Source organism: Physella acuta, unplaced genomic scaffold (assembly GCF_028476545.2).
Source record: "Physella acuta isolate Inbredline_101_S28 unplaced genomic scaffold, ASM2847654v3 ptg001995l, whole genome shotgun sequence".
NCBI lineage: Eukaryota > Metazoa > Mollusca > Gastropoda > Physidae > Physella > Physella acuta.
In genome coordinates this window covers 1-277,500 of record NW_026733500.1, presented here as the reverse complement: position 1 = coordinate 277,500, position 277,500 = coordinate 1, and the positions used below count along the sequence as shown (strand labels likewise).

The window sequence follows — 277,500 nt, the reverse complement described above, 5'->3', positions numbered from 1 at the left end:
AAAAGGCCGACAAGACAAAAGGCCGACAGGCCTAAAGGCCAACATGGACATAAGGCCAACAGAACACTAGGCCGACAGCCAAAAGGCAGACCGCCAAAAAGCCCGTGTCGGCCTTTTTTCCATGTCGGCCTTTTGTTCGGACCACCTGATTTCTGGACCCTTTGGGCAGTCGTAGACCCACGTTTGGGCAGTCTTAGACCCACGTTTGGGCAGTCGTAGACTCACGTTTGGGCAGTCTTAGACTCACGTTTGGGCAGTCTTAGACCCACGTTTGGGCAGTCTTAGACCCACGTTTGGGCAGTCTTAGACTCACGTTTGGGCAGTCGTAGACTCACGTTTGGGCAGTCTTAGACTCACGTTTGGGCAGTCTTAGACCCACGTTTGGGCAGTCGTAGACTCACGTTTGGGCAGTCTTAGACTCACGTTTGGGCAGTCTTAGACCCACGTTTGGGCAGTCTTAGACCCACGTTTGGGCAGTCTTAGACTCACGTTTGGGCAGTCGTAGACTCACGTTTGGGCAGTCTTAGACCCACGTTTGGGCAGTCTTAGACCCACGTTTGGGCAGTCTTAGACTCACGTTTGGGCAGTCTTAGACCCACGTTTGGGCAGTCTTAGACCCACGTTTGGGCAGTCGTAGACTCACGTTTGGGCAGTCTTAGACTCACGTTTGGGCAGTCTTAGACCCACGTTTGGGCAGTCGTAGACTCACGTTTGGGCAGTCTTAGACCCACGTTTGGGCAGTCGTAGACTCACGTTTGGGCAGTCTTAGACTCACGTTTGGGCAGTCTTAGACCCACGTTTGGGCAGTCTTAGACCCACGTTTGGGCAGTCTTAGACCCACGTTTGGGCAGTCTTAGACCCACGTTTGGGCAGTCGTAGACTCACGTTTGGGCAGTCTTAGACCCACGTTTGGGCAGTCTTAGACTCACGTTTGGGCAGTCTTAGACTCACGTTTGGGCAGTCTTAGACTCACGTTTGGGCAGTCTTAGACTCACGTTTGGGCAGTCTTAGACCCACGTTTGGGCAGTCGTAGACTCACGTTTGGGCAGTCTTAGACTCACGTTTGGGCAGTCTTAGACCCACGTTTGGGCAGTCGTAGACTCACGTTTGGGCAGTCGTAGACCCACGTTTGGGCAGCCGTAGACCCACGTTCTTGTGAGTTTATCACTGGACTGTATGCAACGCTGGAGTTTCAGCTCCTGAGTACTGGGGTTGTAAGCCAGAAAGTGAACGTCCAACTCAGTGTAGCATTCACTTGTTTGTCAACTAACCAAAGTACAGACATACTAATTGGGGCGATATATCGAAGACTTGTTGTCCAAATATCGCTACCCACCCTAACCTAACAAAGGACGTAATAATAAACTTGGACCTAACCCAGGCCTTGAGAGTAATAATTACCGTAACCGTTACCTATGTACAAATTCTAACATCCATACCGGCAGAAAAAAAACAACTTGATATGGTACTGCACCGTACCGTAGCGTACTGCACTGTACTATACTGTACAATTCTGCACTGTACCGTACTCTATGATACTGCTCGCCCTCTCAGAAGCCATGCTTGTTTGTAACCAACTGTGGTATTGATAGCGTTACAAACACACATGTATGTGTGCAGGCCTTGACATAGATATACCTATACAAAACCCATAAATATTATTGACATATACAGGGGCACACAAAGGCGAACACATACATGAAGGTTAGTAGAAAAAGATGTTTATTGCACTGGACTGTAAATAACTGCTGGGTCATCAGTAAAGATGTATTAAGTCATTGATAAACGCATGTGAGTAAAGATGTACTAAAGTCAATATTATACACATTTCACTCTGGTAAAAATGTATTTGGTCGTTGTTACACAATAGCAAGTCAAGTAAAAACACAGCCACAACTTGCACAAGATCTGTTTATAAAGTTGTTTTCAAATCACTCGTACGTTAAAAATATTATTTCGTAAACCTAAAGTGTTTTTTTATGCTCCACATCCGGTCGATTCAGACGTTGAGAGTAGTTGTAAAAAAAAAAAAACGCTTTAGGGGAAATAATTCTATACGTTCGGTTATCTCCCAAAACTGAACATTTTAATCTCCCTTTGTGTCTAGCATATGTTTTATGTCAAGTAAATCTCGCCCCACCCCTTCCCCTCTACCTTTCGCACACACAACTCATAGATTGTAGTTTGAAAAGGGTGGGACAGTTATGGTTCAAAGTTCAGGCTCACAGATGAAACTAAAATATGTTTCTAATGTATTTGTCAATACAAATTTCCAACAATCTATGACCCCCGTAATATTATGTAATATTACTGTCTAATAGAATGAAGACTTTTTCCCCAATGTACACATAAATCCGTGGTTCTTAACCTAGGTGCTATAGAGCCCCGGGGGGTCGGTGAGTCAAGACATACATGGTTCACGATAGGATTTTGTCAGTGTGGACGATAGAACTATTAAGAAGGGTTCGGTAAATGCACATTTGAGCCTGGTGGGGTTCGGTACCTCTAAATAGGTTAAGATCCACTGGCTTAAATACACTTTTGACTTATTGGTCCCCTTTAAATTACGTGTCTTCTATGCCCGTGTTTAGACCTCACTCAATCTACACTACAGGTACCAACATCACACATCCTCACAAGAAGCCAAACCCTCTGTGTTCCCTCATCATATCAAAACTTAGCAATATCCGAATATAAAAATAGCATTCGCCATAGTTTTTGTCCTTTACAAATGTCAAAGAAATGATACGTCACACTATCCCTCATCACGCATCCAGTGCTTCTTCAATATTTTTTCTCCGGGGGGGGGGGGGGGGAACGACTAAAACTTCTAGGGGGGGGGGGCGGACACTGCTAAAAGTATATATTTTCTATAAATTTAATTTCGTTCGGGGGGTAGACATTTTTCGGGGCGGGGGAGGGGGGAGGAGGGGGGGGGGGGGCAGGAGAGATGCCTAGAAGAAACACTGCACGCATCGTCATACACCTTAACCCACCAGTGACGTCATTTATTGAAAAATCTCTTGTTTACATTATGCTGAAGTGATGTCAAATTTGTTTGTCCTGCTTGTTTGGCTTGGCGCGATGTCGTCAGGTTTATTTTATTGCTTGTAATTAAAACATCTAGCTTTGTCCAGAATTATTGAGACGTATCTTCAAGTCGTTTAAAATCTAAGTAATCAAGTAAGCATTTTGCTCATCCATTCAAGTCTTATAGGCATGTCACAAAAATACACACAAATTGTGTCAGCAAAAAGTGTAAAGTTTTGGTCAAAGTACAATGTAAAGTAGAAAATAATAAAATAGAATTCAAAATCGAGCACATTCCATTAGGTCACTGATTATTTTTACGTTGTTTAAATTTATTTGTTGTTTTTTGTTTGTTTGTTGTTGGGTTTTTCCGTTGTTTTTTTTTTTTTTTTTTTTCGTTTCTTTGCTGTCTTTGTTACCCCTTATGATCCGTTACTTTATATTACCGCCTGGCTGAAGCTAACACAAAAACACATGATGGTTGAGTTTTTTAAACAGCTGAAAACTCAAAGCCATTCTCAAACTGTAGAGGCGCCGAGGGCTCGGCCGGGTTGCAGTTGTAGTAGGAGGAGGGGGCCTGCGGCATGTGGTAGAAGTTGACCTTGGTCGGCACGTGCCGCGGGGACGAGAACGGCTCCCACTTGCTGCAGACGTTGTTACACCGGTGGGTGGAGAAGAATTCTGCGATCCCCCGCAAGCCGCCGTCCATGTCCCCGAACTCGCCCTTGACGGAGTGTATCCGTGGGTTGGTCAGCGTGTAGCTCAGCCCCGAGAAGAACCCCTGGAGGTCACACACCAGGATGGATTTGGTCGTCTGCCAGGTGAAATGGCTGAACGCAGCCGCCATATTGAAAGCTTTTTCTTCAGCAGCATCCGGGATGTTGTCGCTCGCGTTATCCTTGACGTCATCGTTCACCACCACGCCTTCGTCGTTATCCTCCGCTTCGTGGTTCGGAAGAGCCACAGAGGAAATCGCCGGACGGAAGTCAAATCTCCGAAACTTCCCGTCGATAAACGGCTCTAGAGTCACGTATTCCTCCCGCTGGAGCCTCTTGTCGTGCGGCACAAAGCACCGGAAGACGCAGGTGAAGTCTGAGACCGTCTCGACCTGGGTCAGCATGGGTCTCTGGAAGTTGACGGCGCTGTACCCGACGTGGCGGTTGAACTCCACCGCGAGGAGCTGGGCGTACGTGGCTCTCTTCACGACTTGCTCCCAGTCCGTGGCGTACCCAGCTCGGTCCAGCATTGCCCGGACAACGCAGAACTGACCCCTCAGTGGACCTTTGCCGTCCAGCAAGCCTTTGTAGAAGGAGAACGTCGAGCCCTCGTAAAAAGGGTAAAGCTCGAAGCTGGCGGTGTACATGTCGGAATCGGTGTTCGGTTCCGTGCACTGGGTCATGTTGTCTCTTTCAAAACACAGAATCCGCATGTTTGTATCTACGGTCTGGTCAGAGCCTTGCCAACAACAACAACGTCAAGTACATCAAGAATCGATCCTGTCTTTGTATTCAGAGTTGCAGACTTTCGAATACACTCATTGTTATGTTGTTATGGATATCGAAATGGTAATCTTCTAGTGCTAGAGAGTCACATCATCGCAAGAGATGGGCGTCTTTAAGGGGTTAATGTCGACTTTTCCGGTGCAGCAAGAGTTAACCTGCAAGATGTCCAGACACCAAAATGTAAGTATGTGAATAGAAGAAAAGAAAGATCTGCAATATACGGTTTCTAGATTACATTAGGATCCCAAACTTACTTTGGCTGGCGGACAACATGACAGGCTAAAAGTCTGACTGACGAAATTACGGACAAACTTAAACGGTGACTGACGAAATGACATCCAATCTGAAAGGCTGGTAAAATGATGAGCACGCAAGTTATCTGACGGACAAAATGACAGGAAATTTGATAGCAAACTGAGGAACGGTTATGGACATGCCATTTAAAAGGGGTGGGTGTTAGAGTGCTTGGTGGACATTTTCGAGGGGAAAAACACCGTAAGATCATTCCTCAATTTACAGACACCTCATCAAGCATATCTATAAGTTTTCAAAATATTTTAGAAACTTTAGCTGGTGATAAATTATTTTGGTACGAAAAGTAACAATATAAATAATTCCCTTTCAATATACTGAGCAACGTTGTAGAAGGAGAAAGGATGTATCTGACAATATCTGACTGCTTTCTTAACTATTGACTATAAGTAGTACACGGTGAAATACACGAGGCTACTCAGCTTAAATGAGTAACCGCCATGGGTTGGGGAATTGATAGTCCACGTAACGAGCTCTGGTCGAAACATGTGTATTTCTATGGTTACAAAATCTGATAACCCAAACAATCAAACTGTCAACTTAAACAGGCTTTAATGAAGTTTTTTTTTTTTAATATATCGTTAGCATTAGCCCAGCCTTAACACTACTCCTAATTAATGTCCTTACCATAATACGACCATATCAATGGGTCCAATTTTTACCCGGGGACAAACTTTCAATTTGCACCCCCCCCCTCAAACTTTCGATTTGCACCCCCCTCATACTTTATATATATATATATACCGAGGGGTCTATGGGGGGGAGGTTATGACCCCCCCCCTGCCTACGCCACTGACTGAGATACTAACATTACATTGTGCCGTAGCTTTTTTATAGAAATCAGCTAGATCTACTAAAGACTAAATATAGTCTTTATGGCCAAATAATAAAATCGTAGTTATTTACGTTTGAAAATAATAAAAAATATTACCGAAACACCATCGTTAAAACCCACGTGATTTGATTAATTTAAGTTACTTGATAAGTTCTGAATCTCTTTAATGAAATTTTAAGTTCGTATCTTCGGACATGATGGGGGACATTTGTGTATGTGAATGTGTGCTATACGTCATCACTTTTGCAGCGGAAGTTTAGAATTAGTAAAAATGCAGTAAAAAGTTTCCTGACATCTCAGTTTATTTTATCGTATTTATAGTATCGTACTCAGGGGCCGAACTACCATGCCGCCAGACCAGCAAATGGGGGGGGGGGGGGAGGGGGGGAATGGCGTTTTGGGGGCCAGAAATCCGCCCAAAAATAACAACGTATATTTTCAATAAATAATGTCTTTCGTGCACCTTGATAGTGGTTTTGTAAAATACAAACAGGTCTACTATAGCACTGATTGTTCTACAGTAACTGATAGCTATAAAAAGGAATATTTTCAGAATCAATAATATAAATACAAAAAAGTTATAAAATAAACAGAACGCAAGAAACCATAACACAAATCAAGCTGCTTTGTGCATATATTTCTGACATCAATCATAATATATGTAAGCCCTGCTAGGGGGGGATACCTAATATCTACCCTACCCTTCCCTAGGCTTATCTACTTAACTACTCTGTCCGGTCAGTGCAACCGTGGTAGAACCCACAGTGGTTAAACCCTAACCTTGGTCTAAATAATAAGCTACTAAAATAAAACAAAAACTTTTACAGTTAATAAAATTTATTGCATGGAACCAAAAGTTATAAAAAAAGAATAGATAAAACTGACACAAAACAGAACCAAACGAAACAAACTTTTTACATCAAACAAAACATTACGTTTGACCATTTGCTGGTGTTGCGCCGACTTATGATGTCTAGGATGGTCCAGGCCCTGACACACAGAAACCTCCCTTCATCCATTCTCGACATCCAAAAGTCCACACCAAACAAAACACTACGTAAAACCACTACGTACAATACATTACGTAGAATACAATACGTCCACAACAAACTTTTTACACCAAACAAAACAATTCATATATAACAAAACACCCAGCCAAGTTGCCCAAGCAACCTCACTGGAAGGGGGGGGGGAAGAGAAAAAGAAAAGGAAAACATAAGAAAAATGCATGGTAATGGCAGATATATACATAAATATATACACAAGTTCAAAATGCTACCTACTACTACCTAGCTAAAGCCTCGAGTAAAACTAATCCCTACTATACAATTCTAAAAGCAATTCTCAAAAACAACTAACCACTGTCTAAAGAAGAACTAGCAACTTAAAAATAACGTGTAAACAAATTCATCGTAGAACCAATCTTTCCTACACAAGGAGCAGCCCGAAGCCATTGGTCTACATAAACAACATCTATATTGATAACATTAAGTTAACACACTCCGCTAAGGCCCCAATGAAGGCAGACACAAAGCAAGCGATACTCAACATGACGTTGCACGAAACAGCACACACATTAATTTTAAACAACCTAAAACTCGAGGCAACTAAAATATGCTAATCTAATTACTGTCTAAAACAACCGACTATTGACTAAGCCAATCCTAGTCAATAACACATCATAAAACAATCAGGTAAATGCACACACGCATTCACACCAGTTTAGGAAACACTCCTAAACACACTGGCCTAAACCACGTGGTCCGAAACACACGCCACGGGTTTAGAAAACATTAAAAATACATTTTAATTCAAAATAACACACCACGTGCATACCAGACATGCCGATGCTCACTATCTAGGGGGGGGGGGCAATTTTTTTGTTTTGCAGGGGAGCCTTTTTTTCTAGTTCCGCCACTGATCGTACTCCCATACTCGCATAGTTAATATTGCTGATGATGGATACTTAACATACGCCCGAACTAGATACCTCATTCTAATCTATGCACCGACTTTAATTTAATATGAATGTCTACATCTATTTCTTTAGGGACAACAACTTAATAATATAGTGTAGAATGAAAGTTTGGTATCAAAAACGAAAAGTTGAAATTTTGGAGGGGAGGCTTTAGTGTCATGTCAGTTTGGGGAGGTGTGGGTGCTTTCTCTGACAATGTCTGAGCGACATTGAAGGGGAGCGTTAAAAGTCGACCCAGAAAAAACGTGACTTCGTTTATGGACTACCACTATTACGCCATGAAATCATTAAGCTGCCAACAGCTGTTCTCATTCCCATATGAATTACATCCCCTTTAGCTAGTATTATTTCCCTATTTTTGTTTATCTCCCCTTTCTTGTGTAATGCGCTAAAGATCTGTGAAGTAACACATGGCGTTGTAATAAACACAACTTGCTGATAATCCCTCACCTCTTGCATTCTGTGTGTTTTTCTTTCAAGTTATTAATCGTTTGGGCCTAATAAATTTTAAAATATATTCGCCAATAATCAGCCTAACAAAAAAGAAGCAAAGAAAGGAAATAGGCTGTTTGTTAAGAAGCAATTGTGTAGATTTTGATTATATTCATTATTTAAAGTTAATTACGTTGTTACATGTTATACAGGCATACATTTTTATTTTGTTGTTTCTAGTTAAATAATTATGTTAGCCGTACTATACTCTTATAATCAAATAGTCAGAATTGTTGATAATCATTCTTGTGCACTAAAACCCAAATAATAATTGACTATTCTAATTATTCATTCAGGCTTTATATGATCAATATCAAATAAGAGATGTATTTATTAGATCTATTAGGTGAAAAAGAATTAAAATATAACGATTTTGGGTTGGGTTTTACAAAACAACTTTAACTTGAATGCTTGGTAGAGAGCTGGTGTGGGTAGGCTAGCAGTTAAAAAACAAACAAACAAAAACTACTCACGGGTTTCCACCCATCCACGGGTCAGGTGTAGAGGCCAACTCAACCATCGAACGTGTAGCAACACAAGGCTACGGGATGGACTGGCAGTGTTAGGCGTGCACAGCCCCAGCTGGTCGGCTGCAAAAGGTGGGGGGAGGGGGGAGGGGGATCAGCTTTGACCGGTGGAACAAAATTCCATGGCGTGGAAAGTAAAGGTGGGAAGATAGGCAGAGAAAAGGTGTAGTGTGGGCTACAGAGGGAGGGGGAGTTAAGGTATACACATTTATGGCAGGTATAAGTAGCCTACACTTGAAAATGATTTTTTTTTTTTAGCAAGAACAAAAAATTGTGTATAGGCTACACATTGAAACGTAATAACTTATTAGCATTTTTGAAGCGCTGTTTACTAGTAGCGAAAAACCAAGCGATGCAACAATAAATTGCTCACAAACGCACAAAAAAAAAAAGAAAAAAAAACTAATGAGGCAACTACTGGTAAGGATACAAGAACAGGAATATTGATGTTGCAGTAGCTTATTTACTAACACGAATATGGCTACAGTTAGTAACAGGGCCACATCAGTGTTGCTTAGGCTTAGATTGATTTCTGTATGTGTGGACAAATGAAGGCCCGTCAAAAAATTTTGCTAATGTGAAACTCTTTAATATTCTGTTATGAACATTGCTTAGAATATAATGTATAACTGTATATGTACGGGCTGATCTCTGACAAATATATATATATATATATATATATATATATATATATATATATATATATATATATATATATATATGTGTGACTATGGTCCCTAACATGGCTACACCAGTTTGGCTACAGTATGACATTAAACACACAGAACCATTAATTTGACAACGGTCCCTAACGTGGCTACACCAGTTTGGCTACAGTATGACATTAAACACACAGAACCCAGCTGGAGAAAACAGACCAATAAAAATAGAGCACGTGCAAATGTTCGTAGTCCCGTAGTTGAGTACGCGTGTGTTAAGGTCAAGGTAAATCATGGAATGTCAGATCTAACGTTACCTTACAGGAAATACCTTTTTTTTTTTTTAAAGTGGGGCAAGGGAGGTAACTCGTGTGGGAATATAATTATTGTTTTAATTTCCACGCCACAGGTGCTGGAGATGGAAATTCTAACAAAGCTTCTGTTTCGTTGATTTTATTTAGCAACACCCCCCCCCCCAACCTCTTCCCTCCCACCTATCTATATTTTTTTGAAAAATAACTGTCAACAATTTTGCAAAATAGATGACGAACAATTGCATATGATACCAAATGATTTCACCATAAACTCATGTTGTAATCAAATATTTCTAAATATTAATTGTAATTTTAAAGGATAACAAATTAATTATGAATAATTTGATACAATTTAAATTTAATCCAATAATTGGAAATGGTGTATCGCCATACGTTCTATCTCATTCGTTTGAATTTTAAAACAAAATACTTCACCTAAAACTTGACAAAGCCGTCTATAGTAGATTAAGGTTGCGACCATTGACTGTAAAAGTTAAAATTAATTATCTAATAAGATAACTAAAGAGCCGAAAATGATAAACATTGCATATATTAAAATAATGCAGAAAGAGCGTTTTGGACCCATTTGATTTGTATTTTCTTCATTAAATATTTTTAAGTTGTTAAAAAAGTAAAGTTAAAAAATCTGGCTTAGCTTCCGTTTCTATGTTGACAATGGACAACAGGAACCATAATCAAACTTATTTTAAACATTTATTTAGTAGTTGAATACTATAATATTTAATATGTAAAACAATTCTTACTTTTATTTTATTTTGAAAGCATAGTTATAAATTATTTTTAAAAAGTGCAATATGAGTCAACAGCCAGTACCACCAGCAGGTAATATTAAAAAGTAAAATAGAGTAAATCTATAATTAATAATTAGTTAGTATACTATAATAGGGCCAAAAACTAAAACTAAAATAAAAAATGAAATGAGCTGACTGGCAGGCTGCTAACTGCTAAGTTAAAGGCAAACATTAACAAGTACATTAAAGTAGTAACCTACTATATTAATAGTATGTACTTTACTTACTACTAGTAAGTAAAGTAGATACAAATATTACAGTCCATTGACCAATGCATGGAAAACAATGCAGGAGATGTTTTCAATGTACCATCCATGAACCAGAGCTGATTAACTTCCAATAACCTAAGGTTAACAAAAACATACTACCTTTTGACTCAGCACCAGAATCGAACAGATGAAATTGCTGTCCATCTTATGTCATTTTATATTGATCAGGAATAATTATATCAGCAATATTCCTTGGATCAGGGATGTTTTAATGTTTGATGTTGAGGCCTAATATTACAACATATGTGTGGAGCCAAGGGCAGCTTGGCTTTTGCATCTCCACTAATTGTAGTAATGGATTGAGTGATGATCTGCTGGGCGTTGCTTCTGTTTCTTCTGCCAATTGTTTCATCTGCTGCACTACTCTACACACTTCTAGTTGAGATGGATCTGATCCATGTGAATGTTCATTACAATGTCCAACAAGCTTTTCACCATGAATCTTTATCTTAGCTTTGCATTCTGCCTTGTTCCGTCTTTTCGCACACTCAAATGATGCAATGCCGTTCGCCAAATCTTTTTGCTTGACATAAACATAGCCTTCGAAAATCACATTTAAATTGCCTTTATTAGATTGTAAGAACTCCATTCCAGAAATTATAAGATTTGTGGAGAAATAAATTTGATTTTATATTTATACCATGCTTCTGTGTGCCAAGGTGGATATGAACCAAGCTTCCGCCGGTGAATTTCTCACATCTTTTGTATTGTTTAAAATGAGTTTTCTCTCCTAGATGGGTTGCTGTCCCCAGCTATCGAACTTTAATGTACGCAGGTGTTTAAACTCAGGACTTTTTTGTTTAGTGACCATGAGCTTTACCAACCAGACCACACTGACCCATTAAACTACTTTAAAAGTTATAAAGTTATTATTTTAAGGCCTACATATAATATATGGCTACCTATATAAAATAAAATAACTTTTTAATTTACTTGTTTACAATTTTGCAGGAAAGCCTGCTCCCAGGACATCTAGACCAACAGTTGCTAAACAAAAACTAGCAAGGTAGGTGAGTTATGTAGGCATTGTTTTATAATTAAATTAAATATACCGTATAATTTCTAGATCACTGTGTTAAGAGCTTTACTTATTTGCTATCAGACCATCTGATTCCATTTATACCTTTTTAGGGTTGTCTGTATGATTTTTGTTTTTGAAATTATTTGCTTTCTTTAATCTTTGTATTAAAAAAGTAACATTTCCAGGATGAAAAAAATGGGATATGTGAAAATTTGAATGTTTTAAAAAAATCACTAAGTATAAAACTTAGCTTTAAATAATGTAATTTTTTTCTTTAATAATTAACTCTTTTTATTTGCAGCATTCGTTTTCGCTGTTCTCTTCAAAACACAATTTTAGATGTGCTAAAAGCCAGGCCAGGATGGGTGGAAGTAACAAAGTAAATTTTTTTAAAGTAGTAATTATATTTTTTTGTAAGAATATCTACATTTGTTAGAGAGTTAAGGTTATATTTTGAAAGATTATAATAATCAAGGTAGATTATATGGCTTGCAAGGCTTGTCTCTGGAATATTTGTGATGTCGATGAACTTCAAGCACATTTCTGAATGTATGTGATCATGTTTCAGTGCTGAGTGGGATTTCTGCTGGTGTGACAAAGATTGGTTAAACAATGAGGAGGAGAATATATTTTTTCCTCTGAACTCTAGGGTCAGCCACTTCAGAAACTTTTTCGAGGTTATAAAAATCATTTCCTAGATGTTCACTTTAGCGACCCACTATTTTGCACATCATCACTCAGTGTTCAGCTTATCCTGATTTTTGTTGTTGTCCATTTGAATCAATGTGTGCTTTATCAACAGTAGATCTGAAAACTATAATTGTGATTTATTTCTTCAATTTTGTACTGCATATATATTTTTAAGTTAGGTTAAAAAGTGAAGAATATTTAAGTTTTTAGTTCTAGTTCATTGGTTTGTTTGTAGATGAGTAGAATCATTTAAAATTTAAATATTAATTTTTAAGACATGTTTTATTTAATAAATTATTTTGCTTTTCATATTATTTTCTTTAAAAATTGTAAAATAGTATTCATTTTTTATCAACTTTAAAGTGGACTAAAATAATAATACTAACAAGCAAAACATAACAAATCACAATATTTAGAGTATTTAATCTTTATTAAAAGCTAGATCTCTATTATGTACCATAATTTGCCTTGCATTATCCTATTAACTTAATTAACAAATGCCAGAAGCTTTAATGACTTTGTGTGGTGAAGTTCATATAGGTTTTGTTGTTTATTTAGTTAAATATGTATTTTCAAAGATAACAAGAAACCATAAACCATTAGCAATAAAATTATTTATGCAGTTAATTAAATGAAGATAATAGATGGTATTTTTGGTGGGTAGTCTCTGTTTTCACCAGTCTACTGAAGTCACTTGAGATTTACTTGTTTTATTGAACATGCCTTTAGTGAGGGAGGATCGTGGGACTTCTACTGGGCTGATGTGTGGTGGATGAAAGAAATATTTGACAGGGCATACCTGGAGGACCAAATGAGAATTAATCACTTTCGTAATCATTATGAGGTACAGCTGTGTTCCTGGTAGATAGCTCTGATAGAAATACGGATCAAATAAATTTTTGTTAAATGAAATCTTTTCTTTCAGAGACTTTTTTCATAACAGTTTTTCTTTATCTTTTTCACTTGGTAAGATATATTTATAGCAAGAAGATAGTTAAACATTAAGAACTTAAAAACAAAATGATGTTTAATGTTTTAAAAATGTTTTGATTCTTGTTCTAACAAATTCAATAGTTTTGACAATATATGTTTTGTCCATATAAAATTAATCTTTGTTGTCAAAATAACACTCAATGACGAGGTATAATTTTACTTTTTATATATCCTTCAAACCAAATGGTCACATTTCCATATCTTCAAGACTTTTTACCCAAAACCTTATTGTTTCACATAATCTCTTTTCTTATATACACTTGAATATCACGTATTTGCTCACTATCATTTCTCATATTCCTATTTGTTTTTATTTTGCTTTATAAATATACATAAAAATGCTCATTTTTAATACATCCATATCAAGTCACATTTATCATTGGCCTTTAACAAATAATAATTACATTTTCAAAATTAAAGTTATGCTTGTATAAAGGTGTTAATTGAATTTTGTTTGTATTACTGAACTTTAACATGATGCTTTGTTAGATGTTTGAAGATTTTTGTTTTACTGTGGATAAAGTTGTATATATGTAGAGGTGTTTAAAGAATCTTGTTTTTTGTTTTGTTTTACTGAACTTTTAATGATGCTTCCTCAGCTGACAAGAAAAAATTTGATGGTGAAAAACTTGAAAAGACTCCGTAGACAGTTAGAGCGTGATTCTGGAAAAGTAGAAGCCCAAAAATATCCTTTACAGCTTCTAGTCATTTTATTATCTCGATACAATTGACATCATTTTTCACAGAGAAATATCTTTATTTTTTAATACACAAAGAATTATTAAGGTCTGAATTTTTTCACAAATTTAAATTGATTGCAACATTAGTTCATTCTTTATAATGCCTTCACATATATTATTAATGTAAATATATTTAAACAGTATAATAGCATAGTTCTCCTTGACTTTCATAAATGTGACTTTTTTCCAGCTACATTCGAGCTCCCAGTAAGTAATTTGTTTTTAGAAATCACAAATCTCTGTAATTGCTTTTGTTTGTGTAGCAATTAAAGATATTCTTGCATTTAACTGTAATTGTAAGGTAATTTTTTTTAATTAGGCTGCTATAAAGTTCTGAAGTAAAATAAAGTTAACAGATATTTTAGTTATAAGAATATTTGACCCATCATAAAATGCCTTACACTTTATCAATTTAAGAAGACAATAACTTAACACAAATACATTATTTTTATGTTTCCTGTGTATTCAATCTTTGCAAAATATACATCACTTGTTAAGTTTCATTTTTAAGAAATATTTTAAAAATGAATCTCTTTGTAGTCAGAGTATCACATCTTCGTAGATGAGTTTCGACGAAATCCTGGTAGTATTTGGATAATGAAACCAATAGCAAAGTCTCAAGGGAAAGGAATCTTCCTGTTCAAGAGATTAAAGGACATCACTGACTGGAAGCGGGTAAGCACGAGAAACTCTTATAAATGATAAGTGACTGTCAAAGAGATGTAAAAAGCCTAGGGATACTAAGATTAGGGCTGCAGATAAGCTTGGTATAATTTATACTTTAATAAAAAATTATTTTTTTTAGGTTATAAGAGATGCATGAAAAATTAGTACATTTCTATTAAATTCTGCACCTGATACTTCTCTTCTATTTTGTTTTTTCTTAACTATTACCTTAGAGAAATAATTTTCATTATAACTTTTAAAAATCTGAAATGGGACAATTTTAGTACTAAAATCAACATTGGTATTTTATAAATGAAAGTAACTGATGGTTTAATCTTTGTGCTGTGTAGGGTGTTGAGTACCAGCCACAGCTACAGCAGGTTGATGGAACCCAGCCCATTGAAACTTACGTGGTGCAGCATTACATTGAAAACCCTTATCTTATTGGTGGACGTAAATTTGATATTAGGGTTTATGTTTTAGTTACATCTGTAAGTAAATTTGATATTAGGGTTTATGTTTTAGTTACATCTGTAAGTAAATTTGATATTAGGGTTTATGTTTTAGTTACATCTGTAAGTATATTTGATATTAGGGTTTATGTTTTAGTTACATCTGTAAGTAAATTTGATATTAGGGTTTATGTTTTAGTTACATCTGTAAGTAAATTTGATACTAGGGTTCATGTTTTAGTTACATCTGTAAGTAAATTTGATATTAGGGTTTATGTTTTAGTTACATCTGTAAGTAAATTTGATATTAGGGTTTATGTTTTAGTTACATCTGTAAGTAAATTTGATATTAGGGTTTATGTTTTAGTTACATCTGTAAGTAAATTTGATTTTAGAGATGATGTTTTAGATATCTGCTAATGTTTGTATGATTTTATAAAAAATCAACATTCTACGTTTAGGTGATCAGACCTTTAGCTGTTTATTGGTAGCATGATAGTACACACAGTTGTGTCATGTAATAAAGTAATCTCACTTTCACAAGACTATACTGTCTGATTAAAAAATAATTACTACTTGCAGGTGATTGTGTCACTTTAATTAGGTGGGGGAAAAAACAGTTAACTTCCTGGTTTTATACTAATGTTTTGCTTAATATTTGGGAGGAATAACTCACATTATTTTATCTTATTTTAACTTTATTTGGTCATTTAGAATTGCTTTACTAATAAAATTTAGGCCTACATTCTTGACTAGCTTATCTTTTTAAACTTGTTTATAAACCATTCAATATTTTCTAATAATAAATAACTAATATTTTGTCTCTTGCAATTTTTTGCAGTACAATCCCCTGAAAGTTTATTTATACAGAAGTGGTTTTGCGCGATTTGCCAATAACAGATACTCTTTAGACACGATTGACGATAACTGTATCCTAATAACATTTTTAACTGCTTGCTTTTTCAAATTTTAGTTTTAACAAATACTAAGATTTGTTGGCTTTAGATTTTTAAAACATTCACATCATCATCTAAAGTTACTGTTTTCTCATCACAAATCAAAAGAATATTTCCTTAGTTTGTAGACACCCATGGGACGGAGTGGTCTAGCGGTAGAGAGCTGGACTGCTAACCCGTTAGTCTCGAGTTCGAATCCGGTTTCAAGTCAGTAGACCGTCCCTGAGTCCACCCAACTCTGATGGGTACCTAACTCATGTAAGGGAAAGTAAAGGCGGCTGGGCATAGTGCTGACCACACTATCTCTTCATATGCCGAGGTCACAGAAACAAGTGAACTCTACTTCACTTGCCCCATAGACCGTCAGGTTTGAAAGGAAACATTACATTACTTTGTAGACACCCATATTACAAATGTTGCCATATAGAAGATTATTTCCTTAGCTTGTAGACATCCATCTTACAAATGTTGCTATATAGAAGATTATTTCCTTAGCTTATAGACATCAATCTTACTCATTTTAATATATAGAAGATTATTTCCTTAGCTTATAGACATCCATCTTACAAATGTTGCCATACAGAAGACAGCCCCAGACTATGACCCTGAGAAAGGATGCAAATGGTCCACACAACAGCTGCGCATGTACCTCACAGCCAAACATGGCCAGCAAAATGTCAGTACTTTATTTCTCCAATAGGAGGTGGCTTTTTATCTTATAAATGATTTTATGTATCTGGCAAGGAATCATAATAACGTTTGATTGGTTGAATCACTGGCTCAGAACTTACAATAGTTACTATCAGCTGCCAATGCTTACTGAAGTCAAAACATAAGAAGTCTTACATCTTTGATTTGATACATATCTGAAATCCTTACATCATACAAATTTCAATTCATACATACCTTAAAACATGTATAAACAAAGTCATATATGACTTAAGTCATCCATAAGTCACACATATCAAACAAAAGATTGACATAACATAATACAAAAATTAGATCACTGGGCTCATGCACACTATTATATAGCCCTGTCATTCTCTTGTAATAATTTGGCTTGAATCATCACATGTTTATCCTCTGCCTGTGAATACAGTTTCAATAAATGATCAATATTTTTATCCACAGGTGAACACTGTTTCAACAAATGACCAATATTTTTATCCATAGGTGAACACACTGTTTCAACAAATGACCAATATTTTTATCCTGAGCCTGCAATCCTGTCAACGTGTTATCATCAATGATAAGCATTGCTTTGAGTTGTATGGCTATGATATTCTAATTGATTCCAACCTCAAACCGTAAGTCACATAACAGATGATGATTGCTTTGTGATTGTTTCAAACATGATTGCTTTGTGATTGTTTCAAACATGATTGCTTTGTGATTGTTTCAAACATGATTGCTTTGTGATTGTTTCAAACATGATTGCTTTGTGATTGTTTCAAACATGATTGCTTTGTGATTGTTTCAAACAAGCTTTGATTGTTTTAAACATTGCTGGTTGTTTTTAAACAAGGTCATTTTTTTAAACATATTATAGTGATTGTTTTTCACCAAAGAATTAATAAAATATTAACTTGGTTTAAAGTTAAAACTGCAAGTTTGAATACATTATTTACACAAACACACAGTTCTAATAGATTAGATTTTCTTGTCTGGTTTATTCTTGAATGTCAGCATAGTGATAGGTGGTTTTTGCTCTAAAAATACAAACATGGGTTTGTACCAGATAAATTGTCATGTAGGTGGCTGATTGAGATCAATAAAATTATAAACATGGGTTTGTACAAGATGAATTGTCATGCAGGTGGCTGATTGAGATCAATAAAATTCTAAACATGGGTTTGTACAAGATGAATTGTCATACAGGTGGCTGATTGAGATCAATAAAATTGTAAACATGGGTTTGTACAAGATGAATTGTCATACAGGTGGTTGATTGAGATCAATAAAATTGTAAACATGGGTTTGTACAAGATGAATTGTCATACAGGTGGTTGATTGAGATCAATAAAATTGTAAACATGGGTTTGTACAAGATGAATTGTCATACAGGTGGTTGATTGAGATCAATGCCTCGCCCTCCCTGACAGCCAGCAACCAGGAAGATTACGACCTCAAATTTGGACTGCTCAATGACGTGCTCAATGTTCTTGACTTAGAAAATAGGTTGGTATCATATTGACAGGAGGTTGTTAGATACTGGTAGTAGGTTTTTAGATATTAACAGTAGGTTTTTAGATGCTAACAGTAGATAGTTATTAAGTTATTAAAAGTTTTGATGCTTGACTTGGAAAAAAATCAGTATCAAAGAAGACAAATAAACATAATAAATGTATTACTTGATTTTAAATATTTCAATTTGAACTTAATCCTTACATTCTTAAATCATATCATTATCAAAGAGAGTGTGGTTTATCCTTTGAATTAGAGTATTAAATGTGGTAAGGTTCTTGTGTAACTTGTTGATGCAGGCTGACAGGAAAAGAAAAGAAGGTTGGGTTGTTTGATCTGATGTGGGATGATGGGCCTGTGTTCTTAGATGAAGGAGGAATGGAGGATGTGGTTAGTCTTCAGACAGCATCAACTAATGCTAACTTAGGTGAGAACTTAATACCAAGCTATTCACTGTATGAAAAACAGTTTGTACATTTGTAAGTCTATGGTAGTTCTTTAGCTTGCTATTTTGTATAGTCAACAATTAGGCTTAAATCTGCCTGTTTAGTAAACTGAGGCTTGACAGAAAACAGCAAAACAAAATATTTCTTCAATAAATTGGCTAGTTATATTAAAAAATGTGTTAACAAATTAGCTAGTTATCCAATGCAGCTTAGTCATTACTTTTAATAGAAACTTTTTAGTTAGCATATCATCTTTTGTTAACTTTTTCATTCCATATCTAATTAATATAAAAAAAACAAATACCACTCAATTATAAGCGAATTATCTTTTTTAATTAACTTTTTAAAACCCAAATGGAACTGGGTTTTTATAAGTCCATTAAAATACTTTTTTATTTTAGTTGCTATTCAAATTTTCAGGATGCATTAATGACAGATTAGAAAATTTACGTGAAATCTACCAAACAGCTGAGGCTTTAAAAAAGTTATCATGACATCGGAGTGATCGTAAAACAGTGTGGAAGTCTTGTCCCCAAAGTAGTGCAGCTTTTAAACTCACCTTTGTTATTTTGTTTACAATCATTCAGGAGAATAAATTATACTTTACTGCACGTGATCTTCTCTGTTTATTCTTTTATCTTTCGTTAAACAAAGTTTTTATCAAGAGTTCTTGCATTTCTCTCTTCAAAGTAAATTAACCTTTTTGTTACTAGTCTGTCATACATTGTTGAATCAAGACGTTTACTGACCAATGGTCTGTCATATATTAATGAGTCAGAATTTTTTTTTTAATTTAATATTGACACACTTTACCTTTAATAAAACTTACAAATAAAAACATTGCAAATGAAGAAAAAAGGAACGGAAAAAAGTTATTAGTCATTTCTTTTAATGAACCAATTTAACTTCAAGATTGAAATAATTAATAATGTTTGAATTGATACAAATGAAGTTAGTTTAATAATGCAATGTTATCACAATAAATAGATTAATTATCACAGTGACTTACAAAGTACATACAAAAAAATATTTGCACACAAACATTTACAAAAATATCTGTCTATTCACAAAATTAATGTAAGAAAACTTACAATATAAACATTAGTTTCAAAATTATTTTTTGTTCTTTGTAGTTTAGTGTTCACAACTTACATTGTCTTTGACTAGATAACATTTTGTTATGGCTTGCTGATGTTCATCATATCTGGTAAGACAACCCTTCTGTATTTGGTCTCAAGCTCTTTCATGTATTTGATTTCATCTATCACGTGGAAATCTCTGATTACCTCCTCCTGCACAAAGATGTGTTGACAAAATGCTCAGTACTTTAAGATGTTAACAAAATTCTTTCCTACTTGGAGGAGTGTTAACAAAAATTCTCTCTACTTTAAGATGTTGACAAACATGGTCAATACTTTAAGATGTTAAAAAAATTGCTCACTACTATAAGATGTTAAAAAAATTGCTCACTACTATAAGATGTTTAAAAACCATGGTTAGTACCTTGAGAAAGATCACCAGCTCTTGTGTCTGCATGCATGAGAGAATCTTCTCCTGCAGGTGTCTGAGTATGGAGACACACAGGTAGACCTGGTAGTCAATGCCCAGCACCACGCAGGTAACCAGGTAATGGAGGATGTCCTGCCAGTCCAGGTAGTTCCAGAAGCACTGGGTCAGCCAGTGCAGGCAGATCTACAGTAGACAGCAGATACAGAAAATAATTTTTAAACACAATTTTTCAAGTTTTAATTTCTGAATTGTGATTGTGAATTGTAGGCCCTATGTGTATAGTTTTTCTGACAACATTAAGTGATTATTCAAATGGTCAAAAGTTTCTTGTATATTTATCTGATTCCACTAACAGCATTTACAAGTGATGGGACCCCCCCCCCCCCTCTCTCTCTCTCTTTTAAGAGGGGGAACCCAATTTAATTTAATGTACCCCATCCCAATTTTTATGGGCTTAACAACCTGATTTATATTAGATGAGAAACCCCCATTTGTGTATGGTGATGTGAGGACGACCCCCCATTTATCTAAGATGACCCCTGCCATTTACCTGTGATGGGGTGTACCCAGACATCTTGAAGGCTGAAGTGACCAGGGGCAGCTCACTCTGCAGCAGCAACTCAATGTTGTGAGCTGTGCTGGAAAACAGGGGAGGGATGCCACTGGCTAGAAGATTGTTGGGGAGGATCTGGGGGAAAAAAGGGGAGGGAGTGGTTATGTCTCAGTTATGCTATTCATTAAAATATGCATTACCTAATAAATATTTATTTATTTCTTTTATTTAACTGAATGTTAATAAGAAGTTGAATTAGTTAACATAAGAAACAAAATTAAGTAAAAAGCCCTTTCAGTCAGAACGTTCTATTTGCTAGATAAAGTTCAACATATTAAGTGGTCAGCAATATGCTAAACCATGAACATAAATGCCAGGTGAATATCAATGAAGGTTTTGACTTAACAAGAATAAGTTTTGACTCACAGAGGAATGAAGCCTGACAATCCAGATGTACCCTGAGGTGCCAAGAGAAGACAACTTGTAAAGAAAATTCCAAGCCTTCTCTCTGTTGCCATTGAAGGCAAGAAAAACAGTGGCAGTGAACCAGTCAAAGCCAGGGTAGCTTCCCTCTAGGAATCCTAGGAGTTTGTTAAGGACAGTTTAACCTGGGTGTATGTGATTATTGGGATCATCCTGTGTGAACATCCCAGAATCTTACTAAGTTGAAGCTGGAATTTATCACTTGGCTAATGATAAAACTTTAAGGTGGTATCAAAATTGCATCAGCAATATTCATTACAATAGCTTAACAAAGTAATATTCAGTGCTTTAAAAAATGAATATATATTTTTATATTTAAGTTAATTTTTGCTCCAATTAACCAACACTTTTCTATTGTATGAGTCAGAAAGAAATATCACTATTGTAAGTCCTGAAAATAATGATAACTATAATACTAAAGCGAACATGGCAAGGCAATCTGATGCTATAAATTACGTATCTGGGGCAATTTTTAAAAAAAGAGAGAATTTTTTTTTTATTATGCAGCAAGTCTTGGGGCTTGTTCTCAACAGAACTTTATGCCTGGTTATTGACCATCTTTTTTTAACTACTGCATAAGTTGTGCAACTTATTAAACACAGGTTGTATAGATTCAGTAACAATAAAAAAAATAACAGTGATACAGTGTGTTGTCATGGATACGTAGTGATGACTTGAGGGATCTCTGCTGCTGCTTGAGGAAACATCCTGTCTGTTTCATCAGCTGGATCAGGTTCTCTGTGGACTCACTGGAGGCTGTCACAACCTTCAGGTGCATGCCATACCTGTCACAACAATTTACAAAGGGCATGTACTCTTAACATTAACTTGCTTCAGAAAAACCCCATTTTAGAAATCAGGTAATTGAAACTACACACATCACTGTTAAAAAAGTTGTAATTAAAAGTAATTTTATACCTTATTATAAAATATTTCAACAATGTTTTTTTTTAAATTACTTTTTTCAAACAAGTTGTGACAGTCATAATATAAGTAGACATATTTGTTTTCCCCATCAATAAATGTAAAAAATATATTCAACTTCATTAAGAAAGTTACCTGATGGTCATCTTGACTCCCAGAACTTGTATGGGAGATAACTTAAAATTCTTGATTGTGCTGTCTGTCCCTGTACATTCACATGAATCAAAGAAAGAATTTAATTATAGAAAATAAATATTAACAACCACAAAAAATTACTAAATTTTTTAAAGACAAAATAAAATGTTACCTGAGAAATCAAAGAGAGGAAAAATGGCTTCTTCCTGCAATTGTTGCTGATACTCCACTGTCTGCTCTAGGATCTGCAACAATACTGGGAGGGGGGGGGGAAGTACAACTAAATGTGGTACAGAATTTTAATGTACAATGGCTATTTAACAAAAAAGGATAACATTATTTATTAGTATTTTTTGAATACATAATAAAATGTGTTTTCTTACAGCTGCCTTTAACTTGTTCTGGTTTGTTTATTAGCAGCTTATAAAAGAGTTCTCTGCATTTTTCCATCCACACTTTTGGCTTTTTTTCTTGACGGCTTGCATTGAGAAACTTGCTCAACTCATTATCTGTAGATCAGAAAGCAATTTATTTTAAAATGATTAAGTTTTGTACAGAACTTACAAAAAAATTATATTATTTTAAAGACGTAAATAAATAATGTTCAACATAGAATGACAAAGCAGTATGGATTAGGCTAAAAATACAATTTTCCTTCCTATTTATTTTTAAAATAAAAGCATCTATCATGCTTAAGCTTTATACCATATATAAATTATAAATACAACAGAATGACAATTCTAATGGTAGTTTTTATACTGCAAGTAATTTATAGAGCGTGTGTGAATCAATCCCATTCAAGGTCAATGTTTGTTTTTATATTTTTCCTCTTAATTTCTTGATAGAAATCTAAACTTGCTAACTTATTCATCAACTTATTTTAACCTATCAGTGAAATAGGTAAAACAAAAAGCTATTTCTGGACATTAAGTTTTCATATAATTATATGGAATTATTCATAATTTACCTTGTTTGGTTGAAGATTTGGCCTGTATATTGGGCTGATATTCTTTAGGGATAGGGTAAGATGAAAATAGAATAGGGAGTTGAGCATGTGCTGGCTTGTCCTGGAAACAGAAAACAGTTGTGGAAATATAATATGTATCTATTCATTATTTAAGCAAAATAAATTGATCAGTTCAATAATAACATTGGAAAAACAATTATGTGAATGTAAACAATAGCATATAATAAACGATCAAAACAAAATTTTACAATCTTTTTATAATTTGCATTTAATATTAAATACACTACATGAGAACCTATTAAAAATTAAACAAATAATTGATGATTTAAAATTCTAAATTACTTAGGGAACAATAGATTTTTAAAAGCATCTCACTTATACATGGTGGTAATCACTTTTATTTAATAATTGGATTTTATTATTGTAATAATTTTTTACACTTCCACAAATTTATTTTTTTACTGCTAGGCAATCTTTAAAATACCTCATCAATGTGTTTGTCATTTAATGTTCTGGAGGGCAATATTCTCTCTGTTGGTCCTCCTATCAAGTATGTTTTAACAAGAATGTAGTTGCGCTCAACTGACAGGATATCAGTTATGAAGTCATCACTAATTGGAGGAATCAGAAAAAGGAATGCATGCTAATATATAGAATTGTATCAAATATAGAATGCCATTTGTTTTGTTTCTTTCATTGATGTTCTTGTGATGAATTTTTATCATATCCAATTATTTGACTGTCATTACTACATGAGGTTCTTAATATGAAATTATTTTGTTTTGTCTAATAAAAGATTTTTTTTAAATTTAAAAATGATCCAAACAAAATAACAATTCTTACCTCCCTTCTAATTTATTCTGTTCCTGTTCTTGCAGCAAAAATTCCTGGAATTTGTATTGGGACTGAAGAAGGAGGAATGTGTCCAGACAAGTGACCATGACTGACAATAACCTGTTGCAGATTTTAAAGTTACATCACTAAATATTTTTAGAGATTGTCTTGCAACTTAATAATTTAATGTTCAACAACCATTTTTCAAACAATTCATTTAACTTTAAATTAAGAATAAGTGAAATTACTTTTATCTTTATCAATCATATTACTACATGTAAAGTAATACAAAATTGTTTGATATCAACCACTAGCTAGTATGTCATTTATTGTTTAATTTATAAATAAATACTTTGCAATTTTAAAAAAATGAATTACCTGAGACCAAATGTGTAGGACTGCTCATAATTAAACAAGGAATGTATTTTGGCTGGGGAATCAACAACAATCAGCCTGTCTATTAGAGCCTGGCAACAGAAATAACAAAACATTTAACACATTCTAAACATTATTTAGTGAACTTAACACAATTTTTGTACAAATCTCATAAATGTTTTGAGTTATCTACATTAGGACCATAACAAGATAAACAAATTGGATGAATTGTACTAGGATAAGGCAGGATATGTACAAATTATCTGCATATTAAGTAAAACTGAGGTAAAAATTATTTTTTGAATTTAATTCTTGACAGATCACAAACAACATCTATGAGACAACTGTGTAAACTGGAACTAGCCTCAACTGGATCACATGTTTGAAAGGGTTAACACAGATGGTGATGTCTATCATCTGTGTTGAAGAGAAGAGTACTACATTTTGGTATATTACTCTAGCACACACTAGCTTGAGAAATCTCACCATGATAGAGTCAGGAATATCTCTGAGACTGTATGTATCTTTAGCAGGAAGTGGTTCTCCTCTCAGAAGTTCATAAACAGCCGGAAATGCAGACAGGATGTTGACAAGTCGGATGAAATGCTATGGATAAAATAACAAACAATAAATACAAGTTTAGAAAATAATAATTTTTAAAGCTGTAAATAAGAAAACAAAGTTTTATTTTTTTTATATCTATTATTAATATTATTTTTTATATCTTTACTTTACGTTAAAGATTTATGACAAAAATATTCAATATCTAATGCAAAATTTAGAAATGTTTAAGTCAATTTTAAATATACATTTCTTCAGTTTGGGTGAAATTTGTAGCATTAGTGTACCTGAAAGTAATTAGCTTAATAGTTACCTTCTGTGAGTTTCGATCAATAGGATCAACTGGCCAGGATTTAGGTGTAAATGCTGGAATATCTTGAGGCCCACACTCAATGGATGACCATGCCTCCATCAACAAAGCCTTGATATAACCTAAAAAACATATTGTAATCATATAAATAGTGGATATATTCTTAATACATAATCAGGCAAATTCTTATGCTTCAACCAAAGAGGTTACAAATGCCCCCATTTTCAGTATGAATTAGGAGACAAACCAATTTTTAAAACTAAAATAAAGATGATTGCTTATTGATATTGTTCTGGCATGTAATTTCAATGGACTAGTGACTTTTCAGTGTAAAAAATAATACATAATGCAGCAAGATCAAACCAACCAGTGCTTTGAAGAGCTTGTATGCCTGCAGAAGTAGCAGCTACTTGAGTTACCATAACACCATAACCAAACTTTTCACACTTGCTAACCTTAAGAAATAAAGACTTCATTTGAAATCTGTTATTAACTTCTTTAAATAACTTGTATGCTTAATTACAGCATTTCCCTGTACATAAGTTAACTGGCTGTATAAGACTCGTCCGACTTTTCTAGTTAAAATATAGTTTGGGATACAAGAGTACATAGCAACCACCCAGATTTTTTTTCATGGGTTTTAAATAATCTAACACTGAATATTAATAATTAAGTAAGAGGAGGGTGAGGGGGGAAGCAATCATTTTGTAAGAGCCTGAGGTGGGTAGAGGTTTGTATCAGGGTTTTACTCCTCAGACTATGTATCAGGCTAATCCAATTTAGTAGTGCTGTTTCACTCCTCTTTAGTTTAAAGTACCTTCAGCCTCCACTCCACCACTGTTATACTAGTAAAACAGTGAGAGTACTAAGGGATGAGGTGGTCATGGGATAGTGCATGCATCCCTGACAAGTGAAATGTGTAGAGCTACTGGTGTAAAAAAGTGTAAAAAAAACTGATGGACTCTACTTTGTCTGCCTTGTGAAAAATTAGGTATCAAAACGTCCGTTACAAATACAATACATATAATTACACAACAAACCTGCAGTTTTTTTTCATATCGTGAGTACATGTACCTCACACACTCATTGAATTCCCCAGTCTGGTGGAGAAGGACAATGCCCTTGGCTGTGCTGGCAAAGTTCAACAAATTGTCTTGTAATGTTTCCTTCCATGAGTCCCTGATAGTGAGAAAAAGTACATAGAAAATATAATCATTGAACAAAAAAGAATTAGTACATTGAAAATGTTATCATTCGATATACATGAAATATGTAAGAATAAGTTCAAATTAGTTTGCACTGAAAACTGATTTTAAAAAGGCTTTTGTTCATAGTGTACAAAATTAATAAAAAAAATTAAATACAACTGAAATTTTACTGAATGAATCTACTTTATCATATGTATTACATTCTAATATTTGTCATGTAAATTTCTAAGCATATAAAAGTTATGACATCAGAAAGAATTAGTATAAAAAGAAAAATTCCAAAAGCCAGAAATGTAAGGTATTTAAAAAAAATGTAATTGACATACAAGACAGAATCTTTTTCACTTTTTACAACAGGAAGAGATGCATCTGACTTTTCCCTTTGAAGCTATGAAGAAAGAATTTTAAAAATCTATCAAAAATAATTTTAAAATAAAATTGTAAGAATTATTTATTGACTGATAATAATTTTGTTTTCAAGCAATCTAGACAATAAGGTAACAAAAAAAAAAACTTTAAAAAATCTTTTAAACATTTCCAAGTCCGTTTGTTTAAATTCATAATACATTTCAGTTTCCATAGCTTTTTGAAAAACCCTACGTGGCGTAGTCAAAGATATAACTAAATTTTTGATTGGACTAAATGTTCTAACCTGCTTCCAAGCCTGAGCTATGCAGCTGTGCAGCTCATACTGTGAGAGGACATAGAGCCCTTCTGGCGTGTTGTACAGCTGACGGCAGACGTAGAGATATGCTCCAATCACAAGGTAGGACGGGGGTGCCAATAATTTGGGCAGGTTGTTGGACAACGATCTCTTGGTGAAGTCTGCAATAATGTGTGCTGCAGATGACCTGGAAAAAGACAGATAAAAACAGTCACAGCTTTGTTTCTAAAATAGTTAATTTTAGTTTTCTGGAAGAGACATGGCAGTGAACAGAGAAGTGTAGGAGGGAAATTTTAAGGACATTCACCCCAACAGTCCACCTAGAGTACTGGATCAAAGAATTAGAAGAAACTTTTAACTGTTGCTGCAATAATTAACATTTTAAAATATACCTTTTCAATTAATTAATTAATTATTCAGATAAAAAAGAAATTACATTATTCTAAAATCATTTGAATTCTCTTACTTGGATTTAGCCAATAAGGATTTGCCTTCCCCGTACAACAGGAAACGTCGGCCAATAGCTGTTGAAGCAACTGCACACAGTATATCAGCAATATGAAGCAGAGTTTTCTCTGATGGTACAGGGTTATCCTAAATAATAAACATTTGATTTAATTAAATGATACACATTTGATATAATAAAGTCAACATTTTTAAAAAATTATTTACCTAGAATGATTAACTAAAAAAATAATATAGACTAAAAATAAACAAAATAGATTTTGAGTTTGCAAATTTGCTTAAAATAGTTAATTAAAACAATAGTGTGTACTTAAGCTGACTTTACCATGTTAGACAAAAAAATAAGTTCAAGAAAACAAAACAACTTACTGGTGATGCTTCTAAGAAAGCAACAATAGGTGATAGCAACAAGTTCATCATCTCATCTTTGCACAGTGCTATGCTACACATAGCCTCAGTGATACAAAGGGACTTTAAAACTTCACTCACTAATGATGAAGGCTCAAATTTAACTGAAATAAATATTGTATGGGGACAGTTGTTTAAAGACTTCTAAAATATCTTCTTTTTTTTAATGTGTATTAAGTAATTCTTATGTAGTGCCTAAATTAAATAATAGAAAATTATGGTTTAATTTAGAATTAGTTTTTTTTATAAGTCCGGCACTTATAAACATTACATTCATAATCTTATTTACCTTTCCCAGTTTTTCTATCAGCAGAAACCATTTCAGGATCAACAACTAGTCCCAGTAAAGACTTCAATAGATGGTACATGTTTACTGAAAAATTTTATACCCGCAGTTGTATATTTTGTGGTTGATGTACAGAATTATATAATAAAATATATATAAGATTATTATTAAAATACTGTGGAAAGAAATAATTTATAATGGGCTTCACTTTACCTTGTTTATCTTTCAATTTAATGGGGAAGAATGACCTCCCCTTTTCATAAAACAGCAGACTACCAAGAAAAGATAATGAATGGACAAACAATGCATATTCTAATTCAGGCCCAGTGTAATAAAGTCTTTTTCCATTGCCAGCTGTAAAATGTTTAAAAAAGTAACTAGTTAATCATGCATCAATTATTCAATTAACATAATAATTTATTACTTTCCTTCTTGAAAAAAATTAAATTATGCTATGCAGTAAAAAGTTATAATAAAACAAACAGTTCAAACATACAGTTGGCAGTAAAACTCTGCATACTAATTAAATACCAGATACCAACTAACAAGTAAACAACACTGCCTCCTAGTATTAAACTAAAGGTTAAAAAGTGTTCACTCACTCATAGAAAGTTTCAACAGGTCATCTGACACTTGGGCCACTTCATCATTTGGAGATCTGTGAGAGGATGAGTAGTCCAAACAATACCTTACAGAGGTTTCAACCTGTTGATGCAAGAACTTATGTTCAACTCATTTCAGCAGAAAAACATTTACCTCAGACATTCCCCATTACAAAAGTTAAACATTCTCACACACCCCCCCCCCCCCAACAGGGGACGGAGTGGTCTAGTGGTAGAGAGCTGGACTGCTAACCCGTAAGTCTCAAGTTCGAATCTGGGTTCAAGGCAGTAGACCGTCCCTGAGTCCACCCAACTCTGATGGGTACCTAACTCATGTTAGGGTAAGTAAAGGCAGCTAGGCATAATGCTGACCACACTATCTCTTCATATGCCAAGGCAACAGAAACAAGTGAACTCTACTTCACTTGCCCTATAGACTGTCAGGTTTAAAAGGGAACTTTATCCCCCAACCAAAGAAAAAGTAAACCTATTCACTTCACTAATTAAACAGTAAAACATTCACTCCACTCTTTAGCTTCAACATAGACTGGATTAGTTATTCTATGGAGCTTTCTAAACACTACTAGCAATGTTCAATAAGACAGACACAATGACAATTTTATTAATAATAAAAATTAAACTAAGACATTCCAACTTACAATGGCCTTGTACTGTTTCAGTTCTTCTAACAGTTTTCTTCTACAATAATTTGCATGCTGCATGAAAAAGTATAGTAAGTTAATTAAGGCCAGGTAATGTAGCATCCATAAAGGCTAAATTTTTATACATCACACAAGAGAATCTTGAATCTTACTTAATTTAATTCAAAGAAATCACGGCCTTAAACTTAAAAGTTAATTGCTCTCCTTGAGTATAAAATGGCACCCATCAGGATTAGGTCAACCTAGTAAGTGTTGACTCAATAGGGTTGAAATCAGATTGAAAACATTAAATGTCAATCACAAAGATGAAAAAATGTATTGAAATTGTTTACTTCTACACTAGGAAAGCAGATACTGTTTGAGTTAAATAATTTTAAAGATAGAAACATTTGACTGACCATCCACTTGGTAAACCACTGGGCCCCGGGGTCAAGAATAGCAACAAAGTGTAAGGGAAATAACTTCACATTCTGGGATTGTGCTGGTATCTGCAAGCTGAGCAGGTTTAATGAATTGTGAACTATCTCTTCCAGATAGGTCAAAGGGTAGCGCACCCAGTAGTTGGGGGCTTCTTGTTGGAACTCCACCATTAAACGGAACTGGGGAAAGTTAAAAATATAGGACAAATTATGATTATTATACTTATTATTATCAAACAATTCTTTAGATAAAAAAACATTTTTTGAGAAATATTCTAAGAAAATAAATACAGATGTAAATCTTACTCCTTTAATCAGCTTAATCATGGCTTTGTTAGAGCAGTCCAGACCTTTGTTCACAGGTGGCATGGTCATTGATCTGAACTGACCGCACAAAAATTCAACTGAAACCAACAATAAACGTTAAGATTGAAATACCAAACTGACAACACAAATATTTTTTTTAAAAAGTAACAAATATCTTTAAAATAAAATCATGGTGTCTAAAACTATTTTTTTATAACCAGATTTGTAATCACATTGTACCATTTACTACTACCTCAATGCAAATTAAGATAATTATAATTTTTCTAATAATAATAATTAAGAAGATAAAAAAACATTATTTTAAATAAAAGACAATTATGGATAAGACTTTTAGTTATTAAAAAAGAAACTGAAACTTACTGAGTAGTATGAATACCTGGCTGGTGTAATGAGATGTATGAGTGAAAGATTTACCAACAAACTTTAAACTCAAGTCCTGAAATGTCAGAAAAATAAATGATCAGTTTGGGATTTTTTTTAAATAAATAAATTGTTCAAAAAGAAAATATTATGTTTGGAGAAAATTTTCAAAATAATTTTTAAAAATTAATTTAAGCACACTTTTAAAAAGAGGTGCATCAATGTTGATAAAGAAATGTATTTACTGAAAGTTCATCATCTGGGTCAGCCATTACATCTAGAAGGTTTTTGCGCAGCTGTTGCCAGTGTTTATTGTGAACTATTTCCCCTGATATTATCTGGTTCAGTTTCTGCATGTATTCCCTGCGAGTCTAATTTTTAAAAAATTAATTATGAACCAAATGTTGAATTATAAAACTTATTCAAACAAACATCACTTAAGATATTTATAAGATTATTTTTCAATTAACTAATACCATTTTAAATTAAGTTCTTAAATTATATAATAACTGTTTTTATCAAATTTTTATTCTATGAAAATAGGAAAGTAAATAGAAAATATTGGAAAAATAGCTTACAAACATATTTTAAGAAAGCTTTTATAAAACACTAATTGTTTTTTAACCTACCACTAAATTTTTAGTCTTGCTCAAGTTCTCAGCAATGCCTTTCAAATAGTCTTGATTAAACAGCATTACACTGCCCTAAAAAAAATCTAGTTATTAAATGCTTTAAAAAAACAATACACACATTACAACATTTGTAACAAAAAGGGAAATTAATTTTAAAATGAATTTAAACTAATCAATTAAAATATTCTTAACATTATGCTAACAAATATACATGGGAAAATGCATTAAATAATTTTAGCAAAGACAATAATTATAATTGAACATAGAGCACTGTAATCACTAGGGTTAGGGTTAAAGGGTAGCAAAACAATGTAAAAAGCATTTTATAAACAATAGTTAGATAAGAATAAAAAGCATAATTTGGCCTCAAAGGTTTAAGAAAACATGTTTAACTTATTTTAGTTTTTATGCTTTTTAATTGAATTATGATATACAATTTTGTAATCTGTATAATTAAAATACTTCTCTGAGAGGCTGAATTATGTCAATGTGCTACATCTTTATAAGTGTACATACATACATGCATATAAATGCAAATGTTTATGTGTACACATACAAATGTATATATGAATATAAGAAAAAAAAACTAATTTTTTAAATTGCCTATTGAAAAAGCAATAAAATAAATATTTCAATGTTGTAGCCATGCCACTAATACTTGTAAAATATGAACACACAAAGCTTGGCCATCCTCAAGTATGTATAAAGTTTTAACAAGAATATTGTAAGATTGACAAATGCCAAACTGTTTTGACTTGTATTAAAATACCAAATGGTATTTTGCTAATTTTAAAGCAGTGATTGTGCAAAATATTAACATTAGAAACCAAATTAAACTGCTGTGAGTTTGCTTATCATCACACACTTTTTCACTGCAAATTGTTGAGAGCATAAACAATTAATTTAAAGATTTTAAAATTTAAAAATAAATTAAAAATATTTTTTTCACAACTGCTATTAATTACTAATTATTGTTGCCGTTAAATTGCTAATATTTTATTTAGGAACTGTAATTGGTCTATACTCTCAAACAGTTTGGGTGTTAGAGGACTTCTACTGCACACAGAAGCTTCGAACCTGATCACATAAGCTATTAAATGATGATACCTCTTCATCATCTGTGCTCATAGGTGTCTTAAGTGGACCCTCAGTGTCAATACCAGTCCTAATATCAAACTCATCATTGAAGTTGGATACCAAGTTTTTTACTGCTTCACTAACATTTTTACCTAGCTTTGACTTTAAGTCCATGTATCTGTATAAAAAATATGAAATAAAAAATTTATAAATGAACTTTGAAATGTACAAAAGTGACTTTGATTCATGAATCAAAATAAAGTTAAAAGAGGAATGCTTTGATGTTATTTCTACTCACTCTCTGGATTGTAATATGTGGTCTATGATGTTATTAACTCTACTTTCATGGTTATCTGCATGGCCTGCAATGGAATTTCTCTCCGGCTCTTCATTGATTAATGGACTGAGGGTTTCATCAAGTTTACGCTTCAGTGCTTTAACAAATTCATGCCTGGCAATTTTATTTTAAATATATATACACCACAATACATGAAAAATTTTCATATTTCTCATCACTACATTATATACCTATGTGAATCTATGGTTATTAACACTGACGAAAAATAACTAATACAAATATTAATAATGGAAATAATTTATCAAGTTAGAAATTAACTAAAATGACCTGTGAAAATTTTCGTCATTTTCTTCCAAATGAAGTAGTGTTTCCTCTGCTTGTTCAAATGATTCAGCATCTTTTATTATTGGCTCCCAGCTAGTAATCAGCTCTTTTAATCCTCGTTTCAAATCTTCACCTTCTAAACCTCGCATATTCATTTTTATGATGGATTGTTTCTGTTAAAAGATTATGTATTTAATTTAAAATATATATAGGCTAAATAATGACACAGAATCCAACATTTTCACTCAGTACAAAGATATAAGATGATTAAAAACTAAAAATTTTTGTCAAGATAAAAATAGATATTCTATACATGTAAGCTTATTTCTTTGTGAAGATTTTAGTTACACTAATTTTAAAAACTATTTGAATAGGCCTGCTTGTGAGATAAATAAAGTTTATTTTTCTAAACTCCAGAATATTGATTTAGCTTTCGATCTAAGCCTGTTGTTCATTGTTAAAGAATATACTTTTGTGAAAACCCTACTTTTCTTAATACAAATCCCAAATAGAAAAGTTGCATACACTTCTTGCATAAAAATGGACTAACAAAATATTTATTTCTTTATAATCTAGTCTCTCATTTAAATAATTATGGTAATAATAAGATTTTATGAGACTAGCAGAGTCAAATTTATACTAGCATTACTATATTTATTTAACTAAGTCTTAAACTCTCTTAAGGCATACAACTTTATTTAGATACATCTAGATCTATGAAAGTTACTAGTTCCAGGGCCTACTACTTACTACAGTAACTACTTTTACTAACTAAACTATTAAAAACTAGTGCTAGTAAAAATAAACCAGGAGTGATCTCCCCTAAACTTTCTCGAATATTCTTATATGAAACAAAAGGGGAATGCAACTCGGGATATAGATATGACTTTTAATCCATTTTAAATACTTAAACTTTTTAAAATAGAATAAAATCTCGTAGAAAAAAGAATTGCACACCAAGTGAACACCAAATAAAATATGCATAATAGTGGGGAATATTATTAACACTTTATAAATTCACATGCGTTTTTTGAGAAATCGGAAAAAGTAAAAATTACTAGATTCTACTTCTGGTAAACAGAAATTACTCAAAATTTGATAGAAGGCAGAGCATTAGATCTTTTACTTGCATGTGAAATTTCATTTATCTATCTGAAATAGTGCTCAAGTAAGAGGCTTTTGAAAAATTCAAAGTAGAAAAAGCTCCACTTCCGGTTATCGGAAATCGCTCAAAAGTTGATATGAATCTATGATTTTGGTATAATACTTATATTATATATGAAATTTTATCAACCTAGCTGTAACGGTGCTCAAGTTATCTTGTTTACACATGCACAAACACACAAGATTGCAAAACTATGTTTTTCCGACTCAGGGAGGTGTAAAACGTCGAGATTTACAAAAATTACAAGAGTTTCTCTATACTTCGTTTATACGAGAAAGTAAAAAATACTAAAAATAGTTTTAAAAATAGTGCCATTAGTCCATTACATTAGGTAAAACTCCATTTTAGCGTATTTTATTCTCCGCTGCTTGTTTACCTCCAGTTGAGCGTATTTTATTATAATAACCAAAACACACCATAACATTAGAAAAACATGATTTATTTATTTGTATTGTATTTTTGTTTAACAAATGAATTAAAAAAAAAAGAGATTGACTTTGTTTTAATTTTGATAATTTACTTTTGTCAAAACTTGAGAAAAAATCCAAATTTAGATTATTGAATGATATGAATGTGCTATGTTCGTGTGTCAGAATTTTCATGGCAATGGGTGAAGTACGTAAACGTAACTCACAATTGCAAGACGGTTAAGTTTGTATTTTTACAAGTATCTCCCAGGCATGATACTATAAATAAACATTTATGAACTGACAATGACCCAAGACTGAGGCCAACACAATTTCAAACAGCTATTGCCCGAGCTATGATGTATGCTGATAATTAAAGTCTATGTGAACTCACTGTGAACCCGCGACCGTGTAAGGTTTTTTCTCCCGCTGACGATCACATGATATTTAATTGGAACAGTTCTAATGCTTTTTTTTTTTACCTTTTCTAATTAAAAACCACATTCATAAAAAAAAGTAGATCTAATGTTTTCCTAACGTTTTTGTGTGTTTCAGTTGTGTTTATAATAAAATACGCTCAACTGGAGGTGAACGTGAAGCGGGGAATAAAATACGCTAAAATGGAGTTTTACCATTACAAATTACATTATTCATTATTCACTACTTAAAATATTGTTTAAACTTTAAACTAAGCATGGATGTTGCTGTTTTTTTTATTTTATTTATTCAATTATTAGGCTATGAGATTATTGAGTCTATGATCAATACAAGAAGTTAGCCAAACAATTTTTTTTTAAAACCTCAGAAAAACAGAGGAAAGGACTAGAAAAGCATTCATTCATTCCATTGTCGCCATTTTGACGCTATTTGTTTCTACGGAAAATGTGCCAGAATTTTTAACATTTCGAGAGTGTTTTCAATGTGGTAACTAGATCTACTATAGTAGGCTACTTGTAGATAGATAAAGAGATACAGAAGTTTAATATAAGCAATATAATTAATCAAAATTATAATGTAGACCAATACACAAGCTTCAACTGCGTGTTTTAAACTTCTAAACCGTAAAATGGACAAAAGCCGGCTGGCTCTGGTTAAAATAAAATAATATTTTTCTTTTCCTGCTGGCGCAAAATGTTTTTTTTTTAAATTGTAGACATATGTTTTAAATTTGTTTACATGATGTATCATAAAAATAGCTTATTATATTTAAAATAGTAAGCAGTGGGTATTCTTTTAAATAATGTTTAATACAATCTGGACAGTGTTTACAGATTTAAGAAAAAAATTTTAGTAAATAAAAAAACCGGATGGTAAGAAAGAAGAAACAAATATAATCCATATTCTAGATTGTTTTTATTTGTATACAACTTTGACTTTGAATAGTTTGTAGACTCAGTTTAGACTAGTTAGTTTAGAGTAGTTGAGACACTAGTCTTGACTAGTAGATCTAGTAACAAATTATTTTGTTTGTTTTAGAATTTAGATGCAGTGAGTATGTGGAGTAATCCGATAATATTTATTTTAACAATCTCAGCATTAAACTTAAACAGTTATGGAAAACATTTCAGTCAGCTTGTGAGATGACAGCTTAAAAATTGTCTTTAAGAAATAAATTAAATATTATTAAATATGTTGCGTGTGAATACTTCACTCTTGAGAGTGGTCTATGGAGACTTCACTTCTAGACTGTCAAAGACTGGGAAGTGTAACACATCTGACTGGTGGAGCCGCCAGCTATCTACATCAACATTGCTGATGTCCAGTGATGAAAAAAAACAACTTCCAACAAAATGCAAGGTTGTGATCTGTGGTGGTGGTATTGTTGGATCATCAGTTGCTTATCACTTAGCAGAGAGAGGATGGACTGATGTTATGATTTTGGAGCAAGGAACGTGAGTTTCTTTGAATTGTTTCAATTAATTTGATGCTTTTTGTTCTTGACAATTCTTAGTCTACATTAGAGATGTGTTTATAATTATAATTTCCCATCACTTTTTCAGCTCTCCAGATTCTATCTTGTGTCATTCTCTTCAGTTCTTCATGAATTTATTTAACATAATTTTTTTCTCTTTGAAGTTTGACATGCGGTACAACGTGGCACACTGGTGGTCTAGTTGGGAGGGTGCGAACAAATCCAGTTGAAATGAAAATTCTTGACTACAGTAAAAAACTGTATGAGCGGTTACAAAATGAAGGATATGATATAGGTAAGTTTGAAAAATAAGAACTATTATTATAGTATTATAAAGGGTTTGAAATACATAAATGGTGCTAAAATACTTCTTGCAGTTAATATGAAGTCCTTTTGTAAATTAAGATGAGTCAATTGTTAAATATTTAGGTTATAAAGTATAAATACTATTATTAAACAAAAATCTTTAGAAATAATTAAAATCTTTTTAAAATTTTTAACAAGGTTGGAGGGAATGTGGAAGTATAAATGTAGCAAGAACAAAAGAGAGATTGGTGGAGTTCAAACGAAAACATGCAGTTGCAAAGTATGTGTTTTTTTAAACTATCTATTTGACCAATTTTGGCTACCCTTCAATTTCAGAAATGGATTCTGATAATTATTTTTCATTTTATTTTCTCATAAAGTAAGATCCCTGCAAACTTTTTAGGTTGTTGTATTATCCTAATTTTATAGAACCATAGGATTGGAAACACATCTCATATCCCCATCAGAAGCAAAAGAGCGTTGCTCTATGTTATTTACTGATGATCTTGTGGTTAGTATTATTTTTTTTATTCTTAATGTTCAATTTACTTCGTGTTATTATTGTTTTAGTTTTATATTTGTAATTGTATATATATATATATGTATATAGTTATGGGACAGAGTGGACTAGAGGTAGAGAGCTGGACTGCTAACCCGTAAAACTCTCGGCTGGGCATAGTGCTGACCACACAATCCCTTAATATGCCGAGGTCACAGAAACAAGTGAACTCTACTTCACTTGCCCCGTAGACCATAAGGTTTGAAAGGGAAATTTACTTTTTACTTTATATATAGTTGTTGTTGATTCTATAAATACCTATTGTGGTCACTTAATTGCTTGATCTTAATCTGTAATTACTGTCTGCTGTTAGTAAAATTTTTTATCTACATGGAACTTTGGAACCTATTTATAGTCACAAGGCCTATTTGTCATGGGTGTTTAGGCAGTAGAGCATAAGGGGTCTAGGACATTTACCCCCTAACTCCAAACTCCAACCCTATGATTAAAGCTAACCCTAAACCAAACCCAACTCATACTAGACCTATCTCTTACCTTTATCCTAAACTTAAGCATATGACACAGCCTAGAACTAAACCCAACCCTAACCCTGGACAATAGTTTACGTCTAACTCTAGCGCTTACCCTAGCCCTCGTGCTAACCCTAACTGTACATTATACCTTAAGCTATCAGGGGGGGGGATGGGGAGTTAATTGACAGGGGGATAATGTCTTGTTCCCGAGCATAAGTCTACTAATTTGAAAATCTTGGGTTCTGATCTGAGGCTGAGTCCATAGACATCCCTGAGTCCACCCATCTCTGATAGGTATTTGAATTGGGGAGAGTGAAGGCAGCTGGGTATACAATAAACCACCCAATCCCTTCATTTGCAAAAGTTACAGAATCAGGTGAACTCTACATCACCTACCCTTCTGCCTGTCAGGTCCAAAAGGGTATTTTTACTTTTTTAAGCCTCTCAGCTCAGTAACTGAAATACAAAAAGTATTGGGTTGTTTTATTTTTATAAATATATAGGCCTACTTAATTACTTATTATGGTTAATTTATTTTGTGGCCAGCAATTTGAAAAATTGGAGAATTAATTGTTGTATAAGTTTTTCTATTTACTTTTAGGGTGCAATGTGGGTACCACAAGATGGTGTTGTGAATGGTCATAAGTTATCACTCACCCTTGCTGAAATAGCCAAAAAAAAAGGTGTGTTAACCTGACTACACCCAGATACATTTTAGTGCATACCTGTCTGCTCCTAATGTTGAATAAATTTTCTTCTGCTTGTTTAAACTGCTCCAGGATTTAGTTTCCATTGAAAAATAATACCATTCTCAACAGTTGCACCTTATCCAAAGCCTTTAGATCTGCATCAGAGCTTTTTTGTTTCATTTTTATTTTGACGAGGGCTAGGTTAATATTGAGTTACAAATCCATTTTGCAGGTGTGTCGGTCTATGAGGGAGTAAGTGTGACAAAAGTTGTAACAAATAAAGGTGAGGTGAAAGAAGTGGTCACCAGTGAAGGGACAATACAGTGCGAATATTTTGTCAACTGTGCTGGGCAGGTAACTCTTGTTAAAAAGCATCAGAAACATAATTACGCCTCTTGAGAACCAGAGTAGACTTGATCTTTTCACTGCTATTCATATATATTTTAGGTAGAAAGAAGTTACACCTTCCCTTAGCTACTCAAATAACTGGCATTCCTTAAATTCAGTTTTATTTGGTATTTATTTTTTAGAATACTCAGTACTTTAAACAAATAGTTTGTTGTTTTTTAATAGTGGGCCAGAGCTGTAGGTAAGAGAACTGTTCCCAAAACTGTGAAAGCGCCTTTACACTCTTGTGAACATTACTACATGATAACAAAACCCCAAGAGGGGATAACACAACTTATGCCAGGTGAGTGGATTTACAAAAACAAGACCACTAAGTCATTTACTAATGTTTTTGTTATGTAATAAGTTGTAAAAAAAAAATTTACAATTTTTTTAAGGAAATGGTTTCTAAAGGAGCTGTTACAATAAATTACATAAATGATTTTTGTGATGGCAAACACTTTATTAAAACACCTCACCTTTCTTTCTTAAATATATATATATATATATATATATATATATATATATATATATATATATATATATATATATATATATATAGTTTTATAAGTGTTGATAAAACTAAATGTATACCAACTGTCCTCAGTTGTTAGAGACTATGATGGACTTGTTTACTTCCGTGAGTGGAACCAAGGGATTTTAGCAGGAGGTTTTGAAATCAGTGCCAAGCCTTGCTTTCATAAAGGCATCCCTGAGAAATTTGAGTTTCAGCTACTGCATGAGGATTGGGATCATTTTCGTAAGAATTTCTTTTCAACAAAAAAAAACCTGTTACATGTACAAATTGCTGTGGGTCAGTTCAATGTTTAGTTTTATATGAATGAAAAGTTTCTTATCAGAAAGAGTCATGGCATAAGCTGCAGTTTTGAATACTCTAGAAAAAAATAATAAAGACACATTACCCTTTTAATAGTTTAAGGTAGATGAATCAGAGTTCATTTCTTTATCTGTGCACTACATATGAGAGGATCAAGAAGCACTATATTATTTTCCCTGATTAAAATTTAGTGATTGATACCTATGGCTTTCTGGTCAGCTATTTTTTTTCATAAATGAAAAATGAATTAAATATTGCACAGCAGTTGAAAACAAAAGTTACTAGTTGTTACTTGTTTCTTCTGGATATTCAAGTTTTTCATGCTTGCTTGTACTCTAAGTAAAAGAGCCAACAAATTAACCATTGATAGTATTACTTCAAATAAAACTACATTATTAAGCCGTATTTGACTTGTGTTTGCAATTTATTTCCAGAGATTTCACTAGATAACATTATACACAGGATGCCAATGTTGGCCAGTGCTGAGGTTCAGCAGTTGGTGAATGGGCCAGAAAGTTTCACACCTGATTCTAAGTGGCTGCTGGGGAAATCACCCAAGGTTCTGTACAGGTTTTCTAAATTTGGCTTTAAACTAGTCTTGTGTTGTTAGGGTATTTGGGTGCTCAACCTGAAAATGTGTTGCTATGTTGTACCTTTTTGCTCTTGAGTAGGTTATCATTTAATGATTTGGTCAATTTTTTCTTTACACAAGTCATCCTAAAAATAGTTTACTATAATAATTCACTTAGTTTTTATTTTAACTCTTACATTTTTGGGCTACTATACAAAAACTCCCTAGACATAACCTTCCTGGACACACATGCACACTCATACACTCTCTCAGCACCCAGGCTTGAGTCTGTAGGATATCCTTGAATCCACCCAACTCTAAAGGGTACATAATTTAAGTTTAGTGAAAGTCATGGTGCTGACCACACTATCCCTTCACATGTTGAGTGCACAGAAACAAGTGAAGTCAACTTCTGCCCCCATGGATCACCAATTCTCCAACATAAAAAAAAACATTGAGAACAGCTTCAGAATTTTAAATTTGCAAAGTTATGATTTATTAAATATTACTACATCAAACAAAATTAATAATGTTTAAATTTAATTGTTAAAACAATTTTTTGTTTCAATTCAGCAAGCACTTTTATTCCCTATTTGAACCTCAAATATCAAATTTATCCCCAGAAGTCTTTTTGTACAGACAATTTTGTGTGTTTTGATACTACTTTAGGCAAAACTTGATGGCCTCTATTTTCGACTTAGTACATCAGTGACTTATGTCTGCAAATCATTGTTTTATTTTTGTCAGTATTGACTAGCTTTTCCGAAACATTTCAGTTGAAAAACTACTACATGGCAGCAGGCATGAACTCAACTGGGATTGCCGGGGCTGGAGGAGCTGGCAAACATATTGCTGAGTGGATTGTGGATGATGACACAAGTCTCAATCTGTGGGCATACGATGTCAGAAGATTTGTACGTTTGCATAACAATAAAAAGTTCCTAAGGGATCGAATGCCAGAAGCTTTCGGTACACATTGTTTGCAATATATAAATGACATTCTTTTTTTATTATTTTAGCTACGCATTTAAACATTCTCTGTTATAAAACTAAAAAATCTACTTAGATTGAATTAACCTGTGTATTTGGATTTCATAGATTTGTGTAATAATATCATGTAACTGTGTCGCTCAGTTTTAGATTTATGTCAGAGATTTCAGATTGAATGTTTGGCTTATGTTTCCCACTAGCCAACCAATACCTCCTCAAATATCCTAGAGAAGAATATAAAACTGGGAGAAAGTTGCGCTGCTCCCCCCTCCATACTCGGCTAGAGGTAGCTGGTGCTGTATTTGGTGAAACTATGGCTTATGAGCGGGCCATGTATTTCAACAACCCTGAAGGTATTTTTAATAGATCTATGTTCCTTGACAAACAATAAATGCTTAAACCTGTTTTGCTCGATTAATATATTTTTTAAAATGTCTTACCTCCGGTGTAAAGGAACTTAACAACTTGGTAAAAAAAAGTCTAATAGTCATCCTTTGCTTCTGATTATTCTACAGTGTGCATATAAAATGTTGTATTCTAGCATTTACATTGGGTCAAGAAGTTGGCTCACAATGGTCCTGGTCCAAGCCTTGTTGGTTTGAGAACGTCCAAGAAGAATATTGGGCCTGTAAGGAGCGGGTATGTCTGATGGACATGTCCTCATTTGCAAAGTTTGAAGTCAGGGTAGGTAACTCATTGTGTATTTTCTAAAAAAACACATTTCTCAATTATTTTATGTGTTATTTCAGTGTTGTTCATATCACTTTATTATTTATTAGAAATAATTAGTATCAAAATTTTGTTGCATTCAGAAATGAAAGTAGTTTTTAATTTTTCTATTTTAATCCCCCCCCCCCCCCCCTCCCCATATTTCTTTTAGTCGCAAGGAGATGAAGCAACAACTTATCTTAATTATCTGTGTTCAAATAAAATAGACAATGAAATAGGGACCATTGTTCATACTGGGATGCATAATGTCCATGGAGGCTTTGAGAATGATTGTACAGTTGCCCGCCTAGAGCCCAACCAGTAAGTGTGCATTTTCCAAACTATATGTTGCGGATGCACGAAATGATAATAATGGAAGTGTGAAAAGATTTCAGAAATAAAAACAGAAAGTTTCCTGATGAAAAAAATAATGATAAAAAAAGTGTTAACATAACCTGCTAATCAGTAGCCTATTTTAAAAATAGTTACAGACACCTCATTGTAATATCAATATACATAAACTTTGATATGGACGTAGCAAATCTTTGCTGAATTAAAATGACCTATTTAATGTTCACACATGTTTCCAAACTTGAATCCTTGAATAATAATTTATTTTAAATAATTGAGTTACATTTAGTTTGGGTCATTTAAATAATTTATGAAAAGTAGCCTTAACCTACTTTCATGCTTTATTTTTCTACCTGAAAATACAACTAATTTAGAATTTAGAAAAAGCTGCTTGAATAGTAATGAGTTATCCCCTGTCCTCAGCTACTTTATCATCTGCCCAGCCACCCAGCAAACACGAGCCATAGCCTGGCTCAACAAACACCTCCCACCAGATGGCTCGGTGCAGGTGACAGACGTGACCTCCATGTTCTCAGGGATCAATATCATTGGCCCACATGCCCAGCAGCTGCTTGCTGATGTCTCAGATTTTCCCACCAACAAGACAGACTTCCGACCAATGACGACTAACATGATAGATGTGGGCCATGCAAGTAGCATCAGGGCCATGCGGTTAACTCACACTGGAGAGGATGGTTTTATTTTGTACATACCTGCTGAAGTTAGTTATCAATTTTATACTTCTTTTTTTCATTTCAATCTGCTTCTTTATTTGTTACATCCCATTACACATTAATATGTGTTGTTTGTTTTAGACAAAGTATTTTAGATGAAAAACAATAAAATTTATTTCATTTTTTTTTTTTTTTGAAAGACATCAGACATTAATGTTTTTAAATTTAAATTCATTTATACACCAGTGTTCTATTTTCTTTAGATTTTTTAATTGAGCCCCAATATATACATCCCACTGTCTTATTATAATCTGAATTCTATGATTCTAAAATTATGGAATGTTCAGTTGAATTATTTTTTTTGCAGTATGCACTCCACGTGTATGACACCCTTATGACAGCTGGAAAAGATTATGGAGTTCGCAATGCTGGATACTATGCTCTAAGACATTTACGTATTGAAAACTTCTTTGCCTTTTGGGGTCTTGACTTAGATGACAAGACTTCTCCTCTCGAATGTGGTCGAGGATTTCGAACAAAACTTGATGTAAGTACATCGCTGCTTTTCAAAAAAACTTTTGACACATGTTGAGCTGACCTAATTCTTATCACTGTTTTGTATTGTTTTAAATTTCATAAACTTTTAATTTTGATTTGATTATTTGGAGATTTCCTTACGTCAATAAAAACATCGGTCAAGTGAATCATCTATACTGAATGTACATGTGGAATTGTAATCTGTAGGAAAATGATGACTTCATTGGTAAAGCGGCTTTGTTGAAACAACGCCAGATGGGTGTGAAAAGAAGGTTTACTCAGTTTTTCTTGGAAGATTATGATGTACACAATGATTATTGGCCCTGGGGAGGTGAACCTATTTATAGAAATGGGAAGTATGTTGGCATGACAACAACATGCAGTTATGGGTAAGTTGCATGAAGCTACTATTTATGTATAGTATATTACGTATGAAGTAAATGGGGAGAGGCTATTAGTAATTGATTCAGTAATGTATACCGTAATTTGAGCTGATTGCTAACAATGGATTTACACTCACTTATAAATCCTGAATCTTGACAAGAATTTTTTTTACTGGGCGTGCATTAATGAGAGGGTCAGTGTTTAAGAATTTTTATTTGTCATACAAGGTGCAAGATTTTACTGTTAACAAGTTGGGTTGTAAAGACAGGAATATGAAGGCTTATGTGGGTGCAAATAAAGAGCTGCTCAAAATAGGTCTGGCTGCTGCCCTTTGCTCCCCATAAGCCACAATGGAATAATCAAACCCTTAGTTGGGTTGTGACTGGCTTTTATGTGCTTCTGAATTTTTTTTAAAATGGCATTTGATATTAAGATTACAATTAGATACACAAAATTCCTTTTATTTTCAAAATATGACATAATGCTTATTCATATCTATAGAATATTTATTGTACTCTGTATCCCTAGTTTCACACTGGAAAAGATGGTCTGTCTTGGATTTATCGGAGAGCATGATGAAAATGGGGAGCCAGCTACACAAAAAAACATCAATGAGTGGGTTATGAACAAAAATGCCAAGTACGAAATTGACATTGCTGGCGTCAGATTTCCTGCTAAGCCTGGGATCTACACCCCCAAGATCACTGTCCAAGCCCAAGACCCACTTTTTGTCCCCGCCCCTGACAGGTCGTCAAAGTTTAGTTAGGTGACTTAAATCAAACTATTCTCACTGTGTTTGTCCCAGGCAGAGTATTGTGATTTTTGTTAGACTAGCTGAATTAGTTTGGTTGCCACTTTTTGATGCACTGAATTTCTATATTGACCAGGCTTAGAAGATTTTTAATGGTATTGTCCAAGTGAGTTTTGGTTGGCAGTTACGGATAATATCATTTATATAATCATGTGATAAGTTCATGTACCAAACTAGTATTTTACACAGTTTAGTTGATTAGCCATTCCAGCCTTAACATTTTAATGATACTCCGGTGCTAAGTCAATCATTATGTACTTTGGTTTAAACATTTAGTGAATTTTTTTCTGTTTGTTTTTTTATTTATTATTTTATTTTGGTGATAAGCACAAATAAAATGTATTCATCTTACCAAAGTGTAAACCTGTAAAAATCTAAAATGTTAAATTTGTGCTTTTGTGCATGAAAAATATATCCTTATCTATCTTTATGTTGTCTAAAATAGCATGTCTAAAATTACATTGTAAAGCTTCCACTGTACATATTTGACCTAAATAGGTTTAACCATAATCATAAATTTATGACTGCATCATGGCAGTCAAAGAATATCAAGCCAGTTTTCCTATTCTTGTTTGTTTTCTTTGTTGTTTGTTTGTTTGTTTGTTTTGTTTTGCCCTGAGGAGAAAAGTAGCCAATGCTTTGCAGTCATTTAGAAAATACAACTCTTCTGAATTTTTCTGGTTTTTTTTTACTTTAAAACAAGTATTTGCTTTTGAACTAATGTTTTCAGAATTTTTACTTTTCTTGAAAAATGCTTTAAAAGATTGAATTTGTAGTAGTAATTCACTGTATGAAAATGTATGTAGCTGTATAAAGACATTATGTAAAATACTCTTGGCAATTACTATAAAACTTGGCTGTATAGTTAATTTATTTGTAGATAGCTTTGTTTGCCTGCTTTGTTACTATGTTCTTTGGCTACAGTTTTAAAGTGGTCATCTTTAGGTTCACTGCAGTCAAACTTTTTAAAATGAAATAAACATGAAGGCCTACATTTTTAAGATAGTGATAGGAAATCACAGTCAAACTTTCTTTGACACACCTCCCTAATGACATCCTGAACACTTAGATGAACAGAGCCAACTTTGCTGTCATACTACAACCCTTGTTTTTGATGATATTGTATTATTGTGTGTCTTTCTTGTTGTATGACAACAATTTTGTTCAAGTGTTTTATTTCTACCATTGCGTTTATATTGTTCCTTAGCATTTTTTGGTCCTAGATTTTTTTTTGGTTTTGCTAACCAAAAAATATTAAATTATTCTAAAAATACTTTTTCTTTTATTTACTTTTTTTCCAATTCTTTTTAATTTTTAGTAAAAAAAAAACATTTTTTGGGCAGTGTTATTCTAGAACTTTTTGATTATTCACTAAACGTGTGTAAATAGTTCAGCTAAATGTCAAAATAAATATTCCATGATCTTGACAACATCACGCTTTTTGTAGATATATAACCCCAGTCATCACATAACCCATGCCATTCACAATCCTTGCCCCAATAATGATCCACTTGGTTTTCACCAGTTTCCCTTTTCTACGATTATAATCTAGCTAGATTGATTTTGAGGAAAATATTGAAGATTTTCCTTTGTACGGCAATTTACTAAATAATATAGATATTGTTAAACGGTTAGCTCGCTACTTTGTTTAAAGGGGTCATTTTAAATTGTAAACTTCCTTAAATTTGCCAACCATCGTCCTTATTTTAAATCAGTAAGGGGATATAACCAAGCTGATATGTTTTTGCTTACCATATTAATTGAATAGTTTCCCTTCGTATGGAAAATATTTATATTTATTTTATTTTGGGTGGCGTTCGGATCAATATTAGATTCTTAGGCTAATATGAAAACAATGTACACTTTGTTCTTGTCGTGCGGTCATTAATGAACGAAGACACACTTCTAGCGGAAGGGGATTGGGATGGGGACCGTAAAAAAAAGTGTGCCGTCACACTTTTATTTTTTTTAATGTGTTCTTTTTAACGGAATTTTAAAATCGAGCAATTTGTTTTTTTTTTCTATTAAAATTACTCCGGAAATTGTTATGAAAATTAACCGCTCAATCTAATATTGATCCAGATAGGTCGCCTGTAATAAAGTGCCACTGTCCATATGTCATACAGCTACATAACATTTGCAATTTGCATTTCTTTGAACCACCGTCTATTTTCAGGCATCTCGTCTTATGCAATCTTAGCTTCAGAGAAAAACTGCCTCCATTCTTCAATTTTCCAACACATTAGACCTTTTTAAGACTACAAATAGGTTATGTGATATTTTATGTAGGTTATATCGTGATAGAAATAGATCGATATCCTTGGCTAAATTCAGTGAATTATTTAGAAAGAAATTGTAAAACACAAAAAAAAAAAATCATTTCGATGTGGTAAAGGGAGGCTGAAGTGTGATGTCGGTAAGTTGGGGGCCGAACGCATTGAGACGATTATAATTTGCGACATGTTAGGCTTATAATATATAGAATTTGTGCAAAATTAAGTCCCTAATATACTTCATAAGCTCCATGTAGCTTTAATATGGAATAACCCAATTCTTTTGGGGGGGAGAGGGGGGGGGGTCATGCCACTTGTGGACATTTCTTATATAGCAGTGTGACATTAAAACGGAATATAGCTTAATGAGAAAAAAAAACCTGCTTTAAAATTATTTTAATTATTTGAATTTTATACGTCATTAAGTAAAGGGTGACACTATTTGCCTAAATGTAGTAGGCCCTAAAGTTGGTGGGGGGGGGGGGGGCTGACATCGTAACATACTAGCTAAATGGGTGATCATTTCGAAAAACCTGATTTATCGATTTGATTTGCTATGGCGTGTCGTGTGGCCTGCATGACAGATCACGTCGTCGCTCCGCCTATTTAGATTTCAGAGGTCCAAACGTTTCAAACGTTTTTCTATTATATGCTAGATATTCAATCGTTACAGAAATTGTCTTCCGGGTTAATACTAAATAAATTCTTTATTGTAATTTAGGAGAGAAAAAATGTCAGTGGATGCATATTTATCTGCTGATTGGTTAAATATTTAACATTTTAATTTATGAAAGTATGTGGGTGTGTATGTTATTAATGTAGGCAGTGTTTCTTCCAGACTTTTTTTCTTCGGGGGTGGGGGGGAGGCGGACACTATTAAAAGTATATATTTTCTATATAAACTCAATTTCGTTCGAGGGGGGGGGGGGGGCGATAGACTCTCTTAGGGGGAGGGGGGATAAGCCCCCCCCCCCCCCCCCCCCTCCGAAGAGATGCCTGGAAGAAACACTGTAGGCTATTCTATTAGTACACCTTTTATTCGATCGCCAAGAAACTTTGGAGAATTTCAGACATAAAGACAATGCTATGATAACAGAGGCTTAGCGACCCTTCCCGGCGCCCGGGGACAAACTTCCGATTTGCACCCCCCCCCTCATACTTTCGATTTGCACCCCCCCCCCTCAAACTTTTGATTTGCACCCCCCCCTGATACTTTCGATTTGCACTCCCCCCCCCCCCTGATACCTTTGATTTGCACCCCCCCCCCTGATACTTTCGATTTGCACCCCCCCCTCAAACTTTTGATTTGCACCCCCCCTGAAACTTTCGATTACTTTTTCCAACCCATTTTGGCGCCCCCTAAGGTCGGCGCCCGGGGACATATGTCCCCCCCTGCCCCCCATCGCTACGCCTCTGTATGATAAGGGTCGTCCGGTCGTCCATCAGTGACGTCACAAAGAGGGAGCCTAGGTTCGTAATTTTGTGATGAAAGTGTGATTAGGCGGGGGAGGGGGGAGGTTCAGATAGTCTGATATCACACTTTTGCATTTAATAAAAAGTAGGGCTAGAAACTGAATTTTCAGCAGTTTTTTACGCGTTTTAGAAAATTGTTTTTGCTAATTGTATTATATATTTATTAATCTAGACCTACTCTATGCTGACCTCGAGCTCAGTCATTCTTTAAAGAAAGAACTCGATGTATAAAAAATGCAAATTTGAGGGTGGTGGGTTGTGGGCTGGGGTGTGACGTCATTCAAGGGGGATCTGACGTTTTATGGCGGCGGGGAAAGGAGAGATAAAAATCACTGAAAAGACTTTTAATCATTACTGGATGACACCATAAATGAGTCTCATTGTGCGTCGATATATTCATTATATTTGTGTCAAAATATGTAGCATATTACTTAAGTAGTTTATATCATTAATAATCAAAGCCGAACAGAGATTGTTGAGATTTTTCAGAAGGGGCTGGGTGGCTAAATGGAGGGAAAAAATAAATTAGATCTAGATCCAAGATCCATTGGTAATTTTTAAATAAATATATTTCTAGTTAAATGCCGATTTACTGAATTAGGCCAATATTAAATAGAAAGGAATAAGTTTTTTTTAATGTGATATTTTTGTTTAGTTTACTTTAGATTCCAGTCACAAAAAAGTAGGCCTTCGCTTTTTTAAAGAAATGCGGATTTTCCTATAAATCGGATCAAGGTGGCGCTTGTCAAAACTGACGTCATTTGTCGTCCTCGTGCAAGATGGCTGACAACAAATTATATGATCTCCTTGGCGTGAGCCGAAATGCTACTGATACTGATTTAAAAAAGGTACACTACTTTTTAAAATATAAAAAACTTTAAAGACGTTATTTTAATGTTATTTCGTTTTTCTAAATTATTATCTAGGTATAGAATAAGCTTAGATCCTTAAAACTTTTGGCCGTCGCTATTCTAGACTACGGCCACATTTTGTATTTTGTTCTGTTCAGCTCAGTCTAAAAAAAGTACTTCGTCATTGTTCGTTTTTTTTAATACTTATGTAATTTAGCCAGCTATATTAGATACAGACTAGATCTAGTGATCTAGATCATTAGGGAACATTAGAAATTTATAGAAATAGGCCCAATAATCTTTGTCTTATTGCCCGTTGCTCACATAGATCTAATTTAGGTACTAGGATAAATTTTTAAAATTGTTTTTTTAGGGAAACAACTACTACAGTTAAAAGGAGCAGAAAATTACAATAACAGAACAGTTTTCCTTTTTGATGTAGCTCAAACGGTTAAATAGTTATGATTTTTTTTCGTATTTAAAAATGTGATTTTTTTAACATAGGATTTTTTCAATTTCTGTGATAGAGTTTTTTTAAGCGTTTACTAAAATTGTCCTAGCTTGTAAACCATATGGTCAAATTTGTTATAACTTTGCAATATCTTTATTTATTATATATGGAAGCATAATAAACAATAAAATTAGAAATTTATGGGCAGAGTAAAACAAAAACAGAAGTAGAACAGGGTACCCCCCCCTAATTTTTCATATACAGTGCATTCATACAATCTCAGTTAAAATTTTAACTATTCAGAAAATTAAGCTCAAACTTGCTGAGAATGATGAGCTATGGATGTGTCAGTTATTACAATCAAATTAATATTCATAACTGAAAAGATTTTTGTTTTAACTGCTACAAAGCTGATAAATTATACAATTTCGCAAAACCGAAGTCTTGTTGATGTGACATGCAACATAATGGCAAATTTGAGTTATTAAGCACTTAAGTCTCAAAATTTGTCTAGCTCAAGATAACTCTATTCTTAAACAGAAGTAATCAAAATATGTGTTTAAATCTATCTGTTTAACAAAAAATAAGGGGTGGAACAGGGTACACCCCCTATTTTTAAATACTAAATTTGTTCATACAATATCAGCTTATGTTTAAACTATTTGAATCTAAAGCTAAAAACTAAACAGAGTGAAGCTCTGAAATAAGTGTGTTTGATGGTTCTATCTAAATAGTTGACAAATAGGTAAAATATGGTAAAAAGGTAAAACGCTGAGTCATCGACGCACCTGACATCATTGAAAAACTGAACTAATATATGTAAAAAAAATGATGGCAAATTAGATCTATTAGAAATGTAAGGTCTTTTATTTGTATAAATGTAATTAACTTGTAAGTCTACTTATAAATATAGTTTAATTAAAAAAGATGTGTTCTGTCTATTCATTAGTATTTTACATTTCAGAAGAAGTTCAACATTGGGCTGGTTGGTTTTAAAAAGATATAGAACTAGTTCATATCACTAAACTTTCAATGTACTGCTTCAAAATTTATTTAAGTTATTTAAAAAAATATTACTTAATTTATCTAAATAAAAGATGAGCACATTTATTGTAATACTTTTAATTCCTCTTTACAGTGTTCCCTCATTAGGCCATATAACTGCTCATCATATCGTAGAGATGTGCTGGTTTTTTTAAGTGTAGGTTCTATCTGGAAAAGTAAACAGTACATTATTTGCTTTCACATCAAAATAAATAAAATGGTTTTTCGGAAGACACTAAATATTGAATGTTTATTGCTAATACCGCACCAGACCTCCCCCTCCCTCTACTCCACTACCTTCAATATCAAAACAGCGTTTGCCACTATCGCCGGCGGCAAAACATCGTTCGCCACTATTTCCGGCGGCAAAACATCGTTCGCCACTATCGCCGGCGGCAAAACATCGCTCGCCACTATCGCCGGCGGCAAAACATCGTTCGCCACTATTTCCGGCGGCAAAACATCGTTCGCCACTATCGCCGGCGGCAAAACATCGTTCGCCACTATCGCCGGCGTCAAAACATGGTTCGCCACTATCGCCGGCGTCAAAACATGGTTCGCCACTATCGCCGGCGGCAAAACATGGTTCGCCACTATCGCCGGCGTCAAAACATCGTTCGCCACTATCGCCGGCGTCAAAACATGGTTCGCCACTATCGCCGGCGTCAAAACATGGTTCGCCACTATCGCCGGCGTCAAAACATGGTTCGCCACTATCGCCGGCGTCAAAACATGGTTCGCCACTATCGCCGGCGGCAAAACATGGTTCGCCACTATCGCCGGCGGCAAAACATCGTTCGCCACTATCGCCTGCGTCAAAACATCGCTCGCCGCTATTTTTTTCTATTACCTCCCTTGCCACTTTCGCTTTCGTATTGTAAACAAACGTATTTTCTATAGAGGTAACAAAACTGCGCAGCATATAACTTTTGTGCGCTATGTCCAAACAACTTGATTTTTTGAAACAATAGAGAAAAGTGGTGTAGAATTCAAATAATGCAATAAATTTTCCCCTTTTTATAAAAATAAACAGTAGGGAGTAAATTAAACTTACCTTATTTTCACTGAAATACTCCATCTTGAATAATCCATGAACAAAATTAAAAAAACAACAAAAACGCAAAATGTCCATTTTTTTACGAAAAATCGATAATCGCACGAAAATTGATCGGGCGATAACACCGAGCGATAAAAATTACGAAACTATAGCACTCGCGTCGCCGCAAATTCTCGGCGTCTGGGTAACGGGGACGAAAAACTCGCCGCGCGGGTTAAAACGAGATGTAATCCTAGTACCTATCTAATTATATAGTTAGTCTCATAAAAATTCAATTTTCTTCAAATTATAAAAAGAATAGCATATAATTGTAGAGCTTTAAAAATGCAATCCAACAGTACCAATTTTATTAATTTAGCATAATTGGTTGATTAAATATAATTTTTTTAGTGTCGCAAATAAAATATATAGAAACGCGACCAAAAACGCAGGTAAAAAGTCAAATTCACTTGTTTTAAAGCTAGTAAGCAAGAAAAGACATGATTCTTTCTTACTATTGAAATCAGTTTGCTTATACCTACATTTTGTTACACCAAGGTGAAAGTAAATAGTTTATATAAATTTATAAAATGCCATTTATATAATTTATTGTATGTTTTGTGATGAATTTTCAATTGGAAAATACCGCATTTGGAAGCAGAAAGGTAAATTCTACAGAACAGATGTTGTTTGGAATGTTATAGATTATAGATCTAGGCCTATATCAAAATGTTTGTTTAATAAAATTCAATTAGAGTCCACCCATTTCTGATGGGTACCTGATATACATTGGGGAAATTAAAGGTAAAAAGTAAAGGTGGCTGTGAATATCGCTGACCACACGGACAATCACTTCATATGCCGAGGTCAAGAAACATGAACTCTACTTCATCTGCCAAATAGATTGCTTTGTCTACAGAGGAATCTTAATTAATGTTTACAGGGGCCTAATAGAATTGAGTTATGTTTGTAAAAACAGTAGGCCTAAGCTTTAAAAACTTATTTTGGTCAATATCGGAAAAAATAAAAATCTTTTCGACTAAATGGGTTGAAAAAAGCTTTGAATTTGTTTCATTGTTTGTTATTATATCTTGTAGTATTTAGAATTGAAGCTTTCTTTCTTAATTACAAGCTGTATTAATTTCAAACCTTAATGTAATTTCTTTTTAATTCAGTATTAGCCTAAATGTAAGGTAGGCTACAGAATTCAGATATTACCTATGGTTTTGTGATTTTTATATGTTTATAACATTTGTGTTTATGAAATGACCTAATGAAGTTATCAAGCAAACTGTTTTATTATTATTTTAATAGGCCTGCAAGTTATAAGTACAAAATATATATATCTAATCACTAGATCTAGGTCTAAGTTTAAGAAAAAACTACCAAAAGGGTTTGAAATACTTAAATATAGTACTAAAAGTAGCTATGTTTTGAAAAAAAAATATCTTAAATTGGAGACATTCAATTTAAAAGTCATCATAAAAACTCCACGATCTAGATTTATTTCTAGATCTCTAGTAGGAATACAGATTTAGAGGCTTTCCCATCAGTATCAATGTAGATCTACTATCTTAGCTATGTGGGAGGTCAGTACGAGTTCACTGGGAAAAAAATCGGATCTGCCGTAGGGGGGTGGGTTTAGTGCGCAAATGCTCCTGACCGATTGCCAAAAGGTACAGAAATTCTAAAGATACATTTTAAAAGAAAAATGGACGGCTGAACTGCAGTTATCAAAATATCTGTGTAAGTAGAAGTATAAATAATAAAATTTTACACAAATATAGCTGTCTTTTGCTAAATCTAGCTCAATTTCCACGAAAATCGCATCCGGTCGCAATAATTTTTATATCAGCTTGTCGGCCATTCAACGATCTATCACGTGTAGCAGACGCCAAACAGATTTATCCGTATGGTATTGCGCGAATGCTATTTTTAGCAACAGTGCCGAGACGCGATCGAAAAAAACGAACTAGAAACAGGGATGTGACTTTTCCGAATTTTAGCGGAAATCCGATTTTTCCGTTTCAGTTGCGATTTAATTTTCGCCGAATTTTTCCGCCGAGTTCCAATTTTTGTCGATTTTTTACGAAGTTTTAAACATTCGGAAAAAAAACGGAAATGTCTTCTACGGAAAGAGCCGACTTGCTCATTCCACGTATTCGTATTTAAATCGACAATTACTGTACTTAGGTCAAACGGACACTCGAATATGCGCATTTCTTTTCGATTGGTCGATTGCGCTAGGTCTGACGGTGCTAGATCACGATTAAATGTAGATTAAGAATAAGATTCGGAATTTCGGCGGAATTTTCAAAGCACACTTTTTTAGTCCAAATTTTCCGCTGATATTTTCAGTTAACTATTTATCAACTACACGGGAAAAGGTAATCTAAAATAATGCAGTTATTCAAATGAAACTTACATCTCTTAAGCCTGCTAATCTAGCTATCGATATAGCCTAATTTACTTATCGGTATTTTAACCCGCCTAAATCTAGAGTTTCTCTCTGATTTTATTTTATTTCGCAATCTCAAATGAATATTGAAATCCTTGCAAAAGGTGACTATGAGGACTAGACTACCCGCCTCACCTCGTAGCAACGGTGGCTCTTGTGACCTCACCTTGACCCCAAGCACGTGTTCGGTACTGCTGGTGGAAATAGCTGTTTCTGCAATTCGTATGCTTCGTAGGCCTACAGATTAAAACAAAATACTAAACTCAACGTGACTACGACCGTGTCTTGTTTGTGGAAGAAAAAATACGTTCAGACTGTTTTTAAATTTTTAATAAGGGGTCTTCCATTAATAACGTCACACTGGTAAGATAGTGTAACGTCATATTCTTGTATTTTAAAAAAAAAGTAATGTTAGAAACAACTGCATTTTAGCCGCTATTAGAAAACTGTTGTAAAATATTGTAATAGAAATTGAATAAAATACCCTATGTTGTTTGACCTCAGTCAATATTTTAGAAAAAATCGATGTTTTAAAAAAAAATTCAAATTAATTTCGAGGAGGGGGGAGCATTTGTTGGCTGAGGTGTGACGTCATTATGGGGTTGGGGGGGGGGGGAGTCTGGCTTTTGTAGGAGAGAGGGGAGCTAAATATCATAAAAAAACCGTGGATGACCCCTAACAATTTACAGCTATTCCAAAATACATTAATATCGATGTGGCTTGGCTATCATAATGATTAACTTTGGTTCACACGTCAGACCCTTTCTAATTTTAGCTAACCTGGTCCATTGCATTTTTGCATCATATGAACCTAAAACTCAACTTGTAACTAATCTTAATCTAGGATCTTTACAGTTGAAGACACATATTTTTACCAATCCAATCTTTAGAAGAATATAAGGCATTAGGTCCCCTATTTAAAAATTGAAAACAGGAGTACATCTAGAATCTACACTAGATTAGTACAGTTTAAATTAGCTTAATGGTAAAATAAAACTTAATTGCTACTTTAGTTACATTGTAATTTTTAAAAAGTTGTTTATAATGTAAACATTAAATTGCAATTAGACAAGACTTTCAATGTTTTTTTAGAGTAACATAAACTTCTTGTATTTAAAATATTAACTTCATTAAACAATTAATTAGTACAGTAACAGTATGAAGCTGCTTAACTGCGATAAAAAGTAGATAAACATATTGAGATATTATCCGAAGAAAATTTCCTAATTTTTTTTCCTGGTCTGGTCACATCCCTGTAGAAAGTGGCCATAAAAAAGCGGGTCAGGGGAGGTAATTCAACTCGCGTTATGAGACTAGCTAAATTATAAAAAAAAGGTACGATGATTGAAGCATAATGTATTATAATGAAGATACTTTCATTTTCAAGATAGATCTATCATCTACCCATGTCCGAAAATAGACTCCTCCAAATTTAGGTGTGTTACGTTGTTAGTATAGTAGAGTATCATGGTTAGAAATTAGGGTTGGGATAAGGGTTAGCATTCACATTTCATTAGCAAGCCAATTGTGTATTTTTAGTTAGCTACCAGTAACTGAACAATGTACTCCTCCTTTTTTAAGAAGATTCTTTTATTGGACACTGGTATAAAAATTCACCCAGCTGCCGTTGAATGAAAATCAAACTGAAAATTAGAATCTAGATCTAGGTGTATTTCTGATGGGCCGGTTTTTACAGCATTCAAAAATTGTTTTCTATTGTTTGTCGACTTTGAATACCAAGTTTAAAGCAGCCCTAATCAAAATGTAGCCAGTCATATTTAAATGTTCTAATTTATTAAATAAATAAATAAAAATCACTTTACCCTAAATGGGGTTGTTGTGGCTTAATGTCACATGGCGTTGCCAACCCCTTTCCATGCCCTATCACCCGTTGGATGCCTCTATCTGAGTGGTTACATCTCTCTGGCTACTTAATGCTGTTTGTAGTAGTAGTGGGCCTAAACTAATGTGACCTCACAATGACCCCAAGTAGTTATTGCTTAATTTGGGGAAAAATGTGTCCTTAGGCCTGCATACAATTTTTTGTTAATATCCTTCATTCTCTTTATTAACTCACATTGACCCCAAATACTTTTTCATATTACTTGGTCTAGGGAAAAACTAAAGTGAGATCATTAATTCAGATAGTAATGCTTAAGCTGTGACCTAGGCCAATGCTCTAAGTATTAATATAACACCAAATGATGTCTAATTTTGAAGATCAAATATAGAAATTGCAATTTTTATTTAAAAATCAGCTTACTGCTTTTAATCAACCTTATACAACATATTTCTTATACTTGAATTGTAGACTAAATAATTTGTCTGCTTATTATAGGCTTTAATATTTCTTAAATAGTGAGGTTTAACCTAAATAGTTGGAGCATTGACAACTAGGCAGGAGCCATCATATTTTCTTTTAATTGATTTTCTTACCAGTGAATTCATAGGGTTAAATTTATACATTTTTAAATTATCATAGGATTGGTGCTGACTTTATCAATCTGCTTGGATACTTAGCAGTGTCCACACATAGCATGTTTGTTTCAGCTATCTGTCTGCATTTTAGACTCCAAAAAATTTAATCTGAAAAAACCTTAAGCAGCAGTGCTTAAAAATCTTCAGTCAAATACATTATACAGCAGGATCCATCAGTTTTATTTAGATGCTGTATAGAGGTGTGTGTATATAATATATATATGTATATAATTTATTATTTTTTTCAGGCTTATAGAAAACTTGCAAAGGAGTTCCACCCTGATAAAAATCCTGAGGCTGGGGAAAAGGTACCTGATTTGATAATCAAAATAATTTTCTACTACCTTACCTTATACACTTGGAAACATACTTATAATTACATATTTGCTTATGTGAATATTATAAAAAAGTTATTTTCAATTCTTACAGTTTAAGGAAATAAGCTTTGCTTATGAAGTCCTGTCAAATCCCGAAAAACGTGAAATATATGATAGACATGGCCTTGATGGTATCAAAGAAGGTGGAGCAGGTCCAGGTAATTATTTCTATAGTCAAAACATTTAATTTAGCTAGTTTAATTTTAGTATGGCAAAGATACTATTTTAAACTACAATTTTTTTCTTCTCTTGTTCATCTTTTGTTTGTCCTCAGGTGGTGGCTTTGGGGGAGCTAGCATGTTTGAAGATCTTTTCGGTGGATTCTTTGGATTCCCAGGATCTGGCATGGGCGGTGGAGGAAGAGGAAAAAGAAGAGGAGAAGACACACTTCACCCTTTGAGGTTTGGGCTAGTTAGCATTACACAAACTTAAACTCATTTGCGACAAGACGTGACAGCCATTCCTTCCTTTTACCTATTGTGTGTTTCAGTCGCATTATTTTCATGCAAAAATGCTTCTACGCTATTTAAGCTTTTTAAATATAGTCCAAGAATGCGCCAAAAGTTTACTAAGTTGAGTTTCATACAAATTTTTACTCTTGTTTTTGTGTAAACGGTCACTTCAACATTATCATAGCTTTCAAGTTGTTTTAAAGAGTCAGACTGTTAAAATATTCTAAATTACCGTAGATATTTTTTTGGAAAATTAAAATTTTTGTAAATATTTGAAATGGTACTGAGTCATGCTGTGGGTGGACTCTGATCTCATAGTTGCATCACTAAATTCTTTGTAATCAATAAACACTTCTTAGAAAAACATAAATTTATACATTTTCTCTTAGATAATACATTTCTTTATTTCATAGGTATATTTTAATAATAAAACAATTTCAAAGAAAAATTGTTGCATGTTTACTTCACTTAGTTTAGGGCTGGGGAGAGGTTTTGAGATAAACAAGTAAATAGATTGCAAATAAGTAAAGAGAGAAAAATTATTTTATTTCCATTTTTTTTTTTTAAAATCCTATGTATTGAACCAGCTCTTTGTATATTTTAATTTTAAACATATATTTCAGAGTATCTTTAGAAGATTTGTACAATGGAAAGACAACAAAATTACAGCTTAGCAAAACAGTAATATGTAAAAAGTGTAATGGGTAAGTACTTTTTACCATTTAAATATTTTAAAAATATAACCGTGTAATTTTTTAAAAATAAGATTTATTTTGCTTTTTTTTTAGTATGGGTGGTAAAAGTGGAGCCAGCATGCGTTGTAAAAAATGTAATGGTCGTGGTGTGCAAGTGCAGCTGAGACAGCTAGGACCAGGAATGGTGCAACAGTTGCAGAGTATATGCTCAGACTGCCATGGAGAGGGTAAGTTATTTTATTTGTTGTTGGCTGTATGAGTAGTTTACTTACAAGATACTTATGGTAACCCCATTGTTGCAACTTATTGTATTGGTGGTGTATTTTAAGAGCTCTTTTTTAATGTCATCATGCATTTTGTTTAGGTGAAGTTATCAAAGAAAAAGATAGGTGTGGGGAATGTAAAGGCAAAAAAGTTTGTAACGAGACAAAAATACTTGAAGTTCACGTAGACAAAGGAATGAGGGATGGACAGAAAATCCCTTTTAGGGGTGAAGGAGATCAGCAGGTATAGTTAAACTTTTTTGGTCATTTCCATATGGGTAAATGTGGTTACATTTAACTTTTTAATTAATACATTTTATTTTTAAACTGCATTGTTCATTTCTGTCTTATTTAAATCTTTATAGCCTGGAATGGAACCTGGAGATGTGATAATTGTATTACAACAAAAAGAACATGAAGTGTTTACTAGGAAAGATGCAGACCTTGTGATGGAACATGATATATCTTTGACCGAAGCCTTGTGTGGCTGTCAGTTTATTGTCAAACATTTAGATGGTCGTGACCTTATCATTCAGAATAAACCAGGGGAAGTTATTGTTCCAGGTAATTTAAATGGCATAGAGCTACAACTGGAGTAAGCAAAATACAGAATTCTGTATTATAATGGTTCATTTATTAAAATTATTTTTACTTGTTTTCTTATTTACCAATGGTTTCGTAAATATTTTTTAATACTCTCCTTCACCTATTTTTATTTTTAAAATTTCTCCTTTAATTATGCAGGTAAATTAAAGATGGTGGAAGGTGAAGGCATGCCTAGGCACAGAAATCCCTTTGAAAAGGGAAACCTGTACATAAACTTTAACATCAAATTTCCAGAGAACAATTTTGCCTCAGAGGAACAACTAAAGGTAACTAGAGTTTGCTTGTAAATCTCAGTCAAGTCTCAGCAGCTTGGTTGTATAGTCTTGTTGAGAATGTGGTTTTTATTTGTTTTCATTGTGTTTCATCAAATATTGTTTAATTTTTAGACTTTGGAAAGTGTGCTTCCTCCTCGGCCTAGAACTGAAATACCCACCGGTGAGAATGTAGAAGAGGTTAATCTTGTTGACTTTGATGGCAGCAAGGGCTCTGGTGTCCATGGTGCAAGATTAGAAGCATACCATGATGATGACGAGGAGGATGGACATGGTGGGCACCCGCGTATGCAGTGTCAACACCAGTAGGGTTAGCTATCAATAAAAATGTACATACATTTTGAAACTTTTTTCCCAATCATGAGTAATTTTGGTGATTTACAATGTTTGTTTTTTCTAGTGAAGTAAAATTTGTCAGAATGAAAATTGTTTTTCTTAGTCAAGTGGAATGGAGGTGATGGTAGAATATTGGACACCATCGGGCTACTGCATTGCAAATCCAGTAACTTATAACAAATCTCTTTAATACTGTGTATATTTTGAGTAGGTCTAGTTATTGGAACATGTAGAAAGTGCCTGTTGAGGTGTTCTGCTGCACAACTATGGACTTGTGTGAAAAACAGATATTTTCAGTAACATTAATAAATGCACATCAAGCTTATTTTCTTGTCTATTTTTAAATACTTGTATAAACATAAATAGTATATTTTTAATTGCACATTCTTTAAAAAGAAAAGTGGCTAATTATTAATTGTAGGACCCCTGAGTCCATCCTTATGTAGCTGCGAAAACATTTTTTTTTTCATAACATTTTTTAATCTAGTGTTTAGTTCTTTGTATAGGCCAGATCTTTTACAAAAATCCCATGTAGCCTGTGCTAAGATTTTGGCACCACTGCATTGCCTCCACTCCTTATGCATGATGTAATGCTCATGTGTAAAATATTTATGGTCAGATTAATCATATATATATATATATATATAAAATGAAAGTCAGTAGATCTTAGAGAAATGTTGTCAAGTATAAAGTATGTTTAGTAGAGATGTTAATTTTCTTTACTGAAGAAAAAGACACAGTGGGACCTACATTTACTAATGTTACTTGAAGTAAACAGTTATTTTTGCCTTGAACAAAGTGGGAAATTCTGTCTGGTATGTAAATTGATTTCATCAAAATCAACTGTTTGTGATGTGTTAATGGGTTCTGTCTGTGCCCTGGAGACCAATGCTGAAGTATTTCAACATTGGTCCTCATGCTGCAAACTTTGTGTTTATATCTTCCACTGAAATGCAAAGCATGACTTAATTTCCATTCCTGTGTGTATTTGAGTAGTAGCAAATAAACTGTTTATAATTAAAGGAATCATCCATGTTGTGTTTGGTTTTTTGGTATGCAATTATTAAATTAGAACCAAAATGTTTCAAGTGTAAAGCCAGTTATCTAATCAGCAGTTGTTGTCTTGCACAGAACTAGGTATTCCAATTTCAGCTTAGATGGATGCACCTTACCTTATAACAAACACTGATATAATGTCACTAGGATCTTTATGAATGGATTTTTACTAGCTAATCTTAAATGCTGTCATGTCTCTAAAATTATTACATGATATTTTTTAGTTTCAGGGTTCACAGTCTTAAAATATATAAATAGTTTTGACTGGCGTTGAAAATTTGTTTTGGATTATTGGCTGGATGTCTTTGTTTTTAAGTCGATCTAGTTGTAGAAAATACTGCCAACATCTGACAAAGAAAACATGAAAATTTAAAATCATCTCTTGGTCCCTTGTAATATGTACATATAATGATCCACTTGATGCTTTCAATATCAATCAGAAACATTTCATACTTTTTTAAATATTGTCTTATGATTTAAATGAATTTGTATTGTATAGTTATTTCTTCTAACATGATTTGTAAATAAGGTGATTTTTTTTTTTTTTTTTTTTGAGTTCAAGCAAAAACTTTTATTAGATGATTTTTTTAAAATTATTATTTTGAGAATGTATGTATTTAGCTATTGTACCTGAATATGGACTAGTGTGGTTTAAACTGTGCTACTGGTTGGATGCCATTGTGTGATGACTGTTGAGAAAGAACTTTTTTCATGCTGTGTGTATTTATTCTGTGAATCAGATCATATGGTGCCATTCAGCAAAAAAAAACAGGTCAAGAAAATGTTGACTCCCCTAATGTCTGATAAAGAAAAATTAAAACATTCATTGTTCTCTCCAACTTCAGCCTTGCTCATACATTTTGGATATTGTAGGCTTGTTGTATTTTGTGGGGTTTTTAAAGTCATTTTTCTGGGCAGATTGTTTGCACACTTACAATTCAGGAATATTTGGTAGTTTTCACAGAAAATATGGTAAACCACAAACAGGAACATTTTTTTCTAGTCTATGAATAATTACTTATTGAAATGATAAAGAAAACCTTTTCTGCTGGCTTATGTGACATGCAACTATAGTATATTCCCTTGATATGCAACACAGCCATATGAAAAAATTAAAACCTGATCTAAAATATTGATCACCTTCAGTGTAACTAGTACTTTGGCATATCATTTGGAGAACTTTTTAGTAATATATTTGCAGACCTGCTGTTTGAATGAAAGTTGACCAGAAAAAATATGCCCTACTAGTCCAGGCTTAGCTGACCATAGCAAATTGGATATAAACTGTTGGGTGATTAAGGTTAGAAGCTGTTTGGAAAAACTAACGTAACTGATCATCACAATACTTAGATTCTAGGAATATTTGGCTCATTTCCCAGTTTGTTCAAAACATGAAATAGACTAATTGCTCACAACATAATCTTCAGGGACTTTGGGATATAGTGACCTTCATTACCTTATCCAGTGTTGGCTTTACTATTTATAATTTCCAAAAAATCAGAACTAGTAGTAATCCCTTGTCAATAAAAAAATATATCCTATTTTCTTTTAATAGCTGTCAATAGAAAATACCAATAAAACTCAAACAAACCTGAGCTGTTGTGAAATCAAAAATACAATTTATTTTTAATTCATTTGCATGTAGAAGTTCAATTGCACCTAACACATGAGACATTCACTTCCCCTTTCAGTATCACATTTATAGTTTGTCACCCCACCAAGCCAAACTCTTTATTCAATTTAAAGATCAGGTATTCATTTCATTGGTTCTTTTTGATTAGGTTCACATGCAATCAAGTCAATATTTTACCAAATTGTGTGAAACATATTTTTAATTTTTTTTGTTGAATTACCAGATGAGGTATAGGGTGGTTAAACATCTCAACTATCAACAGCCCACCCCCTCTCCCCTAAAAAAATCATTCAGGACATACATCCAACTTTGAAGTAACCCAAATACCACATTCAATTTGAAAAGAAAGAAAACAAACCATCACATCTAATCATAACATGAAATGGTTTTATAAAATGTCGGAGTTTTGTGTAGTCAATGACAAACATTTAGCAAGTGTCAGAGTACAATAAAAATCTAAAAACACTACAGAATTGATCATTGTAGTGGACCTAAGTTAGAATTAATCTTCAACCAGTGCACAAACAGATCACAAATTATTTTTAATTCAAAAGTTTACTTGAAACAAAAAAAAATAGATAAGTAAATGTTTACCTGAACATAATTTAATATACATTTTAACAGAGAAACAAATTCATTTAAATGCTTTGTGATATAGCCATTCTATTTCCAATGTATAATCATATTTCATCCCTCACCCAAAAAGAAATCTTTACAATTTAAAAAAATCAAATATTCACTAACAACTTGATTATCATGTTTTTTACTAAACAATACATCATACTTAAAGTATTTTTTAAACAAAAGTTGTATAAATGGAAAACAAAAATTGCATATAAAATGTGTAATAATATTAAGAAAACATGTAAATGATAACAATCACTATTTCTCATAGTTAACCTTTTGAGCCTGGCAGTCCAAGGGGTAGAAGAAGATGAGTTCACCTGTTTCTGTGACCACAGCATATAAAGGGATGTTGTAGTCAGAACTATCCTGGGTCCCCTTACTTGGAAGGACTCAAAGACTTTTCATGTCCCATAATTTTCTTATAGAAATGCCTTCATCTTTACAACATGATATAGTATACATTCAACTTAAGACAAACGTAAATTATAAGGCAGTTAAGTGACAGAGAAGACAAATTGTTTTCAAAATACGTTTCCTATGTTTCTATTTTGAGAAACTAGCCCCATGTTATTATACTGAGAAATCAGTGTAAGAGCCCCTAAAATAAAGTGACACTTCTCCTATTCTTAAAAAAAAAAGAAATTTTAATAACAATTAGGTTATCAAGATTAGATAAATTGAAAAAATCTTTTTACACTTTATACTGCCTTTAAAATTGCAAAATAGCTGTAGTAATTAAACAGAAAATTGGTTTTTAAAATGCAAAAACGGAATAATACTTTCTAATACCCATCCCCTCGTCACATAGTTCCAAGCCCAACCCCTCCAGGAGTGTTACACCCATCCAATTAATGGAAGGCCCTGTAGAGTAAGTGGTGTGTATTTTTTGAGATAGAATTTGTTAAATCAAATTCTTGAGTAAAAACTTTGGCAGTGCTACAATTAAATAAAGATTCAATCTTTATAACTAAAATTCTTTTAATTTTATAAATTCTAGTTGCTAAAATAAATATTAAAAACATGCCCCTTGTGTAAATTATAAATAGTGGTTTACAAAAGTTTGAAATGTTCCTGTGAGAAAATAAATTTGGCTGTAAATGTCCTAGAAAAATAACTTACTTACAAAAAGTAAAACTCCAAGAAAAAAAATGTTTAGCACATTTAACCCAAAGTTTCCTTAACTAATTACTTTAACTCATTATTTAAAGAAATTAATACCTACTGTGTCACTTCCAGTATTTCATATTAGAAAATATGCTTATATATATACATATAACTCATACACATACTTTGGGGAATTGAATAACAACAGATTCAAAAACATTAATTCTTTAGAATTATTGGTGAAACATGATTAAAAAAAAAACATCATAGTCATAAAACACTCAAAAAAACCATCTGAAATCTTGCATTACATTCACACTAATATTTTCTCAAAACCTAATGTCATCTAGTTCATGCTCTCAGATGATAATTATAACCCTTAAACCACACACAACACACTAAATACTAATACTACAGTCATGTTATTTACAATTGACATTATAAGAATCAGTTTAATCCCATAGGCACAGTCAAATTTGCAACAGAAAAGTAGAGCAGAAGTGGGTACAGCAGCAGAAGTTGGTTTAAAGCCCACTGAAAATCTTACTATGAGGAATGTAAAAATTATTGAAATAACAATATTATTCTAGAAGAGAATCAATAAATTATCAGTTTTATAAATTCAGCAGAAGCAGATGTTGAATTCTTTCCTTCAGTTTGTATTTAACATTATAGAATTTTTCCATTAATTGTTTATGTTGAAGTTATTTTTTTTCAACAAAAAAAAAGAAATAAAAAATCAAATACAAATGAATTATTATATACCCTTCATAATCAATGAAATTCAAAAGCAGCAGTAAAAAAAAAACATGGTTACTTTACCCTATACACCCATCTAACAATCAAAAACTTACCATGTTAAATAAGGCACAAACATTTACATAAATTCTGAAGACTAGCTTTTTTTATTTTGGTCATTGAATAAATAGAAATTTTATTAAAATTTTAAAGAATCATAGAACTTTTTCTTTAGGGTCAATGAATCCTAACTATTCATTGGGGGTAAAATCATTGGGGGTAAAATCATTGGGGGTAAAATGAAAATAACAGATCAAAATGCTTCTCAGTTTTAACTGTCAGCTTGTTATTCTTAAAATATTTAAATTAAGAATTTCAACAATTTAACCACACAATAGTTTTAAATTTCTGAACCATACAATATGTTTTTATTTTTAAGAGTTGCTGAATAAATGTAGAAAAAACAGGCCTTAAAAATTGTGACTCCTATATTCTTGCCTATTTTTAATGTAAAAACAGATACAATAAGAGCAAACTTTAGACAAAAAAATACAAAACAAAATTTACTATTCATTGTGACTACAAAAAAATTATGTTATTAATTTTAGTGCTATCTTATAGACTAGGTTGTAGAAGACTTAGTGGTTGCAGTAATTCATGAACCCCTACTTTGGAGGAGGATACTTGGCAATCAATTTAGTGTATTCTACTGTTTCCTCTTGCAGAATTTTTTTCTGTAGCTCCTGTTCCTCCTGCTTTTTTTCTGAGCTGGCAAAACTCAGCTCTGGAGGGTTGGCGCCATTGTTTTTGGCAATATCATTCCGCAAGTTAATGTTCACTGTGTGTATTTCATGGCACTTGGCAAACTTTTTGCCTTTGTTGACTTCACTGTCAAAGGCACTCCAGACATAATTTCTGTGCGTTAAATAAATGCGGAATCCTTTATCGTAAACTTTTCTTAGGAGCCGCAAAAACTGAAAAAGTAAAAGATCCTATTATGATATAAATTAATTTTTTTTTTAAATCAGTCATCTAAAATAATATAATAATAATCACTAATAATGCCATCTTTTTAAAATAAATTCAGTCATGTTTCAACATACAAATAGATTAAGTGAAAACTATTCTTAGGGGCAGCAAAACTGAAAAAGTAGAAGATCTTATTACGAATTAAATTATAAATAAAAAAAAATCTCTCAAAAATAAAATACAAAAATTATTAATTTAAACCAAATAACCCACTAAAAGTAAATATAATAATTAGCCTAATCAATAATACTGTTTTAAAATAAAGACAATCAAAGTGAAAACTGGACACACCTGTATGTATTCTGTTTTGCTGGGATCCAGTGCTGCAAAAGTCACATGTGTTTCAAAGGCAAGTTGTCTTACATCTGATAAGCTACCGTCATCCAGGGCTACCAGTAGAGCTTCTAGTTCAAACCCTTCAACATCCATCTTTACAATGTCTAAGCGCCTCTTCAAAAATCAATATGTAACCACTTTACTTATTGTTAAAGAAACATGCATAGGTAATTCACATTTTCTTTGATAATCTTTGGCAACAGAAATAGAATTTTAAAAAATATATATTAAATATAAAAAAAATATATAGGAATTCTACTCATTTTTTTTGTTTACATGAATAGTTTATAGCTATTCTTGCTTCTCAATGTTTTTTATCATGCTCAATTTGCTATATCAATGTTCTAATTCAATGTATTTAAAAATATGTGGCTGATATATTAACATCACTATGTTTTTTTGCAAGTGTGATATATAGCATCTTTTTTGTATGGCTATTTTGATTTTCCCACGTTTTCTTTAACTTGCTTTCGCGTCTGTTTTTCCAATCAAATCTTGCGATCGAAATTTCGGAACAACTGGTGGCCAGTATGGGGGAGACGATATGGTCGAGTGGTTGGGCACACGATTGCTAACCCACTCGACACGGGTTCAAGGCACGTGTTTTTTACGATTTGTCTTCGTTTACCCAAAAAAAAAAGTGAATGCGAAAAGATAAAATCGATAGCAAGATTTTAATGCAAACAAACAGACAAAGACTAAAAAGTAGAAAATAATTATCATTAAAAAAGTTTTAAAAAACCCACGTCACAATAATGCAAGCGATCACTCTACTATAAACGATGAAAAACTTGGGGCGCCGTGATTTTCTTACAGTTTCTAATACTGTTGACTCTCTACAAGCTCCCTAATAAAAGTCAATAGTATTATCTAATCAATAGTAATATACCTTTTACTTTGGCGCCCCACGTTTTTCATCGCTTATAGTAGAGTGATCGCTTGCATTATTGTGATGTATAACATTTATTTTCTACTTTTTAGTTCAATCAGAAAACGTGGGTTTTTTAAAACTTTTTTAATGATAATTATTATATAGTAAATATGATGGCCTTCTAAATTTACAAATTTACTTACCCGTTGGTGTGTGTGATGGTAAATTTTTCTATGCTCTGCTATTGTGTATAGTTGCCAGGCACCGGAGGCAGGGTTGTATGTAGTTTTGTTGCTGGCCCCTACGCCAGAAGGGTGGAAATACAAGTTGCCAGAGTAAATGTTTGGCCCAGTCTTCATGCTGATGGGTGAGAAAGTTTTCAAATTTACAAAAAAAATAGCAGTTAAAAAAGAAAAATTACAACAACGCCAGGTAAGGAACAGGTTTTTGTTTATCATTGTACACAAATAAAAACATTCTAGCTCTTTATTTATTATAATGTCATTACTTTGTCAGTGTTGTTTTATAAATCAATAAATGAGTAGCAGGGAGTCAACAGAGGTTTCTTCTAATAATCCATGCCTCTCTCAGATTAAAGTTAAGTTGCTAGGGGCAGCATTCAACATAACCTATTTTTTCTAGTCATAGAAACTATCTGGTCTTCAGCCCCCAATGTTAAACACTTCCAGTGGTTTCTAAAGCTTTTATAACAACTTCAGAACTGAAACCCAGAAACATTCTCCCCTACTTTTGTCACATCCTGCGTTATTTCTACATTTTGATTTTCATACTAGCTCATTTTTAATATAAAATGTAATAAATAATATGAAACTAGTTAAAGCTATGCAGGTTAAAGGCCTTCAAAGCTCAACAGCAGTATAAATTTAACAATGCTGGCAACCAACGTATCAATTTAGTATCAAATACAAGGTTTCTAAGAGTAAAATTTTAGTTTTACCTTGGATCAAAAGCATGTACATCACAACCATACTGAACCATGTCTTGATCATATGAAAAGTCAAAATTTATTCTGAGGAAATCAAAAACATAACTTTTTAAAAAATAATATTTTCTTGATTAGCTTTTGTAAGATCTTTTTTTTTTTGGGGGGGGGGGGGGGTATTATTACTATCCTTATTTTTAAATCATTTTTGGAAAATATTTAAAAAAACAAAAAAAATTAATATAAATACACATATTATATATAAACAGCATAGGAAAATGGTTTTTGCCTTCAAAATAAAACAAAGGACTATTTCAGCAAGTTGACTGACCCGTAAGAATAAACTAGACAGTCCCCTTGGACAGGTTTGTAGAGTGGATCATCACATTGCTCCCACCCACCATCTGTGATCTTTCCCATTCGTATAACACTGTTGCATGTTGTCTGTGGGCTGTTAATGTATCTGAAATGTAGCAAACAGAATATTTTTATACCTCAGTTTTAAAAAAAATACTAGACTCCTTCAGCCTTTGTAACTTTTCAATTTAAATCAAGTATTTTGATACTATATTTATATTATTTTATTTTAACAGCAATTACTTTGGTAAAAATGTTATATAATGTTTTTCTTTAAAAAAAAAACTAAATTTAATTTAGAAATTCAAAATCAAGGGAAGTAATATAAAATCACTCCCATGTGTGATTTGTAAGGTTACCTCCCATTTAAAAACAATTTGCTTGAGAAAATACATCTCTCTTTCAAACAACGGAACATCACATCATTTGGAATATTAATGTTAAAGAACTCAATTAATTAATAATTAACAGGCACTTATTAGTAAGACAGGCCTACTCTATGATAGGTCAGAAGCGTGTAAAAAAAAGTATATATTATAGAAAATTACCTGATTTTTAAAAAGTCAGAGCATACATACCTGTGATAAAAAAGTTGAATATCCTTGTGCGACATTTGATTTAAGACTTCATCCGAGGGGATGGGGTTAACAACGGGAATGGGGGTTGTGGGTGGGGGGACAACATCAGGAGCTGGGATGCTGGCGTTTTGAACATGATGTTGGTGTATATGTGCAACCTGTGAACAAGTTTATGTATGTAACAGATTGTTTACATGGGGTATACAGTTTTTATAAGATTTACCGCAACGCTAAAATAGCATGAAAGCAGACTGATGCTTCTTAAAATTGTCATCTATAGCATAACCGTAGCATAAACATAACATTCAGGGAACATAATTTCTTATTTCCAGAACGACATTAGCATATTTAATTTAAGGTTCATCTTGAATAATGATAGGACCACATTTTAGTGTAAGAATTTTTGTGGAATTATTTTTACCAATTATTAAAAGACCAATGTTTATTAAAACAAATAATTAGAGAGGCTAAAACCAAGTGCTTTTTATGTAACTTTTTGAATACTTATTTAAATATTTAGAAAACAATTTAGGAATTCAAATTTAGGACTTCAGCCAAACCAAGAAGAGGAATCGGGACTCGACCAAGATCTTCAAAAAAGAAAAACAGAAAGAGGGCGTTAGTAGCGATGTGCAGGTCATGATAACTCAGACACAGTTATCAAAATGTAAGCAAATATTTTAAACTGTCAGCCTTTCCCAACGTGTAGGGAACAGATCATTATTTGTCCTTATCAGCCTGATGCAAACAGTTAAACCACTGTCTGAACTTCTCAACGTAAAGCAAACAAAGGATTCCGGATTTAAAAATACATTTTCTTCCTGTTTAAAAAAAAAACATCTGCCTTTCAATCATCCATATACCCAGAGGCGTAGTGAGGGGGGACGGGACATATGCCCCGGGCGCCGACCTTAGGGGGCGCCAAGATGGGTTGGAAAAATAAATTGAAAGCTTGCGGGAGGGTGCAAATCGAAAGTTTGAGGGGGGTGCAAATCGAAAGTTTGAGGGGGGGGGGTGCAAATCGAAAGCTTGAGGGGGGGGGTGCAAATCGAAAGTGTGTCCCCAGGCGCCGGGAAGGGTCGCTACGCCTCTTCATATAGCCTTCATCACACACCAAATGCCCTTTTGGGCACTGGACCGTGACACCTAGCGTACTTGGACGATCGGAAATGTGCCCGATAGAGCGTGACACGTTTACTGCAGGTTTTTATCGACAAGTGGCAAGTTCACTTCAAACGTGCATTGAAAACAGACACGTTTACGACACGTTTACAAAGACAAGTGGCAAGTTGGCTACAAGCTTTCAATTTGTCATGCTTGGTCGTGTGAAATCTTACAATCATTTGTTTTCATTACTTGCAACCGATTTGCTATCGTCTAGGATCCATACGTCTCGACATGCTGACGTATTAAAGTAATGTAAAGAATATTATTGTATATACTATATAAAGATAACTAGGGACTGATGATAGTTATATTGGTATAGCTAGTAAAGTAAATGTTGACTGTACAGAGGCGTAGCGAGGGGGGGGGGGGGCGGGCGCCGACCTTAGGGGGGCGCCAAAATGGGTTGGACAAATTGAAAGTTTGACGGGGGTGCAAATCGAAAGTTTGAGGAGGGGGTGCAAATCGAAAGTTTGAAGGGGGGGGGGTGCAAATCGAAAGTTTTTCCCCGGACGCCGGGAAGGGTCGCTACGCCTCTGTGACTGTACCAATATAGTGGTAAAGTAAATGTTGACTGTACCAGTAGAGGTGTTAAGTTAATAGTGACTGTGCCGGTACATGAATAAAGTGAATGTTGACTGTACCGGGTACAAGAGAATAGTGAATGTTGACTGTGCCGGTAGAGGAGAAACACTCATAAAAATGCTTTTTGCAAGATGCTCTTCTAAATCCAGGATACGAATTTTCTTTGCAATTAACAGCAGTCTAAAAACTAAAAAAGCAGGTAGGCTGTAGATTTATTAGAACGAGGGTGACCTAGTTAGCCTATTGTAGAGAGGAGAAACATATTCCGGGAAACCTGATAACGATACAGGAATGTTAAAAGTAAAAGTATGACGGTCCAGTGAGGGGGTGGGGGCAGACTTTTATGTAACTGTTGGTCTGTAATTATTGCCTTATACGACCTTATATAATGAACTAAACTATAAAGTGGTACAGAATATTCTTTCGTGAAGAAAATGGCAAAGGCAAACATTCTAACAAGGGAGGGTAAGCATGAAAACTTGTTTCTGTGCAAGGGGCACACAATTTTTAGCCACGTTCATATAACTAGCCATACAGCCAAGTCATAAGGCCATAGTCATACGGCCAAGCTATTCAGCCCGTCATACGGCCATAGTCATACAGCCCAAGCCACAGAAATGCAGCCTAAACCATACAACCCCGCAGTGCAACCGTGCCCACGACACACAGGAACACGACACCAAATAACACGACACACAAGAACACGACACACAAGAACACAACACACAGGAACACGACACACAGGAACACGACACACAGGAACACGACACACAAGAACACGACACACAAGAACACGACACACAAGAACACGACACAAAAACACGACACACAAGAACACGACACACAAGAGCACGACACACAGGAACACGACACACAAGAACACAACACAAGAACACGACACACAGGAACAACACAAGAACAGGACACACAGGAACACGACACACAAGAACACGACACACAGGAACACGACACACAAGAACACGACACAAAAACACGACACACAAGAACACGACACACAAGAGCACGACACACAGGAACACGACACACAAGAACACAACACAAGAACACGACACACAGGAACAACACAAGAACAGGACACACAGGAACACGACACACAAGAACACGACACACAGGAACACGACACAAAAGAACACGACACACAAGAACACGACACACAAGAACACAACACACATGAACACGACACACAAGAACACGACACACAAGAACACGACACACAAGAACACGACACACAAGAACACGACACACAAGAACACGACACACAAGAACACGACACACAAGAACACGACACACAAGAACACGACACACAAGAACACGACACACAAGAACACAACACAAGAACACGACACACAGGAACAACACAAGAACAGGACACACAGGAACACGACACACAAGAACACAACACAGGAACACGACACACAAGAACACGACCAGAATAAAAAGAAACTTCTGTGCACTACGTAGAACAGGACTCACGCTGAGTTTCCTCGAAGAAAAAAAATTATAAAGAGTGAGTGTTTCCTCGAAGATAAAAAATACCTCCGTTCCAGGAATACCTCGAAAATAAATCCTGTTGATAAGGATGTTTGCAAGTCTTAGCCGTGAGCAGTTTGCTAACGCACAACATAGGTGACTGCACTGTGTATCCATGACCTTGTGACCTCTGCTAGGCCTGGTGCTATTAGTTATTTTTGTCACGTGCTGTTCCAGATAAAATGTGGTCACTCCTTAATTAGACTGGTCAAACAGGGTCAAGGGACATTGGCGTGCTTCTGTGATCATTCGATTTTGATAGGTAGGGGGGGGGGCTAGGCTTTGGCTTCGTCACAAAGGGATGTTCAGTCATAGAAAGGCCTCTACAACATATAGGATGGCCTCGACAAGATAGAGGATGGCCTCGACAAGATAGAGTGTGGCCTCTACAACATATAGGATGGCCTCCACAACATATAGGATGGCCTCGACAACATATAGGATGGCCTCGACAACATATAGGATGGCCTCGACAAGGTAAGGCGATGGCCTCGACATGATAGAGGATGGCCTCGACAAGATAGAGGATGGCTTCGACAAGAAAAGTGGATGTTATAACAATTACTTACACAATTTCTAAACCATTCCGCTTTAACCGCTCACACGTCATGAATAAACTTTAAATCGCCAAATTAGGAGCCAGCGTGTTTTTAAATTTGTTGCAAATAATAACCTAACCCATGTACAGATTAACTACAACATCCACCAAACGACAACCCACATCCGCCTGTACAGACTACAACATCCACCAAACGACAACCGCCAGTTCCATCTTCAAAGAACCTAGAGTTGTCTCCCTTCTTGCTCTTATCTACGGGCACATCTGTGTAATGAATATGGATGAACTCGCCGCATCGCCGCGATATCCAATACCCAGTGGACAAATGACATCGGTCGAATATTGACCCAATGACACGGGTCCAAAGTCGGTCAATAACATGGGTCCAATTGTTGACCAATAACATTGGTCCCAAGTGGACCAATAACATTGGTTCAAGTGGTCAATACCACTGGTCCAATTGTTGGTCAATAACATGAGTCCAATTGTTGACCAATAACATTGGTCCCAAGTGGACCAATAACATGGGTCCAGTTGGTCAATAACACTGGTCCAATTGTTGGTCAATAACATGGGTCCAATTGTTGACCAATAACATTGGTCCCAAGTGGATCAATAACATGGGTCCAGTTGGTCAATAACACTGGTCCAATTGTTGGTCAATAACATTGGTCCCAAGTGGACCAATAACATGGGTCCAGTTGGTCAATAACACTGGTCCAAAGTTGACAATAACACTGGTCCAAAGTTGACAATAACATGGGTAGAAGTGTTGGCCAATAGCATTGGTCCAAAGTCGACCATAGCATTTGTCCAAAGTTGACCAGAAAACATGGGTCCAAAATGTAAGGTGACATTCTCAGTTTGATAATAGCACTTGAGAGAAGTATTAAAATATATAACGTTTTTATTATTCCTAGTAAATGGCATAAATAAATCAATCACAAATAAAATATAATTCTGTCTGTTTTGTAGGGCCCACTTACAATTAATCTATTTTCTTTATGTACTGTGCCAAGTGCTTACAAGTATTAAAAAAAATTTCATAGCTCGTTACTGAAATAACATTTTTTTTTCCTTGCTAGTTTCTTGAAAACATTCTTTTCTTTATTGCTTTGATGTAATTACGTGCATTTAAACTTCTAGAATCTAAGTACCCTTTCGTCCTTTCTGTCTGCAGAAATTGTTTTTGTGTCAACTTAAAAAAAAAACATTTTCCTGCGTGCTGTTTTTAAATAACATGTTCTGTACCTTTTTTTACCGTTATATTTCATTTTTTTTCTTTCTTTCTTTAGGCGCTGTTCTTAAATAATATGCTAAGCCTTAAGAAGGGGGGGGGGGGGAGAAATAAAACATGTCACACATGGATGAATTGCAAACATTATGTTCTAGCATATATATATATATATATATATATATATATATATATATATATATATATATATATATATATAGGGAAGTGTCAGAGCACAGCTGTCTTTGTGTGACCGCTTGTGACAGTAAGGAGAGGGGGTGGGGATGGCTGTCGTGAAATCTGCTGAAATTGGGAGATGTTATTCACAGACACCCCCCCCCCCCCCCATCCACCATTTGAGCCGGCACTTACCGGTATGCTGAACCTCCTGACATCGCCGTACTCCAGCAGGGCCGGGCCGCCGAAGCGAAAGATGACGAAGACGGCAATCAGGGAGAAAGGCACGAGAAAGAACAAGCACTTGGATCGCCGCATTCTCAACCCGGCTTTAGCCCTGCAACATAGACACGTCACGTTGGTTAGGTGTTTTTTTATATAGGGAGGTGTTGCTTCAACAAGTACACGACATACAACAAGTGTCTCTTCAACAAGTAGATATTCAAGTAGGTTATAAAACATGTTTCATAAACAAGTAGACATTCAGGTATAAAACGTTTAGACATTCAAGTATAAAACCTGGTTCATAAACAAGTAGACATTCAAGTATAAAACATGGTTCATAAACAAGTAGACATTCAAGTATAAAACATGGTTCATAAACAAGTAGACATTAAAGTATAAAACATGGTTCATAAACAAGTAGACATTCAAGTATTAAACATTTAGACATTCAAGCAGAGTTTCTTCCAGGCATCTCTTGGTGTGTGTGTGGGGGGGGGGGGGGGGGCGGGGGGGGGGGGCGGGGGGGGGGGGCGGGGGGGGATCTGTCCCTCCGAAGAAAATCTACCGCCTCCCCGAACGAAATGGAATTTATATAGAAAATATATACTTTTAACGCGGTCGCTCCCCCCCCCCCCCTCGAAAATTTTAAGTGTACCGCCGGAGACATTTAGACATTCGAGAATAAATCACAGCTCATAAACAAGTAGACATTCAAGTATAAATCATGTTTCCTAAACACGAATAAATTAAGCATACAAAAAAAGTTTTTTTAAAGGTCAGGATTGTCCGAAGTTGTAAAGTAATAGGATGAAAATAAACCCTGGGGATTTTCCAACAAAAACTGTTGAGAACAAATAACGCAGCTCGATTAAAAACTGTTGACGGTAAACAAAGGAGCTAGAGTTTACAGTAAACAAAGGACCTAGAGTTTACAGTAAACAAAGGACCTAGAGTTTACAGTAAACAAAGGAACTAGAGTTTACAGTAAACAAAGGAGCTTGAGCTGACAGCAAATAACGGAGCTAGACATAAAACTGTTGACAGCAAATAACGGAGCTAGACATAAAACTGTTGACAGCAAATAACGGAGCTAGACATAAAACTGTTGACAGCAAATAACGGAGCTAGACATAAAACTGTTGACAGCAAATAACGGAGCTAGAGTTGACAGCAAATAACGGAGCTAGAGTTGACAGCAAATAACGGAGCTAGGCATAAAACTGTTGACAGCAAATAACGGAGCTAGACATAAAACTGTTGACAGCAAATAACGGAGCTAGACATAAAACTGTTGACAGCAAATAACGGAGCTAGACATAAAACTGTTGACAGCAAATAACGGAGCTAGACATAAAACTGTTGACAGCAAATAACGGAGCTAGAGTTGACAGCAAATAACGGAGCTAGAGTTGACAGCAAATAACGGAGCTAGGCATAAAACTGTTGACAGCAAATAACGGAGCTAGACATAAAACTGTTGACAGCAAATAACGGAGCTAGACATAAAACTGTTGACAGCAAATAACGGAGCTAGACATAAAACTGTTGACAGCAAATAACGGAGCTAGACATAAAACTGTTGACAGCAAATAACGGAGCTAGACATAAAACTGTTGACAGCAAATAACGGAGCTAGAGTTGACAGCAAATAACGGAGCTAGAGTTGACAGCAAATAACGGAGCTAGAGTTGACAGCAAATAACGGAGCTAGGCATAAAACTGTTGACAGCAAATAACGGAGCTAGACATAAAACTGTTGACAGCAAATAACGGAGCTAGACATAAAACTGTTGACAGCAAATAACGGAGCTAGACATAAAACTGTTGACAGCAAATAACGGAGCTAGACATAAAACTGTTGACAGCAAATAACGGAGCTAGAGTTGACAGCAAATAACGGAGCTAGAGTTGACAGCAAATAACGGAGCTAGGCATAAAACTGTTGACAGCAAATAACGGAGCTAGACATAAAACTGTTGACAGCAAATAACGGAGCTAGAGTGGACAGCAAATAACGGAGCTAGACATAAAACTGTTGACAGCAAATAAAGGGGCTAGACATAAAACTGTTGACATCAAATAACGGAGCTAGACATAAAACTGTTGACAACAAATAACGGAGCTAGACATAAAACTGTTGACAGCAAATAACGGAGCTAGACATAAAACTGTTGACAGCAAATAACGGAGCTAGACATAAAACTGTTGACAGCAAATAACGGAGCTAGACATAAAACTGTTGACAGCAAATAACGGAGCTAGAGTTGACAGCAAATAACGGATCTAGAGTTGACAGCAAATAACGGAGCTAGGCATAAAACTGTTGACAGCAAATAACGGAGCTAGACATAAAACTGTTGACAGCAAATAACGGAGCTAGACATAAAACTGTTGACAGCAAATAACGGAGCTAGACATAAAACTGTTGACAGCAAATAACGGAGCTAGACATAAAACTGTTGACAGCAAATAACGGAGCTAGAGTTGACAGCAAATAATGGAGCTAGACATAAAACTGTTGACAGCAAATAACGGAGCTAGACATAAAACTGTTGACAGCAAATAACGGAGCTAGACATAAAACTGTTGACAGCAAATAACGGAGCTAGAGTGGACAGCAAATAACGGAGCTAGACATAAAACTGTTGACAGCAAATAAAGGGGCTAGACATAAAACTGTTGACATCAAATAACGGAGCTAGACATAAAACTGTTGACAACAAATAACGGAGCTAGACATAAAACTGTTGACATCAAATAACGGAGCTAGACATAAAACTGTTGACAGCAAATAACGGAGCTAGATATAAAACTGTTGACAGCAAATAACGGAGCTAGACATAAAACTGTTGACAGCAAATAACGGAGCTAGATATAAAACTGTTGACAGCAAATAACGGAGCTAGATATAAAACTGTTGACAGCAAATAACGGAGCTAGACATAAAACTGTTGACAGCAAATAACGGAGCTAGACATAAAACTGTTGACAGCAAATAACGGAGCTAGACATAAAACTGTTGAAAACAAATAACGGAGCTAGACATAAAACTGTTGACAGCAAATAACGGAGCTAGGCATAAAACTGTTGAAAACAAATAACGGAGCGCTAGTTATGAGAAGGCTGCAGGCGCGGCGCTAAGCTAGGATTATACATCCTGACACCGACAACACAGAATTAAATCGATTTCCCTGAGACTAAATATCGATTTAGGAGCTAAACCTTTTGAAAAAATCTTTCTTTTGTTGTAGCTATCAGGATGTTTGGATCCGTTCCAAGAAATAAAAAAATGCCTGCGTATTTTTTTAATCAGCATTTTATACACCGCTTATGCAGCACTAAGTAAAAATGAACATATTTTGGTGGCCCCATCATATTCTCTACAATCATCTATAATCGTCACGGTCCCTATAAGCAGTCCAGAACAGTCACTCATACCCCCATAAACAAGTAATCACATAACTCACTACACACCCCCATTCACACAGAAATAACTAACTCACTACAATGATTCATACCGCCATACACACAAATTGCCAACTCACTACAATCATTCATACCCCCATACACACATAAATAACCAACCAACTACAATCAATTACACCTCCCCACCATACACACAAATAGCTAGCTCACTACAATCATTCTTATCCCCATACACACACAAATAAACAGCTCACTACAATCATTTATATCTACCGCACCCCCCCCCCCACCCCCCACCCACACCAACAAAAACAACCATCTTAAATTGTCTCAATTAAGCATCAACATGACTATGATGACAAACCTAGAATGCTGTATTTCATTTCTCTAAACTTCAAATTTCAAATTACCCGTCCAAACTAAACATCGAGTAAAATAGCATGGGGGAGGAGAGGATGGTTCTAAAGAGTCATTTTTTCTCTTTGAAAAAAACGCCGTAGACATTTAACGAAGCAAATTGTAATTTATAAATACTTGATGACATTCATGAGAAATGAACTTGCTGTTAACTGAGCCATTTTAGTTTATGGATTTCATCCAGGAGAAAACGGGGTATGAGGTGGAGGGGGAGGAAGGGGGCGCAAGTGGGAGTCATTAATTAAACAATGATGAGGCACCACGAGATGGGTGAGTACAGGGTCACGAGAGACTCATCACGCGCAAGATGGTCTCTCGACGGTATCAATCACACGATCAACATCGCAATGTTGTTGATCAGATAAATAGAAACAATAGATGAACAGAATCTAAGTCGGATTTGCGTTTTGTGTTCGTTGTTTGTGTTAATTGGGATAGGGTTTGTTTAAAAAAATAGAATTATGCAAGAAATAAGTATTCGGGCAAATACATGGAAACAAAGATGATTAAAGATATGTGGGCGGGGAGGGGGGGGGAGAGGAGAGAGAGAAGAAGAAGAGAAAAGCAAGGGGGGGGGGGGGGAATCATGAAAGGAAATATTCATGAAGGAAGGGAGATAATGGACAGGGGGGGGGGGGAAGATAAAGGGAAATAACTGTTTCGTGTGTTAGTGTGTTTCCAGTGTTGCGTTCACAGAGAAATGAAACAAGGCAGATGTACACCACGAGAAACTGACACAAAATTGAGCAAAAAAGATAAGAATGCTAAGGCCCACACAGCACAGGACGTGGTCACTCAACACACCCCTCACGTTACACTCCACACACCCCTCACGTTACACTCCACACTTCACACCGTCACACTTTTATAATCAGGCTTGTGTTTTAAGGTGAACTTTAAAAGAAGAACAGAACTAGGCCATTCGGCATGCTTAATACTTAATATTAGTGGAGAATATGTTAGTTCGTTTGGAGTAGGTATAAGCTGTTATTGTGGTGTAGGTTTGTCCTGTGTATGTAGAGTAGGTTTTTCCTGTGTGTGTGGAGTAGGTTTGTCCTGTGTTTATGGAGTAGGTTTGTCCTGTGTGAAGTAGGTTTGTCCTGTGTATGTGGTGTAGGTTTGTCCTGTGTATGTAGAGTAGGTTTTTCCTGTGTTTGTGGAGTAGGTTTGTCCTGTGTATGTGGAGTAGGTTTGTCCTGTGTATGTGGAGTAGGTTTGTCCTGTGTATGTGGAGTAGGTTTGTCCTGTGTATGTGGAGTAGGTTTGTCATGTGCATGTGGAGTAGGTTTGTCCTGAGTTTGTGGAGTAGGTTTGTCCAGTGTTTGTAGAGTAGGTTTGTCCTGTGTATGTGGAGTAGGTTTGTCCTGTGCATGTGGAGTAGGTTTGTCCTGAGTTTGTGGAGTAGGTTTGTCCAGTGTTTGTAGAGTAGGTTTGTCCTGTGTATGTGGAGTAGGTTTGTCCTGTGCATGTGGAGTAGGTTTGTCCTGAGTTTGTGGAGTAGGTTTGTCCAGTGTTTGTAGAGTAGGTTTGTCCTGTGTATGTGGAGTAGGTTTGTCCTGTGTATGTGGAGTAGGTTTGTCCTGTGTATGTGGAGTAGGTTTGTCCTGTGTATGTGGAGTAGGTTTGTCATGTGTGTGTGGAATAGTTTTGTCCTGTGTCTGTGGAGTAGGTTTGTCCTGTGTTTGTAGAGTAGGTTGTTTGAGGAGGAGGTTTGTCCTGTGTTTGTGAGTAGGTTTGTCCTGTGTGGAGTAGGTTTGTCCTGTGTATGTGGAGTAGGTTTGTCCTGTGTATGTGGAGTAGGTTTGTCATGTGTGTGTGGAGTAGGTTTGTCCTGTGTTTGTGGAGTAGGTTTGTCCTGTGTCTGTGGAGTAGGTTTGTCCTGTGTTTGTAGAGTAGGTTGTTTGAGGAGGAGGTTTGTCCTGTGTTTGTGAGTAGGTTTGTCCTGTGTATGTGGAGTAGGTTTGTCCTGTGTATGTGGAGTAGGTTTGTCCTGTGTTTGTGGAGTAGGTTTGTCCTGTGTATGTAGAGTAGGTTTGTCCTGTGTTTGTGGAGTAGGTTTGTCCTGTGTATGTAGAGTAGGTTTGTCCTGTGTATGTGGAGTAGGTTTGTCCTGTGTGTGTGGAGTAGGTTTGTCCTGTGTGGAGTAGGTTTGTCCTGTGTATATGGAGTAGGTTTGTCCTGTGTATGTGGAGTAGGTTTGTCCTGTGTGGAGAAGGTTTGTCCTGTGTTTGTGGAGTAGGTTTGTCCTGTGTATGTGGAGTAGGTTTGTCCTGTGTGGAGTATGTTTGTCCTGTGTTTGTGGAGTAGGTTTGTCCTGTGTATGTGGAGTAGGTTTGTCCTGTGTTTGTGGAGTAGGTTTGTCCTGTGTATGTGGAGTAGGTTTGTCCTGTGTTTGTGGAGTAGGTTTGTCCTGTGTGGAGTAGGTTTGTCCTGTGTATGTGGAGTAGGTTTGTCCTGTGTATGTGGAGTAGGTATGTCCTGTGTGGAGTAGGTTTGTCCTGTGTTTGTGGAGTAGGTATGTCCTGTGTATGTGGAGTAGGTATGTCCTGTGTATGTGGAGTAGGTATGTCCTGTGTATGTGGAGTAGGTTTGTCCTGTGTATGTAGAGTAGGTTTGTCCTGTGTATGTGGAGTAGGTTTGTCCTGTGTATGTAGAGTAGGTTTGTCCTGTGTGGAGTAGGTTTGTCCTGTGTATGTGGAGTAGGTTTGTCCTGTGTTTGTGGAGTAGGTTTGTCCTGTGTATGTGGAGTAGGTTTGTCCTGTGTATGTGGAGTAGGTTTGTCCTGTGTTTGTGGAGTAGGTAGGGCCTGCGTTTGTGGAGTAGGTTTGTTCTGTGTTTGTGGAGTAGGCTTGGCCTGTGTATGTGGAGTAGGTTTGTCCTGTGTATATGGAGTAGGTTTGTCCTGTGTATGTTGAGTAGGTTTGTCCTGTGTGGAGTATGTTTGGCCTGTGTGGAGTAGGTTTGGCCTGTGTTTGTGGAGTAGGTTTGTCCTGTGTTTGTGGAGTAGGTTTGTCCTGTGTGGAGTAGGTTTGTCCTGTGTTTGTGGAGTAGGTTCGGCCTGTGTATGTGGAGTATGTTTGTCCTGTGTATGTGGAGTAGGTTTGTCCTGTGTGGAGTAGGTTTGTCCTGTGTTTGTGGAGTAGGTTTGTCCTGTGTATGTGGAGTAGGTTTGTCCTGTGTGGAGAAGGTTTGTCCTGTGTATGTGGAGTAGGTTTGTCCTGTGTATGTGGAGTAGGTTTGTCCTGAGTTTGTGGAGTATGTTTGTCCTGTGTATGTGGAGTAGGTTTGTCCTGTGTTTGTGGAGTATGTTTGTCCTGTGTATGTGGAGTAGGTTTGTCCTGTGTTTGTGGAGTATGTTTGTCCTGTGTATGTGGAGTAGGTTTGTCCTGTGTTTGTGGAGTAGGTTTGTCCTGTGTTTGTGGAGTAGGTTTGTCCTGTGTATGTGGAGTAGGTTTGTCCTGTGTATGTGGAGTATGTTTGTCCTGTGTATGTGGAGTATGTTTGTCCTGTGTTTGTGGAGTAGGCTTGGCCTGTGTATGTGGAGTAGGTTTGTCCTGTGTATATGGAGTAGGTTTGTCCTGTGTATGTGGAGTAGGTTTGTCCTGTGTGGAGTATGTTTGGCCTGTGTGGAGTAGGTTTGTCCTGTGTTGGTGGAGTAGGTTTGTCCTGTGTATGTGGAGTAGGGTTGTCCTGTGTTTGTGGAGTAGGTTTGTCCTGTGTTGGTGGAGTAGGTTTGTCCTGTGTATGTAGAGTAGGTTTGTCCTGTGTTTGTGAAGTAGGTTTGTCCTGTGTTTGTGGAGTAGGTTTGTCCTGTGTATGTAGAGTAGGTTTGTCCTGTGTTTGTGAAGTAGGTTTGTCCTGTGTTTGTGGAGTAGGTTTGTCCTGTGTATGTGGAGTAGGTTTGTCCTGTGTTTGTGGAGTAGGTTTGGCCTGTGTTGGTGGAGTAGGTTTGTCCTGTGTATGTGGAGTAGGTTTGTCCTGTGTTTGTGGAGTAGGTTTGGCCTGTGTTGGTGGAGTAGGGTTTTCTTTGAAATAGGATCAATACCACTTGAAATTTGTCTTTTCGAAGTGGGCGATTAGGTTTTGGCTTTTAATCATCAGAAATGCCAATTTAAATTTCGATTTCTTAACATCAATTATTTCAATCTGAATTTCGGCTTTTTACCACCAGTTATGTCAATTAAAGCTTCGCCATTTTAACACCGATTCTGCCTATTTAAATTTCGACTTTTTGTCATCAGCTATGCCGGAGGACGTTAGCCATATTGGCCAGGGTCTTAAAAAAATGAAACCCGGATTGTTTTTTATGTGCTCAATTTTAAAGTAAAACAAATTGAAGCTGAGGAACTGGTTGGCTGGAAGAAGGGGGGGGGGGTGGAGGATGGGGGTCGCAAGCGAAGATGGGGTGGGGGGAATGAGGGTGGGGGATAGTGAAAGTGGGGATAGAGGTAAAATGTAAGACTGAGAGATTCTGGAACAGATGTTTAACAATACTGGCATAAAAGAATATAGTTTGTCTTGGGGAACAGGTACATTACCCACTTGCATCTTCATTAGAGTTAGATGTGTGTTATGGTTTGTCGTGTTGTGTTTTGATGTGTTAATGTTTGTATATTGTGCAAATAAAAATCTCCACTTGTCGCTAGACTGGCTTATGTCCCAGCTGTACAATTTCACGGTACTGCCAGTGAAGTGCACTGTGTTGCAAACAACACTTGTCTAACTGCACCCAGATACTCAAGTTCTGCTGTGTGTCGTCTATGTAAATTTTAAAATATTTTTACGAAACAAATTACACTTATTAATCCACTTGAGGCTCTTACTCGACACTTCAGTATTTCGTTGTCATGGATGAGATTTGGGATGGTGTTGAGAGTAGGGGAGAATAGTCGCTTTTTTTTCAGTGCTCATAGTTGAAAGGGTCTCTTTTTTTTTTAACTGCTCAATAAAAGGAGTGGAGGTATTTTTTTCAGACTTCATTAAACCAGAAACAACGCGCTGATACTAATTTCTAATTCTAATTTCTACACATCATTACTAGATTTGGGATGGTGTGAAGAGTTGGGGATAGTCGTCTCTTTTTTTTTCCAGTGCTTATAGGTGTAACGTGTCTTATATTACAGTTCAATGCCAGAGTTGGTGTAATGTTTCAGGCTTCACTGAACCAGCAAGAGTGCCCTGACACACTTTCTAATCTCTACACATCATCACTTTCGGATTCACACCGTGACTCCTGCAGTCAACCACTGTAGGGGGGGGGGGGCAGCTTAAACAAATTCCACCACACGCGTGACTGACTTAACACACAGTTAACATGCGGACCGACACACAGTTAACATGCGGACCAACACAAAACGTTACCAAAGTACAGGGCCGAGCCTCGCTACACGGCTACACAGAGACCCCGTTATCTGGCTTGTCGCAGTGACACACCTAAGCAGGTAGTCGGTTTAATACTCAACTATCTCGTCCAACGCGGACAACACCAGGTAGAGTTTGAAATGTCGAGGATTAGTCGGTCTCATACAGTGTCTGGCCACAGGGCTTGACCACACAGATATGACACTGACCACACTGTTCCTGTTCTGGGGACCACATTACTCAACATTAGACATCGTCACCATGTCCGTGTTAGCACTGTAGAAAGTCTACCAACACTTAAATCTCCGCTTTCTAAATGTATTGGAAGCCTTCTTAAGTCTTCCTCTAAATCTAGTTTTGATCTTCGACTACAAATCTTGTGTAGCCAATGCCTACAGATCTAAAATTAAATTTCTTATTGAAAAGCTGAGCTACAGAAGTGATCGGCCTGTAGCGAACTTACTGTGTCATCTATGATTTAAATAATCTATATATATAATTCTCTTCATGGGGACCATGCAGGACAAGACGTAGACGTACGCCGTTACTCACCCGCTCTCCAGGCAAATCGCTACCACCCCCACCAATCTGGTGAGCTTTGGTTCACGACGAATGTTTACAATCGTAGAGCCGGCTTAGTGAGGGCTATTAGGGGCAGATAATTTAGTATTAAACTATTTGAAACGAAGGGGAGGTAACAATTAATGATTTATCTTTTCTTTGTAAACGGCTGCTTTCACTGGGCGGGAGGGGGTATTGTTGAATTCACAAATTATGAATTGCTGTTAAGCAGAAAATAAAACAACTAGATGGCGGCGTATGCTACGTCACGGGTCAGCTCGGCCCGAGGCTAAGTTAAGTGTAAAAAGGTAAAAAAAAAATCTTTAGTTAACTTCCGCGTTGAATCGATAGAATTTTAATTAGTATGACCTCATGGTAGCAAGTTAGTTTTCAGCTTCATTACATGAACGCAAAGACCATAAAACAGCGGTAAAGAAAGTATCACCTTTAGAGACTAAGTTACGTTCGTTTTTTGTGTGGGTTCATTGGTTGTGCTACCACATACAGCTGTAACAAGCCAGCGACAAGGAGAGACAGTGATCAATTTCCTACACCCATGACTCGCTGATAAGTGTCAGACAACGGACAATCTCAACATCACGAAACATCACAAAACATCTCAACATAACAAAGCATAAGAAAAATTCTCAACATCACAAAACATGAGAACATCTGAACATCACTAAAACTTCCTCAACATCATAAAACATCTGAACATGACAAAACATTAAAATAACATCATCAAATATATCAAAACCCCATGAAACACAAAACATCCCAACATCGCAATGTGAAACAAAAACCATTTGCCCCAAGTCTCGCCACACCTGTAGCCTGGCCAGATAAAATGGCCAGGTAACAGACGGTGGATTAACGCTTCAGTGAAGCAGATGGCGGGAGGGGGGGACCAGATTTACGCATGTAAACCGTTATTTTGGTTAGCAAGATGTATTAAGAACGTGAAATAGAAAGGAGAAATGCGCCAGCTAAGCCTTTGTTAAAATGTAGAGAACTTTTATCCGAGCTAAAATGCTCTGACATTTTATGCTTTCAATTTATTTATTTTTTAACAAGCTTATACAAAAACTACTTTCACATATCGTGTTACGGCAAACTCCAACAAAAAACATGAATGTGTTTTTTTTAAATATTTGATTACGAGATTTATCATTATATAGGATTACAAGGATATTCACATTAATGAGAACTCTAAACCAATGAAAAACAAGCTTTCAAATCACTTTCGGCTGGATGCTGTAACGTGAGTATGAAGCTCAGATGTAAACAATGGCATTAATCATTCATGTCTTAAGTTTAAAATCAGATACGGCGTCTGGACATGCTGACATATTAAAATATTATGTATGTTAGGACGATTTTTTAACGAATGAATAAGCTTAGCAAGGAGAGGATTCCGCTCCAAGTTTTTAATTTTGTGGTTTCCATTAGAGAACATCGTCTGGGGCGTAGCTGCCCGGTGCCAGGAGCGAACTAACAATTTCGCACCCCCCTTTCCCATTTATATATAGTTATTTACATCGGCGATATAGCACCCCCCCCCCCCCCAACCCTTTCCAAAAAAAAAATTAAAATGTTTTGGGGCGTTTTAAGCCAGTCATTGACTCTTAACAAGTTTTACTTTGGTGTCATGCAGAAAATATTGAAATCAGAATGTTAATATTCTAAACCCAGTCGTATATTTCATTAACTTTGTGTATAAATCAGTAAAGCAGCACATATTTATCTTTTTAATTATTTTTTCCACATCAGTCTCCACTCCCACAAGGGGTGTTTGAACTCGGCCTATGGAGAGATGGTGTCGTCAGCACGAAATGAACAGCCGTATATTACCTCCCCTTGCTAGATTCAAATCAGGTGACATCAAAGTCTTGGTTCGGCCTCGAGAACTGAACTCAAGATATTCGTCTTAGCAATCTGATGCTCTCTCGTTCGACCACTACTTATAGATAGATCAATGAAAAAAAGTTCAAGCGATGTATGTTGAATAATTTTCAATATTTGCAAAGACCTTTCCTGCTGAGTTTAGTGACCTTTTCCTGCTGAGTTTAGTGACCTTTTCCTGCCCAGTGTAGTGACCTCAATGTTCGCCAATAAATAACCTTAATGTTCGTAGTTTAATACCCACAATATTCGCTGTTTTATTTACTTTTTAAGTATACGTAGATTCCTGCCAAGTTGCCGTCATATTTATCGATTAGTCTATGTACCAAGAAGTAACAATATAGACAGTAAGACTGTACTGAAATAACAATATATACTGTACTAAAATCTCGACGACTTAGACGCCATTACCACAATAACAGTGTACCATGCTGGCCTGGCGTCCCGCTATTATTGATGTTGTCAAGGAAGAAAAACGTGTATTTATGCCAATAGCATTTTCCCAGTTGGAACGATGCTCCATTTAAATTTATTGTTGATGAGGGGAACAAAAAATGTCTTACACTTTAAATATTTATTTTTAAAAGCTTTAGAACATTCAGAAATTTAATATTTGAAGAACAGATTTTTTTTAAAAAATGGAACTGCAGAAAATTAGATTTTTTTAAATGTGTTAAATAAGTGAATACATTTTTTTTCGTTAACAAAAAATTGTTGATGGACTATTTTTTTAAAAGTAATCCTGATTGGCTAATGGACCAGGAACAAGTACGTGTGTTTCAAAGCGAGGCAGACCAAACGTGAAGATTTCTAAGGGGGTGACACCAAAACGAAATATTGCAAACTTTTATGAGAAAGCCTTCTGTTCATTTAACAACTCTCAAAAGTTATTTAAGCATCGAGGGGGTGGGGGTTGACTAATTGCCTAAAACTTTTGTACACAATGCTTTAGGCGCGGAGGGGGAGGTAATACACTGGGTTAGCGGATAGGCTACACGACGTCATGTGCTAGAAACTTCCGCTAACCGCAGGAGCAGATAAAAAAATCAATACTTTGATACGATTAATCAAACATTTTTCTTTACACATACATAAATATCGATCACAACATCTCAGTGTTTGTTATGGTTACAGCGGGCAGCAGGAAGACCAAATTGTCCTGGTCAGCCATTTCCAACATAAAATACATCAACCGTTAACACAAGGGAAACAAAAGACAAAATCATTTTTTTAATTTCAGCTTTTGTTTTCCATAGCACAGCAGTAAAAAAAAATAACTTGAAAAGCTTGAGATGGCTAGAGGGTCCATTTCTACTAGTGTAAATTATATTGGAAGAATGAAAAGGCGCTCTTTTAAAAAGGGTCTTAATTATTCACTAAAGGTTTTTTTCTAATTGCAATTGTTTTGATACAATTTCTAGTTTACGACGCGTGTAGAAAACAAACAAATAAGGAGTTACAGTTGAATAGTTAACTATCCTTGCTCTAAACAGGCCTTGTTTACAAGGTTTCAACAATACAGAACTATCGGTTTAGTGTTATGGTCCTGCCTAGCACAACATCATCACAAAAGTCTGACCTCCCCCTCCCCTCAAGTGTGTAATGCCATTCAAGCGGACGACCCCAAACAAAACCCTATCGAGTTCTTCCTTTGTATCCCGGCAACGGTACCGATGTTTAATTAACTCACTACCGATATCCAATCACAAGCGGTATCGACCGCAGACGGTTCCTTGCCCCGTGTAATCGGATAGCCCCAGGCCAGCCAAAACAATAGGACCGACAGCGTACAGGCTTAAACAGGACGGGATCGATACTGTAGACGTGACGAAACTCGCTGATAAGACTTGGATCTCCAAGATGACATGGCCCTGGTTTAATAGCGACGCGTTTAATCTTCGCGCTTATTGGGTGCCGGACGACGCCGGTATAGGCTCCACTGTGCCGGTTAAGACCGGTGTAAGCTAAAATATGCCGATTGAGGGCGGTGTAGCTACAAGGTGCAGGATCAGGCCGGAAATGGGTCGATTGGCGCCGGTGTAATCTACTATGTACCGGTTGATAGAGGTGCATGCAATAATTTGCCGGCAAAGGCCGGTGTAAACTAAAATGTGCCGGCTGAAGCCGGTGAAAGCTACAGGTTCAGGTCGGTGTATCTACAATGTGCCGGTTGAAGCAGGTATAGGAATGTGCCGGTTGAGCCGGTGCAGGCTCCATCAAAACGAAAAATTAGCATTTTTTTTTACGAGAGAAATCTTTTTCGTCCGGTTAATTAAATAAGGCGGGACAACTGTACACATCGTTAAGCACAAGCAGCATACACAGTCGATGGAGGGGAGGAGGAGGGGGGGGGGGGAGAGTATTCTGAAATCTTACAGTGCTTCACGTGACCTAGTGACGTCACCGTTGCTCATGTTTCACTGGCCACCACTCGAGGTCACCAAAGTGCTGGCCACGCCCCGACACGGAAATCGACACTGAAAGCAACCCGGCGCCAGGGGGAGATAACTCCTTTACGATCTTCACAGGACAACAACGAAATCTGATTAGGATGAACATCAATTGTTTGGACACTTGTAGCGAGAGGTCACTGGCCGGCACCCGACAGTCTGAAATCAATTGTTTTATCTTTGAATAAAAGAACGATGTTCTTATCATATAGACCAGGGGTCTCCAAACTACGGCCCGCGGGCCGGATGCGGCCCGCGATGTGCTCTCATCCGGCCCGCGGAGACCTTTTTGTGCACGGAAAAAACGTTTGTTGGTGATGGCTGAGGAACTTTGCCCAGAAAAATCAAAGACGAGCCTGGAAGAAACTGGCCCTCGAACTGAAATTTGTTTGTTAATGCGGCCCTCGGACTGAAAAGTTTGGAGACCCCTGATATAGACGAACTTGCTACACAGAAAATAATGTAATTTTTTTTCGCTTACATTTAACATTTGTTTGAAAATACATAGAACGATTTTAAGTAAAAAGTAAAAAGTCATTTATAAAAATATTTTAAAAAAAAACAGCTTCACTTTTACTCTTGAAAATTTTTTTACCTACTAGATCTAGAAGTAATGCATGAAAATATTTACAAGTTACGTGTACGAAGTATTTTAGTTTCGTAGCGGGTGTTATTTTCAAGTTAACATATGACGGTTCATATGACTACATCGGGTGAAGCAGAGCCAGTGTTTCTTCCAGGCTTTTTTCTCTCCGGGAGGACACTTGAAATTTGTCGGGGGGGGGGGGGGGGGGGGAGGAGGGAGGGGAGGGGGGGGGAGGAGGGAGGGGAGGGGGAGGGGGGGAGGTACTGTTAAAAGTATATACTTTCTATATAAATTCGATTTTTATCGGGGGGGGGGCGGTAGACTTTCTTCGGGGAAGGGGGGGGGGGCTACGCCTGGAATAAACTCAGAGAGCGTGGGCTTCAGACACAAAATATGTTGGTAAAAGGAGGATAACAAGTAGATATGCTTGGACAAGTGCCATATGTCGATGCTAGTAGTGAGACACAAAGAAGACTCAACTAGATTATCTCGAGAAAGGGGCAAGTACTCCAAGCGTCACGGAGCAGCGCGAGTTGCGAGATTTCTTACGATTGTTCAGTGTCACGGTTTAAAATAAAACACGAGTTGAAAAGTAGGCCAAGCCCACTAGAGAAGTCAAAAAGCTAGACATGCGTTACAAGAGTGTGTATAGCTGGTAAGTGGCCGTTTGTAAACCTGGCGTTAAAAGTGTTGTAAGGCTGGCGTTACAAGTGTTGTAAAGCCGGATTACGAACGTCTGTAAAGCTGGCGTTACAAGTGTCTGTAAAGCTGCAGTTAAAAGTTTTGTAAAGCCGGATTACAAACGTCTGTAAAGCTGGTAGGTGGCGGTTTGTAAAGCTGGCGGGTGTTTACAAAACTAGCGTAATACTTTTTCGTGTGTAAAGCTAGCAAGTGTCTGTATTGCTAACGAGCATATGTGTAAAGCTAACGAGTATCTGAAAGACTAGCAAGTGTCTGCTTGTAAAGCTAGCAAGTGCTTGCTTGTTAAGCTAAAAAAATGTCTGTGTAAAGTTAACAAGTGTCCGTTGTAAAGCTACTAAGTGTCTGTTGTAAAGCTAGCAAATACGTGCCAAACAAGCTAGTAAGTGTCTACGTGTAAATCACGTGCTTAGAGACACTGCCGTACAGACATACACTTACCGTACAGATAGACACTTGCAGTAGACACTTGCCGTACAGATATATAATTGCCGTAGACACTTGCCGTACAGATAGATACTTGCCATAGACACTTACCATACAGATAGATACTTGCCGTAGACACTTACCGTACAGATAGACACTTACCGTACAGATAGACACTTACCGTACAGATAGACACTTAACGTACAGATAGACACTTAACGTACAGATAGATACTTGCCACACAGATCGACACGAGCTAGCAATTTCGGTGTTTCCCGTTAAGTCCAGGAAAGGGAAACGACTCACGATGATAGATTAATCCGATTATATTTCCAAAACCTCTCCTTGACCTATATTGTTAGGTCGATACCGAACCAGAAATCTGATAAAATATACAACTGTAACCAAGGACGCTAACTGGAAACTTTTTTTTTTCGTGTATGCACTCAATGATCACTATAGAAACATAAAATGTGAAAACAGAAGGACGATTGTGTACGAGAATGACGCCATAAAAAAGTACATTGAACAGGGAAGACCCACAAGCACGATAAAACTATTAGAGCGTATCCCATCGCACTGACGCGAGTGCAATAAACCCACTCCTTCCTCTTACTACCAAATCTGAAAACCCCCATTTCCCTTGCAACCCCCGTCCCCAAATCTTTTGAATCTTGATGTGCGTAAAAAAAAAGATTCTACACACCTAACAGACGTAACACCATCCAAGCAGAAATGTTACGTTCGCTGTGTTTTCTTAGAAGGCTTATGTTAGATCAAATGTACAGCTTAATCCAACGTTTTTTTAATCAACATAGATTCAATTATTGATTAGTTTTGAAGAACGGGGGGTTGTTGTGATTTTTTTTAATAGATCCCAAGAACAAGATCAATAATAAATAATTGTAGCCCCTTGCTTAAGGATGACGGATAAAAATGTTACTTAAAATGTACAATTACAGGGATAGAGTTGTCTGCACTAGGTAGGCTACAGTCAGACATGGAGGGATAGGGTTGTATATGGCTGGAGGGATAGGGTTGTCTGTGACTAGAGGGATAGGGTTGTCTGTGGCTGGAGGGATAGGGTTGACTAGGGGTCGGCGTGGTCGAGTCGGTAAAGCTCAAGGTTGCTAAACCGAAAAGTCTCGAGTTCGAACCCTCGGGCAGATGAGGCTCGTTAGCTGGGGACAGCCACTCTTCTAGGAGAGACAACTCCAAAATTAAACAACTGCTGCCTTGTAGTTTGTTCTTGGTTGGACAAACGCTATGGAAGCAAATCCAAAAAAAAAAGCAGGCTGAAATCGGAGTCAATGGCCTCAATGGCGCATAACCAGTTGACACGTAACGCTTAATTGTGTTGGAGGCGTGGTCGAGTCGGCAAAAAGCCCATGGTTGATAAATTCGAACAAATTGATAAAATTCGAGTTCAAACCCACTGGCAGATAAATCTCGATCCCCTTCAACACTAATAATTAAGAACGAAGAAGAAGAAGAAGAAGTCTATGGCTGGAGGGATAGGGTTGTCTGTGGCTGGAGGGATAGGGTTGTCTGTGGCTGGAGGGATAGGGTTGTCTATGGCTGGAGGGATAGGGTTGTCTATGGCTAGAGGGATAGGGTTGTCTGTGGCTGGAGAATGTCTGTGGCTGGAGGGATAGGGTTGTCTGTGGCTGGAGGGATAGGGTTGTATGTGGCTGGAGGGATGGAGGGATAGGGTTGTCTGTGGCTGGAGGGATAGGGTTGTCTGTGGCTGGAGGGATAGGGTTGTCTGTGGCTGGAGGGATAGGGTTGTCTGTGGCTGGAGGGATAGGGTTGTCTGTGGCTGGAGGGATAGGGTTGTCTATGGCTAGAGGGATAGGGTTGTCTGTGGCTGGAGAATGTCTGTGGCTGGAGGGATAGGGTTGTCTGTGGCTGGAGGGATAGGGTTGTATGTGGCTGGAGGGATGGAGGGATAGGGTTGTCTGTGGCTGGAGGGATAGGGTTGTCTGTGACTGGAGGGATAGGGTTGTCTGTGGCTGGAGGGATAGGGTTGTCTGTGGCTGGAGGGATAGGGTTGTCTGTGGCTGGAGGGATAGGGTTGTCTGTGACTGGAGGGATAGGGTTGTCTGTGGCTGGAGGGATAGAGTTGTCTATGGCTATGGGTATTGCGTCTCCGTGATCACGTGATCAGTGGATGGCCTGTCGTGACGTTAGCAGACGAGTGACCACGCTGCTCTGGACAGCTGTATAAAACGTGAATACAACACAGTAAAGCGTTCTCGTTTTTCTCCTCTGACCACCATACCAAGACGTAGCTGTAGGCGTGAACAAGTGGAAACCACTTCGGTGGGTTATCTATTCCTTTATAACAGTTATACAGTGGTATGTGTGCCAAAGTACAAACCAATAAGTGTACCAAGTACAGACATATGTACCGAATAAAGTCGGGTACAAATACTGGCGTGTACCACATACAGACATATGTAGGCCTACATAATACAGACACATGTACCAAATACAGACAAGGATACCAAATATTAAGTTGTATTAAAAACACACTTTCCGAAGCTTTTGTGAAGCTTATTTACTATGGGATACTACTTTTAACTATACGTAATAATGATAAAGAAAGTGAACCTTAGACATTAAGCAAAGCGGTAAATCAAAAGTAACTTAATTAAACTAGGGATAACAATTGATTGCATATAAACATTTAGTTCAGTTAATGAAAATATGTTAATTTTTTTAAACAGAATTTCAAGTTTTTCTTTCTGTTTGTTTGTCTTGTGTGCTTTACTACACCATTGATCGAAACATCATAAAACTTAGCGAAGTTGTTGGGGACGTTGTTCCAAACGTTTCTAGCATAACGTGTTTTTAAATATCGAAGGGGCGAAGTCTCAGTGTTAGTGTACGATTGAGCCCCCCCCTTCCCCCCCCCCCCGTCGATTACCCTGCGGTTACTTAAACACAGGGGGCCAGCAGATTGGGCGTCTTACGTCGGGGTCAAGGGGTAATGCTTGAATCAACAATCAAACTGCATCAAGGGTGTCCTTCGGCGCCCCGGTGGTCGTGTGACTAGGGGGGGGGGGGACGACACTGCCGTCCGTTAAACACTGCGGTGCTTAAATTCGTTTAAAAATGTCTTACACTAGAGATACGATGGGCGAGTAGTCGGTGAGTAATAGGAAATCGGCGCCCCGCGGCGGTGCAACCGGTGGCTCCCAACAGCGCCCTCGACGTTACTTACTTTTGTGAAGGGTGATCAATGTACATTCAAAGTTTTCTTACAGAACGCCCCTGGGGCGTCTGGGCGATAATGTGGCCATAACCCAACAACTTATAACAGGAAATGTAGTGCCGACATTGTGTACATGTAAACAGCTTGAGCTTTAATCAATCAAAAATATTTAACTTCCTATCTAGGAATAGCTGTTACCCCCTGTTGATATTTTAACGACACCTCACATTGTAGTAGCATTTAACGCAGGTCTTGCAAATCTCTTGACAACGTTTTATGGATGCATTATTTTGTAGCTGAACACGCATAGTGTATTACATTCCTTTATTCCTACATTGCAACAACGTGCGACAGGTCAACTAGCCCATTAAATTTTTTTTCGAGACAATGCTCAAAACGATATTTAAAAAAAATGCACAGAACAAAATTAAACGTCGTTCAACCATATAACATAGGATATTGATCGACATTAAGCCATTTCATAGGTTCTTTTTTTTTTTCAAACAGAATATAAAAATTTATTAAGCGTTGTATAACCCACCACTCCAATAAACTTAACCCGCCCTACCACGTACACGGTAATAAACCAAACGTTAATCCAGCCAACGGCTTTACATAAAACCAACAGAGACTGATAAAACTTTAATGTTTCTAACTATTTATAAATTTATGACAGAGATAAATCATTGTTTTTAATTTTATTATCGAAGGGTCGCTACCTGCACATATTATTGGAGAGTCGCTACTTGCGAAAAACTCATCAGGCCAAAAACTGTGACCAAATATACGTAAGAAGAATCGTGAGAGGGTATCATATTAGCTTCTGTAATATCGAAGGTTAAAGGTCAGAAAAACGCAAAGCAATAATCTAGGTGTGTTTGCCAACAAAATAGGTCAAATATGGGCCGCGAGTTCACACAACCTGGCTCTCATTTACTAACACATACAATCCTGGCCCCTACACATCAATACATGGCCCCTACACCAAAAAAATGGCCCCTACACATCAATACCTGGCCCTTACACACCAATACCTGGCCCCTACACACCAAAAATGTCACGTGAAACACATATCAGTGAACCCAGGCACAGACCGGTTTAAACATTTTGATATTCGAAGCTAGTTGGATTGTGCATAATTCTTGAAAAGATTAAACTAAGATGATAAAAACTTATCGATAAACAAACATTAAACTGGTAACTTAAGGAACACCAAAAGTCTCAGCATTGAACAAATAGCATCGCCTGAGACTGCTTGTTATTGATCGTCAAAATACATTTTCCTTTTTCAAAAGTAATTTGATATGCAGTAGTGTTATTGGGTTAGATAGCTACGATTAGTATGATACAGGGAAAAGTTTAAGAAGAACATACAAGGATGGCATACATCATACCAGTCTAAATTGTACAGTTACTAACTTGACATGAGAAGAAATGCCTGAAATATTAACGTATCACTTATAGTACTTAACAAAGGGACGGCCTCACTAAATAAGTGGCCTGTCATGACATTTAGGCACCACAATTAAGGATTACGTGTCAACTGGTTATGCGCCATTGGGGCCATTTACTCCGATTTCAGCCTGCATTTCTTTTTGGATTTGCTTCCATAGCCTTTGTCCACGAAGAACAAACTACAAGGCAGCAGTTGTTTGATTTTGGAGTTGTCTCTCCTAGAAGAGTGGCTGTCCCCAGCTAACGAGCCTCATCTGCCCGAGGGTTCGAACTCGAGACTTTTCAGTTTAGCAACCATGAGCTTTACCGACTCGACCACGCCGACCCCTATTTATCTGTCTGACATCAAGAATCTAGCCAAATGTCAATGTATCAGCAGTCGTATTTATCAAGTACACCGCGGCTAAATTTTGTTATTTGCCTAAGTTGTTGTTTGCATATCTAAATTGTTATCATTTACGTTGACAACTTTAATCCGTGTCGAAACCCGATGGCGAATGGTTTGACCAATTATTTCACCCCACCCTCACCGAAAATAACCTCTGATGAAAAAATTACTAGATATTGTATAAAAAAGCAAATCGTATATCGACTGTCGGAATTTTTTTTAACGCGAAAACATTTGGTTTAAAGCTTTAAGCCCTCAGACGTATGAGGGCCCTATCTATCTATATATATATATGTATAATTATCTTCTGGGAGACGCTAGAAAACAAGCTGTAAGCGCGCTCCCTACCACCCCCCACCCCTACATGGTCTGGTGAGCTGTCGTTCACGCTAAAGGTTTACAAGCAGAGCCGGGTCCTCAGACGTATGAGGGCCTTATCAAATATAAAAGCTGTAGAAAGAACCTCGGCTTATGATGGCAAGACTAACAAACTGTTGGATGTTCAGTAACCTTTTGCTTTCCTTCTTGCAAGCATTTTACATTGTTTGCTTAATACATTGTGTGTGTTTGCGTGTGCATGCGTGCATGAGCTTGTAACCACGTGTTGCTTTGTGCGCGGGCACGTGTGCGTGAGTACGTATAAGATTACATGTGTGCGGGCACGAAGACGATTGATTACACACAAATTCGAAATTAGCATGGCAAAGCCGTGTCATTGGACGATTTAAATAAACAACGTTGAATAGATTTCTATAGCAGTGTAATCACGTTTGGAGAGCTTTTCTATGACCTAACATGTAGGGTCCCTCTCTAGAACGACCCGACATACAGGGGTCAGAACTCTGTCAACAAAGAGTATTTTCATCAATTCCTATTACCATTTATTAAAACCGTTTTCTAAAACGCGAAATAACGTTTAAAACTCGTTTTCTAACATTGCTTTTTTATAATGCAAAAAAGTGACGTCACACCATCTTAACCTCCCCCCTCCCCCTAGTCACACACCGTCACAAAATTACGCCCCCCCCCCCTCCCCCCTACGAGTGTGACGTCATTTATGGACGACCCCCCTATATAGAATAACCCGACATTAGATCCCACTCGAGAATGACATGATGTCGACACGATCTACTGAGCACCCCATATTAAAACGACACGCCATTGTAACCTTCCAATGACTCCGTAACTCTAAAGTTTAATCGGATCGTTTTTCCATTCCCCCCCCCCCCACCCCCACCAACAGAACGAAATAGAATGTATGTACAAAATCTTTATATTTCAACCTGTTTCGCCCCCGCTCTCTCCGGAAATACAAGTCCGCTCCTACCCCCGCCCCCGGATAAAAAATGTCTGAAAGAAACATTGAAGTCATACACAACACAGAAAGCACTCAGCTGAGCTCGTTGCTTTGACAAAGACGTTTTCAGCTTTAATTTGATCATATGCACGATGAACTTATGATGTGTTAATAGGTTTTCTATCGTGACGAACAACCTACACCACGGTAAATGGTCAATTAATGTAACAGCCAATTAAACATGAAAACAGCGAGGAGTATCCTGGGCGTTATGAGGTGTTTGGTACACACCACGTAGGCGCGTCCAGATTTAGAATTCCATGAGAGATAATCTTTGCGTTGTACAAATGGATGTGTTAACATTATGGCGAGGCTGTTGAGGAATGCAATGGCAAAGTTAAATTATAGTGGTATTTTTTGTTTTGTTTTGGAAGTCGACAATATTAGAATTTATAGAGCTGAAAGTCGAGACAATAAAATACTGGCAAGCCCGTATCTGGCTATGACAGAATTGAACAGTGTTGGTGTTGTGTGCGTTACGGGTTTTAAGCTTAGTCGTGGGATGGGTTTTACGCTTAAGATTGGCATTGGAAAGGGTATGGAGTGTCAGGTACAAAACTTATACAGTGGAACGTCTAGTGGAACGTTAAGTCTGCTAAAGTGTGTGTGTATGTGTGTGTATGTGTGTGTGTAGGTGTGTGTGGGGGTGTGGGTGTGTGGGGGGGGGGGTGTGCAAGTTTAACCTGGTTGGTGCGGCTAGCTGCAGGACGTACAGATCCCTGTACAACTGAACAGCTGGATTCTAACGCTGCTAACACATGTAATTGTGTTGGTGTTAGCTTTCAGTATACTCAAGTATGCTCAGTTTGCTCAGTAAATATCGACGTCTGGGGGAGGGGGGGGGGGGGTTAATGTCGCAAATAAACACGCCTTTACAAAGCCTACGCTCTCATACTATAGCAGCAGGAATCGTATCGCTTTAAATCTACCCCCCCCCCCCCAAACACACACACTCAGTCTACCCCCCCAACACACACACTCAGTCTAACCCCCCCCCCCCCACACACACACTCAGTTGCCCATTCCGAGTGGCATTCAGTTATATGCGGGCAAAGATAAGGATCTGGTAGATTAGAGCATATATGTACACATATGGTGGTGGTGGTACAAACATTGTAGAGAGTGGTAATATCACAGGGGTATTCTTATGGTGAAAATATTATACTAGTAATGATATGTTGAAAGTATTACAATAGTAATGATATGGTGAAAATACTACAACAGTAATGATATGATGAAAGTATTACAATAGTAATGATACGGTGAACGTATTACAATAGTAATGATATGAAAATATTACAATAGTAATGATTTGATGAAAATATTACAATAGTAATGATATGGTGAAAATACTGCAATAGTGATGATACGGTGAAAGCTACACGCAAACAGACGGTGTCATATGACATGCATACAGTGACATTCATATGAGCTATCCATAAATAAATAACATTCATATCATGCTAAAAGGACACCAATATTGTGCTAGGCCCACAATAAAGACCTGACATCGACAGAGGTCGCGTTGTTTTTGGTTATTCATTAAAGCCCGGGGCTAGCACATTCAGGCCGAGTGGGCGTCAACCTGTGCTTCAAGTGAAAAAAGTAATAGAAAATAGGAAATCAACACCAGTATCGGCCATCAAAACAACAGCCATAATGCTGTGGTGGCGGTCTGATGCCATCTGGTCAATTATTCAAGGCTGGTTCTCAAACTAACGCGGAAGGGGGGAGGACGACGACACGTATTTTATATTATTTGTGTGACTGAGGGGGGGGGGGGGGGGGGGTTTACACGTATCAGTATATTAACACGTTTTTATTAACTCAGCTTCGCGTGTGTTTGTTGTTAAAATTGACATCGAAAATTAGCCCACTTCTGATTGCTCTATAGACCTGAAATTTGGCATGCATGCTACTTTCGCCTAACAATTTCAGATGCAATCATAAAAACTAGCAATTAGAGACCGTAATTAGCTTAATTTAATTACGCCCCAAGGACCATAAAATTGAGGACATGATTTCTAAAGATACCGACAAGACTGGAGGCTTATCGACACAGTTACTTCGGCCCCAATCGATGTGAGCGCGCTGGCCGTGATCGTATAGTGGTTAGTACTTCTCGTTGTGGCCGCGACAACCCAGGTTCGAATCCTGGTCGCTCAAGATTTTTTTAGTCCGTGTATTTATAAACACTTAGTCAATTCATACTTAATCAAGTCATTAGATAAAGTAGAAAATAAACTATATAAAAAACTTTTTTAAAAACCACGTTTTTCATGTGTAGCAACGGACTAAAAAGGAGAAAATAAAATACTTAAAAAAAAACTTTTTAAAAAACCACGTTTTTCTTGTGGACTAAAAAGTAGAAAATAAAATACTTAAAAAAAAATTTTTTAAAAAACCACGTTTTTCTTGTGGACTAAAAAGTAGAAAATAACTATTTACATACATTTGATGACAAAAAACGTGGGTACGTTCACCATCAAATTTCCCGACCCATCTGCCCGACCCACGTTTTTTGTCATCAAATGTATGTAAATAGTTATTTTCTACTTTTTAGTCCACAAGAAAAACGTGGTTTTTTAAAAAGTTTTTTTTAAGTATTTTATTTTAATAGTGTTATCTTTGGGAGGGGCGGGGGGGGGGGGGCGCATGAACATGAATACTTTAATCAGAGCTGTATCTCAAAAACCTTTTCAGACCTGGGCAGGGAAAGTAAACTTCCCATGGACCTGAGGTCCAGAGTTTATTCCCCCCGAAGAAAGTCTACCGCCCCCCCCCCCCCCCCCGAACGAGATGAATTTATATAATAAACATATACTTTTACTAGTGTCCGCCCCCCCCCCCCGGAAAATGTCAAGTCCCCCATTCCCCCCCCCCCCCCAGAGAACAAAGTCTGGAAGAAATACTACTGAGGTCTTTGTGTCGGTGGTGTTCATACATCATAACTTGGTCGGACAAATAAACGATTGTAGGAAAAAAAGTCACAGGAAAAAAAAACACAGGAAAAAAAAACACAGAAAAAAAGTCACAGGAAAAAAAGTCACAGGAAAAAAAGTCACAGGAAAAAAAGTCACAAATATATATCTGCATGGGATTTGTTAATACTTTTATGTATTAAATATTCAGAGAGTGCAAATTAACTTAGGATTAATTAAATGTAATGTGTGTAGGCTGTATACGCATAGTAATTTTTATAATTCATCTAAAAATATTTAGTATGAAGATTATAATTAGATTGTAATTATGTTAAACCTAAGATTAGTAGCGTTTAATAGAATGCTCGAAAGTCCACGGTTTTAATCCTGTTTTTTTTTTAAATACCAACATTAAATTACCGTGAAATGGTAAGTTCATCTGACTTGCTGCCCTCAACTCATGGCAACAATAGTTATGTTTAGGTGTTTAGTTCAACCACCTTTACTGCCCACATTTATCACGCTCATTACATAACAAAACTTAGGATCAAAACAGAAAGCCGACAAGGTTGAAAGGCTGTCATTGACGCATGACGACAACAACACAAAATATGTTCGGACAATGCCTACTGAGGAGAGGCCGACCAGAGAATAGCCTACGGCAAAATTTGCCTAAATTTCTTTTATAATTAAATTTTCTACCGCGTTTTTAACTAAATACGTAACACATGTTAAGATTGTTGTGTAAATTATATTAGAATATTTTTTACTTACAATTGTTATAAACCATAATGCTTTTAACGTCTATAAATAATTTATGCTATAAAAAATACAACCCACAACAATAAACATACAAAATTTTACAATTCTAAACAAAAAAAAATAAAAATATTTCTAAAAATATTTTTGTGACTTTTTTTCTGTGACTTTATTTCTGTGACTTTTTTTTCCGATAAAATTTTTCCACTGTGACTTTTTTTCTGTGACTTTTTTTCCTAGCAAAAACTGACTTTTTTTCTGTGTTTTTTTTTTCCTGTGACTTTTTTTCCGTTTACCAAACAAACAGCGTCAAGTTGTCGACTCACCGCTAGCAATATTAATGACGTCAAATGGTGGACTAGACGAACGCTTGGAAACATCTGCCTGCCCTACACGGACCAACAGTGTTAGGCGTAACCAAATAATAGATGAACATTCATTAGCTAACACCACCTTTTATACCATCGATTTGAGCCGGCGTTGTTAAGTCGATCCAGCAAATATTTAGGCAGTGTTCAGTCACAGTTTGTATATCAACCTTCGTGGGACATTAGCGATGGCAGCAAACAATAAACGTCACATTACCCCCCCCCCCCCCCCCCACACACACACACAAACCACCTCCTCACTCAATTACACTCCGGTGTTCATATCTCATTGATCAGAGGTAAAAATGATGTCTGCAAATATAAGACAATGTATTTCTGCTAAACAAATTAGGCTCCTCAAGACGCACAAAAAGGTATGCAAACAAAAAGTTAGAAGTTGATTTCTACCCAATTTTCGTCTTCTAAGAACCACGTTTTTATATCTAATAAAAATTCATCAGCGGATTAAACGTTTTTATATCTAATAAAAATTCATCAGCGGATTAATGCCGCGTGTTGCCGACCCGTAACAATAAGACAATATTTGTCTTGTCCATGACGCATGCGCAGTAGACTCCTTTTACAATTATTATGCGCAGAGGGCTTGGTATTATTTAGCGGTTCAAGAACAGTTAGATTCCAGTATAATATAAAATAAAATAAAAATGTGAAGTATAATTCTGTTCGATCAGGGCTAAAAAATACTGTCAGTTCTGCAGCAGATGTGACTAGAGATAGATTCAAAAGTTGGGAGGTCACACGTTTTATCGGCGGGAACACGCCGAATCAACACTTTAAGTACGACTAGGTTATATAATGTTTTTTAAAGGATTGCGAAATAGTTCACATGAAGTGGTTATGTTGCCACGTCATATAAAGAGATTATGCTGCCCCATCACATGAAGGGATTTGTGTTGCCATGGCATACCAAGGGCCTACCGTTGCGTCGTATGACGTAATATGAAGCAGTAGCGTACGCAGGGGGGGAGCAGGGGGAGCGGCCGCTCCCCCTCTGGCCATTTTCAGCAAAGTGGCGCCTTTTTGGAAACTTTTTAAACTCAAAGTTTTAAACAATGATTTTTGTTAAAAAATTATTTTTGTTTGGCACATCTATGTAAATCACAAGATTTCTTTTCATGCAGCAATAAAGCAGAATTGTTCCAGTCTAGTAGCGTCTACGTTTACAACACGTATTAACAGCTGAATCAAGTTTGTCATTCTAAAAATAAACAATTACGATGCATTGCAATTTTAATGCATAAAATGGCCAGAGGGTTTTTTTACACGATTAAAACTGTATATATAAAGTAATTATATGTGAAGATTTATGTATAATATTTTCTAGATCAATTATTCTTAAGCAAATACGTTATACAGTTGCCTTAAACTTAACACCCCTCTTGCCAAGTGGTACTACCCGTAGAGGTTTTTTAATGGCATAATTACTTTATATATACAGTTTTAATCGTGTAATTAATTTAAAAAAAAAATTACAATACAGACACAAATACAACTGATGTGGCACCTCTATTTAAATTTACTTATGGGCAAACTGCGTAGTGGTGGGGAAATTTTGACAAGGTCAACAACGTCATCACAATGAAGTAGTAGTATTATGACAGTTTGGGCGATAGTGATTACGATTACAAATTATATGAAAGTTACAACCCCCCTCCCCCCATGGACCCCTCTGTAAAAAAAATATTGTCATAATACCACTGCTACTTATTCAAATCTATTTCTGAATCAGTATAAATGTGTAATTGAATATGTATGTTTAGAACAGGCATCTAAAACTGACGCTATGTTCACTCTGAATTGGTTATTTAAAGATGTGTGATCTGAACTATAGACCGATATTTTAGTTAAATGTAAGCTATAATTCCAAATGTTTATCTATTTTATTTTAAAGCGTGTTTTTATACCAACTCTGATTTCAAAAACTTTAATAATGCTGTGATACTTTAGCATTTATGATGACGATATATTTAATTCTGATTGTAGACAAAAAAAAATTTGTAAACCCGAATATTGTTAAACAACTTTTTTTACATTCTAAAGTAATTATTGAATTGTTTTGACATTTATAATTAAATATGTAGATATCCACATATTTATATTAAGAGAGTGATTATTTCCCCTATTTCGCTTGTCTTAATTAATGTCACAGGAATTATTATGTAAAAATTTTTTTTTACATGAGTTACAAAACCGATTCTGTTGCGTTTATTGTTTTTGGTTGTAGTGTATATATATATATATATATATATATATATATATATATATATATATATATATATATATACACGTGTTAAAAATTCGGCGCCTTTCTTTGCTCATTTCGCTCCCCCTACAACGAAAACCTGGATACGCCTCTGATATGAAGGGATTATTTTGACGCCCTGCCTTCAGCTTCGAACTACTCAATGCCACATGTTATTCCCCCCTGATGCATGGCACCTTCTTCACCAAATACATGTCGATTAATGCCCATAATATTTTACGATTTACTCCCCCTGCTGTATACCGTTTACTGTATTAAATGGCGGTAATATCCTTGTTATATGCCCCCCCCCCCGCTATGTGCCGGTTAAACAGCTTGACCGTATACACGTCTCCCCTTTACCTACCATTATGCAACAAGTGCCTCACGCTAATGCCCCCTAGCTTTAAACAATCACGGATTATGGCCCATGTTGTAACCATGGCAACAGCACATCAAATCGCCCGTACAGGTTCATTCGCAATCTTTCTTTTGTTCGGGCCGTCAGCATTCGTCCAGCCCCTTCCACAACCTCCCCCACCCCTTTCTCTTCCGCTCTCACACTCCCCCCCCCCTCCCCTCCCCCACCTTCCTTCTTTTAGACGTGAAAGGCCAACTGTGAAGAAAAATCATTACTCCATGTCAGGATTGTGTTGAAACATATGTTTGATTTTCTCTGTGCACATCCATACGCTTCCCTCCCTCCCCACTCAAACAATACAACTAGCACCGTGTTACACCATGTTGCACAAATACAATGCATTCTTTCAAACGTCATTATTTCTCCACTAGACAAAGCCCTTTCCTTCAACATATTTTTTATTACTTTAAGACGTATGTCTCACTTCAGATATAACAGCATGAACATCCTATATGCGTAGCCGCTCAACCGAATCTTCCGTAATGTAAAGATCTGAGTCGGCTTTTGATGTTAATGTATATTGTTCAATTACAGCAATCTACCATAAAGATTTCTAAGCGCAAGATATAGAAAGTGTATTTTTCTCCATTGGACCTCATCGATTCGTCGCCACCCACCTCATCCCTGCCACGCCAGACATAATTTATTAGTGGATATATAAAAAGATCACGCGCTTTGCTAAAGTAGTTGACCTCTGACCCAGGTCACCCCCCCACCCCCCCCCCCCCACCAAAGAGAAAGACATAACCCACGGGCGAACAGGTTTTCTATTCAAAAATGCATCGGAGCACTTTCTCAAACAAGATTAGCCTCAGTGCTAGGACTGGTTCAATTGAAAGGGAAGAAATCGATACTTACAGCTTCACCTGTAGTTGATCATTTCTTCCACCAAATACAAGGAGATGGGTGGGAAGGGTTGGGTGGGGTAGTCCGGAACTGGAGGAGGGGGGAGGGGTTCGAATTACCTTCACATCAACACATCTCACAGTCAAACTTTGTAAACAAAACAGCCATTAAATATTTATGCCTGCCGAGTTTACCCCCCAGCGATACTACTTAAAGCCGTACATGATTTATAACTGGGCTGTTAAGATCTGCGATTGATTATTATTTTTGTTTTCAAATCATTTGAGCTGAAACAAAAGATTCATCAAATTGTGTAGACGCTGACTAGGTTATGTCGGTCTACACATTAAGTTAAACCTCGGCCGGAGAGCTTTCGCTTAACAAATTCAGGTTGAATAGGGGGGTTAGAGGTTTCGGGTTCGGGTTCGAAAAGTTCGGGGTCAGAGAGTTCGGGGTCAGAGAGTTCGGGGTCAGAGGGTTCGAACCAAGCTGAGGTCAAGGAGATGAGTGGAAAACTGTGCTATTTATGAAATGGCTAACCATACCTACATACACGTATCGTAAAAGTGTGAGCTATGGAGATAATGAGTTGGGATTGTTAAAATACTTTTATAATGGTAATATAAGAGATTTGATGACACACAGTTGCTTTCAATCATTTCTTCGCCCCCCCCCCCCCCCCAACACACACGAAGATCGTCTACCGCCTTCAACCCCCCACCCCCCCCCCCCCCCCGAAGCAAACGAAACAGGATCTATATAGAGAATATATACTATTACCATTGTCCGCCCCCCCCCCCCTGGAGAAAATTGAAAGAAACACTGATGACGTGTATGACTGTATGGCTAATCGAAAGGTGACACCCCTCCCCCCACACACACACCACCCACCTTATAATTATATAGGATAGAAACTATAAATACGTGGTCTAGAAACAAACTTTAACAAAACATGATGAAGAAGCTTAAAGTGTAAAAAACAAAACAACAAAAATAATGCCACGGCTACACGTAAACACAGGCGGGGTGGTTTCACATTAGACAACACTCAAACGTACATATAGTGTGGGAGCGGAACGACACTGCCTTCTGTTGTTAAGCGGAAGGGGGAGGGGTGACAGTGGGATGCATGACATGACTCCTGAAAGCCGCCTCTTTAAAAAATGGCTGCACCATTGAAACGAGCAGACGGCATCGGCTCTAGGTTAAACCAGGTCATGGCCGGCGTCAAGGAAGAGCATCCTGGTATTTTTAAAAAAAGTAAACATTACAGTTACACGGGGGACGGCGGGGGGGGGGGGAGAGGGGGGAAACCATTTGGTGTGTGTGTCAAATGTAAGCCTACACATAATAGATCAGGAAACGTTATACTACAGTCAGATCATGGAAAAACTTAGAGTGGCTAGGATGTGTATGTTTATGGGGGGGGGGGGGGGGGGGGGGAGGGGAAGACCATTTGGTGTGTGTGTCAAATGTAAGCCTATTCACAGATCAGGAATAGTTATACTACAGTCAGATCATGGAGAAACTTAGTTTGGTTAAGATGTGTATGTGTTTGGGGGTGGGGGGGGGGGGGGGAGAGAAACGGGGTAGGAAGTGTGTTGTTGGGCTGAATGTGTTGGGGGCTGAGGTGTGCTGGGTTGGGGGAAATATTGACACCACTATCAATGTAGACACGTAATATAAACTGTAAATAAGGAATGGGTAATAACACACACAACAACACGAATACTGTATTTGAAGGAGGAAGAGTCGTGAGATTATCTAAAGATAAGAAATAGGTAACCCACACATACACAAACACACACACACGTGACGTTAACACATTACAACGATAAGAAAAACAAACAGCTACAGCTAATCCCTACAACGATCTCAAACATTTCACAACTAGACCGGTATTTTCGTCACACTCAAAGGCTTACTCGTGTTGCTCTATTGAAATGTACTGTATTTTGTTTGAATCACAATGTCTGTTTATTTGTGCGTTTGTGACAACTGTTGCAACTCAATTTTAGAGCCACTTCTAATGCGGCGACTTCGTTTTAAATTGTCCACATACAAGCGTCTTCAGTGACATTGCAAAACTATCTAATCCTTTAATCTAATTAGATATTAACCGTATCTAATTAGATATTGAATTAGTCGTTAAAATTTAATTAAAAGATTACTAAATTCAGTAACAACAGGGGAGTTAACAAAATTTAGCTAGCCAACAGTTGGTTTACCGCCGTAGAGCCGACCTTTTCTGTTACACATGCAAGTTACTTTATCGGGTTTTGAAGTAAATATCTTAAGTCGTATGCACTGTCAACTTAATTTAGAACGAGTGAATGGGGAAAAAAGAATAATAAAAAAGTAGACCCACCCCATGAAACTTAGTGAGGGGCGTATACCAAACCCGGGGTGCCCGAAACCATAGTGTCTCTTCCGGGAAAATTCGTTAAAGGGGTCATCGCTGGCTATTTAGCCGTTTGTAAACAGTGAATTTTCGTGAAAAAATGGAGACGTGATTTAATTGTTTACAGTACTTCTACTCAATACTTACATAGGGCTTTAACTAGGATACTTCAATTGGCCATATGTAAAAAAAAATACGGGTCGGCTATTACTACCATGCTGAAGGTTAAAAACTTAATGCGAGTTATAAAGCCCCTGAATGCCCGCAAATAAAATAAAAATAGTAGAAATTCGAGGAAAACCCGGAAACGCACGTGTTAAAATTAAACAAAAAACTTTCTTCAGACTAATTGTGTGGAAGGAAACTACCTTAAAATAAATGTTCATTTTTAAAAGGATTTTGTACTATTTCATGTCGAAATAAATAGAATCCTTATCATTCACTAGTGTAATAATTTCACTAAATGTTAAATAACCATAATTTATGTTCAAATCATAAAATACATATAAATAATAGATTAAAATAAAAACATTAGCTACTGTGTCGAGATAACGTATGCAGGTCTATTGACTGACGTTTCCCGCACAAAATCGACGCGCAAGTTACAAATATCTCTTATCGTACAATGAAAACGTATGCATCTAAGTTTAACATACCTAGCTGCACCCTGCATGGTTTCATCAAACTATGCTCCTTCAAGTTTGTATGTAAGATAGTTACAGGCCTGAGTGTGACATTTACTAGATCTACGGTTTTAAAAACCTGCTAGATAAAAGATAAATAAAAAACGAACTCTCCCCCTCTTGGTGGATTTATGTATTAATCAATTTTTTTTTCATGATTGGTGTGTGTTTTTTTTCGATCAATTGTTTCAGCTACATGTAATTAGGCATTTTTTTTCTCGGCTTCGCTAAGGTTTTTGAAAAACAAAACTTACGCATAACTAAACCATATAATAGTACTAACCATTACATTATTGCCCAAATTTTATTAGTTAAAAAGCAATATCCCTATTACGTACCGGTCGTTACAAAGAGTGCGATACACTTTGGATACGATGAGCTATAATAATCATAGATTTGGCGTTTATAGAGATCCCTGTCTTTATCAGTTACAATTTTAATACATTACTAGACTGAGCCGCGGCCTACTTTGCCTCGACTTAACGGTTTGGTCCTGGTCCAGAGATTCAAAGGCTTATCTTTTTTTTTAAAGCGTCAACCTAAAGTTGTCGTCCTAGATCTGACCTATGACCCCTACCATAAACGTGGCACCTATCTTAAAACTACCTTTGTCGGGGCGATGGCCCCTCACATTCTGATAATAATTTATTTCGCCGTGATGACCCCTCCCCCTCCGGCCACTCCCCCAAACTTCATAGAGACTGACTCATTACACACACCGACACGTACACACAAACACTCAGGCAGTCGACGTGATGACCCTCCCCCACACCAGCTTTAAATTTAGTCGTGAACCCTATACACAGATGCTAGCCTCTACACACACAACTTGACCCCTACACATAGGTCGTGACCCATAAACACAGATCGTGACCCCTACACACAGAACGTGACCCATACATAACATACACAACATGATCCCTACACACAGAACCAGACCCCTAAATAACACACAGAAATTGACCCCTATACACAGATATAGTCGGCCACTGCTGGAGAGTGGAGGGGAAAAAAGCGGGGTACACACGACGACGACACGAACAAACGACCAACCGCTATCAAGTAAAGACCGCTGTTTCCCATGACATAGGTCAAGGTTCATCCTACTTGTGGCTCTGGTTCATCCATGCATGACTCATGTTGTTTTCTAGTACTGTTCATGGTTATTTTGAAGAACGTTTAAAATCGAATCAAACAATCGATTGCTATTGATATTTCAGGAGAGAGTTGCTGTGATTTGAGGAACACAATACCAAGGTGGATTACATTGTTGAAATATGCTACACGTTTAAAAAATAATAGGCCCATATATATAGTATATATATGGCCTATACATACATACATATATTATATATAGGGCCGATTCATACATACATACATACAGTTAAAGATTAATGAATATTTTTTTGTTACAAATAACAGAGAACGCGTATGTTAATTACGGTGATTGTTACATTACTAATTTGATCTTAAAAGAGTAATTTGCATTTAATAAATTATACGGAAATACTTTATTAGCCACTTCAATACGATTTTAAATTTATTTTAAATCTTATGAAGTGTTGCGGACAAAAGCTAAAACGTGTTTAATAATACCATCAAATAACTACAAGCATTTACGAAATGAACATTCAGTACTCGAGTCTTGAAAAGCTTACGAGACATCTCTTGGTGGGGGGGGGGGGGTGTTACATTAATCGTTAACAATCGCTAACATTGAATCAATTAGGGCCGATTAAATAAGATTTCAAATGAAAAGAAACAGGCAGAGACAAGTCTTACTTAGATCTCGATTTAGATTTTATTATGTGTTCTAACAACAAACATAAAAATTCCCATCATTAGTCAGCCAATGAATTGAAAACTTACTCATTTCGAACAAGCATTCTCCAGGTCAAAAAACATAAACTATTTCGTTCTTGTGCATGGATGTTGCTATAATTTATCCACTGATAAATTTAGCTGTTTAAGCAGTACAGCTACTAGATCTAGGGTCTACAAGTTTATCACTAGCCAAACTAGATCTAGTAGACTATGAGTATACACCATATACCCAATAGCCACGAAGTTTTAAGTAGGCCTATAGTTTAGTTAATAAGTCCTATTTCAATAGGAATTCACATTACCTATCTCAACAGATAAATATTAATTAATATTTCAGGGTAATAAATCTAGTAGGCCCTATTACTTACTAGATCTATTAGCCTACACAGTATTACTAGAATCTAGATTCTAGACCTACTTATTTATTTAAAATATAATGCCGCATCGGTTTATTTTTATTAGTTTTTTTAAGTATTAGCAGAATTAGCCAATGAATTGTTAAAATAAAAATACCCGGTCCTATTGTTATACTAGTTAGTAATATTTAATAATATAACCTCTATGTACAGGGGCTTTTAAAAACTGAAACTGTGTAGCGGTCTGCTAACGCGGTCTCTGTACCGCTAGGGGTTCTTGTTATCATCTTTATCACCGCAGGGAGGGGCCCCATGAGCAGCGCACACAGCACATTAATTCTACACGCGCCAGCTCCAGCGTCGTGTTACACCCGGGTAAGGATGAGAGGGCCGGGGCAGCACGGACTGAAAGAAAGCACAGCCGGGGCACGCCACCCCACAACATTCAAAACACAAACCAGGAAACGAAACAAAAATTGTGAAAATAATTCAAAAACAAAAACAAACCTACCTTGGTCATGGCCAGCTAGTAAACATAACCGTCCTCGCTTGAGTTAATTAATCCTTGTTTGTTAGCGGGCGAGCGGGAAGCGATGTTTAAAGATCGACCGGCAGTGCCGAGCAGTTGTTTCAGTAGTATCAGGTATAGCAAGTGGAGAGGCGGGCGGTGGCGCGCCGTTACGAGAACCGGCCTGATGACTGCCTTTACTTTCCTACCGCAGTTGTTTCGCGAGGAGGCAAGAAGCAAACAGCGCTGGGCTAAGAATAGATAACGGTTTGGAGCTATGTTTGACAGAGGCGTACGCAGGAGGGGAGAAGGGGGGCTGCAGCTGTATGAACCGTACTGTGATCAAGCCTTATGTGTAAAACATACATCCTTAAAAACTCAACAACAACACAAAAAAAGCTGCCATTGCAAATAAAATGTTTTATCAGGTTAGGAAAAGTTTAATATTCGAAATGACTGTGTAATCATACTGTTATAACGACGGATACGACATACTGTTATAACGATAGACACGGCGCACTATTATAACGACGGATACAACAACAGATTGTTCTAAAAACGAATTCTTACAACACCATCTCCCTGACCATATAAAACTAATCGACATGATAAATTTCGTCAACATACCCCCCCCCCCCCCACACACACACAGAGACACAAACCGAATGACGTATCCGTTGTTTATGGTAAACGTGTCACTGTGTAATCCTGGCGTCAGCAGCTTTCTGGCAACAGTACGTTGCCATTCCCCCAGCTGTTGTGGCTTCCCTTGATTTCCTGGTTACTCTAAACACCAATCTGCTAGTCGTAGCAAACATAAACCAGTTAATGGCCCATTCCTAGATCTACCGTGAGTTTGTTGAGCCTAAGCCGGCCATAACAGTCCATTTTATTGCGAGTTAAATGATAGATCAGTTCAGTCAGTCAATGTAATCCGTGTTAGAGTGCACGATGGTGGTAGTTATATCTTTACCACCGTAGCAATCCAATAATAATAAATAAATGCAGGTATTTGTTTCTTTTATAATTTTTTGTTGAATTACTTTTTTCAACAGCCGGACGAGAATGGAGTTCCAAACTAAAATCCAAACAAATAGAACCCGGGTGTTTGGTTGATACTAGTCGTAAACATCAGGGCGTTAGTGCAAGGGTTAGTGCAAGGTTTAGGGTTAGTGATATGGAGTTTACCATATGTTTTAGAATAGTCTCTAATTGTTTGTTCTTTGCTCAGCAGAAGATGTAAACAGTTTATTGTAGATGGAAGACCGAGCCAGTAGTTAGCATGTCGTACTACCAGGCCGCCCTCAAGACGTGGGGCAAGACTGTTAGTGTTTTCATTTGGGGGCCAAAGTCAAAGGTTTGTCTGTGCCTTCTTACAAACTTACAAAGGCAGGCCGACAACCTTCACCAACCCCCAAGGTTGCACCGTACGTCAAAACATTTCTACAAAACGGACAGAGCCTACTATTTTGAAGGTGTGCTTGCTGGGCAAGACCCAGAAAGCTAATGAAAGCCTTCATAGTATGATCTGGGGTAGCTGCCCCAAGCGTATTTTCTAGCCACAACTTTGGCCGTTGGAGGAGTTCAATCAGGTCTCTGCTACAACCCAGATATTTATATCAGCAGTGGGTTGCAGCTTGTCTAAGAAAAACGCTAAATTAGGCCTGTTTCGCTACAAAAACAGGGTCAGGAAAGCATATTTAGCTATTGAGGATGCCAACAAAAGTACCAACAACTGGCACAAATAAAAGAAAACGAGTCCAAACAGGTAAAAAGGGTGGGCCTTCCTGTATTACAGGAGGGCTAAGATTATTTTGATTTTTTTAAATGCATCAATATTTTCTGCATGTGTTGATTTTTAAATGCCTGTTCTTGCTTATAAAACACTTTTTTGTATGTTCCCTTTTGACGTAATGTGTTAAAACAATGATAGTGCATTTTTCGCTCAAGATATTTTTTGTTCCTAAAAAGCAAAATTTTACTTGGATTTCTTTGTTTTAAGCAAACGGATCAAAATATAGACACATTAAGTCTGTAATTGGAAGATTTAATAAAGTTATAATTTTGAAAACCTCAAGGGAAAAACCTAATCTCCATTCCCCGACCAAAGCAATTTAAATGCGTGACATTTAGTCTGTTTAAACGAGGTATTGATCAGCAGACGACAGATGCAGACAACAGCTTACCAGACGCGGCTTTTTATGCGTTTTTTTTTTTAAACTTGTAAACTCTAGGGAGGGAATAGCTCACCATTTGAAATGGTAATTAATGCCATAATTAAAACCCACTTTCTAACCGAACAATTGAAAGGTTTAACTTGACTTTTTTATCGGGGAGATTAATGTCCATTCAGCGACTTGAAGTGGTCATAACGAACTTTTTAAAAAGTTTACCGTGAAATAAATACGTGTTTTACGTCCGCTATGGCAAAGATATCAATACGCGTGTGGTCAGTTGTGGTAATATGAGCCGTTCTGTTTGTCAAGCGGGGTGTTGATCCTATTAGATGGGAATAGTACGTATGCCAGACCAAGTAGAGTTTCTCTGTTTCTTAAGCCTAGGTAGTGATCAGAGTTTATTCCAGGCATCTCTTCGGGGGGGGGGGGGGGGGGTCTACCGCCCCAACCCTGAACGAGATGGAATTTATATAGTAAACATATATTTCTACTAGTGTCCTCCCCCCTTCCCCCCGGTAAATGTAGACCGCCCCCCCCCCCAAAAAAAAATCAAGTGCCCCCCCCCCCGAGAAACACTGGCAGTGATTGCAAGGGACATAATTAGAGGGACAGGGGTAGGCAGCTACGACCAATCAAGTTTTCTATAGTTTCTTTCAGATGGGGGGGGGGGCTGATTTCTCCCGAAATAATATGGGAGGGGTGGGGGGGGGGGCGACAACAGTTAAAGCATATATTTCTTAAGGTTTATATTTTGAAATCTCTACAGGTGGGGTGGAGGGGGGAGGGGTAGTGCTCCCCGAAGAGATGCCGGAAAGAAACTCTGAGACTAATTGCCGTAAACAATTGTGACAAGTGACAGTGTTAACAGTAGACAAACCTACCATGATTTTTTTATAGTGTTAAACAAACGTAGAGCAACATTTCACTATTATCCACTTTTATAATACTGCCTACATAAAAGACACGATGCAATTATGTATTCATATAATACCGCCTAAATAAAAGACATGATGTAATTATGTATTCATATAATACCGCCTTAACAAAAGACACGATGTAGGCCTAATTATGTATTCATATAATACCGCCTAAATAAAAGACACAACGCAAATATGTATTTGTATAATACAGCCTATATAAAAGACACGATTTTATTATGTATTTATATTGTACAGCCAATATAAAAGAAACGGTGTAATTATGTAGTTACATAGTACAGCCAATATAAAAGAAACGATGTAATTATGTATGTGGGTGTTTGTGCATGATTGGAAAACTCGAGCAGTGTTGGCTTATCCATCTTTACAGAACGCTAAACCTAAGCCCAAGCAGGATAAATATTTACTTGTTACAGCGTATTTGCCGACAGATGTCGCCTGTCACACCGATGTACGCGGTAATTGGATGCACCATGATACACGCACGGTCACGTGGTTACAGAAAGTAACATACGGATGGACGTTTCAGGTTGGGGTGAGGGTGGGGGGAAGTGGGGGTCGGGGGCTTAAACTATGTGTCTAAATGTTATTATACTTATTATACTACAGGGATGCCTGCATAGTTGAAAGAACATTTACTTTAGTTTAGCACATAGGCCTATTCTTTGTAATCGGTGTCTCCAGATTTATTTCTTCTCCGGTGGGGGGGGGGGGGGGGGGGGGGAGACAACATTTCCGGGAGGGGGGGGGGGCGGACACTGGTAAAAGTTTGTTTTCTATATAAATTCGATTTAGTTAGGGGGGGGGGGTGGGCGGTAGACTTTCTTCGGGGGGGGGGGGCGAAAGAGATGCTTGGAACTCTGTAATACAACCTTCTTCAATCACACCTACATACCTACATATCTAAATTTGTCCTACCATCGCTCTTTAAACCGTGCATCACACAAAACACACACATACACCCACCCACCCACACACACACACACACAAAACATCATACAAGTGCAAAACAAATCATCATACCATCACTCACCCAGCAATCCTACCATCACTCACCAAAGCATTCTTCAATGTATTACCCCGCTTCCAATGAATTTGTACACACACTTATCCTTAACTTTTAGCACACATTTTGAAACATTCACGTTGCTATCTTATGCTAGCCGTCAAGAATCTTAAAAAAAAAAAAAAACTAGACCAAGTTTGGAAACCACTTTTTAAGACAAACTTTTGAAACCACGTTTGCTTAGCCAGGGCAGCGAAAGCCAGGAATGCTAAAATAAATATTGAAATAGGTTGAGTTTTTTATATGACTGTCTACACTGTGTCGTAATTAAAATCACATTAATTGTATAAATTGTATGGACACCCGTTGAACCCCGAGGCTGACACACGTTGACCTTGTAAATTGACACACCTTGACACTGTAGATTTTTATGGACACACGTTGACCCTGTAGATTTTATGGACACACGTTGACCCTGTAGATTGTATGGACACACGTGGACCCTGTAGATTGTATGGACACACGTTGACCCTGTAAGTAGTATATTAGGTCCCTTTTGGGTATCATTTTTGGCGGAGGTGGGGAGGGTGAGGAACAATGACATATAGTAAAATACTCGGGAGCAGGATGCGCGGGATGCGCAATGACATATAGCAAAATACTCCCAGCCTGGCGCATCGGGAGGGTAAGGGTGGGTGAGCAGGATGCGCAGGATGCGCAAAGACATATAGTAAAATACTACGCCAACTGGGGTTGGCGGAGGTGGTGGGGAAGTAGGTCACCTTTTGGTGACCTTGTGACGTAATCATTGACCTTGTGACGTCATCATTGACCTTGTGACGTAATCACCGCAGGTGACCTAGTTACGTAATTTTAATGAGATTTTTAATGAGTTTGAATTTAATTTTTAAATTTTAATTTATTTTTGACCTAGTTACGTAATTTTAATGCGTTTTTAATGAGTTTTAATGAGTTTTTAAAATTTTAATTAATTTTTATTAACGAGTTACGTAATTTAATTACTTTGATTGTATTTTTATTTTGTTTAATTTGTTTGTTTACTTGTTGTTTAATTTAATTACTTTGTTTATATTGTGTAATTTTTATTAACGAGTTACGTAATGTGATTATTTGTTTACTTTTTAATTATTTTTTTTTTTTTTATTGAGTAGTTACATAATTGGATTTTAATTTTTTAAATTTTTAAATTTTAAATTTTATTTTATAATTAGTTAAATTTTTATTAACGAGTTACGTAATTTTATTATTAGTTTACTTTTTAATTATTTCTTTTCTTTGTTGTTTACTTGTTGTTTATTTGTTTGATATATTTCTTTTCTTTGTTGTTTAATGTTGTTGGTTTGTTTGAATGTATGTATGTTTTAAATAAAAGACTAACACTATCATGTACTAGAACAGTCTTTGTATACCAGCCTTTAACCAGACATGTAACATCTGGTACTTATCGATCCGCGATCCTTTGTGTTTAGAACGCCCGTAAAAAGGGCGAGTTCATATTGATCGCAGCTACAAGTCATTAGCATAATGGGTCGCCTAATTTAAGTTGGTCACGCATCATGCGTTTTATGCGTTGTTCACCGAACCGCATTTAATTGAAAGAGCTAAGTGGTTAACCACAAAGCCCGCGTTAAGTGTGGGAACATCTGTTACCACGTTAATCGATTTTACCGATCGCTTTGATAGGTCATGATGATTAATAGCTTTTTTCCCCGCTCGGTTGACGGGTTATGGTAATTAACGACGTACATTAAGTACGGTGCGTTGGTACGTAGGTATGCGGGGTAGACATATTTTTTACAAGTCTGGAAAAGTAATTACGTTTTTTTTTTTTTTTTTTTTTATGACCGTTCCGATTTTCTTTTGATCTGACCACCATTTGACCACCCTGCACCGGTGACCTTGTGACGTAATCACCGCAGGTGACCTAGTTACGTAATTTTAATAAGTTTTTAATTAGTTTTAATGACTTTTTTAAATTTTAATTAATTTTTATTAACGAGTTACGTAATTTGAATGTGTTTTTAATTAGTTTTAATGAGTTTTTAAAATTAATGGATTTTAATTTTAATTTTTTTATTTTATTTTTTTTTTTTTTTCATTATCTGTTATGTTAACTTTAAGGTTCTATAACTCTATATATTTAAATACATTTTTTGATTCAACCGAGTTTACTTTTCCTAACATAAGTACATGTAAAGAGGGGTTTCCAATAGGTCTGTAATGAATTAGGCCTTTTTGACTATGACTTGTTGCCCACGTGTTGACATGCTACGCTTTTTTAGATATACGTACACACACACACACACACACACACACACACACACACACATTCATACTAGGTCGGTAAAGGCGGAGAGAACTTATAGGTATACACTATCATGGTGACAACAAAAGCGACCCTTATTTTATTTACATGAAAGCGTGTTTTCCAAAAAGTGTCACCATGCCATTGTCATTTTCGCACCGGGGTTTATTTTAAGTGCACCCGTGCACGGTTGTTTACATTTTAAAAGAAGTATCACGTGTCTTCTCCATAGGTCTTCCCTAATAGAGAAACGAGAGGAAAGACAACTGTTCTAAAATTAGAACAGCCTTGTCTACAGACACGAGTATCGTCCCTTGTGAAAAAATTCGCGTCAGAATCCTTAACTAAACAGTCAATTTCTTTAACAAGTTAAAAATAATTTAGGAAGACAAGGGTTAACAAAATATATATCTTAGTCTTGCAGCAGATTACATTCCCATGTTCGCTTTAGTATTACAGTTTTCATCAATCTTCTTTTTGACTTGAACTTCTTTAATTTTTAAGAAAGTTTACTTATACATAATACATTACGTCTAATGACAATTTTTTATTTTTACCACTCAATGTATTTTCTTTTTCTATATCTTACATTGTCATCTTAATTTTTGATCACCTTAGGTGGTGGTAAGGTGGTGGTAAGGTGGTGGTAAGGTGGTGGTAAGGTGGTAAGGTGGTAAGGTGGTGGTAAGGTGATGGTAAGGTGGTGGTAAGGTGGTGGTAAGGTGGTGGTAAGGTGGTGGTAAGGTGGTGGTAAGGTGGTGGTAAGGTGGTGGTAAGGTGGTGGTAAGGTGGTGGTAAGGTGGTGGTAAGGTGGTGGTAAGGTGGTGGTAAATTTGCTTAAGATTATAAACTTCAAGTTTTAAAAATCAACAACGTTATAGTACGTCGTGTCAAATGACACACCGTTTAAAATGTCTACATTTAAATTTCACCAAAATAATGATGTATAAACTAAATATGATATGACGTTAGCATACATATCATTCAATCTAATCATTCTAAAGTACAAATCAATATTTTTTATTGATTAAGGGGCCGTGTTCATACTAGGGTCGGTGAAGTTTTCACCGAGGTTGGTTTTGAACTCGGAACATGCATGTTTTGGATTCGGTAGGTGTGGGCTGTAATTAGAGTGTCCAACCGTATAAATGACCGCGCAAATTGTGTTCTAATCACTTCGACTTCGGACTTTAAACCAACCATCACAGCGACTTATCCTACCTGAGACCTCTGTTGACTCCTGAAACTAACCCACGTCAGCTTTACCAACCATCACACCCACCTAATCCTTCCACGGACCACATCTTTTGTGCGTGTTTATTCTATTAAAGGTAAGGTTAATATTTCTTTTGTGTTAAGGGAGCTAACCCCTTTTAATTAAACCTTTTTCTAAATACGTAGTCACAGGTATTTACTGTAATTTTGTATCATACACCGAGGTAAGGTTAATAGTACGTATTGTTTTAAGGGAGCTAACCCCATTAAAACCAAAATCTTATTAAATAAGTACTCACATGTATTTACTTTACTTTTTTGTATACACTGAGGTAAGGTTAATAGTATGAATTAGCCTTTACATATCCTTTAAATAATTATGTATCTAAATATGTAGTCACAGGTATTTACTTTACTTTTTTGTATCGTACACCGATGTAAGGCTAATAGTATGAATTGTTTTAAGGGAACTAACCATTTAAAATAACATTTAAATAAATATGTATCTAAATAAGAAGTCAATTGAATTTTCTTTTTAGTGTACAACCGACCCTCCACACAACTGTTCCATCGACCGAACCTATTGAGCTACCCACACAGCCCCGAGGCATCCACTGAACCAAACGTTCCAGCTACAACCAACTACACCACTTCGGCTCTCCACCTATAGTTTGCTACACGTTCACCTTAGACGTTCAAACCCATAGGTATGGTTCATTTTTAATTTTGTTTTAAGTATGTATTTTATTTTATGCTTTTTATTTTATGTAATTATTTTAATCTTTTTTCTACAGCCACCGACCTACCCAAGCAGCCAACTGATCCACACACTAGATAAGTCGTCAATAATGGAAGCCGCCCAACCTACCACCCACCCAGCCATGTCCCGTAACAAGTGTGACATATGCGACCGAGTATTCACTCGCAAAGACGCTTTGACAAGACATCACGACTCTGTACACGGACGACAGAGACATTCGTGTTCAACATGCGGGAAACTATTTACACGACTTGACAATTTGACAACCCACTATAAGAAAACACACAACAACCAAACTATACTGAGGGACACCCCATCACCGGTCGACAGACAAACCGGTCAACCGCCATCAGCGATCCAAACAGAGTATACTGCGACCAACACTAACTCGTATGACTGGAATCAAAATAATTCATTTAAAACGATGGATCCGAGATGGAAACATCCCTTTACCGCCCTGATCGCAGGGCCAACCGGGAGTGGTAAAACAGTATTTGTCAAAACATTTTTATCCCAGGTGTCAGAGATGATGGATCCTGCACCTGAGGAAATTTATTACTGTTACGGGGAGTGGCAGCCTTTGCTTGATACCATGAAGAACGTTCAGTTTGTGGAAGGTCTTCCTGACTTGGAAAATGGAACAATGGGGGATGGAAAACGTCGACGTCTAATCGTCATCGATGATTTGATGGCGGAAACAGATGATCGGATTACAAAATTGTTTACGAAAGGAAGTCACCATCGTAATATTAGTGTGATGTATATTGTCCAAAACCTATTCGGGAAAAATAAAGAACAAAGAACCATCAGTCTCAATTCACATTACATCGTGTTGTTCAAGAACCCTAGAGACGGTTCACAAATTACAAATTTGGCAAAACAAATGTATCCCGGTCGCGTTTCGTATGTCCAGGAAAGTTTTAAGGACGCAACATCGGCCCCTCATGGTTATTTGTTGATCGACCTTCGACAGGAAACACCGGATAATCTGAGATTACGCTGTAGTATATTTTCTTACGAGCAGCAAGTCGTTTACGTCCCGAAATAAAAGCAACCATGTCTGAGTCGGTAAAACGACAAGGTGAGATGTTAAGGTTTTTGGCTCGGGCCAAACCACCCGCCGTGAAAGCCGTTGTTGAAAATGCTACCCCACAACTCGTAAAAACGTTATGCGAGTGCTGTCACAATGTCTTAAGAAGAGACGTTTTGGTCAGAAGAGACGTTTGCGTCGTCACAAAGTGAACTTGAGACAACTTACCAAAAAGAAATTAACCGTCAAAAGACGAAAGCAAATTTTGCAGACCGGTGGTTTCCTAGGTGCTTTACTCGGACCAGTCCTCGGTGTACTTAAAGGTGTCTTGGGATTTTAAGGATGGCCAGGAAAATGCTTTTAATGGATCCTCGTATATTAGAGTCTATGCAACAAAAAACCTATGTACCACCCAACACACTCATCGGTGAAAACTTCACCGACCCTAGTATGAACACGGCCCCTTAATCAATAAAAAATATTGATTTGTACTTTAGAATGATTAGATTGAATGATATGTATGCTAACGTCATATCATATTTAGTTTATACATCATTATTTTGGTGAAATTTAAATGTAGACATTTTAAACGGTGTGTCATTTGACACGACGTACTATAACGTTGTTGATTTTTAAAACTTGAAGTTTATAATCTTAAGCAAATTTACCACCACCTTACCACCACCTTACCACCACCTTACCACCACCTTACCACCACCTTACCACCACCTTACCACCACCTTACCACCACCTTACCACCACCTTACCACCACCTTACCACCACCTTACCACCACCTTACCATCACCTTACCACCACCTTACCACCTTACCACCTTACCACCACCTTACCACCACCTTACCACCACCTTACCACCACCTAAGGTGATCAAAAATTAAGATGACAATGTAAGATATAGAAAAAGAAAATACATTGAGTGGTAAAAATAAAAAATTGTCATTAGACGTAATGTATTATGTATAAGTAAACTTTCTTAAAAATTAAAGAAGTTCAAGTCAAAAAGAAGATTGATGAAAACTGTAATACTAAAGCGAACATGGGAATGTAATCTGCTGCAAGACTAAGATATATATTTTGTTAACCCTTGTCTTCCTAAATTATTTTTAACTTGTTAAAGAAATTGACTGTTTAGTTAAGGATTCTGACGCGAATTTTTTCACAAGGGACGATACTCGTGTCTGTAGACAAGGCTGTTCTAATTTTAGAACAGTTGTCTTTCCTCTCGTTTCTCTATTAGGGAAGACCTATGGAGAAGACACGTGATACTTCTTTTAAAATGTAAACAACCGTGCACGGGTGCACTTAAAATAAACCCCGGTGCGAAAATGACAATGGCATGGTGACACTTTTTGGAAAACACGCTTTCATGTAAATAAAATAAGGGTCGCTTTTGTTGTCACCATGATAGTGTATACCTATAAGTTCTCTCCGCCTTTACCGACCTAGTATGAATGTGTGTGTGTGTGTGTGTGTGTGTGTGTGTGTGTGTGTACGTATATCTAAAAAAGCGTAGCATGTCAACACGTGGGCAACAAGTCATAGTCAAAAAGGCCTAATTCATTACAGACCTATTGGAAACCCCTCTTTACATGTACTTATGTTAGGAAAAGTAAACTCGGTTGAATCAAAAAATGTATTTAAATATATAGAGTTATAGAACCTTAAAGTTAACATAACAGATAATGAAAAAAAAAAAAAATAAAATAAAAAAATTAAAATTAAAATCCATTAATTTTAAAAACTCATTAAAACTAATTAAAAACACATTCAAATTACGTAACTCGTTAATAAAAATTAATTAAAATTTAAAAAAGTCATTAAAACTAATTAAAAACTTATTAAAATTACGTAACTAGGTCACCTGCGGTGATTACGTCACAAGGTCACCGGTGCAGGGTGGTCAAATGGTGGTCAGATCAAAAGAAAATCGGAACGGTCATAAAAAAAAAAAAAAAAAAACGTAATTACTTTTCCAGACTTGTAAAAAATATGTCTACCCCGCATACCTACGTACCAACGCACCGTACTTAATGTACGTCGTTAATTACCATAACCCGTCAACCGAGCGGGGAAAAAAGCTATTAATCATCATGACCTATCAAAGCGATCGGTAAAATCGATTAACGTGGTAACAGATGTTCCCACACTTAACGCGGGCTTTGTGGTTAACCACTTAGCTCTTTCAATTAAATGCGGTTCGGTGAACAACGCATAAAACGCATGATGCGTGACCAACTTAAATTAGGCGACCCATTATGCTAATGACTTGTAGCTGCGATCAATATGAACTCGCCCTTTTTACGGGCGTTCTAAACACAAAGGATCGCGGATCGATAAGTACCAGATGTTACATGTCTGGTTAAAGGCTGGTATACAAAGACTGTTCTAGTACATGATAGTGTTAGTCTTTTATTTAAAACATACATACATTCAAACAAACCAACAACATTAAACAACAAAGAAAAGAAATATATCAAACAAATAAACAACAAGTAAACAACAAAGAAAAGAAATAATTAAAAAGTAAACTAATAATAAAATTACGTAACTCGTTAATAAAAATTTAACTAATTATAAAATAAAATTTAAAATTTAAAAATTTAAAAAATTAAAATCCAATTATGTAACTACTCAATAAAAAAAAAAAAAAAAAAAAATTAAAAAGTAAACAAATAATCACATTACGTAACTCGTTAATAAAAATTACACAATATAAACAAAGTAATTAAATTAAACAACAAGTAAACAAACAAACTAAACAAAATAAAAATACAATCTTCTCTTCTTCTTCTTCTTCGTTCTTAATTATTAGTGTTGAAGGGGATCGAGATTTATCTGCCAGTGGGTTTGAACTCGAGACTTTTGTTCGAATTTATCAACCATGAGCTTTTTGCCGACTCGACCACGCCTCTAACACAATTAAGCGTTACGTGTCAACTGGTTATGCGCCATTGAGGCCATTGACTCCGATTTCAGCCTGCTTTTCTTTATGGATTTGCTTCCATAGCCTTTGTCCAACCAAGAACAAACTACAAGGCAGCAGTTGTTTAATTTTGGAGTTGTCTCTCCTAGAAGAGTGGCTGTCCCCAGCTAACGAGCCTCATCTGCCCGAGGGTTCGAACTCGGGACTTTTCGGTTTAGCAACCATGAGCTTTACCGACTCGACCACGCCGACCCCTTAAAATACAATCAAAGTAATTAAATTACGTAACTCGTTAATAAAAATTAATTAAAATTTAAAAAACTCATTAAAACTCATTAAAAACGCATTAAAATTACGTAACTAGGTCAAAAATAAATTAAAATTTAAAAATTAAATTCAAACTCATTAAAAATCTCATTAAAATTACGTAACTAGGTCACCTGCGGTGATTACGTCACAAGGTCAATGATGACGTCACAAGGTCAATGATTACGTCACAAGGTCACCAAAAGGTGACCTACTTCCCCACCACCTCCGCCAACCCCAGTTGGCGTAGTATTTTACTATATGTCTTTGCGCATCCTGCGCATCCTGCTCACCCACCCTTACCCTCCCGATGCGCCAGGCTGGGAGTATTTTGCTATATGTCATTGCGCATCCCGCGCATCCTGCTCCCGAGTATTTTACTATATGTCATTGTTCCTCACCCTCCCCACCTCCGCCAAAAATGATACCCAAAAGGGACCTAATATACTACTCCTGTAGATTGTATGGACACACGTTGACCCTGTAGATTTTATGGACACACGTTGACCCTGTAGATTGTATGGACACACGTTGACATTGTAGATTGACACACGTTGACCATGTATATTGACAAGAGGCGTAGCGACCCTTCCCGGCGCCCGGGGACAAACTTTCGTTTCGATGTGCACCCCCCCCCCTCAAGATTTCGATTTGCACCCCCTTCAAGATTTCGATTTGCACCCCCCATCAACCTTTCAATTTATTTTTCCAACCCATTTTGGCGCCCCCTAATGTCAGCGCCCGGGGACATGTGTCCCCTCCCCCCCCCCCATCGCTACGCCTCTGAGATTGACACACATTGACCGTTGACCCTGTTGATTGTATGGACACACGTGGATATTGTAGAGTTTATTTGTACCAATCTTGGGTCACCTTACAGCCACGTACGACCATCTACAACCACGTACAACCACCTACAACCACGTACAACCACGTACAACCACGTACAACCACGTACAACCACGCACATACCATCTACAGATCTAAAGCCCAGATAACGTCCAACGCTCAGGCCTCAAGCAAAGATCTAAAGACCGTCCCTTCATCAAACCAAACCAGAAAACACAGGCTCAAATCTTATACACGGTAGGCCTGCAGAATACGAGCCTCCGGCAACAGAATGCTACACCGAGCATTTTGTAGCCACAGATGGGACCCTAACGAGGTGACCCTACCACCAGATATGCCTAACCCCATAAATAAGCAACGCCTGGAAAATTCGTGGAGGAAAAAATATTTTCCACAAAAATAAACATCAGATAGCAAAGAACGCATTCGGTAGATAGTAAAGATAAAATAAATAACGGTAAAAAAAATTTACATACAAAAACCTCATGCCATATGTTTGCTGGCTCGTTGTGTGGTCGAAGAGAATATTAGAATGTGACAAACCTTTAGATAGATGACGTATGGTAGTGACAGACCTGTTGTATAGCTCATGGTAGTGACAGCCCTGTTGTATGGCTCATGCTAGTGACAGCCCTGTTATATGACTCATGCTAGTGACAGCCCTGTTGTATGGCTCAGTGACAGCACTTTTGTATGACTCATGCTAATGACAGCCCTGTTGTATGGCTCATGGTAGTGACAGCCCTGTTGTATGGCTCATGGTAGTGACAGCTCTGTTGTATGACTCATGGTAGTGACAGCCCTGTTGTATGACTCATGCTAGTGACAGACCTCTTGTATAAACACGATATTGACAGCAATGCTAGATATACAACTACAATATGTGACAACGAAATCCTACTGAAATGAACGTTTACATTTACCCTTATTTTTTCCTGTTCCTAAGATTACCCAAAAACCCATAGCTGTAACAGATGCTTCATTTTTAGAACAAAGCTCTTTATTGTACGTACATCAAAAGCAGTTTGTTGGGAACAGTTTAACACAATACGCTAGGCTACACGTTATTCCAAAACACGAGAATGCTGATAGATGTTATTCATTTCGTACTTGATTTTAGTCAAACATTTTATAGTAAAGGAAGTATTTTAATAGCCTAAAACTTAATGTTTGTTGTGTACATGTGTTGTAACATTAAAAATTTAGAATTGTTTCGCCTTTATTTTCTGTACTACTTAGTATAGAGACTTCTTTTTATTGTTCTGAATTCTAGTCATTTGGTAATTCCTTGCAATAACTAATTATCTACGAATACTGTCCTTGTGTGGTTTAATAAAACATTTTTAACTTTCTTATAATAATTTGTACTTAAATTAACTTAAACGTAATAATTTGTGATGACGTGGCATGTTATAAGGGAAATAGTTTTCTGATTTTATTGTCTAGTCTGAGGATTACCATCATTTTAATGGTATCTATGACATATAAGCCCCATCTGCTGCAGGTTCATCTTACGTGCGTATTGTAAGGTTGAGATTGTTTTACGAGTTTATCGTTTGATCCAGTATTTGTATTAAGCCATTCAGCGCTTGTCGTGGCTATAAAATGTAGCGACGTGGCAGTTTTCTGTCAAGTTGAGGCGAGAGGCAAACAGTGGCGTAGTTAGGGTTGGAATATGACGAGGTTAGGGTTGGATTGTGGCGTAGTTAGGGTTGGAATGTGGCGTACCTAGGGTTGGAATATGGCGAGGTTAGGGTTGGAATGTGATGAGAGGGTTGGAATGTGGCGTAGTTAGGGTTGGAATGTGGCGAGGTTAGGATTGGAATATGGTGAGGCTAGGGTTGGAATATGGTGTAGTTAGGGTTCGAAAGTGGCGAGGTTAGTGTTAGAATGTTGCGTTGTTAATTTTAGACAGTAGTGTAGTTATGGCGGGGCTAAAAAGGCTGAAGTAGTGGCATATTCTAGGGGAGGGGGGGCAGTCACTTATCCTGGGTGATATAACAACTTGGTTGAGGCTATCACAGCTTGGGTGAGACTATGACAGCTTGGGTGAGACTATGACTTAGTCTGGTAAAGATGTGGTTTAGAAGTGAGAGAAGTAGTGCCTACATATCCAAGGGTAGTAACCGTCTGGGTGGAGCTATGTTTTACCCTTGGCGGGGCAGTGACTTATCCTGGGTTTGGCAGTGACTTATCCTGGGTTTGGCTGTGACTTATCCTGGGTGAGTCAGATGGGATTGTACAGGTCCAGCGAAATGTTTTTGATGTAGACTTCTTTCTCATATCAAGATGAGTCAGGGTAAAAAATTATTTTAAAATAGCAAAGTAGTTGACCTACAACAAACGTCTTCAAATATTTCTTTTGTTGCAAATTCATTGTAACAGGCAAAACCCTAATACCCCAAAATTTAAATCCCAAGAAAATCATGTCTTGACAAGTTCTAAAAAATATCGTCCAGGATTTTTAACAAATATAAAATAGCACCATGTTACTCATGGGCACGACGGTCTGTGATCATTATCACCTCCCTTTAATAAATGATGATTACTTTCTCTCACTAAACCCATGAATGTTTCTCGAGTGTTTGTTCAACAATAAGCCATTGTTTGACGTGTATCGAAGCCACAGCAACCATGCATGACGAACGAGGAGTCTACTCAACAAGAACGGGCTTACAAATCTGTAAAGGCCCTGATGGATCGATAGATACCAATAATGAGGCTATGGGATTCTTTGATGTTATACAGCTTCGTGGTTTAGTTTTGATTATTAGCTTATATTATTCGGTTATGTAATACAAGTCTATTAGATGTTATATAAATACAACCGTTATACTAATTTAGCAAACGAGTTATAAAACTAACAGTTGTTATATAACTCGAACAGTTATGTTATATATCTCAGTTATGTTATATTTCTGTAACAGTTATGCTGATTGATTCTGTTACTCTAGTAGCTATATTGTATACATCTGACATATATATAATTCAAACAGATAAATTATAAAACTCTCACGGTTGTGTTGTATAACTCTAATAGCATGTTATATAATTCTAACAGATACGTTATAACTCTTACAGATAGCTTATATAACTAATACTGTTTACACAAGCTTAGTATATCAATTTTCGTATTGTTATATAGCCCCTAGCTATGATGTTACGTTGTTACAAGTAGCGTCTACTAGATTACAGTTTATCACAGAGAAAACAGATGGCTTTATTATATTGTAGTCAACAACACGTCACGTTGATTTAGTTTTGCTATGATAAACACTGTCAGCCACAATTCGACACCTCCATGTAATTAAGGCCATGCTATAAAGGACGTCGCGATATGTATTTTACCCCGCCCCTCCCTCCCCTTAACTCCACACTCACAACTCATCACGAAAATCCATTACTCCAGCTAAAATGACTTCTTGGTTTTACCCATCCACTTTATAACAAAAAAAAATGCCATGTTTTTTTTTACTTCTAAGAAAGAAATATAATATTCTACGTCTCATTTGTCCAACAGCCCTGCCAGATATTTTTCTACCCCCCCCCCCACCCCCCTCCCCCACCCCTGTAGAAAATCGTCACAAATCCCTATTAGAAGTCTTATGGCCGACCCCCTAAGGGAAGCTTGTTTGTTTCGCCGACTGAATCTAAGTTTTACAATTCTAACAATGCATTCCTTATATTATACACAGATAAACATTTTTATCTCGCCCCTATTTGTTTTACGCTTCGGGGCGTCAGCTTGACGAGGACTATTATTCTTTTAACGACATGCCATAACTCAACCATACACTCTTTGTACTGCAAGTATGTCGCGCTACAAAAATAAACAATAATATAGAAATGAGACGGTTAGAAAAACACAGCCACTTGTTTCAAAAGATCCGACTCAATATTTACAATACTAATAGTGAGAACTTAATTAGCCACAGGGCAGGTTTATCGGAATTTCCCAATGATTTGCCGACGGCAGACGTCATGATCACTGCTGATCTGTCTGGCTGCCAGATTGGCTGACCCTTGAGACTAGTGCTTTCCAAAGTGGGCAATGTGGTTCCTAAAGTGGGCGGTGGTTCTCAAAGTGGGCGATGGGGTTCTCAAAGTGGGCGATGTGGTTCTCAAAGTGGGCGATGTGGTTCTCAAAGTGGGCGATGTGGTTATCAAAGTGGGCAATGTGGTTCTCAAAGTGGGCGATGTGGTTCCCAAAGTGGGCGATGTGGTTCTGTTCTCAAAGTGGGCGATATGGTTCTCAAAGTGGGCGATATGGTTATCAAAGTGGGCGATATCGCTCCCTGTGGGGTGAGGCGATTGGGAGGGTGCGGTAAAATACTTTACGGGGTGGTGGATACAAAATCGGAGAAGGGGGGGGGGGGGCGGACAAAAATTTTCGGGGGGGGGGGGGGGGGGGTAGACTTTCTTCGGGGTGAGGGGGGGGGGGGGACGGAATCCCCCGGAGAGATGCCTGGACGAAACTAACTCTGCTTTGTCCTACCACATTAGACAGACATGCTAACTTTTATAGATTTCTTTAGGAGGGGAGGGGCGATGAATTAATTTTTTTTAAAGGGTACGCAAGCCAAACAAATTTGGGAACCACTGCTTTAGATAAACACGACAGTCACACAACTCAAACCAGTTTCTTTTTTTTAAACAGTTTTCCCACAAGTTAAAAATGAACCAACATTAAACTTTGTAAATATTTGACTTGTGTTTTTATTATAATATTGACCTGCTAAATTTGTGAACATAGCTCATCGAGTTCAGGTTTTAAATAAACCAATACCACAGTTCTAAATTTAGCAAACCAATCGTGTACTGTCTTCCTCTCCAGTCGTCTATCGACCACCAGGCTGACAAGTGATCTCATGGAGAAGAGAGAGGGGCAGGGGAGATATTGGGGGACACATCAGGATCAAGTAGACTGTCTTTGGACATCGACCAGTCGCTTGTTTAAAGATGGCTCTCTTAAAGACGCTGGTCTGTCCACTATACCATACCAGCGAGTCTCAAAGTATGATCCACGGGGCACCTGCAATCTGTTGTTGGTACCAATACGTCTGTTGCTTTCTAGTATAACAAATATAATAGAATATTATAATTATAAATTATGTATTTTGTATATTTTTAAAGTTTTTTTTCTTAAATGTGTTTGTGTTCCCACGAGATGAAAGTTTGAGAATCGTTGATGTGTAAGATAGTCTCTTCGGTTTTTTTTTTAAATGCGGCGTCTTATCGCTACTGTCTGCAATCGACTGATCACTGCGTGTTGCTGGTACCCACTACACACTGAATCTAGAGCATGGCAATCATTGTTCCAGTAACAAGTCAAACATTGTAGCAGATGCAGGCATCGTCTGCAACAAGACCCCCCACTGTACCAGGTACAACTACCCCATTGTTCCAGGCACAGCCCCCCCCTGTACCCAGCACAAGCTTTCCAGTGTACCAGATACAATAATACCATTCTACCAGGTACAAGTCCCCCACTGTACCAGAAATACGTCTCTAACAGCAATAGACACCAGAAACCCACTGTACCAGACACCCACTGTACCTGGCCCCCCACTGTACCAAACGCCCATTATACCAGGCACTCACTGTAGCGGAAACACATTATACCAGGCACCCATTTTACCAGGCACCCACTGTACCTGGCCCCCACTGTACCAAACACCCAGTGTACCAGACACCCACTGTACCAGGCACCCATTTTACCAGACACCCACTGTACCAGACACCCACTGTACCAGGCACCCATTTTACCAGGCACCCACTGTACCAGACACCCATTGTACCAAGCACGAGTCTCCCCTTCACTATGTATACAACCCCCCCCCCCCCTTGTACCATGACAAGACCCCCTTTGAACAATGGATGTCACCTCCCTCCATTCTGTGTCTAACGTACAGCATTGTTTGAATCTCCTAACTACTAGAATGTGTTAGCCACGTGGCAAAGCTGCAGTTGTTTACCGCGCGCATTAATTGTTGAGTGCCGTTGAACTATTTATAGAAAGACTTAATTTTCACGCACAAGAAAGAACGTACTACATAATATGTCACACTCATTGATTAGCCAAATTTTTGTTTCAAATAACTAGGAAAAAAAACCAGACCGACTTATAAGCTGATCGGGAAATAATTATTTTAATTTATCAGTCGTGCAACAAATGGGTTGAGTCAGACTAGGCCTAGTGTACTGAGGTATATTAGGCATATGGTAACAAGTACACACATGTTTTGTTCGACATGAAAGACGTGCATAAAATGCGCCGGTTAAATCGTATTGATCAGTATTGATTATTCTTAAAACCCACGGAAATTATATTAGCAATTCTACTTCGTTACCTTCAGTTAATTTTTAACCTTTTTTTCATCTCTTTGTTTTGCTGTGTTTGTTAAGCACTTTTTTTTTCTTTTACTTTTACGCGCGTCAATTAGCCACACCTACTCATTGACATTCGTATTGACTTGACCGCCAGTTATGATACTTGAAAAAGTTATCCATGAACGATGTCACGCTATTTAAAACGGTTGTCACTCCCCCTCCCACCCCAAAGACACACATCGTCACAAAACGTTAGAATACAGTAAAAATGAAGTAACACCTCCGCATACCCCTCCCCCACTCAATATTGCAATTTATGTGTTTTTTTTTTTAAAGAACGGTTATTAATGGATGAATGAATTTGTATTTCAGTTTCATACATTACTTTTTATTTAAAATGCAACTGTGCCGTCACACCACACTGTGTGATCCCACCCCTCCCTCCCTCTTAAAGTGTGACTCCTTTTGTGACCCGTCAGTAGTATATTGGGTCCCTTTTGGGTCGTATGGGTGAGGGGGATGCGGATGCGGATGCGGAACAAAGGCTATATAGGAAAATACTCGGATGCGGATGTACAATGACATATAGCAAAATACTCACCCACCTGGGTGGAGTGGGTGATGCGGATGTACAACGACATATAGTAAAATACTCCCTGGGTGATGCGGAGGTACACCGACATATAGTAAAATACTCACCCACCTGGGTGAGGGTGGGTGAGCAGGATGTACAATGAGATATAGTAAAATACTCACCCACCTGGGTGAAGGTGGGTGAGGGTGGGCGAGCAGGATGTACAATGAGATATAGTAAAATACTCACCCACCCTAGGGTGGGGGATGCGGATGCGGAGTAGGTCAGTAGGTCACCTTTTGGTGACCTTGTGACGTAATCATTGACCTTGTGACGTCATCATTGACCTTGTGACGTAATCATTGACCTAGTTACGTAATTTTAATGCGTTTTTAATGAGTTTTAATGAGTTTTTTTTTTTTTTTTTTTTTTTTTTTTTTTTTTTTTTTAAATTTTAATTAGTTTCTATTAACGAGTTACGTAATTTTAATGAGTTTTTTAATGAGTTTGAATTTAATTTTGTTTGTTTACTTGTTTATTTTAATTACTTTGTTTATATTGTGTAATTTTTATTAACGAGTTACGTAATTTGCTTATTTGTTTGATTTTAATTAATTTGATTTTAATTACTTTGTTTGTATTTTTATTTTGTTTATTTTTAATTTTATTTTATAATTAGTTTGAATTTTATTTAAATTTTTAATTTTTTTAAATTTTATTTTATAATTAGTAATTATTTTAATTTGATTATTAGTTTGAATTTTATTTTATTTCTTTGATTTTACATTTTTTAAATTTGTTTATTTCTTTTCTTTGTTGTTTAATTTGTTGGTTTGTTTATTTACTTGTATGTATGTTTAATAGTAAACGGATAGGGGTGTTGGTGGATGAGAGGGGGAGTAATGATGGGGTTTGAGGGTAGGGGTGCGTTAGCGTGTACTTTGTGAATAACATACATTAACAACACCTGTTACTCGCTAATGGCACCCGGCACGTATCGATTCACCAGCAAAGTTTTTCTTTTTGTGAGGGACCGTACACTGTCCGAGTTAATTTTGGTCACACCCACTGGACCATCATCAACTTGATAGCCCACCTAATTAAATTTTTTGACACCCGTAATTGATTTATGTGGGTTCGCGAAGCGATCCCACCGGGAGGTATGGTAATTAACGCGAAGCCAGCGTTAAGTGTGGGAACATCTGTTACCACGTTAATCGATTTTACCGATCGCTTTGTTAGCTCCGCGAAGTACATAGGTCATTATGCAACAGCTGTTGTGCGACAGCTGGTGGTGTAATTAGGCCGATCAACCGTATAAATGACCGCGAAAATTTTGTTTTAATCACTTCAACTTCGGACTTCACACCAAACTTCACCGCGACTTATCCAGCCTGAGACCTCTGTTGACTCCTGAGACTAACCCACGCCAACTTTATCAACCATCACATCTACCTAACCCTATACGGACCACATCTTTTGTGCGTGTTTATTCTATTAAAGGTAAGGTTAATATTACTTTTGTTTTAGGGGCGCTAACCCCGTTAAAATCAAATCTTATTAAATACGTAGTCACATGTTTTTAATTTTGTATCGTACACCGAGGTAAGGTGAATAGTATGAATTATCCTTTACATATCCTTTAAATAAACCTTTTTCTAAATAAGTACTCACATGTATTCCTTTTTAGTGTACAACCAACCCTACGAGACAGCCGCTCCATCGACTGATCTATTGAGCTACATATCCATCCCCGTTCCAGCCACTAAACTAAACGTTCCAGCTACATCCAACTACACAACCCCAGATCGAACTTAGACGTGCAAACCCATAGGTACGTTTCATTTTCAATTTAGTTTTAAGTATGTATTTTATTTTATGCATTTTATTTTATGTATTTATTTTATTCTACAGCCAACGACCTACCCAAGCCTCCAACTACTAGACACTTCATCAATAAGGGAAGCCGCCCAAACAAGCAGCCACCCAGCCATGACTCGTTTCACATGCGAGATCTGCGACCGAGTGTTCACCCGTAATCAACTTTTCATAAGGCATCAAGAGACAGCACATGGTCGAGGAAGACATCCCTGCACAACTTGCGGGAAAGTATTTACACTACTTTCCAATTTGACAAGACATTGTAAAACAGCACACACCAACCAAACATCACCGACCGACACCCCATCAGCAACCAACAGTCAAACCATCCAACCCACATTAGTGACCGACACACATACTGTCCAACTCTCAACAGCGAGCCAAACAGCTCGTACCGCGACCAACACTAGCCCCTTAAAACGACAAAGGACGTATGACGACATATCAAACAACAAACGCGTAAAGACTAACATCGACAGTAACCTTAATTCACACACCACTATTTTTCCTGTAGACGACCTTAGGGGAGATGCAGTAGACTTACACACGTCCACAGACAAAGCTTCACCCACATGCTTTCTTACAGACATTCCTGACTTTATTAAACATAGTCACTCCATTAACATGTTACAAAAGGATTCGAATTTAAAACCCTACACAGACAATTTTTCCTTTTTTAGATGTTTAGCCAGACATTTAGGAGCACCCTTAAAAGATCTTAGAATTCCAACATTAAATCTCGCGAAACAGTGGCAAGCGCACCAAGGTCTCGGGACCTTGGATAATTTTAGCGGGGTTAGGTTGGTCGAAATCCCCCTCTTAGAGTCCTGTTTTAGTGTAAATATTGAGATTTTTGAATTTAACGAAAACCAGATCCTTTCTCCGAAACTTAGAAGTAATGATAGGTTTAGGGAGACTGTGTATCTTTTATTTTTTCAAAATCAGTTTATGTACATTAATAATATAGGTGGGGCGGGTCACTCTTTCGCGTGTTCTGTGTGTAACAAATTATGGCCCACCGTTAAACAATTGAACAGACACGTGAAAGGGTGTAATGGGGGGAAACCCGTTGATAGGTATAAGGGAGGGGTTTATCACACACAGCAAACAATCTGGGAGTTTTTAGCGTCCTATGGGGTAGTTGTAAATAGTAATTTTGTTTATCCCTTCCGAGCAACTTACGATTTCGAATGCTATTTCGACCATACCGAGTTACCCACGTTAGGTAGAGTTACAAAAAGCGTTGCCAAACACGTGCCTTTGTCTTGCTCTGTCGCCTCAAACGTAGATGGGTTCCTCGAACCCATCTGTTTTATTTCGACTGGTGACCCTCAAGAATTAGTGACTAGAGTTATTGACAGACTCCACATAATCGCCGAGGCAGCTTATGGAATTTTGAAAAAACAGTTCGAGCCTGTTTTTAAGCAAATCAGGAAGTTATTTCCACCTAAAGCTAGGGGTAGTGATAATAAGTCGAACGACAAAGGGTTTGATAGGTTTCTTAGCGGTAGATTAGACGAGTATTTGCGACAAATGCCGGTTATAGGGTTTAATTCAGGAAAATATGATATAAATCTCGTTAAGCCGTATTTTATTCAGTACTTTTTAGCTTATTCAAACACAGAAGAGGGGTTAGAGGAGGGACCTAGAGCTAGTTGTAACGATGATGAAGACGACGTAGAAGATAAACAAACACCGTTTAAATATGTAGTTAAAAGAAATAATAATTTTATGTGTATATCAACAAATAAATTAAAGTTCTTAGATATAGTTAATTATCTAGCACCAGGGTTTAGCTATAGTAAATACCTCGCCGCATATAATGTTAAAGAGACCAAGGGATTTTTTCCGTACGAATATGTCAAAAATTTAGCCGTCTTAGATGAAACAGGTTTACCTCCGCATTCGGCCTTTTTTTCATCATTAAAAAATTGTAACATTTCAGCCGAGGAGTACGCGACGTGTAGGCAAATTTGGGTAGAGAAGGGGATGCAAACGTTTAAAGATTATCTTATTTGGTATAACAATATCGATGTAAAACCGTTTATCGAAGCGCTCGAGCAGCAAACGAATTTTTACAGAAATTTAGGGGTTGATATTTTTAAAGACGCGATTTCTGTCCCGGGGGTAACCTTAAAATACTTATTCAAAACACTACCCAAAAACGTTTCTTTTTCTTTGTGTTCCGAGCGCGAATCAGAGTTACATAAAACAATCCGAAATAATATCGTAGGGGGCCCCTCCATTATTTTTCATAGACATCACGAAAAGGGTGAAACGTTCATTAGGGGGAATAGTAAAAAGGTGGTACAGGCAATTAAGGGGTACGATGCGAACGCGCTTTATTTATGGTCTTTAATGCAAAAAATGCCGACGGGATTTCCGATTATTAGAAATAGTGAGGAGGGGTTTAGACCGCGTAAAACGAATCATTACGGGGAACAGGCTTTTCAGTGGTTATCGTGGGTTTCAAAAACAAAGGGGGTAACTTTAAAAACCGCGTTTAACGGGGGCGAAGTTAGCTTAGGATCTCGCCATATAAGAGTAGACGGGTGGGACGCGAACACTCGAACCGTTTATCAGTTCCATGGCTGCCTCTTTCATGGACACCCTGACTGCCCTTTAACTAAAGACAGAACAGTAAACCCCATTAGTAAAAGACCCTTGACTGAGTTATTTAAAAAGACAAACGAAATTACGAAGTACCTTACCGAGACTGTTGACGTTAAAGTCGTAGAAATGTGGGAATGTGAGTGGGGGAACCAGAAAAAAATGAACCCAACTATTAAAGACTATTTAAACTCTATTGACAAATCACAAAAGACACCGACACCGACCTATGGTAAGAAATGGCCCCTGACTGAAAAACAGATCATCGATTCTGTTTTAGACGACTCGTGTTTTGGACTGATAGAATGCGACATTAAAGTACCGGATAGTTTAAGAGAACATTTTAGTGAGATGACACCTATTTTTAAAAATACAGACGTTACGCGGGATGACATCGGACCGTTTATGAGACAATACGCGATCGATAACAACTTATTAACTAGCGGTAGACGGACTTTAATCGGTAGCTTTACAGGGGAGAAAATTTTATTAGCGACCCCCCTTTTAAAGTGGTATTTAAATCATGGGTTGGTAGTCAGTAAAATTTATCAAGTCGTTGAATATAATCCGGTTGCATGTTTTAAGACATTTGGGGATACAGTTTCAGACGCGCGAAGAAAGGGGGACATAGACGACAAATACGCGATAACTAGTGAAACAATGAAATTGTTAGGAAACGCGGCATACGGTAAAACTTTGACGGATAAAACACGACATGCGGACATGACCTACTGTAGTGATAGGGATATAGGGGATTGTATTAATAATCCACGATTTAAAAAAATGACAAAACTTACCGACGCTGTTTACGAAGTAGAAACGTTAAAAAAGAAGATAGTTTGGGATCTCCCTCTTCAGATAGGTTTTTTCGTTTATCAGTACGCAAAACTTAGAATGTTAGAATTTTATTATGACTTTATAGACAAATATATAGATAGAACCGACTTTCAGCTATGCGAGATGGACACTGACAGTTTATACTTAGCCTTAAGTACCGATGACTTGTTAAAAGCCGTTAGACCGGGACTAGAACACGAGTTTTTTGACATTTACGACAAATGGTTCCCCTCAGAAGTATGTGACTCACATAGACCACAATTTATAAGCGGCAAAGGCACGGTAGATAGTCATTGTCTGGGGTGTAGGGCTAGGAAAATTTATGAAAAAAGAACACCGGGGTTGTTTAAATTAGAATATGAAGGGGATGGGATGGTATCTTTATGTAGTAAGACGTACCACTGTTTTGGCGAGTATAATAAAACATCAACCAAAGGATTATCTAAAAATCACAACACACTAGGCAAAGAATCTTTCATGCAGGTCCTCACAACAAAGGAACCAAGTGGTGGGACAAACACAGGGTTCAGAGCATACAACACGGGGATATACACTTACACCCAACACAGAAACTCACTTTCTTACTTTTACATTAAAAGACAAGTAGATGCAGACAACGTGACAACATCTCCCCTAGACATATAAGACCTTTTAGTTTACCAACCGTGACTTTAACGAGACTTTAATGTAAATATGTAAATAAGACAGAACCATGACTGTATGCTGATGGGGTTGTATTTATTCAATAAAAACTTATGATATAAACGGTCTTTTTTTTTTTTTTTTTTTTTTTTTTTTTTTTTTTTAATTTTTGATGTGAGTTGTTGTTTTGTTACTTGTCCCTGCAAGTTATGTAACTCGGTATCCTGTATAAGATATATTACTGGAATCAAAATGAACCATTTAAAATACTGGATCCGAGTTGGAAATATCCCTTTACCTCTCTGATCGGTGCCCCAACCATTATCACAATTCGCCCTTCCCCTTCCCTTTGTCAGCAACCCCTTCCCCCTTCTCCCATCCAACCTTGCGTCATCACACTAACCTCAATCCCAACCGCTAGATAAACAGATCGTACCACTACCCACACTATTCCTTGGACAGACAAAGGATGTAGGACAATCTTACAGACAAATATTTATTCAACTAATGTCACAACCCCCTAGAAACCACTCCAACAGACTGGGATACATAACTTGTAGACACCACTTCCCAATGAATATCCCCTTCCTAAACACATTGACATTTACTCTCAAAAGTGACAATGTTCCCATCCAAACTTTTAAATCTTTCCATATACAAATAAAAACATCCACATCCAACTTTGAAATCTGCCTCGGTGAAAACTTCACCGACCCTAGGATGAACACGACCCCTTAATCAATAAAAATTATTGATTTGTACTTTAGAGTGATTAGATTGAATGCTATGTATGCTAACGTCATATCATATTTAGATTATACATCATTATTTTGGTGAAATTTAAATGTAGACATTTTAAACGGTGTGTCATTTGACACGACGTACTATAACGTTGTTGATTTTTAAAACTTGAAGTTTATAATCTTAAGCAAATTTACCACCACCACCACCACCACCACCACCACCACCCGCTTGGTAACATCTGTCGCCACACTTAACGGTAGCTTTGCGGATAACTACTTAGCTCTTTCGATTAAACGCGCGGTGCAAATTTAAAAGTTATATTACAACCCTTTTCGGCGTCAGCGAATCGTCAATATATTAACGATCGTATTATATTACGTTTAACACTTCAAATTATTGGAACTAATTATAAAAGATTATTTCAAGATGTCTAATGAAGATTGGATACTTGTGGCCAGAGGTAACAATAAAGTGACGGAAATACGAACGATGAATCACACCGGATTTAAATTGGCGATTGTCAGCCAATTCATGAACAAAAACACTTTAAATCTTAGAGAGCTTATAGATGGGACCGATCTTAATTTTCCTACAAATTCTGGTGTTAGTATGAGTCGCGTCTGCTTTGAGCGCCTGTTGAGTTTACAGGATGAAATTTTAAAAGCCTTTGATGAATTGGAAAAACGTTAATAAACAAATAAAATATAAGAAGATTTTTGTTCTAATTTAGTGTATGTGTGTGTGTGTGTATATATACGTGTAGCATACGCGTACTAGAAAACCAACAAGGTAATGTCCGGTTGCTCAACCTAATTACACCACCAGCTGTCGCACAACAGCTGTTGCATAATGACCTATGTACTTCGCGGAGCTAACAAAGCGATCGGTAAAATCGATTAACGTGGTAACAGATGTTCCCACACTTAACGCTGGCTTCGCGTTAATTACCATACCTCCCGGTGGGATCGCTTCGCGAACCCACATAAATCAATGACGGGTGTCAAAAAAATTTAATTAGGTGGGCTATCAAGTTGATGATGGTCCAGTGGGTGTGACCAAAATTAACTCGGACAGTGTACGGTCCCTCACAAAAAGAAAAACTTTGCTGGTGAATCGATACGTGCCGGGTGCCATTAGCGAGTAACAGGTGTTGTTAATGTATGTTATTCACAAAGTACACGCTAACGCACCCCTACCCTCAAACCCCATCATTACTCCCCCTCTCATCCACCAACACCCCTATCCGTTTACTATTAAACATACATACAAGTAAATAAACAAACCAACAAATTAAACAACAAAGAAAAGAAATAAACAAATTTAAAAAATGTAAAATCAAAGAAATAAAATAAAATTCAAACTAATAATCAAATTAAAATAATTACTAATTATAAAATAAAATTTAAAAAAATTAAAAATTTAAATAAAATTCAAACTAATTATAAAATAAAATTAAAAATAAACAAAATAAAAATACAAACAAAGTAATTAAAATCAAATTAATTAAAATCAAACAAATAAGCAAATTACGTAACTCGTTAATAAAAATTACACAATATAAACAAAGTAATTAAAATAAACAAGTAAACAAACAAAATTAAATTCAAACTCATTAAAAAACTCATTAAAATTACGTAACTCGTTAATAGAAACTAATTAAAATTTTAAAAAAAAAAAAAAAAAAAAAAAAAAAAAAAAAAAAAAAAACTCATTAAAACTCATTAAAAACGCATTAAAATTACGTAACTAGGTCAATGATTACGTCACAAGGTCAATGATGACGTCACAAGGTCAATGATTACGTCACAAGGTCACCAAAAGGTGACCTACTGACCTACTCCGCATCCGCATCCCCCACCCTAGGGTGGGTGAGTATTTTACTATATCTCATTGTACATCCTGCTCACCCACCCTCACCCACCTTCACCCAGGTGGGTGAGTATTTTACTATATCTCATTGTACATCCTGCTCACCCACCCTCACCCAGGTGGGTGAGTATTTTACTATATGTCGGTGTACCTCCGCATCACCCAGGGAGTATTTTACTATATGTCGTTGTACATCCGCATCACCCACTCCACCCAGGTGGGTGAGTATTTTGCTATATGTCATTGTACATCCGCATCCGAGTATTTTCCTATATAGCCTTTGTTCCGCATCCGCATCCGCATCCCCCTCACCCATACGACCCAAAAGGGACCTAATATACTACTCCCGTCCCACAAACCACATTACAGGTCAAGATGGGTTTGTTGGGATGGGGGTGGGCTGGGGGAGGTCGTCTTTTAGAAGATTAACATTCTCTGCAAAAGAATCATGCGAAAGTCTAAAAGTCTAAACTTAACAATTTACACATGCGACCTATAGGCATATACTATACTATACATGTCTAGACATGTATAGTGTACACGTCGCAAGTGTAAACGCAGTGTATGGATAGGAGTATATTAAATTATTAAAGAGACAGTTTTTTGATGTTGCTGGAACTATGTCAGGGTGAGTGATGCCGTGACCAGATGGACAGTGGCGTGTGCAAGAGACAGATGTGCTTTGTACAGGGGCGGCCCTACATCACACTTGCACTAGGAGAGATTCAATGTTTTTCGAAGAGAGATCTTTATTACTGCATGACGCGCTTAGCTTTTCTATCGTTTTTCTGTTTGTGTCTTCGTATTGTATCTTCATATTGTATCTTCATATTGTATCTTCATATTGTATCTTCATATTGTATCTTCATATTGTATCTTCATATTGTATCTTCATATTGTATCTTCATATTGTATCTTCATATTGTATCTTCATATTGTATCTTCATATTGTATCTTCATATTGTATCTTCATATTGTATCTTCATATTGTATCTTCATATTGCATCTTCATATTGCATCTTCATATTGCATCTTCATATTGCATCTTCATATTGCATCTTCATATTGTATCTTCATATTGTATCTTCATATTGTATCTTCATATTGTATCTTCATGTTGTATATTCATGTTGTATCTTCATATTGTATCTTCATATTGTATCTTCATATTGTATCTTCTTATTGTATCTTCATATTGTATCTTCATATTGTATCTTCATATTGTATCTTCATATTGTATCTTCATATTGTATCTTCATATTTTACCTTCAAATTGTATCTTCATATTGTATCTCCTCATCGCATCTATGATTGTATTATCCGATTATGGCCTACGGCATCTGGTTGTATCTTCCGATTATATCTTCTGATTGAATTTCATATTGAATGCTTTCATCTTATTGACCCACCGCTTATATCTTCCTTTTTTATCTTTCGATTGTCTGTTTTTCTCATTGAGATTGAGTGAGGCTATGTTCCATACTAGGTCAGTGAGCGAACGTTTCGTACTTACAATGTTTCTTCCAATAAACGAAATTTGATTAAATCTCGGGCCACTCAACTACAGCTAACTCATCCTACAGCAAGATATTACATTTTCAACACCATCTAATAAAGGTATCGCCATACAGAATATCGATACACCAAGAAATGTATAGAATATCGATACTTAAGATAAAGCTCAAAATATCGATAACGTACTATAATGCACAGAATATCGATACATACAGAAATGTTCAGAATATCCATACATACAGTAATGCATAGAATTCGCTAAAAAATAGTAATGCACTTACTCGGTGTTACTGGTTGTGTTAGGCCTAAGTATAAGAAGACGTCTTTAATTTTTTTTTTTAGAAAACTAAGTAAAGTATGCATCCTTTTAAAAATAATTATATAAATAAAAAATAAAACAAAAGGAAAACAAATCTTTATAAAAATAATTTCAATATATTGAGTGTGAACTCAGTAATCTCATTGAGTAGTTCCCCCCACCCCCCTCCCACCCCCAATTTTTTCATATATATATATATATATATATATATATATATATATATATATATATATATATATATATATATATACTTTTTACTATATGATATCATGCAAAGAAGTTTAAGAGCATAGAATCTTCTTTAAGATATGTATGCAATAATATAGATAATGAAAATCTCAAGCTTTTATAAAGCGTTGTTGTTTTTTTTAAATATTATTATTTTACCCCTAAGGCTGTAGATCTAGATCGGCATTTTATTTGAATTTTTTTTCCCCCCAGGTGACTAGAATAGTAACATGCACACAAAGCGATGTTTGACTATCGAGACTTTGATTTAACTATGATTTCTTGTCTATACTGCTCGTACGAAAGCACAGGAAAAAAAATCAACTAATTCTGTTTGACCATTCGGTCAACATCAAACAATGATGAAATGGATTTTTAAAGCTCGGTATTTAAAAATAAACCTCAAGGTGGTGTGTGTGGGAGGGGGGGGGGGGGTTGCTTGTGAAAAAAAATACCTATCATCCGTCATCTTGAGTAAGTCTTATCAGCCATCGACATATCAAAGGCTTGAGTTTTAAGGTTGTTGGTTATTTTTTTATTAAAATGTAGGTCAGCGCGAGATTACATCTGTGTAAGGTGTGTGCAGGGGTGGACTGGCTCGCCGGTCTACCGGAAAAATCACGGTGAGCCCAAGGAACAGTAATGGTCCTATTAGTGTTTTAATTTTAAAAATAATAAAATTTGTTGGAATTTTTCTCCATTTTACCATTTTAATTCCTTCAGTTTGATGGGGAAATGACTTGAAATGAGGCTCAATGAAAATTTAAATCTGCTGAAGGAGACCCCTTTCAAAGTTTCCCGCGCCTCTTCGACACAACAGGTCCATCCCTGGCTGGGTAGGCGAAACGTTATTTATTGACGACCCCAAAGTGAAAATATTTTTAGAATATTAAATCAACTGCTAGCTTAAAACCAATTATATAATTAGGTGAATCGTTGATATATTGTGATATTCGATAACAACGGCGTCTTCGTATAGGGGTGAGATCAGGAGGGGGGGCGTATTTTTTTAATCACATTGCGCAACGCAGGAAGAAAAGAAATCGATGACAAGGCAGAATATTATGTGCTTTGTTAATTGGGAGTAGGTGCGTGAGGGTGGGTTTGATGAAGAGGTGGGGGGGGGGGGGTGAGACGGGTAAGGGTCTGTATGAAGTCGCTTTATCACCATTTGTTATAGGGTCTGTCGTAATATGTGAGTCACACTGGACAATTGAGGGTGGGGTAAAATTGCGTGACCTGTTTACAATTTGTTTCACTTTAGCATGTGTAATCTTACTTATAGACCTATGCTAACTGCATTATACTGCACTATAGGCGGTAGATTCTACTGTATGTTGTTTCAGGGGCGTAGCGAGGGGGGGGCGGGGGGTGCGGACCGCACCGGGTGACACCATTTAGGGGGGTGACACCAAGGAAAAAAATAGCAGAATATATAGAGAAAAACTTGAGGGGGGGGGGTGCAAATCGAAAGTTTGATGGGGGGGGGGGGTGCAAATCGAAAACTTGAAAGTTTGTTCCCGGTAAGGATCGCTACGCCTCTGGGGGGTGACACCATAAAGTGCCGCACCGGGTGACACCCGACCTCGCTACGCCACTGTGTTGTTTAACAACGCACCTATTTAACTTTTGACAAGATGTTTTGAGACTTAGGCTAAGGGAGAGAATCAAACATTAATGACAGCTCCACAATTAAGAAATTAATGCACCTTGAACTGTTTTTCTTACTCATTTATTTTTTCCACAACTATTGACAATGACTCCACGTTCTTAGAAAAAATTAAGATCTGTATCTAGATCTAGATTCTAAATTAAAGTAGCTTTAAACTTTAACTTTAAGCTTTTCAACCAGAGGCGTAGCGACCCTTCTCGGCGCCCGGGGACAAACTTTCGATTTGCACCCCCCTTAAACTTTCGATTTGCACCCCACCCCATCAAACTTTCAATAATTTTTTTTCCAACCCATTTTGGCGCCCCCTTAGGTCGGCGCCCAGAAACATTTGTCCTCCCCCAAAGAAATTACTAAAGATTACCAAAAAGTATAGACTAAAGACTCATTTACACAAGTTTAAAATCAAGTTGAAGAATCGAAAGCTTAGTTTACTTTTTGACCTGAATTAGATTCTAAATTATTTTAGATTGGTAAAACAAAAACAACTCTGAATGTCACGGTTGTTTACTTTTTTTTTCGTTATTTTTTTTGTTCAAGGGAGTCTACTCAAAATTGTTGTTACTATCGAAGCTTTTTTTCAATATGGCTTACTAAATCAGTTGTAGGGCTGAGCTTGATAAGACATCAATGAAGTCAAGTAGATATCTATTTTTTTTTTTAATGTTGGGGTCAAGATCATCGGGGTTATAGATCTAGATCTAATAAAAAGCTAGATCTATATTTATTATATTTAATGAAGTAAGCATTGCCTTTTGTTTTTACCGATTTCTGCAGATTATAGATCTAGTACTAGTAATCTAGGGTAATTTTAATCTATCGTTTTCGGTACGTAAAATCGCCCGCGATTTGTAATGTGAAAAACAGGTGACTCCTTAAATTTTAATAATGATTTCACATTTTGAGGAGGATTTATGTTTTAAAAAATTCAAAAATGTTTCCTTGATTCATTTATGTACCTGTTTTTAAACAATTGAATTAAAACTTTTCCGTAATAAATGAAGACTAGCGATGTTTCCAACAGATGCAACCATGCTCATTTACTATAGCAGCCATCTTGTCTAAGTTTTATTTTTATAAGCTTTTAGCGCCAGATTCAGGGGGAAGCCACTCTATTTTACAAATGGCTGCTGTTTATATAGCAAATCTTGCTCTCCGACACTGCTGTTTAAAGTTAATTTCTGGCCAATATCGATATATTTTGCCATTGATTTAGGTTTATTATTCATTTACCTATAATATTTGACACAAAAGTATGACAATATACTTCTATTAAAGCCTTGACAATGAGGTAACGTTTTCGTACATAAATAGCCGCGGGCGATTTTACGTACCCAAAATGATAGATTACCGAATCTAGAATCTAGATAGATACAGTAATTTTAGTATAGGACAGGTAGCCTGCAGGTAGATCCAGAACTGTAGTAGATCTACTAATAATAATAAGTTAAATAACTAATTTTAAATTTAACTTTAACTAATCTTAAATCTAGATATTGAGATTCAGTTCTTCAGGCTAGGCTAGGGACAATACGATTATTTTTATTTTAAATTAAATTAAATTTTGTTTAGCCTAAATAAATTTTTTTATTTTTTTTTCGAGACTCGAAATAATTCAAAATTTCAAGTCATCTCTTCGAATGCTGGACAGAACGTCGTTGTCGTTTATATATAGATCTAGCTTATTTTATTGTATAAAAATAGTAGGGAGTATAACAATTACCTCTTTTTCTTCTGTGACATAACCCACAAATACCCACCCCTGGTGGGGGCAGGTTAATATCACGGAATTGTGGAATAAATCATTAATGGGAAGGTCATTGATCTGTTGGTGAATGGCAAGGGGAGAAGAATTGATAGGGGGAGGGGTAATATCTTAGACCGAAATTAGGTTACATTATTAGCATATGATAGTTTTATTAAATATTTAGTTATTTATATAATTTAAAAGAAGAAATTTTAATGCTTTTTTTTTAATACAGGATTAAAATTATTGTTCAAACTATCACATTAATACATTTAAAAAAAGATTTTTGAAATTCACCTAAATTTACTCATCAATGAGTATTGAAATTCGGAGCTGCTGAATTTGAGAAAGTTAAATGATGTTTGGACTTCACCAGAGCATCACTTTACCAGACATCAGAACTTTAAAAACATCAAAGATTTCTCAGCCAACAAGAAACCCCCAAAAGATGAAAGTAACATTCTGCACTTCAGCCTCTAACAAGAAAAGGGTGAAAAAACACACACAGTCTCTGATTGTATTGAATCCATCTACAATAGCAAAGAAGTACAATAACAAAAAGATTTTCATCAGAAAGGTACCATCTAGTTATGAGCTACCAAGTCGTCTGGACATTTTAGCAGCTCCACCAGTGAGACATCGCATTCATCCGGTTCATCATAGTATGGTCAACATAAGTATGAAAAAGCTACCACTGTTGGTGGCAATAAAACCTGACAATGAGAGAGCAGAGAAGGAGAGGTTCATGAAAACAAACTACAACTACAATCCTTACTTCCTCTACAGAGGAATCGCAGATCCAGATTCTTTAAAAAAGTTTAAAGCCCCATCTGATCAGTATTTGTCACTGGTAGGCTTATACTTTACATACTTTTTAAAACTTAATTATAAAACATTTCCTATTAATATTTTAAAGATAGATCACAGGATACTAAAGAAAATATAATTCAAAAAATGTAAGAAAGTATAGCCTAATGATTTAACATAAAAAAAGAGTTGATTTTAAATAGTTTATTAGGAGATTTATCTTTTATTATTTTTATTGAATTCATAAGGCTGTATTAATATTGGAAAGTACTTTAGCCTACTTTGGAAGTTATGAAACATTTGATAAAGTGACAGGAGGACCTATTTTGAACAAACAGCAGATCTATAGTCTATGTAAATCGTAAGTGATGTTAAGTTTTACTTAAGATAAAAATTATTTCCTTGTACTCAGTAGCCTTTAGTTAAATAAAAAATTCTTCAAACAAATAGAACCAGTGATGGCCAGGTAAATAAAATCTGGTAGACACATTTTGTTAGATTAATTTATTAATAGACTTACCAGAGATTGTTTAGGTCTGCTATAGTCAAATTGTGGATAAGTGTAAGGTGACAAAAACAGTACTTGTTTATGCCTTTTAACCAATCATTATTCATGACAGTCAAATGCTGATATTCACATTATTAATTTGTTAGAATTACACACATTGACACTTAAGTTATTTAAAACATCTTGGATTGTCAGCTATTTGGCCAGTGAAGATTTAGATGAGGAAGTTCAGATCAACCTCAAAGAAGATTTGCTCAGTCGAGGCTCCATGACAAGAACAGAAGGGCGACCTGTCGTGAACATACGCTGTGTTAACCTACGAGAGCATGGAGCAGAGGGCCTATTACGCCATGAAATTGGTAGGCTATAATTTTTAATATGATTACATGGTCTGGGACTAGAGCAACTGCTTGCCTAAAAGTCTTGAGTTCCCATCTAGCCCTTGATCATTAATGCATCCCTGAGTCCACTCAGCTCTAATGCATACCTGAATCAATGTAATCTATATATATATATAATTCTCTTCTTGGAGACGCTAGAAAACAAGCTGTAAGTGCGCTCCCTACCACCCCACCCCTACATGGTCTGGTGAGCTTTGGTTCACGCTAAATGTTTACAATTGTAGAGCCGGGTTTAGTGACGGTTACTAGGGGCAGATAATTTAGTTTGAAACGATTTTAAACTTAGGGGAGGTAACTAAGAGGAGGCTGCTTTCATGGGGGGGGGGTAGGGTAGGGTAGGGGTTGGGAGAAAGGAGGGAAGGAGGGTGGGAGTAGTATCGTCCTTAACGACCTACTGATAGTGTTTTAAAGCAAATATTTTCAGTGGCAGCATTGGGACTGTCGAATTCACAAATTATGAATTACTGAAAAGTAGAAAATAAAACAACTAAATAGCGGCGTATGATATGCCGCGGGTCGGCTCGTGATTAATAATTACAACTTTTATTCTTTTCTTGATAGTTTATTTAAAAATTACAATCATTTTTTTATCTTTATAATCCCCCAAACCCTTAAAAAAACTTTATTCATTTATCTCCAAAAGCTTCTGATAAAGTATGGACTATTAACTACATCTCTCCAGAGTTGTTTGACCTGGACTATTCTCTTTATCTGGCTCCCAAACAAGCTTAGGTAATGTTAAATACACTTCTAATAATTGACTCCAGTCATCTCTACTACCCAGGAACTCATTATTTGCGAAGTTGTAACAACAGCAAGCAGCCCTGGAGCAACCCCAAAGTGAGAGAAAACTTAAACATGAAGCCCTTTAATCCAACAGAGGAGGGTCTTGCAAGCTTACACAGTGTATTGTTGAGGTATGTGTTTCTCTACTTATATTTTTAAGCACTATATTTCAAAGTAGAAGTAAAAGAAAACAGCAGTTGCTGTTTAAAAAGAATAATGTGTTAAATTGCTGGGTATGTGTTTAAATATTTAGAAGTTTCTAAGGAAACAGATAAAGCTTGCCCATTGTTTTAGACTCATTATTTTTCAAAACTTGGGATATCAAAACAGCTTTTAACAACAGTAGTTAGAGGACCAGCCGAGGGGGTGAGGCATTCATAAATATGTTGACCAATGACATATGTTTTGATTGAATTAATTTTTACTTTCACTGCCTGAATGTAACATTGTTAAAGTATAGAAAATTTAGTTAAAGAAACAAAATATTTAAAAGTTGAAAATTTTAACTAAAAATATTTGATTGTCTACTTAATTTTGATGAAAAAATATGTATAGAAAATTAATCTATTAAATGGTGCTTTTTAAAAATCCTCCTTAGGGATAAACCATTTTTGTGGCAGCCTGCACTACTCTACTATACAACTTTTAAAGCTTCAAAAATGTCTTTTAAAGAAATATTCATTGACCTAGAGAAGTATGTCCAAAGCCCTCATGTAAGGTGGGACTGCTGTTTGAGAGCCAAGCGAGGACAAGTGGATACTTCAAGGCCTGGTAGGTTGTATTCACCATGTTGATTGGTGGTTGGGGAATAGTTGTATTCACCATGTTGATTAGTGGTGTACGCCAAGTGGATGCTTCAAGGCCAGGTATGTTGTATTCACCATGTTGATTGGTGGTTGGGGAATAGTTGTATTCACCATGTTGATTAGTGGTGTACGCCAAGTGGATGCTTCAAGGCCAGGTATGTTGTATTCACCATGTTGATTGGTGGTTGGGGAATAGTTTTATTCACCATGTTGATTAGTGGTTTAGGACAAGTGGATGCTTCAAGGCCAGGTATGTTGTATTCACCATGTTGATTGGTATTGGGGAATAGTTGTATTCACCATGTTGATTAGTGGTTTAGGACAAGTGGATGCTTGGTATGTTGCATTCACCATGTTTAAATGGATATGACTATAGTCAATTGGTAGAGAAAGTGGTTTCCTCTTTTAAATTCTCGCATTTTAACACAATGAAAAACCCCTTTTAAAAAGCCAGTTCTGAAATTATTTTTCCAAGCTGCCTCTTCTTTTATATATGCAAAGGCATAACCAGCTCAAGCTAGACAAACAGCAACATCATGTCCCTTCTACTAACAGGTCTAAGAGCATGTTGTTATTTTTGCTGTTTTTTACTTTTTCAGTCATCTTCCCTAAGCTTTTGTCTTCAGTGTACTGACTCAACTTATTTTAAATTACCACCAGGTGGCTTTTTTAAAGATCAAGTGTATTTGGAAGGAGTCTTGAAGCTGCTGAAAAGAAGGAAAACCTTAGACTTTGAGCTTCTGGTTCGACTGGGCAAGGTTTCATTTGAGGATGTTGGCCGCAGCTGTCTCACAGAGAATGCAAAGCTAGACAAAACTCGTATCCCAAAGTTCATGGAAGATATGGTAGTCTATCACAGACAGCTAGATTATATAGCAAAAACCAATGGCCTCACTGACGATGTGCTCAATTTAGTGGACTAGTGCTAGATAATGCTAATGCTAATGTTAATATATACTACTACATCAGTTTTGAAAAACTTGTTTTTGTTTATAGTAAAGAAGTAACTAATTGAAAATGAGTATTTAGTTTAAATAATAAATTGGTGATCTGACTGAAGCTTTAATGTATGTATATAGTATATAAGAGATGTAAAGAAAACATTCATGCTAGTCATAAAAGAATGTATTAAGACATTATAAATGAAATTTTTTGTTGCGTATTCATTTGGTCTACAGCCCTTAATCCTTTTGTCATCATCTTACACCAGGGTAATTAATGGTTAATTATACTTTTGCAAGCCAAATACGGTCAGTATGGGACAAAAATGTTTTTCATTTTACAATGGCATTTAGTAAATGCTTTTGTTTTCTGAAAAAATGGATAATACTGTTAATTAAAATGTTTCTTAAAATATTAACAGCTATTTCTAAGTCATTTTTACTTTAGCTCTTGTTAAAAGGCAGCATGCCAGATGTTACTTGGTTCAGAATGCAGCATTATTATTGTTTTTTCTATTATATAATATAATTTATCGAGCTTATAATATGCCTATTTACTAGTAACATGTACATTTATTACTTTTGCGATGTTTTAACCAAATGTGTAGATTTGTTTATTTGTGGTTTATTTTCACAACTTGTGATGTACTGTACATTTTAAAATGGTAAATTGAGGAAATAAAGGGAGCAGGGCATTAGAGCCCAGTCAATTACTTATTGACCCTAAACCCAATGGGAATAAGGTAGGCATAGGTTAGTAAAACTTCAGGATGGAGTAAGCTTATTCTGGACATTGCTGGTTTTTGTTTTGTATTCTACAGATAGTATGAGATACAGTGTATTTAGCCAGAGGCATTTTCAATTTTAAGCACAATCTATTTATAACTTGAAAATGATGCATATCTTTCTAACTGAAATATATTTCTTACGTTTTCTGATGTACCAATTGTTCTTCCTTTTATTACACAGAAAAGAGCTAATTCTACAAATTTAGACCTCAAAGAAATGAAAATACCATCCAACACCCGATAACATTTTCTATCAGCAACTGTATAGGTAGTAATGTGTATTATAACCGTTTAGACCAGGGGTCTCCAAACTACGGCCCGCGGGCCGCATCCGGCCCGTGATGTCCTCTCATCCAGCCCGCGGAGATCTTTTTGTCCACGGAAAAAAACGTTTGTTGCTGATAGCTGTGAAACCTTGCCCAGAAAAATCAAAGACATGCCTGGAAGAAACTGGCCCCCGAACTGAAATTTGATAGTTAATGCAGCCCTCGGACTGAAAAGTTTGGAGACCCCTGGTTTAGACCAACTATATTTCCATGGTATACTATTACTAGGAGAGCTAAGAAAAAATCTTAACATGTGTAGGACAACAAAATGATGCTTTGAAGTAATCAAGATATTTTTTGTAGGAGCTTTCCATAAATAATTAGCAGATTTTATGCCTATTCCCCTCCCCCAATCCTTATAAAATAACCAGGCATTTCTTACCACCCAATAGGCTTGAAAAGTCTATGTAATCATACTAAATTTTTTAAAAAATCTTTTAGAAAATATGGCTGGTGATAAAATTATAAAAATTAAATATAATTTTAAAAACTTTAAGCTGTTTTTAATTTTTTGTATTGAATATCAGCTGTTGAAAAGCCATTAAGAATTAATTTATCAATTAAAATATTTTTTAAAAAAACGCCTTCAACCTCATGTTGAAGTCAGCCGGAATGACCAGTAGAGTAAAACAATAAGTCAGAATGATTCTTTTCTCCATGATAAAATACACAATAGTGGTCTATGCTATAAAGCATAGTTTTGTATTTATATAAAACAATATAACATCCCCTATCACCACAATACCCTGTCTCTACTAATCCAAATTAAAAATAAAAGTGTTTGCTAAATTACAATAATATAACTAGTAATTATTTATTTGACTATTTCTAGCCTTTAATAAAAACTGGAAGTCATTTTGCACTTACTACACAAATGTTATTAAATATTCAATTTTGGTTGAAAAATATGCTTTCTGGCAGCAAAAATTTGGAATCAGCTTTTCAAGTCTCTATTTGTCATACAGTTCACCATGCCTTATACAAAGTTACAATTTATTTACCCAACCCAATCCATGGTTAAATTAATTATGTAGGTCCAGAAAAAAATCTATTAGCTGTATGTAATTAAGTACGATAATTTTCTTAATCAGTCAGTAAGAATTGCCTGTTTAATATTATTTATCATGAATGATAAAGATGTTGTCTTTCAAATTGTGCAGTGGGCTACTACAGTGTCCCTAAGTCAACACTGTTATTAACAACTTACATGATACAGCCTTCTAAATGTATATTTATCATTATATTATTGCTAACCACTCAACAAAAATGAATGCATTTGCTTTAGCAATAAAATATGAAAACAACAATAAAATGAGGAAATATTTATTAAAATCTAAGATTGTGCATGCAGAATACAGATTAAAAAGTTAATAAAAATTGTCCTTAGCATATTTTTATAGAACAAATCACACTTATAGCAAAATGGTGAAGCTTTTTTTTCCAAGTTTAATTGAAATTAAATCTCTCTGAAAGATGGAAAACATCAACGATAAGTTGTAAATATTATAAACATTTTTTCAGACAACCAAGCATGCTCACAAGTTAGCTACAATATTTGGTTTAATGCAGTTTAAATAAAGCTAAAAGTTTATGTACACAGTATAAGTAGAGATTAAAAGAAAATAAAACATTAAAGCGACTTAGAGGCTTGACTTAGAGAATACATCACAAGTATCTTGATAGCTTTGAGATAAGAATTTTGTCATCTTTTTAAAAAAATATAAAATTGATTATGAGATGTTCACAGACTCATACTCAGAAAGATTAAAGAATACACAATTTTTAAACAAAATCTGTTTCAAAAAGAAACAATTAACTAAATATAGTTTGTAAACTGGAGCAATAAAAAAAAAATATTAAAAAATTTTTAAAATCACTTTTAAGGATTAAGTACATTCATCTCTTTAAAATCATGAGTTTTCCATTCCTACTTATCAAAGGGAAAATTCAACCTTTAGATTCAACTGGAAGCTTGACAAACATGTGATGAATCCTCTGTTGCTACTATTAGCTTTGTTCATCTTGTTGTATGACTATGAGAAGAAACTCCTTATCTAAATAAAGAGAGAAAATGCAATAGTTATAATAAAAGGGACTGAAACCCCATGGACATCCACTCTTCTTTGAAGTAGATATAGCAACAAAAAAAACCAGTGATTATATAAATTTATAGAAAACACAAAATGCAGGCATAACTATCAAAATTTTCATCAATTTGATAAATAATGTCTTGAATACACTTGTGAAGCAATTGTTCTTTGTGTATTTGGAAGGCCACATCAAATACTGAACTGGAAACAAGTGCCAGCATTATACAGTACTGTTTGTTTTTGACCTGTCACCCCAAGCAACAAACATTCTTAACTCCATCATCTTGGACTGTTGACTTAATAGTCAATCTTTGTTCATCTATTGTATTGTTAAACTTGTTCATTGAGATAACCTTTGACCTTCACCAAACTCTGCATTTTTTAACATAGAAATTGTTACATTGACATATAACAATTTAGGGCCAAATGTTTAAGGTAGAGAATTAAAACAGTAAAATACCCATGAGGTAGATTAGGTAGAATTCAGTGACCTCCACATATATAGGGATAGTGCTGTCAGCACTTTACCCAGCAGTCTTAAGTAAAGAATGTACTTAACCTTTCTTCAGTGTATACAATTAATAAAAAAAACCCACTTTAACTATAATTATTAACACAAAATTATGCAGACAACATAAAGATTAATATTACAAGCTTTCGTGGAGGTGAGTAGATAGGAGGTGACGTACAAAAGGAGGTGAGTAGGGAGGAAGGTTAATAGGGAGGAGGGTTATGTTCAAGGGAAGTGGGTAGGGAGCAGGGTTATGTTCAAGGGAAGGGGGCAGGGAAGAGGGTTATGTTTAAGGGAAGTGGGTAGGGAGGAGGGTTATGTCCAAGGGAAGGGGGCAGGGAAGAGGGTTGTGTTCAAGGGAAGTGGGTAGGGAGGAGGGTTATGTCCAAGGGAAGTGGGTAGGGAGGAGGGTTATGGCCAAGGGAAGGGGGCAGGGAAGAGGGGTTATGTCCAAGGGATGGGGGCAGGGAAGAGGGTTATGTTCAAGGGAAGTGGGTAGGGAGGAGGGCTATGTCTAAAGGAAGTGACTTGGGAGGAGGTTATGTCCAGGGGAGAAGGGTTATGTTCAGTATGTTTGTTTTATAGTTGCTAATCCCAGGGTCTCTTGTTTATACATTTTGTAATTATGTTAAAGATAATATAATATACATACTAAAATAAAATACTAAAAAAAACAACTTACCAGGCGCGCACATGATCTCATTCTTACGGGAACGAATGCGCAAGAACTTGAGGTCATTAGAAGGGTCAATATCTCTTACAGTGCTGCGTGCCTTTGCAGTCAAACTATGAATAAGACTGGCATATTGCACAGTGGTGGAATTGTCCAGAGTTGTTTTAATGGGAATACCTAAAGAATTAAAGATTAGCAAAAGACAAAATTATTTTGTTTTAAGTGTACTGTTCATAGAATTGATATAATTTATAAATCAACTATCTCCTAAATAAAATCTGGTTTTGCTTTCATAAGTCTAATTATTTTTACTTCATTTTATTTAATTGTTTGTGCGGTCCAATCTAAAAACAGAAAGCTACAAAAATTACATTTTTTTAAACCCTCTTTTATACCAAATCAGTGTTTTTTATTACTAAAATTAGGATAAATAATACAGATATTAAAAGCTAATTTAATTGACTAAATTAAGATTAAAAATATACTCCTAAAAAAGGCCTACCTTCACTGTTGACAACTATGGTCCCAGTAACACCCCTGTGTGACTGTATTCTTTTAAGTGTCTCTTCAACTTCTGCAGCCTATTCACATAAAGACAGATGACAAAGTTGAATTATCTAATATCTCATAGCATACAGTTATTTATTATTTGCTTATGTTAAATAAAGTTGTCTTATTATTAACATAATCAAACAAGAAGGACCCTTGAAGGTATTTTGACTATAATAAAAAATTTTGCTTCTTCTATTTTAAAAAAAATTACATTATCAAAAGCTGTGTATTTTTAAAATTCACATTTTTTAAAAACTTAGAAATATTTACTTATTAATACTGTTAGAGTTTACTAATATAAGTAAGTAAGCAATTTTTCAACTCCCTAGAAAAATTCTAAAATGCCTAAGTACATTACAGTTCAAGTTACTAGGATGTTCCTGAGATCCACCCAGTTCAGATGGGTACTAACATAGGGAAAGTAAAGGCACACTATCCCTTTATATGCCGAGGTCACAGAAATCAAGACTCTACTTATCTGCCCTATTAACTGCCAGGTAAGCTTACAAAAGGGAAACATTTTTTTTTACAGAGCCAACTTCTTTGAAGTCTTGGGCATTAAAAGTTAAGTGATAAGTTATTCAAGGGCACTAATCAGACAATGTACCCCAAACCTAGACCAATGATCTAAAAAAATTTTAAATATATTGGTTCCTGAATTTATTTTAAAGTTAAACTGAGTGTTTACTTAACAAGCGATGGATATTGATTCTACTTAGCAAAACATGCTCACAAATTAAGTGATTTCATAAAAAAAAAAGAATTACCATTTCTGTTCTTAACCATTTATAAAAATCTTTGTTTTTATTTGCGATGGTAAAATTAGTAATAGTAACTAATAGTAATAGATTTTTGATTTTCACAAATTGACTCATCAATCAAAGACAATGCTAGTCCCACAACTACTTAAGGGGCCAAGACTCAGTGTCTTCTTCAAGCTTGTTGGCTTCAGTGCATAAAATGGTTAATTCTACTTGGCCTGGCTATAATTGAGTCATTAAACTTAAAATGTATCAGTAATTCAGCGCCAAATAAGCTAAAACCCTAGTGGCTTTGAGATGGATTTCTAGCATTTATATTCAGACTCAGTAGTATGGTTCAAATCTAAACATGGGTAGGCCTACATTTTAATTGAAACTAGTGAACTCTACTTCACTTGCCCCATAGACCGTCAGGTTTGAAAGGGAAACTTTACTTTACTACATTTTAATTAAATTTAGTGAATTTAGTGAGAATCCTTAATAAGTTAATACATAGTAATAATGCCTACCATGGGCATGACCGACTAATTACTCATTTTTATGACCACATGTTTTAATAACACTGAAAACAAAAAATTAAAATAATTAGTTAGGCCTAATTGTAATAATTAGTTAATTAGGCTTGATTAAATCTCTAGAATCCTTGGAGAGACCAACCAGCTTTATTGATATTCATTGATTGATGATGTCATTCTCAGTGTCACATTCAGTGACATTTAGATTCATTAATGACATTCAACTTTTGTAATCCTGCCATGTTGTAGTCTAATGAGTCTAATGTAAATGTAGTATGTAGTCAGTCACCAGCCAGTGTGTCACAACTACCAGACAAAAAAGTCGTCAAAGTCGCCACAATGTAGACAGATAACGCTTTATTTTTAAGATTTAATTGGCATGTGAATAATAATTGTACTGTTTTAAAGTGAAGTGTATTTTTAGATTTTATATTATAAGAAAAATAATAGGTTTAATTAGCTTGCAGATGCTGTAACACACTTACCATTCTGTTCTGTCTGTTATCACCGTTGCTAGGATAGAGCTTAAAGTATGTCGGATTCCGGAAGCTATTACACTTGTAAAATCAATTTAACAGGCCATAAAAATAAACTTTGTTAGCCAGCAAACAGACGATATTATTCAGATTTTAATGACTCATTGAGCCTAGCTTAGATCTAGATTCTAGATCTATATGTTTTTAGTAATTTTGTAATCACTTTAAAAAATTATAGATCTCAAAAATGTTATAGATCTATATAGACAATTTAAAAACTTACAATAATAAATTTTTAATGCAGTAAAACGTTAGAGTCACTCAAGTCATGAACAATGAATTCAAGCTAGAATAGAATTTGACCATTTATCAAAACTCAACAACCTTTAATCATTAATGGCGTCACAAATCAAGGATTGGGAGGGGGTGGGGTGGAAAAGGGAGTTGATGTTAAAGCCTTTGTGACGAGATGGAATGGGGGATGAGGAGGTTCGAGAAATGTGACTAATATTTGTGTGTGTCTATAATTTTAAGAACACAATTTTTAAAAAAAGTTTAAGTTGATTTGTTTTTTATTTTTAGGGCTCTACTCTCAACCTTTCAGACAAGCAGTCGTGTCTGATCCACTTTAAGGACTGGGACACTCAGCCTCTAGGTTAGCAATCACGACAACTCTTTCTTATGCGGTATAAAACTAGTCAGTGTTTCTTTTAGACTTTTTTTCTCCGGGAGGTGGGATAAGGAAGGGGCACTAGAAATGTTTATTGGGGGGGGGGGGGGGGATCAAAACAAATGTTCGGAAACTTGCGAGCAAAATTTCGAACACTTTTTACGCGATTGTATTCTATTTAAAAATTCAGCTAGATTCTATTTAAAAAGTGATTTAAAATATCCCAATTGCACAGGAGTTGCCATCCCCATTAGTGTTATCTAAGAGTATTCGAGAAAGTTTAGGGGAGATTTACTTTTTGAATAGAATTGCTTACTTTAAGAGTATGATTGCAGTAACACTAAAAATTAATTTGCGGTCAAAGGGGGGCAAACATGAAATTATGAAATTATTCCAACGTGTGGTTTATCCGAGGTTATCTTGCATATACTTTTCCGAGGGGGGGGGGGGACATTAGCTTAAAGAAATTAAACAAAAGCTAACGATTTACTAAGTAGCATACAATACAATTCTGATAACCTCATATTCAAAAGCCTTAAAAGAATAATTCAAGTATAAGGTCTTTAACGTATGAAGTTTCGTCAGTCTAACAGTAACAGTACTCAAGTTGTTGTGTTCTCCGGTGGGAGGAGGGACACCCCCCCCCCCGAAGAGATGCCTGGAAGTAACATTGGTTCTCACGGGAATAAAGTACTACTTCCGATTCCTGGAATTAAAAAAACCCGATAGAATTATTAGAATCTAGAAACCTTTGCATATAATACTTATATTTAAAATTTCGTTCACCTAACTTAATAGTACTTAATACTTAAACGGTGCTCAAGTTATAGACTTAAGAAAAAAAAAATAGACGGGCTCCGGAAGGTCAAAATTTGTCAAAATCTCGATTTAGATTTTTTTTTTTTTTTTTTTTTTTTTTTTTGCGTAGGGATGTGTAAAAAGTGTAAAACTGCGAAAATAGTCAAAATCTCTTAAAATGTGTGTGCACGATTTGATTTCTAGATCAAGATTCTAGAATCTAGATCTAGATCTAGATCTACTTCCTCTCTAACGAAGATCTAGTAATGTGTATACAAGGGTTCCCAGAAAGAACCGCAACGGAAAAAAGCGCAACGGAAAAAAGCGCAAATCAAAAAGCGCAACGGAAATAAGCGCACACGGAAAAAAGCGCAAAGAGAAAAAAGCGCACACAGAAAAAAGCGCAAAGAGAAAAAAGCGCAAACGGAAAAAAGCGCAAAGAGAAAAAAGCGCACACAGAAAAAAGCGCAAACAGAAAAAAGCGCAAACGGAAAAAAGCGCAAAGAGAAAAAAGCGCACACAGAAAAAAGCGCAAAGAGAAAAAAGCGCAAACGGAAAAAAGCGCAAAGAGAAAAAAGCGCACACAGAAAAAAGCGCAAACAGAAAAAAGCGCAAACGGAAAAAAGCGCAAAGAGAAAAAAGCGCACACGGAAAAAAGCGCAAAGAGAAAAAAGCGCAAACAGAAAAAAGCGCAAAGAGAAAAAAGCGCACACAGAAAAAAGCGCAAACAGAAAAAAGCGCAAACGGAAAAAAGCGCAAAGAGAAAAAAGCGCAAACGGAAAAAAGCGCAAACAGAAAAAAGCGCACACGGAAAAAAGCGCAAACGGAAAAAAGCGCAAACGGAAAAAAGCGCAAACAGAAAAAAGCGCACACAGAAAAAAGCGCAAACAGAATAAAGTGCAAACGGAAAAAAAGCGCAAACAGAAAAAAGCGCACACAGAAAAAAGCGCAAACGGAAAAAAGCGCAAACAGAAACAGAAAAATGCGCAACCAGAAAAAACACAACGAAAAATGTGCAAAAGAGAAATTTAGCACAAAGACCATATGGACTAGATGACACATTTATACATGACTGTTAGGGCTGCTGTGAGAGTGTCGTGTTTGATCACGTGATCTACTACCATTTAAAGCGTACCACTACCATCTGCATTCACATCACCACGATACAGGCGATAATCACTTTACACAATGCCTATTATTTTCTTGGTCAATAATTATTCAACTACTATTCTCGTATAAACATAAAACTATCGACATTACACGAAGTATCTTTCACATTCTCCCTAGTCCGAACTACCTAGCTTGCATACTATAACAACCCGTTCCTATGGCAAAACTTCACTCTCTTTCATCCGCGTCATCAAACATGCATTCGTCATATCTCTCGTAACAACATTCATTCGCACCAAAATAACAATTTTGTATTTAATATTTTTTCACATCATGACGCACCTACCTACCTACCTACTACCCACCTACCCACGTACCCACCTACCCGCCTACATACTTACCAAACTACCCACCAAAAAAGTATCGGCGAAGTTCGTAAGTTTCGTAAACTGTACTAGACATCTTTTTTTTAATGAAAATTCATTGACATCATTGACATATGTTACATATATGTTACATTTTGGTCTTTGTGCTAAATTTCTCTTTTGCACATTTTTCGTTGTGTTTTTTCTGGTTGCGCATTTTTCTGTTTCTGTTTGCGCTTTTTTCTGTTTGCGCTTTTTTCTCGTTGCGCTTTTTTCCGTGTGCTCTTTTTTCTCTTTGCGCTTTTTTCCGTTTGCGCTTTTTTCTGTTTGCGCTTTTTTCTGTGCGCGCTTTTTTCTCTTTGCGCTTTTTTCCGTTTGCGCTTTTTTCTCTTTGCGCTTTTTTCTGTGTGCGCTTTTTTCTCTTTGCGCTTTTTTCCGTGTGCGCTTTTTTCCGTTGCGCTTTTTGTTTTGCGCTTTTTTCCGTTGCGCTTTTTTCCGTTGCGGTTCTTTCCGGCCACCGTATACAAGAAAGTACAAATGCAAATTTGCGAGTTGCAGACCTGAAACAGGTGTGACGGCAATTTATTTTGGTTGATAGGTACTGTTTTTTTTAAATTGCGACTATGTTTGACGTGGAGTGGGGTGGGGGGAGGATTTATTTACACTTTGAGCTGAGTTTATTCGTAAAAACGTTAGAGAAGGCCTACTGCCATACCGCGTTTACACGTGCAACATGTATACTATACGCATGGGTCCTGTATACATGTTCTAAATCTAGTTCTAAATTATGGCGATGTGTTTTTTCAAGACGTGTACAGTATACATGTCGCAAGTGTAAACGTGGTGTTAATTTTACTTTTCTGTACGCAAGATTTATACTAATGTAATCTTTGCTTTAAAGAGTAAATAGAGTCTAGTCCACTTCAGTGTTAAATTCACCGGACCCCTCCCCTCTTCGCGTGAACGTCTTAAGCTTAAAAAATGACTTAAACGAATGACACCTCGAGTATAGGTCCTACATCTCGATCTAGACTCTAGAGTTAAGACTGTTGTAGGCCTAAACATCTCTAGACTAGACTCACTAGACGGAGTATCATACAACGCCTAATTTAATTTTCACGTCGTCGTTCGCTATCTAATTTTTACTTTAAAATTTAAAATAATTAGATCTAGATCTAGACTCTAGATTAATATCTAATATCTAGATCTAGATCTTTTTAGATTCTAGATCTAGCACAAGAGATGACAGTAATTTAAGTAATTATGATTAAAAATAGAAAATGGTCAAATATTTTTATACATTCCATTCTTCAACGAGAATTCTTTAAAAAACTTTATATTTTCAAATTTATTTCTTGGTCTTGGTAGAAATAATACTAGATCTATACAGAAGCTTTTCCACCTTATTTTAGAAAATAACCTAGATCTGCATATGGCATATAGATCTAGATCTATAATCAATCAGACATTACCAGTCATTTTTACATTTCTTTAGTTGGCAGCTATACCATTAAATATTAAAAAATAATATTTCTCTTGGTTTTTTTTTTAAAATTAAATGGTCAAATTTTAATAAAGTGGCAAAATCTTCTTACGGCTAATTTAAAAATGTAAACCAGTTCCAAAAGTTTTTTTTTTTTAAATATTAATTTCAAATTCATAACAATAACAGAATATTCTGAATGCTATTTTTATTTTTTCCCATGCTGTGCATTTTTATATAAAAATCTGTGTAGTATTTAATTGAGAATATTTTTTAAATTGTAATATTTCTTTTTCCTCAGTTACATAAAAGCTAACAAAATGAAGGAAGTTAACTTTCAAAATGAAGAGGTGGCTAAACACAAATCAACAGAAATTAGTGAACTTGATGTTATAACTACAGATTCAGCAGCTGATGATCATACTACAACATATATGACACAAGAGCTTTCTACTAATAATAACACAGAACATGTTTCAAATGGCCAGTTCAGTCCTTCATCTGATTCAACAAATAAAACTGGATATGAAAACAAGAACACAGTAGCAAAGCTGCACAAGTGTAAAAAGAAATATGAATGTGATGTGTGCCATAAAACATTTTTAAATAGGAAAGATTTATCTATGCATAAAATTCACTCTGGAGAAAAACCACACAAGTGTGGAGTGTGTCATAAAAAATTTATTCACAGGCAACACTTGTATAATCATACAAAAATTCACATCATTGATAAACCATATGAGTGTGAAGTATGCAGCAAGAAGTTTTTTAAGAGGAATGATTTATCTATGCATAAAATTCACTCAGGAGAGAAACCTTTTGAGTGCGAAGTATGTCATAAAAAATTTGCTTTTATTATGAATCTAACCAGACATAATAAGAAAATTCATTCTGGGGAAATAATTGAAAATGATCATTCAGTAGATAAACCGTATGAGTGTCATGTATGTCATAAAAAGTTTAATTACAGGAAACAGTTGTACACTCATAATATATTTCACTTTGTAGATAAACCATACAAGTGTGAAGTATGTCACAAGAAGTTTTTTAATAGGAAATATTTATTAATGCATAAAATTCACTCAGGAGAAAAACCTTATGAGTGTGAAGTATGCCACAAAAAATTTGCTTTCATTACAAATCTGTCCAGACATAAGAAAACTCATTTTGAAGAAAAATTTGAAAAAATGTATTCAAGTTCAAGAATGGATGTCATTCAATCAGAAGAAAAACCTTATGAGTGTGAAGTATGCCACTTAAAATTTGCTTTAGTTAAAAGTCTAGCCAGACATAAGAAAACTCATGTAATAGAAAAACCCGAAGAAATGGATTCTATTGTAAGAAAGAAACCAGACGACCTTCACTCAGTAGAAAAACCTCATGAGTGTGGTGTATGTCATAAAAAGTTTAATCGCAGGAAACAGTTATATCATCACAATAGAAGTCATGTAGGAGATAAACCATCTGAGTGTGATGTCTGCCACAAAAAATTTGTTTTCATTACAAATCTATTCAGACATAAGAAAACTCATTTTGAAGAAAAATTTGAAAAAATGTATTCAAGTTCAAGAATGGATGTCATTCAATCAGAAGAAAAACCTTATGAGTGTGAAGTATGCCACTTAAAATTTGCTTTAGTTAAAAGTCTAGCCAGACATACGAAAACTCATGTAATAGAAAAACCTGAAGAAATGGATTCAACTGTAAGAAAGAAACCAGACGACCTTCACTCAGTAGAAAAACCTCATGAGTGTGGCTTGTGTCATAAAAAGTTTTACCGCAGGGAACAGTTATATCATCATAATAAAAGTCATGCAGGAGATAAACCATATGAGTGTGATGTCTGCCACAAAAAGTTTTCAGGAAATGGCTTTTTAAAAAAGCATAAGCTGATTCACACAGGACAGAATCTGTTTCAATGTAATGTATGTCACAGGAAGTTTGTTTTCAGCCAACACCTAGCACAGCATAAACAAACTCATGATGCAATAAAAACACATGAGTGTGATTTTTGCCACAAAAAGTTCATGTATTTTAAGCAATTATTGATACATAAAAAATTTCACTCTGGTGAGAAACCTTATGAATGTGAAATTTGTCATAAAAGGTTTGCTGGAAATGCCAATTTAGAAACTCATTTGCAACTTCACTCAGGAGAGATAGCCTATGAGTGTGATGTATGTCATCAAAGGTTTTCTCGACAAGGTACCCTAATAATACATAAACAGTTTCACACTGGGGAAAGAAATTTTGAGTGTGAGTTGTGTCACAAAAAGTTTATAGCGAAGGGACATTTGTCTCGACATAAACAGACTCATTCAGAATATAATACAGAAGAATGTCATTTGTGCAAAAAAACATTTTTTAATAGTTTCTTACTGTCTAAACATCTGTATTTGCATACAGTAATGTTACCAGAAGCACAAAAGTGTGAAGAATGTGGAAAAATGTTTACGAGGAGTGATACTCTGCAGAAGCATAAAGACAAGCATGCGGGCATAAAATTACCTAAAAAGTTTGAAGTCCTCAAACAGGTTTTATTGTAATGATAGTGTGCACTAAGTTGAAACTCAGTAACTACTTATGTGATGTAAAATTGGTTCATTGTAAGTTAAGCATGAAATTGTGTGATTCAAGACAATAAATAAAAACTGGGGTGTGTTAATTCAAAGGAATTACCATTATCACATCAACTTAGTAATTTTGATTTATTCAGCTTATTAAAACAGCATACAAATTTTACCATTGCAACCAGTTAATGTATATAATTTTGGAAAGTTGTAAGTTAGAATTTTTTGTACATACTAGACCTATTACTTATTATTTTTATCAGAATGATCTAAAAATTTATTTGAAGCCTATGTGATGTACTGAAAATTATCCACAAAACAAAGTCCTTCTAATGTAAGCCTTTGTTGTTAGATGTTATTATTAATAGAGATATGATCATAAATCTTTGTGTTCAATTAAATTACTAGTAATGGTGCTCTTAGTACTCTTAGCATACATAATGATTAGTTTGTATACTATTTTTAGTACATAAAACCTCACCATAGAAAACCATGTATTAATGACTCCATAACAGTAGATGGTTTTAATATTCCTCGGTTTAAAAAAATACATATTTTACAGGCAACCTCTGATGAATGCTTTAGTCACATCATGGAAAGTAATTAGTGCTTACCACACAATGCCTCTGTGGTATGGATCTTGAACATGAAGGCTACTGCAAGACTGCATTTTGTTCTAAGGTATCAATAGACATGTTCATACCTAAAGAGAGAATTGCAATTTGTGGGATGAAGACAACTTCATTATCTCAAACATGCTGACTCCATTAACCATTTTCTGGACTAACACTTTTTCTGTAACTATTAAATAAAAAACTGAACAAAACAGAAAACTCATGCAAATTATTATTGCAATTTACACACTATTAGACTCGGATGTTGTTATCTATTGTTAATTAAAGTAAAGTGATCTCCCTTCATGTTTCTTTACTAGTGACCATGAAAATCTCTCTGCTAGTCATGTTCCTTTTGAGCTGGATGTAAAGTCCCTCTCATTTTGTTGATCCTTGGCTTGTTACCTGCATTCATCCCAAGGACATGCCCTCCCCCCCTTTCATCCCCTTCAGCATGGTCAGTGCCCACAGGATCAAAAAGAAGAAATATATTTATTTATATTTTCAATTTGTCATTTCTGAAATTAAAACATTAATATAAAAACCAAAACAAAATGAGTAAAAAGAGCTAAATTAAACACCAAAGTTCTTACAATTTTTATTACAATATTATTATATAAATTAAGCATCCTGTTGCAAAATTATTCATGAAAGCTATTGATCATATGTTACATAACTTAATGCTTGGGCAATTATCAATCTTAAAAGCAACAAAAAATAATTTTACTTGCCTTAGAGATTAGAATAAGAAAAAATGATATAATAAAATGACGGAAGCTAGTCTACACAAACAATTCTGGCTTGCAATAATTAACATTTTGATAAATAGGATGCTTTTAATGCTTTCATATACTATGGATACATAATGCCAAAAAATGATTTTTAAAAATATGTATTATAATGTAATCTATACATTTTAAACATGAACAAATTATTATCACTTGTATTATTATCACTTACAGCATTAATATTTCCAAAAATTTCTATTACATTAACAAAATAGACTATAGGCTATACTAAAATGATCTAAGATTTTAAAATAATGTTAGTTAAATTAAGATAACTGATATCCAAGTTAATGTATGCCCTTTATAGAAAAAAAAGCTTGAATGAAAAAATATCTGCTCAGTGTGTTTTCTAGAAGAATATCCAAGCCACACTTGAATGCAAGATTAGAAGTATTATTACAGTTGTTGAGCATTTTATAAAAATAGCTCAGCAAAATGTCTTTCCTTTTTGGAAATTCAGATATTTGTTTGGGTTCTGCTTCATGCTTCTCACCAGTTACAAAGTTCAAGTTGAATTTAACATGAGGAGGATGACTTTCATCAGTCTCATCTTTACTGCCATCTTTATCATCTTTATTGTACAGCTCTGTTAGTTCATGTGAACTCAATGCTCTCACTTGCCGTATGCCTGCCTAGTGTGTAGCTAGTATACTAGAGTCCAGAGTTAACATTCTAGTATGTAAAAAGGGGTGGTACTAACTAATCTGCCTTAATGCTTTCCCTGATAAGCCATGTGTGTAATACATTACATAACATGACATAGAGGTGAGAAATGTTGAGGGGAGAGCAGTGGTACTGGTTTCCCCTTTGTTCTCCTTGCTGGACCCTGAAGGCCATAAATTACATAAGGAGATGCAATCTCTGGTTGGCTGAGATCTAAGAACTTAGTCCATGTTACCTACAAAGAGATAAGTTTTATGGTGGGTTAGATACAGGTGGGGGCTGGGTATCATGGGGGTGAGAAATTGTGAGGGGAGAGCAGTGGTACTGGTTTCCCCTTTTTTCTCCTTGCTGGACCCAGAGGGCCATACATTACATAAGGAGATGCTAACTCTGGTTGGCTGAGATCTAAGAACTTAGTCCATGTTACCTACAAAGAGATGAAATTTTATGGTGGGTTAGATACAGGTGGGGCTTGGCTATCATCGAGGTGAGAAATTGTGAGGGGAGAGCAGTGGTACTGATTCCTCTTTGGTCTCCACCCTGCTAGACCATGAAGGCCATATATTACATAACATGCCACCCCAGATTGTCTGAGATCTGTAACTGTAATCCATGTTACCTACAAAAGAGATGAAGTTTTATGGTGGGCCAGAAACTGGTGGGGGCTGGGTATCATGGGGGTAAGAAATTGTAAGGGGGGAGCAGTGGTATTAATGTGTCTGTTTACTTCCCTGCTGGACCATGAGGGTCATAAATTACATAACATACCACCCCAGATTGGCTGAGACCTAAGAACATTTATTCCTGTTACCTACAAAGAGATTAGAAGTTTTATGGTTGGTTAGAAACAGGTGGGGGCTGAGTCGGCTGTATTGCCCCTTAGGGGTAATAAGTACATGTACCATTTTAAAAATTACCTTGCTAACATCAGGTGGCTTAATATTTACTTTTTAACAGGTTAGAATTGTATTTCTATCATTTAGACACAAGTCTGTTTAACAATTAATACATTTTGTGTTAACTATTCCTATACCAGTGTCATATTCAGTGGTCTAATAAATGAGAAACGTGCACTTAGGGTTTCAAGAGCCACATAACAGTATCTGTTATAACTTTTCTAAACAGGCAAGCTAGTGGACAAAATTGATGTATTCATGTAGATTTAGTTATTATCTAACAAACAAAACCATTATGGTAATGATCAGTCAAGTTTTACTCTGATAATGATAAAAACTTTTTAGCATGGTAAAATGGGACAAATGTCTGCCATTTTGTTTTGGCACCAATAATCACTGTGCAAAAAAAATTAACCAAAATAAAACTATTCTAGTCATGGCTATAAAAATAGTGTTAAAATGTACAACAACCAATGCTCTAATACAGGAACAAAGAATGGGCTTGAAAAACTCATTTGGTTTATTACAAAGTGAAGTTTCCCAAGTTATGTCGATTTGGAAAAAAAGTTCACAAAATGGTTTTATGGAGATGAGAAATTTTAGGGAAAGAGCAGTGGGATTAAATCCTGTCTTATCCTCTCCCTATTGGACCAAGTGGGTCATAAATTACATAAAATGAATCCTCTGCTTCTCTGTTATCAAAGAACAGTTGTGGTTGTTACCTCAGAAGTATATTAGCAGTGTTATTGGGGGTTTTGTGGGGGTGGGGTGTTGATTGGGGCTTAATACCACACGGCTCTTAACGCCCTCCTTTACCCTATTAAAAATAATATGGCGGCAAATAAATGATGGTTTACAGTATTTTCGGTGGTTTTCGGAACGGCTCGACAGACTACGCCATGGTTTTACTGGTTGTTTTTTTTTACTGCTGTACAAAATATACCCAAATATTATTATTAATTACTATTAATTATAGATAAATCTAATATATAAAGTTCAATTCTGTATGTTTGTATGTCGTGGATTACACAGGAATATAAGAAAAAACGATACTTCCATGGATTCAAGTGTTCGATTTCTAAAGTGCTCATGGTCTAAATTTATGAGTTAAAAAATTAATATTGAAAGTGTTTTAAAACAATTTTCATTTTGCATACTTAAAATAATAATTTTCAATATGAACATTACATAATTTTTTTTTAAAAATGTATCAACGTTTATAACATTTCTGAAAATTTTTTACATTTAGTATGATTTAGTCCTTTAGCGCTCATTACGTCCCTTGATTAGAAAAACACAGTCTTCTCATCCGGCCCTCGGAGATCTTTTGGTCCACGGAAAAAAAAATGTTTGTTGGAGGTGGCTGAGAAAAATTTTCAAAAGAAGCTGAAAATGTAGCATTGGGTTCAAATACCATAGACGCAAATGTGGCCAGTTGCCCAGCAAATGACCTCCTTAAAGACATGTTCAACGAAGGGCGGGTGGGTTTTATCAGTATTTACCAAAGGAAGACTTTCCTAATATTAAAACTTTTGCATCAAAGTACCTTTCAAATTTTAGAACAACATAAAAACTTTATCAAGAATGAAGTAGGCCTACGTGAAGAACAATTTGACAACAAACTTGGACCTCGAGTGTGTTGTCGGTCCTCGACAGTGTTTCTTTCAGACTTTTTTTCCCGGGTGAGGGGCACTTGAAATGTGTATATATATATACATACATATATATATATATATATATATATATATATATTAAATTCCGTTTGGGGTAGACGTTCTTCGGGAGGGGGGGGGGGGGGCTCCGCCACCCCGAAGAGATGCCTGGAAGAAACTCTGGCCCCCGAACTTATATTTGATAGTTAATGCGGCCCTTGGGATGAAAAGTTTGGAGACCCCTGCACTAAACGTACTGCTTTCTTCTTATTTTTTAATCAAAGCAGAGGCGTAACGAGGGGGGGGGGACACATATGTCTTATGGGGCGCCAAAATGGGTTGAAAAAATAAATTGAAAGGTTGAGGGGGGTGCAAATCGAAAGTTTGAGGGGGGGGGGGGTGCAAATCGAAATCTTGAGGGGGAGGGGTGCAAAGTGAAAAGTTTGTCCCCGGGTGCTGGGAAGTGTCGCTACGCCTCTGAATCAAAGACAGGCGAAGTAACAAAATACGTCTTTATTCGGGAACGGGAATTCCCGCAGGTTATTATTTGTGTCTTTTTTGCGCATTCGTTTTGTCTGTCCTTTTTTTGTGCACGAAGGGGAATTCATTTTTGTTGGTCGCACCAGAAAACTCTTTTATAGACACCTGCTCCAAACTACAAGAAGATATACAATTTGATATAATATTAGCCGTCCCGGATTGTGTTGTGTTCGAGGTGTGTTGTGTTGGGTTTGGATTTGGTTTGTTTTCGTTTGCTTTTTCGTTTGCTTTTTCGTTTGCTTTTTCGTTTTTTTTTTGTGTTTGTATTGGTGTTTGTGGTTCTGGTTGGGTTTGTTGTTAGGTTTTTGTTTTCGTTTGTGTTTGTATTTGTAATTTTGTTTGCGTTATGTTTGCGTTTTTTGTTGTTCTTGTTTTGGTTAATTGTGGTTAGGGTGGGCAATGCCGGGTATATGATGAGGCCAGAGCAGGGCCTGGTCGGGACGGCTAGTGAATAATAAACCTAAATCAATGGCTTAATCAATATAGGCCAGAAATTAACTTTAGTTTAAACAAGAGTGTTTGCGAGCAAGATTTGCTATATACTAGGCCTATCTAACATATAAAGTTCAATTATGTATGTTTGTTTGTAAAATGTTTGTCGTGGATTACAAAGGAATATAAGAAAACGAAAAAATCGATACTTGGATGGATTTAAGTATTAGATTATTATAGTGCTCATGGTCTAGATTTATGAATTAAAAAATTACTATTGAAAGTCTTTAAAAACAATTTTCATTTTATATGTTTAGAATAATAATTTTCAATTTTGAACGCTACATAAAAAAATTTAAAAAGTGTATCAACGTTTATAAAATTTCTAAAATTGTGTCTGAAATGTATTTGTATTTTGTCCTTTAGTTCTCATAACGTCCCGTGATTTGGAAAACACAGTTACTTCCCTTTAAAAACCCATGAAATCGGGGGGAGAAAGAATTTACTTTTTATTACTTTGTTTTGGTGTTAGGAAAAAAAATTATTATATAATTAGCGGGGATTGATTATGTGCAATGTCGTTGGTATTTTTAATACTGCCTTTTATTTATTCCATACACTGAAGGTACTGTTTACTAACTTTTTTAAAAATCAGTAACAGTTAATAAGCCAGGTCCTACAAATCCTAAAGATTTAATTCTTTCCATTTACAGATAAGCTTGGAGTATTACAATTTTGTTAACTAAATTGAAACAGGCACGCCCGCCGGCGCCCCTCCACGGTTCGATTTGGCGCCCTGGGCTATTATGTGAGCGCTATGGTGCATAATTTCGTTTTAAACAGTGCGATAGACTTTGAATAAGAAAGGTTACTATAGTCTTTAAGTGAATCAAATCCGGGCGTCCTCCGGCACCCCGACAGGGTGCTATTTGGCGCCCCGGGCCTTCCCGTGTTCGCTATAGTACCTACGTTCGCGTAAGTGAGTTCAAAAGACTATGAATAAGTTGGGTACTATAGTCGTTTACTAAGTTGAATCAGGCGGTTACGCCTCACGTCGTCATGCTGCGATTTGGCGCCCCGGGCTAGACTGTGGACACTTTGAGTTTATATTTGCGTTTGTGTTTTCTTTGTGTTAGGGTTTGTGGTTGTGTTTGTGTTTGCGTTTGGATTTGTTTTCGTTTGCTTTTTTCTTTGCGTTTGTGTTTTCTTTGTGTTTGTGGTTGTGTTTGTGTTTTCGTTTGTGTTTGTATTATGTTTGCGTTGTTTTGTGTGTGTGTGTGTGTGTTTTGGTTTCGTTTGGTTGTGGCTGGGTTTGTGTTTGGATTTGTTTTTGTTTGCTTTTTTGTTTGCGTTAGTGTTTTCTTTGTGTTTGTGGTTGGGTTTGTCTTTGCGTTTGTTTTTGTGTTATCGTTTGTGTTTGTTTTGTGTTATGTTTGCGTTTTTTGTGTGTTTTGGTTGGTTGTGGTTAGGGTGGGCAATGCCGGGTAAATGCTGATTACTAAACACACAAGTTATGGTCCTTTACAGATAGATCTACGTTTTTCACAGAGGCCAGAGCATGGCCTGGCCGGGACGGCTAGTATTATATAAAAAGCAGCCATTTGTAAAATAGAGTGGCTTCCCCTGAATCTCGCACTAAGGGCCTGTAAGTTTACAAAAAAATTTACTACAAAAAATAACCTAAACAAGATGGCTGCTAGATCTAGATTTATATCTAGTCTAGTAAATGAGCATGGTTGCATCTGTTCGAAACATCGCTAGTCTTCATTTATTACTGAAAAGTTTCAATTCAATTGTTTAAAAACAGGTACAATCAGGTAGATCTAGATCTACATAAAATAAATGAAACAAAGAAACATTTTTTGTATTTTTCAAAACATAAATCCTCCTCAAAATGTGAAATAATTATTAAAATTTAAGGAGTCACCTGTTTTTCACAGTTTTTAGTAGTTTTTACTAGTCGCGGGCGATTTTACGTACCTAGAACAATAGATTACCATTGATTCTATATATAATATATACTATATAGATCTAGATCTATACACTAACTTCTAAGTCCAAATATTAAATAGTATATAATAAATATTAAGGAAGCGGCTATTGGGACCCGGGTCCTAATAGCCTCGGCCGCTATTGGGCCCCGGCATTAAGTACGTTAAGCACTTGTACAACCTGTATTAAAATTATACCTTTTATGTTTATTTGATTTTTCTTGTGCATTTGCTCGTATTTTGTTGTCTTTTATTGTAATTAGTTAGGCGGATTATCTAGCATTGGTTCTTGTGTTGCTATTTCTAAATACCCTATATTTAGTATTATTTAGCTATTTATACAAAATCATTAAATACTTAATAATAAATGTAAGACGTCGTGGTCGAGTGGAGAACACAGTACCTCCCGAATCTCGATCAGTTACGGGATCAAAACCTATCAAAGCTCTCGATTTTGCGTGAAGTAAGTTTATCTAAGTTTAACATCCAATTGAGTTGTTTGCGTGTCTTTTTTTAATTGTTTTTTTTTAAATAAATTTTTTTTCTTCTAGATTTAGGTTTTTAAACACGTCAATTATAAACATCGTTGCACCATTGATCGCCCGCTCACGTTTTCTGGTCAGCGCAAGAAAAATACCGACACTGTCTAGCCAGGGTCACTGTGAGTTCACTTTGATTTAGATGTGAACAGTGTAGGTGTATAGCATACGTCATAGCAAGACCATTACTATGAGCTTGTCGAGATTTGTCGTCGTTGTAGTGCCCCCCCCCCTCCCCCTCCCAGCCCAACAAGAGGGAAAAACGAATTTGGGGTCATTGTGAGTTCAAATGTTACAGATTGCTTCTATTAAAGCATACTACAACGCATGCGAGATATTCGTGTTCAAGAAAACGGGCCCGGGAGCTGTAGTCTGCTGCCTATATGAGCTATCTATATACATATATATATACATATATATACATATATATATATATATATATATATATATATATATATATATATATATATATATATATATATATATATTAGGATGGATAGACCTATGAAATCAAATTACGTTTAACAGAAGAAAATAAATAAAACACATTTTTACATGCGCGCTCAACATTCGCTCGGCCATGAAAGTTTATACCATAGGCCATAATTATGTTATAGACCTAACGACACCCGCTCATAATAACAGTTGTCAGGAATGATATCAGGTATTTAAAGCAAGATCTCAATATATCATTTTGAATTACAAGGAAAAAAACCACAACAGAAAATATATATTCTGCATCTTAAAAGAATTTTTTGTATAACTAAATCTTAAGAATTCTATTGGATGGTCCCAATAGCGGCCGAGGCTATTAGGACCCGGGTCTGAATAGATGCATCCAAATATTAAATATTATTACTAGATTTATTAAATTATTAGACTTAGTATCTATCGGTAATCTATTGTTTTATGTGCGTTCAATCGTCGGAGGCTAGTATTACTAGTAAGAATGTGAGAAAAAGTTGCCTCATCGTTAAGGCTTTAATAGAAGTATTATTGTGATATATTTATTTGTGTCAAATAGTATTCAGGGTTCATGCGGCCTCCTGAAATTCCAGGAGGTCATGGAAAACTCATAAAATTTTAAAAATTATAAAAACCTCCTGAATTTCTCATGAAATTTTTAAAAATTGTAAAAACTCCTGGAATTCTCATGAAATTGTAGAAATCTCCTGGAATTCTCATGAAATTTTAAAAAATCTCTTGAAATTCCGAATTTTCCACTGATGTTTTCAGTTAAATATTTTTGCAAAAAATTGTTAAAAAGTAGATCTATTATAAAATATTGCCAATCTTTGAAGGACAAATACATCAGCCAAGCTCGGTTCGTGTTTGATACAGTTTGTTTTAGGAAAAATAAAAATGACGTCACAGGCAATCTTAAATAGCAGTGTTATTCCTGCTGTGACGTGCGCTCTAGGCCTATTATATTCTGACCTCAAATGAGCTCACTGCGACATTTGTACTATTTCTTGTGATTTTAAAAATTTCCTGGAATTTATTTTAAACTCCTGGAAATCTCCTGGAAAACTCATGGAATTTATTTTTAGTTTTGGAGCATGAACCCTGATATTGGTAACTGAATAATAAACCAAAATCGATGACTAAATTAACTAAATATATCAATATAGGTCAGAAATTAACTTTAAATAGCAGTGTTTATGAGCAAGATTTGCAATAAAATCAATGGCCATCTGTAAGTTAGAGTGGTTTCCCCTGAATCTCAAACTATAATTTTACCAAAAAAAAAACTTAAGATGGCTTTTCAAGTAAATGAGCTTGGTTCCACTGATGAAAACATTGCTAGTCTTAATTTTTTTACTGAAAAGTTTTAATACAATTGTTTAAAAAACAGGTACATTAATGAAGCTTTGAAACATTTTTGTAACTTTCAAAACATAAATCCTCCTAAAAATGTAAAATAATTTTAAAATTTTTAGAGTCACCTTTTTTTTACATTACTAGTCTTGGCTGATTTTACGTACCTAATACGATAGATTACCCAACTATCTAACCATATATTTTATATCTACACTAGGGTAGATATTTCAAGTTCACCCTTTAAATCTCTAGCAGAACAAATCCCTGGCCTAACTCAAGTTGCCGAAATTCTACCATCCTTACCCTACCAATAAGTAATATGGCTAATAAACCTAAACCTTTAGATTACAATAATAAGTTAATAGAAGTTAATAACACTACAAACAACCTATTTTTTATGTAACAGTGAGTGGGGGAAAATGTCTTACAGAAAGTGTATACGAAATAAAGTCACAGATTTTGCTTGGAAAAAAGTCACAAAATGTTGCCAGCAGTTCTAAATAACTCCCTTTGTCTTTCCTTATGCATTTCTTGACACTTTCGGATGTTTCAGTATATTCTTCCAGGGCTTTTAATTTAGTAATCAGTGTGCCTCCCATCCAATGAGAGCCCTTTTTGCATGGTTTGACAGCATGAATGTGACTCCTTGAGTATGTGTAGCATTTTCATCCTCGTGGCCTGAGAACAGCAGTAGCTGTCCTTCTATTAGTCTTTTTTGTCCTCATCCACTCCATCTTGACTCGTTGATACCCAGGAAAGCTATTTTATAGTGTATCATTTCTGTGCCTACTTGGGTTACTTTTCCAGCTTCATACATTGTGCGGACATTCAAAGCTCCAATATTGATAATGATAGTTGACTTGGTGGAAATAATGGTAGTCGACCTGGTAGTTTCCAATACATATTGACTTTCACCACCCAGATTTATCAATTATCCATCAGGAGATCCATTCTTTCCCATGTCTGAGCTGTCTGTATTTCTCTTTGTCTGCATTTCTGTAGCGAGTTCTTTTTATGTTATAAGGTTGCTGACCTTACGTCTAGCTTTCGTCTAACCCCTACCCATACAGATCTTCCCAGCTTCGTTGAACCTGCCAGAAATTTACACTCTCACTTGAATAACTCTAGGGGTCATCGGGATACACAAGCTGCCTTGTTAAATTGTTAAATTTTAATAAAGTGGCAAAATCTTCTTATGGCTAATTTAAAAAATGGCATAAGGTTAGAAAGGTATATATGCCTTTAAAAACAAACATTTATAACTGTAAACCTATTCTACATGTTTTTTTTTAAATATTAATTTCAAATTCATGACAGAATATTCTGAATGCTATTTTTTTTGTAATACCTCTTTTTCCTCAGTTACACGCTTGTACCATAAAAGCTAACAAAATGAATGAAGTTAACTTTCAAACAGCTGTTGATGAAGAGGTAGCTAAATCAACAGAAATTAGTGAACTTGATGTTATAACTACAGATTCAGCAGCTGATGATCATACTAAAACACATATGACACAAGAGCTTTCTACTAATAATAACACAGAACATGTTTCAAATGGCCAGTTCAGTCCTTCATCTGATTCAACAAATAAAACTGGATATGAAAACAAGAACACAGTAGCAAAGCTGCACAAGTGTAAAAAGAAATATGAATGTGATGTGTGCCATAAAACATTTTTAAATAGGAAAGATTTATCTATGCATAAAATTCACTCTGGAGAAAAACCACACGAGTGTGGAGTGTGTCATAAAAAATTTATTCACAGGCAACACTTGTATAATCATACAAGAATTCACATCATTGATAAACCATATGAGTGTGAAGTATGCTGCAAGAAGTTTTTTAAGAGAAATGATTTATCTATGCATAAAATTCACTCAGGAGAGAAACCTTTTGAGTGCGAAGTATGTCATAAAAAATTTGCTTTTTTTACGAATCTAACCAGACATAACAAAACCCATTCTGGGGAGAAAATTGAAAATAATCATTCAGTAGATAAACCATATGAGTGTCGTGTATGTCATAAAAAGTTTAATTACATTAAGCAGTTGTACACTCATAATATATTTCATTTTGTAGATAAACCATACAAGTGTGAAGTATGTCACAAGAAGTTTTTTAATAGGAAATATTTATTAATGCATAAAATTCACTCTGGAGAAAAACCTTATGAGTGTGAAGTATGCCACAAAAAATTTCCTTTTATTACAAATCTATCCAGACATAAGAAAACTCATTTTGAAGAAAAATGTGAAGAAATTTATTCAAGTTTTAGAATGGATGTCATTCAGTCAATAGAAAAACCTTTTGAGTGTGAAGTATGCCACAAAAAATTTCCTTTTATTACAAATCTATCCAGACATAAGAAAACCCATTTTGAAGAAAAATGTGAAGAAACTTATTCAAGTTTTAGAATGGATGTCATTCAGTCAATAGAAAAACCTCATGAGTGTGAAGTATGCCACTTAAAATTTGCTTTAGTTAATAATCTATCCAGACATAAGAAAACTCATGTAATAGAAAAACCTGAAGAAATGGATTCAACTGTAAGAAAGAAACCAGACGACCTTCATTCAATAGAAAAACCTCATGAGTGTGGCTTGTGTCATAAAAAGTTTTACCGCAGGGAACAGTTATATTATCATAATAGAAGTCATGTAGGAGATAAACCATATGAGTGTGATGTCTGCCACAAAAAGTTTTCAGGAAATGGTTTTTTAAAAAAGCATAAGCTGACTCACACAGGACAGAATCTGTTTCAGTGTAATGTATGTCACAGAAAGTTTGTCTTCAGCAAACACCTAGCACAGCATAAACAAACTCACCATGCAGTAAAAACACATGAGTGTGATTTTTGCCACGAAAAGTTTGTGTTTTTTAAGCAATTATTGCTGCATAAAAAATTTCACTCTGCTGATAAATATTTCGAGTGTGGATGGTGTCACAAAAAGTTTTTAAGGAAGGATTCTTTGTCTCGACATGAACAGACTCATTCAGAATATAATACAGAAGAATGTCATTTGTGCAAAAAAAAATTTTTAAATAGTTTCTTTCTGTCCAAACATCTGTATTTGCATACAGTAATGTTACCAGTGGCAAAAAAGTGTGGAAAATGTGGAAAAAGGTTTACGAGGAGTGATACTCTGCAGAAGCATAAAGAAATGCATGCGGGTACAAGAAATAAAATACCTAAAAAGTTTGAAGTCCTCAAACAGGTTTTCTTGTAATGATAGTGTACACTTAGTGGAAACTTAGTAACTACATATGTGATGTAAAATTAGTTCATTGTAAGTTAAGCATGAAATAGTGTGATCCAGGACAATAAACCAAAACTGGCATGTGTTAATTTAAAGGAAATACCATTATCACATCAACTTAGTAACTTTGATTTATGATATTTGCCAAAGTTTTCCTAAAACAGGCAGTTTTTGAACTTTTTCAGCTCATTAAAACAGCATACAAAAATTACCATTGCAACCAGTAATGTGTATAATTTTGGAAAGTTGTAAGTTAGAATTTTTGTACATAATAGATCTAGTACTTATTATTTCTATCAGAAAGATTTTAAAATTTATTTGAAGCCTATGTGATGTACTGAAAATTATCCACAAAACAATGTCCTTCTAATGTAAGCCTTTGTTGTTAGATGTTATTATTAATAAAGATATGATCATAAATCTTTGTATTCAGTTAAATTACTAGTAATGGTGCTCTTAGTACTCTTAGCATACATAATGATTAGTTTGTATACTATTTTTAGTACATAAAACCTCATAGAAAACCATGTATTAATGACTCCATAACAGTAGATGGTTTTATTATTCCTCGGTTTAAAAAAATACATATTTTACAGGCAACCTCTGATAAATGCTTTAGTCACATCATGGAAAGTAAATAGTGCTTACCACACAATGCCTCTGTGGTATGGATCTTGAACATGAAGGCTACTGCAAGACTGCATTTTGTTCTAAGGTATCAATAGACATGATCATACCTAAAGAGAGAATTGCAATTTGTGGGATGAAAGACAGCTTCATTATCTCAAACATGCTGACTCCATTTTCTGGACTAGCACTTTTTCTGTAACTATTAAATAAAAAACTGAACAAAACAGAAAACTCAAGCTAATTATTATTAGAAATATTAACTTCAAGCAGCTTCACTGATCTATTTGTTATAGCAGGAGGTTGAAAGAATTATTAGAACGAGCCGACCCACAGCGAATCATACGCAGCTATTTAGTTGTTGTTTTTTCTACTTTTCAGTTCTTCATAATTTGTGAATTCGACACCACCAACGCTGCAAATATTTCTTTAAAACACTATAAGTAGCTCGTTAAGGACGATAACCCCCCCCCCACGTTTAAAATTGTTTCAAACTAAATTATCTGCCCCTAATAGTTGTCACTGAACCCGGCTCTGTTTGTAAACATTTAGAGTGAACCACAGCTCACCAGACCATGTAGGGGTGGGGGTGGTAGGGAGCACGTTTACAGCTTGTTTTCTAGCGTCTCCCAGAAGAGAATTATATATATACCAGCAGCTCTAAATCACTGACTCAGATGTTGCAGAGGTAGGCTATCTATAGTTGATATGGTGATCTCCCTTCAGGTTTCTTTACTACTAGTGACCATGAAAATCTCTCTGCTAGTCATGTTCCTTTTGAGCTGGATGTAAAGCCCCTCTCATTTTGTAGATCCTTGGCTTGTTACCTGCATTCATCCCAAGGACATGCCCCCCCCCCCCCCCCCTTTTTTCCTCTTCAGCATGGTCAGTGCCCACAGGATAAAAAAGAAGAAATATATTTATTTATATTTTCAATTTGTCATTTCTGAAATGAAAACATTTAAATAAAAACTAATTCAAAGATTTAAAAAGAGATAAAATAAACACCAAAGTTCTTATAATTTTTAATACAATATTATATAAATACAATAAATAATGCATCCTGTAGCAAAATTGTTCATGAAAGCTATTGATCATATATTAACAAGAAATAAACAAAAATATGTACAGAACAATAGTCTTACAACTACTTGATCCTTGTTTAACAGAATTGAAAAATTAGTAGTAACTCTCCAGAAAAACTCATTGACTATTGGGTACACAATCTATTGTGTATAATGGCTATAACATTGATAAGCATAAACGATAATAGTTGTGATTTCTCTACCATTTACTATTAAAGAGTTATTGTTGATCGTAGTACCACAATTGATTCTAATCCCTTAAGTGATAAGATTTTAAACCCAGAATAGAGATGAAGTTGGAATTTTTTTGTCTTAAAAAAAGTTTTTTTGCAACTGTGAATGATTCATGTATAATGAAAAAAAATGCTTTGTTAAAAAGATATAAAACATTGGTAGATAAACCAAAAACTGAAACCCTATTAATATTTCATGTATAATGAAAGAGACTATCTGGTTAAGGGGGCATGGAAATTGTATGAAGTTATGACAAGTATTATGAAATTTATGAAAGACTTCAAATAATTTATGCCATGGTGATTGCACTCCATTAAAATATATAACTCTCTCAAGTAACTATCACAGTTTGAAGAGAAAAGAGGCAAATGTGGGATTGAATGTCTTTACCAGGTATAACAATGCATCAGATAAAAAATTACAAATATATAATTCTCATTACATACACTGATGTTTCATTGTGCTATAAACCTGATGTATATATATTTTTGGGTTGTTTGCAGCATTATTTAATAGGTATAATAGGTTTTAAAAAGGTAATTTTAAAATAATGAGCCCAAGAATGGATTGAAAACCAATAAAATGAACCAGTAAAGCCAAATTTAAAAAAAAAAAAAATGGAGAACAAATTGAAAGATCCTTAAAGGCATAACATAATGCTTGGGCAAATATTATCAATCTTAAAAGCAACAAAAAGTAATTTTACTTGCCATAGAAATTAGAATAAGAAAAATGATAAAATAAAATGCCAGAAGCAAGTCTACATAAACAACTCTGGCTTGCAATAATTAACATTTTGATAAATAGGATGCTTTTAATGCTTGCATATACTATGGATACTTAATGCCAAAAAAAAAATGATTTTTAAAAATATTTATATGATGTAATCTATACATTTTAAACATGAACAAATTATTATCACTTGTATTATTATAACTTACAGTACAGCATTTATATTTCCAAAAAATTCTATTACATTTAACAAAATTGATTGCCATATATACTAAAATGATTTAACATATTTTAATGTTACCTAAATTAAAATAACTGATATACAAGTTAATGTATGCCCTTCATATCTGCTCAGTGTGTTTTCTAGAAGAATATCCAGGTCACAATTGTATGCAAGATTAGAAGTATTATTAAAGTTTTTGAGCATTTTATAAAAATAACTCAGCAAAATGTCTTACCAATGGTTTTAATAGATAATCAACAATAAACCAGAAAAAAAATAAAAACATCAACATTGCATAGTGGGCTAGTAGAATGCCTAAAACTATTATTACTATGATCAATGTTTAACCAGCATTGAGGATTTATCTTCCTCATCATCAGAGTTCTCACCAGGGGATTCTTTTTCTAGAATGGATGAGATATTATCAGTGGAGAACTTGACATTTTTTATTGTGCCCTGCAGGGAGGATCTCCTGCCCATCCTTTTTGGAAATTCAGATGTTTGTTTGGGTTCTGCTTCATGCTCCTCACCAGTTACAAAGTTCAAGTTGAATTTAACATGAGGAGGATGGCTTTCATCAGTCTCATCTTTACTGCCATCTTTATCATCTTTATTGTACAGCTCTGTTAGTTCGTGTGAACTCAATGCTCTCACTTGCCGTATGCCTGCCTCATCATTGAGAAACTCACCCTGTGAAGCACAGGATGAGCGACGTCGAAGGCTGGACATAGCAAGGTGGCGCTGTTCAAATTCATGGCTTATGTTAGGACTTCTACCTTCATCAACAGCCTCCCCAATCATCTGGACAATGTGATTGAAAGCCTTTGGGCGGTCAGCATAAACATGGTGTCCTGCGCCACTGATGACCTGTAAGAGGAATATTAAACCTTAGCAGTCTCAGCTTCTTTATCTATTTCTTAACTATCAATGGGCGGATGAACAGAGTTTCTCATAACTGATTAATTATAATCTTGAGTTTGGATTATCATTTTAACCTGAAGGATGCCGCACCAAGTCATGAAAAGTAATAACAGTTGGATATTAAGCTCTACTTCATCTACCTTATTCACTGCTAGTCTACCTGATTTGAAATGCAATAAAGTCACCAGATAGATGAACTCGCTTTATCTATTCTAATCATTAATGACAATCAGGTCTCTTAAGTATGAACTATCAAGTCTTTTAGCCGCATTTAGGGGAAATTTGCCTGGAATCCCTGTTTGTTTATAAAACATACGATTTTTTTTGGCATGAATAAGTTTCAGCCATTATAAAGTAGTGGAGATAAAATTTAAAAAATGAACTTGCAAAATTAAAATTTTAAAGAATTTTTTGCTACCTGAACATCGACATAATTGTCATGTCTGTGATTTTTTGTTTCATATCCCGGCTGTGAGTCAACCCAGGACCTAGCTCCATAAATAAATGTCACATCCAGCTTAGGGTCCCATGCATGGACTCTTTCCACAAGTGGTTTCCTAGCCCATCCAAAGGGTATAGACACACGACTGAAGCCCACTTCTCCACTAAAATGAAATGTATAGAATGATAAATAGATTAAACTATTAAAAGGATAACAAGAACAAAAAATTATGGATTTTTCATGCAATTACAATATATCAAATTAGAATAATTTGCTTATTATTGATTTATGTTTAGTAGAGCAGTTAAGAAACAAGTAGTTTTAAACAGTTACATAATATGGGAACTTAATACATCTAAAATGTTAGTGTAAGAATTTAAAAATAATATGTGCCGTAACACCACTGTAATAAATAGTTAAACCATGCTAAAAGGAACACTATTTCTAAGACTAAAGGTAGACAGAAAATGAATGCATTATTTATGCACATTACTTTTAGTAACTAAAAATTCAATGTAAATAATTGCATGCAAATAAACATTTATATATATATATATAGGAAAGCTAAACTTCTGTTTTATACATCATGCAAGTAACATCCATGGTCTTGAGTAACAGTGTACGATTTTAGAATGTATTATTTGAAGACTTTTTATTAAACGAGACTTACTGTTTAAACTTATTGTATAAAAAACTAAAGCCAATAGGTGATTTTAACAAATAACTTCAAGTACATTCTGTGTTTTATTTTTAATTTGTTAGATTCTAAAAACATTTAAAGCAACAAAGAAATGTTTTGAAAAGAATAACTTACAAAGTTAAACAACATAAAAAAAAAATTGGCAGAGCTTGAGTGTCAGTGCAATTAAGGAGTAAATGAGTTATTTTTAAATAAAAAGGAAAGATGTATGTTATAAAGTGACCTTGAAAATAAGCATGCAACCACCAAGTAACAGCCTGTTAGTGATTAAAATGTGATATGCAATATTTATTAAGCTTTACAGCATGAAGCTCAAAAAAAAAAAAAAACAACAGTACAATATACGAAAACATAAGACATTTTAGCATTTCATCAAAAATAGATCATTCCAGTAAAAACATAATTTATTTTACAGTTCTCATCATTGCTATGACACAACTGGGATATAGTAGCATGAAATAGTGAATATTGGTTATCAAAGCCAATTTGTTTTGCACAATTCAATCCAACTACAAAAAAAAAGACTGTTTATAAAAATGAAGTTGACGGCTGGTGAGCTAAATATACCTTGGCGGACCACATGTATTACAGGTGTACAGGTAATCAGAAAGTGTGTGGTCCTCGAAGTAATTCTTGAACTTGCAGGCCAAGTCAGGTCTTAACGACCGAAATACAAGAGGACCTGTAAATGTAAGTGTCATTAAGGTTAGGCAAAACAAGTGACATAACCAAATCCATTTGGTGATGATTCTATCCAGATTAGAGGCATCAGCATCCATTCCTGAAATACCTGCAAAAGTAAGAGATGATTATACACATATTAATGAAACATAAACCAACAGCTACCTCATACTTCGCAACATCCACAAAAAACAGTAGTCTTGCATGGTTGAGTCTGGAAACAAGCGAAAATCTTCTTGTCGCAATATTCTCTGTCGAACAATCAAATCAGCAGAATCATCAGAGTTTCCACTCATTTTGACAACAAACATGGCCTTTATGCCTAGCTTAAATGCCCTAAACAGTGGCAAGGCTGTGGGAAAAATGCACAAATAATGTATAGGCATTGAATTATAACAGCCAACTTAAACCCCAAAAATATTAAACTAGGTCAAGAATTTAAAAAGCACTTTGTTATTAAAAATGAGTGTACCCAATCAAAAGCAGAAAAAGAGGATAACAAAAAAAAAACTGAGTACTCTGTTCATCAGGTTTAAAAAGTAAGGTTAACTATAAAAATAGCTATAAAAACAATTTTAATAACCAGCCTTATAAGAGCTTGTTTTTAGAATTGCTTTATAGCAGAAAATACTAAAAAAAATATTTAGGCACCAAATAAATGTTACTAGATATTTCATTTTAATGCCAACCAACTGACAAGTTCAATCATTAAAATTACATAGTGAATACCATGTAACTGAGTATATAAGAGGAACTGAGTCATCCATTTATGAAGTTCAAATGGAGCGGGAGCATAAAAAAAAGAGTTTTGTGGTAGACATAGGTTGGGGGGGGGGGGGGGGGCTTTGGGTCCATGCAGATGTCCACGTATTGAATTTAACATTGAAGTACTTACATTTTTAAAACAAATAAAACTCTTATCCTGCATAAAAAAGTAAAATAAAGACAGCAGTGCTAGTGTTTTAAAAGTAAACCCAGCTCAATGTGTAAATTAATCACGAGGGTCATACATAACATAATCAACGGCACAAATTTTTACCTTTCCCTCCCTCAATGTTACATGTCATCACCGAAAAGCCAGAGCCCAACACCTATTATTATGTCACACCTCAGTCTACCATCCCTCGCAAAATTACAATTAAAAAAACAACAGCATTTATTTTTCTAAAATATTTAATGAGTTCGGTCAACATTGAGTATATTGATCAGTTTTTATTCAAATTTACATATGAAATTTTTTTTTACAAACATGAAATAACAGATAATATTAAGTTTCTAACTTTTTTACAATACTAAAATTCAGTTTCTGTGTCGAATTGGGTTTTGAAAACCTCCTCCCCCCGAGTCTCACATTGTCACAAAAGCATGAGGTTCACAAAAGTACGAACCCCCCTCCAGAGTCTGATGTCATTCATGGTTTTTAAGCCTATCTCTTCTAGAAATCAAAAAAGTAAACAGAATTAGAGTTAATGCCCCAAGGCAGTTTTACGACTTATTAGCCTCATTCTTATAGAAATACATCCTACACTACACAGAAAATAATACTTCTAAAAAATGTTTCCCACATAGGCCCAATGAAAAATAAGTTTTAGCAGGAGTTTTTGGTTGGCAATGGGAAAATCATTAAAATAAATATTTATTTATAAATTATACTCTGACATTTAAAACATACTATTTATTTTTCTCACTTCACTCTAGATTCTACTTTTAATTTTAGGCTTAATAATCTGCCTATCAGTTTATAGGTACACTAAACTTTTGTGGATGCCCACATCGAAGAGGTTTGTTGAAAGTAGACGGGAGTCTGAAATTCAATTTTTTTGTTGTCATCATAAATGGATGACTGCAATGAGAGTAGATCAACCACCCTAACACTATAATCTCTACCTATTCTTTCAAATATATATATATAAATATGTTTCTGTTAAACTTATTTGAATTAAGCCTGGCACGTAACTTGCATTAAAATGGTGGACCACTATTGTCGTTTCATTGTCCAGTTCTGTATTAGCTGAATAATTTTTCACAGCTTTTATACGTGTAGTAATCAGTTTAAATTTCACTTTAAAGCTTCTACCAACCATTCACTTATAACATTCGCTCAATTTGGGTATTGTTTTTCTTATATAACATCCATCGTGAAGCCCAAGAATTGTTCATTGTCAATGCTGAACAACAAATTTCAAACAGGTAGTTATTTTGCAAAATTACTAATGTTTATACTATCAATAGTGTTCTTTAACTGAATTTTTTTATTACTGAGATATCATTAGATATACACATATTCAAAATTTAAGGCTAATTTTGACAGAGGTTAGTAAAAAATTTATCGCAAAATTTCACAAGTTTAATATAGCAATACAATTACTCTGACACACTGAGGATGAGAAAATAACCAGGAGATCTTTGGTTAACAAATTAATAAATGATTTAACAACTGAAATTCATTAATGTTGACTGAAAAAACATTGCTGCTAATGCTGTGTAAGTTCCATTAAAATTTAGCAATAATAATTACACCTACTTATGAAATGAGGTTAAAGCATCTGATAATTTGATCAAATAAATAAAATGGTGTTACTAAGTTGTTCAACTTTAAAAGTAACATAAGTATGAATATGTGTTTGTTACAATATATATGTGAAAAAAGTACTTGCCGGATTTTGTGTAATTATTTTGTACTTAACTACAATACGTTTTTAAACTTTACATTGACAAATCTATGATTTATGTTTTATTGATTTGTGCTATATGTTCTACTTGTTAATATATATGCAATATATTTTTGCATTACATTGTTTCAATACTCTATACATTTGTAATTACATTAGACAACCCCATAACAGATAAAAATAATAAAAATAATTTTAAAAAGTTTTTTATAATAATTTTTTTAAAAAATCAGCTATTTCAAATGTTAACGTCTAGCTATTTATATATAATGAACCTTGACATTCATAGATCTATATGTAATATTGTTTATTGTTTTTAAAAAAAGAGGCTGGTAAAAAACAAATTACTAACCAAGGGGTCCAAGAATTCTCAGCGGGGTGAATATATTCATCTTCCCATACAACTTAGAGAGAAGAACAATGGACCTGCTCCTCATAAATGGTCTCATCTCAGCTGCAGCTGGTCTCTGGGGAAAGCCCCATGGATCTGCCAGAATTAGGTGCTTGACACGACTCGGATACTTTAGGCAATAAACTGAAGATAGATATCCTCCATAGCTGTGACCTAAAATACATTTTAAAATAAATAAAAAATATCTAGTTAGGAAATATAAAAGCTTTAAACAAAATTATCTGCTTTGATAATTTTTAAAATACACACCCAGTAATATGAAGTTATTGAAGCTCATTTTTTGAAACCAGCTTTCAAGAACTTCAGTGTAAAACTCTTCAATATCATCTACTGTTGTGTCAACCCACCAGCCATTCTCGTACTTAATTCTCAACTCTGGACGACTGCTTAATCCAAAGCCTGGAAGATCCAATAAGATGACATCACGCTAGAACATAAAAATATGTAATAGTTAAAGATAAGGTTTATAAGAGAAATATAAAAAACTAACAGTATCATTATTGTAACCAAAACAGTGTTACATATTTTTCTGTAAAATATAACAAAAACTTTAACAGTATTTAGCTGGTAACTAAGATGATTGTTAAATTTAAACTTGGTGTCTACAGAGATATATTATTGCATGATTAATGTTACTTTAGTCTTATCTTTTATCTAAATTTGAATCCCAGAATATTTTTTACACAAGTATTACTTTATTTTTAATCTCACAATATTTAACCAAAAATGAGTCTTTTACATACCTCTTCTGCCAAGTCATCTATATTGTTCAGGAACATATTGGTGCCACCACCCATTCCATGAATAATAACCAGAGGTATAGAATCTCGTATATCTCCCTCTACAAAAACAGTCCATATTTCATAAACCTTTTTACCAACTGCCACTGAAACCCACTCTGCGTGATTTTTATGAGTTAATTCTGAAAAAAAATATGTTGACATAGAAAAAAAAAATTTTCAACAAAATTTGCAGTTTATTTTAAATTGTTTTAAAAGACTTACTATTTCTTATTTTCCTATCTAAACGCATTAACCAACTTTTTGAGGAAGGTGTCCATCTTAATTTCAGCCATGAATGAAATCTAGAGAAAAAAAAATGAATTAAAATTAGACAAAACAATTTTAAGATAAGAAGTTGGAGCTTTGGAAATAGCCCAAGGTAGCCTCAATTTTAAGTTAGGAGCTGTAACTTTACAAGGGATGTTATTACTAATAATTCTTGCAGCCACTAAAATTGTATTTCTTAAATTGATACTAAAAAATGTAGGCCCAGGTACAAATAGCACATTGCTAGTGTATAGCAACAGACAGTAACCTAGGCCTAATTCTTGCCGAGTCTGACGAAATTAAATTTTAGGAAAAACATATTTGGCTAAATTTTACTCCAACCAAAACTAAATCTAGATCTAGTGCTAAAAAATGAAAGGTATATTAAAATATTTTGCAAACAACAATTAGGAGAGTTGTTTGCACATTACATTAGAACCCTGTTGTTAGTTGATCAAAACTAAAGGCTGGCAATAGGCCTAAGTTCTTTATAATAAATTTTTTTTTTAAATCAGCTATTTCAAATGTTAATGTCTAGCTATTTATATATAATGAACCTTGACATTCATAGATCTATATGTTATATTGTTTATTTTAAAAAAAAAAGAGGCTGGTAAAAAACTAAACTAAACACAAACACAACACAAACGAAAACACAATGCAAATGCAAACACAAAAAACACAAACAAAAACACCAACACATAACATAAACACAACTATGGTGCTCAGTCTAGGCCGGCGTGCCAAATCGCACCCTGCCGGGACGCCAGTGGAACTGCCAGATTCAACTTTGTAAACGACTATAATACCCCAACTTATCCATAAAATCAACAAAAGGCAGTATTTAAAATATCTGTGTTTTACCTACCATATTGCACTTTATCAGTCTATAATTATATTATTCCAATAAACACAAACGCAACACCACAAACACAACTTAAATATTAATCCATGCTAATTATAATATTCCAACAATAATGCCCTCTTGCGCGTCCGCGGAGTTGGCATTCACATGTTTATTATTAGTATGAATTGAATTTCTTTTTAAATTTCCTCCCCTGGCAGAATTATTAAATATTTTGATTAATTAGCTTTTTCAACCCTACTGTTATTAAAATGTATCCAATATTTCTAGGAATATAAGCGACAATATTATTTGACATTGATCTGTTTAATAAGTTTTAGCAATGTGCATGTATTTAATATTTTCTTCACGTTATGCGAAAGAGTAGAAACTGTGGCAACAATAAAATAAATTTTAGTTGTTATATAAACAAAGCCTACTCTAATACTTGTTATAAGACAATGCGTTGCAAATTAAAATTGCTGCATGGTTGTTTATTTTTATTATGGTTCCAAAATCTATAGCGATGACAGAAGGAAGGACTGACACACTATTTAGCCAACCTAATTATATTCTTTACTTATCAAGTAAACATTAGTAAACAATATTTGAATATAGGCCATAGGTACCCACATTAAAAAAGCTACATCTTGAGCCGCTGAATGTAGTCTTTTGAACAGTTCCATGGTCACTATGGCCATTGCTTTGGATTTCAGGAATACATTACAGATCTAGTTATCTCTGGTGACTAGTGAATCTAAATCTTGAAACTATACTCTACTACTCACTCTACTCTAAGGAGCCTAACAGACTCTAACTCTAGTTTAGTAATTTTACTAATTAGTAATTAGTAGTTTTTCTTACTATTTGTGAAATCTACTTAATTCTCAATTTAAACATGACAACTGAATAAAAAACGTCCATACTTTATCCTCTAGGCACTAAATTTGGGGGTTGTAGCGAGTTTAGACTAAATTATTGAATTTTAAATTTATTTGTCACTCACAGCTATGATATGACGGATCATCCATGACAACCTGGTTAAAAGTTGAAAGGTTTAACTTTTTAAGTGACCGTGAAATAGATCTAATTTTTTTTCACAAGAGAGTTTCTAAAAGTAGAATTGGCCCGTCTATCGTCGGGTAATATTTTTAGAGGAAAAAAATTTAAGAGAATGTCATCAGAAAAGAATTTAAAAAAAGACAAGACAGAAGTGATTTTTGAATTCTTTTATTTCTTTAATTTTATGACATTTTTTATTGTACAAAAGAGCAAAATAAAAAACCATGCCAGGTAAACGTATCCATTCAAATAGCGGTCACGTGGTCAAAAAAAATAAAAAAAATGTGGTTGTCATTTCTCGGTCGATCTTATAAAAAAAACGGTTGAAGATATTTGATTTATTTTTTCATAGAATGATAAAACTAATAATGCTTTACTATGGAAATCAATTTTGTGAGAGGGAAATCTATATTTAAAAAGTTAAATTATTTTGAATGACACCGACTTTAAATTTAGCCTACATTCCCCAAAGCAATTTCTGAAAATGCTTTTCTGGCATATTTAGCCTTGCCACCTATAGCATGTTTTTATAACGTGAAAACCCGCCATTTTACTCGTGATAAACATTTTTAAAAGTAATTCTAAGAAGGTCTCTGGAACTAAGTCGAAAAACTCGCCGGAAGTCATGGTCCGATCCTTACGCCATGTTCTGGTTAGCAACCAAGGACGCTTTTAAGTTAGTGAGCCTCCCTAGTAATTAGCAATGCTGGAACTGGAAACAAACTAATTGCGTAATTGGCTGATGATCAATAAAAATAAAAAAAATAATAATTAGGCCTAGGCTATTTAATTTAATTTTAATAAATAAATAGAATTTAGAGTAATTTAGGCATAGGGCCTATACTATAGGGGCCTAGTCCCATTAATTTAATAGTAATAGGCCTACTAGTAATACATTAGTTAGCATTATTAGGCCTATTATTAGTATTATTTAGGCCTACTAATTTTAAGTAATTTAGGCCTACTAAATTATTTAGGCCTAGATCTAGATAGGCCTACAATTACTTTTTCCCTACTGACTACTGAGTACACAGAGTGATTCAGCACATTAGCTTGACTAACATTATGATTAGGCCTACATAATTCACATTTTTTAAATAGATTCTAGATCTAGATCTACTGGTCTAAAAAAAAAAGACTCAGCTGACGAACCAAAACAACTGACAAGGCATGTAATAAAAACACAATGAATGTTTGTTTATAAATCAGGTTCATGTAAAAAAAAAATACTCACAAAGATTTTAAAATAGAAGTAAATACTCGAATCGGTAGAATTATGAAAAGCTGCATAAAAGACATTTTAAAATAACTTTGGCTATATTAATAATCTAGATCTAGAAAGATCTAGATCTATGTCACAATCTAGAAATCTGGACTAGAGATGTATTCCAGTAGGCCCCTATCATCTTTTGCATATAGATCTAGATCTAGGCCTAAAGCTGGGCCTAGGCCCCTATTAATTTAATGGGTCAAACTAACTAAGGTTTCGTTTAGTATAAATTTTATACTGCTGTCATCGTGGTTTGATTTTTTAATTTTTTTTTTTTTTTTGCGTCTTTTGCATAGGCCTAAAAGGGTCCAAAAATCCCATGTTATCTTTAAACATTTTGTAATACTCACATTTTTTTTAAAATAAGCACCTATCTTTATATTGTCATACATTTTTGGGCTTGCCAATAATACTATGTGTCTGTATTTAGTACAATTGGATATGATTTAGTTAGACGATGACTGATGATGGGTACCCTAGGCCCTAGACATAGATTAAAATTAATTGAATAGTTCAAATACTGGTAAATTCGACTTTAATTTTTTTTAAAAGAGGGGGAAAAATTGACAGCAGCCTTTAATTCACTAAGTGGAACATAATTCTATTTTTTAAAATTATCTTTAAATATACTAGATATAAGTATTAATATTAGGCATTAGGCTAACAATGAAACAAAAATAAGCTCTTCTAAAGGAACGAAACAAAACTGTTCATGTAGTATAAATTAATTATAAATAGTGTTCTTAAGTTGTTTTCATAAATGATTTATTTTAAATAAAGTTTAAAAAATTAAGAATGACTTTATGTTATTTTTAAGTATAAATCTTCTGGATCTAATAATTATATCTTTTTTTTTTAATCTGCGCATTTTTGTGTCGCTTCCAATATGCCAGTCAGGTTTGACACATCATTAAGTCAATTTATATGCCAAATTAGATTTATCTGTTCGAATTAACTAGATCTCTTTAATACCCTTGCACGTTTAAGAAAATACTCAAACAGTTATAACAAAATATAATTCTAATTTTTAAAAATAAGCAGTGTTTTAATAACGTTGAACAACAGTATAATTTCAACACATTATTCTCAATTAACAAGAAAATATGAAGAATTCACACACATACTATGTTTTTTATATTTTAAAAGTTAATGTTATTTATTTATATGCAATAGTACTGACTTTTCGTTTTATTTATGCAAGTAAAATTTTTAATTTATGTTTCTGAATCATTAGTTTGTAAGTTTTATTTTTAAGAAAGCTAAATATCGTCTACAATATTTGAAATAAATGTTCTCCTAAAGGTCTTTACATTTTTTATAGTAACATACTTTATGATTTTAAAAAATGGCGAGACAATTATCTAAGTTGATTTAAAACATCTAGAAAATCAATCGAAATTACAATTCTACGTTTGGCCCCTTACTTAAGATTATCCTGGCCACAATTACGAACCAAATCAAGGTTAGCGTGGCTACAATTTTTAACCAATCGTATTTTAAATTTTTTACTCTTTTAAGGCTGAAGAAGGTAGGCCATTTTCTTTCATCTTGGTCTCCATTTTGGCGGTATTATATTATTTTTGTTGCTGTACCATCATTTTTAGTTTTAGAGCCGTTTACTAAGAATAACAATATAGTATATTTTTATGCGATATTTATGTCGTTTCAAAAATGTATTAAATTGTTGGCTGAATTTTTTGGTGTCATATTCTATTTGTACTGAAGTAACAACTTGGCTCTATGGCCAAATAGTGTGCTTGATCTTTGCCAGCTTGCATTCGAATTATATTTTTAATATTTTTTCAGCGATTTTTTTTCTTGAATTTAAATAAGCCTATCTAATAGACCAATATAAATATTTAGTAATTTATAAGGCCTTCCTATATCTTTATATTCTTTTGGGATATTAAACATATAGTACATACTTACCTATTATTTTAGTAATTACTTAAGTATACCATTACCTTAGGTTATTAGTAGTAAGATAGTAGATCTAGTAGTCCAGTAGTATTATAGTATAATCTGTATTGGTCCTTATCCATACATTAAGGGGGGGGGGGGGGCTATTATGCAACCTATAACTGTATGCCTAATATGAAAATATCAATTATTTATGATATTAGCCATAGTCCTATTTATTTTATTATAGTTTATAGGGCCTACATAGTAGATCTATAAATCTATATATTGTTATAGTAGGGCCTATGGTATAGTATAGGCCTATAGAATCTACTTTATACTCAAGTATATTTATTTAGTATATAAAGTATATAAGTCCTACTGAGGCTAAGTATTGTGAAACACCCTTGCTTTCATCTAGCTAGTTAATATTTTAAAATAGAAATAGCCTTGTTCTAGATATATTTAAGTAATCTACTAACCCTAAAAGTCATATAGGTCTAGGCCTAAATAATTGTAATAAAATACCCCCCCCACACACACACAAACACACACAGCCAGAGGTAACATTTTGCTATGTGAATAAAATATACAGGCTATTAGTTATTAGGCCTATGGATTATGTTTCATTCCAAAAAGATTCCTTTGTTATTCATAAATAAATTGATTCTAATTTTGCATAAATATATCTTTTCTCAATCAGTAGACCATCTTCCCCTAACCAGTGGCTTTCGGATTATTGCTTAGTAAACTTCTTGGCAGTAAAACATTTTTCTCTTCAACCATTTAAAAAAGTCATGCCTTGTTCCCAATTTTCAAGACGAACTTTTTGTGTTTCAGTCGGGCCTACTATGTCTTTGTGTAATATCAAATATTTTTGCTTATTATAGTTATATAAAACTGCAGTGAGCCATCAAAATGGCAGAACAAGATGACTCAATGGAGGATAAACAAGAGAATTTTGAAGAGAATGAAAATGAACAAGAGAATGAACAGGATTTGGAAAATGGAAATGAAGAAGGTCAAAGTGATGATGCTGTGGACACAACAGCTGACTTTTTAAAGATTTTTCAAGGAAAAACAGAATTTGACAGTTGGGAAGAATTTTCAAATTTATTTGAGGACTTCCAGAAAGAGACTGGTTCAGGTGTGATATTTTCCTTTTAATTTAACTGTAGGTGGCTAGATTTATTTTTTATACACATTTGTGACTTTTCTGTGACACTTACTACTTATTTTGTGTTCACAGCTTTTAAACCTAAGTCAGCCACAAGTATTGAGTATGCTAATGAAAGGCGCGTTAAAGACAAAATAGCAGATCGATTTGTCTACCAGACAGTAAAGATGGTTTGCCAACACTATGGAGTTCCTGTCAAGCGAGAGAGTAGTGCAAGAAAAGTAAAAAAGTAGGTTTAGTATTCTAACAAGTTAAAAGTTAGAATATTCAGATTGTTCTCTACTGTTTTAAAAACACTTAAATTATACACAAATTTACTACAATACTTGAAATAATTTGTTATTTTATTTCATTTTTTAATACTTTATTATATTTCTGTCAGATATGTTGGCTTAGGTTGTGAAGCAATGGTACACTTGAGATATAAAGGTGGCAGTTTGAACATTGTGAGTTGTAACTTGGAACACAAAAATCACAAACTGTTTTCGGGCAGTGAAATTCTCAGGTATAGTTGGGATTATGGTGTATGTTAATTTTTAAAATACATTTAAGACTGTCATAATTTTATTTTCAGTTAGTTTAAAAATAATCTTTATCTTCTCTTATATAAGTCAGTATAAAGAGTTATTCTTTTTTTTATAGAATTTGATCTTGTTCTTTATTAAGTCATTATTTTTTTCAAAAAGTCTCTATATGTAACAAATCTAATTTTGCTAATTTCTATTATTATAGACTTGCATTGATCTTTTTCTAACCAGCAGGAGTGTGAGATCATTTTCTTTTACTGATGATATTGATTTTCTTATGGCTAAAGTTGTTATGGAGCATAACCCATTTTCCACTTGGAATTCGGAAAAAGAATGGCTTGCTTTAGTAGATGACCTGCAAAGTAGAGATCCACGTATGAAAACTGTTACAATACGAGTGGTGAAAAAGAGAATAAGATTTTTAATTGACAGATACATGGCCAATAGCAATGGGAAGTAAGTATTATCTTATAATCTGAGGGACTGTCATTTTGCATATAATTTTTACGTAGTTTGAAAAAAATAGATTAAGAGATGTTACTTGAAACATCAATAAAGCACAAAAAGCAAGTAAATGTTTTAATTAATTTAAATATAATTATTTTTTAAGAGCGCCCTTACCGGATGATGAAATGGGTATTATATTGTATGAATTAGCTAAAGCTAAACAAGATGCAATGGATAATGTTCCCAAACAGCCAGCAAAAAAGAGGGGACCAGGACGGCCAAGAAAAAGAGAAAGGGAAGAAACTGAAGATGAAGATGATGATATTGATGAGTCACATCTGGATTTTGATGATTCTTCAAATTTTTCACCAGGTAGAGGTAATTGCTTGTTAGTCAATAATTGCTGATACAAAATTTTACTCTTATCTTCAACAGAAAATGGTTTTATAACATATCTTTTTGTTTCAGGGGGAACCTCACCAAAAAAGGCTAGAACAACCTTTAAGCGAACAACTGCATCATCAAGCACAGAAACATCTTCAGCTTTCCTACGCTATCTGGAGCGAAAAGATGAGTATGATAGGAAACTTCGGCAAAGTGATTTAGACTTACGGCGTGAAGAGCTTGAGCTTCACAAAAAAGAACTGGAAATCCAAAGAGAAAGGTTTGAATTTGATAGGATTGAACGCCAAGCACATCTTGAACTGCTCAAAGCACAGCTAGATGCATTTACAGGCCACAAGGCTAAAATAGTTATTCCAGATGGTAAAGTTGATGGCAGTGCAGTAACAGAGTATACGATTGTTGTTAACAATGACCAAGCATTTGCCACACAATGACTATAATCTTGATATTGAGATGGTTTATTCCTGTTGCTGCACGGCAGTCTAGTCCTTTTTAGTTGATGATGTTCTTTACTTAATAAAGAATTCAGCAATGCTGATTTGGTCAAGAGAGTCAACTTGATCTTATTTTGTAGGAAATTAATTTTGATATGGTTATAAACGGTTTTCAAAATATACTTGGCCATTTATGAAGTTAATGTAAGACAAATAAATATTCCATTTATTCTTAGTTTTTTAAAAATCCAGCGTTTTGTAGGCGTAATTATAAGGTGAACAGTAAGTGCCTAAAATCTGGAGTATTGAACATATTTCAAAATAGAATTTAAAAACAAGTTTGGCCATAGTCTTTTAGTGATTTTGTTCAATGTGAAAACTTTTTTACTGTACAAAACTATTTTTAGTCATGGTTTCAGTGTATGTATAGAAGAGGTGAACTTGTACAATAATTTCACAATCTCACTTTGGAAGTTATACATGTTAAAGCAGCTGCCGTTTGTTGTGTTTAATCGCAGGAAGTTTTGAAACTATGAGTTCCACAATGTTCTACTAAAATGGCTTTTATTTTAAAAAGCCTGATAAGTAGGTTGATCAATCTGTAACCTGTTGCACAATGTGTTTCATTCATCATTTTTCTTGTCTGTGGTTCTTATATTTCTCTTAGAAGCAGTTCAACAGTTTTGTTTTTGTTTGTCAAGGTGAAGTTAATACTTATACACTGTTATCTAGATCTCTGACAGATGCTGTTTTTTAGATTATAATCACACCAGATTTGGTAGAAAGTGCAATTCATTTTTTCCTTGCCAAAAGGTTTTATTTTTGTGAAAGTCAGGGAACGAATACACACAATACACATAAATCACCTTGTATATATTAAGAACTTTTTGTGTAGTATTTTCTGTTAGAGCCATGTTCATATTCTGAAGCATATTTTGTTATATCTAGAAACAAACATCTTTAAAAATGGAGTTTTTCTACATTGTCATGATATACCCTATTTGCTGTAAATATGTCTAAAAGAATTTCTGGTTTTTACCTTGACCAGCTCCAACAAGTCTGGTCAGTTGGTCACCAGCTCTACACTTCATTAACCCCAAGGCCTCATAAGATTGTTACATTAGTTTCGGCTGATCATCTTTAACTAATTTGATGATATGTTTTGACCTGTTTCATTGTTTGTTTTTTGTAAATAAAAATATAACATTTTAAATTTTGGATTTCATTCTTCATTCTTAAATTTAATGTTGGAACCCATCTCTAACACAATTAAGTATACATGTCAACTGGTTATGCGCCATTTAGGCAGTTGACTCATATTTCAGTCTGCTTTTCTTTTTGGCAGCAGTTGTTTGATTTTGGAGTTGTCTCTCTTAGCTGAGTTGCTGTCCCCTGGTACCAAGCCTCATCTGCCTGAGGGTTTAGCAATCATGAGCTTTACCAACTCAACCACTTTGGATTCTTTAACAATATCTTTGATGAAACTGTATATAGTAAAGATATTTTTCTGTTCAAAGTCTTTAACAAATGACTGAACTCAAAGTTCCAACTTCCTCATTTTAAAATTTATTTATTAGTAGATACCATCATATGTACAAAAGAAAATGTGTATACAGAAACTAGTTATTATATGATAAGGCCAACAACCCTCACAAATTGTGAGAATAAAGCAGCGGATAATTTTATCTACATATATATTGCAGGTATAAGAACAAATTCACTAAATATTGTAATAGGAGCATCAACTAGCTTTATTTTGTTTTTGCCATAAATTTTGCTAACTAAATGATTGAATAATTTGTCTAAATTTTAATTATTTATCTATGCTGCTTTAAGATAATATTGGAAGCACACATTAGCTGTTACTGTTAGATTAAAATGTTACAGAAAAATTGATTAGCAGTGCTAATTTTGTGAGTTGTATTAATCTTGAGATATCCAAAATTTAAGGCGCTTGTTCATCAAATATATAGTTAGGTAAAATTTTAACATTTTATATGTGTATAACAATTACCTTACAATAAGAAGAATACTAATATGCAAAATGGTGCACTAAATCGTATGGACGGATAAAATATAAGTGTAAACAAAAATGGAATACTGAGTTCAGAATTTGTAATAAGCAAATTTTTTTCAATAACCTTTACAATACATAAAAAATGTTTTTTTAAAAAATAACACATGTATGTGTAATGGACGGATCAATACAAAAACTAATGAAGTTAAAAGACAAATGACATTATAGTATATCTTGGCAGTCAAAAATTGCTGCATTTAAAAAATTTAAAGTTATACAACAGTAAAACTACATTTATCACAGATGCAAACTCTTCCACAGTACAAATAATGTTAATTTAATTTGCTGTCATCCTTACTACTCTACTTATGTCCAGTTAATTTATTTTAATATAAATTTTTAAAAATTTACATATTTCTTAAACTTAATTATTAAGACTAGACTTCATGTATACAGTAGTTAAGTTGCTAGAATAAATGGTCTTCCACTTTGTGTTAAAAAATTATATGAGTTAAAACAATATTTTTTTCTAGATAAATAGTTAAATTACACATTATTTATAAAAAGAAAAATACATCAGATAACATCTAAGTTTCATTATCATAAAAATACATGAGCCTAATGCACTTTGGTAATGATGTTTGCTGAGCGAGCCTTTTCCAGTTGCATGGATAAGTCTCGCACTTTATCTGACCAATATTCACTACTCTGTTGTAGCTGGATTGATAACTGGAAAAAATATAAGAAGTTTTGAACGCCACAATAAAAAAATTAACAAAAGTTAAAGAATTACCATTTAATAAAGCTATCATTTTATAACATGAGATACAAACAGGTAAAGTAGTAAGCCTACTTTTATTTACCTCTGCTTTTTTTTTTTTTAATTTTTAAAACGTTTTTTCCCAAGTATTTATTCCAATATTTCATTCTTAGTATGTATCTCAGTGTAAAAAAAAATGAGTATACTTGGAGTTTTTTTTTTAAATGTCAATGTTTTGAAAATGTTATGTTCATAAAACATATGACATGCAGTATGATTTTAAGCAATCAAAATTTATGTTAATAAATAACATTAAATAGTAACTAAATGAACAAACACAACAAACTCAGTTTTCAACTTAATTCTTTGAACAAAAGAAGCAATTTTGAGCACAATCTTTACAGTTTTTGAAATGTGTACGGCTGGAACAGTTTCAGTCCTTAGCAGTAATAGCAGTAATTCACTTGCCTCAGTGGATTGATAACAATGTTTGATAAATAAATAATGTAAACAATTTCTCTAAAAGTTCCTATATATCAAATGTTGTGTTTGTTTTCCTAAGTTTTAAATGATACTTATTTGTATTAAGAGACCTAGAGGAAATATATAATTGTATAATTTGACTCACAAGAAAATGAAAAAAGAAGTAATTTCACATTGATATATGTATTTCCTAAAGTAGGTTATAGAATACCAAAGGTTGAAAAAAAGGTGATTAAAGAAAAGTGAGCCTGAAGTAAATTGGCCATAAAGAGAATCAACAACATAGCATTAGAGGTTAAGAAGAACCACATAAAATAGAAGTAAATAAAATGCTGAAAAAGTTGGTGGTTAATTTAGTTTAGAGCCTTTATAATACTATTAAAAAAACTTAAGAAGTGTTACTAGATTCTACATGTTAATAAATGAAACAAAACTTTGTTAGTGTCTAGTTATTAAGAGTGACAGAGTATAATATACACAAATGTAAAAATTTTTTGTTATACAGGTAGCAAGGAAGCAGATCGTACCTGGCATGTTTCAAATCTAACCTAGCAATAACAGCTTAGGAATGGATTTTCTGTTGTCAAAATGAAATATTCAGTTAAAAGAAAGATAATATTGCTCAGTAGCATGTTACCATAAAATTTCTCAGTAACGCTCTATGTATATTGGTATGCATAAAAATATGTATCATATTTCAAATAGGATTTAATGCCTTTATTATCTTTTAAGATAAATTATATATTTTTGCCAATAACCAACAAAGACATTGCTTTGCTTCGACATGGTCAACACTCAAATAAGAAGGTTGGGACGCAACATTTAAAGAAAATTAAGGAAAACAATGTATGACTAATCCTACATTAGAACTTAAAATGTGTGTTAATTCACTGATTTTTAAATAAGCAATCAAATAATTTGTTACCTTCAACTAGAAGAGAATGAGAAACAGCTAGACTATAAATCTTAAGGGCATAGGCGGGTGATGAAAATCAAAATAACCAAAATGCTTATTTCTAAACCTAATGCTATAATATTTAGGATATTGTTTTGACTCAAAGAGTTAAGCCCAAAACAAAGTCCAAATTAAAAAAATGGCTGGAAATTAACATTGAAATAACTCAAAGATGGCTTATGCGAATTCAAATAAAAACTTGCAGATTATTGACACACATGATGGTAACAATCGTGATAGATTACACTTTAAGAATTTTAAATACTTTTTTTTTACAATTTAAAAAATTTGTTCAATCAATTTTGTTGGTGTATGTATACTAAATTACTAACAGAATAACTAGGGGAAATTTCGATCAATTTTAATAATAATTAAGAAAGTTATTTCAATGTTAAAATTGGAAAAAAATCCAAGATAGCCACCATCACCATAGCAACGGCAGGAAATTTGCAATAGGTTTAGAAATAAGTATTTTTGTTATTTTGGTTTTCATCACCCGCCCATGCCGTTAAAGTAATAATTTAACTAAAAAAAATGTAACCTCACTATTGAGTGATGTTTCCAATTAATTTACAGTTTAACATTATGATGTAGAGTAGACCTACATTTTAATACTAATTTAAAAAAGAAAATTATATTTATGTATATTTTAAAAAAGGAAAAACACAACACACAAATATTTAAAATTCGCAAATTAAAAAACACACTTTGTGCTAAATGTCACAAGAACTGTGGGGTTACACTGCCTTAACTCTGTAACTAGCTATATTTTTCATAAACCGCATTACTGACCTCTCCAACTCTTTGAATCCAGTAAGTTTTGTCCAAACTATTTGGGTCAAGGACACTTGAATCCTCAGCAGCACTGTTTAATGCTATTCTTGCCTGTGAGCAAAAAAGTAAAATTAGAAATTGGATTAGATGTAGAAATTTAGATAATTAAGTTTATATGAGTAGCTTCCCTTCTTTGGTAACAAAAAACAAATGTTTTCAGAAACCTATTTCTCTCTATAACTTATTACAAAAATGAATTTAAAAAAAAAAAAACTTGCACTATTTCTGATTATAAGATATCAAAAATGCATTATAACTACAACACAGTGATTTTAAAAATGTGGTAGATGATATGCATAAATTATAATAATCTCACTGAGACAAAGTTATATAAAAGATTACCACAAATAAAAACACTACCTATAACATAACATTACAATATTTTCTCCTACAGACAGTTGAAAACTATTTCTGGATAAAACTAAAAGTCAAACTAACTAGCTTCTCAGGATCCTTGAAATGGTCAGTTTTTTCAATGAGCCTCTTGTAAATGTTAGTGTCCAGCTGAGACCGCAAGCTGTCCACCAGCTGTTCTTTGCTCTGCATCTGCAGCTCAAGATTTTGTCTTGTAGTTATTTCTCGTTCCAACTCACTTCTTAGACTAACATTTTCCTTCTGTAGACTTGAAAGCTGTTGAGATGTTGAAGGTAATAGTTAACTATGAAACCGAAACAAATAAATTCATTCATGCATATCACATAGATCAGCTGACTTTATTGCCAGGATTTCCTGTGGCCACCAGGAATGTAAAGAAAAAGTTCAAGAACTAAATAACTAAAGGGAAAGAATCACTAAAAATGAACACGAGATTGAGTAATACACAAAAAACAGCCAACAGATACAAGCAAATTATTATTTGCTATTATTTTACTTCTTATTATTATCATTAATAAATTGGTTATAACTTAATTTTTTAAATAGTTTAAGTGGTGAAGTTTACATTCTTGCTAATGAAATCAAACTAAGTACTCTACCTGCTGGTTGAGCTTATGAATATTTTCTATGTTGGATTTGAGACGAATGTGAAGATCTTCTATGGCCGCTTCTTTGGTTTTCATGTCTTCATCTTGTTCCACTCTGAAACATTGCCTCAGCATATATGTAATTTGAAACAAGAGCACGATATTATTTATATGTGAACTAGTGTACTTTAGAAAATGTTTTACTCACTCATTTTCTTCTAGCCGACTCTTCAGCTGGTTGAGAATAATTTGTTGATGCGCTGAGTGTGACTGCAGGGCCTGACAACAGAATTTAAGTATTTAGAGAACATCCATCACTAAAGTATCATCAACAGGCTTAAATCATGTCTCACTAATTCATTAGCAGCTTCACTTAAATTATGTCTAACTAATTAATTAGCAGCTTCACTTAAACTATGTCTCACTAACTCACCCTAAACTTTTCACTTTCAACTGTTTTCTCTTCTAATTCTATTTTAACTTTGTTGTAAGACTTCTGAAGTTTGGTGATCTGATCTAGAAGAGTTCTGTTGAAATGGAAAATTTAAAAATCATAGTTAATAAAATAAACATACCATTTTTTATTCCGATTGTAGTTGTGATGTAGTGATTAAAAGCAGCCTATAAGGATACTCTGATTTCCTACCGCCACTTAGCTTAGATGGGCGGTTCATATAACTCATTACTGTATGAGCAATTGTAACTTTCAAAATGGCTACACAAAATGATGATGCATTTATTAACCAGGGCATGTTTTATTTTAAATATTTAAAATATTCACATACATTATACATTTTTTTTCTAAAATAAAAATGGTAGAAAATTTAATTTACATGACATGACAATAAAACTCATCTCCAGCTTCAGGTGATATCTTTAAAATCTCTTATCAATGAGACTTCAGTTACTACTTGGAAATAATTAAAGCACACCAAACAATACCACTAAAAAATCTCTGGCACATAGGAAAGTTAAGGGTTAATAACATCATCATCATCATTCCTATGTGGCCCTTGAGGAGCAAAGGGCCGCAACTACACATTTCCAGTGGACTAGGTTTTGGGCTGCTCCCTTAATCTGTGCCAATGTGAGGGTTAATAAAGTGACACAAAAAACAAAAACTTACTCTTTCTCAGCTGACAGTACCATAATGGCTTTACTTTGCTCCCTGGGTGAAAACAGTTGTTTTTTTTATATTGTAAATCAGATTGAACATATGGAAAGAAAAGTTTATTAAGTTTAAATTAAGGAAAATTGAGTTCAAAGTAGTTTCACAAACCTGATTTTGTTCCCTAGCTTCTCATTAGCCACCCTGTGTACAAAAAAAAAAGAAAAATTGGAATAGAACTTAAAACAAATGAAACAAAGAACTTTTAAAAAATTATAGCAAATATTAAACGGAATACAATTTGGCAAACTTAACAGGATAGAAAAACCAAGCCGTAAAAAAATATTTTCAGTTTTTATTTATCTTCTTTTGAGGTTTTTTTAAATGAAGTTTATAATTGAGTTCACCCCCTCCTACTGCAATAAAATGCACCTCCTGTGAGTCTTCAGTGTTGCCTATCAAAGAACCCATACTCTCAAAAACTTCTTCTTTCCTACACACTAACTCTGATGGTACTTTACAGTTTGTGTGCCTTAGAGCCACTCCTACACTTCCCTGTTCTAAGACTGTCCCCTTATTTACACAATCTTGCTCCTGAACATATGTGATGTCACTTTGACCTAGATCCTCCCCTACTCCCCCCATCACCCTATCAACACAATCTTGCCCCTGAACATATGTGATGTCACTTTGACCTAGATCCTCCCCTACTCCCCCCATCACCCTATCAACACACTCTTGCCCCTGAACACATGTGTTGTCACTTTGACCTAGATCCTCCCCTACTCCCCCCCTATCAACACACTTTTGCTCCTGGACCCATGTGTTGACGTTGTGGACCACCAGCTCGCTCTCCCTGTGCAGCTTGTCCCCATTGGACCGTGACTCCTCCAGGGCAGCCCTCAGGCCAGAGATTTCTTCATTGGCGCTGCGATAATTCTGTTTCATCAGTTCCAGCTCACTCAATAATTTATTGGACTGCAGAGCAAAAATTTAAGTTCCAAAATTTATCAAATAATAAATTCCAAAATGTATCAAATAAAACAACAATAATGTCTGCACTTTATGATTGTGATCTTTGTTATAGGGTATAATGATTATGAAAATAAGGAAATGAAAATAATATTAATTTTTAAAAAGTTATCAACTCCTTAAGCCCATAACAATGTTGCCAGCAGTGAGCAGACCGGACTGTCATACTGTAACAATGCTCCTAGCTTCAAATCCAAGTTTTAGATAGTAGGCCTATATATAGGATATGATATTACTATCATTAATTTTCCCGGCAGAGGAGTATTTTTTCCTCGAAAAAAATCATCTTGACTTTTCTTCTTTAAAACTAAGTAATTATCTTTGATCAAAATAAACTGATAGTAGTGTAACCTTTCAATTACGACTGATTTATATCAGTAATTTGTGGGTTTAAAATTAATGGGTGAAAAGATCTGAAGGGTTTTTCAGCATAGCTACTAAATATAATTGAGTAAAACAAATTCCGGTGAAAAGTGAAAATAATTCTGTGCTTAAAGAGTTAAATAGTTAATAAAATTTTTATAAGATGATAGGTTGTTTGGTGAAAATATTAGAAATTAATTTATAGTGAGAGACACTCAAACTCAGAGTCTCTAACCTCTTCATTGGCAGCCTTGTATTTCTCTTGCAAGCTGCTGAATTCCACCTTAAGGACCACATACTCCTCTTCTTTAGCTGCAAGTTCCTGTAGTGATTGCTTTTGCTTCTCTTGGCTTGTCACTAGATCTACTTGCAATGCGGTGTAGCGCTCTTCAAAATGTTGCAACTGAGGAGATTGATCAGAGTATGAAGGTCTGTTATAATAACGTTAGAGACAAATATTATTTTTTTAAAATCTGTGTTTCTTCTGTACCTCATCATCTGTTGATTTATTGATTTCTTGAGTTTTTCTCAGCTCATTCTGCAGCTTCCTTAACTTTTCATCATAGAACATTATCTACGGAAATAAAAATAGCATAAAAATGACTTTGTAATGCAACAAACTCCATTCTGTAACAAAGTAAGAATTTAAAAATTGTACCTGCAATTTATCAACTTAACTTTAAAAAAAAAATTTCTAACAGTCAATGCTATTGCAGTAAAGATAAACGTAGTTTTTGGTTCAGAGTAATATCTTAATATTAAATGTTTGTCTATGTGTCATGCCTGATCATTTTAAAAAAATAATTGCAAAATTTATCTTCCAAAACTGAAGATTGAACAACAACACAGCACAAAGAAAGGGGTCAAGTTATCCCACCTCCTCCTTCATTGAGTTGTTCTGCTGAGAAAGTTTGGCCGTCTCAGTCTTGATGGTGGCTAGCAAGCGAGATTTCTCTGTCAGTTGCTCCATGGATTCCTTGTGGTTCCCTTGGACAGTGGTCAGCTGAACTTTCAGCTCATGGATCTTGGCATCTGCCTCCATCAACTTCATAAAAAAAAATTTATTGCCAGACATTGTTTCTTGTAGTGACAATTAAAATAAACTACCACTGCCAGATCTTAAAACACTAGAAGAGTATTACACTGACTTGAAAACTGGAAATCTTTCATTTAAAATTATAGAACATACTTTGAAGCATCTCTATCAAGTAATTCTGTGGTCTTTGTAAAAAGCCCAGCTTAAAATAGCATCAGTTACCCATGAGAACCAGATGGACTGGGGTATCATATAGATACAAAGACCAATTTTATCAGGCACCACAGGACCAGAAGGACACAGTACAAGCATACAGACATCTTGTATTAAGAAAACGAAGAGAGCATGTCTTACATCAGAACTGGACTTGCGATATTGTTCCTGCAGCTTCTCTTGTTCCTTCTGTAACTGTGCCAGTGTATCTTCATAGCGGGTGATCTGCACCAACAAATATTACAGTTAAAATGTCTTTAAACTGAAGCCTAAATCTAAAACTACTTAAATAAAAACCCATGAGAATAATCTTGACAGAGCATATAATTTAGTTCACTACATTTCTAAATCAAAAAGTACTATAACAAATAAATCTTACGTACTAAACTAAACAAACCAAGAGAGAAAGCGGAGGTTAAAACTTACCTCCTGTGTGTGATGCCTAGCCTGTTTCTGAGCTGACTGCAGGTTCATGTTGGCCAAGCGGAGTTGTCCTTCTCTCTCTGCCAGAACCTCACTTGTCTCCCTGTTCTTAGCTTGAGCCTCATCTATCTCATGCCTGAGTCTTGCAATCTGTTCTTCTCTTGCTTTCACCTAGGGGGTCAGGGTCAAACTGTTGTTTACGCTTTATATTTCAGTAGTTACATGAGGATTTTTGGGTCTAAATTATGTGTGTAATAGAACTAGTGTATTTCTTATTTTATTATGGGGCAGGGTCATGGTGATAGTTGGGGGAGGGTAGGAGGGAAGTTTAAGGAATCTGCTGCTCACACACCATTTACATAAAAATATATATATAAGCAGGATACCTAAACTTCAACTTCATCTACTTTATGGATCCATATTTCTTTTTTTTTTACATAAAATTCTTTTGTACAAAAACATAAGATAAAAAACTAAAAATAAGCAAGTCAATTGTGTTGTCAATTGTGTTGTCAATTGTGTTGCCAATTGTGTTGCCATACCCTCTCCTGGAACTCCCTGATCTGTTTCTGCAAGGCCTCAAGGTCAGCCTGCAGCTCTTGGCTGACTTTCTTGCTGCCATTCAGCTGTCTGGCTGTCTCTGAGTGTCTTTCTCTCTCAGCTCTTAGCTCTGTCTGAAGCTGGACCAGAATCTGCTCCTGCTGCTCCACCTGTGAACCAGGAAGTAGAAAAACTATCAACAAATCTGAACCAGGAATAAAAAACTATCAACAAAATTATGTGAACCAGAAAGTAGAAAAACTATCAACAAATCTGTGTGAACCAGGAAGTAAAAAACTATCACCAAAGCTCTGTGAACCAGAATCTCACCTGGTCAGACAACATTTTCTCTTGCTCCCTCGCGCCAGAAAGTTCCAGATCCAGCTTGTAAGCCTGCTGCTTATAGGCCACGCCCTCCTGTACGGAGGCGTGATACTCCTCTTTTGCTGTCATGAGGTCCTTGCGCAGCTTGTCAATGACAGTCTTTTGCTCATCCATCTCCTCCTCGTAGTTTGCTGCCCTCTCTTTGGTGGCCTTCAGCTCAGCCTGCAACGTTGCAAAGTTACTTTTAAAGTTTATAAAGCAGTATTTTTTTTTATGGCTAAATGTTTTAATCATGTACGATATAGCCAATCAAAATATACATAGAAGAACTTAATAACAAGAGAAACTCTCATGTAATTACCTGATGTTGTGTTGAAACAATTGTCTCCCCTGTAGCTTCCTGTTGTGTTTAAACACCTGATTTACATGTAGCTTCCTTATGTTGTGATTTAACAACAGACTCACCTGTTGCTTCCTGATGTGTTTAAACACCTGACTCAGATGTAGCTTCCTAATGTTGTGATTTAACACCTGACTCACCTGTTGTGCCATGATGTTGTGTTTAAACACCCGACTCACCTGTAGTTTCCTAATGTTGTGATTTAACACCTGACTCACCTGTTGTGCCATGATGTTGTGTTTAAACACCTGACTCACCTGAAGTTTCCTAATGTTGTGCTCATGTTTGACAACTTCTGTCACCCTCTGGCTGAGCTGGTCCTGTGTGGACTGTAGACTCTGCTCCATCAGGTTCAGCTTTTCTTCATGGTGGGCCAGCTGGTGGTAGGGTGGGGAGGGAGGGAGGGGAGTTTAAATTAATGCATATGGGTATATTATAATTAGTAGGGTGACTAAAAATAGTAAAACTGAAGAAAGTGTGTACCTCCTGTGCACATTCCTTGTACTGAGTTCTTGCTTCATTCAAATCTTGTTTCAAATTTTCACCAGTTACTTTCATCTCAGCTATCTGATGGTTTTTTTTTTAAATTAATTCAGACACTATATTATAAAATACAATACAAACTACAAAAAATGATATCAAAATATAATCTATAACATGTCTCAACCTGAAGCATAAAATAAAAAAGAACTTACGCTTGTTTCCAGCTGTTTGTTATGGGCGTGGACCTGGTTCAGTTCTGACTTGACCTCATGGATTGAACTCTCCAGTTTCTCTATCTGGTAACATAAACATTGGACATTAAAAAATATTCACATTGAATCAACTAAGCTAAAGAAAATTTCTTAAGGTGGTTCTATCCCAAAGTGGTACCATGTTACTTTTAACTGGGTAACAATCCACCAATACCATGTCTTACACAATTAATTTGGCCAGTTGGAGGGAATTTATTTAATTTGCATGCTTCGTATAACAGACTTCTACAAACAATTTGTTTCAATAAAAAACAGGTGATCTGTATAGAAGCACAGAGAAAATTTAAAAAAAAAAAACTGCAAATGTTTTAAACAAAAAAAAAATGTGTCCAAACCTCTTCCACCTTACTGCGGATGTCATCCCTACAGTTGGCAATCTCTGCCTCGTTACGTTTGATCTGCTCCTCCTTGCTGTTGACAGTGTGCTCAGCATTCTGCAGCTCTCCCTGTGTCTGACCCAGCTGTCTCTCCAATGTGGCTATCTGTTCCTCATAACGGCAGGCCTCACTCTTATGGCGCTGGTGTGCTGAGGCCAAGTTTAGCTGGAGCTGCTGCAGGTTTTGTTCCAGTTTTTCAATCTGGGGGAGGGGGAGGAAGAGACAAAAACAAGAGCTGATCCAGTAAATTCATTCACACCAGCTTATTTTAAACATTATAAAGTAGAATCAAGGTACACATTTATTTTAACTTTTGTTTAAAATTAAATTGTGTATTGGGAGAGGTGTGGACAGCATAGATTGGGATAAGTGTAGAGTTGACAGTGTATAGTTGGTATGTTTTCAGTTGACAGACCATATCTCACAGATAACATGGGTTGACTAGCAACATTTCAATTTAACTAAGCCATCTAGTTTGTTTTTAAAAAAATCTTAAATCAATGTAGCAGCACCAACCTCCTTTAGCACAGTGGTCCTGTCATCTTTGGTTTGCTGTAGATCAGACTGGCATATGCTGAGGTCAGTCTTCAGCTCCTCAATAACCCTCTGCTTGGTTTCTCCATCTGCGTGAGACTCTTCCAGCTGGTATTCAAGGTTGGCTATGTGATCCTCTTTATCAGCAAACTACATTCACACAGTTGACAAGGATAAGGAAATTGTAAAGAAATGTTTAAAATTATTTCAAATGGCTTTTGTATTTTGGATACAATTAAATATTGATTTTTATTACCTCTCTGTCACTGTGACTATGCTCATTCTGATAAGTCAAAAGCTTGTTTTCATAGTCCTGAGCCCTCTCTTCATTTTGGAGAGACTGGAAAGGGAAATAAAATCATTTGTCAACATAGCAAAGAGTGATAGTTATCTCCCTAAAAAGCAACAAACTATGATTGAATAAAAATATTAAACATTAAAAAAAAATAATTCTAAATTGAATTGCTAGAATTTATAATTAAGTCTATTTTGTATTTTTTGTATATTTTACAAAACAGAAGTTTTTGTTGTGACCCAGATGACCCTACCTGATGCTGAACTTCCTGTACCCTCTCCTTCAAGTCCCTGTTAGCCTCCTCCACCTCCTTGATGCGCCCGTAGGCAGACCTTAGTTCATTCTGTGTGTTCTCCAGCTCCTTGGTCAGCTGATGTATCATCTCCTCACACCTACCCACCTCCTCCTTGCTCTCACTAAAGGCACGATCCAAGCCCTCCAGGTCAGACTTTTGTTGTTCTATCACGGCTTCCTTGTCCAGCTCCTGGGACCATGTTCAGAAAAACACAAAATTTAAACACATGGAAATAATTTTTTTAAATAGTGGAAAAGCCCTAGAAAATACTATTTCAGATCTGGAAATATAATTGTTGGTACCTAACAGCTGTAAGAGTATTGCTCCATTATTCAAAAAGTAAAAATAACTCCATTATTCAAAAAGTAAAACTGAGGAGCTTTGTAGGTACTAAAATTATTTAATTAAGTAGAAATGCATTTGTTAACATGCATTAAACCCAAAAAAATAATAACTTCATCAGGATAATAGAGAGAATAAGTTTAGCTTTATTATCAGACATTAGCACATGCATACTGTTAGTTGATAAAAATTTACAAAGTCCCACAACACATTCTCTCCAGAGCCTTTTTAATGTATTATTTCTTTCATTAAGAACTATAAATTAATAATTAATTAAAGTAATTTTAGTAAGCAAGAGGTTAAAAATGGGAAGACAACTCACCCTACTTCTGCTCTCTGTCAGCTTCTCCTGCAGGGAGGCAGCTGTGGTTTCAAGATGGCTGATCTGGTTACTGGCCTGGGAGTATTTCTGTTTATAGTTGCTGAGGGCAGTGTCCAGCTTCTCAATCTCCTCATTGGCAGCCTCCAGCTGGCTCTGTGTGATGACCAGCTGCTGTCGTGTCTCTGACAGCACGCCCTCCTGCTGTTTCAAGGCTTCATTTTGTCTTCGAATCTAAACATGATATTTTAAGTATTTACACAATTGTTGGCTCATTACATCAGTTAACATTCAAAAAAAATTAAAAAATTGTAAGATGAAATGACAAGAGATTGTTTTTTAAATAAAAATTAAATTACCTAGAAAATACTAGGAAGTATATAATACATTTTTACTGTAATTGTTAAGATGAACATAGTGCATACACAGTGCCCAACTTCTCTTTTCTTAGTTTGAGTTGTGACACCCATCCATCATAACTGAGTTAAGGGACTTGGCCACATAGAGCTATGAAACTATTGACTATGAAGACTAATGAACTACACCCACCTGCATATTCTTGTTAGGAATGTCACAATCTAAAACTTATTCACTTTATTCCATAGTTCAGTACAATTAGCTTTAACTTAAAAGGTAGAAAATGGTAGAATAACAACACTACAGAAAGGGAACTAACTGGTGTATGACTACTTACATCGTTAGCACTCTCATCCTGGAGGTTCTTGTAGCGGGTCAGGTCGTCGTTCAGTCCGGCTATCGTAGCCTTCAGCTCAGCATTTGACCTTTTGAACTCTGACAGCTCATTGGCCGTGAGCTGCAGATCCTCCCTGGCATTCTCCAGATCCTCCAGCAGCCTTGCATGCTCAGCTGACGACGTGTTCTTGGTCACTTGCAGGTCAGACTTGAGCTGCTCTATCATGCGCAGGTAGTTCTTGGCCTTCAGGGGTCAGAGGACAAGTGGCAAGGTGAAAAATACAGCTGGCACAATGATATACAGATGTTTAAAATGAAATAAGAACAGGATGATACAACTTTATAATTAAAAGAAGATAATTTACAATTTATAAGCCTCTCAAAAAGTGAAAATAAGTACAGATAAGAACTACTTAATCATTACATTTTTTAAATACTTCTTTTAAGGTAAGGCTGACTAAAGTGACAAAAGCTGTGGGAATTAGAAGGCAACTTTCTTATAATATTAACAATGGATAAATATTAATAGTTTTATTACATTTAGACACAATTATTTGACATGCAAGATTACTAGCAGTAACAGAATAATGTGATCATGCTGACATGACAGCTGCGACTGTCAAGTACATGTCCTTCAGCAATGTGACACACCAGTTCAAGACAAACAAAACAAAGAATTCAGTTTTAAGACAGACAAAATTTCAGGCAAGAAAAATGTCACCATGCTTAACCACAGGTAACAAGCAATGAGAAAACAACAAACACGTCCATTATTCCCATATGATCAACAACCACCACCAGTAGCAAGAACTCAAAAAATGTCCCCCATTTGATCAAAATTGCTTGATGCAGGATTATATATATATAACTTTAAATCTAAAAGATAGTTTTTTTTATATCTTCTATACACAGGATACAAAATTTAAAGAAGGTTGTTGCATCACAAAAAGGATATACTCATGTTCATTATGACTAAAAAAATTATTTAAATGAGTGTTAACAGTAAGAGTTCTGCAAAGGCTAAGTTGAAAGGTCGGGGTGAAGGTGACTAGCCAGGCATGTGAAACAACATGTAGACAACTAAACCATGCCAGAATGTTTGTATAAATTTTATACCTGAGTTTTCCAACAATCTGAAACTGCTTGAGTGAGAAAACTTTCTCAAACTGAATCTACCTGTTTGTGGCCTATAATTATCTTCTAAAACTAGGTCAATAACACAATATGTAAATGTAGCTGATGAATGTTACTGATATTAAAGTATCAATTCAATGCCGGTGCTAGGGATAACACAAAACTATTACATGAACTTTAAATAACAGAACTTTTCATAAAGTTGTAATAAGATTTCATTACAGATGTATTCCACATGAGCTCTCCACTGAAAAGGTATAAAATAATGGGACTAGCAGTGGCCAGGAAATCAACATTAAGATGTGTAAACAGATGATTGAGTAAAAGGAACTTTGTACCATATGCATTGATAATCAAATACTGAATTTGCTAAGTTTGTTTCAGCATTTATTCACAAGTGCTGACAATTTTTGGTCATTCATTTCAAGAATTTTCAGCCATGACCAGCAGTAAATGTACTGGGGGAGGCGGCATAAAAACATCAACGGAACTAAAAATTAACTTTAAAAATTACCAATCAACAATGTATTTGTGCATTTAATTTAAATATTTATTTCACAAGACATGTTTAAAACAACCAGAAAGTAAATAACAGTGGTAAAAGGCAAGTGGTGCTTAAAGCTGGTCCTTAAGGTGGTCAACATTAACTGGGATAGAGATAAAAAACAACGGGCTTTATGTGTCAAGCATGAGCAGTCAACAGGGATGAGGTTAATCTAAATAACAAAAAACTAAATGAATCAAGCAGTCTCAGATTGGTCCCAATTATGATCCGGTGGAATTGTTTTTTCACAACTTTAGCTGAAGTTATTGGCAGAGAAAGAAAAAAAAGAAAATCAGAATCTGTTTTCACGTTTGACAATTTCATCATAAATACCTCTATAAAAGTGTATTCTGTTTTCAAGGTCTCATATTTTATTATAAAATAATTTTTTTTTAATAATATAAAATTAAAGCCAAGAGATGAGACAGAAACTTTCAAAAGTGAGTTACCTCTTGCAGAGCCATCTCTTCATCATGCTGTAGCTCTTGTATTTTTTTCTCATATTCAGCAACCTGGTGGTGATAAGGTGAGGACAAAGATTACAATATAGCATCAATACAAACACTACCCTACACAATGTAGCATCAATACAAACACTACCCTACACAATGTAGCATCAATACAAACACTATCCTATGCTCTACAGCTAGATGGACAACATGATCAAAACTTCTTGTGGCAATAATGGGGGGATGCTAATTCATCAGATCTATGTGGACTCTGGTACCCAAGCTTCACACCATTATTTTACTTTAAAAATGAAATTCTTGACCACACCTGATCTGCACTCAGCTGACAAAAAAAAAGGTTCACTACAAACATGTGAAATCTGCAAGTACCTGGTGAAATGTTCACTACAAACATGTGAAATCTGCAAGTACCTGGTGAAATGTTCACTACAAACATGTGAAATCTGCAAGTACCTGGTGAAATGTTCACTACAAACATGTGAAATCTGCAAGTACCTGGTGAAATGTTCACTACAAACATGTGAAATCTGCAAGTACCTGGTGAAATGTTCACTACAAACATGTGAAATCTGCAAGTACCTGGTGAAATGTTCACTACAAACATGTCAAATCTGCAAGTACCTGGTGAAATGTTCACTACAAACATGTGAAATCTGCAAGTACCTGGTGAAATGTTCACTACAAACATGTGAAACCTGCAAGTACCTGGTGAAGTGTTCACTACAAACACGTGAAATCTGCAAGTACCTGGTGAAATGTTCACTACAAACATGTGAAATCTGCAAGTACCTGGTGAAATGTTCACTACAAACATGTGAAATCTGCAAGTACCTGGTGAAATGTTCACTACAAACATGTGAAATCTGCAAGTACCTGGTGAAATGTTCACTACAAACATGTGAAACCTGCAAGTACCTGGTGAAATGTTCACTACAAACATGTGAAATCTACAAGTACCTGGTGAAATGTTCAAACATGTGAAATCTGCAAGTACCTGGTGAAATGTTCACTACAAACATGTGAAACCTGCAAGTACCTGGTGAAATGTTCACTACAAACATGTGAAATCTGCAAGTACCTGGTGAAATGTTCACTACAAACATGTGAAATCTGCAAGTACCTGGTGAAATGTTCACTACAAACATGTGAAATCTGCAAGTACCTGGTGAAATGTTCACTACAAACATGTGAAATCTGCAAGTACCTGGTGAAATGTTCACTACAAACATGTGAAATCTGCAAGTACCTGGTGAAATGTTCACTACAAACATGTGAAACCTGCAAGTACCTGGTGAAATGTTCACTACAAACATGTGAAATCTACAAGTACCTGGTGAAATGTTCAAACATGTGAAATCTGCAAGTACCTGGTGAAATGTTCACTACAAACATGTGAAACCTGCAAGTACCTGGTGAAATGTTCACTACAAACATGTAAAATCTGCAAGTACCTGGTGAAATATTCACTACAAACATGTGAAATCTGCAAGTACCTGGTGAAATGTTCACTACATACATGTGAAATCTGCAAGTACCTGGTGAAATGTTCACTACAAACATGTGAAATCTGCAAGTACCTGGTGAAATGTTCACTACAAACATGTGAAATCTGCAAGTACCTGGTGAAATGTTCACTACAAACATGTGAAATCTGCAAGTACCTGGTGAAATGTTCACTACAAACATGTGAAATCTGCAAGTACTTGGTGAAATGTTCACTACAAACATGTGAAATCTGCAAGTACCTGGTGAAATGTTCACTACAAACATGTGAAATCTGCAAGTACCTGGTGAAATGTTCACTACAAACATGTGAAATCTACAAGTACCTGGTGAAATCTTCACTACAAACATGTGAAATCTGCAAGTACCTGGTGAAATGTTCACTACAAACATGTGAAATCTGCAAGTACCTGGTGAAATGTTCACTACAAACATGTGAAATCTGCAAGTACCTGGTGAAATGTTCACTACAAACATGTGAAATCTACAAGTACCTGGTGAAATGTTCACTACAAACATGTGAAATCTGCAAGTACCTGGTGAAATGTTCACTTACAAACATGTGAAATCTACAAGTACCTGGTGAAATGTTCAAACATGTGAAATCTGCAAGTACCTGGTGAAATGTTCACTACAAACATGTGAAACCTGCAAGTACCTGGTGAAATGTTCACTACAAACATGTGAAATCTGCAAGTACCTGGTGAAATGTTCACTACAAACATGTGAAATCTGCAAGTACCTGGTGAAATGTTCACTACAAACATGTGAAATCTGCAAGTGCCTGGTGAAATGTTCACTACAAACATGTGAAATCTGCAAGTACCTGGTTACTTTTGTGGTCAATGAGATCGTTGTTTTCTCTGATCTCTTGTTGCAGCTGTTTCAGTCTGGCCGACATCCTCTTCATCTCCCCTTCATTTATTTTTAGCTGCAGGTGGAATAGAAGGTGAATTATATCTCCATTTGATAACAGCCATAACCCACACTTTCTACTTGAGGTAGCCACCAGACATCACCCACACTTTCTACTTGAGGTAGCCACCAGACATCACCCACACTTTCTACTTGAGGTAGCCACCAGACATCACTCACATATTCTACTAGAGGTATCCACTAACTGCCTTCAAATGTTCTACATTAGGTATTTACTAACCACCTACAAATGTTTATATGAGGTATCCACTGTATGCCTACAAATGTTCTATTTGAGGTATGAACTAACCACCTACAAATTTTCTATTTTAGGCACCCACAACTGACTCACCTCTTCCATGCTGCCAGAATAATTCTGCTGAGCTGTGTCAAGGTCAGACTGCAATCTAAGAATCACCTGGTCGCGATTTGATACCTGTATGGATAGAAAAGCGAATCTAACTAATAACAGATCAAATGCTTTGAAAAAAAAAATTATTAATAGTTTTGCATATTAAACATCAGTGAATGAACAAAATTTAATATTTTATTTTAAAATTAAAAAAAAAAAAGTTTTCTTTGGTATTCATCGATTAATAAAAACAGGTTCCATAATAGTTCCATCAATCACTTGATATGTGTAGGGTCTAAATGAAGCGATTAAAAAGTATGTTACCTCCTTCTGACATGTCCTGTGTTTCTCCTGTGTGATCGTCAGGTCAAGCTCCAGCTGATGTATCTGGTCCTGGAGGACAGTCACTTTTTGACTAGCAGCCTGGGACACTTTGTTCAGCTGGGAGTGTTCTCCCTTTAGCTGCTCCAGCTCTTCTTCCACTTTAACCAGCTGAAAGTTTGTTTACATCTCAAGCATTAATCAGTCATATTTTAACATTTGTTATCAATACTTTAATGTTTTTATTCTATAATATCTTGCTGATGATTGAAAATTTAAGAATATAGTCGTCTAAAAATCTTTATTTGTCTATGCAAATAGTACAGTATCTTTTCACAGTACAGTATCTTTCTTGCCTGTGTAGCACACATCTAAGGAGACTATAGCACCAACACGTGTGCCACATAAATTAGTTGCTACAGCCATAGTTTTTTTCCTTTCCTCTAAGTACACCTAATTAAAGTGGATATACATAATATGACCTAACTATCATGAAGATATCTATCTATACACCATCTATACACCACTAAAACTCAAGTTTGTTTACAAGTTTGTATATTTATTTATTTTTTTGTTTAATTTTTGTTTGTCTGTTCCGCTAGATCAGAGCATCTGCTTTAGGTATATAGAACTATAAACCACGTATTTATGTAGAGAAAAAGGTTATTTTTCCCAAAATGTTATATAAAAATCTTCGCTTTTTAGTTTCACAGATCATCTAATTCAAGAATACAATGAATTTATCTAGAGCTACTGATGGACCATTTTTCGTTTGCCCGTGAACAAGTAGAGAAACTATCTAGATTCTAGATCTAGAATCGAGGCCAATCTGAAATAAACACAATGAATAATTCAGTTTCTTTACTAAACTATTTCAATTTTTTTTAGCAATGGAATAGACCAAATTAGGATACACATTTTTCTTCTTGCCATACTAAGCACAATTGAATCATTCTTAACTTATTTAGTACAATACCCAATGCTTTCAAAAAGGTAGCTTTAGTATTATCATGACAACCCCAAAACGTATTGGTTGGTCAATTCATGAGGTGTGTTTATCAAGCCAAACTTATCACTACATGTGTTTTTCCAGCCCAATGGCTTGGAGAACTAGCTTAAGAGTTACATTAACATAACAAAGCAGGAAAAGTTCATTTTTCAGACAAACATTTTGTATTACCTAAGTGAAATCAAAGTGAAAGGTGATCTAGGATATGAACATTTAGACCATTTTGCTGTGGTTAGTGTTTATGACACTGTATATAAAATAAATGGTGCCCACTGATAAACCTTACACAGCCATTATTTCGCTGCTCTGTCTATTTATTCATTTCAATGGAAAAGCTATATATAGTTATAGTCAACAAATGAGTGTTAGAATTAATTAACATTTTCTTCAAATGTTATGTTGATTTTGAAACCCCTTTTTTTGCACTAGTTTTTTCATTATACTTGTGTGCAATGATGTCTTATTCTGAGGTAAGAATCATCATTACAACACAATGTAACACATCTAAAGTAAGGATGAGACAAACTTGTCATCCCTTAAATGATAGCACTTCATCTAAAGGCATACACACTGACACAGCAAAAAGGTTTAAAATGTGTCAGTGATGTTTCTATAAATAGACAACACACCTCGTTGTAGCAGGCAGAGTGCTGGCTCTGTGACTCCAAGAGGTCCTCTTGTAGGTGTTTGATCTTCTCCTCATAGCGCACAAGCTGGTAAAAACAAGGCAAATACATAAGATCATCTTTACCACTACACTACATAAGTTTAATCTTTGAAATGAAGCTATAAGAAAATAAATCAAATCTCTTTGAAGTTGGCTTTGATGTTAAAAACTTAAATACAAATTTAATTTTTTATCCAATCTTTATTCTAAGACCTATACCAAACTAATAACACGTTGGAACATTTTAAACTGGCAAGATAATATAATTGCCTGACTTTACATGTGTAGTGTAGTACAACACTTACATCTTCTTCTCCTCGTCTGCGAAGGTCATCGAGTTCATGGTGACACTGGGTCAACGTGCCCTGGAGCTTCTTTATCAGCTCTGATTGTTTGGCAATCTGTTAAAAAACAAAAACATTGTTTAAACCTGCAAACATACATGAAATAATTATTTACTGAATTGCAAGTTATATCTAAAATAAATTTTAGAGACTATTAGGAAAATATGTTCAATTTGATATAAGAAAGCTTTATTAAATTAAATAGGACAAATTTGTTATTACAAAATATAGATTTACTAATGCTGATAAAGAACTGCAATGACTTAAGAATCTGTTTTTTTTTTTTACTTTCCTCACTTCCTAATAAAGCCAAGAATGAGTGACCATAGCAATAACATTACTGTTTGGTTAAATCAAATTTTAATTAATTACTTCCATGCAATGGTTATAAAGTAGACACTTGCCACTATCCACATGCCAACTCTCATTACATCAACATACTAAAACATGCTTTTATTATCAATTTAAATTATTGAAATAAGTGAGAATTCGTGATCATTCAATAACACAGCATACCAAAACAAGTGCAAGTTTTGTGACAGTGGTGTGTATGAGAGAGCCAACATTCAAAGATATATCTGGGTGAGGGTGATTCATACACTATATTGTGTTGTTGTTTTTAAATTTCAAACTAAAGAAAAACATGCCTTGATGCTTGAATGTTTAAAGTTGGTACACAAATTGTACTAGCATCTTAGATATTTTCTTGAACCTTTCATTTTTTAAACAGAATTATATGGAGTTTCTACTGATTCAAGCTGTTTTTCAGTGTTTTAATCAAAGTGGAAGGAACAGCCATTACAAGCCTGAATGAGGGAACATTTAGCTCAAGCTTTTCAGGTGACTGGACAGAAACCAAACATAATGAAAAAATAAATAGCATTATTAAAGGGTGATAAGATAATCCTACTTAGAGGGTTAGAGATTTTTACAATTTCAGTGTTGAGTTAGAAATTTTTTAAACTGTGAAATAGTAAGTAGAAGCTTGACTTAACTATTAACAACAAATGCTAATTTATTAAGCTAAATTGTGATCCCAACAATAAAAAAAGTGTCCAATATTTATTTAAAGACTTACATAAAAACCATCTTGAAAACAAATGTAAATGTCAAATTTGGTCATTAAAAGCTAATTATATAAACACTATTTAAAGTCTAATAGTTCTAGTGTAAAAGTATAAGAAACCTAAAAATCTGGCCAACTAAAACATGAACTAATCAAGGTATTTATACAAAACTATCGGTGTGGAGCACAAACCATATAGCTAGAGAATGTATTCATCCCTGCTGTTTATGGGACAACTCTGCTAAAAAAAAAAAACTGAACATAAACCCTCAGGACAACCCTCCCAATGGGTTTAAGTCCAGGGTGGTTTATGTCAGGGTTTTTTTTATTTAGCAGGCACCAGGTTTTACAAATCTTACAAATAAACAAAATAAAATACATTGCTGGTTGAGGGTTAAAACAAATCATGCTAAGTACAAGCTAATCCTGTTTCTGAGATGCTGAGATGTTAATTGTTCACAATTTACAAGATTCTTGTTTCAACTGACTATTGATTATGTTTAAATACGTAAATTCTTTTGAAAAAAAAAATGAATATACTGAGCCGACACCAAACGATTAATTAATAACTATTAACTATAAACAATCAGACGTATGACTATGAAATGAGTGGATGAAAAAAATTGTATTAGATATTGTTCCCACAAAAAAAACCTGTAAATGCAACAATTCAATAGGTAAGCATGCGAGTACAAGGGAAGCGTGTGGAACAGCAATCAGATATGAGCAGAATAGAGAAAATACAATACCTCATTGGTACACTCGATGAGCTGTAACACGGGAGCATAGTTAAAGTAAACACTACAGAAAATGGTAGGCTAGGCTTGGTAAAATAACATCTACTTCAAACTGACATTGTGTGATTTTAGAAAATATAATAAATCTCTTTTAGGGCGTATTAGTAGTCGTTAGCCAAACATATGTTGGTTGCATACTGAAACAATGGTGGATACGAAAGAGACTTTGTAAAATAAATGATGGATGATTGTGTGTGTCCTGTTTGTGTCTGCTAAAAGATAAAAGGTTTTAACTTGACAAAGTTTTGTGCTTTGGTGATTGATGTTTTATTAATCCCAAAAGCACTAACATGATGATAAGACTGGCCAATGCAGGCAAAAGAGATATATTAAGTAAACAATTCTAGAAAAATGAAGACTTTTAATTTAACCAAGATAGCTTTAAGGGAATTATTTAAAGTCAAAAATATGTATTAGATTTGTTTAACTAGCATTTTTAATGTAAGGTGATGATCAGTTGGTTCATGTAATCAGGAAGTAAAACTAACAAAGTCTCTCAACACAACTTCATCAAACAATCAAGTTAGTACAAGAATATCAACTTTTTCTAGAGGTTGGCTACAGGGAGGGTGGAGAAGAAATGATTAAAGTGAAGTTAGTATAAGAACCCTAATTATTTGTCACACAAAGTAGTACCAGATTGAAGTTAATACGAGGAGGTTGAAAAAGAGATGTTTACAGCAGTCTAGTTCATGCACTAGAGTAAAAGTAAAAAATCTTATGACTTTAAAAACAAAGCTGGTTATAGTTAATACAGAACTATATCATCAGAAGTTATATTTTGAGATTTGATTGAAAAAAATGAAGCTAATAGGGTAAAAACAGTTAGGAAAGTTTCATGAATTTGCCTTTATAAAATTGAGAAATAATATTTGTTATATTTAAATTTTCTTCTTTGGTCCATGCTAGATCACAGATTAAATTGTAAATACCTCTTTAGTCTTCTCCTGGCTCTTAGCCTTGAGCTTGCCAATCTCCACATTCAGTTTCTGAATGCTTTCATCCCGCACTAGAACCTACACAAAAAATGAAAGTTACACTGGGTCAAGTTGTACAACATTGTTCTGTAACAAATAACTCGTACTGGAGTTGATCAATCGTGTTTTAAAGTTTAAAGAATAGAGTTGATAAATTGTTTTAAGGCTTAAACTCACTTTACTGACAGCTTCCTTCTGCTGACGACTTAAAGACTCAACATCACATCGGAGCTGGGCTATTATATCTTCTTTTGAATCAATCTGTTAATCAGATTTTGCATTTAGCAATTAAGGCACAGTAAATAATATTTTTACAGTTAGCTACTATTTATATTAGCTCAAAATGGCACACATGTCTAACTAAATTTTATTTTAATAGTAAATTTTAATAAATTTGGGTAAATTTTTCTTTCTAAATGATCATTCTATAAACCACTTTCAATAAGATGTGCCCAAGTTTTCAGCATTATTTTCTAACCACAATTACTAAAAGATTATGTCTCCAAGAGAAATCCTTCTTTTACACCTCAACTTTAACTGAATGAATTTTGATGATGCTTTTGTATAGTTATGACTCTTTAAAAAATAAACTAAATGAAATCAAGGAAAACAAACAAGCAGCAACAAAAATAATCTGAGAAATAAATGTTTTAACAAGCTGGCTGGTGCACTCACACACACAAAGTAAGACAACTTACTATATGTTTAAATTTTTCACACTGGGCCTCCAGAGTTGCAATAGATACAGTCAGTTCTCTGATCTTGTCTTCTAATCTGCTGTTTTCATCCAGTTGTTTCCCTTGGCGATCTTTGAGTTCCTCCACACTTGTCTCCAGGCTTTTGATAGCAGCTCTTTTCACCTCGTTCTAAATATAGAAATGGACAGATACAACACCAACTAGTCAGGATAAAAGTTTTTTAATTTCTTGTAAAAAAACAAAACATCATGCTATCAATGAATGAAAGATGTGGTGGAGTACACATATTTCAAAACAAATTTACAATTTGTATTTTTACTTGAAAAATATTCAGACTGTATCAAAAGGGGAAACACACACACAGACACACAATGAACATAAAATTGCTTCGTTCAAACACCAAAAAATCTTAAAGTAAGATTGTAAACTAAGAACTGGATTTTTTTTTTAAAAAAAAGCCAAAGCTGGGCAACTATGCCAGGGTGTAAAAATAAAATTGTTAAGTGATAAAAACTGAACAGACCTCATTCTGAGAAGATCTAAGCTGTGTCTTTAACTGCTCTGCTTCCCTCTCAGCTTGAGAAGCCTAAAATATATAACAAATTTAATTAAAGAATGAGTGACCATTTCAAGTTGTGACAGGGAAGTAATAGAATTGCACACATGAATAGAAATATTGTTTAATACACATTCTATTTATTAGGCTATGCATTTCATGTACATTTTTGTTAGTATCCTCAGCCAATTAAAACAAATGACTGTAAACAAACAAAGATGATTTATTTATTATTTCTATGTTTATGATTAATTCCATAGTGATAGTTATTTTTAATTTACCTTTTCTTCGTATCTGCTGCATACTTCCTGCAATTTCACAATATCCATTTTGAGACGCTTGATTGCTTCTTCCCTGCGTTTCACCTGGTGACGAATGAAAATAAGCTAATTATGATTAGTTAAGTACACAATCAATATAGATTTCTTTAAAAACAGCAAGGTTGTTAATATATTAACTTTAGATTCTAATATACAAATACACTAAAATAATAACACTAACAGAAACTAAAACAAATGATGCACTGTACCTCAGTGCTTAGTACGTCTTGTTCACTCTGGGCATTGATGGCAAAGGCCTGAATTCTTGCCTCCAGCCTGCCATTTTCTTCCACAGCATCTTTGTATTTTTCCTTGGCCAAGTCCAAGTCATGCTCCAACTGCTGCATGCTGATTTCCCTGCGCTGAATCTGGTTCAATAAAACGTTTGTGGGATTTAGTTAAAGACAAAACACCAAACTTTCAAAAATAATAAAACCATAAGCTTTGGCACTTTAAATATAGATTTTTTTTTAAAGTTTATGACTGCCTAGTTTTTTCTTTGTATAAAATTTTTTATTTAGAACCTTTAAAAAGTTTGTTACAATTACATCTGCTAAACAGTAGATACATAAATATACTTAATATTTTAAAACTAATATAGATATCCCAGTGACACGATCCTACCAATGCCACAACCAGCCACAACCACACAATCCATCACATCCACACAACTAATCACATAAAAAAAAAAATCACCATATCCACACAAGCCACCTCAGCTACATTACACACTACCCATCACAGTCACATAATCCACCATGTCCTTACAAACCACCACACCAACACAAAGTGCCACAGCCACACAACTCACCACATCTTCCAGCCTCTTCCTATCACCATCAATTGAGTGAAGCTCTGCCTCCAGTCTCTGAAGCTCTTCCTCCTTTCTGCTCCCCTCCCCCATCAATTCACGGATCTGCCCTTGTAGACGAGATATATGTTCCTCACGGGAGATCAGCTTCAAACACAAAACAATTGTAATTACATAAACACTTAAGAGCTTCATCAGGAGTGAGCTTAGACCAAACAAGCCATGATGGCAAAAATAATTAAATCTAATTTATTTTGTATGTTTTAAAAAAAAGTAATGTAAAGCAGTAGTTTTTATTTTTGCTTTTATTTTTCAAACCAAATCTCACCTGTCCTTCAGACTGAGCCATTTTTTCATGCATGACGTTGAGATCTGCCTTCAGTCTAGAAATTTCTTCCTCTCTGTCTGCGACCTCTGACCTGTATAGAGTTTCATTCTGTGAGGTCAGCAGGTCCTTCTCTTGTAGCTCTGTCTGTAGCCTGTCAATCTAAACATTCAAACAATTTTCACATTTCTGTAGGGTAAACGGTAGCCAGTTTCTAAACAGCAAATAGCCTACAATGAAACATTGCCAACTGACAAAGTAGCCTGCCTGACACTCTGTCAACAGACACAAACACCTTTGATAGCATATAATGAGACACTGCCAACTGACACCTTAAATAGAATTCACTATCTTATAGTTGGATGTTTTCATTTCTTTGCTGATTCTGAAGGTTCAATAACTACAAGTTTTGACCAGCAATTAGTTGAAAAAGTGGACAACCAGTGATCGTGAGATCTGGGTGGGTGCCAAATTTCAAAAGGAGGACACAGACAAAACATTTGTAAACAACTGATTTAGAAACGCACACTAACACTCCAGCCCTACAACTCACCTCCTTGGCTTGCACTGAATATCTCGTCTGCAGCTGTTGATGGTCTATGTCTGCCTGATCTATTTTTAGCTGGGTTTCTTGAGTCTAATGGAATATAATGGGAGCAGATAAATCATAAATAACAGTGGCAGTATTCTAGTGTGGTTCAACATGTACACATAATGCCACTTCAACCTGGAAAGTTAAAGCGGCCACTAGTTAGATATGAGCTTAACAGGCTTAAACTATTGCTCTTCTGTGATGTATGCCTGCAACTAGATTGTAGTTGTTAACTGGCAACAGATCTTTCTCTCCTCCAAAGTGGCTAGTATTCTAATGTGGGTCCTATGCAAAAACTAAACCAACACTTTTGAGTGATGCAATTTTTACCTTGACAGTGGCCATCTTGATTTCCTCTTTCAGCTGTTTGATCTGGTCACTCCTGGCCTGGGCTGTGCTAAGAGCTTCACGCAACTTCTCCTCAGCATCACGATTCTCATTCCTCAGCTTTAGAATCGTGTCCTGCAGGTCTGTCATCTAGTACAAGAAAAAAACTGCCAGAGGTTACTAAAATAGGGCTGGATTTTTAAGAAGTAAAAACTTGGAGAGTAACACATGAAAGATGGGTCACCCTCAGGACAGTTAGAGAAGCTAGCCCAGGAGCATGATAACGTTGATACAAGTTAAAGTTTTTAAAGAACTATCCCTTTTAAGGTGTAGTTAAATCAATGCTATAAGCTGAAAAATTATACCTTAAGATGTAGTAAAATCAATGCTATAAGCTGAAACATTATCCCGTAAGATGTAGTAAAATCAATGCTAAAAGCTTAAGAGTTATCCCTTTACCTCAGTAGTCAAAGTGTCCCTGGTGTCTTTAGATGAGCTCTGTAGTCTCTGTAAACTTTTAGTCAGTTTGGTCACCTGGAGAAATAGGCAGCCATTGATTACATAAACTTAATCAATGTTTTTATAATACACATCACTTCTGAGCTAGTCCGACCACTTACCTGCCCTTGAAACTCTTCATTCTGTCCCCTGAGTGCCTGCATTTCTCCTTCCAATCTTACAACTTTTTTGTTAGCACATTTGGCCTGGATTAAAGATCACACATTCTTTATTTCATCTAACAGAGCCTTGCGACCCATACATAGAGATTTTCTACCATAAACTATTATTGTACATAGAAAAACTACATCTTTGCTCCTGTTTTCCCCAATTTAACCTCAACTTTAATGAGAAAAACAAGAACTCACCTCATTATCTGCTTCACTGAGTTGTGACCTGACATGGCTGACTTCATCCTCCAGGGCTTTGTTTTTCTTCTCCATGCGATGGATCTGTGACAGGTAAAATTAAGTTTTAGAGAACCCAATCCAAGAAAGGAAAAAATATGTCTTAAAAATCAGACGCCAGACTTCTGGTTGTTTTACATGCAGGTTTTATAATGCTTAAGCTCATGTCCAACAGGTAACCAACATAAAGTGGTGGTTCAGGTATATAGAGTGATCACATCTATCTAAGGCAACAGTTGACAATTTGGCAATACAGCTGAATAAAGGGAATGTACTCTTAAAAAGTAAGTTCCATTGGTTAAAAACTGTCCTTCGGTTGAACCACACCACACAGAAAAACTGGTTTCAGCACTAATTTGATCACCTATTTCAAGTGAATATTCTTACATAGAAATTTAAAACAAAATAAATACAAATTTATGGCATGTGACACATACATATCTAAAATTTTAAAAATAATGAAGATCTATCAAAATTATTATAAATAAACTTTTTAGAAGAAATAATCTTATTTGTGAACAAATATTTTTACGCACTGAATAGTAACTGACAGTAAAACACCAAGTTTGTTTTAATAGAAACAGTTTTGACAAGATCAATTTTAAAAACTTGAAAGACTTTTTACCTTTAAAAATAACAAGACAACAAGCTGATATGTAGTGCAAGCATATTAATTATTCTGTGTACTTATTTAACTAAATACTGCTGCAGAAAATGCATACATATGCTAGTGCATTTAAAGCAACATTAACTAAATGCTCATAAGCACATTTATTAATTTTTAAGCTGAGCAAAATGCATCCTAGGACCCATGCACATTTTAAATTTAGTTTAAATCGTCCTTTCATCAAAGCATGTATTAATTATTTGTTACGGAAAATAATTAAATAATTAAATCTGATGGCTGAAGAAAATCAGCCGGGCATAGTGCTGACTACAGACACAAAAATTCCTTGATATGCTGGGGTCACTGAAAAATATCAAACCTCCTCAAATCTTGAAATTTGCTTTTTACGCCTAGCTAAAAATTAATATGTCATTCTCCAAATACATCTAAGTCAGATTTGAAAGTTGATGAGGCCAATCATAGTCTGCCTCCCAATTACTTTGTTTAAAAAAACCTCAAATGATTTTAAACATTTCTTTCTTTTTTTTGGACAAAGCAAAAAAAATATAAGGAGAAAGAAGATTACAAAGACATACTAGTAGTCTATTGCTGATATATTGATTCAAGTAAAACTAAGTGATCATGTAAAAAGGGGAGATAAGCATAAGTGAGATAAGTGAGGTGAAAAAAGACAACTTTTTAAAAAAAACAGGTAAAAGGATAACATGCACTAATTTTTTTTTCATCAGATGAGGAAAAATCATCAAATAGTATTAGTCATTATAGGTTTATACATTGTAACAGACATATTATTAGATTAAGTGGGTTGTTAAAAACTCTTCAATATCACTGATTTCTATTTAAGCTAAAAACTATCACCTTAGGCCTACCTAGTTATACACAATAGCATGTTATTAATAACAAATTCCAACACACTCCAGATTTTATTAATATTACAAACAACTCTGAAATACTGCATAGCAATAACTGGTATCTGCCACTTCTGTGGAAACATTGTGCTGGAATTTCAAAATAGTCCATTACTGATGAATTCAGTTGAGGACTAATTTTTAAGTTTAAAAAGAACGAATACTCAGAATTACATTTAGGAGTCATCCATTTATGACCTTCATGTGGAGGCTGGGCAGTGGCCAATCTCTGGGTTAAAAAAGAACTATTCTGGAGCTCATGGAAAGGTCCTTGGTAAGAGGGGGGGGGGGGGGGGAAGGATCTACACAATAAGTGTAACATCAAATTATTTAATATTGCCAACAACCTAAAAATATTTTATCTGCATCTAAAATGTATATATTGAAACTGCAGTGCTTGGGGAGGAGAGAAGTAAAAAAATTCAAATTTTTGTCTTTGGAGGCCACTTTATAACAATTTGATGACTTGTGATAGTTTTAAACTTTATTGTATTTTTTAAAAATAATTCAAAGTAAATAAGCTTTTCAAATTTTGAAATATCAGCACCATTATGACATTTATTTTATTAGAAACAAAAGTTATGTTAGTATTTTACAATTTAAATAAGATTTGCATGTTAATAGTAATCAACAAAAAAAACAATTTCAGTATACATGATATACAGTGTGACACCTAAAACATCCATGTAGTAAAAATGTAAAGCAGTTGTGCTGTGAATGGGTGTGAGGTGTTGTATATTTGCTGCACCAGGCCAATGTTATAAGTAGAGGGGGGTAAGTGAGTCAAGCAAAACCAGAGTTACCTCCTCCTGCACCCGGCATACATGTTGATCTACTTTAGAAAGTCTATGAACAGCTGCTTGATACTAGCAGAAATAGGATGGCGTTTCATTCATAAACAATCAAGTAGCATTCTGAATGCTTTCATTATCATGTCAAGTGAGCAATAATTATACCAATATATAAGCTACAGCTTATGATAACAGTGGATATTTTTTCATAAAGGCATATAAAGCAATAACGTTGGATAGATTTATTTTTTTAAATGTTAATTTTAGAATATAAAATTGTTAATATTGTTAAAATCAGTCTAGTCTGGAAAATCTCTAAAACAAATTATTTTAATGAACTTAACATTGGCTCAAATAGCATCTAAATTTTATAAATTATGAAAATACTGCACACAATTAACTAATACATCTGCATACCTCAGATAAAGTATTGTCTCTTTTCTCCTGCAGATTGAGAACATCCCTCCTGAGTTTTTGTATTGTTTCGTCACGGCGAGTCAGTTCTGATTTGAGGACTTCGTGATGGTCGTGTGTCGAAAGGCTACCTTCACGAAGTCTCTCTTGGAGGGCTCCAATCTGAACAATATGAACACAACCAAATCTTTTTACTAAACTGTTCATCTAGCTACACTGTTTAGATTGTCTAAAAGTTTAAGACATAATATTCTAAACAAATTGTGATATTTATGATCATATTTTAAAACATTTGGTATTAAAAATGTAAATTGATAATTTTAAAAAGAACATGTCAATCCAAAGGAAAAAAATGTGTTGTCACCTCATCAAGATTTTTTCTCCTGTGTTCTTTAGCCTCAGCAAGCTCTGCCTCCAGTGCCCTTATTCTCCGCTCATAATGCGAAACCTGGGAAATATTTTAAAATCAAAGTCATAATGGTATATTCATTATAAGAATGTTTCCTAAAAAGAACAAAACTGTTAGTATAAAAAATAAAAGTAAATCAAAACAGTAAAACATATCTGCGTTAAACTCTAAAAACTGACATTATGAGATGATTGAGAGTGCTGGTCCTTGAAGGCAACCATGTCAGACTTGAGCTGGCGAATCACCTCCTCTAGTTTAGATGTCTGGACACAGAAAATTTTATAGATCACACATATTTTCAAGTGGAATCTATGGTAGGTAAAGTAATCTCGGGGATTATGGGAATTGTTAGTAAAATAATCTCTGGGACTGTGGGAATTGTTGGCAAAATAATCTCTGAGACTGTGGGAATGGGTGATAATTTAATCTCTGGGACTGTGGGAATATTTGGTAAAATCATCTCTGGGACTGAGGGAATTGATGGTAATATAATCTCTGAGGAGACTGTAAAATAACAAAAGCAAAAAGTAGGTTGATGCAGTAGAAGTTTATCTTCTTTTTAAAAAATTTCCTAGCTGTACAAGGAGGGCAAAGTCTAGAACTATTTGATCTATGTAAAAATGATGAGCAGACAACCAACCTCTGCAGCAGACTGCCGACTCTTGTCCTGCAAGAGCTTGATGGTCTGCAGGGAGTTGTTGTTCTCAGAGTCTTTAATGTTGAGCTCTGACTGCAGGTCTTTGATCTGTGAGGTTAAACCTGAGATCTTGCGGTCTCTGGACTGAATCTATTGAGAGGGAAATGTATTAGACAAATCTTCTTTCACTTTGTACTTGGACAAGTCAATCTACAAAGTAGTGGGAGGGGACTGAAGTGGATTGTATGGTAGAGCATGAGATCAGACGCCAAAAGATTCTAGGATAAATGCATGATGTGATAGACTTTATTTACTAGATATTTAGCACCAATCTGAGCTTATTCAGTTTAAATGAGGCCTCAGCTAATAAAGACCAGAAGTTTGCGTGTTGCGTTTGCGTTTGCATTTGTTTGTGTTTTCTTTTGTGTTTGTGTTTGCATTGTGTTTGTGTTTTCTTTTGTGTTTGTGTTTGTGTTTAGTTTTGTTCTGTTCCCAAGTTGGTACATTTAAAAAAGATTCACTGTGGCAGAGCACATATATAAACACAAACAGTTCACTCTACTTCACATGTCCTAAACTAAACAATAAGGCAGTACAGGGGAAGTTTTATAATACCCTCATTGTATAATTTGATATTACAGACCTCATAGTTCAAATCTTCCACTCTTTGTTCCAGCTTTCTCAGATCTGTTTTCACACTTGATAAGTCAGTGGACTCAGAAACCTGTTCAAATAGAAAACTTAAGTACTAGCACACAAACAGAAAACTATCCAGATAGTAAACCTAAGAACTAGCACACTACTACAATCATAAATTATTCAAATAGTAAACCTTAGTATTAGCATACAAATACAATCAGCTAGACTCAAGCATAAGTCTAAAATGAAAATATTTAAAGAAAATGTTATATCAATAAAAACATCTTACTTGGTCTGGAACAACAGCTGGTTTCCCATCCAGACGGAGTGTCCTTAACTCACGCTCTAAGGCATCAATCCTGTCATCCCGTTGTCTAATCAAGTCTTTTAAGTCACTGTTGTCCCCATCTGCCAACCTGCTGATGAGATCATCAAAAAAAATAATAGTTAATTGCCTATAAATTATTTCAACCATTTTTTCTTTTCTTTTTTATGTTAAAATCACCCCAGAAAACAACAAAAGCACTATTTTGACATCCTGTACATAAGACTATATGAATTAATCAAGGGTAAAAAACTGAGAAGACATCTGAGTAGTTTGGAAAAGAGAAAAACAAAGTGGCTTAGTGATAAGTAACTTAATGAATTGTAGTCGTTAATTCAGATCAAAAGATATTTAAGAAAAAATTAATCATACAAATATATGATTAAATGACCGCTAAAACCAACTTACGATTTGGAATATGTTTCATGTATGGACCCAAACACCTGGTCTGTTGTGAGCTCACGGAATCTGACACGGTCAATCTAAGGACAATAGATTGGTTAAATGGATGGTCAATCTAAAGACAATAGATTGGTTAAATGGATGGTCAATCTAAAGACAATAGATTGGTTAAATGGATGGTCAATCTAAAGACAATAGATTGGTTAAATGGTTGATCTGACATGCTCAATCTAAGGACAATAGATTGGTTAAATGGATGGTCAATCTAAAGACAATAGATTGGTTAAATGGTTGATCTGACATGCTCAATCTAAGGACAATAGATTTGTTAAATGGATGGTCAATCTAAAGACAATAGATTGGTTAAATGGATGGTCAATCTAAGGACAATAGATTGGTTAAATGGTTGGTCAATCTAAGGACTATAGATTTGTTAAATGGTTGGTCAATCTAAGGACAACAGTTTTGTTAAATAGTTCATGTGACTAAGTCAATGTAAGGGAGACAATAGATTTGTTACAATTTAAGGATGACGGTTTTGTTACAATCTAAGGACAGCAGTTTTGTTACAATCTAAGGACAGCAGTTTTGTTACAATCTAAGGACAGCAGTTTTGTTACAATCTAAGGACAGCAGTTTTGTTACAATATAAGGACAGCAGTTTTGTTACAATCTAAGGACAACAGTTTTGTTACAATCTAAGGACAGCAGTTTTGTTACAATCTAAGGACAGCAGTTTTGTTACAATCTAAGGACAGCAGTTTTGTTACAATCTAAGGACAACAGTTTTGTTACAATCTAAGGACAGCAGTTTTGTTACAATCTAAGGACTAGTTTTGTCAAATACATGTGGGGTGGAGTGGTTGGTGGGGACGCAGTGGATCAAGCCTAAAACTGGCTGCAGACAAGTGATGTGTTCCCTAACACAACAGGGCTTGTGTTTAAATCTATATGATCCCTTTGCAGAAAATGTTATTCTCAAACTTCAACAGACACATTAATTTAACTTTTAAAAATTCATTTTAAAAAAAGAGAAAAAGATCTGAGATTCATTCCGATAATGTATATTTTAAAAAATTATCTTTACCTCCCACTTGCCAGACAGCCTTGCTGTTCTAATGACTGATATAAGTTGGTCAATATCATAGTTGAGGTTAGAGTTCTGTCCCCTGAGTTGTGTGCTAGACTCTTCCACGCGAGACAAGCGAGACTGGAGATCCTGGAAAGTGTTAACAAAATTGTTTTAGGTTTAAAAATTCAATAAAATCCTGGCAAGCGTTAATGAAAACTGCTTTAAGTTTTAAAAATTCAAAAAAATCCTGGCAAGCGTTAATGAAAACTGCTTTAAGTTTTAAAAATTCAAAAAAATCCTGGCAAGTGTTAACAAAAACTGTATGAATATGTGAAAAATACTGGCTGAGTTTACAAACTTTTAAAAACTTAAGCTTAATATACAAAAAATGCTTAATAATATACATTCATGTCAGTATAATCTATTGGGCCTGTTCATGAAAACTAACAACTGCTATTCATTAAAAAGTCAAAAGTGCAGATTTCAAGTTAGTATTAGCTTGAATTAATTTAAGAAAATAAAATGAATATCAAAGACTTCAATGAATCAACTCAGCTCTAATGGGTACTCTTTCTATAGTGCTAACCACACTACTCCAACATAAACCATATTGTTTTAAAAAATCATAGAGGACACTTAGACCAAGACAAAGGCTTAAAGGGATGCTCTAAATGCTTTTGCAAACTTAGAAGAAATAAAGATCAAATGTACACTAAAGTTTTGTGTAGAAAAGCCAAAATCCTCAACTTAACATAACATAAATCATATGTTAGCTTATTAGCCATAAGGGTAAGCTGTCAACCTGGTAAGACTTAGGGTTTAACTTCACACACAAGGTTTAACTGGCAAGGTGGCCACACATATGGTTTAACTGGCAAGGTGGCCACACATATGGTTTAACTGGCAAGGTGGTCACAGTTTTTATTGGCAGCCAGATCAAACATAGCTTTAACTGATTGCACACAGAATTTAACTGGCAAGGTGGCCACACATATGGTTTAACTGGCAAGGTGGCCACACATATGGTTTAACTGGCAAGGTGGTCACAGTTTTTATTGGCAGCCAGATCAAACATAGCTTTAACTGATTGCACACAGAATTTAACTGGCAAGGTGGCCACACATATGGTTTAACTGGCAAGGTGGCCACACATATGGTTTAACTGGCAAGGTGGTCACAGTTTTTATTGGCAGCCAGATCAAACATAGCTTTAACTGATTGCACACAGAATTTAACTGGCAAGGTGGCCACACATATGGTTTAACTGGCAAGGTGGCCACACATATGGTTTAACTGGCAAGGTGGTCACAGTTTTTATTGGCAGCCAGATCAAACATAGCTTTAACTGATTGCACACAGAATTTAACTGGCAAGGTGGCCACACATATGGTTTAACTGGCAAGGTGGTCACAGTTTTTATTGGCAGCCAGATCAAACATAGCTTTAACTGATTGCACACAGAATTTAACTGGCAAGGTGGCCACACATATGGTTTAACTGGCAAGGTGGTCACAGTTTTTATTGGCAGCCAGATCAAACATAGCTTTAACTGATTGCACACAGAATTTAACTGGCAAGGTGGCCACACATATGGTTTAACTGGCAAGGTGGTCACAGTTTTTATTGGCAGCCAGATCAAACATAGCTTTAACTGATTGCACACAGAATTTAACTGGCAAGGTGGCCACACATATGGTTTAACTGGCAAGGTGGCCACACATATGGTTTAACTGGCAAGGTGGTCACAGTTTTTATTGGCAGCCAGATCAAACATAGCTTTAACTGATTGCACACAGAATTTAACTGGCAAGGTGGCCACACATATGGTTTAACTGGCAAGGTGGCCACACATATGGTTTAACTGGCAAGGTGGTCACAGTTTTTATTGGCAGCCAGATCAAACATAGCTTTAACTGATTGCACACAGAATTTAACTGGCAAGGTGGCCACACATATGGTTTAACTGGCAAGGTGGTCACAGTTTTTATTGGCAGCCAGATCAAACATAGCTTTAACTGATTGCACACAGAATTTAACTGGCAAGGTGGCCACACATATGGTTTAACTGGCAAGGTGGTCACAGTTTTTATTGGCAGCCAGATCAAACATAGCTTTAACTGATTGCACACAGAATTTAACTGGCAAGGTGGCCACACATATGGTTTAACTGGCAAGGTGGTCACAGTTTTTATTGGCAGCCAGATCAAACATAGCTTTAACTGATTGCACACAGAATTTAACTGGCAAGGTGGCCACACATATGGTTTAACTGGCAAGGTGGTCACAGTTTTTATTGGCAGCCAGATCAAACATAGCTTTAACTGATTGCACACAGAATTTAACTGGCAAGGTGGCCACACATATGGTTTAACTGGCAAGGTGGCCACACATATGGTTTAACTGGCAAGGTGGTCACAGTTTTTATTGGCAGCCAGATCAAACATAGCTTTAACTGATTGCACACAGAATTTAACTGGCAAGGTGGCCACACATATGGTTTAACTGGCAAGGTGGCCACACATATGGTTTAACTGGCAAGGTGGTCACAGTTTTTATTGGCAGCCAGATCAAACATAGCTTTAACTGATTGCACACAGAATTTAACTGGCAAGGTGGCCACACATATGGTTTAACTGGCAAGGTGGCCACACATATGGTTTAACTGGCAAGGTGGCCACACATATGGTTTAACTGGCAAGGTGGCCACACATATGGTTTAACTGGCATGGTGGTCACACATATGGTTTAACTGGCATGGTGGTCACACATATGGCTAAACTGGCAAGGTCGTCACAGATAGTTTTCATTGGCAACCAGGCCATTAACACAGGGTTTAGCTAGCCAGCTGGTCACATATGTTTGTTAATACCAACCTCAATAAGAGTCTCTGCTCTTGTCTTCTCAACAGACAAACTTCTTAGCTCCCTTTCCAGCTCTCTACACTTCACTAGGTAGTCCTGGAAGTTGAAAAAAAAATTGCAATTTTCAAGCTTTGTTCAAAAAGTCACAAAAACCAATAGAAAATAATTATAACAAAATTTCTTCGTTTTTAACTGTTAAACAGTGTTATGAGTTTAAAAAAAAATAGTTAACTGTCATAAAACAAACAATAAAAAATCCAATCAACAGAAACATCAATTAGTAGAAAGTCACTATCTATAGTTATTGTAACATTTTATTTATGTTTCCAGCTGATATGGGGTGAGTAGAGTTTGACATTGTTTGATGGTATTATAAGCTGAGGGACATAAGTTAGTAGTATAGCCAATATGTACAGAATCAAAGGGTTGTGTAGGGGGATAAGAGATGGGGGAGGACCTGTATAAGTGATGTATAATGATGTATGTTTTGAAATGATGAAAGTGAAGTTGTATTACAATAGTATCATGTAAGTGAAGTTGTATTATAATGTAAGTGACTTTGAATTATAATTTTATAATTTGAGTGAATTTGTATTACTATGAATAGTTGTATTATAATATTTTCATGTAAGTGAAGTTGCATTACAATGTAAGTTATTGTAAGTAAAGATGTATTATAAATTGAGAATTGTAAAAAAAACTTTAGTTGGTTCAGATAAAAATTGAACAAAGCATGTGATACAGGACTGAAAGCTAAGACACTAAAATAGTATTGGACAATGCAATCTTTAAACTTCAAGGGCGGTAATCCTGTATTGGGAGGTTATCTCAGTAGTTGACTGATAAAACTTGAACAGTTAAAGTGCTCTGGAAGTAGTTTGTGTCAAATTATAAAGGACACTTGGGACAACTCAAGCTCAGTGAAATTTTAAAAATATACTTTTTTATCAGTCTTAACTTAAAGAAAGAATGCAATAAAATGAATATATAAGTCTATGAACAGCTATTGTAAACTACAAACACATATAAACAAAAGTTAATACACCATCTTACACCACCAACAACACACCAACTCACAAACACCACCTCAACTACCAACTACCAACAACTACCAAAAATTACTTACACACAACCAACACAGATATCAACAATTACATACACACATAGCAATAACTACCGACAGCTAACAACACACCAACACCAACAACACACATCCAAACAACTATCAACACATAGGCCTACCAAACAACAACGAACGCGCCTAGGCCTAAAAACATGCCACCCAAACCGCAGCTACCAAAAAGTACCGACCACATTTAATGACACACCAACATCTAACAACACACACAGCTAAGCGTGTACACAAAGTTAGGCCTACAAATAAAAACCACAAAACAAACCTCGTGAGAAACGTTAACAAAAACATTATGCACGAGACATAGACTAAAAAATAATTATAATAATGAGTAAAACAACTGATCTATCAAATAAAATGAAAGTGGATGACAACAAAATTAGATAAATACCGCGCACGGTGTCCCCTGTTTTTACCCTGTTTGTATTTACCGCGGGTAAAACGACTCGGACTTACATAAACGGAAAGCAGGAACGGTATGCCAACTTACAAACTAGATCTAGAATCGAACAACGTACGCAATATTTTAAACATACAGCCAAAAAGTGTATAGAGGTCTAGATCCCTCACTAATGTACCAAATGAAAGAAACACAAATTACACTTTAAAAAATAAATTAACAGACAGATGTAACCTTTTGTGCCTTATAATTTTTTGTTTTGTTTTTGATGACGCTTATAACTTAAATAATTTTCTACCTTCCTTGTTTATTTACAATAGCTAAGTAACACAATAGGTATGACAACATGCCCATGTATCATTTTCCCCCGCATAAAGTCAACTTACTTAAAACTCGCGCGATCTAATTGGAGGGACTCAAACATTTCAGCTTGAATCTTGTTAATTTTACCCCCATGTTGAAGTTTGTATAACAAGTAACCTAACACTATGTAAACATCGACCCCTTGACCCATACATTTCAAGTTGTCTATGACTTAATTAAAGACTGCCTCCCCAACCAAAGCCCAATCACCTGGGTAAACACGTGACTAGCGTCCACTCGGGTCTAGACAACATCACGTGACCCTGCTTGATTGACAGGACAAAACACATTTTGTTGGGGACGATCAACACAAATATGGAAACTCTGGGCAGGAGCACATAGCTACAGACACACATGGTGACAGGCTAATGGTACACATACACATTAACAGGAGCACATAGCTACAGACATACGGCGACAGGCTAATGGTACACATACACATTAACAGGAGCACATAGCTACAGACATACGGCGACAGGCTAATGGTACACATACACATTAACAGGAGCACATAGCTACAGACATACGGCGACAGGCTAATGGTACACATACACATTAACAGGAGCACATAGCTACAGACACACGGCGACAGGCTAATGGTACACATACATATTAACAGGAGCACATAGCTACAGACATACGGCGACAGGCTAATGGTACACATACATATTAACAGGAGCACATAGCTACAGACACACGGCGACAGGCTAATGGTACACATACATATTAACAGGAGCACATAGCTACAGACACACATGGTGACAGGCTAATGGTACACATACATATTAACAGGAGCACATAGCTACAGACACACGGCGACAGGCTAATGGTACACATACATATTAACAGGAGCACATAGCTACAGACACACATGGTGACAGGCTAATGGTACACATACACATTAACAGGAGCACATAGCTACAGACACACATGGTGACACACACGGCGACAGGCTAATGGTACACATACACATTAACACACATAAACAAACATCGCACATGTATTAACAGAGTCCGATTTATTATAATGTATATGCATGTAGGCCTATATAGGATGCGTGTCTGTATGTATGGGCCCCTTTATGTATAAAATATACATAATTATGTGCAAACATCGGTTTTTGTTTGTTTTACGAAACTTTAGACAGAAATGTTTAGTTTATCTCCTATCTCTGCTTTAAAAGCAAACGAGTTTTAACCACCAGTGCCCAACTACTTGAAGGTACAAGGGAAATAAGCAAAAATACAAAGAAAAAATAACAACGGGTAAAAAAGTAAAACATAGGTAAGGAGAAAATAAATAAAACAGTGAATGCATTAATTCAGCAGGGATGTCCTGGGATACTGCAAAATCAACAGCCGGGTACAGGACAAAAATGGAAGGTTATGTTTGAGGTCCTATGCTCCACAAGGTGTAAAGAGGATTAAGAAGAAGATTAAATAGTTGAACAAATGTGGGCAGCAATGGTTCACTTAACATTGCCTGCCACTTAACTTGCAGGAGAAAAGTGCTATATATTTGAAGAATTATAAGACTACCAACAGATAACAATCAGATAAAGATTCAACATTACAGTAACGGGAATTATTAGCTTGAGGAAGGTTTAAAAATGATCTGACTCATTATAAGTTTGTTGTTCTTTGGTGTGGAATATTTTACAAGCTCTGTCATTAAACATTAAATATAATCAGTTCTGTTATTATTGCAGACATCGTGGAAGTAAGGTAAACTCGATTCCTCCAATGCTAACCACATTGGATCGTCTGAGTTGTGCATGCTGCTTTTTATGTTGACAAAATATTTTTAAAAATAAAGCTTTTACAATTTTAACACTATAAACAACTAGAAAAAGTGCCCTACATAATTCATTACTTTGAGAGAGGAATAAAGTAGATTGTAAAATGTTATTCTGATATTATTTACTAATGTAAAATACTAAATATAACGCCCAACACAGCACTGGTAGCACAAGACAGTCGCTGATTAGTTTATTGTTGAAGGAGATATTCGGACACAGTCAAAAAATCTCCAATAAAGAAACGCACCATGTACTGATTGACATTTACATTCTCAATAACTTTTAATACGAAAAGGGAAAAAAAATCCCGAATCATGCAATACAATTTTTTTTTTTTTTTAAAAGTAAGGGGTCTCCATAAACAGCAGTTATTTTGCCAATTCGCGCAAGCAAAGGTACAATGTTTGTCTGGTGCCACCCCCTCCCCCACCCACAAACAAGAGGCTGCTGTATGTAATGGTCAGGAATTAAGCTTTGATCTGTGTCTAACAATCACTGCCAAGCATCGAATTACATGTGACGATTTGCATTTTTTCAATGTGTTGTCATATCCCCCTATCGTTAAGAATGTGATCAGTTATTAAAAACCAATTCATTCAAACTTTCGCTTTAGTGTCACCCACTAAACGGTGCCCCAGGTGAGATCCAAACCCCCTTCCCCCATTGTGCCGCTACTACATGTAGCCTACCAATAAAACATGTATGCCGATAATATACACACGAACAGACATGCCAATATTACTATACTTCATACACACAGATTGTGTTCTATTATAAAAAGAATGTAGTTCCTACAGTCCACTAAATCAGCGACACACACACACAAACACACATTGTGTTCTATTATAAAAAGATTGTAGTTCCTACAGTCCACTAAATCAGCGACACACACACACACACACACACACATAGATTGTGTTCTATTATAAAAAGATTGTAGTTCCTACAGACCACTAAATCAGCGACCCACACACACGAATTGTTGCGCTGCGTCATGGTGTGATTCGACTACCAGCAGCACTTTATCCCTAAAGAGGTTTTGGTTGTAGCTATAATTTAAAGCAGCGTGCAATTTTAGATATTTTCTTTATAAATTAAAAAAAAAATTGAGTTTTTCTGTAATATTCAATGGTTTGACTTTATAACGACCAACTTCAGTAGGCCCATCTTAGTATAAAACCGCAAAGTTCCAAACTAATAGTTTATGGAGTCTAGTGTTTTAAAATACAAAGAAAAATTGTTCTGTGCTTTACTTTTTAATGGAAAACTTCCTTTATTATCTATTGCAGGGGTCTCCAAACTACGGCCCGCGGGCCGTATGCGGCCCGCGAGGTCCTCTCATCCGACCCGCGGAGATCATTTTGTCCACGGAAAAACCGTTTGTTGGTGATGGCTGAGGAACTTTATCAAAGACATGTCAGGAAGAAACTGGCCCCTGATCTGAAATTTGATAGTCAATGCGGCCCTCGGACTGAAAAGTTTGGAGACCCCTGATCTATTGGAAGCCTAGCTTCGTACAAAAACAAGTGATCAATCAGCCACTAAAAACATTGATCCCAGCTCTATACAATTTACATAACAAGATTGTTTTTCTTTGTTTATGTCATTGCATATTTTTATTCCTTATTCTAATGATACGATTGTTGTTCTAAATATTTTAATTATCTTTTAATTGTACAAATAAACTCCCTGATGTGCAACTGGTCTGTGGTTTACATTATATCTGTGGTTTACATTATATATCTATATGCAGCTTAATCAAAAGCAACCACCCTTTTTTAAATAGGCTTTCTTAAGTAGACCTACTTGAAAAACTGAAGCTTAATGTTTAAAACACCAAACTTCTTAAACCAGTCGATATTCTATGTATGTCCACAATAGCAACAGAGATCAAACTGGGTGATCTAAAAACTAATTAAAACTAGATGAATCATGGGAGTCAAATCGCATGACCAAAGACCGGAAGATCGTAGACCGGAAGTTCAATGGCTATGGGGGCCGAAAGATTATTCATTGAGGTTTTATTAATACCGTCGTCTATCGTTCAGCTGACGTGAAGGTTTTTATGATACGGTAACCATGGAAACCACACCTTCCTGTCCAGGTCCTGCTGGGCACATGTCACAATGTTTGGCTTTGGTCATCTGAACGTGTAACTAAATATGGGAACACGCATCCAGGTCGGTTGGTCATTCGACTGTGTCCACAAATCGATGTTCAAACACGAGTCGGTCTTGTGACTTAATGTAGGGGTCTACACATTCCTGGACAGGTGGAGGGGGGAGGGGTGTAGTGTACCAACAATAAAATCATAGCAATCCGTAAATGATTGGCTGTTGTTTTATTCTCAAAATTGTCAACCGATTCACACATTTGTCAAAATTTAAAACTCTGCATAGATAGTCACAGGGCCGGCGCTACCAATAATGCGAACTAGGCGGTCGCCTATGGCGCCCTCCCTAGGGGGCGCATAAAGGTTTAATCTCTATTATCAAAAGAGTACTTAATAATTAAAAACGTTCATTATCTTTTATAAACTATGGGTGGTAATATACAAAGGAGTAGCGATCTATTTCGGCGCCCAGGACGAACTATCAATTTTGTGCCCCCACCCACAGAATAGGCCTATATAGGGCTATATTTATTCGCAATGGTGAGAATACAACCCCACCTCCCTTTTTACCAGTCGCTTTGCCTTTTTATTTTGGTGTCAAATAATTGATGTAGAAAACGATTAAATAAGTCCGTAATTTACATTTCGAACATTTCAAACGGTTATCTAATTTTAATGTTGACTTAGTGATCGCTCCAGCGCATGACTGGGCGTTCCAAAACACGTGCAATTTTGGTTTTTAATAGGGCGTGTATCTCGTTTTCTCTTACTTTGAATTAGAAATCTGTTCTGGTGTATAAAGTTTTGTAATGACGGGGTGTTCAAAGTATTGTACTTGTTTGGTAAGTTTTGATGAATCGTTTAGATTTGGGAGTAACGGCGGAAGGCTGTTGTTGATTTGGTTTCGTAGGTATCGAAGTGTTAAAGTGTCGAATTTTTTATTTGGCTGTTGTGTAGTTGTAGGTCAAGTGGAATCTGATTGGTAATAGAGAAATAAGAATGTAGATGATGAGGTATCGTAGTTCTGGAGCTCGGGAGTATCGAAGTGTGATGGTTGTTATCGTGCAGTAGTAGGTCCAGTTAAATCTTTGTTGTTTGGGAGTATCGCCTTTAGAGCTTGGTGAAGTTAAGCGAGGTGGTTTCGTAGTTCTGGAGTATCGGGTCTAGTTATGTTTAGGCATCGATGTTTGATATCTGTTGTGAACGTAGTAGATTATATAGAGTAGTTGAGTTTATCGTAAGTTAGATTATTTTAATTCAGAACGGAACACACTACTTAGAAAGGTAGGCGTTTTCTAACTGAAAAATCTTTAGTTTTTTTGGTATCTTTAATACTACTCTTAAAGTAATAATATATAATATTATATAGGTTGGAATTTATAACTAACCGTAAACTTCGTTTTTTTTTCAAATTATAATTTTTACAGTTAATCAATAACTATGGCAATGTCTTAAACAGTTCACGTATTTGATTTTTTTAAATCAAAAATTATTTTTTTTAAATACTTTTATTTTCAACTAAATCAATTAACATCAAACATTTGTTTCTAAGCCATTGTCTGTGGTACATAGTTACTTAGAATAGTAAGAAACAGATATTTTACAAATATTCATTACATTTTGTACTTTCGAAGAATATAAAATATAACATTTTGCAGAAACGGCATATAAATGAATGTCTTCAAAATTGACTAGAAGTATGTTATAATAAAGCTACCGTGTTTAGACTTTCAAACAAAACTTACAGTTAAGTAGTCAATTCGTAAAATATATGCTGTTGATACAATTACATAGGTAATATAAAAAAATTGTTATAATTATTACGTAATGAAATTTAAAGCGTTTTATTGTGCTTTTCAAGCATGTCTTAGTACACTTGATTAAATTAGCTATTCTTGTGAAAGTTATTTCCCTTGAATGAAATTTTGGTGTTTAGATTTCAAAATGGGAGATAATTCGTTGCTTAAGTTTACATTAATATCAAATTTTTGCACCTTAGGTTGACCGCTTACTTATAAATACAACTTTAAGTTATTATATGCTATTGTAAAAATTATATAGAGCAGAAGTTCTAAACAAAATAGTTTGAAGGTTTTCGTGCATTATCAAGTTGAAAAACAAATACATCAGCAGCCGTTGTATATTGCAATACTTAATGTTAGTAGACATACAAATACAACATCTAATTTATCAAGTGTCTTGTTCACATTTTTCACCCTCTCCTAATGGAGTTCATATATAACAATTGTAGGCTGGAACCTATAACATTTGTAAACTTTTATTTTTCAAAAACAAACAAAAAATCATTACATAATCACACAATATAGACATTTTACGATTATAACTAAAGACAGTCAAGCTTGGGAGGTCTGTAGAGAGCCCAATACCACAAAAACTATGGGGTTTTTTAATGTTTTTCCCAGACTTATTTCTTCCGGGAGGGAGGGGGGGGGGGGGCACTTGAAATTTTCTAAGGTGGAGGGGGGGGGGCGGGCTATGTCGTAAAGTACAAAATAGACTTGAGGACTTAGCAACAATTTCAATAGAATGTAATTACGCTTGCAAACTGGAATTGAAGGAATTAGTACAAACTTTTGCGACGAAGGCGGCAAGTAAAATTTGATTTTGATGTCTACTTATAACGTGTATGCAATTGATGATGAATTCATTATTAATATGTCACTTTTAATTGTATTCTCATACGTATGTTTTAGTTACTAATTTGTGTGGAAGGGGCGTTTTAATAAGTTTTTCCTAGGGCGCTAAATAACCTGGCGTCGACACTGGATAGTCGATATCTTTAAAAGGACCATAAATAAAAAAAAACAGCAGTGTAATTACAAAGTGTTATTTTTGGTGATAAAAATACATCCAGACAATTCTTCAACAATTACCGGCTAACAATTCCACCGCAGTCTTTCCCGGCAAACATTTCTGTAAATACGGTACCTGTGGTATAAATCACTGCCATTGATCTCCAGCGTGGATCGCGGGCTTATAAAACACATGCTAATCTATTATGACTAGAAGTGGCACGACATTTAAGTCATAAATTACAAACACTATCTGCTATCAGTCAGAGCTCTGTGAGTGTAGGGGGCGGGGGAAGAGGGGGGGGGGGTTAGTAGTTGGGGTGGTCGGATTATTCATATCTCACGAGGAAATGGAAATGTAATACACACGCGCGCACACACACACACACATATATATATATATATATATATATATATATATATATATATATATATATATATATATATATATATATATATATATATATATGTATGTATGTATGTATGTATGTATGTATGTATGTATGTATGTATGTATGTATGTATGTATATATATATATATATATATATATATATATATATATATATATATATATATATATATATATATAAAGATATATTTATTTATAGAGAGAGTGAGGGGAAAGAGAGGGAATGTGAAGAGGGGTACTACTGTGATAGTAGTGTTTATTATCTAATTATCGGGAAACGCATAAGTACGTAGAAAATAATTGCTTACAAGGAAAGTAAAGTCATAGGAAGTGAGATCAAAGGTAAGGAGTGTCGGAGGGTGTGTCAGACTGGATATATCAATCATATGAGGAAATTATACGCTGAAGTAGCAGATATATGTGAGTACAGTGGTAAGTCTAAAGTTATCTACAAACTGTAGTGTTTGCTCTACGAACGTTTTGATGACTCGACAATAATCATAAAATTATGTGACCAAATTATGAGTATGCTTGACAACAAAACAACTTATAACACAGGATATCAGTGGACCTACATAGACATAGCTGTTAGAAAATTGTTAGAGTTTCTCCCCGTAGACCCACTTTCTTGTCTGTGTTTTTTTTTTTAAACTTAGGGCCTAATTAACAACAGACTTTTTGTAGACTTTGCAATGTGATAAAAATGGAATATGGTTGACACGTTATGAATACAACAGTGTCTCAGCGAGGCATAAGGCGACGAGGTGCTAATATAATAGAGCTGAATTAGCTCCCCTGACACAAAAGTACTTATTTAAAGATTTAAAGTAATTATTTTGAAACAAAGTAAAGGAGTAGTTGGAAATAATAAAACAAAGGGTGGTGGGAATCAATGCTATACTTAAACCTTTCCTTTCAACTCTCCTTTGATGTAGGAGATTAAGATACAACCGCTCTGTTATTAAGATACACACTACGGTTACCTCTAAATTAACAGAAAATCGGAATGTATTATTTAAGGGTTTTTTTTGTGTTAACTTGTTTGTGCATGAACACAGTGATTGTGAAAGAGAAAGAAAAATATCAGAAATACCGCCCGGACAAATATAACAAGAACATTGGCAACAATGAAGCAAAAACAGAGTATTGTAAGAGTAGGTATAAACCATCCAGCTGTTTTAAAAAATAAAGTAATTCAACCGCTCGGAAGATATATTAGTTTTGCAGTTTACAACATAAAATGCTTCAAAAGTTAACAACATAACTAGATTCACTTTACAACATATAATAATGTTGCTGTTTACAATAACAATTCAAATAACGACAATAAGTGAAAGTTTACTACATACAAAAATTTAAAAGTTTAGAGCATAAAGCTATGTTATGCAATCATCAAACTAGAAAAGTATCTATCTATATATATAATTCTCCTCTTCGAGCCGTTAGAAAACAAGCTGCAAACGCTCTCCCTACCTCCCCACCCCTACATGGTTTTAGTGAGCTGTGTTCACTCTAAATGTTTACAAGCAGAGCCAACGATTTTAAACATAGGGGGGGGGGGAGGAAGGGGGGGGGTTATGGTCCTTAACGAGCTACTTATAGTGTTTTAAAGAAATATTTTCAGTGTCAGCGTTGGTACTGTCGAATTCACAAATTATGAATTATTGAAAATTAGAAACAACTAAATAGCGGCGTATGTTATGCCGCGGGCCGGCTCGTATCAGATAACCTACTTGGTATAGAACAGAAACATATCTGCTAAGAAAATGATTTTCTCATGTGAGATAGACACATGTATGCCAATAACGACATTTTCACGTGAGATAGACACATGCAAGCTAATAACGACCTTTTCACGTGAGATAGAAAAATGTACACTAATAACGACCTTTTCACGTGAGATAGAAAAATGTACACTAATAACGATCTTTTCACGTGAGATAGACACGTGCATGCTAATAACGACCTTTTCACGTGAGATAGAAAAATGTACACTAATAACGACCTTTTCACGTGAGATAGAAAAATGTACACTAATAACGACCTTTTCACGTGAGATAGACACATGCACGCTAACAACGACCTTTTTCCATGCCAATAACCTTTTCATGTGAGATAGACACGTGCTAAATAACATAACAACTCTTAGCATCAGAACACGAAACCGTTGGTTGCTTTCCTGTTGAATGTAGAGAGAACGTGTTTTAATTAACACTTCGAGTTTCAAATTATGTGTATGGATTTACAGTTTTACACGCTCACAAACTAACAACACAGGTCTCACCCCCTATGTGTAAGGCCTTTTGTAAAATATTTAAGTAACAGATTTAAATTCAGCAATTTTTCTTCTTAGTGTCATCAACTCCTATCTTATGGATAAATTAATGTCGGTCTGCAATTATCGATGTATTTACATCTAATTAATTGGTAATTCAATTGGAAAAAGCATTCTCTACAAAACAACCATTTTAGCATGGGTGTCAACCCCTCCCCCGCATTATGACCATACTGGACTAAACCAAGACGCGTTTACGGAACTTCCAAAGGGAATACTAATAATAAGAGAAGAGAAAGGGACAGAAATGAAAACTTTTAAATGTAAAATTTACATTAGTTTTTTGAGAAATCGGAAGTAGCGTAAATTACTACTTCCGGTCAACGTAAATTACTCAAAATTTAACAGAAGGTAGAGAATTAGACGTTTTACTTACATGTGAAATTTCATTTATCTATCTGAAATAGTACTCAAGTTATAGGCTTTTGAAAAATTCAAAGTAGGAAAAGTGCCACTTCCGGTTATCGGAAATCGCTCAAAAGTTGATACGGATCTACGATTTTGATAAAATACTTATATATGAAATTTCATCAACCTAGCTGTAACGGCACTCAAGTTATCGTGTTTACACACGGACACACACACAGACAGACAGATAGACAGACAGACAGACACACAGACATACGGACAAGATTGCAAAATTATGTTTTTCCGTATCAGTGAGGTGTAAAACGTCGAGATTTGTAAAAATCTCGATTTTTTTTTTTTGCACGATTACAAGACTTTCTCTATACTTCGTATATACGAGAAAGTAAAAATCAAATTGTGTCCTTATTCAGGTGGTCACGTATTGCAACACCTCCACATGATGTCAGAAGTTTACTACTAACGCAACAAAAATCAAACGGTCACTAATTAAAACACTCCTGCTTTGGTCAGAAGTTTGCCTACCTCCCCCCCCCCATACCCCGACTTACATTATTCTGTGACTTCTGCTGCTCCACCGGGTCCTTCCAAGTGACCCGCTTGGGACTGGGCACGCGCTGCTCAGAGTCCAGTGACCTGTTGGGTGAGCCCCCCGGGCTGCGGGACCTCCTCTCGGTGTACTCACGGGCGTCCGTCAGGCGCTCCTCGGTCCGAGGGGGCGGCCGACCCCGATACACATCCCGTAGAGCTCTGCTGCTATCGTAGTAACTCTGAACCTCTTCCATCATGTCTGAACAACAACAAAACTGCTGGACCTAATCCACATTGAAACGCTGGGTCATTCGATCTTTATGGCCAACACACGAACAATGGACCGTAAAATCGTGGCACAGTTCGGCAGTAAACACATCTACCAGTAAAAGTACAAGTAGTACAGATCGTGTTAAAACAAAACCAAACCACTTTCCTTATAGACACAAATCTAAACTTATCTCTTGAAACAATATTATAACGTATACCTGATATTCACTAAACTACATACAATATGAAGACACTGATCAATACCTAAAACAATCGACTATTCATACCGCATACAAGTATATACAACTCCAGTTAAAGTTCGAACACACACTGGAAGACAAATCCTTGTTCAACTGGCCATATAAACAGCGGTAAGAAACAGCCGTGTACACCTCATGAAAACACGATTAGCATAAGATTTATCGATTAGGTTCAAGCTAGGTTTACACCCTACAGCACAGGCGCCTATACAGGACGTCATGGCTGATAGCTTCAGTGTTGCCATAAGCGACACGGCCGTACAATGGACGAGGGTAGTCGCACGACGGAAGGATCTTATCGCACAGGATCAGGTGCCGCGCTTGTGGCGGGAAAGTTTTCAAACGGACGACGTGTCCAGACGGGCCGGGGTCGCCAACATGACAGTGAAAAGTGAACGCGTCGTTACACCCGCTTATTGTTCAAGTAAACATATAGCCACACAAGTTGTGTCTCGGTTTGAAAGGCTCATTGATTATCGGGGAATATATCGATCGACGGGGGTAGATTATTGAACGTATACTAAAGATCAAGGGTCCTTAACCTGTAGCTATGGTACCCCCACCCACAGAACTTCACCGTGAACGCGCTAATCAATGCATAATTAGGGAAGAGAATGAAACTATTACGGTCGCAACAGAACGATCAAGTCGATACGCAGTTGCAAGGGGGCGCCAAAGGTCGACCTCCTATGTGTTGTTACAGGAAGCAGGCGTGGACGATCAGACGACGGCTAATGAATGAATTACTATTACGTAGACGATAAAAAGATGGTTAACGATTTTCCTATGTTAGGACGAAGCAGTATGGTAGAGGTTGACATGACCCATGCTTGTCGGACCAGCACACGGAAACTCTGAAACTGATGGTTGTACATGCACTTTCCGTATGCTTTCCTTTTGTCCACTTCCCTTGTGGGTCCCATGCTAGGCCCTAATGCCAGTCGAGTTATGATGTGGGATAATGTAAGAATGAGTCATAACCCTAACTCCTTTAAATATTTTTTGTCGTTTGTCCACAGAACTACACGTACATGTATTTGAAATAGCGTTTGGCTAAAGTATTTTTAAAACGTAATTTTCTGATTTATAATCTTCAGGGTTTATTTTTGCGTGTTATGTATTTTTTACTAATCTTTAGCGTGTTTTTACAACGCCCTGAATCTTAAACGTAGGCCCCTACAATGTAGGCTACGTGTTACAACTTTTATATTTCGGAGTCACACACGAACAGAGTAAATAAGAAACAAACTATGAGATGAGAAAACTAACAATTAAAACAAATAAACCTGAATGTAATGCCCTTGTGGAGCACACGTGAGATTAGTGATAGACCTATGTGATTAGGAGCTACTGCGGTCTATAATGGCATTTTATTATCCAAGTCTTTCTGGCGCGACAGACAGGCTACCCTCCCCTGGGAAAATCCCGAGGGCGCCCACGATCGTAAATAAACGATAACTTGCTGTAACAATGCAGCACAACATTAAATATTACGGTAGTTTAAAAACTTTGATCAAATGTTGAAACAATTACACATTCTGAACCCAGGATAACTTAGACTAAACGTCCCCGTTGAGGTCAAGCTACAAGAATCTTGACCAGCTTCTTAAAAAAAAATGTTTAAAAAACACATTATTGTAAATGTGATGTTTATGGCTGTCGTAATTTTCATTTTTGTTGTCTAAGTCCGCTCAGTATAATTACGATGCCTGGTAATAACAACTTGTTCATCTGTTATTTGTGTGAAGTTATATTATTTATATTTACAAAACCGAAATGCTACACAATGTAACTATAGTTACAACTATAGTAACTACAATTACAACGGGTTATGTAATTAGTTGTTCACAAAATCATAAATGACCAAAGGCAATTTTAGCACATTGTTCCCCAACCCTTCACAATCATTAAAAGTCCCAAACCTTCCTTAAATTGACAAATTGACAACCACATATCTCCCCCCCCCTTTCCATCAAGGTGCGTGATGTCATTTAAGCATGCTTACAGCTGTAACTACTGAAAGACGTCGGGGCTTGAAGAGATTTACACCAGTCATTTATTACCCATCTGCCACTAAAGGTTTAAGGACAAGAGTCGTGGGACAATAGGAGTAGGAACCAACAGGCGACCATGGTGTTTGATTTCACTGAGCAGCCCAGTGTTTGGAAAGTGTGCTTTGTCTGTCAGAACACTACACCAGCTCTAGGTCGAGCACACAACATGTGATATAGATTTGAGCACACTAAATGTGCTTTAAGTTCGTACACACTCTACATGAGCTCCAGGTCGAGCACACTACATGTGATATAGATTTGAGCACACTATATTATGTGCTTTAAGTTCGTACACACTCTACATGAGCTCCAGGTCGAGCACACAACATGTGATATAGATTTGAGCACACAACATGTGCTTTAAGTTCGAACACACTCTACATGAGCTCTAGGTCGAGCACACTACATGTGATATAGATTTGAGCACACAACATGTGCTTTAAGTTCGTACACACTCTACATGAGCTCCAGGTCGAGCACACTACATGTGATATAGATTTGAGCACACAACATGTGCTTTAAGTTCGAACACACTCTACATGAGCTCTAGGTCGAGCACACTACATGTGATATAGATTTGAGCACACAACATGTGCTTTAAGTTCGTACACACTCTACATGAGCTCCAAGTCGAGCACACTACATGTGATATAGATTTGAGCACACAACATGTGCTTTAAGTTCGTACACACTCTACATGAGCTCCAGGTCGAGCACACTACATGTGATATAGATTTGAGCACACTACATGTGCTTTAACTTTAAGTTCGTACACACTCTACATGAGCTCCAGGTCGAGCACACTACATGTGATATAGATTTGAGCACACTACATGTGCTTTAACTTTAAGTTCGTACACACTCTACATGAGCTCCAGGTCGAGCACACTACATGTGATATAGATTTGAGCACACTATATTATGTGCTTTAAGTTCGTACACACTCTACATGAGCTCCAGGTCGAGCATACAACATGTGATATAGATTTGAGCACACTAAATGTGCTTTAAGTTCGTACACACTCTACATGAGCTCCAGGTCGAGCACACTACATGTGCTTTAACTTTAAGTTCGTACACACTCTACATGAGCTCCAGGTCGAGCACACAACATGTGATATAGATTTGAGCACACAACATGTGCTTTAAGTTCGAAACACTCTACATGAGCTCTAGGTCGAGCACACTACATGTGATATAGATTTGAGCACACAACATGTGCTTTAAGTTCGTACACACTCTACATGAGCTCCAAGTCGAGCACACTACATGTGATATAGATTTGAGCACACAACATGTGCTTTAAGTTCGTACACACTCTACATGAGCTCCAGGTCGAGCACACTACATGTGATATAGATTTGAGCACACTACATGTGCTTTAACTTTAAGTTCGTACACACTCTACATGAGCTCCAGGTCGAGCACACTACATGTGATATAGATTTGAGCACACTACATGTGCTTTAACTTTAAGTTCGTACACACTCTACATGAGCTCCAGGTCGAGCACACTACATGTGATATAGATTTGAGCACACAACATGTGCTTTAAGTTCGTACACACTCTACATGAGCTCCAGGTCGAGCACACAACATGTGATATAGATTTGAGCACACTATATTATGTGCTTTAAGTTCGTACACACTCTACATGAGCTCCAGGTCGAGCACACAACATGTGATATAGATTTGAGCACACAACATGTGCTTTAAGTTCGTACACACTCTACATGAGCTCTAGGTCGAGCACAGACGTGAGCTCTAGGTTCGCCAACTGATTACAGGTCACGAGCTTGTCTGTTGAACCCACTCAACAGTTATGAAAAACGGATGATCAGACAACTTAAGGTAAAATTTGCGACAACGAGAATAGTGAGCAGTTTTAGATCTATATATATATTTAGAGACCCCAAAATTGATTTTACGCACCCCACACTACCCTATGCCGACTACCGTAATTAGAATGTATCCAAGTTTATCTAAATATTCACCCCCCCCCCCCACACACACACACGCAGCTTTTAAGGGAGTTGGCCCTCTGGATTCACATTAGTAACATGAACCAACCAGCCTTCCAGAGGTAACGAAAAGAAACAATGCCAAAAGTAGTATAAGAGCATATGTATATTCTTGCATACAATAAAAGTAAGTAAAAAATGCGGATTAAAAAATTGAGGATTAAAAAAGTGAGGATAAAAAAATTCAGTGTGTACATTTCTATCTAGAACAATATAGCAACACAAATGTTTAAAAATGTATTGCATCTGAAATTATTTATTGTGAGAAAATGACAAACTGATTATAAATCTGAAACCATAAAATAATCAAACGAATTGAACAGTGTGCCAGTGAGGAAGGGGTGGTCCAACGCAGAATAAAGATGTAGCAAGCAATTGTGATGCTGTTTGTAAGATTAATGATGTAATAATCACCAGAGGAAGAAAATAAAAAGAGTTACAACTCATGACTGAACCAATATAAATAAACGTTCTGGTATACACAGGGAAAACAAAAACTGTTTGCAGGAAACTGTATGTGGGAATCAAGGCAAATCAATAATCAAACTTTCCCCACTGAGACCATAGTCAATGGGCCACTCTAAGCCTAATTTACATTGAGGCAAGAAGAAGATTTATAGCCCTTTAATGAGGATTGATGAGAGTGTAGTTGAAACGGGGAATACCTGTTTTTTTTGGTATATGTTAATAAGGGATGATTTGCACATTTCTGAAACAAGTCTTCCAAAAATATGGGAGATGGGTTGCTAATAGCATTATAATATCAGTTTAGTGTGTCAATGTTAGACTGTTGTTAGGACTAGGGTTTAGCTTTAGTTAGTGTAGACAGTAAGTAGTATTAATTTACTACTACCAACCTAATACCCTTTATTAAAAAAAGATTCTATTTTAAAAAAAAAGCTATAATGAGACAGCAAAAAAACATATGTGGGACAAAAAGATAGGATAAAAGAAAGGTCTAGTTTGGCTAGTTTAAAAGTTATTTGAATTATACTTTTTTACAACGCCTTTTTTTTTACTATTAATTATTTTAGTCCTTTGGTGCTGTAATTATCCAGGATATTTTTTTGTTTGTTTTTTTAAGGGGGGTGGGGTGGGGGAGAGGGGCATGATTCAAATCAAAACTCAGATGAGCACAAGCATTTTTTACAGCCCTATTAAAAACTTACCCTGTTAGCAGCTGAAGATTTTAAAAGTTTGTCTTCCAATGAAGAAACTTTATCATTGGCCTCTTTCTCCAGCTCCTCTACAGTCTGCACTAAGACTTCATTCTGCTCATTTAAATCATTCACATATGACTGCAGTATTCGTAGGCGGATCTAGAAAATACAATGTTAATGTTATTATCTTATATTTAGCAGTAGAATTATACAGTAGTATAATATACAGTTATAATCTTTTTAAATATCTGTTTATTATTAAGGTTATCAGTCACTAATTCTTTTTTTAATTCCATGGAGATGTAGTATAGTATTTTAATTCAGTTTGATATAGCAAAAATAGTTTAATGCCATTAAAAATTAAATGATTCAATAATGTTTCAAATTTTTAAAAGATGTGTTTTAGTAAAAAAAAAATTGCAATAAAAATAGACCAACTGTAATATTGACTTAGCTTTATTAAAGAAATGTATTTTTTTAATGAAAATAAATAATTATGGGGGGGGGGGGGGTTCTATTTGTAACAGTGTGGGGAGGAAGGGTAATCATTTTAAAAAGTGACATAATATAAAGACAATCCCTTCCTATTTTTAAGTAAGTCTAAATAGTATTGGAGAGTATTGGCGCTACCAGTGACTGACAATATGCTATGTTGTTAGTAGTATTGCATTAACAAGTTTGTAGCTACTGTCAAAAAATTTGGGTTAGAGCCATGATAGGACATCATTTAAGGTAAGCATTGAAACTAGCTAGTTATATTAGTATTTAGTTTACTACTAGTAGCAATCTTAATTCCATTGATGTGATATTAAGGGACACACATATAGCACATCAATTACCCTTGGATTAATAATATGTTTATTTTATAGCCTTCTGATATCATGAGTGGTCTAGCTGTAGAACATGAAAATGCTAGCCTGAAAGTCTTGAGTTCAAATCTGGGTTCAAGTCAGTAGAACAGGTGAACTATACTTCACTTGACAATCAGGTTATAAAAGGGAACTTTAATACTGATATACTTAGATTATAACAGAGGTGTAGGCTAAATGTGTTGAGAAGTTGTAACCTCTACTCCTCACAGACCCCACATGGAAAATTGTGAATGCCACAAAGACCACTAATAGTGGCATAATTTATTTTTTTTAAAAAGAAGACTGACATGCTTATGTCATGTGGAAAGAGTGTCAAATCATTGTAAAGTGGTGGATGACTAAAATAAAAAAAATAGAAATGATATGAAATAAAATTCAGTCATGGACACATATTGATAGCAGAGATTTATAGATATATAAAGATGTATCCTAGATGTATAGATACAGATTGTCATATAGAGATATAGCAGATGGAAGGGGAAAATTTTTGCCTCAACCCATGACCAATTTAAATATTTTTGGCTAGTTACTTGATAATACTAGACCTAGATTCTAATTTTATCATTGCATTAGATCTATCATTAATTACCAAATTAAGATAAATATACATAGTATACTTAATAGTTAATACTACTATAATAACTATAGGCAGGCCCTACTAGTGCCTAATCTAATACTGCATTTAAGTTAGGCGAATTGAATACTGAAATACTTGTCAATACTTGAAAATTGAAAATACAAAATAGCCTATCAATTTTTTTTTTTAATAGGACCTAACCTTTGCTGTATCTTCCACTGCTCCAGCTTTGTCAGCATCATCTAGTCTTCTTAATTTGTCTTCATAAAGATTTCTAAATTCCCCCATAAGAGTATGCATCTGTCCTTTTCCATTATTTGGTCTATACCCCGAAGATTGTCCTGATCTTCCATTTGCAGTGTCTCCCCCTCCTCCTCCATGGTTGCCAGGGGCAAGCGATGGAGAGGCTAGGCGATTACTCGTTGAGGTTGACATAGTATAAGCGTACCTAGTTGTTATTTGGTAAAACTAAAGTGTCTACTATGTTCATTAACTTCGACATGCACAATTGCACATCGAAATGTAAATCTAAACTAGTTTTGAAAAAATATCCGAAAACAATAACACACTATCAGCCATCCTTCCACACAATCAGACCGGTGAAGACTTGTGTTTACAATCTTTTACGATTGGATGGATGTGTCACATGGCTTTGTTTATAATCAAAATTTTTATAAAAACTGTCGAGAATGGTCTGCTACGAATTAATTTACATAATGTTAGAGATAAGTTGCGGGCTTCGTAGGTTGATTCTAAAAGATCCTCTTGTTAAGATTGCGAATGTGACTCAAAGTTACATTGATTTTTAAATTAATAATAAAAAGTGTGTTATGTTGAGCCAGCTATTCGAATCTTTTTACATCTATAAAATGAGAAGATCAAAGAAAATTAACCCAATAATTTAATTTTGCGGTTATTTCCCTTTCAACTTGTATTGAGAAAAATACATGTACTGTTACAAAAAAAATTAAAATCGCTCACAAAAGTATCCCCTTAAAGTTATTGACCTCGCATAGTACGTTTTATCTCCACTTTATAGATACTCATAATAGTTTTTTGCATGAACATTGAGTCTGGTCGAGTGAAAGTTGTGGATTGTAGCTTTCTCTCCGCTCATTTATCTTACATTAAAAAAACAATCACAACCTCTAGACGTTATAAATAAATAATGCCTCACACCATGGACAGAGTTTCTTCCAGGCATCTCTTCGCCCCCCCCCCCCCCCACCCAAAAAAAATCTACCGCCCTCCCCCCCCCCCCCCCCGAACGAAGTGAAATTTATATAATTTATATAGAAAATATATACTTTTAAGTGTCCGCCCCCCCCCCCCCGAAGAAAGTCTACCGCCCCCCCCCCCCCCCGAAAATTTCAAGTGCCCCCCCCCCGGAGAAAAAAGTCTGGAAGAAACACTGACCATGGAGGGTATTAGGTGCCTAATTTTAGTGACCATGTGATAAAAAGAAATTGAAAAAAAAAACGCTACCACGTATTTGTTGTAATTCTTAGAAACACAAATTAAAACAATTTCTTTCTTGAATTTCCAGGTTGTGGCGAGGTGAGGGTTTATAGCTTTAAGAGTAATTGTAGTATAGGGTGGCTGGGTGTTAGTAATGACATGCAATAAGGGTAGTGGAGTGGGGGGGGGGGCGTTGCTGGCAGTGCATGCCGTTTGTCATAATTTGGATCACACAGTGGTTCTACAGTGGATCACCACAGGTTCTACAGCCCAGGTAGGGCTTTGGTCTGCTTCACCATATTTCTCCATTCATCAGGCGCAACCAATATCTTCTTTTAAGTCTACACTCCAAGCTGTCGTATAGGTCTTCATGTCTGCATTTTATTCTCTTCTTCTCCCTTTGTGATCCCTGGGAAGAAAAAGCCTTCAGCCAACTGCTTTCCATAAGTGTCCACGACTGAATTTCATATATTTTCTATTATTATTTTTTAGCGCAATTTCCATACGGACAATTGCGATTATTAACTCGTCATTTCTGGATGGATGTATGGATGGATGTGTGTCCGCAGCTTGAAGTCGTATCTCCTCCTCAACGAAGCAATATCGAGGACTAGTTCCAAAAGCAAATATGTTAAGCAAGTTCCGAGGATGATTGTGGGCCAAATAATTCCCGGAATTCCTTCCTGGATTTCCCGGAAAAGCCAAAAAACCTCGAAAAAAAAATGCCGTTTTTGGCCTATATCTCGGCAACCAGACCACTTAGCGACTTGAAACATTTACCAATCGATTCCTGCCATAATTTAGAACAATATTGCCAAAGAAAGTTTTCAAAAATATCCTTTCGTTCGGTCACAAAAAATTAATTAAGGAAATCGCGCTTAAATTGTCACTAGACTTTTTATTAACTTGTTTTAGTTATCTACCACTTTACAATGATTTGACACTCTTTCCACATGGCATAGCAGTCTTATTTAAAAAAGAAATTCTGCCACTATTAGTGTTCTTTATATATCTAAATTCATTTTTGGTTAGCTCGTAGTCTCAATCTATTTTTGCCGTGTCAATCTATCAGTCAGGAAATAAACATGTCACTTGCATGTCCGCAAATTTAGAATATCTCTCTAAGACAGTTAATATTTTCATTTAAAATTTGTTTTAACTAAACATCTGCTCTATTCCATAAAAAAATAAACCGGGAGTGATCTCCCCTAAACTTTCTCGAATATTCTTATATAAAATAACAGGGGATGGGAACTCGGGCTATAGACATGATTTTTAATCCATTTTAAATACTTAAAGTTTTAAAAATAGAATAAAATCTCGTAGACAAATTAATTGCACACCAAGTGAACGCCAAATAAAAAAGCGCATAATGGTGCGCAATATTATTAGTACTTTTAAAATTTACATTAGTTTTTTGAGAAATCGGAAGTAGCGTAAATACTACTTCCAGTCAACGGAAATGACTCAAAATTTAATAGAAGGTAGAGAATTAGATCTTTTACTTACATATGAAATTTCATTTATCTATCTGAAATAGTACTCAAGTTATAGGCTTTTGAAAAATTCAAAGTAGGAAAAGTACCACTTCCGGTTATCGGAAATCGCTCAAAAGTTGATACGGATCTACGATTTTGATTAAATACTTATATATGAAATTTCATCAACCTAGCTGTAACGGTACTCAAGTTATCGTGTTTACACACGGACAGACAGACACACAGACACACAGACACACAGACAGACACACAGACATACGGACAAGATTGCAAAATTATGTTTTTCCGTATCAGTGAGGTGTGAAACGTCGAGATTTGTAAAAATCTCGATTTTTTTTTTTTGCACGATTACAAGACTTTCTCTATACTTCGTATATACGAGAAAGTAATGAATGTGTGGTGTCAGGAACAGATCTGGCGAAGTCCACAAAAAGTGCACGATCGAAGTGTCATTATATAGTGTTAAAAATAGTTTAAATACACATTAAGTACTGTAAGAAAAAATACTTTTTTTGTAATATTTCTGTTCTCATTCCTTTAACACGATATTTTAATATTTATAACTAGACAGAAATTTGATGGAGCTGATTAACTATGAGCATCCTTTTTAAACAGGATACTGTTGCAGGAAGTGAGATAATGTTAAAGGATTTTTATCATTTTTTCTCAACACCAATAGAGTTCCTCGTTTTAATATTCGCCTATAACTGTAAAACTGTGGATCACATTATATAGTTGCTGACTGAGTTCAGACTAATCATTATAGTTACACAAACACAATAGTTTAGAGATTCAAGAAGACAGCTTTTAAAAGAATTCTTTAATAAGTTAAAAGAAATATTTTGTAATAATATACAAAGTGCAAGTAAAATAAATAAGATATGTGTCATAATATACAAATATTTCAATAAGAAGCTTCAGTCAAATCGACCACATCTAATCTAATACATTAGGAAAAATAACCAATCAATTTTTACAGATCCAGAAAATAAATATATTTAGCTTTCTTTAAATAAAATGTTGCAAATTTTGATTCAGCTTAGATAACCATTTATTCATTTATATTCATTTAACTTGAGAAACATATTTAAATACAATGATAAACATATTTATTTTGTATACAATGTAAATAAACGTATGCAGTCAGATCATGAAGAAAATACTTAAGCAATAGATCTAATATATATAGTCAAATCATTTGTAAAAAATGTTATACTATACTTTGTTTCTTTTACTTCTTTTAGATTGTTACACATACCCCTCAGTTAAAATTAAAAATGATAATGAATATTTCTCAATCATCTGTGTTTAAATACAAATAACAGTAAAAAATGTACCTTCAAATAAAGAAAAGACCTTAACTGTATGTATTACTGAAGTAAAAAAATAATTTAAATAGAAAGCAAAAGAAAGTAAAAAAAAATAATTTAAATACAAAGCAAAAGAAAGTTAAAAAAAAAAATTGAACTAAAAATCCACGGATTGAAATCTATCTGATGTAATATTTGCAAGTTTATATAACATATTGCTTGATTTAAATTCATAATCATTCACACAAAACTTGAATTTAAAGCAACATCATTCGTACCAAATGTGTATTAATTCAATCCACAATAACATCAGCATAAGCACAATCAGTTTCTATAGCCAAGCTGTATTTGCCACCTTTGTATTTGCTTGTAACAATACGAAGCCAACCTTCTTCCCCCTGGAAATGACAAAGTAATCTTCATTTATATTTTAAGCAAAACATTTTTATTTTCTAAAATGTAACTTTTTAATTTACTTGATATTAAACATCTTAAGATTAGGAAAAAGAGCACTTACCCAGAAAGTACCCCACGAGTTCCTTACAACCCAGAACTCAGTACCATTTTCCACTCCCCATCCTGCAACTGATACTATGTGGTTGATCTGTGATAAAAAATGTACAAAATCATAAATGTGAATACAAAATTAAATGTAATCTGCAATTATAAGTATAATGTTAACAGTTCATAAAGAGGTGAATGAAATATTTTATCGTTAAAGAAAATACACAGTTTAATGAGAGTTAAAAGGAAGATTGTTTGAAAAATAGACATAAAGTGATTAGAATACTTACCATTGGAAGCATTTTATACTCCTGATATATCCCACCAGAATAGTTCTCTAGCTTATCTGTTGCCTCAATACCACAACTGAAGAAAATAATGGTGGTGCTCTTAAACTATTAATTAATGTGCCATGTTATTTTAGTTATGATAACTAGTTACTTTAAAGTAGCATTAAGTAAGGGTCTTACCTGATGGGGCCATTTTTCATAATCTCTGCCATCATGGCTTCTCTGCCAGAGACTGGGCCATATTCAGAGACTTTCCATCTCTTGTAGTTTTTTACAACTGCACATTTTCCAAATGTTGTACAAGTCATGCACTGGTTCATTTCATTACACTCTGCAGAAATAAAATGTGAATCTTTAAAATTCTCAATGAAAGTGTGTGGGATTCAAAATAAAATGTAATAAATTATTACAAAAGCACAACTTAAGACTGAAGTTCAGAAACAATCTTTTCAACTGTGGCAAAACTAAATAGATGAATGTAGAAAAGAAAATTTTCTGTTTTTAATAAATTAAAATGCAACTTTTAGTACAGTATCAAAAGCTTAAATTTATGCTCTAATCATAAACTTACTTCCATCTGCAGCTTGATAATTGTTACAACTCTCATCAGGAATTCCTTCTTTATGAGCATAGCTATAAACTAATTTGTCATCACCACCATGACATGAGCCTGCGTCAGCACAGTCAATTACCTCTTGAACAGACAGATATGCACTTGGCCAGGCACCTTTGCGTTTTATATTGATTCTATCAGCCATTGAGCTGGTTGATCCCATAGCCCAACATGAACCACAATCTGAGAAAAATAAACACCTAGTTGTGTGTATTAAAAAAATAACAGCAAGATAAGGATTTTTGCCTACAATTTAAGCAAACATTTACTAAATACTGGGATTATGATTTAGAAAAAAAAAATATTTACATTGAGGGATATGTTGATTACGTGTTGTGCTCACATAGTTGGTGCCATTTACATTACGCCAATCAAATGCCTCTGGTAAATTTGCTATCAGCTTTGGATCATCAAAGGGTCGAGCTTTCATTCTAGGTTTTTATTATTAAAGCATTGATAATTAGCCCAATTTTTATAAATTACAATTGTACAATAATTAGTTAATAGTAAAATAAACAGACCTAACCATACTTCATACCAGTCTAAATTCATATATTATTAAAATACTAATTAATACTATGACAGACTCTATAGATAGGGCCTATAATTTGGGTGTTGGTAAATTGCGAGAAGCTTAAAGGCAAGGCAGTAAATTGCGAAAAATACCGGAAGAATCACAGATAAATAGCAAGATACAATTTGCTAGACACTTTTTTGTTTTATGCTTTTGGTGGTTTTTTCTCCAGATGGGCAAAAAGACAAGGTGTAAAATAAACAAGTGTTGTATGTTGTGCTTTTTTAAAAAAAATTTTTTGATCTAGTTTAGATTTTTAAAAATATTCAAACGTCTTAACATTATTGTTCCTATGATTGTCTGCTCACTTTTATTTGTCTGCGAAAGAAAATACAAAACTTTGATGGGGTCACAGTCAGTGCATTTAAAGCTTTAACATAGGTCATAGCCTGAGCAATAGCAATGACAAATATGCCTGAGGTGATAAATAGGAAAACCAATACCTTCCGAGCTTTAACACTGTGTATTGTTGTACTTGTAGAAAGTGTAGAATTATAAATAAATTTTAAGTGTTATTTTTTTTTATCAAGTAATTTTAATTAGGCCTAGGCCTATAAAAAATGTTTAAAAATTAACAAAAATTATATTTTAAAAAAAAAAATCATAGGCGGCAGCAATAATTCAAACTTTCTTTGCAACAATACAACATATGTTTGCAGTGGCAGCGGCTTAGACAGTGATGTTCAAAGGCAATACATTGTGCGGTGTTCAACCCAAATGAAAGAAGTTGATGAATCATCAACACATCTAGTGGCAGAAAAATCGGAAGTTATGACAATACAATGTCTGCATCAAAGTTCACTGAATGAACTTCATTGTGTATGCAGTACGCCTAATGTATAGATATAGCGGTAATCTATCGTTTTAAGTACGTAAAATCGCAGGCGACTAGTAATGTGAAAAACAGGTGACTCCTTAAATTTTAATAATTATTTCACATTTTGAGGAGGATTTATGTTTTGAAAAATACAAAAATGTTTCCTTGTTTCATTTATGTACCTGCTTTTAAACAATTGCATTAAAAAATTTCAGTAATACATGAAGACTAGAGATGTTTCCAACAGATGCAACCATGCTCATTTACAACAGCAGCCATCTTGTTTATTTTTACTTTCTCGTATATACGAAGTATAGAGAAAGTCTTGTAATCGTGCAAAACAAAAAAAAAAACATTTTAAACCTCACAGATACGGAAAAACATAATTTTGCAATCTTGTCCGTATGTCTGTGTGTGTGTGTAAACACGATAACTAGAGTACCCTTTCAGCTAGGTTGATGAAATTTCATATACAATTATTTTATCAAAATCGTAGATTCTTATCAACTTTTGAGCGATTTCCGATAACCGGAAGTGGTACTTTTTCTACTTAGAATTTTTCAAAAGCCTATAACTTGAGTACTATTTCAGATTGATAAATGAAATTTCACATATAAGTAAAAGATCTAATTCTCTACCTTCTATCAAATTTTGAGTAATTTCCGTTGACCAAAGTACTAATTTACGCTATTTCCGATTTCTCAAAAAAACGCATGTAAATTTATAAAGTACTAATAATATTGCGCACTATTATGCACATTTCATTTAGCGTTCTCTTGGTGTGCAATTCTTTTTTCTACGAGATTTTATTCTATTTTAAAAACTTCAAGTATTTAAAATGGAGTTCCCATCCCCTGTTGTTTTATATAAGAATATTCGAGAAAGTTTAGGGGAGATCACTCCCAGTTTATTTGCAGACATCTTTATTTCTTGCAATTTTTTAATTTATCGCATCGCCATTTTGCAATTTACCAACAGCCCCTATACTGTATAGTAGTATGTATAGTATAGGTTCTGGATTAGGAATTCAGCAACAGAAATAATTTAGCCTAATTAATAAATTATTGAAAATTATAAAATCTAGACACTAGATATAGATCCAGATTCTAGATCTACTTGCCTAACAATTTGATTGGCATCTGAAAAGTTTGATTTTTTTACGTAACAAGGAGATTTTTTATTTTTTATTTGTTGAATTTTAAACTCGAATTCTTTTGCTGCTTGGTCGTTACGAGTGTTAATTGACATCGATTCAACTCCGTGAATTCTTGATCGACATTCAGCATGAAACGCGAATAAAACAGTGAACACAATAACGACGCAGAAGAAAAAGTTAGACATCTTCCTTGTTGACTTCTTTACTTTCTCACTCAGCAACGACGGGTGATCTAAATCTCATCTAAAAGTTAAAGTCATATGATAACGTCATGTGATTAGTAACGTGACAAAGGACAATTATGCCTAAAAATAGATTTGGTCGCAAAATACAGCCGAAAATGTTTCGAAATAAAAATATAATTTGTAATAAATATTGAAGCCTATACATTGGTTTAAAATTAAAATAGATCCTTTCGATAATCTGACGAACCTGTTTTTGTTTTGGTTTTGTACTTCTGCGTGTTATTACTTGTACTTTTTATATAGGCTACTATTACTAGATTATAATAAAAGTGATTTAGTAAAGGCATATTTCGGCTTTTTAATGAACACATTCAATGTTTTCATTTATTTTCTAAACGAGTACCGGCCCTTTGAGGAAACAACAACATTCTAGATGTAGATCTAGATCTAGATTAGAATAGATGCACATTTTACTACACTAGTTATCTAGATCTAAATCTAGATCTAGTAAACATTCTAAACAACAAAGACAAAACCAATTTTAATTTTTCGGGATCTTCCCTACATATATTTTATTAAAGTATTATTAAGTAGGCCCAGGTCTATAGTCTTGATTGTTTGTAGTCTTAAATGTTTAATGTACAGTATTGTACAGTGGTAACAGTGTAGGCCAGGCCTACATCAGTGCAGTGACTAGATCTACAATAATCTACAATCTACATCTTATCCCCTTTTGATTTGATTGTGATCATCATGTGAAGTGAATGATTGAGAATTGAAGTGAATGTAGGCGCCTAATTAAAAAAAATTGTTCAATGTGTGTGTATTCACTGTATTGTCACTATTGTGTGTGTAGTCTAGTCTAAGAGTCTAGTGTATGGATCGGATGGAGTGTATGATGATATTTATATTTAATAATTTAAAATTTAAGTATAAGTTAGTATGTTGAGTATGGTGATACTAATATTACTATGGTGAGCTGACAAATGAGTAGGCCTATTTTTACTATTTTATTTACTAGGCTATATAAATATATTAAATAGCCTATTACTAGGCATATAGCATTACACAGTACATTAGTAAGCCTACATTATTTTATTATAGTTATAAGTTAACTATTACTATTGACTATTACTATAGATACTAGATAGATACTTATAGTCCTATCTATAGGTCTAATTATTTATTTTCTACTATAAAAACCTTGTGCAGTAGTTACCTGAACATTGTTTGTAAACAAGTGTCTGTTTCCCCCAGACTACTGCTATTGTAAAAGTAAAAAGCACATCAGCTTGATGGATGACCAACAACTTCACCTCCCTTCAAGGTTGTAATTGTAATGTGCAATAATCAATCATACTGCTACTTTATATTAATATAAACATTCATGAAACATTCAAATGTCTTATGCCATTATTATTAATTCTTACCACAGTCTTATTTTTAAATTCACTAACAAAACTAGCTATAATTATGAAGATACTATTAACCATAACATACATGTAATTGTACTATTCATATAATTATAATACTGTTTTATGGCACTTAAACTAATTTCAATTTTGTTAACAAGTTCAAAGTAAATGGTTGTTAGTAAGGAAATCATGGTTTTGCTCTGAGTATGCATGTCACTGCATATTTTTAAGTAAAACTGACAAATAGGACTACCTTTAAAAAGTTTAAAATATTTTATTCCAGACTGGTTCATTTGGATTTCAAAGGGGCACCTTTGTGTCTAACCTATATTGAGAAGGTCAGTAATTAAAAATGCTTTTTTATTTAATACCTGGCTTTAGCTCATACATTTTCTTTGTTTAATTCTAAATATATATATATATATATATATATATATATATATATATATATATATATATATATATATATATATATATATATATATATATATATATATATAATATAGGTTTTACCTTTGCTGAAGAAATGGGGTGCTACAGGATTGTTAATTGAATATGAAGACACTTTTCCTTACAATGGAGACTTGAAGTCTTTGGCTGCACCCCATGCTTACAGGTAAAAGGAAAATGATTTTGATAATATTTTAACAAAAATAAAAAAAAAGTATACAGTAGTTTAATTAATAAATATTTTTGTTTTGAACATCTTTAATTATTATAAGTTTGTAACTTTTATTTTAAACTGCAGCAATGACAACATTAAGCATATTTTAAAGCTGGCCTCTGACACTGGTTTGGAAGTTATTCCACTAGTCCAGACTTTTGGACATTTAGAGGTAACCAGTTATTTTGCATGTTCTACATGTTCTGTTTCATCTTAATGACCATTGTGGCTGTAACAAAAAATATACCTGTGTATAAAACATGTAATTCACTCCATGTAAACAGAGATGTTTTGTTTTAGTTTGTTCTGAAACATGAGGAGTTTTCATCCCTGAGAGAAGTGAAGAAATATCCTATGGCCCTTTGCCCATCAAATTCAGGTAACTTTTTAAAATAAACATTTCAGTGTTTTACATTCAAACTGGGGGGAGAAGGGATCATCTTCCTTTTAAAAAAAAAAAAACAGTATTTTCCTAATAAATAATTTTTGACTAATAACATCTCTTTTATTTATCCACTCACAATCAGTAAAAATTTAATGTAATTATTGCTAAAATTTAATATAATTATTGCTTATGATGCAATGATTATTTGAATATTACTGTTCCAGAGGCCCTTCAGTTGGTTTGTAGGATGATAGATCAGGTTATGGCTCTCCATCCTAATATTCAACATTTCCACATGGGCTGTGATGAGGTAAGCTTATGCAATCAGTCGAACAGATTTATATACATCTAATAATAAAACACATCAATAAAAGTTAGAATTGTATTTGTATACTGTGAAATAAGTTTTTCTTATGTGTTGTTTTTCACTTCAGATTTTTTTAACCTTAAAGATTTTGTTATATTTGTATAATGATTGTTTTGACTTCTTCACTTAATAGGTGTATCATCTGGGCATATGCGAAGTGTGCAAGCGAAATATGGTGGATAATTCCTTAGGCAGAGATCAACTATTTTTTTCTCATGTTCGAGAAGTTGCCAGCTATATCAAAAAAATGTATCCAAATGTTACAATTATAATGTGGGATGATATGCTTAGATATTCAGAGCTGCCAATCATTTTAAGTAAGTCATCCCAAAGTTTCATCATTATTATTTAGTGAATCTCATTATTTAAGTAAATAGTTATCAATAAAACTTCAATCCACAATATGTTTTATTCCACATTTTTCTTCTCCAAATTGATATGAAAATTTAAAAACTCAAACAGAATGTACTTTACTCTTATATTTATATAAAGATAGTGTATAATAAAATGGCATAGCTGCTAGAAATATTTGCTTGAATCAAACTAAAATTTAATTATTTACTTACAATTTTAATACATTGTTATCTTATTTGTAGATTGTGGACTTCAAAACTTAGTTGAGCCAATGATTTGGCATTATCTGCCCAAGTTTATGCTGCCTCCTGGTGAGTACACACCTTCAGGATAATGGCCAAATATTGGTTGTAGATTTGATATCTATTTTTGTAAGTTCTTGAACAACCTATCAATTTTTTTTATTAGATATAACAGTTCTATGCAGTTAAGATAAATCTAATAAATAACTTTGTTTCTAGACCTGTGGGAAAATCTGAGTGCAGTCTTCCCCAATATATGGGTCGCAAGCGCTTTCAAGGGCGCAACAGGCCCTAGAGCACCCGTCACTAATATTCGTTACCATTTGGACAACCATGGCACTTGGCTAGATTCTTTGAGGGCAATCAAAAACAAGTTCAAAGAAGTCAAAGGTATTGCCATCACAGGATGGCAAAGGTAGTTAAAATAGATGTTAATTTGTTTAATTATACCAATTCATTTTAAAAAAAAAAAAAGAAATTGTTTTTAATTCTCTTTTAGCTTCTGTAATAATTTGCTTTTTTTTAAAACTTGTAGGTACGATCATTATGCTGTGTTGTGTGAGTTATTTCCTCATGGTCTTCCCTCCCTTGGGCTTTGTTTAAAATTGGTTGAACAAGGTAAGAGGGTGAATTCCAAACTACTCTGTAACATATTTTTTAAATATTAAAGATGTGTATAAAAAATGTTCTCATCCTCAACATTATTTCAGTTTTAGCAAATTAAAAAAAAAATATATATTTTAATATATTTATTGTATATTAAAAAAATGAACTGTGTTTTAGGCACCTCAGGTCAGAATGACACAGAAGAAGTAGCTAAAGATTTGAAATTTTTTACTCCTATTCCAATCAATCCTTACTTAAGGTATTTATATTTAAGATGTAAACAGTAAACATCTTTACAAAATTAAGTATCTTAAACTCATTTAATATTTTATCCATCTCTTTGATCCTTATTGTTTATTAAAGTAATTTTTTTTTAATCTGTTAGTCCAGAGATACCAGTGTGTGAATTTCCAGGCTCTGAAATCTACCAGTTGGCCATTGAGTTTGTTCATGTAGAAGCCGCATGTAGTGAGCTGTTTGTTTTGGATGGGTGAGCTTTATTTTGTGTTTATAATTTTTACTTTATAGAACATAGTAGTGACCTTGACAAAAAGTGGTTTCATGAAAGCTATGTATTGAAAGATAATTAACTTTAAACATAACACATGTTCAGAAAGATTTTAACCCCTTTTTTAACCAACACAGAAAATGTGTTTATTGGGTCAAAAATGATAAAATAGATGGTTACTCTTTAATACTGAAGTGGATGGCATATTAATTATAACTGCTGCCTAATTACCAATAATAAAACAGGCCATATATAGATACAGATAATTAATTGAAAACTTGGTCCAGCAGCAAGCTTGGTCATGTTAGTATTACACTGTAAACAAACACTAAATTAAGGAATTGTTTTTTGTAAACAACAGATGCACTACTTCATCTGTAGTATGGGTTATAAGGTCTGAGCCCATTAATATGAGTGACATATTATCAGATATGTTTAAAAAATGTAAAGCTAACCTTTGGAACATGACATGGCAGATGAAATTGAGTGAATTTGTATTTGAATACTGAGAATAATGTGGTCAGTCCTATGCCAAACTTTCCCTAACTTGTGACAAAGAAGTGTCTGAGCTGTGAATCAAACTTAAGACTCAAGAGGTCGCCATCACGTACTCACTGGGTTAACTGAGTTCTTAATCTTCTCAGCATGGCAGCCTGGATGAACGAGTACAACATGGAGAGGCGGTTTGTCAACCCAGTACATGTTGAGCCAATGTTGGGGAGAGCCATTAGGTAAAATATTTTATTCCTAATCTTTGATATGTTGACTAATTACAACATGGGAGTAAACTAATGTATTACAAAACTCAAGTAATTTTTTGTTGTCTTGTTGGAATGCAAACATATTCTTTATTGATGTTGGTTTAAGAAAAAATATTGCATCAAATCTAAATCATAAATATAATCCATTTTAAGAGCTCTTTTGACAATTAATGCTAGTTATTTATTTTTAAGACTATCCTCTGTATAAACTGTTTTATAATGGTCAAAACAAGTTATAGAATTGTCTAAGTTAAAATTTTCACATATTTGATTTCTGATTTAATGCCCTTATTAGGTTATTTTGTTTTGTGTTATTGTTACTTTAGTTATTTTATTGTAAAAAATTATTCACTACTGATATGAACACAAAATTGCTGTTCCCCAGTATTCTAGACTCTGTCCTGTCTGTTGATGGCAAGGTAAAATCAACATTCAAGTATGTTTTCTTGGAAGGAACAGAGACAGAGTGGCGCTCTTGTTTCATTTTGCCTCTCATAAAACGTCTTGAGACTTTCATCTCTAAAGCACGATCTCTACTGGCTATTAAAGATGATGAAGACAAAGATGAACTAACAGAAATTGATGAAATATAAACTTAATTATCTGTGTTACCAAACTAATGAGGACTAATATTATTCAAAGCTTTAAATATTTTAGAACCTAATTTTGATTATAAAATTAAACAATAGTTTATGTATGTTAACATAGTTTAGCTAAGATTTTTTAATGTCTTTTTGTGGATAAATTAAAATTATGTAAGTTTTTTTTACATAAAATATCTTTAAAATAAATAACCACATATTTGTTTTAATTGTTCAGTTATAGTTAATTTATTATTTTTAGAATTTTAATTAATGTATCATAAGATATCAGTTTAGCACTGGTAACAACAAGAATACATTTAAAGCTCATATTTTTACAAAACATTTATTGTTCAAAATAAAATTGTAACACAAACATTTTTACAAAGTCATATTTTAACAAATACATGTTTTCTTTTTGTTTCAAAATTGATAGCTTCAGTATGTAGAACTACATAAATATTTGCATAAGTTCGGCTTACAGAACATAGTTTTTATAAAAATAACAATTTCTGAACAGAACCTGAAGTTGCCCTGTTGATTAATATAACTTAATCTCAATAACACAAGAGATTATTTCTAGTGAAAGTTTGAGACAAAAGAAACTTAGTTGTAAATTAGCATCACATACCAAAAGAAAATAAGTTAGAGCAAACTCTTAAATAAAATTGTCCTATAATAAAACATTGTTTTAGAAGTAATTTTCATAGATTGCCATTTCAACGTGGTCCCCCCATCTTCTTTTTTTTTATAGATAGTTTATATTTAATTTTATAAAAAATTGTAAATTTTATTAAAAAATTGTATATACACAAGTAAATAGATACCCAAAGGCTTATTTTGAGAATTATTTTAAATGATTTGTAAATAAATGTCATTTTTTTCTTGTTTGTCTCGTATAATATAAAAACTTCAAGATGTTATAGCTTTTATTAAATTAATGTTTTTTGAGTATATAATGTTTGTTAGTTGTTAAATTAAGCTACTTACAACATGCTTGGTTTCTCCTCACTCACTAGAGTAAGGTTAAATTTTAATCTCCTTATAAATATACAGCTGGAAATGTATACAGATAAAATAGTTGCTGTCTATTTTTCCCTAATAATACCTAATAACAGTTATAAAATAATGGTCTAATGCTTATCAAGAAATAAGATTTTAAAGCAGTTGCTTATTTTAAATATTTAAAAGTAATCACTAATGTTAGATCATCTTGAAATGTACAGAAGTAAAATTAACTAACCATCTCATACTGTTAAATGTGTCTTTGTTTTTTTTTTAAAGTTATTTTTAACATTCTTTAATAATAGATGTGTTTTAGTTCTCTGTTCATTGTACAAAAAGTTTTCCTAGGTCCAAATAGTAAAGCTCAGCATTTATTTACATGAATATCGCCATCAGTATTTTCAGCAATAACTTTTTATATTGCTACAATTTTTAAATTTTTTTTTTAGTTTAAAACTACACAACTTTTTGGTTGTAGTCAAAAGCTGATATTATTTTTGTTGATTTTTCTTTATCACAGAATTTAAATGACTGCCTTTAAGCAAAACTGTATAAAAATCTTATTATTTATAATTTAAATAAATATATATATTCAAAGTAAAATGTTACACAAATTATCACAATAATTAAGTAACATATCTAGATGTAAAAGAAAGCTTCTTTCACATGGATACTTGCAGGTTCCACTCTTACACAACAGTTTGGTGCATAGACATAGCAATATGTTTCTGTGTGTCCCACCTGGATGAATAAAAAAAACTATTATTGAAGTTAAAACAATGCTTAGGGAATTTAATTAATCTGTTACTACAAGTAAACAAAAATATAGTCTTGATTAGATTTGACAATTTTTAAAACTAGATTTGGATGTAATACTTTGATTTTGGTGAAAGCAAAATTGCAAATACATAAAAAAAGCCATTAAAAATTTAGTATTTAAAAAAGTAATAATTAAAAACTGAAAGAAAAACTTACAATACAATGATTAGATGAGAAATAGGTTATAGTTAGATTATTTTTGAAGTTTGTGTAAATAAAATAAATTCAACAGAAATGGCAAAAAATTAAAATTAAAATAAAAAACAATCTATAATTATTTTATAGTAATGAGGTGTAAGTAATGGGTGATGCACAACACCTTAAATATATGGTTTTGTTTATATCTCTTGAATGTTTACATTTTTTTAAATTGAAATAAAATTAATATCATAACCAGTGTTTTTGAGCTTTCATTTAAATATGAATACCATTCAGAACTGCTGTTGTTCTTCAATTCAGATTTATAAAATCTGTTTGTATAATTACTAGAAGCTTTTTCTAAAATTCAATTACTAAAAATGCAATAGAGGAAAAAAAGAAAATTCTTCTAATATTAATCTGTACAGAAATATTAGGAATAACAATTCTACATTAAGCACACAAATGGAAGAATAAATTTTAGATTTGTAGTTTACATAGGTGAATTATGAATTACACACTAAAATTATAAAATTAAATATTAGGGCATCTTACATTTTAAATGACTAAATGCTAACAACTACTATTGACAGAATGTAAATAAAAAAGATGGATTTATTCCTAATCCATATGCATTCTTATTTAAATACACAACAGCGTTAATAATTTAAGTATTATTTTTATGGTGTTTTTAATTGAACTTTCTTCTAAAGTTAGAAAGAAAGAAAAATCTACAAATAAAAAGATTTCTAGCGTTCTGCTTCTATACCATATTTTCCTTCATTTGTTGGTTTTCCTGTAAAATTCAAAGTTAATATTTATGCATTTAATTTCCTTCTATTCTGTTAGTAGTTTTGTTTTATAGTTGCTCCTTGCTTAGCATGTTACATTATAAAATTGTGTACATTAAGCTCACAGCTCATTTATTTAACCATCTCAAATGTTCACATAACAAGGCATCCTGTTACCACCTATCAAAATAAAACCATGAACATTTTAAAAAATGAGTAAAATAGCAACAATAAACTTCAGAAGAAAAGTAATTTTAAAAAGTACAATTGGAATTATTTTAAAACATTTACTGTCATCATTTTCTTTTATAATTGTACTGGGGCACAGGGCTCTCCTGACTATAGTTTGAAGACAAGGATCCAGGCACAGTTCGCGCAATAGAATTTTTATCTGCTTCTACTAATTCCTTCACCACAATTGCACTGGCAACACTTGAAAAGCAATGTTTTATTTTTTTATTTTACAGTGTTAGATTGTAAAACTAACTGAAAATATTGAATTAAAATCTACAGCTTTAAAATTATAATTTTTTGTTTGTTGCTTTTCATTATTCTAAATAAAGTGATCTATTGCTTGTGCATCAAATAAATGGGGGCATCTTCTTAGCTGTTTTGTTAGAACAAAAAAAGTCATTAGCATGTAAAAAACTCAATGGATAAAAAAAAGTTAAAAATTTATATATATATAATTCTCTTCTTGGAGATCATAGAAAACACCAAGCTGTAAGCGTGCCTAGCAGCTCCCTCTCTCCCTCTCTAGGCATATCGCTACCACCCCCACCCCCATATGGTCTGGTGAGCTGTGGTTCACGCAAAATGTTTACAATCGTAGAGCTGGGTTTAGTGACGGCTATTAGGGGCAGATAATTTAGTTTGAAACGATTTTAAACTTAGGGGAGGTAACTAAGAGGAGGCTGCTTTAACTGGGGGGGGGGGGGGGGGTGTAGGGTAGGGGTTGGGGAAAAGGGGGGGGGGTATCGTCCTTAACGTACTGATAGTGTTTTTAAGCAAATATTTTCAGTTGTAGCATTGGTACTGTCGAATTCACAAATTATGAATTACTGAAAAAAAGAAAATAAAACAACTAAATAGCGGCTTATTATACACAGCGGGTCGGCTCGGTTATATATATATATTATAGCTACGTATATATATATAAACAGCCAGATAGTGTATCATTCGATCCTTCAGTCAGTCATCTGTATAGTCACTTTGTTTTCATCAGCATGGTGGTGGTTGGGGGGGGGGGGGGGCTTATTTTATGCATGGGAAGGGCTCTCCTTAGGCACAGACACCTGGGGAAGCAATGCTAGTTAGCAGCCCTCATTACACCATGTGGGGAGGAAATCTGGGCTGGCATCCGTGTGAGCATTGTGCCAATTTCGTTAACATAGTGGAGCACAGGTATAAGCTAGTACATATATATATATATATATATATATATATATATATATATATATATATATATATATATATATATATTTTAGAGAGAGAGTTCAAAATTAACATTAATTAGCCAGAAGAACTTTGAGGGTAACAATTTAAAATGTTTATAAATGAAACAATAATAGTTGTCAATAAGGCAGTAAAATAAATAAATATTTAAAAAACCATAATCTGATAAAAAGATTTTACACACAATGTTTTAAACAATCATGCTTGATGTAAAGTATAACTTTATGAACAGAATCAAACAACAGTGAGTAAACATTATTTGTAACAGAATATTTCTTCAATTCAGAGAGGAAATACTTTAGGCAGTTTTGACTGCCTAAATAATTATAAACTAATGGTTATAACAGAAAAAAAAATATGAAAACTAACCACAGAAACTAGAACCAGATAAAACTTGTTTTAAAGGAACACAACAGAGTTAGTTGATTTTTTGTATTATTTTTTAATTATATGTATAATTTTGTAGACATTAGTTAATGTTAAATACATTTAGAAAATTTATGTTTATTTTTGTTATGTTGCATCACAATGTTATTTGATGTATTAATATGTCATGATTTTATTTTGTCTACTAATTAAAATAATTTTTGGTCAACATTTTTATGGTTATGGCATCCTTTGATATGGCAGACAGCTGCATCAGCACAAAGTGAAACTTTACTAAACCATCAGTACTGATTCATTGAAAGTAAGAATAAAAAGTAGAGTTATTCATGCCAGCTTACATTTCTTTCAGCAAATGAGTTCTCTTTTGTGTTGAAACTGCTAATGACACAAAGTTAACAGGAAAGAGTGTCAGAGCCTTACAGCCCACAAAGAACAATGTTAAAGATATGTGTTGAAATGGGGAAGCAATTTTAGTTGGGATTATTTTCTTAAATTAATTCAGGTTGTTTTGATCTTCAGGTTATCTAATGCTGTTGATTTAAATGCACTAAACCAATACATTTGAGGTTACATTTTATAAACAGCACAACACAAAATTATTTTACAAATATTTTCAAAACCAGAAACTTGTGTAGGATTTCTTGTTGAGAACTAGAAATTATAGTTTGAATGTTGCATTGTTAGCGTTGGTCTATTTAAGATTATGATGAGTGGGAAAAAAAATTCTGTTTAGTTAAAAAATTAAAATAAAACTGTTACCTTGGTTTTTTGGAAGTTGGAATAACCTTCTTTTCTTTCCTAATTTGCAGCAATAGATAAGCTGGTTGCAACTTCCTACCCAAAAATGGTGGATTGGTCACTTCTTGTACAATAATAACATATTCTCCTGAGGAAATAAATAGACTTAGCGATCCATTGGGCAGATACAGTAGAGTTCATATGCTTCTGAACATGTGGTCAACACTATGCCCAGCCACATTTTCTTTCCCTAGCACCAGACAGGTATCCTTCATAGCTGGGTAGACTCAGGGATGTCCTACAGTCACAAGTCCGAACCTAGTTCAAAACTCAAGACATTCAGGATAGCAGCCAAAAGCTCTAGCATTTGACCAAGCCATCCCTTTTAAGTTATTAATTAGCTTATATAATATTTTTATCACATTGTATGGGTAAGGGTTAAGGTTTATATATATGTGTTTAGGCTAGCTTAGAAGTATAGTGGTTATTTGGTTTTGGTCATAAATCATCAGAGGGTACATTTTAAAATATAGATATATGTCAACATATAGACTAGAGATGTACATGGCTACAATAAAAAAAAGTATTGGCTGGGTTTAGTGAGTTTAAATATTTCAGAATAAGCTCACAAAATCTATCAAGTAATTTCAATATTCCTTCTATCCATCTTTGTACACAAAGCCAAAATAGGTTTATATTTAGGGTTCAGTTTTAGCATCCATTTGTAGGACTTAGGTATTTGTTCAACATATAGATAGTTGACATTGTTTATGTGAGTGTTCTCACTGCAGGGTCTTTGACTAAATTACTATTTGGTGCGGTCTGGTTGTAAAGTGTAGGGCTAGATTTAGGATCTTGGCTAATTGATTTAGGGCCTATGTTGAGTGACATGATAAAGGGTTATGATGTTCATCATCAATGACCATGATGTAGGATGTAGTGCAAAACTCTGATAACTAGTCCCTGTGTTCAATCTTGCTAGCTTGCGTGTGATCTAGATTAGTATAGTTTAAAATAAGTTTGTGAAGATTTAGTTATGTGAGGACCCCTATAGGTAAATGCATGCAGGACCAATCTGCTTTGAAATAATAAGGCAACTGTTAGAGACCATGGCCATATATAACCAAGAGTGGGCTGGCAGTGGTTTATTTATTCTAAGATGTGTCAATCAGAAGAATATTACCTTCACGGGCAATCTTTTCTTCTGGCCATGCTTCCTTTTCAAGTGCATTTGAACTTGGTAACTGTGAGATTTTTTTGTCTGAAAATTAACAGATAAAGCAAGGAGATGATCATTAAGGACTAGGATTATGAATGTTTATCTTTAACACCTACATCATAAATCAAACATGCAGTTTATAAATATAGATAGTTAGACTTAAAAGTGAAAAGCATTTGGCTTTTGGTATTTTACAGTAATTAGAAATTTCAAATACATTTGTGCTTTCATGTTGAGTTATTCTTTATTGAAAATAAATAGAGAAAACCATGAAAAAAATTAAGACCAATTACAAATAGTGACCTTAAAATAAAAAACAATAATATTGATGAATTCAGAAACTTTAAAATATGATAATAAAAAGGCTTAGAGTTATTTTTTAAAGTTTTGTAAAATCATATTATTAATATGTATGTGATAATTAATATTCAAACTATCTTGCAGATGAGATAAATCAAAGTTCTAAATGTTATGTCTATCTTTTATGCACTAAAATGAAACTTAATTTGTTGCTTAGAGTGAATGAAGATTTTTTTGAAATTTCAAAAGAAATGTAACAATAAACAGTAGTTTTAAAAAAGGCAATTAACAAAATTATTTAAAAAGAATCATAATAATTCAGAATAGAACTGCTCTAGTAAATGTATACCATTTAAACTTAATGAAGGGGTTTCATGTTTACTGACTGATGCAGCTAGAGCAGGGGAGGAGTGAGCACTCTGAGCATTGGTTACTTGTTTATCTGTTTTGAATTTGTCATCTGACTCATCATAGTCAATATTATAATCAGCTGCAACAGTTTTGACATATGAATACAATTTTAAATCAGGAAAAAACTATTTTTGAAATAAATTTAGTTTTGAATAAAAATGTAACTGGAAACATATCTGAACTAGACAAAGAAAAAGGCAGTAATTAGTAATTATTTTTAAAGTATAATAAGAATCACTATAAAATGTAGTATTCTACATTATCATGCAAGACTAAGCTAAAATTTATTTCAAGCCAACATTCTCCATAAATTACTTGAAGTTAATGCTGGGCACTAAATTATAAAATATGACATTGTGTTAAAGGATGATTTAAAAGTACACTAATATTAAAAAACAAATAATGTATATGATAACAATAAATAAATAAATTCTTAAACTGTGTCATACTCAGATGCTTTATAAGAGTAAGTTAAATATTTAGGGTGTTTGACATGAAAGGTGCCCTTAGTTTTCAATGATTCATTGATTTTTAACATCTTGCAATATACATTTTTTTAAAAGTAATTGGTGGCATTAAAAAAAAATTAAAAGAATGTTCACTTCAGATGTTTCTACTTAAGTTGGGCACATCAGTGTGGTGTTGTTTTGCCCCAGTTAGCCAGAATATGGAAAGTTGTTTAAAAAAACATTTATAATTAATGGTGTAAAATAAAAACTGTAGATTCAGTGCACAATAAATTGTCACATGAATAACTTCAAATGAGTCTATTTGAAAATTATTTTGCAAAATCTCTTAATAAAGGTGTGAAAGAAGTGAAAATAAATTAAAAAAACAACTCAGTAGAAAATATAAAATATTATAAAAAATCCTGTAATATAATTCTGAATTATTTTGTGTACATAGGTGAGAATAAAACAACAAGTAAATAATATTTTACAAAAATTTCACCTTCATTATCATCAGGCCCTTCTAAAAGTAAAAATTTAAAGGAAATATAAGACTAAATTAAAAACACTTAATTTTCTTACACTAGATTTTAAAACGTTAGCATTAAAATCTTTAATTATCAATTGTTGCTATTAATAAATTAATTAAAAAGTATTTTAACACTCTTATCGTTATTTTTAATAAAATAAACAATCAGCTGTTCTAACATGAAAAAAATTCAAAATCAAATCATTGTCAGTAAAACTGAGTGATAAAAACTTTAAACTTTGTGTGGAACAGTTCAAAACAAACTTACCTTCATCTGCAATACATAGAGTGGTTTATTTTAGTTCAGGACACATTTAAGGGGAAAGAAGACATAAAATCAAAGTAGAAATAAAATAATATAAAACCAATTAATGTATTAATTTAGCAAGTTATCCTTGATATATTATTATTATGTAAGTATTTATAAAAAAGTTTTGGTGGTTAGGTGTTTTACCAGCCCAACACAGAAAAATAAACAAAAACTTTTTAACATATTATTCAATACATTGAAGAACAAAATATTTCAGAATCATTTTTGATAAACATAAATTCCCACAGAATAAAAACAAATAATACATTCATACTTGATTGACGAAAGGGATCTTACAAAAATCTACCAAAAAACCATTCTTAATAAAATGATAAAGCTGAGCAGATTAAAACACAACAAACCTATTTTATCCTTAGAAAGTTTGGATTTTTTCTTTGATAATTCCTCTTCCCTCATGATGACAAATGGCCTGTACATAGGTGGGGGTGGGGCTAGCTGCAGATTGTTCCACTGACAGGCTCCATTTAGTGTGGCCTGTTGGACAACCTGAGGTGCCAGTGATGTCACTTCTTCTGGCTTATTGTCTTTAGAATATTGAACACATTATTATGGGATGCATTATTTTATTTCAACTTAAAAAATAAAGGAGAAATTATGATTACTGAAATTGTGAAAAGCCTGTAAAATAAAATTATTTAAAAAAAATTATTTTACTCAGTAGCCTAGACTTATTAAATATAGTTATCACATCTCTGTGTTTAATGATTAATCACATCTCTCCCCCCCCCCCCCCATCAATGTCAACCTCCTAATCCTTACACAATAGTTTTTTAAAGACGGACATGGTACCTATATTATAAAAGTCTTCATCAGATAATGGCCTAAATTTCAATTTGGAGCCACCAGATAATCATTTATAGGACAGCCTCTGTCACTACTAAAAAGTGCTGGCATCATTTTATTTTCCTCAAACAAGACATGGTCGAGGGGTCACAGCAAGTTCCCACAAACTACACCTAAAGCATGTGTCATAGCATGAGATTGAGAGTGAAGTTACTTTTGTTTTCCATACACTTTGCAGCAACAAAAATGTACTTGGGGTCATAATGAGGGTGGGTAAGTCTAGTCCTAACTGCAACCTTTTTGCTAATTTTTCAAATTTGATGGAAAGCAGTGGAATTGTAAAGGGAGTAAACTAACACCAGCAGTTTACAAACAGAATCTTAATTAAAAGTACGGATAGATAAATGATATCTAGATTACCAAGCAGCGGGGATAAACAATATAGGAGCAGGGCTCAGGTGATGTGCTTTTCTTTTATAGAACAAGACCATTTTGAAAATACCTTTTTTAATGTATAAAAGGAAAATATTAGAAAAACATTGTGGACTAAAATTTCAAATTTCAGAAAAGTCACTTCTCTGTCCCTTACCTTCATCTGCTGCTGATATTTCACTGTTGCTTTGTTCTACAAGAGTGGGATCCTCTTCACCCATAGATATAAGGGAAGTACGTGTGGTGCTAAGCATTGTATCTGATATTGGTTTACTCTCTTGTTCAGTATTCAGAGTTGCATTTTCACTAAGACCTGACAAAATGAACGTGAGTGATGAATATTAGATTCCTGAAATTTTGCGCTTATATTATCAAGTGGATAAAGTTTTAATAATATTTAAAGTTTGAGATTAAAAAATAATAATTTTTTTTATGTAGCTGTATAATTCTTTTAGTACCTTCTGCTTTGGAGGTTTTATCTTTTGAGTTATCAGAATATGAATCTACTGCTGGTAGTTGGTCTGTTAGTGGTAAGGCACAACATCATAACTGAAACATGACAATTTAATGTGAGTACAAACTTTCAGATGTTTTAACTGAATATACATTTTTGCTGCATTATAAAAGGTGTTTAAAAAAATTATATTTGGTTTCTAATTAGACCACCATTCTCAGTTGATTAATATTACATTAGATTAAATGACTTTAATCCATTGTATTGTTTTCATTTAAAAACATTTCTTACAGCTAAAATTTATATGGTTAATTTTTTAGCACTATTTAATGGCAGAAATCTTCAACTTCTAAAACCTGATAATTTAAAAGCAACTTCTTAGCTTACAAAGGTGTTTGAATAGGTTTGTCTTCAAAATCTTCAATAATATCAAACAATGCAGATCCGTCTTTGGGAGCTCTGTACTTGAAACCAGCAATCACTTGAATTTCTCTTCCATGATCTGTAAACATTTGCAATCATGATTTTTTTTAAACACACACACATAATATACAAGTAATTCTACTGGACTGGAATGTTCTCATATTTTAATATATATATATAATTCTTTTCGTAGAGACATTAGAAAACACCATGCAGCTTAGCCACCACCCTCATCCCCACCTGTCAGGTGAGCTGTGGTTCACCCTGAATGTTTACAATATTAGAGCCGGGTTAGTGATGGCTATTAGGGGCAGATAAATTAGTATTAAAAGATTTGAAATGAAGGGGTGGT

At 35.0% G+C, this 277,500-nt stretch overlaps 16 protein-coding genes across 46 annotated transcripts; 8 read left to right on the top strand and 8 right to left on the bottom strand.

Moving 5' to 3' along the window:
- Positions 1-3,409: 3,409 nt before the first annotated feature.
- Positions 3,410-5,899, bottom strand: LOC131931631 (uncharacterized). Of its 2 annotated transcripts, none has more exons than XM_059288442.1 (2): positions 5,776-5,899; positions 3,410-4,687 (listed from the first exon to the last, which is right to left on the bottom strand). In XM_059288442.1, the coding sequence occupies exon 2, from the start codon at positions 4,457-4,459 to the stop codon at positions 3,521-3,523; it is 939 nt and encodes a 312-aa protein (XP_059144425.1). In that variant the 5' UTR covers positions 4,460-4,687; positions 5,776-5,899; the 3' UTR covers positions 3,410-3,520. The 2 variants fall into 2 exon arrangements, with proteins under 2 accessions (XP_059144425.1, XP_059144426.1); XM_059288443.1 differs by lacking the exon at positions 5,776-5,899 and adding an exon at positions 4,787-4,850.
- Positions 5,900-10,321: 4,422 nt separating this feature from the next.
- LOC131931630 (putative tubulin polyglutamylase TTLL9) lies at positions 10,322-19,494 on the top strand. 3 transcript variants are annotated; one of them, XM_059288439.1, is made up of 14 exons: positions 10,322-10,492; positions 11,682-11,736; positions 12,053-12,130; positions 13,171-13,285; positions 14,034-14,121; positions 14,350-14,381; positions 14,715-14,849; positions 15,191-15,331; positions 16,134-16,221; positions 16,803-16,924; positions 17,422-17,555; positions 18,313-18,426; positions 18,732-18,859; positions 19,299-19,494. In XM_059288439.1, the coding sequence occupies exons 1-14, from the start codon at positions 10,465-10,467 to the stop codon at positions 19,370-19,372; spliced, it is 1,332 nt and encodes a 443-aa protein (XP_059144422.1). In that variant the 5' UTR covers positions 10,322-10,464; the 3' UTR covers positions 19,373-19,494. The 3 variants fall into 3 exon arrangements, with proteins under 3 accessions (XP_059144422.1, XP_059144423.1, XP_059144424.1); XM_059288440.1 differs by lacking the exon at positions 13,171-13,285 and adding an exon at positions 12,320-12,428; XM_059288441.1 differs by lacking the exons at positions 10,322-10,492; positions 11,682-11,736; positions 12,053-12,130 and adding an exon at positions 12,320-12,428.
- A 271-nt stretch (positions 19,495-19,765) lies between these two features.
- On the bottom strand, positions 19,766-35,690 carry LOC131931641 (protein broad-minded). Of its 2 annotated transcripts, none has more exons than XM_059288470.1 (33): positions 35,634-35,690; positions 33,265-33,434; positions 32,938-33,090; positions 32,640-32,817; positions 31,560-31,634; positions 31,176-31,301; positions 30,931-31,006; positions 30,550-30,647; positions 30,223-30,423; positions 29,822-29,878; positions 29,163-29,265; positions 28,774-28,914; positions 28,564-28,647; positions 28,236-28,378; positions 27,868-27,995; positions 27,390-27,588; positions 27,064-27,125; positions 26,570-26,708; positions 25,897-25,984; positions 25,533-25,651; positions 25,145-25,264; positions 24,662-24,750; positions 24,293-24,403; positions 23,934-24,060; positions 23,450-23,549; positions 22,866-22,991; positions 22,655-22,738; positions 22,483-22,552; positions 22,087-22,208; positions 21,367-21,521; positions 20,938-21,075; positions 20,382-20,570; positions 19,766-20,170 (listed from the first exon to the last, which is right to left on the bottom strand). In XM_059288470.1, exons 1-33 carry the CDS (start codon positions 35,673-35,675, stop codon positions 20,057-20,059), a joined length of 3,927 nt encoding a protein of 1,308 aa, XP_059144453.1. In that variant the 5' UTR covers positions 35,676-35,690; the 3' UTR covers positions 19,766-20,056. The 2 variants fall into 2 exon arrangements, with proteins under 2 accessions (XP_059144453.1, XP_059144454.1); XM_059288471.1 differs by having other exon boundaries at positions 32,670-32,817.
- A 773-nt stretch (positions 35,691-36,463) lies between these two features.
- LOC131931636 (pyruvate dehydrogenase phosphatase regulatory subunit, mitochondrial) lies at positions 36,464-46,240 on the top strand. The gene is made up of 17 exons (XM_059288455.1): positions 36,464-36,725; positions 36,910-37,040; positions 37,250-37,331; positions 37,481-37,562; positions 38,685-38,766; positions 39,005-39,126; positions 39,346-39,463; positions 39,767-39,919; positions 40,432-40,556; positions 41,345-41,537; positions 41,759-41,911; positions 42,100-42,242; positions 42,439-42,587; positions 43,041-43,338; positions 43,659-43,838; positions 44,036-44,217; positions 44,741-46,240. The coding sequence occupies exons 1-17, from the start codon at positions 36,589-36,591 to the stop codon at positions 44,976-44,978; spliced, it is 2,568 nt and encodes an 855-aa protein (XP_059144438.1). The 5' UTR covers positions 36,464-36,588; the 3' UTR covers positions 44,979-46,240.
- A 3,264-nt stretch (positions 46,241-49,504) lies between these two features.
- Positions 49,505-61,114, top strand: LOC131931627 (dnaJ homolog subfamily A member 2). The gene is made up of 10 exons (XM_059288436.1): positions 49,505-49,617; positions 57,336-57,395; positions 57,517-57,622; positions 57,739-57,865; positions 58,540-58,620; positions 58,705-58,838; positions 58,976-59,118; positions 59,240-59,438; positions 59,619-59,746; positions 59,867-61,114. The coding sequence occupies exons 1-10, from the start codon at positions 49,549-49,551 to the stop codon at positions 60,059-60,061; spliced, it is 1,242 nt and encodes a 413-aa protein (XP_059144419.1). The 5' UTR covers positions 49,505-49,548; the 3' UTR covers positions 60,062-61,114.
- Positions 61,115-65,534: 4,420 nt separating this feature from the next.
- Positions 65,535-114,696, bottom strand: LOC131931628 (putative methyltransferase-like protein 24). Of its 2 annotated transcripts, none has more exons than XM_059288437.1 (8): positions 114,622-114,696; positions 74,826-74,967; positions 69,361-69,518; positions 68,757-68,888; positions 68,441-68,512; positions 67,686-67,842; positions 66,567-66,725; positions 65,535-66,220 (listed from the first exon to the last, which is right to left on the bottom strand). In XM_059288437.1, the coding sequence occupies exons 1-8, from the start codon at positions 114,627-114,629 to the stop codon at positions 65,912-65,914; spliced, it is 1,137 nt and encodes a 378-aa protein (XP_059144420.1). In that variant the 5' UTR covers positions 114,630-114,696; the 3' UTR covers positions 65,535-65,911. The 2 variants fall into 2 exon arrangements, with proteins under 2 accessions (XP_059144420.1, XP_059144421.1); XM_059288438.1 differs by lacking the exon at positions 114,622-114,696 and adding an exon at positions 110,454-110,641.
- A 29,103-nt stretch (positions 114,697-143,799) lies between these two features.
- On the top strand, positions 143,800-150,107 carry LOC131931645 (microtubule-associated tyrosine carboxypeptidase). Its single transcript, XM_059288474.1, has 7 exons — positions 143,800-143,857; positions 145,200-145,814; positions 146,020-146,132; positions 146,475-146,638; positions 147,465-147,597; positions 148,065-148,237; positions 148,933-150,107. Exons 2-7 carry the CDS (start codon positions 145,320-145,322, stop codon positions 149,193-149,195), a joined length of 1,341 nt encoding a protein of 446 aa, XP_059144457.1. The 5' UTR covers positions 143,800-143,857; positions 145,200-145,319; the 3' UTR covers positions 149,196-150,107.
- Positions 150,108-151,635: 1,528 nt separating this feature from the next.
- On the bottom strand, positions 151,636-159,648 carry LOC131931626 (dynein light chain roadblock-type 2). The gene is made up of 5 exons (XM_059288435.1): positions 159,564-159,648; positions 155,915-155,986; positions 154,104-154,182; positions 153,611-153,778; positions 151,636-152,381 (listed from the first exon to the last, which is right to left on the bottom strand). Exons 2-5 carry the CDS (start codon positions 155,915-155,917, stop codon positions 152,335-152,337), a joined length of 297 nt encoding a protein of 98 aa, XP_059144418.1. The 5' UTR covers positions 155,918-155,986; positions 159,564-159,648; the 3' UTR covers positions 151,636-152,334.
- A 39-nt stretch (positions 159,649-159,687) lies between these two features.
- On the top strand, positions 159,688-163,051 carry LOC131931623 (zinc finger protein 62 homolog). 6 transcript variants are annotated; one of them, XM_059288426.1, is made up of 2 exons: positions 159,688-159,710; positions 160,633-163,051. In XM_059288426.1, exon 2 carries the CDS (start codon positions 160,652-160,654, stop codon positions 162,875-162,877), a length of 2,226 nt encoding a protein of 741 aa, XP_059144409.1. In that variant the 5' UTR covers positions 159,688-159,710; positions 160,633-160,651; the 3' UTR covers positions 162,878-163,051. The 6 variants fall into 6 exon arrangements, with proteins under 6 accessions (XP_059144409.1, XP_059144404.1, XP_059144405.1 ...); XM_059288421.1 differs by lacking the exon at positions 159,688-159,710 and adding an exon at positions 159,760-159,899; XM_059288422.1 differs by lacking the exon at positions 159,688-159,710 and adding an exon at positions 159,763-159,860.
- A 145-nt stretch (positions 163,052-163,196) lies between these two features.
- On the top strand, positions 163,197-177,135 carry LOC131931624 (zinc finger protein 184). Of its 9 annotated transcripts, none has more exons than XR_009384311.1 (3): positions 163,197-163,582; positions 174,200-176,343; positions 176,692-177,135. XR_009384311.1 is itself a non-coding variant. In XM_059288434.1 (3 exons), exons 1-3 carry the CDS (start codon positions 163,535-163,537, stop codon positions 176,734-176,736), a joined length of 636 nt encoding a protein of 211 aa, XP_059144417.1. In that variant the 5' UTR covers positions 163,197-163,534; the 3' UTR covers positions 176,737-177,135. The 9 variants fall into 9 exon arrangements, 8 of the variants coding, with proteins under 8 accessions (XP_059144417.1, XP_059144410.1, XP_059144414.1 ...); XM_059288434.1 differs by having other exon boundaries at positions 174,200-174,742; XM_059288430.1 differs by lacking the exons at positions 163,197-163,582; positions 176,692-177,135 and adding exons at positions 170,211-170,293; positions 171,029-171,138 and having other exon boundaries at positions 174,200-176,538.
- A 601-nt stretch (positions 177,136-177,736) lies between these two features.
- LOC131931634 ((Lyso)-N-acylphosphatidylethanolamine lipase) lies at positions 177,737-189,118 on the bottom strand. 2 transcript variants are annotated; one of them, XM_059288453.1, is made up of 8 exons: positions 189,014-189,118; positions 185,829-185,908; positions 185,568-185,746; positions 185,074-185,251; positions 184,765-184,977; positions 181,906-182,092; positions 180,336-180,522; positions 177,737-179,863 (listed from the first exon to the last, which is right to left on the bottom strand). In XM_059288453.1, exons 1-8 carry the CDS (start codon positions 189,076-189,078, stop codon positions 179,333-179,335), a joined length of 1,620 nt encoding a protein of 539 aa, XP_059144436.1. In that variant the 5' UTR covers positions 189,079-189,118; the 3' UTR covers positions 177,737-179,332. The 2 variants fall into 2 exon arrangements, with proteins under 2 accessions (XP_059144436.1, XP_059144437.1); XM_059288454.1 differs by lacking the exon at positions 181,906-182,092 and adding an exon at positions 181,627-181,741.
- A 1,377-nt stretch (positions 189,119-190,495) lies between these two features.
- LOC131931638 (uncharacterized) lies at positions 190,496-195,433 on the top strand. Of its 6 annotated transcripts, none has more exons than XM_059288463.1 (7): positions 190,496-190,577; positions 191,839-192,095; positions 192,198-192,354; positions 192,508-192,630; positions 192,884-193,108; positions 193,263-193,477; positions 193,568-195,433. In XM_059288463.1, the coding sequence occupies exons 2-7, from the start codon at positions 191,867-191,869 to the stop codon at positions 193,936-193,938; spliced, it is 1,320 nt and encodes a 439-aa protein (XP_059144446.1). In that variant the 5' UTR covers positions 190,496-190,577; positions 191,839-191,866; the 3' UTR covers positions 193,939-195,433. The 6 variants fall into 6 exon arrangements, with proteins under 6 accessions (XP_059144446.1, XP_059144445.1, XP_059144447.1 ...); XM_059288462.1 differs by having other exon boundaries at positions 190,571-190,615; XM_059288464.1 differs by lacking the exon at positions 190,496-190,577 and adding an exon at positions 190,581-190,615 and having other exon boundaries at positions 191,855-192,095.
- A 55-nt stretch (positions 195,434-195,488) lies between these two features.
- On the bottom strand, positions 195,489-252,819 carry LOC131931637 (putative leucine-rich repeat-containing protein DDB_G0290503). 6 transcript variants are annotated; one of them, XM_059288460.1, is made up of 58 exons: positions 252,397-252,819; positions 250,756-250,905; positions 232,730-232,813; positions 229,872-230,003; positions 228,791-228,864; positions 228,347-228,476; positions 228,062-228,142; positions 227,422-227,568; positions 226,961-227,044; positions 226,737-226,820; positions 226,376-226,534; positions 225,971-226,033; positions 223,593-223,676; positions 223,347-223,430; positions 223,186-223,260; positions 222,730-222,876; positions 222,361-222,444; positions 221,811-221,969; positions 221,483-221,629; positions 220,881-221,039; positions 220,633-220,716; positions 220,319-220,381; positions 219,796-219,963; positions 219,275-219,358; positions 219,053-219,136; positions 218,073-218,093; positions 216,219-216,314; positions 215,876-215,959; positions 214,241-214,408; positions 213,917-214,000; positions 213,476-213,580; positions 211,126-211,188; positions 209,000-209,242; positions 208,309-208,539; positions 207,603-207,833; positions 207,311-207,394; positions 207,037-207,204; positions 206,479-206,721; positions 206,084-206,167; positions 205,872-205,955; positions 205,646-205,765; positions 204,995-205,210; positions 204,667-204,834; positions 204,128-204,295; positions 203,843-203,926; positions 203,330-203,497; positions 202,943-203,026; positions 202,688-202,855; positions 201,863-202,035; positions 201,229-201,261; positions 201,076-201,117; positions 200,383-200,476; positions 200,158-200,228; positions 199,962-200,064; positions 199,426-199,617; positions 198,946-199,038; positions 197,726-197,775; positions 195,489-196,684 (listed from the first exon to the last, which is right to left on the bottom strand). In XM_059288460.1, exons 1-57 carry the CDS (start codon positions 252,628-252,630, stop codon positions 197,761-197,763), a joined length of 6,825 nt encoding a protein of 2,274 aa, XP_059144443.1. In that variant the 5' UTR covers positions 252,631-252,819; the 3' UTR covers positions 195,489-196,684; positions 197,726-197,760. The 6 variants fall into 6 exon arrangements, with proteins under 6 accessions (XP_059144443.1, XP_059144439.1, XP_059144440.1 ...); XM_059288456.1 differs by lacking the exon at positions 197,726-197,775; XM_059288457.1 differs by lacking the exon at positions 197,726-197,775 and having other exon boundaries at positions 228,347-228,473.
- Positions 252,820-255,955: 3,136 nt separating this feature from the next.
- On the bottom strand, positions 255,956-260,683 carry LOC131931620 (cathepsin Z). Its single transcript, XM_059288419.1, has 7 exons — positions 260,381-260,683; positions 258,179-258,300; positions 257,828-258,052; positions 257,437-257,587; positions 257,257-257,332; positions 256,980-257,066; positions 255,956-256,860 (listed from the first exon to the last, which is right to left on the bottom strand). Exons 1-7 carry the CDS (start codon positions 260,599-260,601, stop codon positions 256,756-256,758), a joined length of 987 nt encoding a protein of 328 aa, XP_059144402.1. The 5' UTR covers positions 260,602-260,683; the 3' UTR covers positions 255,956-256,755.
- A 327-nt stretch (positions 260,684-261,010) lies between these two features.
- On the top strand, positions 261,011-266,601 carry LOC131931619 (hexosaminidase D). 2 transcript variants are annotated; one of them, XM_059288418.1, is made up of 16 exons: positions 261,011-261,181; positions 261,257-261,387; positions 261,859-261,928; positions 262,300-262,354; positions 262,523-262,632; positions 262,765-262,852; positions 262,981-263,059; positions 263,290-263,375; positions 263,566-263,749; positions 264,029-264,097; positions 264,248-264,443; positions 264,564-264,646; positions 264,812-264,893; positions 265,020-265,124; positions 265,787-265,873; positions 266,289-266,601. In XM_059288418.1, the coding sequence occupies exons 3-16, from the start codon at positions 261,897-261,899 to the stop codon at positions 266,494-266,496; spliced, it is 1,464 nt and encodes a 487-aa protein (XP_059144401.1). In that variant the 5' UTR covers positions 261,011-261,181; positions 261,257-261,387; positions 261,859-261,896; the 3' UTR covers positions 266,497-266,601. The 2 variants fall into 2 exon arrangements, with proteins under 2 accessions (XP_059144401.1, XP_059144400.1); XM_059288417.1 differs by lacking the exons at positions 261,011-261,181; positions 261,257-261,387 and having other exon boundaries at positions 261,400-261,928.
- Positions 266,602-267,754: 1,153 nt separating this feature from the next.
- LOC131931621 (uncharacterized) lies at positions 267,755-276,814 on the bottom strand. Its single transcript, XM_059288420.1, has 9 exons — positions 276,730-276,814; positions 276,429-276,584; positions 275,398-275,580; positions 274,699-274,719; positions 273,686-273,826; positions 273,001-273,078; positions 271,839-271,965; positions 269,529-269,669; positions 267,755-268,230 (listed from the first exon to the last, which is right to left on the bottom strand). Exons 2-8 carry the CDS (start codon positions 276,523-276,525, stop codon positions 269,534-269,536), a joined length of 783 nt encoding a protein of 260 aa, XP_059144403.1. The 5' UTR covers positions 276,526-276,584; positions 276,730-276,814; the 3' UTR covers positions 267,755-268,230; positions 269,529-269,533.
- Between the last annotated feature and the right edge of the window lie 686 nt (positions 276,815-277,500).

Excerpts from the sequence above, each read along its gene's own strand:
- LOC131931636 (XM_059288455.1), top strand. The coding sequence starts at position 36,589 with ATGTCCAGTGATGAAAAAAAACAACTTCCAACAAAATGCAAGGTTGTG. Across the intron at positions 36,726-36,909 it reads ATGATTTTGGAGCAAGGAAC|TTTGACATGCGGTACAACGT; the intron begins GTGAGTTTCTTT and ends TTCTCTTTGAAG. Across the intron at positions 42,243-42,438 it reads TTGCAAAGTTTGAAGTCAGG|TCGCAAGGAGATGAAGCAAC; the intron begins GTAGGTAACTCA and ends TATTTCTTTTAG.
- LOC131931637 (XM_059288456.1), bottom strand. The coding sequence starts at position 252,630 with ATGTCAACCTCAACGAGTAATCGCCTAGCCTCTCCATCGCTTGCCCCT. Across the intron at positions 223,261-223,346 it reads ATGAAGAGTTTCAAGGGCAG|GTGACCAAACTGACTAAAAG; the intron begins GTAAGTGGTCGG and ends CTATTTCTCCAG. Across the intron at positions 219,359-219,795 it reads GTGAAAAATTTAAACATATA|ATTGATTCAAAAGAAGATAT; the intron begins GTAAGTTGTCTT and ends TCTGATTAACAG.
- LOC131931619 (XM_059288418.1), top strand. The coding sequence starts at position 261,897 with ATGGATGACCAACAACTTCACCTCCCTTCAAG. Across the intron at positions 261,929-262,299 it reads CAACTTCACCTCCCTTCAAG|ACTGGTTCATTTGGATTTCA; the intron begins GTTGTAATTGTA and ends ATTTTATTCCAG. Across the intron at positions 263,750-264,028 it reads AGAGCTGCCAATCATTTTAA|ATTGTGGACTTCAAAACTTA; the intron begins GTAAGTCATCCC and ends TCTTATTTGTAG.
- LOC131931630 (XM_059288439.1), top strand. The coding sequence starts at position 10,465 with ATGAGTCAACAGCCAGTACCACCAGCAG. Across the intron at positions 16,925-17,421 it reads CCAAACATGGCCAGCAAAAT|GTGAACACACTGTTTCAACA; the intron begins GTCAGTACTTTA and ends TTTTATCCATAG. Across the intron at positions 17,556-18,312 it reads ATTGATTCCAACCTCAAACC|GTGGTTGATTGAGATCAATG; the intron begins GTAAGTCACATA and ends ATTGTCATACAG.
- LOC131931626 (XM_059288435.1), bottom strand. Across the intron at positions 153,779-154,103 it reads CATAGTTGTCAACAGTGAAG|GTATTCCCATTAAAACAACT; the intron begins GTAGGCCTTTTT and ends TTAATTCTTTAG. Across the intron at positions 152,382-153,610 it reads TGAGATCATGTGCGCGCCTG|ATAAGGAGTTTCTTCTCATA; the intron begins GTAAGTTGTTTT and ends CTCTTTATTTAG.
- LOC131931620 (XM_059288419.1), bottom strand. The coding sequence starts at position 260,601 with ATGTCTAACTTTTTCTTCTGCGTCGTTATTGTGTTCACTGTTTTATTC. Across the intron at positions 257,333-257,436 it reads ATGAAAAATGGCCCCATCAG|TTGTGGTATTGAGGCAACAG; the intron begins GTAAGACCCTTA and ends TATTTTCTTCAG. Across the intron at positions 257,067-257,256 it reads AGTATAAAATGCTTCCAATG|ATCAACCACATAGTATCAGT; the intron begins GTAAGTATTCTA and ends TTTTTATCACAG.
- LOC131931638 (XM_059288463.1), top strand. The coding sequence starts at position 191,867 with ATGGCAGAACAAGATGACTCAATGGAGGATAAACAAGAGAATTTTGAA. Across the intron at positions 192,096-192,197 it reads CCAGAAAGAGACTGGTTCAG|CTTTTAAACCTAAGTCAGCC; the intron begins GTGTGATATTTT and ends TTGTGTTCACAG. Across the intron at positions 193,109-193,262 it reads ATGGCCAATAGCAATGGGAA|AGCGCCCTTACCGGATGATG; the intron begins GTAAGTATTATC and ends TTATTTTTTAAG.
- LOC131931645 (XM_059288474.1), top strand. The coding sequence starts at position 145,320 with ATGATGTTTGGACTTCACCAGAGCATCACTTTACCAGACATCAGAACT. Across the intron at positions 145,815-146,019 it reads CTGATCAGTATTTGTCACTG|GCTGTATTAATATTGGAAAG; the intron begins GTAGGCTTATAC and ends TGAATTCATAAG. Across the intron at positions 148,238-148,932 it reads AGTGGATACTTCAAGGCCTG|GTGGCTTTTTTAAAGATCAA; the intron begins GTAGGTTGTATT and ends AATTACCACCAG.
- LOC131931623 (XM_059288426.1), top strand. The coding sequence starts at position 160,652 with ATGAAGGAAGTTAACTTTCAAAATGAAGAGGTGGCTAAACACAAATCA.
- LOC131931621 (XM_059288420.1), bottom strand. The coding sequence starts at position 276,525 with ATGCTTAGCACCACACGTACTTCCCTTATATCTATGGGTGAAGAGGAT. Across the intron at positions 273,827-274,698 it reads AGGGCCTGATGATAATGAAG|CTGATTATAATATTGACTAT; the intron begins GTGAAATTTTTG and ends AAACTGTTGCAG. Across the intron at positions 273,079-273,685 it reads CCCTTCATTAAGTTTAAATG|ACAAAAAAATCTCACAGTTA; the intron begins GTATACATTTAC and ends GTTAATTTTCAG.
- LOC131931627 (XM_059288436.1), top strand. The coding sequence starts at position 49,549 with ATGGCTGACAACAAATTATATGATCTCCTTGGCGTGAGCCGAAATGCT. Across the intron at positions 57,396-57,516 it reads ATCCTGAGGCTGGGGAAAAG|TTTAAGGAAATAAGCTTTGC; the intron begins GTACCTGATTTG and ends CAATTCTTACAG. Across the intron at positions 59,439-59,618 it reads AGGGGAAGTTATTGTTCCAG|GTAAATTAAAGATGGTGGAA; the intron begins GTAATTTAAATG and ends TTAATTATGCAG.
- LOC131931628 (XM_059288437.1), bottom strand. Across the intron at positions 69,519-74,825 it reads TCAGGAGGTTCAGCATACCG|GTTGCACATATACACCAACA; the intron begins GTAAGTGCCGGC and ends ACTTGTTCACAG. Across the intron at positions 68,513-68,756 it reads TGTCTAGTTTATTCTTACGG|AATAAATTTTGACTTTTCAT; the intron begins GTCAGTCAACTT and ends TGATTTCCTCAG.
- LOC131931641 (XM_059288470.1), bottom strand. The coding sequence starts at position 35,675 with ATGAATGAATGCTTTTCTAGTCCTTTCCTCTGTTTTTCTGAG. Across the intron at positions 23,550-23,933 it reads ATGACAAACACATTGATGAG|GACAAGCCAGCACATGCTCA; the intron begins GTATTTTAAAGA and ends TTCTGTTTCCAG. Across the intron at positions 20,171-20,381 it reads AGCTGGTGATCTTTCTCAAG|GAGGAGGTAATCAGAGATTT; the intron begins GTACTAACCATG and ends ATCTTTGTGCAG.
- LOC131931624 (XM_059288427.1), top strand. The coding sequence starts at position 163,535 with ATGGATCTTGAACATGAAGGCTACTGCAAGACTGCATTTTGTTCTAAG. Across the intron at positions 163,583-174,199 it reads AGACTGCATTTTGTTCTAAG|TTACACGCTTGTACCATAAA; the intron begins GTATCAATAGAC and ends CTTTTTCCTCAG.
- LOC131931631 (XM_059288442.1), bottom strand. The coding sequence starts at position 4,459 with ATGCGGATTCTGTGTTTTGAAAGAGACAACATGACCCAGTGCACGGAA.
- LOC131931634 (XM_059288453.1), bottom strand. The coding sequence starts at position 189,078 with ATGTCTTTTATGCAGCTTTTCATAATTCTACCGATTCGAGTATTTACT. Across the intron at positions 185,252-185,567 it reads TAGATGACTTGGCAGAAGAG|CGTGATGTCATCTTATTGGA; the intron begins GTATGTAAAAGA and ends TTTATGTTCTAG. Across the intron at positions 182,093-184,764 it reads GAGAATTCTTGGACCCCTTG|CCTTGCCACTGTTTAGGGCA; the intron begins GTTAGTAATTTG and ends TTTTTCCCACAG.